This window comes from Ovis aries, chromosome 13 (assembly GCF_016772045.2).
Source record: "Ovis aries strain OAR_USU_Benz2616 breed Rambouillet chromosome 13, ARS-UI_Ramb_v3.0, whole genome shotgun sequence".
Taxonomy (NCBI): Eukaryota; Metazoa; Chordata; class Mammalia; order Artiodactyla; family Bovidae; genus Ovis; species Ovis aries.
Window position 1 is genome coordinate 29028154 of NC_056066.1, and position 288358 is coordinate 29316511.

Consider the following 288358-nt stretch of genomic DNA (forward strand, 5'->3'; position numbering starts at 1 on the left):
CTCAGAATTCAAGATAGCCGTTATTCGCCTCTTTCCGGAGGCTCAAGATCGTCTACATCGTTGCCTGTAGGTGTGTGGTTTCTTCACCACCTTCCCGTCTCCCATTTATCTTTATTTCTTTATTTCCACATTGCCGGGGATTCGGCAGAGACTCGGTGAAGGGCGCACTGGTTTAGCGTCTCTTTGGCAAGCCGAAAACAGAAAAGCGAGAGGGGCTCAGACTACCAGGCGCTGAAAGGCAGAAACTGGGTTAGAAACGAGCGGCGACTGGAGCGAGAACTAGCCTTTGGAGTCTAACCGGTACACTGGTCCTCAGGACAGACTGCAGACAGCTGGCTGCCCGTTACCAGGCAACTGGAGATCTCGCGAGACACACCTTGCGCCTGCGCACTGCCAGTGGAGGGCCTTTCCCAAGGCCTTCGCCCAGCCCCTAAACTCCTGAACCCTGTCGCGAAACCCAGGGCCAACTTTCCGGTTTGGGAGTGGTCGGATGCAGAAGGATGAAAAGTGTTCTCTGAGCGGTCCATCCTCCGCCCCACCGCATTGGAAGGCAGAGGCCGGGCAAGGAGCGGGCTCTGCGCACGCGCAGCGCGGCCACGTGGAGCCGGCGCGGAGGCAAACGTGAGTGGAGGGCTCTGCGCTGGGATCTGAGATCCGGGGGGGTCGCTCTGGTTGGGATCGAACCGGCAACTCGGCCAGGCGCGCGCAAAGTTTTCTGGGTTCCGCATCCTTAGGGCTTCCCCGGACTGGCGTGTTTTCCTGCGTCCCCGCCCGGGCTCAGGCTCAGCTCTGTTTGGAGTTGAGCGTCTTTTGGATACGAGAGGCAATCAGACAAAGCCCCACCCGGCCCTTCTGCTCTCCGCAGCCTAGAAGTGGAGGCCGACAAGAAAATAACTCCAGTCGTGTGTGCTGAATAGTAGGTCGGCACTAGATAGACGGCAGACCAGAGAGAGATGACCTCGGGAATCGGTTACCAGATCCGGAAACCGAGAGTCCTCCCTGAGTCGTCTGTTTCACTCCCAGCTGATCACTAAATCGGGCGGATTGTACCTCCTTTTTCAACTAGCGTGTGTTTCCGTCCAACGGCAACTCTAGTGAAGGTCACTGTCATGTCTTTTAGGACTATTCCGAGTCCTCTTTGCTGCTTCCAGTCTTGGTAAAGATTCCTCCTGGCTCGAGTCTGCCAAGATCTTTGTATGACGTCTTTCTAGCTGTGCCATTCCTCTGCTTAGAACGTGACAGCCGCTCCCACTGTAAGAATCGCGTCAGTCTTCACCATCTGGTCCAATATTTCTCTGCTCTCTCTAACATCCATGCCCCAGCGACATTGACATTATTTCCTTTAATTCAGGTCCCTGGGATGCCCTTCCCGAATAGGGACTCCTTTTGGTGGGGATTCTTTAGATGTGGGTTAAAAGGTCACTTCCAAGGTGGTTCAGTGGCTGACACTCCTGTTCTCCCAACGCATGAGACCCCTGTTGGAATCCTGCTCAGAGAACTATATCCTATATGCTGCAACTAAGATCCAGTGCAGCCAAATAAATAAATATATGGTCCCCAGCTCGAGGCCCTTCTTGACTCCCTCAACTTTGTCAGGCCTCAGGGCCCTGACCTTGAAGTGCATCACATGCTTTGCTGATGAGTCTGTCTCATAGACATTAAGCCCAGTGAGTTCAGTAGCTGTTTTTAATTCATAATCTTTCTGTCTTGGTGCATTGTGTATAATCCACAAATACTTGTTCAAGTAAGACAGGTGGTGGGGGTGCTGAGGGTGGAACTCATTTTCCAGGCAGAGGGAATGGGAATAAGGCCATGGAAGGCCAGACTGGTGGCCTCGGTAAATAGTAAGTGGTTCAGTGGTGGGGCATAAGGAGAAAGGCTGATGGGGAGATGGGGACCCTTGGATGTCACCTTAATAAGTTTCCACTTGATCTTTGGGGCAGTAGAAGCCTCCAGAGGCACCTCAGCAGGCCCTTCCTAATCTTCTCCTCCTCCAACACTGTTACTTCTTCCCACTTTAGTTCTGGATTATATCCCATGAGATTCTACTTATCTGGCTCTGGTCTCTCCCTCTAGATTCTGAAGACAGGAGGAGCCTAATGCCCAGAACTTCTAACTGTAAGTACCAACTTCCTGTTGTTTGGGGGGATTTTGGTCATGCAGCTTGTGGGATCTTAGTTCCCCAGCCAGGTATCAAAGATTTGCCCCTTGCAGTGAAAGCACAAAGCCTTAATCACTGGGCCACTGGGGATGTCCCTCCCTGTTGTTTGAATGCGGAGGCATGTGAACTGTAGCTTGTGTGCAGCAAAAGCTCTGCTGAAGTGAAGTGAAGTCGCTCAGTCATGTCCGACTCTTTGCCACCCCATGGACTGTAGCCTGTCAGGCTCCTCTTTCCATGGGATTTTCCAAGCAAGAGTGCTGGAGTGGATTGCCATTTCCTTCTCCAGGGCATCTTCCCGACCCAGGAATCGAACCCTGGTCTCCGGCATTGCAGGCAGACACTTTACCATCTGAGCCATCAGGGAAACCCCAGCCAGGTATCAAAGCTTTGCCCCTTGCAGTGAAAGCACAAAGGCTTAATCACTGGACCGCTGGGGATGACCGCTGGAACTGTAGCTTGTGTGCAGCAAAAGCTCTGTTAGATCACCGAATGTGCTCCATGGTCACCTAATTCCCTTTTCCTGACCACCTTCAACCTGGTGCCAGCCTCTGCCAGTCATGTCACTGGATTTGGATGAGCAATCTCCTTTGCAGAGCTGGAGGGGAGGAGCTGACTCCGATGACTGGCATACGCAGGCCTGCTCTGGAAGGAAGTTTAGGAGACAGACACCGAGTCTCCAGCAGTGGTCGCCACTGACAGGAACAGTTCAGTTCAGTTCAGTTCAGTTGCTTAGTCATGTCTGACTCTTTGTGACCCCATGAATCACAGCTCGCCAGGCCTCCCTGTCCATCACCAACTCTCGGAGTTTACTCAAACTCATGTCCATTGAGTCCGTGATGCCATCCAACCGTCTCATCCTCTGTTGTCCCCTTCTCCTCCTTCCTTCAGTCTTTCCCCACATCAGGGTCTTTTCCAGTGAATCAGTTCTTTGCATCAGGTGGCCAAAGTATTGGAGTTTCAGCTTCAGCATCAGTCCTTCCAATGAATATTCAGGACTGATTTCCTTTAGGATGGACTGGTTGGGTCTCCTTGCAGTTCAAGGGACTCTCAAGTCTTCTCCAACACCACAGTTCAAAAACATCAATTCTTCAGTGCTCAGCTTTCTTTATAGTCCAGCTCTCACATCCATACATGACTACTGGAAAAACCATAGCATTGACTAGACAGGCCTTTGTTGGCAAAGTAACGTCTCTGCTTTTTAATATGCTGTCTAGATTGGTCATAGCATTTCTTCCAAGGAGCAAGCGTGTTTTAATTTCATGGCTGCAGTCACATCTGCGGTGATTTTGGAACCCCCAAAATTTCCAGTTTTCCCATCTATTAGCCATGAAGTGATGGGACCGGATGCTGATTTGTTTCTGAATGTTGAGTTTTAAGCCAACTTTATCACTCTCCTCTTTCACTTTCAAGAGGCTCTTTAGTTCTTCTTCGCTTTCTGCCATAAGGGTGGTGTCATCTGTATATCTGAGGTTATTGATATTTTTCCCAACAATCTTGATTCCAGCTTGTGCTTTATCCAGCCCAGCATTTCTCATGATGTACTCTGCATATAAGTTAAATAAGCAGGGTGACAATAGACAGCCTTGACATACTCCTTTGCCTATTTAGAACCAATCTGTTGTTCCATGTCCAGTTTTAACTGTTGCTTCTTGACCTGCATACAGATTTCTCAAGAGGCAGGTCAGGTTGTCTGGTATTCCCATCTCTTGAAGAATTTTCCAGAGTTTGTTGTGATCCACACAGTCAATGGCTTTGGCATAGTCAATAAAGCAGAAGTAGATATTTTCCTGGAACTCTCTTGCTTTTTTGATGACCCAGTGGATGTTGGCAATTTGATCTCTGGTTCCTCTGCCTTTCTAAACCTAGCTTGAACATCTTGGAAGTTCACGGTTCCCGTACTGACAGGAACAAGGTAGGAGCTTTCACTCCAGGGGGCTGAATTTTGGTTTTCTGTAAGGTGGCATAGGAGGAACTTCAGAGGCCAGTAGAGATCAGGAGACCCTGTCTCACGGACGTCAAGTGCAGAAAGGCACCCATCCTGCAGCAGTGGTTCCCAATCCCAGTTCCATAGCAGAGTCACCTGGGCAACCTCTTGACAAGGAAAGGAGCCCTACCGTATTCTCAGGGATTTTGATTCAGTAGACCTAGGGTAAGGACCAACCATCTATATACTTTAAAAAGTCTCAGCTTATTTTTGAGATGCAACCAGGATTGAAAGAACATAAAATTTGGATTTGGGAAACCAGCTGTGACTCTGGCAGGGTATTTAACCTGAGTCTGTTTCCTCCTCCACTCATGGAATTTTGTGAGAATCAAATATTTCTTGGAGAAAGTGCCTTACTTGTTCTGACTTCCTCCTCAGCATTGGCAGCAGGCTCTTAAGGTGTTTATTGGAGGGGAATTCATCCTTAATCCTGCCTGGGCCACTTGGGGGTGGGGGGCATCTGTGGGATGAATGACCTCACATGAGGAGAAATCTGGAATGAGAAAATCTGGTTACCTGAAAACAGGGACAGTCCCAAACTCCAGACTTCTCCAGAGCTGGCTCATTTACCTTCTTTCAGTTTTGCAACATGGGTCCCTATGGTTCCCAGGTGAGCCCAGGAAGTGAGGAAGAATACAGGAGAGAGGAAGATGCAGTTGCCTCTGGATGGGATTATCAGAACATGCTCCCGAGAAGAGTCATCTGTAACATTTCGCCTCTCTTTTTGCCTTAACAGATTAGTATCTTTAAATTTCATTACAGAATTCCCGTTGTTTTCATCACACTGTCAGCCAGAGGAACAGCCTGCTCCCACTTTCCAGAGGAAGGGGGATGTGTGTCCGTGTTTTATGAAGGACAAAGAACTTAGGGTCCAGGGAGGGGAGGAGGACTTCCAAAAGGGCACAGGATGAATTACTCAGATTTTCAGTCATGTGCATGTATTACGGTCCCAGTTCTTTACAAATCAAACCTGGTTAATGGCAGAGGCTTCCAGGGCCCTCAGAGATTCTGTGCTGAGGGCAGAGGGATTTGGGGACTCACAGAGGTGGTCATGGGAACTTGTTCAAGGCTGAACCCCAGTGCCCAAGACTCCGAGTAGAGGTGCTCAGTATTTGCTGAATGGATAAATAGAAGTCTAAGTGGAAAGCAATCTAGAAAATGGTCAGAAATCTATCGGACTAATACCAGAGGTCCTGAAGAAGATAAATAATTACGACAAGTAGCAAAATTGCAACATTTTCAATAAAGGAAACATAGAATTTCACTGTGATTGCAGTAAGGCAAAACATTCATAAATTGCCTGTATATGAATGAAGACTAAGTCATAGAAAAAAATGGGGAAAAAAAAAAGACTTAAAAGAGAGATTAGGTGTATGGTCACATATATATATAATTATTTACATACATATATATATGTAAGTATATACATGTCCTATGTAAGTAGGCTTGCTCTAGCCTTTCAAAAATCAGAAAGAGCACAGCCAAGATATCCTTAAGATGCGCATGTCTAGTTAACATGAATTTTCCTTTGCTGTTTTGCTCCCCTGTGAAGGATTTTTCAGTATGGCTGCAGCCCCACAAGCACCAGGGAGGGGCTCCGTACGGAAGACGAGACCTCCACCTGTGAAGACGTCACTGAACAACCCGTACAGCATCTGCTGGGGTGCCCTGGACAGGGAGGACATGCACTTCATACTGCAGACCCTGGAGGACAGAATTCAGTCTCTCGGGCTTCAGAAGATTGAGGATAGGAAGAGAAAGAAAAAGCAGCCCCCTTTGAAAAAACAAAGTGGAGACACGAGCAGCATAGACGTGGACATTGGTGAGGATCTGAAGAAAGAAAAGCCTGAAGGTAATGCCCAGGTGTCAGGGTGGACCCCGGCTGACGTCAGGAAGCAGCTTGCTATCGGCATCAACGAGGTCACCAGGGCACTAGAGAGAAACGAGCTGCTCTTGGCCTTGGCGTGTAAGTCTGCCAAGCCAGCCATCATGACCTCACACCTGGTGCAGCTGAGCGTCAGCAGAGGTGTCCCCGCCTGCCAGGTTCCCCGGCTAAGCGAGAGGCTCGCACCTGTCCTGGGCTTAAAATGTGTCCTGGCCTTGGGGTTCAAGAGGAACACTACTGCCTTTGGGGAGGAACTGAGGGCCATCCTCCCCAGAGTCCCCCGTCTGAATGTGGCATGGCTCCAGGATGCACTCGAAGACCCCAGGGAGAACCTGCAGACAGAATCTTTGGAAAGCCAAGATGAAGAGATTCTGGACACTTCCTTTGAAGACCTCTCTAAACCCAAGAGAAAGCTTGCTGAGGGTCAGCAGGCTGTAGTGTTACAACCCCTGAAAATAAAGAAACTGATTCCAAACCCCAATAAGATAAGGAAGCCACCCAAAAGTAAAAGAACGGCTTCAAAGTAATCTTGTGTAAACCTGTCACTTGATACAGTTCAGTTGTAAACACCACCTCCTTAAGAAGCCTTAAAATGAATAAAATGACTTTTATATATATTCTCGGGACTGTTTAGCATCATTCCTTTCACATGTGTAAGATTTTCTGTGACTAGAATAGCTGCAGCTTAGAAACACCAAGTGCAGAGATTTAGAAGTGTGAATATCAAAACGAAGCTTTATTGAAACGAAGGTCCAGGCTGGTATAAATTTACTTTTTAAAAGGCTGGTACAGCGCTTGTGAGCAAGAACATCTATATCCTGCAACACTGAACATCTTTCCATTCAAACTTGGAAAACCTGCCACACAAACACCGTTCCAGTTGCGGGGGGAAGATGAGGCTAGACTGCAGATGCACCATCCGTGTACGGGAAAGATACTAAATGCCAGGCAATGCACTGTTCTCAGAAGTGATATGTTATTAATTTTTACTGTCAGTTTACCTTTGTAGGTAGGTATGGGCTTAGGAGAAAGGCTAAACGTAGAAAATGCCAGGTAAGCTATTTTGACTAGAATTCACCACTTTGTTTGGTTAACTTACTTCCTTGGAATTTTATTATTATTTTCTCCCCTTGGAACTTTAACATTATAAAAAGTATGACAGAAATAGGTGAAATGAGGCAGGAAGAGAATAGAAAAGTAAATGGAGGAGCCTGTATGCTCTGATGTGGGTCTGTCGTGACAGGGTCATTTGTGTTAGTATGTGGAGCATAATTGATGCTCTGAGTGAAAGCATCACTATTTATAGTGTTGTTGTTTGGAAAAGGTATTTTCTGTAATGTACAGGGAAGGAATTGGGTTAAAGTTTACTTTTAGCCTAAATTCTGGTTGATTTGTGGATTATGCCACCTATTTCTTAAATCGACTGAATGTCATCTTGACCAAAAAGGTGGGGGGCAAGGATATGTCATGGACTAGAGCACTTCCATTGCTGACAAAGGACATGGGATAGTGTGGTTTTTTGAATCTATGACTATATATTACATTGAAATTTGGTTCTATAATAACAGCTATTTTATAAACATGAGCTGTTTTACTGATTTTCTATTTTAAAATGCTCATTGGTAGCATGTTTACATTATAAAGAGATGGATGTGCTAATCATTTATTAACTACTGAATTTAAAACGAGTAAAAGAATATGAAGCCTGTAACAACAACTATGTAAGTGAATAGAGTAACTGCCACAGTTCCATGATGAAGTGAGCCCATACAAAATTTCTGAGTGGCAATCAAGCGATTTTTTGAAAACCTACTTCGTATAAGACTGCCATAAAAACAAGTGGGACATGATTCTCAACTGGAACCTCATTTGCAGATTAAGTTAAAAATCTCATTTACTTAATTCTGGTGTTTCAGTGAATTGGTTCACTTTGGCTTCTGAAGCCATCCTGCTCCTGTTTGGAAAAAAATGGTAGTGCAGTTGGCTTTGAGTCTTCGTGTATGAGAAATCTAACCTTGTGCCTTCAAGAAGGAAAACAGCACTTGTCCTCAATTAGGGAGGACTTAAGGGGCCCATGCGCACCCCCTAGTGGAGGTCCCAGAGCATCACAGCTGTGAGCTGGCCTTCGGGATGACCAGAAGCTTCAGAAATTTGCTCTCAGCTTCTTAGGGGAAATCAGGGGCGACAGAATTTGTTTCTGAAAAGGGCCAGGCTGTAAATATGTTAGGCCTTGGGTTCATGGTCTCTGTCAGAACAGTTCTTAACTATTTTGTAGAGTAAGGCAGCCACACACAGGCAACGAATGAATGACCAGGGCCATGTTCCCACAACACTTTATTTATGGATGCTGACATCTCAATTTCCTATAATTTTTGTGTCACAAAATGGTATTCTTTTGTCTTTTTTTTTTTTCTCCTCAACCATTCAAAAAAATATAAACATCACTCTTAGCTCCTGGGCTATACAGAAGAAGGCGATGGGCTGAGTTTAGTTCACAGGCCACAGGTTGCCAGCTCCTGCCTGGTATAAGGTATGATTGTTTCCTTTGACCACGTGTAACATGAAGGAAGGCCATCCTGTTGTCTAAGGGAACTGGATGTTTATGGACAGAACGGCCGAGGCACTGGTACGTGAAGGCAGGAAGTATCTACTTTGTGGTATTTGAGTCAAGGCCAGTTGAGGTGGCCTCATCCACCATCTTTCCCCTTGGACTGTCGGGCACCGGTACGTGAAGGCAGGAAATATCTACTTTGTGGTATTTGAGTCAAGGCCAGCTGAGGTGGCCTCATCCACCATCTTTTCCCCTTGGACTGTCGGCAATATACATACGTATTTGTACACACTGAGAAGTTTTTCAAATCCTAGATAAAAACACCATCAGTAACAAAACTATGAGACTTATTTACAAATAAGACATCTTCCTAGGGCAGGACAGCTTTCATGGTAAGTTAGAGTCAGCGTAGAGGAATATGTGCAATTCTGCATAAGTAATAAAAAACATTCAAACTCTCAGTGTCCTGATGGCACTAATGAACTCCTCTGGGCATGTCTTCTGACTTGCGGGCTTTGATTTCCTTTTCCTCACATATCCTGGCTGTTGCTGAGAAGAAACTAGAATCTGTGCAGGAGCAGAAGTCTAGTTTGGCGGGGGCGGGGGGACACTCTTCAGAGAGCACACTTCATGTCTGCCCCAAACCTTGCTTTGGAACCAATCCATCGTCCTGCTAGAGATCAAAGTACAATTTGTGTGTTTACTGATTTGGCAACTTCACTTCTTGAGAAATAATAGTCCCAGGACATTTTTATCTTGCTCTTTAACACCCACTGCGTGTCACTGAGTTAAAAAAGTGCTGGTTCCGATGAGATCGTGTATGGTGATGTAAGTAAACACTTTCCGAGTGGCTCCCTCATTCTGCTATGTGGATCCGCAGACCTGAATCACTTCATAGATAGAAATGCCACAGTTTATCTCCACACAGTGGCAAAGATTTTCTTACATAATTCTGTGACTTCTGTTCAGTTCATAGAAAAGCGGTCCCTTTTCTAGAGAGAGGAAGAGACCTCTGGCTCTCTCATCAGGAGACAGCCAGAAGGCTGAGAACCAGAGGAATGTGCTCTGTACCCTCTTTGCATCCCTCCTACAAACGGGTCAACAGTGGAAAAAAAGGATGGATGTTAATGTCAGCTAGAAAGGTGTTCTACATGTATGGTCACAAATGGATGCTTTTCCATCTCTTCTGTTACTGACACTTCGATGTCACTTAAGTTGTGCTTTTATTCTTCTTTGGAATGGCAGTTCCAGGAATCTTTAGGGTATTAACGAATGATGATGTCAGAGTTCTAGAAATATCAATAGAAATATCCATCTACTGTAATACGAGTCCAACCTAAAGGGAGGGAAGAGAGGGAACAGTAAACACAGTGAGAAAGAAAATTAAATCAACGTAGTACGACAGATGTATATTTTTATTTTATTCTTTTATTTTTTATTATTAAAAATTTTTTTTGGTAATGTGGCATGTGGGATCTTAGTTCCCCGACCAAGGATCGAACCTCTGCCTTTTGCTGTGGAAGTGTGGAGTCTTAACCACTGGACTGCTAGGGAAGTCCCATAGATATATATTTTTTAAAAACTACTAAAAACAAAAAAACTAAAAACCTCTCAACACTCTGACAAGAAGCAAGTATGGGGTTTTGTAGGTTAAGTTTATCAAGTTTACAAAGACTCATCAACTTTGCTCACCTTTTCAGACTCTGTCCCTGGACACCTCCAGTTATACAGGTAATACTGTAAATTGCCATCGCCTATGCCAAACTTGAGTTTTTCCAAGAATGTCTTATTTTCCATCAAATCTAGTGCATTGAATACATCAAATCCTTTCTGTCAATGTAAAAAATTTTTTTAAATTTTAAAGCATTAAAGGTTTAGAGTATTTTGTATATGATGTATTTCAGTATAACATTTCATTCTCCTACTAGTACCTTGAATTGAATATGCATTTATAATGAGGTTTAATGTCTGCAATATATACTATAATACAATTCAGTTCACAACTATCCTATTAAACTAGCAAGTAGTGAATATGATGGAATCAACAAAATTATCCAGAAATGCTGAATCAAAAAAATACAGTCTGATGGCTAACAGTGACAAAAAATATTAAGGTTTCAGGAAATATTTTGCCCCAATTTTTGAAGGAAAGAGTTGTTTAGATGGCCCCATCACCAAAAACTGTTAGTAACTGGCCTTGCTAAGTTCTGACTTACCTGAACCTATAGCCAAGAAACCAAACCCGTAAAGACTTGAAATTGTGTATTTGCCTTGGGCTAATACTGGGAAATAAATTTAGTAACATTTTAATAGTAAAAATAGAATTAAAAAATACTAATTAATAATATGAAAAATGTGGTGCAGATGTAGTACCTACATTTCTATTTCTCAGGGGTTTTACTTTAAATAATTTATTACTGGCCTTTTGTGGGGAGGTAGTTGAAAATGAGCTACAAGATCAAAGACTCAAAGGCAAATGCTGATTTTGGTGTCCGCTTTTAATAGATTAAAAAAAAATGTTTCCAATGATCAAATACTAGAAGAATACAAGGAAGACACTTTTGATGTGTAGCTCCTGATTTCTCATAGGCAATATTTTCTCATTCAGCACTTATATCAAAACATTTACATCAGTTGATTTCTATTATCTTTTAAAAGAAAATGTTTTATTTGTAGCAAGAATTTAACAATCATCCTAACCACTATACTGAGGAAGTAAAAAATTATGCAAATCCATTACGGCACATTTTGAATTTAATTCTGTTTTAAATCCTCTTAATAATTGTATTAATTAAATTTAATTTCAAAATTCACAGACTATTTAGTTGAATAAAAACACTTGCTGTTGCCAGTTATTCACTGCAGGCCTCATTTTATTGCGTGTCACAGATTCTGTGTTTTTACAAATTGATGGTCTGTGGCCACCCTGCATAGGGCAAGTCGATCAGGGTCATTTTTCCAACTGCATCTGCTTACTTCATATCTCTGTTCCATTCTCGTAATTCTTGTAATACTTCAAACTCATTATTATTATAGTTGTTACAGTGATCTGTGATCTCTGATGTTAAGAATATAACTCACTGAAGGCTCAGATGATGGATAGCATGTTTTTTTCAGGAATAAAATGTTTAAAATTAAGATCTCTACGTTATTTAGTTACTACCGCATACTTAACAGACCACACTATTGCGTGAAGATAACTTTTGAATTTTTTTTTTATATGCACTAGGACACCAAAAATTCATGTGGCTCACTTTATCACAATACTTGCTTTATTGCAGTGATCTGGAACCGTCTGGAACTGAACCCACAATATCTCCAAGGTATATGCCTGTATAACAGGATCATATAATTTTCTTAAATTCCTTATATTATGAATTTTATGTTTTTTACTTTTTTAAAAGATTTATATGGACCACCTTTTAAAAGTCTTTATTGAATTTGTTAAAATATTGTTTCTGTTTTATGTTTTGGGTTTTTGGCCACAAGGCATGGGGGATCTTAGCTCCCCGACCAGGGATCAAACCTGCATCCTCTGCTCTAGAAGGCGAAGTCTTAACCACTGGACCACCAGGGAAGTCCCATGTACTTTCATATAAGGGTTAAAAGTTTCTGATTTGTACAAAATGTCTTTTTGGTTAAGTTACAACAGAGCTGATGATGAAAACAGTCGCTAAAGTTTTTTAAAAAAACCTCTTATCAAAATTCTTCTTTTGACTGATGGTCAACAGTAAAATATCTCAAATGAGTTCCCCTGTGCGGAAGAAAATACAAGATACTTATATAATCTGACACACACGTCTGGAGACGCACACACGACAGCCAGGAGTCACCTACCAGCTTGGCGATGATGAGGGCGTCACTCATGAGGTCCAGCAGGGGCGTTTCTGTATGGATGTTGTAGAAGGAGTAGGCGGCTTTGAGGCTCTTGTGAGCCGGGTGGTGCATGACTGTGGAGGGGAGTGTGTAGAAGCTCAGGAAGTCAGTTAGTTTACCACTGGAGTTCTAAAGAACAAAGGTAACGTCAGATAAACATCTCCTCGAACAAGTGTCATCCAGGCACTTAAGCTCACTTGGTAATCTCTGACTTGCCCCATAGCTTTCCATCAGAATGGAGAGCAACTGCTCCTGCTCCATCCTCCAGGTCTGACGTGGAGCCCCACCGTGTGCCGGGTAGCGGCCAGGGAAGAGTGTGGCACTGTGCCTCAGCCTAAGTGCTCACTGGTGCCTGGCAGCAAGTTCTTAAGGAGGAATGCTTCTCTCTGGTTGACTAGTGACTACAGACTTATAGGGACAGTGATAAAAGTCAATTCACTGTTTTTGCAGGAATAAGATCATTAAGGATCAGGATGCTACCTTTTCCAGCTAAAGGATACTGTGTAATATCTAACATCTTCTTGGCACAAGGCAGGAATTTTATCAGCTTAAAGTGAAGTGGGATAGAGTTTGGGAGTTGTTTTTTTTCAGAAGCTTGTAAAAGGCATTGGTTCTGTGCCAAAGTATACGTATGTGAATGACTGAGAAAATCTGAAGCTATCACATATCAAAAGGGATGCAAAAAAGATGGTGTTTGTTTCACCATCACTGGTACAAGAAATACAAGAAATCAGTCAATATTGTTTGGGTTGTTTCAATTAGCTGTGGTAACTAGGCATATATGTGGTAACTATGCAAGTCTGCGAAGAATTCATGCTGTATCTGAATTATACAGGTGCAGAGGCCAGACCACATATGTCACTGCTAGTATTTGTTTTAGCAGAAATTTCTAGAGGGATGGATTTATTCACTTTTTGAGTGCTTCTGATTCATTAATCCTTTTTTTCAGACATTAAAAATTAAAGATGTTAAGCTAAACTGATTCTTTACTGTGCTATATTAGCAGCTCAAGTATTAGAGATGACTTAGAGGCCTAGATTTTCTGCTTTGTTAAGGATTTTTAAATACCATAGCAGAAATTAAGAGGAAAAAAAAAAATCACTGAATGGGCTCAGTAGCAGAGTGGAGATGACATGATAGAATCACTGAACTTGAAGAATCCAGTAGAATTTACCCAATCTGAAATAAGAGAGCGAAAACAGACTGAAAAAAAAATTAAGCCTCAGGGGTCTGTGAGGAAAAGATTCACCGTTCATATCACTGGAGACCTAGAGGGAAAGGAGAAAGTGGGCTGAGAGAGACAATGACCGAAGGCTTCCCAGAGGCGGCAGAGACCGAAGAAGAGACTCAAGAAGCCAAGTGAACTCTAAGAGGATGACGGAAAGAAGCGCACATCGTCATAACAGTTCCCAAAGGGAAAGACAGAGATCTTAAAAGCAGCCACAGAAAAACAGCTCACTACCTACAAGGAAATACTAACTCAAATGACGATGGGCTGCTCCCCTGAAACCACAAAGGCCAGAAGCAAGTGGCTCAAGAGCTGAATGAAAAGAACCATCAATTGTGAATTCTGTATCTGGTAAAGCTTCTTTCAGGAAAGAAGGGCAAATAAGACCTTCTCAGACAAACGAAAACTAGAAGAATTCGTTGCCAGCAGACATACCTTTAACACTGGCTAAAGAACATCCTTCAAATAGAAAGGAAATCTCAAGATGCTCAAGATGGTGATATTTAAACTTTGAGACAGTAAAGAAACCTAAATGGAAGTAAAATCACTTGAAGTGGTGCAACGTGGATACCAGAGAACTGATAATTTATATCTATATACTATAATACTCAAATGCTTGCTTGCTTGTATTTAAGTACAGGCACTCTTTGTGACCCCAAGGATGCAGCCGACCAGGCTCCTCTGTGGAATTTTCCAGGCAGGAATACTAGAGTGAAGTTGCTCAGTCGTGTCCAACTCTTTGGGACCCCATGGACCATAGCCTACCAGGCTCCTCGGTCCATGGAATTTTCCAGGCAAGAGTACTGGAGTGGGTTGCCATTTCCTGCCCCAATACAGGGACCTAACCCGCATCTCTTGTGTCTCCTGCATCGGCAGGTGGATTTTTTACCACTGCACCACCTGGGACGCCCCATACTCAGATAAGACCTATACAAATATACTCAAATGCACTATAAATAAATCAAGACAGATCCAAAAATGGCCAAGGATAGGAAGGCAAGTAAAAAGAGAGGGGCAAGAGCCAGAAGAAACAAACAGAAAATATATTTTATAATATGGAAGACTCAAGCTCTAATATATCAATTATCATCAGGAGTAAATAGTCAAAATATACCAATCAGGAGAAATTCTGCAGAGTACATAAGGAAACATGGCCCAAATATCACTTCAAAATCAATGACATAGATGGGCTGGAAGTAAAAGGACTGAAACAGATGTATCGTGCAAACATGGTAGACAGGCACACCTTGGAAATGTTGCGTGTTTGGTTCCAGACCCCCTCGATAAAGCAAATATCGCAATAGGGTGGGTCACATGAGTTTGTTTTCCCAGTTTATATGCAAGTTTTGTTTGCACTATACTACAGTCTATTAGTGTGCAACAGCATTAAGTCTAGAAAACAATATACATACCTTAATTTTGAAATACTTATCACTATAAAATGCTAATCATCATATAGAACTTTGAAGCAGTAACATCAAAAATCACCATAACACATGATCATAATGAAAAAGTCTGAAATATTGCAAGAATTACCAAAATGTGACACTGAGAGACAAAGTGAGCAAATGCTGTTGGAAAAAATGGCACCAACAGGGTTACCATAAACTGTTAATTTGTTAAAAATGCACTATCTGACTGGTATAATAAACAGTGATCAGATGCGGTCTGCCTGTATTAACAGACAATGAGAAAGAATTTTCTAAGGTTAGATGGGTTCAACTGGAGAATTCTAGCAAACACTTACGGAACTAACACAAATTCTATACAATTTCTTCTAGAAAATAGAAGAGGAGGTCACACTTCCCAACTCCTCTTATGAGGTCAAGTGGTTTCCTGATACAGAAACCAAACAGAGACAGTAAAAAAAAGAAACTGCACATCAGTATCTCTCATGAACTCAGGAAATACTCAATGAAATATTAGCACTCCAAATCCAATAATGGACAAAAAGAATTATACACCATAACCAAGAAAATAATTTTCCTAGGTATGTGAAGTGGTCAAACATTTGAAAATAAGTAAATAAATATACCATATCAACAGACTAAAGAAGAAAAACTGTATGATTATATCAACTGAAACAGAAAAAGCACTGGACAAAATCCAACATCCATTTATGATGAGAACTCTCAGCAAGTTGGAAATTTTCTCAAATTGATAAGGGGCATCCATGAAAAACTGACTGCTAACATAATGGTGTAAGAGTCGTGGGTAAGACCGAATGCTCTTCCCCTAATATCAGGAACAAGGCAAGGATGTCAACCTGAAGTACAAAGATCTAGCCCCTGCAATAAGGCAAGAGAAAGAAAGAAAAGAAGAAGCAAAACAGATTCTATTTGTAGATGACACAATTATCCATGTAAAAATCCCAAGAAATCTCCAAATAAACTCCTGGAACTAATATGTGATTTCAGTAAGGTTGCAGGATACAGGAGCATCACAGAAAAATCAATCACATTTCTACATACTAACAAGGAATATGTGGAAAACGAAACTTTAAAAAATGTATAGAATCTGGACGCTGAAAATTAAAGACTGCTGATAAAATTTAAAAGACCTAAATAAATGAAGACATACCATATTCATGGATTGGAAGACATGTTAATTCTCTCTAAATTAATGCAATCCTGCTGAGTATCATGTAATTATTATCACAATCCCAGCACAGTCTTTTGTAAATTAAGACAAGCTTATTCTAAAATTTATATGCAAAGGCAAAGGAACTACATTAGCTAAATGAATGAAATGGGAGGAATCACTCTACCTGATATCAAGGCTTACTACAGAGCCACAGATTAATTAAGACAGTGTGTTATCAGTAGAGGAATAGCCACAGAGATCAACGGAACAGAATGGAGAACGCAGAAAAGGACCACAGTACAAAGTATTAGTATTCAGCCTATAGAAAACCTTTCACAAATCAAGAAGACATGGTTGAATGAAGTGATTGAATTATGCCATCTTGAACAAAGGCAGTTCAATTCCAACCAGTTTTGCAAAAGCAAAACAGTATTAAACTTTGAGACACCATTCATCTCTGATGAGGTCATCCAAACTGTGCTTTTTAAAACCGAGGGAAGCAATTAATCACACTGGCAACACCAGAGCAGTATCCTGATTTCCCATTATTAAGTACTACAAGTGTGCTCTTGTGCCAGGAAGGGAAACTGTAAGCACAGCTTGTTCTAACAGAGTGAGCAGAAGCTTGGTATAGAAGCAGTGAGTCATGGACACAGAGGAAGGAGATGGGCACTCTAGGGTCTTTCTGGAAAATGGACTCAGTCGCATAGTATTTTCATACTTTTCCTATCTTATCACCTTATCTTTACCTCCACTACAAAAGTGTCAATGATGTGCTCCTGAGGGAGGAACCAGTGGGCTACTTCCTCTTCATCCATCACTGGGGCTAGATGAAACTGCTTCAGGTATGTGTTGGTGAGTTCTTGAACAGCTTTGATATCTCTTGGTTCCATTGGCCTCAAGCCTGAAGTTTTTGTAACCTGTTGGAGTGAACACAAAACCAATGGGGAGGTTTAAATAAGAGGACTAAACAAACTTGGAGCCAGTGTGGTCCCCAGACCAACATTATCAGCATCTCATGGGAGCTTGTTAGAAATGCAGAATCTTGGGCCTGCCCCAGATGTACCAAGTCAGAATGAGCAATTTCACAAAATCCCCTGGTGATTTGTATACACATAAAGCTTGAGATGTACTAGTTAAGCACATAAGCTATACAATGTGCTCTATCCTATCTTTGTGTACCAGGTCTTTGGTTAGTATTGCCTATGACCCAAACAAACCAATGGGAACACTACAAATTCACCTATATACCCATGCCAAGAAATTTAACAGCCTACACCAGAGATCCCCAACCTCTGAGATCTAATGCCTGATGGATCTGAGGTAGAGCTGATATAATAATAATAGAAATAAACTGCACAATAAATATAATGTACTCGAATCATCCTGAAACCACCCGCCCCCTACCCCTGTCTGTGGAAAAATTATCTTCCATGAAACTAGTCCCTAGGAACAAAAGGTTGGGGACTGCTGGCCTACATAACAGGGCAAAACAATCCCAGCATGTGTTCTGGAGTATCATGCTGTAAGACTGCCATGTTTGACATTTTGAAAACACAGTTGAGAATGGCTGAGAAACTCATTTTGTCCAATAGCCCATGAATAAGATGTAGCTATTTTGTTCTCATGAGCAACAAAAATGAAAGAAAAGTCAATCGTAACAGTCAATATGGGAAGGCAGGCATTTTAGTTAACCAAGAACGAATGGCTAGTTTCCAAGTACTGGCCTTGGTCTTGCTGGTCATTAATTGACCAATACTGGTCAATTAAAAGGTGATCATAATAGGTATCTGAATCCTTCTTCTCCTAAGTCACAGTTTTTACATAAGGCCACAGGGTTGGATAGCATCATCGACTCAAAGGACATGAGTCTGAACAAACTCCGGGAGACTGTGAAGGATAGGGAAGCCTGGCGACGTCCTGCAGTCCATGGGGTTGCAGAGTCAGACACAACTGAGTGACTCAACAAAAACAACACACAGGAATGACAGGCCCTCAAAGGCTGGGACAAGGCCCCATCTGGATTTATTTGTTCGAGTTCTTATCCTTAAAAGAGCTTAAGACATCAACTGTAAGAAGTGTCCAGATACCAGGACACTTGACACTGCAAGTGAGAAAGCTGACTACATCCCCTGTCTGTACAAAGACAAACTCTAATACTTACAAATGAGTCTGAGCAAGCTCCGGGAGCTGGCAATGGACAGGTAAGCCTGGCATGCTACAGTCCATGGGGTCGCAAAGAGTCGGACACGACTCAGCGACTAAACTGAACTACAAAAACAACTTCATTTCTTTTAGTTAACTTGATACTTTTTTTCCTTGAAGAAATACTGGATAAATTTTTAAGTGACAAATAACTTGTATATAAATACTTCTATTCTACCTAATCTGTCCTAAATTATTTCTGAGCACTTTTAAATTAAAAGCTGCCTCTAAGATTAGATCATCACAATTCCTGCATGCCCCCAGAGAGGTGGTTAGAGAAGACCAAAGTGGAAAATGGGTTTTCATCTTGAATGCCGGCTCTGATGGACATCAGTAGTCATGTTGAGGTTATTACTAAGGTTCTGTGACAAGGAATGCTGGTCAATTACTGATTCGTGTTGGGAAGAGACGGGAGAGGTGTTCTTTGTATTTACAGACCCAACAGTCTTTAGCTGAGTGTTTACTATGTGCTACTCAGTTATGATTTACAGAATCTATAAAGACACCATAATGAAACACTAAATTAAGAGAATTTAAGTCCTTGACATTTAATAGAAAACTCAGACTTCCAGCATTTCTGTGGGTCTCAAAGCCAAAGGGGGACTTCCCAGGTGGCTCAGTGGTAAAGAATCCACCTGTCAATGCAGCAGACATGTATTTGATCCCTGGGTTGGGAAGATTCCCTGGAGAAGGAAATGGCAACTCATTCCAATATTCTTGCCTGGGAAATCCTATGGACAGAGGAGCCTGGTGGGGTACAGTCCTTGGGGTCACAAAAGATTTGCACACGACTTAGCAACTGAACAACAACAAAGCCAAAGGACCTGAAATCTCCAGGTCCCAGCTTCCATCCAAGGCTTAACCCTTGGTTAATAATGGTCTGAACAGGTGTTGAATGAATGAATGAATGCATGAATTCTTGGGATTTTAGCACAATCATTTCCCCAATAGGGTGAGGTGAAGGCTGCAGACATGGAAAAAAGTCACTGTCAGCTCTTAAGAGGCGGCATTTCTATGGCCTGGCATTCAAGTGCAAGCCAGGCATGAAACCAATATTTCCCTTTTGTTTCTGTAAGCCAATTTTAGTTACTTAGAGCATTTCTACACTGCAGTTTGTGGGAAGTGGGAAACCTATGTGACTGCTAAGTGGTGTTAGATGAGATGAGCATACATTTTGAAATGCTGGTAGGAGGACCAAGACCATACCGCATATATACTGCCGTCATTTGAAAAGGCTATTTTCTGCCATGAGGATGGCCTTGATAAACTTTAAATAGCCTTTCTCAACATTAGACTGTTTTGCATTTGCATTTGTTACTGATTCAATAACAATAAATGATATTGAGACTTCCCTCGTGGTAAAGTGGTTAAGACTCTGTGCTTCCACTGCAGGGGGCACAGGTTTGATCCCCAGTTGGGGAACTAAGATCCTGTATGCCACAGCTCAAAATAAATGAAATGAAATAAAATGAGCCTCAAACAATGAGATTATCTCATGATAGTAACAGGATACATCCTCTCTGTTCATAGAGAACATTCAGAAATGAGGAATAAGGCTTGCCAATTCCTTTTTGGAGCAAAATACACTTTTGCAGCACAATTCTTATTCATTGAACACTCATACTGTGAAATCACTAAAATCAAAATCTTTTTTTGTCTGGTAGACATCTTTAAAGCTGCAGTTCTCAAAGATTTTGGTCTGGAACTTTATAGTCTTAAAAATTATTTAATACTCCCAAAGAGCTTTGTTTACATGGGTTATATTCATCCATATTTATTGTATTAGAATTAAATTGGAAATTTTAAAGCAAAAGAATATGTAAGCTCACATTCCATTTAACCTCTGGAAGATTGCACAGTGCATTTGTAAGATAATGAAAGATGCAAATTATTTTTGTGTTATTCTAAAAAACTGACTTCACAGGTCCCCCCAAAGTGTTCTGGGAACTTCTTGGGGCCCCTGGACCACACTTTGAGAACTGCTATTCAGGTCTCTGAAGGTTAGGAAAATGGGTAATAGAATTTAGATAAGGAGGACTCAGTGAAACAGTATATTTTGGCAAATGGGCAGTGAGACAGTATATAGACGGCAATTTTCAAGCACTTCAAACAAGTTTTTATAGGAGCTAAGTTAAAGCAGAAGGAAACATCAGACTACATCCAATCATGAAACATAAAAGGTCCAAGAAACGGGAAGAATATATGCTTTTCCTGATCGACAATGGCTTATGTATCTCAGAACCTAAGCTTGTTTCTTTCTAATATCTTAAAGTCATATCCTCTCCAGGAAATCTACTGAAGCATGACATAAATGTTAATATATAAAATTATATTCTAGGGGGTTCCCTGGTGGCCTAGTGGTTAAGATTCTGGGCTTTCACTGCCGTGGCCTGTGTTTAATCCCTGATCAGGGAACTGAGATCCTGCAAACTGCGTAGTGTGGCCAAAAAAATAATTGCATTTTATATAATAGCTGTTGTTTTCAGGAAGAGGTGGAGGGAAATGTCATGCTTAGGTAGAAATTTAAGCTTTGGCATAATCTGAAAGAGTCAAATGACAATGTTTTCTGAGATTTCAATAAAAAACAAAAAAAATTTCCAGTGACTTAACTGAGAAAATCTTAAATTTCATAAGCAAACTCTATTTCTGAATCAGAGCTACTTTCCCATGGTTGAACTAGTATGCATTACTCATCGGACTCTCCATACACTGAAATGTGTATAAAATTTGCTTGTAAGTATATAAGGAAATCAAGCTTAGAGCCCTATTAAAAAACAGAAGCAGTGCTGTTCTCCATCAAGCTATGTGCTGTGAGTAATTTGGAGCCAAGATTTCAGAGTAGAGATGTAAGCCTTGATTATGGATACTTTTTTGATTTAAGAACGAGCAGTAAGACATTACACTCTAAAAAAAACAAAACAAAACAAAACAAAAACAAACAAACAAAACCCTACAGTTACTAAACCAAGAATATCTGTTTCAGCATGGCTTCTTCATAGGCATACACTTCTTGCAACACAACGTAAAGTGTTGCAGGAGAGTAACCTGACTCCTGCTTTTTATCTCCTTCAAATTTCTTTACCTTGGGACTTCCCTGGCGGTCCAGTGGTTAAGACTCTGAGCTTCCAATGCCCCCAGGGGGTGCAGGTTTCATTCCCTGGTCTGGGAGCTAAAATCCCACATGTCTTGTGGCCAAAAAATAAAAACAGTAAAAAAAAAAAAAAAAGAAAGAAAACCCAACATTGAAAAGGCGGGAAACTGTTCCTCTTGGGGAAATCTTAGTCTCGTTGGTAATGGTAGCTAATGGCATGAGCTGGTGGGGATGGTTCTGTCCTGACTGGAAGACTCTGAGCAAATCAATCTGTGTCTCAACATTCTCTTCCGTGACTGGGGACAATGACTTGCCCCTCTGATCACTGTGAATAATAAATGAGGTTACAGACGTTAACTGTTTGGCATAACATCGGCCACAATCAGTGTTAACTTGTATAGTCTATGATCAACACATAAAGCTGGCACGGTGAGCTGAAACAGTTACAACAAATCAGAAAATGAGGCTGAACAAAAAACCTGTGTTCAGGAAGGCTCTTCTCTACACTTCATAATACAAAAATGTTCTCAAACAATGTGACTGTCTGGCCCTGGGAGAGAAGGAGGTAGTCTGGCTTTTGCTGCCTAATCCAGCTTCTAAGCCAGGAGCCCAATACCAAGGCTGCTGCTGGTGGCACCTTCCAATTTTTCAATGTCTCTACTTGCATCTCCTCTACCCTCTCTTTTTTTAAAAAAGTTAATTTACTCTTTAGTTTTCTTTCCTTCCCTATGACTTAAAAAGTAAAGGAGGCTGGAACAAGCCAACAAGAGCCATTTGGATAACTTTCACAAGCTTCAGTCTTTGCGTCTATACAATACCAAATAAGAATACCTTCTTACCTTGGGGTAAGAATACTAAAACAGAAGGTGGTTGGGAGAATATGCTAATATACATCACAGCACTTTATCAGCTTGACTTATCGCGGAAGAAAAAAGGCAGTCACCACAGCACCATGGCTGGAAGAGGCATGCTCTTCTGTAACCGAGTTAACTGCAACCAAGATGCCAGACTCTGCTTTCACCACCAATGTCCGACCAGCAATTTATCACCAACTTTTCAAAACTTGGTTGCCTGTGAGTTGATGGATGCTTGTTGTACAAGAACACGGAGCCCGATGGACAAAGTCAAGGAAAAAATAACTTTCCGCACCTCTAACTCTAATCATCCTGGATAAACCGATGACAGCTACTCAATTTCCTCATGCTTCATTCCACTTCAGGTGACTATACAGACAAGGAGGTGCTTTTCTTACACACAAGCTGAACAGAGTTAGGTTTGAGAAACTGAAATCAGGGGAGACCAAGGTAGAACAGCATTCGACCCTACTGGGTAAAGGAGGCTTGCTTCCAGTTCTTATTTTAACTCGCAGATAGCAAAGCATTTGACACTTGGCCAGGAGGACGCTGAGCATCAATTGTGTCTTGTCTCAGCCGTGTGCTATGCTCCTCCAGGGCCCTTTTTCCTCACAGCCATTTGTGCCCGTATGTGAGCCCACCCTTCTCAGTGTCTCTGGAACTTGGCCATTAGCAGAAGTTCCTTCTAGTTGATGAGTAAATTGTGATGGTCATAACAATGGTGTGACCCCTCAGGGCATTTTCCAGAGTCTCCATATACTTAGCTTCATGTCTGTCACCCCAGCTTGAGGGGCCCTGGTCCTCCTTTCCCAGGACACGGGGACCCTCCCTCGTTATGTCACCTGCCCTTTTTATTTCCCTCTGTGCTAAACTATGTTTCCCCTCGGTCCTTGGCCTTACAGACAGGCAGAGAGTTCACAAGTTCAAGCCCCACTGTTTGCAACTGCAGCTTAGACAGAAAGGAGACCGTGCCTTCTGGTCCCTCTGCCAGGTGGGAAGCCCCGGAACACCTGGTTTCCTTCATCTCCACGTCTCTCCTTATGAAAGTCTGCCTAAGTCAGAAATGCGTTGATTCTGTTGATGAAAGAAAGACTTGAATCCGTGCAGCCACTGATCATGTGTTTCTGGTAAACACACAACTGGTCCAAGACAAGAGGAGCTGGAGTCCTCCTCCATAGAAGAAGTCCTTCCCCACCTTGTTTGGAGGAACATGGCTATACTCTATGTGAATCCCTCAGCTGAGTTAAAGTACTTACTACAACCCAAAAGAAAGAACAGCTCTGATGAAATCAAAACTTCACACTACAGATCCCATCTGCGTGGACAGACTCCAAGATGGCCCCAGTGATGCCCGCCCACCCTCACTGGAGGTCACGCCCACACCATCCACTTATCTTGAGTGTGGGTGGAACCAATGACATATGGCAGCAGTGATTTCACTTTGTGAATTGATTACACAGGATTCTAACTTCCATCTTGTTAGCAGGTGCTCTCTGTAGACTCTCCCCATGCATTGTGATCTGCCCTTCAGAGAACCCCCACCGATGAGGAGCTGAGGCAGCCTCAGGCCGACAGCCAGCAAGGAATGGAGGACCCCCAGTCCAGCTGCCCACCAGGAAAGGCTGGCAACAGACATGTGAGCTTGAAAGCAGATCCATCTCTAGTCAAGTGTTCAGACGAGACTCTGACCCTGGCTGATGCCTTGATGACAGCTTCACAAGAAAGCCTGAAGCAAAGACCTCAGCTAAGCTGTGCCTTGATTCCTGACCCACAGAAGCCAAGAGATAGCACATGTGTTGGTTTCAGCTTCTACCTTTGTGGTAGTTTCTTATGGAGCGATGGAGAACTCATTTACCATCTGAGCCCCAAATAAAAGCCAAGACTGGTAAGCACATTTAAAATTTCCCATATTAAGGGACAACTTTTCACACTGGGAAGTTTCTAGTTTAAAACGATGCTAATTCAATAAGACATTATTTCCTCTCCCCAGGTTTCTCTTTTAAACCTTATTCCTTAAGTCCATGTGCTAAGAAACCATCAGAAGCTGGAACTTTTCTTCCCTCTTCCTAAATAGAATATAAGTGCTCAAAATTTAAAAACCTACAAGTCTGGAGTTCAACCCCATCCAACCCCAAACTGAAGACCTTTAAAAAACCTTAAAAAAAAAAAAAAACAACACCTGGTGAACTCTCCTCCTGGCCCTGAGGTTCTCTGAAGTCTTTTTAGCTACATATTCACATCCTCAGACACATGAACCAGTTTTTAGCTTCCTGCAAATAATTCTTTTTTATGTTAAAAGTTTCAGTTGTTAACAGCTTCAAAAAACAGCAAGCCATTCTTACTTACATCTGGAAGTCTGTACAGCTTCATCGTTCTCTGCAAAGTCATATTTCTACTCAAGTGAGAAAATTTCACTTCTACCAATTTTCTGGGGTTTAGTGATCGATGCCAGTATCTGAAATACAATACAGGCTTTAAGGTCTGATTGATTTCTAACTCTCCAAGTTTTACTCTTTGTCTCAGCTCAGCTGTTACAGAAGTATTGAACAAACATCATGTAGGGCCTGGTGCAGTGCTGGGTCCTGGTCCTCTGCCTATGTAATTATTTTATCTGTCATTTTTTACCTCGAAATGATGTTCCAGTTATGCTCCTTTGACATTGGTAACCTTCCATCTCTTTTAATATAGAAAAATCTTAAAATTGCAGAAGAAATATTGACAATGTCCAGTTTGTAAGTACTGAATGACCATCACAGATTCTAAGAAGGCAAACCAAAAACTTTAAAAACATGAAAATACTCCCTTAAGTTAGTAACCTTCACATTTATATAATGCACATGGAAGAAAACAACTTTTTGAGAAATGAGTTTGAATTTCTCAAATGATTCTGGCTTAGGTACTGGAATGAATGATTACAGATTATATTAAAATATACCTGTGAAGTCTTATTTATTCTGTTTATTTATGAATAATTTAATAGGAGAGAGGCATTTTACAGGTTTGTCTTTTACACTCTGAAGTTTTTTTCCTGAAGTTTCCTCTTATTTGAGTCAATAAAAATAGTAGTGGCTTCCCAGGTGGCTCAGTAGTAAAGAATCTGCCAGCCGATGCAGGAGATGCAGGAGACTTGGGTTCAGCCCCTGAGTTGGGAAGATCCCCTGGAGGAGGAAATGGCAACTCACTGCAGTCTGGATAATCCCATGGACTGAGGAGCCTGGCGGGCTGCAGTCCATAGGGTAGCATGGGTTGGACACGACTGAGCAGGCATGCATACACTCATGCAAAAATAGAGGAGAGGGAAGGACTTCCTGTCAGTCCAGTGGTTACGACTCTGCACTGCAAATGTAGGGGCTGAGGTTTCAACCCCTGGTTGGGGAACTAAGATCCTGTATGCTGCACAGCGCAGCCAAAAGATACAAAAAATTTTTAAAAAATAGTAGAGGGACACAGACTGTTTCTGATGCTCTAGAAACAGGTTAGTCAAGTGAAAATCTGATACGTGATTTTCTTACTGGATTAACTTTTGAAAGCTTGAAAAGAGCAGATGAAATAATCAAGTAATAAGAACAGAGCTTTAGCCTTCTTTTCACTCACAGCAGACAAGTATGTTCAGGCTTTCTGGCTAGATGCTTATTAAGCTTTTGGAGTGGTTCCTGACAGCACTGGCACAACACTGAGTGTTCAAGAAGGAAAGAAAATGGTACTACAGGGACATCTCCCAGTAACTGATGCCCTGGGTTTCCCAAGGCAGCAACTAGCCTTTCAAATGAAGAGACCCAGAAATGGACACACAGCATCATTCATACACATGTGGCTGTGGGGTTTACTGCAAGAATACTGGGCTAATGGTTCTTGGCTGTATCTCCATCTCTGCTACCAACCAACATCATCACCATGGGTCAGCCAAAATCCTTCCAGGTTACAAGGGTGGAGAATAATACTTATAGAAACATGGCAAGGAGGCGTGAAGCATTAGGCAAAGGTGATGTGCAAGATAAAGGTGTGATGCTAATACCTGCACGTGGCCACTGGCTTTGGAAGAACCACTCCAGCGGTATAAACAGCCTGGAAAATCCCTTCCAGGTTCACTCTTCTGGTTATTTCTCGAATCAACACTGGGGCTACCCGTTTTGATCTCAACTTCTTATGAACACAAAGAAAGTTGATTTCGACCATCTTCTTCACACTAAGAAGGAAAGGTGTTGAAAATTAGAGCCAGTGTAAGAGAAGAACGTTTTTAAAAAACGAGATAACACCTATAACATTTCAAAGAATATGAAACTGAAAGGCCTCCCTTAACATAATATTTAAGGAAAATATTCTAACATTTAGATATTTCACAAATTCAGGTTGACACACTATTCCCCACATGCCTGCACCAAAATGATCATAAACTCTAGGTTGTGGAGATGTAAACCTTCTTGTTCTAAATAGATCTGAGAACTTGGGTCTGTTCTAAAGTTTTCAGTTTAGAAACTGGATCAGCTGTGCCTCAAAGCTTCTATATCTGTTTTTCCTGTAACATATACAATTATGGCAGAAACTGGGTCACCCAGATGCAGAATCTAATAAGACACTGCTTTGGAGTATAATGCAATCTCTGGGATCCCTGGGAAGCACCCTGACAAGGCCAGAGCTGGTGCTTTTCTAAGCGACAATAAATCTTCTAGAGCTTCAAAGTCCATCTGCTGCTCTGGTTCCAGATATACAGGCACAAAATATTCCTTGAGATCAAATACGTTTCAGCAGTAAATAAGATCACCCAACATACTGAAATGTAAAGAGACCTATGCACTAAATCTTTGCATTTCATAGCTCTATCTTTGACTATCTAAGCTGGAGACCCAGGGTAAAAATGGAACATACATATCCTATGGATAAAAAGACTTCTAAAAAAAATCCTTTAAGTAATTTCCTCCCCAGAAACAAATCTGAAGTACCGATTTATATCTTTGTTTTTTCTACTAGGTACATATATACATAACCTGTGTGTGCGTGTATGAGACTGAGAAGCAGAGAAAGACGGAGAAAAATACAACTGTCTTTTTTTGGTTATTGTACACAACCTTTTAAAATGAATTCACAACCTTTATTTTTTAGAGCAGTTTTAGGTTCACAGCAAAACTGAGCAGCAAGTACAGAGTCCCCATGTACCTCTGCCCTCCCCACATGCACAACCTCCCCTATCATCAACAACATGTTCTCAGACATTTAAAAAAGCCATTTGTAGAGATGTGGATGAAACTAGAGGCTGTCATAAGGCGTGAAGTGAGTCAGAAAGAGAAAAACAAATACTGTATACTAATGCTACACACGGAATCTAGAAAAATGGTACAGATGAATGTATTTGCAGGGCAGGAAGAGAGGCACAGATGTAGGGAATGGATGTGTGGACACATGGGGGAAAGAGAGGGTGGGATGAATTGGGAGTTTAGGACTGACATATATATACATATATATACCACCATGTGTAAGACAGACAGCTAGTGGGAACCTGCTGTAGAACACAAGGAGTTCAGCTCAGTGCTCTGTGATAACCTACAGAGGTGGGATGGGGGAGGGGGAGGGAGGCTCATATGGCTCATTCAAATAGGAAAAGGATTGCGTCAAGGCTGTATATTGTCATCCTGCTTATTAAACTTCTATGCAGAGTACATCATGAGAAACGCTGCACTGGAAGAAACACAAGCTGGAATCAAGATTGCCGGGAGAAATATCAATAACCTCAGATATGCAGATGACACCACCCTGATGGCAGAAAGTGAAGAGGAACTAAAAAGCCTCCTGATGAAAGTGAAAGAGGAGAGTGAAAAAGTTGGCTTAAAGCTCAACATTCAGAAAACAAAGATCATGGCATCTGGTCCCATCACTTCATGGGAAATAGATGGGGAAACAGTGGAAACAGTGTCAGACTTTATTTTTGGGGGCTCCAAAATCACTTCAGATGGTGGCTGCAGCCATGAAATTAAAAGACGCTTACTCCTTGGAAGAAAAGTTATGACCAACCTAGATAGCATATTCAAAAGCAGAGACATTACTTTGCCGACTAAGGTCCGTCTAGTCAAGGCTATGGTTTTTCCAGTAGTCATGTATGGATGTGAGAGTTGGACTGTGAAGAAGGCTGAGCACCGAAGAATTGATGCTTTTGAACTGTGGTGTTGGAGAAGACTCTTGACAGTCCCTTGGACTGCAAGGAGATCCAACCAGTCCATTCTGAAGGAGATCAGCCCTGGGATTTCTTTGGAAGGAATGATGCTAAAGCTGAAACTCCAATACACTGGCCACCTCATGTGAAGAGTTGACTCACTGGGAAAGACCCCGATGCTGGGAGGGATTGGGGGCAGGAGGAGAAGGGGACGACAGAGGATGAGATGGCTGGATGGCATCACTGACTCGATGGACGTGAGTCTGAGTGAACTCCGGGAGTTGGGGATGGACAGGGAGGCCTGGCGTGCTGCGATTCATGGGGTCACAAAGAGTCAGACATGACTGAGCAACTGAACTGAACTGAACTGATGGCTCATTCACGTTGTTGTACAGCAGAAACTAACACAGCATTGTAAAGCAATTATATTCTAATAAATAAATAGGTTAGACATTGTGGGGGAAAAAGCCTATTCTAACCACAATTCTTGGAGAAGCAATACGTCAAAACCAACAAGGGACAAGCTTCACCACCTACCTGTCATAGATCCGAATGTTTGCAGGGATGGCACTGATGAACCCCACCAGTTTTTTGTTTGAAGACACCCTGACGCCACAGTGCCACTGGAGGAGCCAGCCTGGGGGACGCAGAGCCCTGTAGTCAACACAGGCGAGGAAAACGAGTGCGCTGAGTGTCCAGGAAAACAGGGACAAAGAGAGACGGCCCAACCCCACTGCAGTCGCATCCCCACCAGGCGCCGGCAGCCACAGACTCACCACAGCAGGAACTCGGGCGAGTAGTCAAACCGGAACATGTTGTCATCATCCTCGACGTAGTTCTCATTCAGCAAGGTGTACAGCTCCCGGAGCTATGAGACCAAACACGCGTCCTGCCTGTGATGCTAGGGCCCCGTGCGGCAGCAGCCCAAGCCAGTGTGGGGCCTGAGGTCTGAGGTTTCACTTACCACTTCGGCGTTACCCAAGTCTAAAGTGTCCCACATAAAACCCTGCGGTAGGGAGTACGGTTCCTGACGCACGTTTTCTTTATCAGCTTCAATTGCGCCATGAGACGTTATTACTTCATCTAGATCCAGGGAGAAGGAGAAAAAAAAAAAAACAACAGAGAGACGATTCAATTACAAAGTGTTCCAACGACCCCAACCGGTCAGTTACGGGAAACAAAAGCATGCTTTAGGGCTACTGAGTTTCACATAATCTTTAAAAATACTGTACTGTTTCAGCTACCTCTACAGGGGGGTAAGGTAGTTATGTGGAGGTGGAGAGTAACTGCTATCTGAACAATTACCGGAGAAATTACTCGTCATCCGATGGCAAACTGGACACAAGAAAACAATAGTGATTCCTCAATCTGAAGCCTCCAACTAGAGACTGATCATACAGCACAACTGCCGGCAATGTAGGTTTGCTGTGACAGTCTTAGAGATGTTTTCTTTTTAACTGTTTTTCAACAAACAGGGGGCAAGGGCTGCAGTGACCTCTGACCCCTCCCAGCACAATCCAAAATTCAGTTCAGGTCTACTTCTGTCCGGGCTGCTGGCAGCACAGTTCAAGCCATCAGTGTCTCCAGCGATTTCCACCAAGGGGCCCTTTTCCAGTCCCTCCTCTGGAACCTCCCAGTGTGGCTGGGATAAAATCCAGCCCCTTGGCCGTGGCCTGCTGCCTGTCTGGCGAGCCTCAGCACATCCGCCCCACTGACCTCCCTCGGGCTGGGCCTCTGCTCAGAAGGCTGTCCCCTGACTTTCACGTGGCCAGCCGCTCCAGCTTCTTCAGATGTAAGTTACACACCACTTCCTCATAGCATCCCCCTCAACGAAAGCTCTTCCTATTGTGGATACGTCCTCCCTACCTGCTCACCGTTTACCCTGCTTTCCCTCTACTATCTCTTGTGTTTGCATCCCAGCGCCTGGCATTTACTACAGACACTCAACAAACATCTGCTGAATAAGTGACCTTCAGGTACAGTTCCTACCATCACAGACCTTTTTACAGGGGAAAGTCACAGAGTTTGTACCCACCCTAAAGGGTTTCTTTTCTCTCCTCCTAATCCCTGACTTTGCATATTCATCTTATCTCTAGTCTACCAGCTCATCCCACGAGTACCTCAGGCTCCCCCAGGTCAGCCCCAGTGGTCAGGTGCCCAGCTGCTCCCTTGGGGTCCCTGGGGAGTTGCTCTTAGGGCTTGGCTGATGTACACAACACCAGGGGCTCACCCCATTCAGGCAGCTCCAAACAGCGGGGTGTGTTTGACTGAAGTGGAACAGGGCTCTGGAGAGAGACGATGAGATAGTCTCTCTGACTTTCAAACGTTCTCCCCAACCTCAGGTTCCTTTTTCGGCCATTAACCTGGCTCTGCCTTAATTGAGGTGCATAGAGAATGTTCTAGGAACCCGAGAACCAGGCAAGGATTTAGGGGAGGGGCTAAAATGAGGTGAGCAGAGGAGTGGTGCACTGGGGTGGGTGGCAGCTAAAGAGACTTTTTTCTCCCCTGAGCCATGACCCAAAAGCCACCAGCAGCGTTTAGCCAAACCCAATACATTCAGATCAATAAACCTTCATTCCCTTTAGCCAATGAATGGTCATTCAATTCAGTGTCATTTAAAATCCAGTAAATTCATTCTAGAGGGCCTTTCCTCACCAAATAATTTCTAGAGACTTAAAATCAAGGGAGGATCATTGCTTTCTGCTTCTGTTCACGCTCTGAAGCTCTTGCTTTTGAAGCTGCGTGGGGTGGGCGTGGGTGGGAAAGGAACAGTCCCTTTTAAAGTTTGAAATCCATGATTTGAAGGCAAGGAGGACAATTGTTTCCTGCTTTATAATTGATGAAACTGGCTATCTGTATATAACTTGGCTAATAAGACTTTGGGATGGCAATGAACCCCTTATATTAAATATTATATATTATACATTAAATATTAAAATTTGAATCTGGAACTATCATTGAAGAAATATATAGAAATGATACAATGAATTATCTTTATATAAACATAAGTCAAAGCAACAGGTTGAGCTTGTAATACACTGATAAACATTTTTATGGCATTTAGAGCGTCCGTTGGATTGGCCAAAAAGTTCATTCCGGTCTTTCCACAAGATGGTATGGAAAAAGCTGAATGAACTTTTTGGCCAATATTTTTTTTTTTGGCATAATGTGAAAGGGTAACAATGGAATTATGTTTACAGAAACTTAAGTGGTAGAAGTTTAAGTGAAATATGATGGAGCAGGCCTGGCACTGCGGGAAGAGGACTAGTAATGAAGTTCTGACGTGACCCAGAGCCCTTACGAAGGCCTTCACAAGGCGTCCCAATTCACTTATACTGGAGTGTTATCACACTGGCAATCATTAACACCATGGGTGAATGTTCAGAACCCTGCTGTTAAACAGAGCAAAATCTTCTATTTCAGTAAGATTTAATAGGCAAATTTCCTGTGTCTTCTGGGATAACTGAGGTGAGACTGCTAAAAATTTATGTAGAAGGAAAAACCACTCCATGAAGACTGGAACCAAAACACTGCCGGTGGGGGAGACTCCTCTTTTCTGTGTGTATATACTCCATACACTAATATTTGAAGTGTGGGGACACTAGATTTTTTGTAGGCACAAGAGTTATATTAAAATTGTTGTTACTAAAAGCCAATGTCATCACTCAATATTTATTTTAGTAGGAAAAATATGACTCAATCTGTGGTCTGAAACAAATCATATAAGTGAAATCAAGTCTCTTTTTGTGTTTTTTTGTTTGTTGTTAACCCAGCTTTGTTTGCAGAGGGAAAAGGCAGAAAAGCTTACTTAGTTTGGGTACCGGCTGTGTGTCCCAAAACTGGTATCTGTGTTTGGCAGCCTCATCAATGTTTCTGGCAGGGCCCTGGCATGCAGATAACAGCTCCATTGCCCTCTGGATATCCTGCAACTTCTGCATTGGGATGGTGGAATTCTACAACAGCAAAGACACACAGACACAGAGTATGAGGAAGCTGCCGCTGCTCCCAAACCTAGGACAGGTACATGCACGCCTGCCTCGGAGACTACAGCGTTCACTGGAAAAATGCACGATCCTCCTCTAAGCGTGGACCCTGGGCTCAAGTATGCTAACATATTAAAATATAAGCAAAGGTACAGGATAAAGACAACAACAGTCCTATAGTTTTAATGGGGCTCTGACAGTCTGGAAAATCTCTAGTAAATCAAGCCAATGCTTGCTTCAGTTTCCCAAACATCTGCAAATGGTCCTCATGGTTAATTACTCATGTGAGTGGAGCAGCAGAAAGGGCTGCCATGCAGTGCAAACGTGAGCATCGAACAGCAGCCAGTCAGCCCCTGGTTTTGGCTTCACTGCTGGAGTTAATGCTTGGCAGGAGCAATGCAGGGACAAAAGAAATAACTTCTAGAATGGAAGCGAGGTGGACATGGCAGGAGGAAGTTCATCAAGAAAGGACTCTCAAAGGATGCCTTATCCTGGACCACACCCCACCAACTACTAATTCGGATGCTCCACCAGAAACAAATCCTTCAATGAGGATGTGCAGTTTCCTCCACGAATTCAGAACCTTTTGCAACCATAGCCTGTTCACCCCAACCCAAGTGTGGTAAATAACCTTCCTTTTGAGTAAAGCGTATCCTCAGTCTATAAAATTGACAATGCCTTTAAATACTAAAGTTCCTTCCTTAAAACCAATATCTGTCATTTCTGAATATTCCATAGCTCTTTTTTTTTTCTGGAAAATCCCTCAAATGATGTAATACTTCTTACAAAATAAGACTATATGTGAAATGAGAGTGGGACATAATACTGAATATGGAAATTGGTGAGGTTTTCTCAACATGCAAAATTACTGATGAGTTTTAGAATTTTGATGCCATACAAAGAATGCTCTTCACTGTGGGTTCAGAAGTGGTTAGAAAGAGTCTCAGAGCTTTCAGGTTTTGTCAGCATCACAGGCACCAAGGAAAGGTACCACTGACCCTCAGTGGTTTATTAACAGCAGGTCTGGACTTAGTTCAATTCTGAATCTGAAGTCGGTGACCTGGAGCAAATCCTTTTATCTGGGAAGCTGACTTGTTTGACTCGGTGTGAAAGTCTTAGTCGCTCAGTTGTGTCCAGCTCTTTGTGATCCCGTGGATTGTAGCCCACCAGCCTCCTCTATCCATAGAATTCTCCAGGCAAGAATACTGGAGTGGGTAGCCATTCTCTTCTTCAGCGGATCTTCCCGACCCAGGGATCAAACCCGAGTCTCCTGCATTCCAGGCATATTCTTTACCATCTGAGCCACCAGGGAAGCCCCAGTACGAAATATTTAATACAGATCATCCTGTGGTAGTTTGACTCACTAGGTTCCCTAAAGATTCTTGCTCCTAAAATGATTCCAAGAAACAAAGTGCTGGAATCTAACTAGAAGTAGGTTAAAGTCTTGATATCTCCACTTGGACACCTAACAGCATCACTCAGGCCTACCACAAATTTTGTAAGCTGTCTACCTTATATTTTGATTGAGGTCTAAATCATCAGGTTCACACATCAATTACACATACTAATTTAACCAAGTTACATTGTTGTTGACTTATTGTAGTTTTAGATGTCTCTTTTTGGATCTCCTTTGAGCCTCCAACACAAAAGTAACAGATTTCTAGCCAAATGAATTTACATCCACCTGAGCCCCCAACAACACAATGAAGAGACTTACATCTTATACAGAAAGTAAGAGGACAGTATATTTAAGCTAAATTATGCTTGAACATGCATCCATTTACGTTACAATAGGCCAAGTAGAACCTAGTCTTACAAAAATATATCTATAGTGTCTGTACTGAATTTGCCATAGTAATTCTTTCCTGCTATTTGAGTTAAATCCTCTAACATGAATATACCAAACTCTAACTCTTTCATAACAAACATGCATCAGCATCTTTGTTTCAAGGAAGCCAATGACGGTAGCCCGTCTCCATAAAGAAACCCTCAGAGTGGCTTCTGCCTAAGCAGGCTGACCAGCAGTCTTTATATAAAATCACCATTTATGAAGTAGTTATATCCCAGTGCTCACTATTCAATGCTCTCTTTTAAATGAGTCTAGTTGATTTACAATGTTCTATTAGCTTCAGGTATACAACACAGTAATTCAGTGTTTTCACAGATGATGCTCTTAGAGTAGATTCAAGTAAGTGCAACTTTCAAATCCACGGTGACAGAGCAGAAAACTCGGCTATGGTAAACTCTTAAACCTATCCAGTCACCTTCCGGAGCAGCACCAGATGGAGTGTTTAGAAAGGAGAGACTGGGTAAGGATCCCACATTAGTCTCCCACTACTGTATTTCCGATGTGAGAGTCAGACACGCCTCTCTTTCTCCTTATCTGCTCCTTGGGAAATACTAAACATCAACTGTACTCCTTGCCCACTAGTTTCCAATTTAATACCATGGGAAAAATGTCCAAGTCTTTAATCACTATGAAGTGTATAAGAACCCAAATATCATTTTATTTTGGTTCTTGAGCATAAACCACAATATTCTTGAAACTAAAGAATCTCTAAAAGTCACTGTAATTGATGGTTTTATGTTGAGCTGGCATCAGTTTAGGGGAAAGGAGCCTCAGGTTTTAAGATGTAGAGAAAAGCCCACATTAAAGCAATTTTGACTTCACTAAAAAAGAAAGAATTTCTCTACCACAACATGCTAGCAATTCCTCTGGCCTTGCCTGGTTCCTTTTCCTTAAAATTCTATTCATCCACTCAGTTTATTTTTAATTAAAAATTTTTTTTGAAGTAGAGTTGATTTACAATGCTGTACCCCAAAGTGACTCAGTTATACACAGATGTATTCTTTTTCATATTCTTTTCCATTACGGTTTGTCACAGAATGTTGAATATAGTTTCCTGTGCTATACAGTAGGGCTTTGTTGTTGTGAAAGAAAGTGAAAGTCGATCAGTCATGTCCGGCTCTTTGCAACCCCATGGACTATTATACCGTCCATGGAATTCTCCAGGCCAGAACAATGGAGTGGGTAGCCTTTCCGTTCTCCAGGGGATCTTCCTAGCGCAGGGATCAAACCCAGGTCTCCAGCATTGCAGGCAATTCTTTACCAGCTGAGCCACAAGGGAAGCCCAGGAATACTGGAGTGGGTAGCCTATCCCTTCTCAAGCGGATCTTCCTGACCCAGGCGATCAGTTGCTTTACCAACTGAGCTATCAGGGAAACCCCTTGTTGTTTATCCATCCTATATGTAAGAGTCTGCATCTGCTAATCCCAAATTCCCATTCTTCTAAGTGACCAGAGGTAGGGGAAGGACCCAAAATCACCAGGGGTATGGGGACTGGCAGCAGCTGGTGGTGAGGACAGAAGGAATAAGGAGATAGTCATGAATGCATGTAAGTGACACTACATTTACCTGATGAAGCAACCTTGAGAAATAAAAAAGATATCTTGCCAGCTTATACGAGTTACCTTGGAACCTATAACTGTGGCTAGACTATTTATTATCTGAGAACCAGATTGAAAATCTGTTGATGGAGACTGTACTTTCTTCTCACCCCACAAAAGCAGTCAAGGAAAAATTGGGGCAAGTAATTTTCCTTCTTGGTGATTCCTGGTCCTTAGGTTTAAAACTGATAACAACAACAACAAGACCACCTGCCAGACTCACCCACTGTCATATGATGTAAACTTTGTGTAAGAAAGAAATTTAGACCCCACAAAACTTGTGTAACCATAATGACTGCCATGTATACAGTATAAACACCACATAATAAAGATGGTCTGATTACGACTTCACGAGAGCCTGTGAGCTGGGTAGCTTTGGGAGGGGCAGAGCCTGGCAGAGGCACCTGGCTCAATGGCCAACAGGGCCAGGACCGAGCTCCTGCCAGGATACCATGCATTCCCCAGCCCACCTGGAGCTACAACAACCAGATAACCTGTTTTGTTACACGCCCAACTCTACCCTCTTTTTGCTGTGTCTGGCACCAAGAGTTCTGTCTTTCCTGGGCCTAGCACACGAGGTCTCTATTTGCAGCCAGGGTGATTGGGGTGACCCCAGGAAGGGGCATCTGGCATCAGCACCTCCAGAGGGATACAGGACACAGGGCCCAGCTAGACCACTTCTGGTTTGGTTATTTCCACCCTCTGGCAATGGAATTTGGATTGGCCGCTGCAGACTGGTCCAAGGCAAAGTCAACATGAAACTTACCCATGGTGGCTCCCGCTGAAATCTGCTGCCTGATGGTGCTGTATTCAAGTAATTAGACAGACACCCAGGAAAATAAAAAATGTGAATATCTTCTGAACAAAAAGGAATCAAACATTAAGTGTAACTTAAAAACCTAACAAGAGTTAGGAAGTCACACTGAGACTTCCTTCTATGATTACAAGCTACATACTAGTCTGCTGAGAAAGGGCAAGATGTAGGCAGACCACACACACACACACACACACACACACACACACACACACACACACAGAAGCCCAGTATGGACTGCTTAGTTATCTAGGTACCAACGTGAGTCCTGGGAAAGCTGTAAATATCCCACAGAGACCCCTACCATGCAGTACACGGTGATGGCAACACCCTAACTACACCTCTGCCCCAAAAGGGTGCTCGCCTAAGCTGCTCAGACCCACTTTCACAGGCATACAACACCACGGAGATTAAAATAAAACACAGTTCTCACTTTTGAAGGCGGCTGAATCTTAATCTCCTGGGAATCGGATGCCGAGTCTGACTTGGTGCCTCCAGAATTTGGTTTCTCCTTTTTTCTCTTCTGTTTCTTCTTTTTCTTTTTGGCACCCAAGTCCCCTCCAGGACTTCTGTTAGAAAATTCACAGGGTTTGTAAAAACAACAACAGGTAGGTCACTATGTAAAATCTGAATTGCATGAAATTAATCACTTAGGAAAAACATATGTTATACTACATTAGGATGTGCAGTATTATAATTGAAATGAAATACATATATATTCAGGTGACCAAATATGTATTTGCTTTTGATCCACGGTTCCTGGATCACAGTTCCCTAAATGCTTAGAACTTCTTAAGAGATGAGATACTTAAAGGTGCCCCTAAGGTCACTGTAAGGAGGAGACTTGGAAGCACCTAAGGATGCTCTTTGGAAGGAAAGTTATGACCAACCTAGATACCATATTCAAAAGCAGAGACATTACTTTGCCAACAAAGGTCCGTCTAGTCAAGGCTATGGTTTTTCCAGTGGTCATGTATGGATGTGAGAGTTGGACTGTGAAGAAAGCTGAGTGCCAAAGAATTGATGCTTCTAAACTGTGGTGTTGAAGAAAACTCTTGAGAGTCCCTTGGACTGCAAGGAGATCCAACCAGTCCATTCTAAAGGATATCAGTCCAGGGTATTCACTAGAAGGACTGATGCTAAAGCTGAAACTCCAATACACTGGCCACCTCATGTGAAGAGTTGACTCACTGGGAAAGACCCCGATGTTGGGAGGGATTGGGGGCAGGAGCAGAAGGGGACGAGAGAGGATGAGATGGCTGGATGGCATCACAGACTCTATGGACATGAATTTGAGTGAACTCCGGGAGTTGGTGATAGACAGGGAGGTCTGGCGTGCTGCGATTCATGGGGTCGCAGAGTTGGACACGACTGAGCAACTGAACTGAAGGATGGGCTGGTTACCAGGGGAGCAACTCTGTGATTAGAAGGTTGGAACTGTCACCCCACTCCCTGACCTCAGGGAGGCAAGCAGGGCTGGAGTCTAACCAAACACAAACGGCCGATGATGTAATCAACTGCATCTATGTTAAAGTGCTGCACTCAATATGCCAGCAAATCTGGAAAACTCAGCAGTGGCCACAGGACTGAAAAAGGTCAGTTTTCATTCCAATCCCACAGAAAGGCAATGCCAAAGAAAGTTCAAACTACTGCACAATTGCACTCATCTCACATGCTAGCAAAGAAATGCTCAAAATCCTCCAAGTCAGGGTTCAACAGTACATGAACTGTGAACTTCCAGATGTTCAAGCTGGATTTAGAAAAGGCAGAGGAACCAGAGATCAATTTGCCAACATCCGTTGGATCATCGAAAAAATAAGACAGTTACAGAAGAACATCTACTTCTGCTTTATTGAGTACACCAAAGCCTCTGTGTGGATCACAACAAACTCTGGAAAATTCTTCAAGAGATGGGAATACCAGACCACCTTACCTGCCTCTTGAGAAACCTGTATGCAGGTCAGGAAGCAACAGTTAGAGCTGGACATGGAACAACAGACTGGTTCCAAATAGGGAAAGGAGTACATCAAGGCTATATATTGTCACCCTGCTTATTTTACTTATATGCAGAACATATCATGTGAAATGCTGGGCTGGACAAAGCACAAGCTGGAATCAAGATTGCTGGGAGAAATGTCAATAACCTCAGATACACAGATGACACCATCCTTATGGCAGAAAGCAAAGAAGAACTAAAGAGCCTTTTGATGAAAGTGAAAGAAGAAAGTGAAAAAGTTGATTTAAAACTCAACATTCAAAAAACTAAGATCATGGCATCAGGTCCCACCACTTCATGGCAAATAGATGGGGAAACAGTGTCGGACTTTATTTTTTTGGGCTCCAAAATCACTGCAGATGGTGATTGCAGCCATGAAATTAAAAGACGCTTGCTCCTTGGAAGAAAAGCTATGACCAACCTAGAGAGCATACTAAAAAGCAGAGACATTACTTTGCCAACAAAGGACCGTCTAGTCAAAACTACTGGTTTTTCCACTAGTCATGTATGGATGTGAAAGTTGGACTATAAAAAAAGCTGAGTGCTGAAGAATGGATGCTTTTGAACTGTGGTATTAAAGACTCTTGAGAGTCCCTTGAACTGCAAGGAGATCAAACCAGTCCATCCTAAAGGAAATCAGTCCTGAATATTCATTGGAAGAGCTAATGCTGAAGCTGAAATTCCAATACTTTGGCCACCTGATGCAAAGAACTGATTGATTGAAAGCAGGAGGAGAAGGGGATGACAGAGGATGAGGTGGGTTGGATGGCATCACTGACTCGATGGACATGAGTTGAGCAAGCTCCGGGAGTCAGTGATGGACAGGGAGGCCTGGCGTGCTGCATTCATTGGGTCGCAAAGAGTTGGACACGACTGAGCGACTGAACTGAACTAAGAGAGGCTGTATAAAAACCCAAAAGGAGGGGGTTCTGAGCCCGTAACCTGTGGAATCCGATGCTGTCTTTGAGAAGACAGTGTCAGAACTGAGTTGAATTGTGGGACACCCAGCTGGAGTCTGAGAAGCACCTTGTGTTACGTGGGAAGTTCCTCCCTCCCCATTGGAACTCAGTGCAGGAACTCAGAAGATTATTAGTCTACACTCAGTGACCCTGCAGGGTGCTTAGATGTCATTTGAGCAGGAAAATCATAGAAATAAATGCTATTTTATCATGGAAGGCAAATAGCTTTCACAGGTATCCACTCCGCTAATGTATTCTTCAGTCAGGGAGAGACACGTGTTGTAAAATATGTCATTATAAATGTCTCTTGGGTACACAAACCACTAATCTTGACATAACAGAACCAAAGAAAGTGCTTCTCTGCAGAGGGGGAAATGTCTCCTGATAAAGATTTTTATTAGATGAATTAACAACTAAAAACTCTACATGTAAAAACGAAAAACAATCACTGGTAAAATATTTCTGTTTGGAACCCTTGTCATCTTAGAGCTGTCATCTTCTGAAAGAGCAAAAGAGACACAAGATTTCAAATTCCCATTTCTTTGAGCCTACTCTCTCACAGTATCCCCAGAGATAAATTCAAATTTAGAGTCAGAGATTATTATTGCATTATCATCTGATGCAAGGAAAAGCGATTGAAATATCAGTTCTGTTCTATCACTCTTTTTTGAAATTTACGTATTCATTTACTTTAAATTTGGCTGTGCTGGGTCTTAGTTGCAGCATGTGGGTTCCAGTTACCTTACCAAGGATTGAACGCAGGCCCTCTGCATCGGGAGTATGGACTCCTAACTGCTGGACCACTAGGGAAGTCTCCTCTTCCATCGTTCTTAACTGGCTCTATCTGTTCCTATTTTCTTACTTGAATTTTTAACTAATTATGAAGTTCATGTTCATTATAAGACAAATGTCATTAAGTAACAGCCTTATATATACATCAACAGCCTTATAAAAGGGTCCCTCAAAGGAAACTAATAGTTTTTCTGGCATAAATTTTTAAAAAATAGTCTTTCGTCTCTAAGCATGCCTCTGTTTTTACTATGAGTAAATTTTAAACAAAAATTGAATCTTAAACACACTATTTTGAGATCTGGCTTTTTTTCTCCTTCCACTGAACAAACATATCTTGGATTTCTTTCTTTCCATGTCAGGATATATTGAGCTACTTCATTTCTTTTTAGCAACTGGGTAGCATTCCCTTGTGTAAGTATAGCATATTTTATGCAACATTCCTATATTAAATATGCTGCTGCAAAAAAATCTTCTGGTACTTACGTCTTTGTCCATTCATGCTAGTTTGTCCATAGGTGGAAATGCTAGGTCAAAGGGCACAATTTTTACTTTTACTAAATATGGTAAATTTAGTAAAGCAGTTACCAGTTTCCACCCCACCAACAGTAAGTCAGTTTCTGGTTCTGCATGTAAGGAGCTTGGAAGTCACCACTCCACCCTGCTGCTGCTGCTGCTAAGTCGCTTCAGTCGTGTCCGATTCTGTGCGACCCCATAGAGAGCAGCCCACCAGGCTCCCCCGTCCCTGGGATTCTGCAGGCAAGAACAGTGAGTGGAGTGCCATTGCCTTCTTCGCCACTCCACCCTAGCAGACTGAAAAACCAACAATTCCTCTGAGATCCCTAAGGGAGGGAGGGACACAGGACAAAATGCTGCCCCCAAAATTGGAGCAACAGTTTCCGGGAGCAGAGACTCACAAGTGGCAATCTCCACGGGAGCCAGTGCTCAGGGAGGAACCCCAGGACTGTGATTCACATAGTCCTGGAGGCTGTGTGTGGACAAGCCTGAGAGTTACCAGCCCAGTCACAGGGGTCTCCCATACTCTCGTGAGCTTTACCCCTGGAGCCCAATCAGGTTCCCATGGTAGATACTGGAGAAGAATCCCCTCGTACTTCTGGCAGAGGAATCATTTTAGAAATACACCAGACTTTCTGTGCTTCTTAACAAGGCCTGTTCTCAGCAGAAATTAGTCAATCAGAACCTAACCAGCTGGGCTATGATCAGAGCCTAACTGATCTGAGGAAGGGAAATACCCAACTCCAGCCCCCGTAAGCCATCCTATCCCACGTCTGTGAGGTCACAGTCTAGAGGCACAGGCTCACCAGAAGACTGATACCTGGTCACAGGACCGTAGAATGCTTCCCGTCCCCCTACACCTCACCATGGCATGACCACAGGCCTATTTACAGCAGTTCCTTTTACCTAGTACATCATGGCTGGCTATCAAGATAAAAAAAAAAAAAAATGACAAGGCATTCCAAATACAGTTGGAAAAGATACAGCAAGCATCAGAACGAGACAAGGCAGGGATGGTGGGATGATCAGACCTGGGATTGGAAACAACTATGATTAATATGTTAAGGGCGCAAATGGACAAAACAGAAAGCACACGAGAACAGATGGGTGATGTGAGCAGAGAGGTGGAAATCCCGACAAAACCGAGAAGAATCAAAACACTGACAGAAATGAAGAATGTCTTTCGATGTACTTATTGGCAGACCGGATGTGGCTGAGGAAAGAATCTCTGAGCCTGAGGACATAGCAGTGAAAACCTCAGAACCCACCCCACCACCACCCCCCAAACTTGAAAAGCAAAGAGAAGATGGAAAAAAGAAGAATAGAGTATCTGAGGACTGTGAGGAAACCACGGAGTGTAACATACTTATGATGGGAGCATCAGAAGGAGGAGAGAGAAACAGAAGAAATATTTGAAACAATAATGACTGAGCATTTCCCCAAACCAATAGCAGGAGCTAACCCACAGATCCAAGCAGCTCAGAGAATACCAAGCAGGATAAATGCCACCCGAACAGCATCTTGGCAAATCATTTTTAAACTACAGAATATCAAAGATGAACAGAGCCAGAGAGGAAAAATTACCTTACCTATAGGAGGCTTCCCTAGTAGCTTAGCTGGTAAAGAACCCACCTGCAATGCAGGAGACTCTGGTTCAATTCCGGGGTTGGGCAGATCTGCTGGAAAAGGGATAGGCTACCCACTCCAGTATTCTTGGACTTCCTGGGTGGCTCAGAGGGAAAAGAATCCGCCTGCAATGCGGGAGACCTGGGTTCAATCCCTGGATTGGGAAGATCCCCTAGAGAAGGGCATGGCAACCCACTCCAGTATTCTTGCCTGGAGAATCCCATGGACAGAGGAGCCTGACAGGCTATAGTCCATAGGATTGCAAAGAGCTGGACACAACTGAAGCGACTTAGCACATGTGCGCACACATAAAGGAACAAAGGACAGAATAGTAAATAAGAACATCAGTTTGCCTACATCTCTGCTAGCACTGAAATATAACCATATTTTTCATCTCTGACAATCTGATAGGTAGAAAAACAGTCTCACTGTAGATTTAAATGTTTTTTTATTTAACCAGGAGCGAAGCTAGAAAATAGAAAATGGACCTAATGAGCATGCTGCTAAGTCGTGTCTGATTCAGTCTGACAGAGTTGGACACAACCCTGTCCCATAGATGGCAGCCCACCAGGCTCCCCCGTCCCTGGGATTCTCCAGGCAAGGACACTGGAGTGGGTTGCCATTTCCTTCTCCAGTGCATGAAAGTGAACAGTGAAAGTGAAGTCGCTCAGTCGTGTCTGACCCTCAGTGATCCCATGGACTGCAGCCTTCCAGGCTCCTCCATCCATGGGATTTTCCAAGCAAGAGTACTGGAGTGGGGTGCCATTCCCTTTCTGGGCAGAAGGCTGAAAACATGCTGGCTTTTCCCAGCTGTCTATAAGAAAATGGGAACAGAGAGAGATTAACTCAAGAACGAGATTCTCAGCATTTGAATGGAAGTTAGAGAATTCCATGGACTGTATAGTCCATGGGGTTGCAAAGAGTCAGACACAACTGAGCGACTTACACTTTAGAGAATACAAAAACCCAGGCAGTATTTGGGCTTCCCAGGGTGGCTCAGTGGTAAAGAATCTGCCTCCTAGTGCAAGAGGCACAGAAATGTGGGTTCAGTCCCGGGACTGGGAAGATTCCCTGGAGGAGGAAATGGCAACCCCCTCCAGTATTCTTGTCTGGAGAATCCCATGACTACATAGCCTGCCATGTAGCTTGGCAGGCTACACTTCATGCGGTCCCAAAGAGCTGGACACGACTGAGCATTGAGGCAGCACTTGCTAGACTATGGATTAAACTGTTCCGCATACCCAACATCTCCAGAAGGTGAAGTTCAGTTCAGTTCAGCTGCTCAGTCGTGTCCCACTTTCTGTGGCCCCATGGACTGCAGCATGCAAGGCTTCCCTATCCATCACCAACTCCTGAAGCTTACTCAGACTCATGTACATCGAGTTGGTGATGCCACCCAACCATCTCATTCAGGACTGATTTCCTTTAGGATTGACTTGGTGGATCTCCTTGCAGTCCACGGGACTCTCAAGAGTCTTCTCCAACACCACAGTTCTAAAGCATTTTTCGGCACTCAGCGTTCCTTGTGGTTCAACTCTCACATCCATACATCTACTGCTGGTACTACTACTACTACCCTCACATCCATACATGACTACTAGTCAAAACTGTAGCTTTCACTAGACGGACCTTTGTTGGTAAAGTAATGTCTCTGCCTTTTAATATGCTGTCTAGCTTGGTCATAGTGTTTCTTCCAAGGAGCAAGCGTCTTTTAATTTCATGGCTGCAATCACCATCTGCAGTGATTTTGGAGCCCCCCAAAATAAAGTCTGTCACTGTTTCCACTGTTTCCCCATCTATTTGCCATGAAGTGATGGAATCGGATGCCGTTAGTTTTCTGAATGTTGAGTTTAAAGTCAACTTTTTCACTCTCCTCTTTTACTTTCATCAAGAGTCTCTTTAGCCCAGGAGATGAAAGCTTCACATATTAAGATGTGGCCTCAGGGGACTTACCTGGTGGTCCAGTGGTTAAGACTCACACTTCCAATGCAGGGATCGTGGGTTCAATCCCTGGTTGAGGAATTAAGTCACCAGACTCCTCTGTCTATGGTATTCTCCAGGCAAGAATACTGAAGTAGGTTTCCATTTCCTCCTCCAGGGGATCCTCCTGACTCAGGGACTGAACCCATTTCTCCTGTAACTCCTGGATTGGTAGGTGGATTCTTTTTACCACTGAGCCACCTGGCAAGCCCCTAACAGATGAATAAAGAATGTATAGCATGGAATACTACTCAGCCATAAAAAGAATAAAATAATGCCATTTCCAGCAACATGGATGGATTTAAAGATTATCATACTAAGTGAAATAAGTCCAAAAGATAAAGAAAAATACCTATGATACCGCTTATATTTAGAACCTAAAATATGACACTAATGAACCTATCTACAAAACAGAAATGGACTCATGAACACAGAGAACAGACTGGCGGTTGCCAAAGGTGAGGGGGTTGAAGGAGAGGAGGAACAGGAAGCTGGGATTAACAGATGTAAGCTTTCATATACAGAGTAGGTAAACAAACTATATGCAATATCCTATAACAAACCATAATGGAAAAGAATACATAAAAATATATGTATGTGTAACTGAACCACTTAACACAACAATCAACTATACTTCAATAAATTTAAAAAAAAAAAAAAGCAAAAAGTTAAGCCAAGAATCACCTCTTTCAAGAAGCCTTCTTGCTCCTTTCTAACCTGAAGTAGGTGCTCCTAACTCAGTGCTCCTCCTGCCCTCTGAAGTGGAAGTGTTAGTTGCTCAGCCAGGTCCAACTTTGCGACCCCAAGGACTGGAGCCTGCCAGGCTCCTCTGTCCGTGGGACTCTCCAGGCAAGAATACTGGAGTGGGTTGCCATTCCCTTCTCCAGGGCATCTTCCTGACTCAGGGACTGAACCTGGGTCTCTTGTATAGCAGGCAAATTCTTTATCTTCTGAGCCACTCACACAATATCCTCCCATCTAGCACACATAAAACCTGGTGCTCTTACCTGCTTTTCCCACTAGAGTGTAGGCTCCCTAAAAACAGAAAGTCTCTCATCTCTCTCTTTAAAAATATATGTGAGATAATAGAGAAAATAAAAAGACCTCAGTCCCTGGCACAGAGCTCCTAGACTGCTGGAATTTCCCAGGTGGTGGTAGCAGTGTCTTCTGTTCTCATGAGGTATCTCTGGGTGGGCTCCTGGATGGTCATAAAGATCAGAACCTTGAGATTTTCATCCCCCATCTGCAGTTCTCCAGAGATGTGAGGGGGCAGGAAATGGAGTTAATTATCAGTCATAAGCCTTCAGGAGCAGAGACCTTCCCGGCTGGTGAACCTGGGGAGAGGCTGGGAGTGTGGACCCTGGAGAGGGTTCGGGAGCTCCATGTGTCAGCCCTCAGCCCTTGCCCCACACATCCCTTCCACCTGGGTGTTCATCTGTATTCTTTATCACATCCTTTTACAATAAACTGGTAAGCAGTAAAAAGTGTTTTCTTTTCCTTTTTTTGGCCAAGCTGTATGGTATGCGGAATCTTACTTCCCCAACCAGGGATTGAACCCAGGCCCTCAGCAGTGAAAGCATGGAGTGCTAACCACTGGACCACCAAGAAATTCCCTAAAAAGTGTTTTCTTGAGGACTGTGAATTCAAATTAACCACTATAAGGAGGGGTTCTTGGGAAGAACTTCAAGTTTGTAGCTGGTTGGTCAGAGGCATAGGGGACAGCCTGGACTTAGGACTGTGTCCCCAGTGGGGAGGGTGCAGTCTGGTGGGACCGGGCCCTCCACCTGTGGGATCTAACGCTGTCTCCAGGTGGACGATGTCAGAGTCAACGCAGGATCCCTGCTGGCACTGCAGACGTGCTTGGTGTCAGAAGAGCCGGGGGGACAGTGGTTAGAGTCAGGAGAACACAGGAGGAGAACTGGGTTTTTCCTACTCAGATAAACGCTACTGGTGCTCACCAGTACTTCTGACCCCCCTCCTGTGGGTGTTCCGGGGGATGACCCATACACTCCCCCACCTGAAGTGAGAAAGGTGGGCCCAAGCAGGCTGTTTGCTGAGCCAATGGAAGACGAGGAGATGGAACAGGTGGAGCTCCCGGGGGGGAGCATGTGAGGGTGCTGTGCCTTCTCTTTGCTGACTTCCCCTCCCAGCCAGCCTGGTAGCCTCGTCGAGATGCTGCACTGGAAGGCGATGGGCCTCTGACAGCCGAGGCTAGAGGTCCCCTGAGGATAGAGACTCCCACCCGCCGCATATAGTGCCAGGGAGAACAAGTTGTGCTGATTTAACCCAACAGAGCTGTGGGCTTGGTCTTTACCACTAAGAGGACCCCAGGTGGCAGTCTCATCACCCCATATCTAGGTCACAGAGGAACTCTTCTTTCTGGTGGTTATTTATGTATTAAAATCACAAACATCTTGAGTTATAGTGATTAATTCACTTCTCTCCAGAGTCAAAGCATGAAAGGCATATTCAACAGTGAGAAAAAGTGTTTAAAAGACAAGCCCATGAGGATTTCTTCAGTGGTCCAGTGGTTAAGACTCTATGCTTCCACTGCAAGGGGCTTAGGTTTGATCCCTGGTCAGGAAACTAAGATCCCACATGCCACATGGTTCTGTCAAAAAATAAAACATATAAAATAAAAGACATTAACAATTATTATTATTTTTTTTAGAAAAGGGCAAGTGGATGAGCTATAGATGTGTGTTTCCCTGTTCTCCCTAATCCTGGAATAGAAAGTAGTGCTTGTTTTCTCCAATACATGAAGACCCCGCCAAATGACACCCTGTTGGTCTAAAAATAGTAATGCGTTCCCATCCCCAAAACGAGCAGTTTGTTTTCATCGGTAGAATCAAATCTGCACCGTTGTTTAAAATAAATCTAGTGGGGAAAAAAAAATCATCCAGTAGTTAAGGACTTCCAGAAATATCCGACTAGCGATCGGGTTTAAACAAACATCGCAGCCAGATACCGGAGCTAGAAATATGCCGCGGGTAGTACGGTTTTGTGCATTCTCTGATTCGGGCTTCCCTTCCTCAGGGCTCCCGTGGCTGGTGCCTTGTTCAGTGGTAAGCTTGCTGCACGGTGGTTGTGTGACTTACGTGCGCATCTGTGTCAGGATGTGAAGGGCAGAGCTGTTCCTATTTGTGCCCCTGAGGTCGCCAATGCTTTACTGCCCAGTACTAGTAGACTTTTATAACAAGTACTTCTTTAATGGGTGCGTGAATAATTCTGGTTTTTGGGACAGTTCCAATCACACACTGCCAGGAGGAAGAAGATCTCTGAAAGCTACAGTTCTCCCTACCTGCATGGTGAAGCTGATCGCAGCCCATTACCCTGTATTCACCAAGCTGTCTGCTCTGTGCCCCGCACTGCACTGCACGCAGGGGAAGGGTGGCAGGGGTCTAGCCTTAAAGAGACTAGAATTTGGGAATCAGAGCTGGAAAGTTTACCTTCCCTAGGACAACTGGAACCAAAAAAGATAATGACAAGTGTTGGCGAGGATGTGGAAAAACTGGGACCCTCATACACCGCTGGTGGGAGTGTAAAACGGCATAGGCGCTCTGGGAAACAGTCCGGCAGCTCCTCAAAATGCTACAGGTTTATCACACCTCTCAGCAGCGCGGCTCCTAGGTAGATGACTAAGAGAAACGAAAATGCCTGTGCCCACAGACACTTGTACACAAGTATCCATAGCAGCATTTTTCATAATACCCAAAAGGTAGAAGAAACCACCCAAATACCCATCACCTGGTGAATAAAGAAAATGTGGTATATCCATACAATGGAATATTATCCAGCAATTAAAAAATGAAGTATTAATTCATGCAACAATATGGATAAACTGTGAAAACACTATACCAAATCAAAGAGGCACAAAAGGCCACACACTGTATAATCCCATTTGTATGAAATGGCCAGAAAAGGCAAGCCTAAAAAAGAAAATGGATCAGTGGTTGTGAGTGGCTGGGAGGACAGGGGGTGTCAGGGGGTGACAGCTAAGGGATGCATGGTTTCAGTCTGGTGTGATGAAAACATTCTAAAACTGATTTTGGTCACAGCTATACAACTCTGAATACAATGAAAGCCATGGGACTGTACACTTTAAATGAGTGAATCACAGGTATATGGATAGTATCTCAACAAAGCTGCTGAAAAAGTGGCAGATGAAATTTCTTCCATGGGGATGGAAAGATACTGAGAACCCCTCAGGATAAGAGGAAAATCTCTGCCTGAGAAGATTCTTCTGGGAAATCCGATGGAGAAAAAGGTTCAGAGTTGCTGCCTGAAGTTGATTACTGAATCCCATATCTTTAGCCATGGAAATCATGCAGCCCTTTTACAAAGATCTCTTGGATTTTTAAGAAGAGAAGTTCCATTTTCCACCTCCCCCACAATTCATATGAAAAATCCATAAGGAAAAACCCCATTTTGCTACCCCAGGAAGGCCAGATACTTGCATTTCTGCCTAAAGAGAATCTTTGGCACGTTTCAAACCCCAAGGGTAAACCAACGGACTATTTCTCAGCCATGGAAATGTCAAACATTTAATAAGCACATCCTGCAAATCTCTTTGATGTAGTCAGAGATTCTGCAGACTAGGACTTAATGGAATGAGCAAAGGAACACATTTTATAGGAAACTGTAAACGTTTTACAGTTGCTCCAGGAGAAACAAGTGAGAGAGAGAGAGAGAGAGAGAGAGAGAGAGAGAGGGACTGCCAGCTGTTCACAAAGACCCATTCCCGCTTGGTCTGGGAGCTCACAGCCAGACTATGCTTCCCTGTTGCTGGCAGGTCAGGTACTCATGCAACTGGGTTCTAGTCACTGGCATGAAAATAGACATGAGCCCCCACTTTCTGCTGGCCCAGAGAGGAGCCTGGGGGTGCTCATTGATGCTCTCCCTCCCCGGGCTGGTTGGAGGCAGGTGTCGGATGAGACAGTAGAGGATGGCAGAGTCATGTGATGCAAGGGGGCCAAACCCTGATTGACAAGACGAAGGGAAGTCCCCTTACCATCCATCTGGATACCTGTCCAGGGCTGTCCCATCAATAAGGAAAAAAATTTATCATGTTGAACAGTTACACTGCAGGGTCTAATCATTATAGCAGTTTCAGTTCAGTCACTCAGTCGTGTCTGACTCTTTGTGACCCCATGAACCACAGCACGCCAGGCCTCCCTATCCATCACCAACTGCCAGAGTCTACCCAAACCCATGTTCATTGAGTCAGTGATGCCATCCAACCATCTCATCCTCTGTCATCCCCTTCTCCTCCTGCCCTCAATCTTTCCCAGCATCAGGGTCTTTTCCAATGAGTCAGCTCTTCGTATCAAATGGCCAAAGTACTGGAGCTTCAGCTTCAACATCAGTCCTTCCAATGAACACCCAGGACTTATCTCCTTTAGAATGGACTGGTTGGATCTCCTTGCAGTCCAAGGGACTCTCAAAAGTCTTCTCCAACACCACAGTTCAGAAGCATCAATTCTTCGGCACTCAGCTTTCTTTATAGCCCAACTCGCACATCCATACATGACTACTGGAAAAACCATAGCCTTGACTAGATGGACCTTTGTTGGCAAAGTAACATCTCTGCTTTTTAATATGCTGTCTAGGTTAGTCATAACTTTCTTTCCAAGGAGTAAGCGTCTTTTAATTTCATGGCTGCAATCACCATCTGCAGTGATTTTGGAGCCCAGAAAAATAAAGTCAGCCACTGTTTCCCCATCTATTTCCCATGAAGCGATGGGACCAGATGCCATGATCTTAGTTTTCTGAATAGCCTGTTATAACTAACAGGTCAATTTTAAGAGCTTGATGTATGGTATGGAATGCCAAAGATAAACAATTCTTAAATTTTGAAAAATTTTCTTGGCTGTGGCACGTGGAACTTGAGGCCCCTGCATTGGAAGGTGGAGTCTTAACACTGAACCACCAGGGAAGTCCCAAGAAACAATTTTAGATTTCAGAGGATTCCACCAGAGAGATCACTTACCCCCTCCCCATAATGACCATTAATAGTTTGATGTTATAATTATTTTATAAAATGTTCCCCTTTGATTTTCAATTTCCTGCATAGAAAATGGTAAGATTATAAGTGATTTTAATCATTTCTGTATTTTCATGCATTTTCTAAACTGTCTATAATAACCACAATGCCTTGACAACTAAAACATTATTAAGATACAACAAAGCTCAAGAATAAATAGATCAAGGAAGTGGAGCAGGCAGGCCAGTAATACTCATTACATAAAAGAACTTGATATATGATGATTACATCATAAATCAGTAGTGAAATGATTTGTGTTGGCTTTGCCAACATCTATCCATACCTAGAATAGCATCTGGCATATGACAGATGCTCAAGTAAATATCTGTTGAATGAATAAGCAAAAGAATGACAACAGGGACTTTCCTGGTGGTCCAGTGGTTAAGGTTCCGCACTTCCAAGGTTCAATCCCTGGTGGGAGAACTAAGATCTAAGATCCCACAAGTCATCTGGCCTGACCAGAACACCTCCAAATAAACATTTTTTTAAATCCAATTAAAAAGAATGACAGTAAATTCATTATCAGTGAAAGAAATAATTTCTTAAATAAGGACCCAAAAGCACACACTATAAGATAAAACTTGACTACATCTAAGTTAAATATTTTGTGGCAAAGTGATTATAAACAAAATTTTAAAACTACAGAGGAGGTGAGGAAGGAAGTGAGGTATTTATAAAACACATGGTAAAGTGGTAATAGAAAGCTCTTTTCCTGTTTCCATTCTATCTCCAGCATAGTACAGACAGGCAACATCCTATCCTGGTTAGGATAGGCCTGGTTAGGACAGGCCTTAGCTAGAGTAGGACCACCTGATTTTGAAACCTGCCTCTACTACTTCCCAGCTGTGTCACTTGGAATATATTACTTAACTTCTCTGCCCTTCGGTTTCCTTGCCTGCAAAAGATGACGTTTTCAAAAGATGGTGTTCCCAAAATTGTGAGGATAAAACGAGTTAATATGTTAGTAGTTGACACAGAGAAATCACTCAGTCCATGATAGCTATTATTATGATTATCCTGCTTTATTTTTCTTCACATAACTTCTTGAGAGCTAAGAATATAGAATTTATTTGTCTTCTTCTGACTAGAACATAAAATCCATAAGACAACCTCTTCCATTGTATTCTCAGCACCTTAACAGTGTCTGAGGTATAAAATAAATATTTGCTGGATGAATGAGAAATCAATGTAAAAATCACTAGGAAGACAAAAGACCAAGAGAAGAATGGGCTGAGGATATGAATAAATCATTTGCAAAAGAGGAAATCCTAATAGTCAATAAATTTATGAAAAGATGCTCAACCTCACCAGCAATAAGGAAACTGAAAATGAAACCACCTCAGATTCTACTTTTTCTCCTTGACTTGCCAAACATTTTCAAGTCTAATAATACTGGAAAAATGTGAGGAAAGGGAATACTTATATAATGTTGGTACAAGCATTTTGGCAATAAACTGGCACCCCCACCATAACTATCATCAACATCATCATCGCTATCATCCTCATCACCGCCACCATCGTCATCACCATCGTCACCACAATCAACATCATCATCACCACCAGCAACATCACCACCACCATTATCATCATTACCACCAACATCACCATAACCACTATCATCAGCATCATCCTTACCACCACCACCACAACCACCCCAGCAACATCACCATCAACACTACCACCACAATCAACATTATCATCACTACCACCATCAGCATGTCCACCACTATCATCACCACCAGCAACATCACCATCACCACAATCAACATCATCACCATTATCATTACCACCACCATCACCATAACCACCACCATCACCACCACCACCATCACCATAACCACAATCAACATCATCACCATTATCATTACCACCACCATCACCATAACCACCACCACCATCACCACCAGCAACATCACCATAACCACCACCATCATCACCACCACCACCATCACCATAACCACCACCATCACCACCAGCAACATCACCATAACCACCATCACTACAATCAACATCGCAATCACCACCATCATCCCACCATTCTCATCACCATTATGGCTGTCGGCATAACTGTTAACACTTTAGTGCACTCACGGGGCAAGCACCTTACATATCTACCATGTAAACTGTCACAACTGTGTGAGGTTAAGTCCTCTGACTATAGTTGCTCCCAATTTACAGAAGAGGAAACCACAATATGTACAAGTTAAGTACCTTGCTGAACATCACAGCTGAATAGCAGCAGAGCCGAGGACTCAAATCCATCACTCAGGCTCCAGGATCCAGTTAATTACTATGCTATATCACCTCCTATTTATGCACTGCTACTGGCTAAGTTTCTGTTTAGATATTTATTGGCAATCTAGAGGTCTTCTTTGGGAAATGACCTCTTCTTTTGTGAACATTTAAAAAAAATTAAACGGGTGGTCTTTTATTGAATAGTAACTTTCATGCACTGGACAAGGAAATGGCACCCTACTCCAGTGTTCTTGCCTGGAGAATCCCAGGGATGGCGGAGCCTGGTGGGCTGCTGTCTATGGGGTCGCACAGAGTCAGACACGACTGAAGCGACTTAGCAGCAGCAGCAACAGATCTGTATGTTTGTGTATAGGTGTGTATGTGTATTCTCTTTGGGATCTCAAGTCACTTTACTGAGAGGGAAATGCACACTACCCAGGAAAATTTTATATGAGGTGATTTTGGCGCAGTTTAAGAAAAATGTAGGGTAACCCAAGGAGCATCACAGTGCCCAGTTGATGGAAGAGAACTCACAGCCCCAGCTGCAGGGGAGTTGGGCTGAGGTCAACTCAAACTCTCCAGAGTACTGGCCACAGGCTGTTCCCATACTCCATCAGGGTACCCATCTGATACAGGCTGATCATGTGGCTGCCCCACTCGAGAACTGGTTTTATCAACAGTTCAGGTTCCCTTAATAGAACTGCCATGAGTAAGTCTGGTTTTTTGTTTGTTTTTGCCCACACCATTCATTATGTGGGATATTCCCCAATCAGAAATCGAACCCATGCCCCTACATTGAGAGCACAGAGCCTTAATCACGGGACTGACAAGGAAGTCCTGAGTGAGGCTGTTTTCTCAGCAGCCAATCTGTGCGATTCCAGTCACGACTTCTTCATCTGCTTCCTCCCCAAGTGTGACGCACAGGTCCAGAGCAAGAAGCCAACCTTGCCACTCTCAGCACCTGGCTTCCTCACAGCATGACCTTCAACAGGATTTCAGCCATCTCATCAATTAGGAAGCTTCATCCTAGCTCAGCAACTTCCTTCCCCGAGGTTCCTTAGAACCACATCATCTCTGGTCAAAGCAGAAAGTCACAGAGAAGACCTTGGAGAGCTCCAAGCTCAAAGCTACCCTAGAATTTTGTGACCAGTGAGGAGCAGAAACTGACAATGACCTTTATCATCATAAAGGTCAGCCAAGGAGACAGGCAGCGGTAGCTACTGAAGCTGGAGCATGGGGCAGAGGCCACAGCAGGACCAGCCAACAATCCCAATGTTTCCATGTCAGCAGTAGAGGGTGGCTGTCTCCGGCAGTGGCTCACTAATAAGCCCTGGGCAATCCTGGCCCAGCTAGAGCAGGACCCTGGACGATTCCCTTTGCTAGTTTCTAGTCTACAGTCTGTTAACCAATTCCCTCTTTTAGATACTGGGTTGTTCCCAAGTTTCTAGTTCTTTCAGCTGTTAACATAATCTAAAGGTGGGAAAACAGGTTCTATCTCAGTAGCCTTCTTTTTCCATGATTATTTCATTATTATCCAACACGTTTGAGGCTTGCTTCCCATAAAAATCCAATTCTTTCATGTTGAGGTTTGACAGAAAACAACAACATTCTGTAAAGCAATTATCCTTCAATAAAAAAATAAATCATTAAACAAACAAACAAGCAAACAAAAATCCAATTCTAATAAAGCTGTGGAAACATGCTCAGTCATGTCTGACTCTTTGCGACCCCATGGAATGTAGCCTGCCAGGCTCTTCTGTCCATGGGGATTTCACAGGCTCTTGCGTGGGTTGCCATTTCCTCCTCCAGGGAAACTTCCCTACCCAAGGATTGAACTTGAGTCTGCTGCTAACGCATCATAAAATTTCATCAATACGCACTGGCCAGAAATAGTCCAGCGTGAAATTTAGTCTGTGAAGTAAGACCTGTCTTTGCAGATTATCCAAGATCAGAATGAAGGAAGAAATATTTTAAATGCTACTAAAAACTGTATATCTTTAAGATCATTACACATAACTGAAAAACTAAATATAAACTGTTCAGTTATTTCACAAACAAATTTCTTAAAAGCGTATTTGCTTGCATTGCACTTAACACTGTTCCAAGATGAAATGGTTAACAAAACAAGTAGAAAAATCAAGTTTTTCAAAAAGGATTGAGGGTGTTGGTAGAGCATAGCCTTCAAGATGACTTCCCTGGTGGCTCAGAACTACCCTATTTCCTACAGCCTTTCTCACTCATGCTCACAAATGTTTTTATGACAGAAGATCAGCCTGTACACAGTTACACAGTAGCTCCCACTTCTATGACTTTTCTCATTTCCGGATCTTTCAGAGTAAAGGAAGATGATTAGCAAGTCACAAAAAATTTTTTTTCTGGCTGTGATTCATTTCAATATTTCATAACCACTGTTAAATTTAATAAGATTAATGTGCCAACAAAGTTCACAATTTGATGTGCTTTTCAAATGATATTCCTATTTCTGAATTCTCTTGCTAGATCCAATTTTCATTTTTAATAATACTTCCTCTTTTGAATAATTCCAATGATGCTCATGGACCTAACCAATTCTCTCATTATAGGAATGTTCTATGTTTTGATGAAATCCTTATGGTTACAGTGTGTAACAAAAACATCAGGCTCCCCCTGCCCCACCACACTCCCAGAAAAATCTGATGCAGAAGCGAGGGACAAGATGTGCCTGGCAGGTAAGGAAAATCATCATCTCAGGCAGTTAAATATGTGAGGAGGGGCAAGGAGGCTCCAACAGCAGGAAGGTAATAGCCAGATCTCATCTAGGCTGCAGGGATTCCAGGGACTGATGCCTCCGAAGGGGTAGGTAGAAACACTGGAACAGAGTTTCTATTCTTGCTTGACCTCGAGTAGAAGAGCTGAGTGATGGGTCTGTGATACGAGACCAAGTGCAAAGGCCAGAAGCGAGATGCAGAGAAAACATGATTTCAGGAGGCAGTCAAGGTTCAGAGGCCGAGCGGAGGTTGTGCAGGTGGCGTTCTTCCCCGGGAATCACAAAAGTGAACTTTGAGTTCTCAAACATAAAGGACAGGACCTCCCAGATCCAAAAGGGAGCCAGAGGTCATGGTCCACTTTGGGATGGTAGAGGAAAGAGACAAGGACATTTTTTTAAAAACAGCAAAAGCAGATGCAGACTAGTACACAGAGGATGGATAAAAAAGCAACATCCTACCATATAGCACAGGGAACTATATTTAATGCCCTGCATGACAAACCAGAATGGAAAAGCATATGAAAAAAATACGCATGTATAACTGTCATAGAGCAGGAATGAACACAACATTGTAAACCAGCTATACTTCAATAAATGTTTTAAAAACAAAATTAAAAAATAAAAATGTGAAAAAGCACAGAAACACCCCAGAGCTCAGAAAGCGTGTCTGAAAGAGAAGGAATAGCTGGCAATGCCTAGGATGACAGCTTAAAGGTGGGGACAAGTCAGGAGTCAGGCAGGACAGGCCTCTCTCTTTTGCCACTGTTTATATTGCCCCTGACCTTTGGGCTGTGAAAACCAGAAGGTTAATCCAAGGAGCTCTGGGGTCCTCACAGTACCCGAGGCACAAGGTCTCTGGTTCTTAAACCTGAGGGATGGGACAGGGCTCAGGACAAAGTGCATACTTGTTAAATCCTACGAATTTGAGAGCCAAATTCTTCAATTTCCCAGTCAAGACACTCATACCCAGAGAAATTCATTGACCTCTATTTCGATAGCTGACTAAAGGGGAGTTTTTTGATTCCTGGTTTAATACTCATTTCCACACACCATACCGCCTGCCTAAAACTTGTTATTGGGAACAGCTTTTAAATTATTCATGAAGAAATATTCTGAAGAAGTGCTATACATCCAAGGATACTTGTTTCAGCGCTGTTTCATTAGCACAAATGACTGAAAACAGCCTCATGATCTAAGAACAGGGGACAGATTAAATGAGTAATGGGACATCCATGCAATGATGGTACACAGTCTTTCAAAAAATTAGGTTCAGGGTTTCTCTGGTGGGTTCAGTGGTGAAGAATCCACCTGCCAAAGCAGGAGACACAGGTTCGATCCCTGATCCTGGAAGATCCCACATGCCTCGCAGCAGTTAAGCCCATGAGCCACAGCTAGTGAGCCTGTGCTCTAGAGCCCAAAGCGGCAGCTACTGAGCCCACTCACCCGAGAGCCTGTGCCCTACAGAGAGAGGAGCCACTGAAACGAGAAGCCAGTGCGTCGCAGCTAGAGAGCAGCCCCGCTCGCCCACAGCTAGAGAAAAGCCGATTCCGCCACAGAGATCTAGCAGAGCCAAAAATAAAAACAGCTAAATAAAAAAATAAAACAGTTTTGGAAAAATGAGGTGGAGGGAATTCCCTCGCAGTCCAGTGGTTGGTTAGGAGTCAATGATTTCACTGTCAAAGGCCCAGGTTTAATCCTCTGCTGGGGAGCTAAGATCAGTGCAGCCAAATAAACAAAAAATGAGATTGGTCTACGGGTTTTTATATATAATAGCCTTCCCTGATAGTTGGTAAAGAATCCATCTGCCTGCAATGCAGGAGACCCCAGCTTGATTCCTGGATCGGGAAGATCCCCTGGAGAAGGGAAAGGCTACCCACTCCAGTATTCTGACATGCAGAATTCCAAGGACTGTACAGTCCATGAGGTCGCAAAGAGTCGGACACAACTGAGCAGCTTTCACTTTCACAAAAATATGTATATGGATTTCCAAGATACACTGTTAAGTGACAATTCAAGGTGCAGGAATGAAGGGGCATGCTGCCATTGGTGGTGAATGCCTGTTCCACATAAGCACGCTCGTGCACACATGCACACACCCCGCAGCCTTGTACATGTGTAGGATGCCACCAGGAGGACACGTCAAGAACTGGCGTCAGGAGATGCTCACGGGGAGGGAAACTCAAGGCTGGCAGAATGAGAATTCCTCCTCACAGGATACCCTTCTTGCGCTTTTTGAAGTTTGTACCATATGCTCATACTACTAATTATAAAAGACAAAGGCCCCTGCAAAGTCAAGGGTGACATACAGAAGTCCTATTCGTTAGAGTACAGGTCGAGCTGTGCGGGTCAAGTCCCGAAATAACAGCAGCACAGGACACAGACGCTCACGTCTCTCTCCCAGGAGAGTTGCAGCTTCCCTCAATGGGAAAGTTCCCTCAGTGGGGAAGCTGTAGTTCCCTCAATGGGGAAGGTCCGCTCTCCTGCCTACGGTGCACCATGTGGCCCTGTGACCAGTCACTTACCTGTGAGCCAGAGCTTCCTTCTGGTAAAACAAGGGTCTGCCTGAGAAGATGCCTGAGAAGATGGCTGGGGGTGTGGCGGGTGCAGAGGCACTGGGTGAAGGAAGCGCTGGGTAAGGGCCACAGAGCCTTTGCCAGGGGTTGTCACCCTCAGTTACAATGACTGGGGAAAGCGTCATGAAAGAAAGGTGATGGAGCTGGACTTTGAACTTGGAGAAGAGGCGGAAGTGGGAGGATTAAGAGACCACTCTCAGAGGGGCACTGCAGGAGGCTGTGACCTACTGCAGGTGGGGTGGAAAGGATGCCACTGAATTCCTTAGGAGAACAATGATGTCTGACATTGAATTTGAACTTGTTTTCTGCCTTAGGCTATAGTCAAACCTGATTCATCGGAAAGACCCTGATGCTGGGAAAGACAAGGCAGAAGAAGGGGACAACAGAGGACGAGACGGTTGGATGGCATCACTGATTCAATGGACGTGAGTTTGAGCAAGCTCCAGGAGATGGTGAAGGTCAGGGAAACCTGGAATGATGCAGTCCATGGGGTTGCAGAGTCTGACACAACTAAGCGACTGAACAACCAATAGTCAAACCCTACCCTCTAGAGTCACAAAACCTTTATCTAACGCTATTTAGTGGTTCTTGGTGGGGGAGGTGGGAGGGAACAGAATTAACTGTATTCCACTCAGGGTCAAAGGTCTAGGGAGTGGAGAAGGAAATGACAACCCACTCTAGTATTCTTGCCTGAGAATCCCATGGACAGAGGAGACTGGAGGGCTACAGCCCATGGGGTCACAAAGAGTCAGACATGACTTAGTGACTAAACAACAACAATACTTAAGAATCCCAACTATCAAACTGTCAAACAAATTTTAATCAACCATGTTAAAAGAAACATTGGATTATCTGCATAACCCCTCCAAAGAAAATATTACAAAATCATCTCACATGAAAAAGCAAGCAGAAACTAATCAGCCAAAATGTAAATAAAATTGTATTATAAAGATGTGTCAGACAGTTATAATTTAAAACATGATGTTTCTCTGGATATAATTATACTTGTAGTATTTCTCAGATTTTTAAATTTATAATCTGTTTTCTCTTCTCATTCCAATTAAATATCATCTTTGGTTCTCATTATGTGAAAAAAAAAAAAAAAGTCTAGGGAGAAATGCTACAGGACCCAAAGCATTCAGAGCTAGTGATGGGGGAGACAGGGGCCACAAGGATGTGCTGGAGGACCATGAAAACCTCAGCAGCCACAAGACCCCCAGGAATATGTATGAGCTTGAGCCATTTTGTTAGATAGTAGAGAAAAGAGTGATCCTGGAAGGTAAAATGATATGGAAACCCTTGGTTTTTAGAAAAATGAGGAGAAAAATCCCAGCAGCTTCTAGACTGAAAACAAGGCAAAACAAAGAAAATGAATATGGTTGCCTATAAAAGAAAGAGAAGCAGACAGGCAGAGAAACATCTGTTCCACTAAATGCTGAAAGATATAAAAAGATAATAAAATAATGTTTACGGAGCTTGAAGGAAAACGATCATCACAGAATTATGCTTGCATCCAGACTCTGGCTCATGCAAAAAAAGCATCTTCAGACATATAGGAGGTTAGAAAATATATCATCCACACACTCTAATAAAAAAATTAAATGAGAAAATACTCAAAAGAAGAAAGGAGAGGGTGCAGTTTATAAGAAATAGTGGTTAGCAATAAAAGCAGTAAAGCTGTCAAGACGGTTTAAGACATTTTTTAAACTATGGATGTGAATATAACACAACAGTTAAGAAAAAAGCTTTATTATAATACAAGGGCAAAAAGAAAAGAAGCCAGATGGAATTAAAATCCCAGATTATTTCAACAAAACCTAGGATATATAAAGGAAGGAGAAATCCAAATATCCTATACAGTTTGTCTTGTTTGGTAGTAGAACATTTTAAACATTGGTTAAGTTTTTACATTGATAGAGAAATACAGGAAAAAAGCACCCTTGTTAGAACTTTAATAGTAATTACCAGAAGAAGAAAAATAGGATATAGAGCTCCTCAATCATTAGAGGAGAAAAAAATAAAGGATGTATGGAAACTTGACATATTCTGTAAAACACAAGAAAAGAATGAGGAAGTATTCTGAATACCAAGAAGGCTTACAAAATTCAAAGGCAGATATGATCTGAGCTGTTTAACACAATGGCCACGACCCACATGTGGCTATTAAATTCTAATAGTTTCAAATTAAAATGGAATAAAATTTAAAATTCAGTGCCTCAGTCACACTGTCCCATTTCAAGTGGCCAGTGATCTCTGTATCAGATATTTTCATCATAGCAGAACAGTCTAGCATACAACACTCACAGCCAGTGCAAAATACAAGGTAATATGAGTCTATATAAAGTATGATCCTATTTATGTTAAATATACATTTACATACACATATAAATATACAAAGGGGTACCCAGGTGGCTCAGTGGTAAAGAATCCACCTGCCGATGCAGGGGACACAGGGTACTCAGATTCGATCCCTGGGTCAGGAAGATACCCTGGAGGAGGGCATGGCAACCCACTCCAGTATTCTTGCTTGGAGTGAATCCCATAGACGTAGGAGCCTGGTGGGTTACGGTACACAGGGTCCCAAAGAGCCAGACATGACTGTGCACACGTGCATATAAATATAGAAACACTGACTGAGTCCGTGAAAAATAAAAAATAACAAAAGCATCTATATAATGTATGATCTTACTTATGTAAATATATGTGCGTGTGTGTATATATATATAAATATATATAAGAATAAATTACATGGTTAATAGTGGTATCTCTAAGAAGTAAGATGACTAAGGGGCTTTCTTTCGCCATATATCTTACTGTTTGTATTTTCATTAAGCATATTACTCTTACAATAAGTAAAAGTCATTAATATAGTTTCAATGGGAGTAACCATAGACCAACCAACCAATCTCTTTCTTGAACTTGGTTACAAACCCTGGGTTAACCTAGTAACTGACTTTAACTTGTATATATCTACCATGTACACTTGGGTTAATAAATAATTTGAAGATAGCACAGCATGTGTCCAATATACTTAGAGACTTTCTAGAGTTTGGCCAAGCCCTGCAAGAAGTGTGTTCTGAGCCCCAGAGTGATAGCATCCTTTCAGATGGAAATCTTTGATCATTTTAAATGTTATTTCCCAAATCAGGAGGTTGCTTGAGCAAAAGTTGTTAGCTCACCTTTCCATTTAGATTTACAATATTAATGTATGTGTGTGTTGAGTCTCTTTGATTGTGTCCAACTCTTTGCTACTCCACGGACTGCAGCCCACCAGGTTCCTCTGTACATGGGATTTTCCAGGCAAGAATACTAGAGTGGCTTGCCATGCCCTCTTCCAGGGGATCTTCCCGACCCTGGATCAAACCTGCGTCTCTCCTGTCTCCTGCGTTGGCAAGCCAGTTCTTTACCACTAGCGCCGTGGATAACAGATCACATTTCAGAAAGAGCAGTTTTGAATTATCCCTTAAGTTTTCCATGATAAGAAAAATATATTGAGAATTCTAGTAATTTTCTGCATCTTCCCACAGACCCTACAGTTGACTAAAGAGAAGATCAACAACAAAATCAGAACTAATGACACGGTACACAGAGTAGCTTCCAATATTCCCCCCTTAAACTGGAGGCAAGAAAAGAGAGAGGTTAGGGTCTCTGTTAAAAGAATTTAAAAATTTTAAACTTTCCCAAATGCCAGATCTTTAATTTCTGCAAGAAAAATAATATATTTAAAATGTCTGAGAATAACCCTCAAATACAAAAACTATTTCAGATCTACCCTAGGGGATAGTTCAGTCACTTATCTGCCAACAAAGACATCGTCATATATGCTTATTTTATTCCCTACGTAAATATTCTTGGTAACTATTCACCACAGTGAATAATGAGAGGAAAGTTCTCTGAGTGAAAAGGGGATGAGACACATCAATTTGTCCAGGAAATATGCACTTTGAAAGTCAGTGTTTGTAAAGCAAAGAGAGAGATTTGGTTCTGCTGCCAACTTAAATGCTAATTTAAAAGAATCCACCTGCGATGCAGGAGTCACAGGTTCGATCCCTGGTTTGGGGACATCCCCTGAAGGAAGACATGGCACCCCACTCCAGTGTCGTTGCCTGGAAAATCCCATGGACAGAGGAGCCTGGTGGGCTACAGTCCATTAAGTTGCACAGAGCTGGACAAGACTGAGCACACGTTTCTCCTGAGGCTCTAGTTTTAATATGTGTAAGACAGTAAGTAAATACATTATACTCAACAGTAGAGTAAATTAATTCTTTCAGGCCACAAGTATACTATTTAGTGAATGACTGCTCTGTGTACTGACCCAGGCCACTGACCCTAGTGGCTTCACAGTGATCATTCACCTTTAAAATATCCATTCCTTCAAAGCCTCATTATTTGTCACCTGATTTCAACTGGTGTAGAATGAAGAGGCCAGGTGTAGAAAAGAAGTGTTTTTCAAATTTTAACATTTATAAACTTGAGCTACTTAAGAAAAAAAAAATCTAGGTTTCCACTGAGCCATACCATCAGTAGCCTAGCCAAATAAAACACAATTACTCCCCCATATTTGGCACATGCCATCTGAATTCAAATCCAAAAAAGTGGTCCAACTAGCACAGCCACTTGGATTTTTACTGATCTCCTTACATTTTAATAGACTACAATAAACCCATTACAACAATTTCTTCCTTCTAGAAGCTTAAATCATGGTATCTGTTCTTGGGTAAAATATTTCAGTCCATTGAGCAGCTCTAATTTCGACTAACTGTGCTAATGTATAATTAATGTGCCAAAGCACTAAATTGAAAACCTTGGAAGAAGCCATGGATATGCTTCTCGGTGTGAGTGTGGGAACTGCAAGGTTCCTGGGGGCAGCTTCCCCATCACCCGCTACACAGGTGAGTAATTTTCTGTACCATGTGACATTCTTGACTATATAAGCAAAAAAGTACATAATCAAACCTTCAAAAGGATGAAGAACAACAAACAGACAATACAGGGGAGAAGACAGACTGTCAAGGATTTTGCTAGAAAGACAGGTGCTAAAGTTTAGGGTGTAACTCAGCACATTTGCATCTGTGCCCATTTCTGGCACTAGTGCCATTGTTTCAATAACATATCTATATTTAGCTATCTATCATAGACAAATTTCTATCACTGCATAAACAGAACTGGAGCTCAGATGTCTGCAGAATTTCCTTTCCTCTCTTAAAAAAAAATATTCAGACTAGAATTCTAACATTCTGTACTTGCAGCTGCCACTGAAAAATATTCATGCCAATGAAAGATACATTTAGTCAGCTTTTCCCTTTCTTGATCTTTTTTAATATTTTATAACACTTTAAAACTCAAAGTTCCTGTCTTAAATAAATCTCCAAGCAGACGTTAAATAGAATGTAAATACTCCACACTTTAAATCATCAATCATTTAAAGAATCCTCTCCATGAACTGAATAAATAAGCCATCTGTGACTAAGGCCTCCCTATCATGTTTTTAAGCTGACCCACTTCTTCCCCAGTCACCATGGTTTGCAAAATCTCACTTCTAAAGGGATGAGTGCTAGGCGCCAGAGCATAGTTCGAATCCAACTGGTTAAAAGGGTAATTAATGTAAACACAAGCTGGGATTTAAAATGACCCCCCTATCTATAAAAACAGAACTTCAATACCCCCTTCACCGGAAGCAATCTTTTCCCCCCAAAGGAGAATGAATTAAGTCTGCAGCGGGGGAGAATGGGAGCCAGTTAAAGGAAGAAGAAACCCGATCAGGTGTTAAAAAGCGTGTCTTTGGACATCAAACAGCAAACAGGATCTGGTCGGGTCGGCGGGAGCGACCCCCCAAGACTGAGTTGAAATTTGGGTCGGGACCGCTCCAGAGATGCGGAGTCGCTCGGCGGCGGCGGACCTGAGCGACCCCAGGAACCCGGCCGGACCCCCGGCGCCCCCTGCCCGGGTCCGCGCGGGGCAAGGCAGCCAGGGCAGCACAACTTTCCGCAGCTCCCCCGCCAGAGCCGCGGAAGCCGGTAAGGGCAAATCTCAAACTGCTCCCCGCCATCGGAGGCTAGTTCTCCCTGAGGTGGTGGCGGCTGGGGGAGGGGTGGGAGGGTCTGGGAGGACTTCGGAGGAGGATGACAAGGAGAGGAGAGAGGAGAACCACTTCCCACCGGCCGGGCCGCCACAAAGGGAAGGGCGTTGCGTTCCCCTCGGTGCCACCAAGTCACACGCCGGCTGGGACTCGGACGCGCGAGGCCAGCGGGTGACAGCGGCGTGGCTGGTCCCGGCGCCCCTTCGCCCACCCGCGGCCTCGCCCCCTCCGCCCAGCTCCCCTCGCGAGCCGCACCCCCGGACCTCCAGCCGCCCCGGAGCCGCGCGAAAGCCACGCGGGGGCCCGGCCGCCCCGGAGCCGACGTCCGCGCGGAGCCCGGGCGCGCCTACCCTTTGGTGTGCTCCGTCTCTTCCTCATTGTCCCCGTCGATCCCGCACGTGTCCTGGTCGTCCAGCTCCAGGCTCTGTTGGCTGGCCGCGGACTCGCTGTCCTCCGCCATCTCGGCGGCGCGGGCTGGGAGGCGGCGCTGGAGGGCGCGAGCGCGGGGGGCGGGCGCGGCGAAGGCGGTAGCAGGAGAAGCTCCCTCTAGCGCAGCTCGCCGTCTCCTCCGGGCGCGCCCGCCCACTCTGCCCCGCCTCACCTTCGTTCCGCCCCGCCTCGCCCCGTTCTGTCCCGCCTCGCCCCGCCCCGCCGCGCTGCGCCCCGCCCCGCCCCGCCCAGTCCAGCCTCGCCCCGCCCCCGCCCAGCCTCGCTCCGCCCCGCCCAGCCTCGCTCCGCCCAGCCCCTCTGTGCCTGGTTTGGGGGCGGTGCGCGCCCCCGCCGTCCGGAGTTGGGGGCGCGCGGGACAGCGACACGCACTGTGCGCAGGGGCGTAGCCCTGGAACACGCCTCAGTCTTCTGAACGCCGCAACCCGCTGACCCCAAATCCTGAGTCTTCGTTTTTGGAGAATAGACAACGCGATTTTACATCTGTTCATATTAAGAAGAGCTTTCAACTCTGCAGGAAATTCACACTCAGGGGTAGGCCGTGCTCAGACCACTGATTTCCAGAACCCAAACCCCATCCCTTTGTAAAGGGATTTCATTTCATACGTCTTTGTAAAGATTTCATTTTGTAAAGATTTGTAAAGAAATCCTTGTAATCTTTGTAAAGATTTGAAATCTTTGTAAAGATTTCCTTTCATACGTCTCTGTCCAGTGTACTGTAAAGTCAAAGTCTAAACAGAGTGCTTCCAGCCTTCCCACCTGTCCATTCCAGCGGGACTCATGGCCCTAAAACTCTTGACAGAGAACAGTGTGGAGCTGCCCCTTTTTTTGCTGGACAGCTTATTCCACAACAGCCACCTTGGGGGAAATGGGGCTTGAAGAGTGTCAGGGGCGCCATTCTGGCATCTTCAAGTGAAGGTTATGACCTAAACCTCCAACCAGAAGTGGGTGGCCTTCTAAGCTGAAATGGTTCCGTGTCTGTCCCGGTGAAGGCAGGAGGGTAAGGAGGCACTCCATGGATTGCTAAAGAAAAGGCACATTAAGTCCAAAGCCTTGTTTGCTGTTGCGCTCTGTACACCCCCCCGGTCCTTCCGTTTGTTCTCCGTTCATGGACAGAGTTCAGGGTCCCACTAGGATATGGGAAGCGGGCATGGTTTTACAAAGGCAGTGGAAAGATAGTTATCAGAAATGCCCAGTGAGGGAAAAGAGACTTTAAAAAGCTACCTGTAATTTTTGGTGTGGGTCCTTTTTTTTTTTGTTTTGTTTTGCAAAAGGTATTGAGAACATTTTGTGGCTTCTGCTTTTTCCCCACAAGCAAGACCATGCCCTTCAAATGATAGAAGTACCTAAAAACAAAAATTGTAGAGTGATTTCAAAGTTCCCCAGACTTTTATGACTGCCTGAGGCTGAGCCTGCAAAGGTTCTGAAAGAAGTGGAAAATGGGGCCAAACCACGAAGGAAATACAGGCTTTCTTTCACAATTGCAATGATTCCTGAAACCAAAAGTCACATGTGAGCTCTGGCTTCAAACTTTAGGCAAATATAGATCAGTGAATTTCCTTTGGTTCCTCCCTCTGGATGTGAAGGTTGGATAATGGTAACCTGGTTGGGTAACCAGCAGAATCCTGACCAAGAGCTAATCAGATCAGTTGCTATAAGCTACTGGAAGGGTTCTCTAGAAAAGAGAAATGCAAATCAAAACTACCTCACACCAGTCGGAAAGAAAACCTCTACAAACAATAAATGCTGGAGAGGGTATGGAGAAAAGGGAACCCTCTTGCACTGTTGATGGGAATGCAAATTGATGCAGCCATATGGACAAAAGTATGGAGGTTCCTTAAAAAGCTAAAAATAGAACTACCATATGACCCAGCAATCCCACTACTGGGCATTTATCCTGAGAAAACCATGATGGAAAGAAACACATTTACCCCAATATTCATTGCAGCCCTATTTACAGGACATGGAAGCAACCTAAATGTCCGTTAACAGATGAATGGATAAAGATGTCGTGCATATACACAATAGAATATTACTCAGCCATAAAAAGGAACAAGATTGGGTCATTTGTGGAGATGTGGATGGACCTAGAGTCTGTCAAACAGAGTGAAGTAAGTCAGAAAGGCAAAAATATTGTATATTGATGCATATATGTGGAATCTAGAAAAATGGCACAGATGAACCTACTTGCAGGGCAGGAGAAGAGACATAGGGGTGGAAAATGGACATGTGGACAGGGATGGGAGGGGGGTTGAAATGCAGATTAGGACTGATGTATATACACCATGTGTAAAATAGTGGGAACCTGCGATGTAGCATAGGGAGCTCAGCTCGGTGCTCTGTGATGACCTAGAAGGATGGTGGGGGGTGAGGGGTGGGAGGAGGTCCAAGAAGGAGGGGATATACGTATACATATAGCTGATTCACTTTGTTGTACAATAGAAACTAACACAACATTGTGAAACAGTTATACTCCAATTAAAAAAAGACCAAAGGAACCTCAGCACACACATATTTATCTGAATTCTCAAGAAATGTCACCTAAGAACCTCTCAAAAAAGAGTAAGAAAACAAATAATTCTGGAGAAATAAAATGAGAGTATCAAAAACCAGTTGAACACTGGAAAGCAATGATAAATAGGGAACATGTTCCCCAGAATGGAAAGAAGTTGGCACAGGTGATCATCAATATCAGCAGTAGATGGATGTATTACATAATACGAATGTGTGTCATCATTAATCATTTGAAGCAGGATAGAGTTTGCAGATGACCCTGACGTTCTTAAATGCTATTGTTGTGCATAGAAACAATAGGATTTAACAGTATGCCTGGCATACTGCTATCCATGGAGTCTCAAAGAGTCAGACACGACTGAGTGACTGAACAACAACAATGCATAAAAACTCACTATATTTCTAAAAATTATGGCTTCTTTTCCCTATTTTAATCCCAGAGTTTGGGGGACTGGAACCAGATGGTATCCTTCGAACCTCAGATCCAAGATTTTTTGGGGGGAAGAGACTACTGCACAGTGGTTACTAGTGTGTTAAAAGAGGCTCTTGGAAATTTCCTATCCTACTTGACTCATCTCTTATTATAGATGTAAGATCATAGTTGTATAATTAGTCTTGTTTTATTTAAACTGCTGTAACTTTTTGCTTTAAAAAACTGTGCTCTAATACATGCAACATAAAATTTACCATCTTAACTGTTTCTAAGTATACAATTCAGTAGCATTAAGTACATTGACATTGTTGTGCAAGCCCATCTCCAGAACTTTCACATCTTGCAAAACTGTGACTATAACCATTAAACAACTCCCCATTCACCCCTCTCCCCAGCCCCTGGCACCCACCTATGAATCTGACTACTTTCTATCCCTGTGAATTTGACCAGTCTAGATTCCTTGTATAAATGGAATTATGCAGTCTTTTTGTGACCAGCTTATTTCCCTTAGCAAAATGTCCTCTAGGTTCTTCTGTGTTGTACCACGTATCAGAATTTTCTTCCTTTCTAAGGCTGAATGATATTCTACTGTATGAAAAATATTGCACTGTATTGCAAATCATAAGATCCTGAACTTTGAGGTTGATGCTATAATTTGGATGAGATGTTGGGGAGTTTTGTCGGGGGTTGATCCCTGGTCAGGGAACTAAGATTTCACATGCTGTGGAGAAACTGAGCTCTTTGTGCCACAACTACTGAGCCCATGTGCCGCAAACTAGAGAGTCCGTGCACCACAGTGAAAGCTCCTGAGTGCTACCACTAAGACCCGAAGAAGCCAACTAAAATAAATAATATTTTTTAAAAAGAAGAAAGATGTGACTAACTGGCCAGAAGGCAGATTGATAAATTCGCTGCAAAGGCATGAATTCAAATCTCCATCCTTGTCATTGTCATTCCATCAAGAGATGGAACCAATGTTCCTACTGTTTGATTTTAGGATGACCAACAAAATTCAGCAGAAGTGATGATGTGGCAGTTTTGGCACATAGAATATACCCTTCTGCTTCCTCTATCTCAGTCCAGCAAAAAAAAAAAAAAAAAAAAATCTGATGATACAGGGTGTGTATCTAGAATGCATGCTAAGTCACTTCAGTCGTGTCCGACTTTGCAACCCCATGGACTGTAGCCTGCTAGGTTCCTCTGTCTCTGGGATTTCCCAGCAAGAACACAGGAGTGGGTTGCCATGCCCTCCTCCAAGGGATCTTCCTGACCCAGGGATTGAACCAGCGTCTCTTATGCCTCCTGCATTGGCAGGCGTGTTCTTTACCACTAGTACTACCTGGGAAGCCCCATGTGTCTAGCATATATCATCTTCATTAATAAGACAACTAATAAATTTTGGCCAAAGGGAATGTTAAAGGGATCTAGTCTTGAGAGGGTTTGCATGACCTGCTCTGCCCAGTGGAACGCTTTCCCTCCTGGGCTCTCCCCTTCTCGGTCAGTCCACCAACCGACCACGGACACATATGCAAGCCCCACTGAGATCAGCATAACTGCCTAGATGACCCATAGATGTGTGAGAAAGAATCCATGGTTATTGTTTAAAGCCATTAAGTTGTGCAGTGTGGTTTTTTTTCTGCATCAATAACTAACTGATAAGCTACAGGAAAGCAAAGACTGAAAGAAAATCTTAAAGATGGACACATTCTTTGTCATCAACCGTGATAACTGTCTATATATCAGGTCTGTCGGAAAAAGACTCCTGCCAGGTTGATAATCTGCACATTCCACTCTGTGCTCACAAAAACAATGTCTCTTACTTTGGCATTGTGTTAACTCTTCCTAATAGCTGGTCTGCTTTACACTCAGGTTGACATGATCTTATTTTATTTTAAAGTGACTCCATTTCTGGGCTTCCCTGGTGGCTCAGTACTAAAATCCACCTGACAATGCAGGAGACATGGGTTTGATCCCTGGTCTGGGAAGATCGCACATGCTGAGGAGCAACTAAGTTCATGCACCACAACTACTGAAGCCTGAGCGCCCTAGAGCCCGTGCTCTGCGACAAGAGAAGCCACCACAATGAGAATTCCACGTACCACAAAAAGAGTATTCCCGCTCTGCAGCTAGAGAAAGCCTGCACAGCAGCAAAGAGCCAGCACAGCCCTAAATAAATAAAATTATATACATTTTAAAAAGTGACTCCATTTCTAATTGTGAAGGAAGCTATGACTGCGCCTTACCTTTTGCAATTGTGCATTTGAGCAGCACTTCTTGGGATCAGTGTGAGTGTGGTTTTCACCTCCTGCTGCTTATGATTCTGCTGAAACGCTTTCCTACTTGTTCAAACCAGCAGGGTGATGTCACCCTGAGAACTGCAGACCAGTTACATATGAAACTTCACTGTGGGTGAGTCTGGCTTGCTCCCTGTGGAACAAGGTAGGGCCTGAGTGGGTGCCGAGGAACCTGCCAGAGATGTTGCAGCATGTCAGTGGGCGCTGATCACCGAGAGGAGATTATATTTGTACCGATTTAGTCGAACAGGTTACACTGTCTTTCTCTAGTCCCTCTTCCCTACCCCATGGGCTCTAGAAGAGCCAGAGGATGGGCATGTGGGGAGATCCTCTGAGCTGCTGGCAAACACTGGAATCAAAAGGTGGGGGTGGACTTGGCACTGGACCAAAGATTAAAGATTCCAACTGCATGTGACTGGAGTGAGTTTTTAATACCTGAAGTCACTGAAAGCCCTGGAGTCTGCCCAAGATATCACTAAGGGTGGGAAAGGGAGAGTTGAAAGCATGGGTGAAAGCAGTGACTAAAGAAAAAGCATACCCATTTGATTTTATAAAAATAAAAAGAGCCAAATCCTAGGCCTATGTATCATTTTATTTATTCATAAATTGTGTCTCCTAGCAAAAACAGTACCACCCTTTGAAGAAGAAACTATAGTTAGATTCAAATCCCTCTTTGTGTTTATAGCCAGGGAAGAGGCTCATGTGAAAGATTTGCATACAATAAAACCTCATTGTTAAAGTTTGTTGAGGGTTATAGCCTGGTTGAATTTGTAAAAATTCTGAATTGGAGAATGCTTTTACAGAAATTTGTACAAAGTGATTAAAGTCATCCTTTTTCATTAAAATCAACCATTCACTCACAGAGATTTCTTAGGTTATCCTTCTCATCCACTCAGGAGGGACACTTTAGCTGTTTACTCAGCATTGAAATGAGTTGGTGCTAATTGTTTTTCTGAATTTATTTGGCAGCGCCAAGTCTTAGATGTGACACATGGGACCTGGCAGCATGTGAACTCTTAGTTGCAGTATGTGGGATCTAGTTCCCCGACCGGGGATGGAACCCAGCCCCCCTGCACTGGGAGCTCAGAGTCTTAGCTGCTGGACCACCAGGGGAATCCCTAACTATTAATATGTTCTTTCATCCTCATTGACCTCAACTTGCCCCTTTCACACCAGAGTCTTCCCTATTGGTGGTACATTGTGTGACCATCAACAGAGGAAACTGATTTGATCATTGAAAGAAGTCAATGCTTGATGTTACAGCTGTTTAGTCCTCATAGCCTAACTTATAGAAAAAGAACAGAAACAGACTCACAGATATCGAGGGCAAACTAGTGGTTACCAGTGGGTGGGAGGAAGGGGGAAAAGGTGAGATGGGGTAGAGGATTAAGACACTCAAACTACTGTGTTTAAAATAAACAAGCTAAAAGGACATACTATACAGCACAGGGAAATAGAGCCATTATTTTGTAATAACTTTAAATGGAGTATAATCTATAAAAACATTGGATCCTGAATGTACACCTGAAACTGACATAATATTGTAAATCAACCGGACTTCAGGAAAAACACTAATTTGCAAAGATACATGCACCCCAGTGCTCATAGTAGCATTAGCTACAGTTGCCAAGATATGGAAGCAAATGGAGAGTCCATCAGGAGATGAATGGATGAAAATGTGGCATATATACGCAATGGAGTCTTACTCAGCTGTAGAAAGAACTGAAATTTGCCATTTGCAGCAAAACAGATGGATCTGGAGGGCATTACACTAAATGAAACAGTAGAAAGTGGTGCCAGAGAAACTATTTCAGAGATGTTCAAGCACTACATATATGCATAGAATTACCACGAGGCTAGGCCTCCCACAGAGCATGGCAGCACTTATAGTTCCAATGGAGAAAACTAATGATTTATCACTGTCCATTGGTTTTTCTGCCTTGTTAAAGACCAAATGTTCAAATGGTCCTCTTTAGTTGGACACATATGACTTCACATCATTGCTGGCATGAGTTTCCTGGAGGATGTGGGCTTAGAGATGAATTTTGCATAAAAATAAGAATTTTTGGATCTTAGGTAGAGAGAGCAGAAGCCTTTGATGACAAATTGGAGCAGGGAGAAGAAAACCAAATGTCTTTTGCATAGTTGGCAGGGAAAGAACTCGTGAATAGACCTGGTAAGTGATATAATTAGGATAATTTGATAAAGAGTCTTGAAATCAAATGTGAATAAGTTGAATCCACTCAGAAGCATCCACCAGTTATGTTGTCAAAGATGCAGGTGGGAAAAATGGATGTCACTACAGTGTTTGAACCTCTTGCAAGGACCAGAGTCTGGAGGAAAAACTGCCAGTTAGTGTGATTTATTTCAGATAAGAAATGACCCCAGATGGTCCCAGAGACTCTACAGTGGAGGAAGAAAACCAGCCAAACACACACACAAATTCAACAACAACAAAAATCCCCCATTACTTTAACAACAAGCTAGTTGCAGGAAGGAATAATTGATGAGCCTCCACATCCAAGGGACGATGACGATGGATACTCAGGTGGTCTAAGGGAAATATGTTAGATGCTTAAGAGTAGTTACAGAGCTTTCTTGTAAATAAAATGAAGTATGATTACATTTGAAGTCAATTCCTACCAGGCCAGCCTTTGAATTGTTTACATTTACTTCTATTTTGCCAACAAGGTCCGTCTAGTCAAAGCTATGGTTTTTCCAGTGGTCATGTATGGATGTGAGAGTTCGACTATAAACAAAGCTGAGCACTGAAGAATTGATGATTTTGAACTGTGGTGTTGGAGAAGACTCTTGAGAGTCCCTCGGACTGCAAGGAGATCCAACCAGTCCATTCTGAAGGAGATCAACCCTGGGATTTCTTTGGAAGGAATGATGCTAAATCTGAAAGTCCAGTACTTTGGCCACCTCATGCGAAGAGTTGACTCATTGGAAAAGACTTTGATGCTGGGAGGAATTGGGGACAGGAGGAAAAGGGGACGACAGAGGATGAGATGGTTGGATGACATCACCGACTTAATGGACATGAGCCTGAGTAAACTCCAGTAGTTGGTGATGGACAAGGAGGCCTGGCATGTTGCAGTCCATAGGGTCGCAAAGAGTCGGACATGACTGAGCGACTGAATTGAACTTCTATTTTGCATGTCAAATTGATTTTTTAAAAACAAACATCAACAAAATTCAAGAGGATCATGTTCCAGGTGAACACTGTTTTATCTCGTCAACATGTATTTATTGTATATTTTCTCTGTAGGTGATAGAAAGGATGAAACAGAGGTGTATTTGTTACATCAGGTATTAGAGCAGAGACATTAAAAAAAATCATTTTATCTTGATGTATAGCTGATTTACAATGATGTGTTAGTTTCAGGTTTATAGCAGTGATTCACTTATACGTATACATACATCTATTCTTTTTCAGATTCTTTTCTCATATAGGTTATTAGAGTATTGAGTAGAGTTTCCTGTGCTATACAGTAGGTCCCTGAATATAGTCGTATGTACTGAATGAAGGCAGGAGGAGAAGGGAACAACAGAGAATAAGATGGTTGGTGATGGCATCACCTACTCGATAGACATGAGTTTGAGCAAGCTCCAGGAGTTGGTGATGGACAAGTAAGCCTGGCGTGCTGCAGTCCATGGGGTCAAAAACAGTCGGACATGACTGAGCAACTAAACTGAACTGAACCTCCCAATTTATCCCTCCCACTACCTTTCCCCTTTGGTAACCATAAATCTGTTTTTTGTGTCTGCAAGTCTGTTTCTGTTTTGTAAATAAATTCATTTGTATCTTTTTTTAGATTCCACATCTAAGTGATAGCATATGATATTTGTCTTTCTCTGACTTATTCACTCAGTGTGACAATCTCTAGATCCATCCATGTTGCTCCAGTTGTCGTTATTTCATTCCTTTTTATAGCTGAGTGAGACTTTTTAATATATTCTTTCATATTAACTCTACACCAGCTCTGTGATGTAGGCATTATTCTCATTTTCCATTTGGGAATCTGAGCCTCAACGAGGTTATGTAACTTATCCAAAATAGTATCTTAGCAAGTTCTTACAGCACTCACAGTGCTGTGTTGCAAGTGCCTGCTTTCTTGTTAGAGCAGACGCCGGTCTACACAATGTGCTACCCTACTCTGTCATCAGAATCCACTTGCCCCTGTAGACAGACACCGCAAATGCCAGATACTCACTTTGGCAGCTTCTCTTGCAACTAGAGGTGGCACTACAACCCCGTCGTGTCGATGAGACATAAAGACTATTCCTGGAGGCCATCGGGGGAAGTTCATGGTGTGATGCATTCAGTGAGCAGATGCAGCTATTGTCCAGCCACCTGTTAGATGGAAAAGATAAGAGCTTGGTCCTCAGTGCGTCTTGAGCTCTAGGACCACCACCTGCAGGCTTTCATTAGGGGAGAAAAATAACCTCCTAGCGTTCAGGTTTCTGGGATTTGGATATTGTCTTACTTGGAGCTGAGAGAATTCTACCAACACAGACAGGCCAGGCTTGCCTCTGTAGACCCGAATTCTCACCACCCACTTGGAGGGGGAGCGCCCTGCCAGCAAGTCACTGCAGGGAGACAGGGCAGCCTGCCTAGGGCAGGCAGAACCATCAAATGACCCTGTCTGAAAACATCCGCTGCCAAAGGGTTTGAAGGCCAAGCTGGATTCTCTCTTTTGGGAATTTTAACTGGAGATGTAGGGAAATGGTTATTTACCAGAGGAGGGAGAAGTAAACACAAAAATGAGAACTTCCCTGGTGGTCCAGTGGTTAAGAATTCACCTGCCGATGCAAGGGCCACAGGTTCGATCCCTGGTTCAGGGAGGTTTCGGGGCAGCTAAGCCTGTACGTCACAACTACTGCGCCTGTGCACCTACAGCCCATGGTCCACAAGAGAAGTCACTGCAGCGAGAAGCCCACACACCGCAACAAAGAGGAGCCCCTGCTTGCCGCAACTACGGAAAACCCTCTCGCAGCAGCGAAGGCCCAGTGCAGCTGTAGATAAACGAAACAAGACGAGATGAGCAAAACAGAAGCTATGAGAAAAGCGGAGTCATATCAAGATGGTGAAGTGCGCTCCAGCGATTACCACCTGTCACCTCCTGACGCCCAGAGGATGAGATGACCAGAGGTGGAGATGACGGTGTGGACCAGTTATTCTCCTGAGGCCTCAGCTCCAGCCTCAGCTGAATTCTGCTGTTCAATGATCCTCTTCTCAATTTCATTTTTAGTTTCTAGGGAAAATTGGCTGAGAAGGGAAGGGGAGCTAAGAGAGCCCAGGCTGAGATGAGCCTGTTGTTTGCTCCTTAAGCATCTAGGAGCTTAGGAAAGCAGGCCTTCCTCTCAGAGCCTCCCAGCAGGCCCTGGATTCTAGGAAACCCCCTGAGATCTGATGGACGCAGAGGCCAGGGCACCCCCAGGACAGAATCCAGGGGACTCAGAGCAGCCTAGGCCTTTCTCTCCAACGTCAGGACCATGCTGTTTCCTTGCCAAATCCTCCAATTAGACCAGTACTTTCTTTTCTTCTTTTTTCTATTGACATATACTTTCTGTACAATATTATATGTTACAGGTATACAATATATTGGGTTTCCCAGGTGGCAGGAGTGGTAAAGAACCTGCCTGCCAATTCAGGAGATGTAAGAGACTTGGGTTAGATCCCTGGGTCAGGAAGATCCCCTGGAGGAGGGCACAGCAAACCACCCCAGTATTCTTGCTTGGAGAATCCCATGGACAGAGAGCCTGTCAGGCTACAGCCCATAGGGTTACAAAGAGTCAGACACGACTGAAGTGACTTAGCACACACGTACACACACAATATATATATTGATTCACAGTTTTTAAAGTTTATACTCCATTTATAGTTTTTTAAATAAATATATATATTTTTAAATTTTTATTTTTACTTTATTTTACTTTACAATACTGTATTGGTTTTGCCATACATTGACATGAATCCACCACGGGTGTACATGCGATCCCAAACATGAACCCCCCTCCCACCTCCCTCCCCACTAAATATATTTTTTATGTGGACCATTTAAAAAGTCTTCACTGAATTTGTCACAATATTGCTTCTGTTTTTGTTTTTTATATTTTGGCTTTTTGGCCACAATCCATGTGAGATCTTAGCTCCACAACTAGGGATTGAACTGGCACTCTTGCAGTGTAAGCGTGGAGTCCTAAGCACTGGACCACCAGGCATGTCCTGAGAGGATGGCATCTTAAGGTGTAAAGTAAACTTTCCACTTAGAACAATAGTTCTGACATTTTCACCAACCATTTAAACATTACTAGAAAATGTAATCCTGTCTTCAGTAAAAGGAATTATTTCATGCCTATGATAATTAATAGTGAATGGCTTAGGAAAGGTTTTTTTCGTCATATGGACTGTTGACATAGTTGTGCAGAAGACACCACAATTTTAAAGTTTGAAGTGCATCCAATTTTCATGATGAAATTTTAGTGATTTCTTTATATAACTATCTTTTCGCATTTTTTTTTCAACCCAGATAATGGGTTGTATAACACCTGCCATCATGCTTTATGCTTTAACTTGTACTTCGTTTTTCTAAAATTATTTGTTATTTGGGACAAATGAACTTACAGAAGTATCTTTCTGAGATCAAGCCCGATTTCAGAATTTTCATATATATTTCAGGAGAAAATGCGAAGAATACTGCACTTTTTGAAAAAGGATCTCCTTAGCAAAACTATTAAAATCCATACCTACTGCTGGGAAAATATTCCAATAGTGTGATATTATGACCTGCGCTGTAAATGTTAAGAAATTCAAGAATCATGCCCCTATCCTCTGCTATCTGCAGTGCCATCATATCCATCCCCCCAGCACCCTCCACGGGTCCACCCATGGAGTCAGTTGTCTGAAAATTATTGTGGGACATTTCGAGGTTCTCAATACAAATGCAAGTAACCAGAAGCTTTTAAGAAGTATGGATCTTTAAAAAATTTATTATTGGAGTTGAATTGCTTTACAATGTTGTGTTGGTTTCTGCTGTACAACAAAATTAATCAGCTGTATGTATGTGTGCTGTGCTTAGTTGCTTCAGTTGTGTCCGACTCTTTGCAACCATATGGACTGTAGCCCCCCAGGCTCCTTTGTCCATGGGGATTCTCCAGGCAAGAATACTGGACTGGGTTGCCATGCCCTCCTCCAGGGGATCTTCCCAACCCAGCAATCGAACCCAGGTCTCCCGCATTGCAGGCAGATTCTTTACCGTCCTAGCCACCAGGGAAGCCCAAGAATAATAGAGTGGATAGCCTATCCCTTCTCCAGGGGAATGGAACTTCCCAACCCAGGAATCGAACCGGGTTCTCCTCCCTCTTGAACCTCCCTCTCACCAACAAAGGTGGGTATTTAAGAGCACTCCTTCCTGCGTGCTCTTTTCATGGTAAGTCTGTGACTCATTTCATGGCATAACCTTAAGAGAAGTCAGTTTTTAAATTTTCACGTGACATTATGATGATCCTTCTGAAAGATGTCACATACCTTTCCATATTTAGTGGCTCAGTTGGTCCATTCATTCTTCTATTCATTTCTTCAACATGGAAATGCATACTATCACCCCAACTTGTTTGAGGATATTTGGGGAATAGAAGAGTAACTATTGAGGTTGTAAGAATCAAGCTAAATCCCTCCTTAGTGTTGATTTTAATAGTCAGTTTTGACACCTGAAACTAAGACAACATTGTAAATCAACTATACTCCAATATAAATTAAAACAAGGACTTCCCCGGTGGCCCATTGGTTAAGAATCTGCTTGCTAATGCAGGAAACACGGGATTGATCCCTGGTCTGGGAAGATCCCACATGCCCCAGACCAACTAAGCCTGAGTGCCACAGCTACTGAAGCCTGTGTGCTCTAGAGTCTGTGTGTGTGTGTGTGTGTGTGTGTGTGTGCTGTAGAGCCTGTGCTCAGATATGAAGAGTATTCCCTGCTTGCAGCAATTAGAGAAAGCTGATGCACAGCTATGAAGAAACTAAGTTTTATGCACAGAAAAAAGTAAAAAAATAAAACAAAAAAACATCTGAAACGAACACAACACTGTAAATCAACTATACTCCAATAAAAATTAAAAAACGAAACAAAAGACAATCAATTTTGAATTGAATGTTCTACATACCATTATTTCACATGAAACTCCTTCTTCCTCACTGAAATCAGCCTATGGCTGCTCTGGCATCCTCTTACCTTATCCTTCTCTCTTTTTCTTTCTCTCCCTTTGGATAAGGCAGAAAGAAATGAAGAGAGGTGTTATTTTGCTTTTTGGAGATTCTTCAGGAACCAGACCTCTCTGGAGGGCAGAAACACCACAATAGAAAGTAAAGGTCAAGTTGCCTGTGGTGAAGCACAGGCTTTTGTTTGGCCACTCTGTGTATTCCTCTGCTGGGCCCTGGAACCTCTGATTGTGCAGAGCAAGAACAGTCTGGTACTTTCTAATCCTGTAGCTGCTTTCATCACAGGTAGGGACAGGAAGAGCATGCTTGGGTTTCAGGGAAGCTGAATTTCTAGCTGCCTTTCAAACTTTTGGTGAGTCATCCTCTTGGATAAGTGAGAGAGAGGATACAGAGTGGCCGAGGGTAGGCAAAGATGCTCCTCCCAGATACCTCCTGCCTTCTTCCTGAGCCTCATGTTTCCTAGCCAGATCCCAGCTCTGACTTGAACATTGAATCTGGACTGTTAACTCAGGTTCATTTCACTCTGAACAGCCTGCTTCTCAGCTTACCTGTGTCTGATTTTTATCCTGGATTTCAGAACCTGATACTGCTGTTTTCCTTCTGATTTTCTAGCATAGATTTATTCCCCCTGCTGTTTTGGATTCTCAACCTTGGTTTCTGACATGTTGAGGCTGGGAAGCCGAACTGGGTCCTCGGGGAGCACCCAGTCCTCGGCTCTGTGCGTCAGCTATTGGACATGACCGTGGGGGTGCAGTTTGCCTTGCTGCCCGCATCTCTGAGCTCTAGAACTTCTATGTCTTATTTTCAAATCCTCTTTTTTTTTTCTTTTTTTAAACTAGGTACAGTGTTCTTCATGACTGTGAGTAGAACAAATCCTTTGTACTGTGGGTAATTAGAGATGAAGAAAGGTTTGCTTTCATCAACATTTTTAAAATTAGCTGTTTTACTGATAGCTCTAGTCACACCTGACTTTCTTTTGAGATAACTGTGACAGTGTGAGCTATCACTTAGCACAACTGCCTACCTCTGTGGTGGCATTTCTCCAATTTGTAATGCAGTTGGGGTGACTTCTAGGAGTTCATGTGAATAATCTACAGTCATTCAATTTCAGTTGTCACACACTGAGTGACTGAATCCCATGAAGCATTCTTTGACACCAGTCTTTTGAAAAACAAAAAGCCTATTTATGAGGAGGTGAACAATAAGAAATGATAAAAATTTCAAATGAATAGCAGTGAAAGTGAAAGTCGCTCTGTCATGTCCAACTTTTTGTGACCCGATGGACTATACAGTTCATGGGAGTCTCCAGGCCAGAATACTGGAGTGGGTAGCCATTCCCTTCTCCAGGGGATCTTCCCAACCTAGGGATTAAAACCCAGGTCTCCCATGTTGCAGGCGGATTCATTGGCCCAACTCCTCCTGACCCTACAGATAGAATGGTCGCTTCCTTATGCAGGATTTGATGGGAGAAAGATGCAGTAATGTTGATGACTTTCTCCAGCCAAGCCTTGGCTGCCTCTGGTTTCTAATCCCAGTGACATTTTTGTTCCTATGGAAGGTTGGGAAGGGTCAAGTTGGCTCTTACGATATCATCTGGCATGTAATCTTTTTTAGTATTAAAGAATATTAAGTATAGATACTGAGAATAAAATGTATAATTTGCTTTATAAGAGTTTGGTATATTAAAATTACATTAATCAAGGCATGATTTTTCTTTCACTACAAATAATGCACACTGTTTTCAATATAAAGAAGGTATTGTTAATGTGTACTTAAAACCGAATGGCTATAGAAAGCTATAGATGGTTTTCAGGAAGCAAATTCTATTTGCTTTGGATATATATATTATACAATTACATATACATATATAAAATTTCAAATAATGAGTTGAATTGAAGCAATGGTGTGTATTAAAGTTTTGACAACATTTGCACAGTAAATGTTTGATAGGCTTATTTAAAGAAATGCTTTACTATCAAATATTATCTTAAAGCAAGACTAAATTTTGGTTATTTGTTAGAATGACATAACACACTGATCTTGGTATATTTATTCTGCTTTTAACTAGGAGCAGTGCATGTAACTATCTCCTGTGTAATATTCTTAGTAATCAGAGATCCTGTAAACAACTCACAAAGTGTATTGTAAACAATTCTTAGTAGAAAGAAAATGAAAGGAAAGCAAGATTTCATAAAAAATATATATTTCTATGTTTAAAAAAGGATATCATCTGAATGTAGAAAACAAACTTATGGTTACCAAGGAGGAAAGAGGGGGAGGGATAAATTGAGAAATTGGAACAGACATACATACAGTACTATATACAAAATAGATAACCCATAAGAACCTGCTGTGTAGTACAGGAACTCTACTCAATACCCTGTAATGGCCTACATGGGAAAAGAATCTAAAAATGAGTGGATATATGTGTATGTATAACACTTTGCTGTACAGCAGAAACTAACACAATATTGTAAATCAACTATACTCCAATCAGTTGAGTTCAGTTGCTCAGTCGTGTCCAACTCTTTGTGACTCCATGAACCGGAGCATGCCAGGCCTCCCTGTCCATCACCAACTCCCAGAGTCCACCCAAACCCATGTCCATTGAGTCGGTGATGCCATCAAACCATCTCATCCTCTGTCGTCCCCTTCTCCTCCTGCCCTCAATCCTTCCCAGCATCAGGGTCTTTTCCAATGAGTAAGCTCTTCACATCAGGTGGCCAAAGTATTGGAGTTTCAGCTTCAACATCAGTCCTTCCAATGAACACCCAGGGCTGATCTCCTTCAGGATGGACTGGTTGGATCTGCTTACAGTCCAAGGGACTCTCAAGAGTCTTCTCCAACATCACAGTTCAAAATCTTCAATTCTTCAGCTTTCTGTATAGTCCAACTCTCACATCCATACATGACCACTGGTAAAACCATAGCCTTGACTAGACGGACTTTTGTTGGCAAAGTAATATCTCTACTTTTTAATATGCTGTCTAGGTTGGTCATATCTTTCCTTCCAAGGAGTAAGCGTCTTTTAATTTCATGGCTGTAGTCACCATCTGCAGTGATTTCGGAGCCCTAAAAAATAAAGTCTGACACTGTTTCCGCTGTTTCCCCATCTATTTGCCATGAATTGATGGGACCGGATGCCATGATCTTTGTTTTCTGAATGTTGAGCTTTAAGCCAACTTTTTCACTCTCCTCTTTCACTTTCATCAAGAAGCTCTTTAGTTCTTCTTCACTTTCTGCCATAAGGGTGGTGTCATCTGTGTATCTGAGGTTATTGATATTTCTCCCGGCAATCTTGATTCCAGCTTGTGCTTCCTCCAGCCCAGCATTTCTCATGATGTACTCTGCATATAAGTTAAATAAGCAGGGTGACAGTATACAGCCTTGATGTACTTCTTTTCCTATTTGGAACCAGTCTGTTGGTCCATGTCCAGTTCTAACTGTTGCTTTCTGACCTGCATACAGATTTCTCAAGAGGCAAGTCAGGTGATCTGGTATTCTCATCTCTTTAAAAATTTTCCAAAGTTCAGTTCAGTTCAGTTCAGTCGCTCAGTTGTGTCCGACTCTTTGCGAACCCCTGAATCGCAGCATGCCAAGCCTCCCTGTCCATCACCAACTCCCAGAGTTCACTCAGACTCACGTCCATCGAGTCTGTGATGCCATCCAGCCATCTCATCCTCTGTTGTCCCCTTCTCCTCCTGCCCCCAATCCCTCCCAGCATCAAAGTCTTTTCCAATGAGTCAACTCTTCGCATGAGGTGGCCAAAGTACTGGACTTTCAGCTTTAGCATCATTCCTTCCAAAGAAATCCCAGGACTGTTCTCCTTCAGAATGGACTGGTTGGATCTCCTTGCAGTCCAAGGGACTCTCAAGAGTCTTCTCCAACACCACAGTTCAAAAGCATCAATTCTTCAGTGCTCAGCCTTCTTCACAGTCCAACTCTCACATCCATACATGACCACAGGAAAAACCATAGCCTTGACTAGATGGACCTTTGTTGGCAAAGTAATGTCTCTGCTTTTGAATATGCTATCTAGGTTGGTCATAACTTTTCTTCCAAGGAATAAGCGCCTTTTAATTTCATGGCTGCAGTCACCATCTGCAGTGATTTTGGAGCCCCCAAAATAAAGTCTGACACTGTTTCTACTGTTTCCCCATCTATTTGCCATGAAGTGATGGGACCGGATGCCATGATCTTCATTTTCTGAATGTTTCCACAGTAAAAATGAATAAAAAATATATCATCTGAATAAGCAAGGTGTCACTGCAGCAGCCCCTGCATGGAGCTCAGCCCTTCTCAGAACTCTTCTCCCAGCCAGGATCCTTCAGATCCCACTGGTCCTTCATCACTAGAGCTATTATAGCAGATGGGAATGGCCGATCTTTTGTTGCCCCATTTATTTTTACGTGGGAGAAGAATACTGATCCATACCAGACCTCAATCCGTTTCTCTACATCTTGTGTAGACCAGGACATTCTATGGCATGTCCTAAAGCATTTCTGTACCCCAAACATCAGCATGGCCATAACAATTTATAATAGGAGAAGCCCCAACACTCAGGAACACTGCTTTACCTTTTGTGGTTCTAACAGGGTGAGATAATCACAAACAGCTTTAAAAATGATTGGTTAAGCTTAATGCAGGACTGGTTACATGAGTGAGCTTTGAAAGCAGAACCCTGTTACATTTTTTTTCTAAAATTTTATTGGCGTATAGTTGCTTTACAATGTTGTGTTGGTTTCTGCTGTACAGCAAAGTGAATCAGCTACACGTATACATGCCTGCGTGCATGCTAAGTGACTTCAGTCATGTTCGACTCTGTGTGACCCGATGGATTGCCTCCCACCAGGCTTCTCTGGCAAGAGAATCCATGGGATTCTCCAGGCAAGAATACTGGAGTGGATTGCCATGTGCTCCTCCAGGGGATCTTCCTGACTCAGGGATCAAAACTGTGTCTCTTATGTCTAATCTGCAATGGTTGGCAGGTTTTTTACCACTAGCCACTGGGAAGCCCATCCGTCCATGTGCGTGTGTGTATACATTTATATATATGTGTATATACGTATCTCTTTTTGGATTTCTTTCCCATTTATGTCACTACAGAGCATTGAGTAGAGTTCTCTGGGGCTTCCCAGGTGGTTCAGTGGTAAAGAATCTGCCTGAGAATGCAGGAAACGTGGGTTTGATCCCTGGGTTAGGAAAGATTCCCTGGAGTAGGAAATGGCAACCCACTCCAGTGTTCTTGCCTGGAAAATTCCATGGACAGGAGAGCCTGTTGGGCTGCAGTCCATGGGGTTGAAAAGAGTTGGACATGGCATGAGATGGCTGGATGGTATCACCAACTCGATGGACGTGAGTCTGAGTGAACTCTGGGAGTTGGTGATGGACAGGGAGGCCTGGCGTGCTGTGATTCATGGGGTCGCAAAGAGTGGGACACGACTGAGCGACTGAAGTGAACTGAGCAGCTGAGCACACCACTGAGCTAGACAGTAGAGTCTCATATAATGAGATATCAACTCACCCTGGTCAGAATGGCCCTTACTAAAAAAATCTACAAACAATGTATGTTGGAGAGAGAGTAGAGAAAAAGGAAACTCCCCTAAACTGTTGTTGGGAGTGTAAATTGATACATCCACTATGGAGAACAGTAGGGGGGTGGTTCTTAAAAAACTAAAAATAGATTACCATATGACTCAGCAGTTCCACTACTGGCATATACCCAGAGAAAACCGTCATTTCAAAAGACACATGCACCCCTCTCACATTTGTTTCTGTATCCCAGCATTTTGCTTAGTGCTTCCTGCTGGCTACTACTTGAGAAGTAACTGCTTAATGCTGAATGATCTTGCACGAACTAAAACAACATACACTGTTTTAAGAGAATTTATCTTCTTATTTCAGCCTTTAAGGACCTCGGTAAGTGCAAGAGGAGTCATTAGAAAAAGCGGAAAGATAAAAAGGGACTAAAATCTGATTCTTACTCAAGAGGAAATTATTACTTAGCAGAAGTCACCCACCATCTCTGATACAGAAGGAACAGGGAATAATTAATGTAAATTCAAGTTAAAAATAGCCACATGTAATTTATGCATAGATATTTTTCAGCCATCCCTCCTCCAAATAGCTTCAGGGTTGAATACTTTGGATAAATGATGTCAGGGGATCCATATGTAGGGCAAATAGCATGTGAAAAAATTCACCAGTTCTATCAAGTTCCTGATGTACTGTCTTTGAAGTTCCTCAAATGATTCTCTTTAGAGGAGAATATCCATTTTTCAAGGGCTTCACTTGGGCTGGTTAGCCACTCTTGCCGTTCACAGCTGTAGGTCACCTCCCTGTGGTCAGTGAAACCAGCCTCAATCTAACCCTTTATTAAATCTTCAGATAAGGAGACTGAACCAGGGGCCTCTAAGGGCCTTTTGGCCCCTCATTCTGGGATGACATGTAATCATCAGAGTAGATCTGGAAGCAGTGAGCTTCTCTCTCTGCACGTTTCCCCCCTTATTCCTCTGAATTACAGCTGTGAGGGCAGGTGTGAGGTTAATTTTCTAAATCCCTTAAATGGCTCAATTTTGGGAGCTCCTGTCCTCCCTAGTCCTCCCCTTGAGAGCCAGCGTGGAGACGCCACGCTGCTCCAGGGGATGCCGAGTGGAGTCAGGTCCCCGCTTTGTTTCTTCTCTGGATGTGAGGCCCCCACTCCCCATGCTGAGAAGTGCCCTCCTCTGCCCTAGGGCTTCCGCTGCCACCCTCCACTGCCTCCTTCTACTGTTTCTCTCCTTCTGATACTTTTTTAAAAAAATGAAACAGCAAGACTACAAGCTAAGAACAAGCCCTTCTTTCCGCAGTCTAGCACAAGCAGTTTAAAATGCTATTTTTTTTTTTTAACTGAAATCATTTTAGAAAAAGTCATTACACGAAGTCCGGAATAGATAAATCAGGAAAGATTAGGAGATTCTGTCTTGGCTTTTGAGCTCACAGAACCCTGTTATATTTTAGAATAATTTGAAAACCAATTGCTTAGGATACTGAAGAAAGAGAAATTACTGGGGAAAAAAAAAAATCAGTAAAAACACTCTGCCTGTTCCCTTAGCTGTTACAAATGTATGGTATAAGGAAATAAGACCAACTGGGGCTTTTTGTTTTGTTTTTTTTTAAACCATTAACTTGCACACTTTATTTTTTATTGTGTGTGTGTGTGTGTGTGTGTGTGTGCTTATTTATTTACTGGCTGCACCACTCAGCTTGTGGGATCTTAGTTCCTTGGCCAGGGACCCAGGCCCAGAGCAGTGAGAGTCCATGTCTTAACCACTGGACCACCAGGGAATTTCCTTGGGCCCACTTATGAGAGAGCTTTCTTTGGGTTCTTTCATTTTCCCCATTCATAGTGATGGAGGCATTATGACCTGGGTGAACCAAATTAAAAAAAAAAAATTGGAGTAGGAAGTCAAAGACAGTGAGTCATACAGAGCTATCTCTTTATCAGGATCAGATCCAACAAAAAGAATGATGAACAGGAAATGGCCAATATCACATGAGGTTAGAGTTAAAGAAACAAGTTCTACGTAAGTATAGAAAGAATAGAATCAACTTCATGGGCTTGTAACGAAGCCAGAGAGCGTGCCTAGCAGACTCCTTCAGTCTCTTAGTTGCGCTTTATCTAGGCCTAGGAAATGGCACCCCACTCCACTATTCTTGCCTGGAGAATCCCAGGGACGGGGGAGCCTGGTGGGCTGCCGTCTATGGGGTGGCACAGAGTCGGACACGACTGAACAACTTAGCAGCAGCAGAAGCAGCAGCAGCCTCCCTTAGTTTAACGGTCATGTCTTTGTCCAGGCTTATGCCCCGGGAAAATTCAAAATAATGATTTAGGATGGGGATGCCGGTTCCTCTGTCGCCTGCCTCTACGCTGCAACCCAGCATCTGTGCAGGTGGGGTCAGTGTCCCTGTGTTTAGCAGGGGAATCATGCCTCCCTTGAGCCCTACTCATCTTTCCTACAAGCTTTTCCTCTATTGATTTGACGTAGAGAGTTTGGCTTTTCCAACTACATCCACCTGTTAAAAACTGTCAGATTGTGATCCTCCTCCTTTGGGAAGAAGGAAGAGGAGCATTTCAGCCTGAACAAGAGGGACCCAGGCCCATTTGCCTCCACTAGTCCATCTGCAGGTATTTTTCAAGCAGTAACTTTTATAACAGAGCATCGGAGTTGAGTCTCTATAAATGTCCATTGGTAATCACACCAGTGTATTAACAAGGCCACATAGCAGGGCTGGTAGGGCACACGAACAGAAATAAGAGAACCTGGTTCTAAAAGGAGAGGGTGAGATGTATGGAAAGAGTAACATGGAAACCTACATTACCATATGTAAACTAGATAGCTAATGTGAATTTGCTGTATGGCTCAGGAACCTCAAACAGGGGCTCTGTATCAATCTAGAGGGGTGGGATGGGGCAGGAGATTAAAAAAAAAAAGAAAAAAAAAAGTTGTATCTGTATTCTAAAGTTAATGGAAGGGGAAGGGGAAAGGAGGATAAATAGTTTAATTTAGCCAAAAATTTTTACTTTAGAAGAATTGGTTGATTTAAGTCCTACAACCATTTCTAAGCACTAGCTTCCAAATTAACCAGTTGTTTGAATGAAATGGCAAATTTTCTTTCTTACCCTCAAGCCAGGCTCACATGGCTACCACCTAAAATCAATGATTAAAGAATGCTTAGCAGTAAATAATAAAAAGCAGAAACTGTCAGGTTGGTGACACTTCCGGTCACTCTCAATGAACACCAGTCTTACAGACCACTGAAAGTGAAAGTGAAATTTAGTCGAAAGTCGGTCGAACTCTTTGAGATCCCGTGGACTGTAGCCTGCCCTGCTCCTCTGTCAATGGAATTCTCCAGGCAAGAGTACTGGAGTGGGCTGCCATTTCCTTCTCTAGGGATCTTCTCAACCCAGGGATTGAACCTGAGTTTCCTGCATTGCAGGCAGATTCTTTACCAATTGAGCCACTTGGGAAGGCATACAAACTTTTAGGTGACAAAATGAGTTTCAATTTATTAATCAGAAAACTCAGTCCTGTGAACAGTCAAAACTTCTGCTGGTTTTGCCATTGGACTTTTCTTCCCGGGTGGGGTCACCATGATGGAGAACACAGGATCAGACCGGAGGGCTGTGGTTTGTGGCCCCTCTCCTGCCACTCCAGTCTCCTTGCTCTTAGAGGTTTCTTCTCCCTCCTCAGCGTCTGGCCCTGGGTTTAGGGGCAGAGGACTGGAGTTCACAGCACTGTTTTGTTTAAAGAAAGCCTCCAAGATGCTCCCACTCTCACGACTCTTTTGTAAGTGGGCTAAGAGAATGGGAAAGTTCCTAGACATTTTCTTTGTGAGATCTGCACACCTGTACTCTGCAACACCAGCATCAGCTTCTGGCAAAGCCCTTTCCCTTTCTGAGTCATTCAGAGCATTCTTTGCAAGACTAACTCATTCTTTTTCTTTTTAAATTGAAGTATAGTAGACAGCAAGGAGGTCAAACCAGTCAATCGTAAAGGAAATCAACCCTGAATACTCATTGGAAGGACTGATGCTAAAGCTGAAGCTCCAATACTTTGGCCACCTGATGCGAAGAGCTGACTCATTGCAAACGACTCTGATGCTGGGAAAGATTGAAGGCAGGAGAGGGGGACAACAGAGGATGAGATGTTTGGACGGCATCAGTGACTCAATGGACATGAGTTTTAGCAAACTCCAGGAGATAGGGAAGGACAGGGAAACCTGGCATGCTGCAGTCCATGGGGCCTCAGAGAGTCGGACACAATGTAGTGACTGAACAACAGCAATAGTTGATCTACAAAATTTTGTTAGTTTCAGGTGTTTGGAGTGATTTTGTTTTATATATACATATTTTTTCCAGATTATTTTCCATTAGAGACAGTTACAAGATACTGAGTATAGTTCCCTGGGTCATATAGTAAATTCGTAGTTGCTTATCTTTTATTTATTTGTTTATTGGCTGCGCTGCATAGCATGTAGGATCTTGGTTCTGCACTGGGGACCAAACCCATGCCTGATGAAGTAGAAGCTGGGGGTCTTAACCACTGGACCACCAGGGAAGTCCCTATCTAATTTATATATAGTAGTTTGTGTCTCTTAATCCCATACTCCTAATTATCCCTCCCTGCTCAGTTTCCCCTTTGTTTTCTGTAAGACTAACTCATTCTTAAGAGAGTAAAGGCTGAAGTTTGCAGATGAATCTGGCCTGGCCTCCCTAAGGTCTCTGAACTCTGAACCACATGTAGCTGTGACATTATTTAGCAAGAGGCATCCCTCCTGTGTGCTTCCACATAGAGATGAGCCACTCCTGATTATTCCATGGCATGGTTTCCTCCATTGGTCAGAATTTATCTTTCAAAGATGCTTGCTCTGTTCACAACTTTACAGTCTTGGAGAGGCATGCTGGCTGTACCACTTAATCTATTAACTATCCCCAGGGTCTTCTGAGGATCCCTGGTGGCTCAGCCTGTAAAGAATCTGCCTGCAATGCGGGAGACCCGGGTTTGATCCTTGGGTCGGGAAGATTCCCTGGAGAAGGAAATGGCAACCCACTCCAGTATTCTTGCCTGGAGAATCCCATGGACAGAAGAGCTTGGTGGGCTACAGTCCACAGGGTTGCACAAGGGTTGGACACAACTGAGTGACTTCTCAGTGGACTTCTGAGGCTCCGAGGCTTCAGTTCAGCATGAAATCTATACTATTCTTTCTATTTAGTTTTTCTGCATGAATTAACCTAAACTCAACCATTCTTGTGGTGGGAGAGTTTCATATACAGACGTCAGAGTCTTATATCTTGTCTACTTGCACGGTTAGTGTCTCAAATATATGTATCAGGAGAACCAAGGGTGACAGCCTGGCATGCCAGGGGCAGGATCTGCTCCTCTTGGACCACAGCAGTTTTACAAGTAAAGTGCTTGGAGCATCTTCCACAGAAGCAAATGCTGGGGCTACCAGACTTGGGGCTCTGTGGACTGGTTAGGAGTTCTACAACCTGAAGCAAGAATGGGAATTTTCTATTCACAACAATTTTCAACAACTCAGAACCTTTTCGTACTGGAGCTAGTGACACTTGGAAGGAGGGAGTCAGACAGAGCCATCACCCTGTTTCTGTCTTGGCCAAAAGCAGAGGGTATGAACAGGGAGATGGCAGAAGGGCCATGAAAGGATTTTGTCAACAGATCCATACATTGAAACAATTGGGAGTGACTTTATCAAAGCAAGCAGATAGCAGATAATCATACTGGGTGAGTAATCTCATTGAGAATGTGGTGACTTAATCTACCAAGGGTTTCTGAAATCCTGAATTCCTAGGGCAGGATCTGTGTTACAGGCTTCAGAGGACAGAGGCAGAAAAAACTCTGAGTCATACTATGGCATTTTTATAATTATTCCAAAGGTTATTCTCAAATGAAACAAGAAGTCATTGTTATTAACGGTATTCCTAAAATCAGAGAGATTCTAAGTCATGAGAGATGCCATCATCTGACAGCTAATGTCCCCAAAGATAAAGTTAAGGACACTTCCTGTGTGTGAAAGGATTCCCACCTTTTAATTAACACATGCATCACCTCACATATTTATCTCTCTCTCTTTTTTTGGTGAGAATGTTTACATTTTACTCTCTTAGCAAATTCTAATCACTATACAACACAGCATTATCAACATTGTCACCAAGGTTTTTGTCTTATAATGGAAAACTTGTACCCTTTTACCAAGCTCTTCTAATTCTCCCAACCCCCAGCCCTGGCAACTGCTCTTCTACCTTCTGTTTCTATGAGACTGATTTTATTTTTTTAGACTCCACATGTAAGTGATATCATGCAGGACTCTTCTGTGTCTTGCTTATTTAGCATAGTGTTCTCCAGGTCCATCCATGTCATTGCACATGGCAGGATTAAGTTTTTTATTCAATTAAAACAAATGACTAAGGTACCGCTGAAAAATTCAAGATGTTAATGTAGTAGTAAGTTCAGCTTTATATCTTCCAGGTACATCTACCTGGAGTCTTATGCACAAAGAATAAACATTCAGAGAAATATTTCCAAGTTCTGTAGAACTGAGTTCTGTAAATAAGACTGTAAACCGACAGCACCCTACCCTTGGTTCTTGTTGTCTCCACTTCTCTTTTCCCAAAAAACTCTCTCCCTCGACTTTGTAAATGGAGTATAAATCTCACTCTTTCTTGGGCCTCCCTGGGCTCTCCTTATCATGTTAGCCCTGATCTATTTTATCTGTGAATTGTAGTTAAGTCAATCTGGGCTTTGTCTCAGCAGAAAAGGCACCTGTTCCTAAACTGACAGCTGTGATTGACATTGTGATTGGTCAGATGAGTTGGCTGGATGTTCCCTGGTGGCTCAGAGGTTAAAGCGTCTGCCTGGAATGCGGGAGACCTGGGTTCGATCCCTGGGTTAGGAAGATCCCCTGGAAAAGGAAGTTGCAATGCACTCCAGTACTCTTGCCTGGAGAATCCCATGGAGGGAGGAACCTGGTAGGCTAGAGTCCATGGGGCTGCAAAGAGTCGGACACGATTGAGCAACTTCTTTCTTTTCACTTAATGTGCTTTGGGCTTATAGTGTGGGTGCGTGTTAAGGCAACATGTCATCATAAAGGCAGCCACAAGTGGATTTGTCCCTTTGCAAATTCATAGGTACACCTGCCAAGGTGTATACAAGGTTGAATGTAGAGCTTAAGAGGAACAAAGAAACGTAGTTAAGAAAAAAGGGAAGAAGAGGAGATTTTTAAAATTAATCCAAAAGAAATCAACACAGGGGAGAAAAAGAACCCTCCTACACTGTTGGTGGGAATGTAAATTGGTGCAGCCACTATAGAGAACACTGTGGAGGTTCCTTAAAAACTAAAAATAGAGCTACCATATTATTATGTAATCCTACTCCTGGGCATATATCTGGACAAAATTATAATTCAAAAAGATACACGTACCCCAGTGTTTATTGCAGCATTATTCACAATAACCAAGACGTGAAAGCAACCTAAATGCCCATCAACAGAAGGATGGATAAAGAAGATGTGGTATGTATATATAATGGAATACTACTCAGCCACAAAAAGAATGAAATAATGCATTTGCAGCAACATGGATAGACCTAGAGATGATCATGATAACTGAATTAAGTCAGAAAGAGAAAGACAAATACCATACCATATCACATGTGGAATATACACAAATGACACCGTTAAACTTATATGCAAAACTGAAATGCACCCATGGACACAGAAAACGAACTTATGATTACCAAAGGGGACAGGGGATAGGAAAAATTAGGAGTTTGGGATGAACAGATTATATTGTATTATATATAAAATAGACAACCAGCAAAGACCTACAGTATAACACAGGGAATTATACTCAATATTATGTAATAACCTACAAGGGAAAAGAATTTGAAAAAGAATACACAGACGCACATATATATCTGTAATACTTTGCTGTATACCTGAAACTAACACAAGATTACAAATCAATTATAATTCAAAAAAAAAACAACAACAGAAATGTAAGATTTAAACGACAAATCACTTCAGTTCAGTTCAGTCGCTCCGTCGTGTCCGACTCTTTGCGACCCTATGAATTGCAGCACGCCAGGCCTCCCTGTCCATCCCCAACTCCCGGAGTTCACTCAGACTCACGTCCATCTAGTCGGTGATGCCATCCAGCCATCTCATCCTCGGTCGTCCCCTTCTCCTCCAGCCCCCAATCCCTCCCAGCATCAGGGTCTTTTCCAATGAGTCAACTCTTCCCATGAGGTGGCCAAAGTACTGGACTTTCAGCTTTAGCATCATTCCTTCCAAAGAAATCCCAGGGTTGATCTCCTTCAGAATGGACTGGTTGGATCTCCTTGTAGTCCAAGGGACTCTCAAGCATCTTCTCCAACACCACAGTTCAAAAGCATCAATTCTTTGGTGCTCAGCTTTCTTCACAGTCCAGTTCTCATATCCATACATGACAACTGGAACAACCATAGCCTTGACTAGATGGACCTTTGTTGGCAAAGTAATGTCTGCTTTTGAATATGCTATCTAGGTTAGTCATAACTTTTCTTCCAAGGAGTAAGTGTCTTTTAATTTCATGGCTGCAGTCACCATCTGCAGTGATTTTGGAGCCCCCCCAAAATGAAGTCTGACATTGTTTCCACATCTATTTGCCATGAAGTGATTGAAGAAAGTAGGGAAAACCGCTAGACCATTCAGGTATGACCTAAATCAAATCCCTTATGATTATACAGTGGAAGTGAGAAATAGATTTAAGGGCCTAGATCTGTTAGATAGAGTGCCTGATGAACTATGGAATGAGGTTCATGACATTGTACAGGAGACAGGGATCAAGACCATCCTCATGGAAAAGAAATGCAAAAAAGCAAAGTGGCTGTCTCGGGAGGCCTTACAAATAGCTGTGAAAAGAAGAGAAGCAAAAAGCAAATGAGAAAAGGAAAGATATAAGCATCTGAATGCAGAGTTCCAGAGAATAGCAAGAAGAGATAAGAAAGCCTTCTTCAGCGATCAATGCAAAGAAATAGAGGAAAAGAACAGAATGGGAAAGACTAGAGATCTCTTCAAGAAAATTAGAGATACCAAGGGAATATTTCATGCAAAAATGGGCTCGATAAAGGACAGAAATGGTATGGACATAACAGAAGCAGAAGATATTAAGAACACAGAAGAATACACAGAAGAACTGTACAAAAAAGATCTTCACGACCAAGATAATCACGATGGTGTGATCACTCATCTAGAGCCAGACATCTTGGAATATGAAGTCAAGTGGGCCTTAGAAAGCATCACTATGAACAAAGCTAGTGGAGGTGATGGAATTCCAGTTGAGCTATTTCAAATCCTGAAAGATGATGCTGTGAAGGTGCTGCACTCAATATGCCAGCAAATTTGGAAAACTCAGCAGTGGCCACAGGACTGGAAAAGGTCCGTTTTCATCCCAATCCCAAAGAAAGGCAATGCCAAAGAATGCTCAAACTACCGCACAATTGCACTCATCTCAGACGCTAGCAAAGTAATGCTCAAAATTCTCCAAGCCAGGCTTCAACAATATGTGAACCTTGAACTCCCTGATGTTCAAGCTGGTTTTAGAAAAGGCAGAGGAACCAGAGATCAAATTGCCAACATCCGCTGGATCATGGAAAAGCAAGAGAGTTCCAGAAAAACATCTATTTCTGCTTTATTGACTATGCCAAGGCCTTTGACTGTGTGGGTCACAATAAACTGTGGACAATTCTGAGAGAGATGGGAGTACCAGACCACCTGACCTGCCTCTTGAGAAATCTGTATGCAGGTCAGGAAACAACAGTTAGAACTGGACATGGACCGACAGACTGGTTCCAAATAGGAAAAGGAGTACATCAAGGCTGTATATTGTCACCCTGCTTATTTAACTTATATGCAGAGTACATCATGAGAAACGCTGGACTGGAAGAAACACAAGCTGGAATCAAGATTGCAAGGAGAAATATCAATAACCTCAGATATGCAGATGACACTACCCTTATGGCAGAAAGTGAAGAGGAACTAAAAAGCCTCTTGATGAAAGTGAAAGAGGAGAGTGAAAAAGTTGGCTTAAAGCTCAACATTCAGAAAACAAAGATCATGGCATCCGGTCCATCACCTCACAGGAAATAGATGGGGAAACAGTGGAAACAGTGTCAGACTTAATTTTTGGGGCTCCAGAATCACTGCAGATGGTGATTGCAGCCATGAAATTAAAAGACACTTACTCCTTGGAAGAAAAGTTATGACCAACCTAGATAGCATATTCAAAAGCAGAGACATTACTCTGCCGACTAAGGTCCGTCTAGTCAAGGCTATGGTTTTTCCTGTGGTCATGTATGGATGTGAGAGTTGGACTGTGAAGAAGGCTGAGCACTGAAGAATTGATGCTTTTGAACTGTGGTGTTGGAGAAGACTCTTTAGAGTCCCTTGGACTGCAAGGAGATCCAACCAGTCCATTCTGAAGGAGATCAGTCCTGGGATTTCTTTGGAAGGAATGGTGCTAAAGCTGAATCTCCAGTACTTCGGCCACCTCATGCGAAGAGTTGACTCATTGGAAAAGGCCCTGATGCTCGGAGGGATTGGGGGCAGGAGGAGAAGGGGACGACAGAGGATGAGATGGCTGGATGGCATCACCGACTAGATGGATGTGAGTCTGAGTGAACTCCGGGAGTTGGTGATGGACAGGGAGGCCTGGTGTGCTGCAATTCATGGGGTCACAAAGAGTCGGACACGACTGAGTGACTGAACTGAACTGATGGGACCAGATGTCATGGTCTTCGTTTTCTGAATTTGAGCTTTAGGCCAACTTTTCACTCTCCTCTTTCACTTTCATCAACAGCCTCTTTAGTTCCTTTTCACTTTCTGCCATAATGGTGGTGTCATCTGTATATCTGAGGTTATTGATATTTCTCCTGGCAATCCTGATTCTAGCTTGTGCTTCTTCCAGCCCAGCATTTCTCATGATGTATTCTGCATATAAGTTAAATAAGCAGGGTGACAATATACAGCCTTGATGTACTCCTTTTCCTATTTGGAACCAGTCTGTCGGTCCATGTCCAGTTCTAACTGTTGTTTCCTGACCTGCATACAGATTTCTCAAGAGGCAGGTCAGGTGGTCTGGTATTCCCATCTCTCTCAGAATTGTCCACAGTTTATTGTGATCCACACAGTCAAAAGCCTTGGCATAGTCAATAAAGCAGAAATAGATGTTTTTCTGGAACTCTCTTGCTTTTTCCATGATCCAGCGGATGTTGGCAATTTGATCTCTGGTTCCTCTGTCTTTTCTAAAACCAGCTTGAACATCAGGGAGTTCAAGGTTCACATATTGTTGAAGCCTGGCTTGGAGAATTTTGAGCATTACTTTGCTAGCGTCTGAGATGAGTGCAATTGTGCGGTAGTTTGAGCATTCTTTGGCATTGCCTTTCTTTGGGATTGGGATGAAAACGGACCTTTTCCAGTCCTGTGGCCACTGCTGAGTTTTCCATATTTGCTGGCATATTGAGTGCAGCACCTTCAGAAATAAATCAATTTAAAAACTCATTCTGTTAATCAAACAGTTTCTACATCTTAACTTTGGTAAGCCTTTGTTCTCACTCCCTGCTTAATATTAAGGGTGGAGACTATGTTCTGTGAACCAAATTATAAAATGATTTTGTTTGTCATTCACAGAATTCATGATTCTTACGTGCCTTCTCTGTTTCTATAATGGGAAAGCACTATAATTCTAAAGCAGAGGAAGTCAGGAATGATCTTCTATTCTCATTTGTATTAACAGAATGGAGAGCATCTAAAAGGCAGCAAAACACGACTTTGTTTTGTCATGGTGACTGGTGATCAGTACAGTGCTGCTTAGGGTTGTAATGGTTGGGTGGACATGAGTGATCTAGGACTTTCTGATAAAAATGTTCATATCTTTCTATAAAAGGCTAAAAACTTCTAGAAGTGTACATTCCAGCTGATTTCCAAAGCAAAGCAAGTCTTCAAGTGTCTAAACTGTATGTAATGTATTTGTATCATGTAACGCAAATCGATACCCCGTTTTCACTGACTAGTTTGTTTCAAGAGCTGAGCTGCCTGGTGTTGAAGTATTCAATTAACACAAAATGCTGAAAGGAATCAGATCACGTCTTTAATCACAGCTCTAGGATAAGCCAAGAGGCTAAATGGGAAAACGCACCAGTCCCTGCAGTGTCCCGTCTTTCCCCTGGAGTGTGTGTGTGTGTGTGTGTGTCTGTGTGTGTGTCTGTGTGTGTGTGCACATCCTGGTGCAGGAGAGCAGCTTCCATACACAGCAAAGCTTTGTAACTGCCTATGGTTGGACCTGAACAATTCCATGTAGTGTTTTAGCCAAGTGCTATATCTGGCTAGTAGGAGGCTTTATTTCTGGCCTCTGTGACATAGTGGTGGCAAACAAACTCAAACTGGTTGACACCAAAGGGGGAATTTACAGGAAGGGTATTGGAACATTTTAACCAATGGAAAGAAGGGGGTGAATAATTACATTATGAGAAGGACAGTGATATTGGTGAGCTCTGGCAGCCAGGAATCTCCTCTCACTCACCTCTTGTGTGAGTCAGGATTATTCTCTCTCCTTGTGGACTGGCTGCCTTAGGCAAAATGGGAACTTTATTGGAAAGCTAGTGGGGTGCCTCATGTAATCGAAGGAATATGACTTATAGCAACATTGCAATTTCATATATGCAATTCCACCACTAGTGTTACCTTTCCCAGTTCTAGTTTAAAAAAAATAAATAAAAGCTAGAGAAGAACTCTGATTGGCTCCTATCTGGATCAATCACTGTGAATGTGACCAATCAATCTACTCCCATTGTGGAGATTCGGCCATTGGGCTCCACCTTGTCTATTGGGCATCATTTTCAGAGAAGGAATTATCAGCCAGAGAATGGCATAGAAGACATCTGTTCAAATACGTGAGAAGAAACGTCATTTTGGTCTTATGTCTAAGGGTGTAAAGAAAAGAAGAATGATTGAGAAAACTGAGCAAACAGCTTTTTATCTGCCAAATAACCTGTTTTATAAGTAGAGGAAACACCAAGAGTCACTATATGGCTCAGTAACTTTATTTTTATAATTTATCGGCCAGTGTTTTTTTGAGCTCTCGTGTTCTCCTTTAGACGCCCATACACTTTTGTGCAAGTCTGAGGATACAAAGTGAATCAAAGATGAGGTTTCTGTTCCTTAAAAAAACTACATTTCCTCTATTCCTCTTACATTCAGCATACTTAAATTTTAGTTGATTAGCCAATCTGGAACCAGTCTGTTGTTCCATATCCAGTTCTAACTGTTTCCTTCTTGACCTACATACAGATTTCTCAGGAGGCAGGTAAGGTGGTCTGATATTCCCATCTCTTTCAGAATTGTCCAGAGTTTGTTGTGATCCACACAGTCAAAGGCTTTGGCATAGTCAATAAAGCAGAAGTAGATGTTTTTCTGGAACTCTCTTGCTTTTTTGATCATCCAACAGACGTTGGCAATTTGATCCCTGGTTCCTCTGCCTTTTCTAAATCCACCTTGAACATCTGGAAGTTCACAGTTCATGTACTGTTGAAGCCTGGCTTGGAGAATTTTGAGCATTACTGTGCTAGTGTGTGAGATGAGTACAGTTGTGCGGTAGTTTGAGCATTCTTTGGCACTACCTTTCTTTGGGATTGGAAAGAAAACTGACCTTTTCCGGTCCTGTGGCCACTGCTGTGATGGCATCCGGTCCCATCACGTGATGGCAAATACATGGGAAACAATGGAAAGAGTGAGAAACTTTATTTTCTTGGTCTCCTAAATCACTGCAGATGGTGATTGCAGCCATGAAATTAAAAGACACCTGCTCCTTGGAAGAAAAGCTATGACCAACCTAGACAGCATACTAAAAAGAAGAGACATTTCTTTATTAACAAAGGTCTGTCTAGTCAAAGTTATGGGTTTTCCAGTAGTCAGTTATGGATGTGAGAGCTGGACTATAAAGAAAGCTGAGTGATGAAGATTTGATGCTTTTGAACTGTGGTTTGGAGAAGACTCTTGAGAGTCCCTTGGACTGCAAGAAGATCCAACCAGTCAATCCTAAAGGAAATCAGTCCTGAATATTCATTGGAAGGACTGATGCTGAAACTGAAGCTCCAATACTTTGGCTACCTGATAGGCAGAACTGACTCATTGGAAAAGACCGTGATGCTGGGAGAAATTGAAGGCAGGAGGAGAAGAGGATGTCAGAGGATGAGATGGTTGGATGGCATCACCGACTCGATGTACCTGAGTTTGAGTAAGCTCTGGGAGTTCGTGATGGACAGGGAACCCTGGCGTGCTGCAGTCCATGGGGTCACAAAGAGTTGGACACGACTGAGTGCCTGAACTCAACTGAGCCCATATCTCTAATTCAGTACATGTGCCTCTGGAAGTATATCAGCTTTCCAACCACAAGATTTTTCTGAAAGTCTACATTTTATTCTATTTGCCCAGTGAAAAAGTTAAGTTTAAATAGTGTGTTGCATTCTTAATAGAAGGACCAACTGTAGTTCTAAAGATTTTTTTTTTTTTTTTTGGATGTGGACCATTTTAAAAGTCCTTATTGAATTGGTTACAATGTTGTTTATATTTTTGTTTTTTTGGCTACCAGGCATGTGGGATGTAGGATCTTAGCTCCCCAATAAGGGATCAAACCTCCTGCATTAGAAGGTAAAGTCTTAACCAATGGATTACCAAGGAATACCCCCAAGTGTAGTTCTAGTTTATGTGAAATGACAGCTGATGCTCACATAAATTAAAGTTGCATTGCAGTTCACAATGCCTATTTGGTTATTTATTTGTTTATACACTGTCTCATTCCAGTACCCACTTGAGATAAGCTAACTGTAGTATCATAAGATAACCACTCAATAGACAACTCTTTTTCATATGAGACTCATCACATGCACTCTGGCCAGGAATCACCTTTACTCCATGAAACTCCTTCTCTGAAGATGCCTCTCTCCAGCTTTCTTTTACTTTCCAATCTAGAAAAAGGCAAAGCTTCTTGAGAAATGGTCTACCTCCTTTTTCTCTCACTCAAGAAACTGAAAATCTATCTCTCTGGCCCTTTGAAGGAAAAATGTGATTGATCATCCAATGCGATTTGAGTTGTCTATTTCCAAGCAGTTCTAGATTCATCACTGTGATATACCTTCTGTCTGTCTCCTGATATCAAACATGGATTTTTTTTTCTGGGCATTTGATCTCATTTTAACCTACTTTCCTACCTTGTCTGACCTCCAGGGGTGACATATCACAGGACCCCAAAACTTCCCACTTGGGGAGTAAGTATCAAGTTATCTTTCTAAGGCTCATAGGATCCCTTAGGACTTCAGTGACCACCACCATATTTCTTGAAAAAAAAAAAAAAGAATTATGTTATAATCTTTATCAAATTGTTGACATTCTGGGAAACAACATTTTAATTTTTAAAATTTCTGGCCATGCCACATGGCATGTGGGATCTTAGTTCCCAGACTAGGGATCGAACTTGCACCTCCTGCACTGGAATGTGAAGTCTTAATCATTGGACTACCAGGGAAGTTCCAGGAAACAACATTTTTATGTTCCCATGAGATAATAACAATACTTCATAAGCATTACAGAAAGGCAGAGAGCATAGGTCTGTGGGTGAAAAAATATCACCTGCTGTATCAATAAACAAAGGGTGTTGCAGCCCTCAAGCCATTAGCCACTGCAGTCACCCCTGAATGTGCACCCTGAGAGGATTCAGGATTGAGAAAAGCAGGACACTGGCCCTAGATAGTTCAGTTCAGTTCAGTCGCTCAGTCATGTCTGACTCTTTGTGACCCCATGGACTGCAGCACCCAAGGCTTCCCTGTCCATCACCAACTCCCGGAGCTTACTCAAACTCATGTTCATTGAGTCAGTGATGCCATCCAACCACATTATCTTCTGTCATCGCCTTCTCCTCCCACCTTCAATCTTTCCCAGCATCAGGGTCTTTTCCAATGAGTCAGTTCTTTGCATCAGGTGGCCAAAGTATTGGAGTTTCAGCTTCAGCATGTCCTTCCAATGAATATTCAGGACTGATTTCCTTTAGGATTGACTGGTTGGATCTCCTTGCAGTCCAAGGGACTCTCAAGAGTCTTCTCCAAACCACAGTTCAAAAGCATCAAATCTTCATCACTCAGCTTTCTTTATAGTCCAGCTCTCACATCCATACATGACTACTGGAAAAACCATAGCTTTGACTAGACTGACATTTGTTAGCAAAGTAATGTCTCTTCTTTTTAGTATGCTGTCTAGATTGCTCATAACTTTTCTTCCAAGGAGCAGGCGTCTTTTAATTTCATGGCTGCAATCACCATTTGCAGTGATTTTGGAACCCAAGAAAATAAAGTCTCTCACTGTTTCCCCATCTATTTGCCATCAAGTGATAGGACCAGATGCCATGATCTTAGTTTTTTGAAGGTTGAGTTTTATGCTAACTTTTTCATCTTTCACTTTCATCAGGAGTCTCTTTAGTTCTTCTTTGCTTTCTGCCATAAGGGTGGTGTTATCTGTGTTAAGGTACTTATCAAAGGAATGACTTCAATGAACCCAGCGCTAAATTCATTAACTTGAGATGTCTGTTTTTCTTTAGTTAACAGTAATCTTTTGATGGTCTGTTTACCTGTTGTTTTTTTTTTTTTTTGGCAAAAACTGCTAGTTGTCTTTTGACTCCTTCTTTACCTCTTCCTTATATCTCTCAGAGTGCTGTAAGAGGCTGCCTTGGGGCTTAAGTCCTCAGCATGTTTGCCAAATAAAATACAATTCTCAGCTTTGAAGTCATGTATTATTAATATTTTTTTTCCAGTTGACAGGTCCATAAGATAAGTTTCTCTGCTTCTCTAGTTTCCTTTCTGTGAAATGACAGAAGAGCTGATCTCACAGGTTCTGGGGAGGATTAAGTGATCCACAGGAAGTGCTTAGAACCCTGCTTGAACACATCAGGTACCCAGTGTCAGTTCTGTGACCAGCCCTGGAATTCACCTCTGTGAGGTTTCTGGGTGCAGAGGGGTGAAGCATCTCAGTTTCTGCTGAAATCCTGGATCTTCACTGTTGGGGCAAAACACTTCTTTTCTGTGTCTTTGAATGCCAGAGTGGATTCACACCAGCTGCTTTAGCTAGATGACAGGGATGTTGTGATAAAATAAGATTGTTGTTGTTGTTCACTTAGTCACGTCTACTCTTTGTGACCCTATGGATTGCAGCACGCCAGGCTTCCCTGTTCTTCGCCATCCCGCATAATGAAAACAGTCTATACACAAGAACCCCTTCATGGGGCTATGACTGTACGCAGATAGGGTAATTGGTCCCAGCAGGAAGGGATCTGGGCATGGCTTTCTAGGCATAAGAGAAGCCATTGTAGGCTTATGCCTTTCTATGACCTAAACCTGGCCACAGTGCCTGACTTGCAGAAGAATAGGTCTCAGTAGTTAATGATTTTAGGGGAACAAAAGAATGTAAAAACATACAGTTATTATCAGGCCAGGGAAAGAACTGTACTGGGGACAGTAAATTAGCTGTAAAAACTCCCAGTTCTGTTTCAAAGGTGAAGACTAGCCTGAAGGACATTGTTAAACTGTTTTGCAGGACCCAACCTCCACCTTGAGCAATCAACCACCAGATTAACCAGAGCCTAAGGATCGATGATGCCGACCTTTGCTCACCCTTGCAGCTTCAGTCTACTAGAATCTGGATTCAATGTCTGCCCCAGTTCCATGCTGAATTCTTCTCTAAGACCCTTCATGAAGATGCATGCACCCTTAGCTTACAACGTCCCCCATTTTGCAGTTTGGGGAGACACAGCTTTAGGAAATATCCCTGGTGTTCCCCTTAAAAAATTTTTTTTTACACAAGTTTGTTACTTATTGTTTGAATGTATGCATACTCCATTCCCTTGGGCTTCCCTGGTGGCTCAGTGGTGAAGAATCTGCCTGCTAATGCAGGAGACACAGGTTCAATCTCTGGGTCAGGAAGATTCCCTGGAGAAGGAAATGGCAACCCACTCCAGTGTTCTTGCCTGGAAAATCCCATGGACAGAAGAGCCTGGTGGACTTCAGTCCATGAGGTCACAAAGAGTCAGACCTTGCTTAGTGACTAAACAATACTCCCATTGTCTTACTTGTTCCAAGTAATAAATCCCTCCTTCTCCTGCTCTTTGGGTTGGTTGTGTCTTTTGGCTCAATACTCACCAAGAGGTGAATCCAGTTTGGGGGACCATTCTTATACTTTGTCTTTTGTGGTTTGGTTCCCGCGTATAATTTTCCAACACCACCAAGCAACTCTCCAACATCAGCTGAGTGTCCTACAGTTTAGCTCAGTTCTGACACTACCTACCTGGAAATAGCATCATATCTCCCCTAGTTAAGGGCTCAGTCCCACACTTCACATATGTCTCAGACCAGGTGGCTTCCTGTGCTTCTGATCAAATGGCTATAAATCACACCACTACCCTGTCTTTGAGTCCCATGAATTGACTAGAGTGGGTCACTGGAGAGGGAAATGGCAACCCACTCCAGTATTCTTGCCTGGAGAATCCCAGGGACAGAGGAGCCTGGAGGGCTGCCGTCTATGGGGTCGCACAGAGTTGCACACTACTGAAGTGACTTAGCAGCAGCAGCAGCAGCAGCAGCAGCAGCAGCAGCAGCAGCAGCAGCAGCAGCAGCAGCAGCAGAGCGGATCACAGAACTTAGAGAAATATTTTACTTCCTAGATTACTGGTTTATCATAAAAGGTTGTAACTCAGGGACAGCCGGATGGAAGAGATGCACAAGGCAAGTGATGGGGAAGGAGGTAAGGAATTTCCAGGCCCTCTGGGTGTACCACTCTACCCAGATCTCCAGGTGTTCACCAACCTGGAAATTCTCTCAACCCCATCCTTTTGGGGTTTTATGACATAGGCATGATTGATTAAGTCATTGGCTGTTGGCAATCAATTCAATCTCCAGCACTGCTCCCCTCTTCCAAGGTCAAGCGTTTGGGAGTGCAAGTTCCAACCCTCCAATCACAGGGTTGGCTCCTCAGGCAACGAGTTCCCATCCTTAGCTGTGGCCCTAAAGTCACTTCATTAACACAAACTCAGGTGTGGTTGAAAGGAGTTTGTTATGAATAATAAGACATCTTTATTAATCTTATCACTTAGGAACTTCCAAGGATTTTAGGAGTTCTGTGCCAGGAACAAGGAAGAAGACCGAATGTATACTCCTTTTCATAAATCACACCTTATTTTGCCTGCCTCTCAAATCTCCCTTTAATGACGAAGTCTCTCATTTAACTGATGCTAGTTTGAGTTCGGTGTCTATCATCTGCAACCACACGAACACTATTACATATAAGTGACATGATTGGATTGTACATCACACTTGCAGCATTGTGAGCGTGAATGGGAGACTGGGGTGGGGTCAGTGAGGGGGACTGTGACAACAGTGTTGCTTAGAAATGGGGAGAAGAGGGACAGTCTGGGAGATATTTAGCATATGATAAGTCTTCATGTAAGTATTTATTTTATCCTGACAGCAAAAATGAGGTTTCTGGATCAGCGGCAGACCTACCTTTATCCTATGCCTCATTTCATCCTGTAGGGGTGGGGGAATGTGATGAAGATAGATACGTCACACATATGAAAGGAGGTCTGTGGGAGAGGAACCCCTGAAGTAAGAATTTTGTAGCTTTTAAAACAATCCTTTTGGGGAAGAGCAGGAAATGTCCCTTTCTGTTATAATGAATGTAAATGAAGATCTATGAAAGAATAGCTCCAGGGGAGATAAATCTGTAAATCTCTCTGGAGTAATTCACTGTCCTCCAAGGAATGGTTATATTCACTTAGCCTTAGACCCAGGATGCCAGTAAATTTTGCTCAGAAAGCCCTGACCAGCCAGAAACATGAAAGATTCACATTGTTTCCTGACAGCAGGTGAAATTGATAGGATGTGATTCCTGAACCCGGGTGGTGAGGTTGGAAGAGGTTTGGAGGGTGACCTGAGGTTTCTGGCTGGGGAAATTGTATATGTTAAGGCTTTACACTGGGGTAGCTGATGAAGGAGGAAAGTAGGAGAATTGGGCTTTTTCTTTTTTTGGGTCGGGGGCAGGCAGGGAGATTCATGGGATGATGTATGATGATTACATTTTGGGACAAGTTGGTTTAGGTGTTTGAGGGTCAGCTGGATGGAGATGCATGGGCAACAATTGGAAACTTTAAGTCTGAATTCCAATAGCAGATTGGGCTGGAGACACAGCCATGGGACTCCTTCACAAACAGTACTCTGAAATAGCCATAGGTGTTACAAAAAGGGGAACAGAATAGAAGGGGAATATGTAATATGTGAGTAGGACAGAGGACAGAGCCTAGGGTTGTCAACATCTAGATTTTTGACAGTGTGAACGAAGCAGAGAAGAGCACTGGTCACGTGACTTAGGCACATGCTGCTCAGCCTGGGGGGCTGTTATTGACTGTGTTTGCCCTTCCCAACTGCAAATCTAGAGCAGGACCGCTAACCTACCCTACAGACAAAGGGGAAATCCATCATTCTCAGAGCTGCCCAACAGAAGGCGCTACCAAACTGTGACGTATCTTCAGAATTTCAAGCCTAATTATTAATACATCAGAATCAGCTGGGGAAAGTGTTTTGTTGTTTTTGTTTTGTTTTTAGTATCAGTGCCAGGTTTCCCCTGCAGAAATTTTGATTCTGATTGGTCTGTGGTGGGATCCAGATACTCAAGCATGTTTTCCAGCTCCCAGGTGATGCTTCTGTGCTTCTGGGTTTGAACACCACTGTTCTCAGGTTCAGAGAAGTCAATGGCAACCCACTCCACCACTCTTGCCTGGAGAATCCCAGGGACACAGGAGCCTGGAGGGCTGCCGTCTATGGGGTCGCACAGAGTTGGACATGACTGAAGCGACTTAGCAGCAGCAGCAGCAGTTCTCAGGTTAAAAGCACATGAGCAACTAAATTAAGGAATTAAGAGCCTGCTACTGTGTTTTGCAAAGGGATTTACCTTTGTGGCCACTAGCAAATAAGTTATGGTAATTGGGCACCTACCCCAAAGTTATTGCTTTGTAGGCATGTCCTTACACGATGCGAGACCATCATGTAAGGAGGCTGCATTTTCACTGAGCTTCCTGGTTTACATCAACTATTTGGCAAATCATTTGGACAAAGAGAAGGATCACTCAGCTGAAGCATGTGGGAAGCTGTAAGCACGGGGAGAGATCCTGTTGTTCTGTTATCTGTTTCCTAAAAACTAGCTGAGAAGCTGCTGGTATAACAACAACAACAAAGATCACTGTCACAGGATTAGGGAACTACAAGATTAAAAGGATAACTAGGAAGAGCAACAATTTATACTTTTACCAGAGCTTGCATTTTATAAGGAACTTCATTTTTTAATATAATTTTATTTTAACTGGAGGCTAATTACTTCACAATATTGTAGTGGTTTTTGCCATACATTGACATGAATCAGCCATGGGTGTACAAATATTCATTGCCTTTTTGAACTCAACTTCCTCTTTTCCTCCTTCTGAGAGATAAGCAGTGCAGGTACCCTTCTATAACCTTTGAAGTCGGTCACTTGTTTGATTCCTGGAGCTAAGCGTTCTTTCTGTGACCCTGGAATTTTATTCATCAGTATGGCTTACAAGGCTGCACACTCTGGTTATGTTTGCACATGGCAGGTAAACAGATGGCAGAGGGTGCAGATGAGCTGCCAGAAAGAGCAGCAGATGGAGAAGCCATCTGAGGAGGTGGACACATACAGGGCTAGGTGTCAGGAGACAGGGCTCTGTCTCGTGCTATGACCTGAGTGTCTGTGTCCTCCCCAAATTCATATGCTGGAATCCTAGAGCCCAAGGTGATGATGGCATTAGGAGGTGGGACCTTCAGGGTGATTAGGTCATGAGGGTGGAGCCCTCATGAGTGGGATATGTGCCCTTATGGAGGAGGCCCCACAGAGCTCTTTCTACCCTTGTCCACACTCTGAGGATGTGACAAGAAGACGTCTGTTGTGAATCAGTAGGGTCCTCACCCCATCATGCTGGGTGCTCTGATCTTGTGGTCTCCGGAACCGTGAGAAATAAATGTTTATTGTTTATAAGGCATCCAGTCTATGGTATTTTGTAAAGCAGCCTGAACAAACTAAGTCATCCCATGTGGTCCCTCACTGCCTGTGTGAGGGGGTCACTTCAACACTCTTGGCTCCAGTTCCTCCTGTGTGAGATTACCAAGGCTCTTTCATGTTCCACATTCTTAGGGCTGTTCATTCTACTGAGGGGAAACAGTCTTATAGGAATTATTAGCCACTTCTGGGTACCAGAACACCAGCATTAAACAAGTCACAATCTCTGTAAAGAATTATAAAGACTTTTATCAGAGATTTTGATGTGTATTTATATCACAGCTTTGAAAATATAGTTTTAGGGGGGCGGGAAAGGGGGTTGAAATTTCTACTTCACCTAAAGAAGTTGCAAACCTCCAGTTAAAAAATTAAAAAGTTATGGAGATATAATGTTCAGTATCATGACTATACTTAATAATGCTATACTGCATATTTGAAAGTTGCTAGGAGAGTGGATCTTGAAAATTCTTACCACAAGAAAAAAATTCTCTACCTATGTATGGTGACAGATGTTGACTAGACATATTTGTGGCGATCACTTTGCAGTATATACAGATACAGAATCATTATGTTGTACACCTGGAAATAATGGTAATACAATGAAAATAATATACAATAATAATACTGATATAAGGTTGTATGTCATATAAGGTTGTTGTATAATATAATGTTGTATGTCAATTATAGCTCAATTAAGAAAAACTGTAAAGACCAAAAAGAAAAGAAAAAGAAATTGTGGGACTCTGAAATAGTTGAAAAATCACCACACATTTCTATCTATAACTATTCATTTTTATCTCCTTGTCTCCAAATAGAGGTCTGCAAAAGCAAAATTCAAGCGGATGAACATGAGAAATCATATATGGAGTTTATTGTACTTGTGGCTTGATTATTTTTAGATTTTATGCTCTATTTCCTTTTGGTTCTGATTTCATTTTCTTGGGCACTCTGCCTCCCTGTTTTAGCATTATCTGTGTTAGTTTATACTAAATAGAGTTCCCTAAAGCACAGGGTCTCTGCTATTTAAATAATGTTATATATCTCCTGGCATGCTTTAGCACACATAAATTCATTTCTTTCATAAATTCCTCCCCAGTCTTACTATCTGATTCAGCAAAGAAGTCACTCCATGACTGATCAGTGAATGAAGTTCCAAGACGCATCTTCATTGTTTCAGTTACATTAATTAATCATAAATGTAAAAAACTCTCAACAAATGTTTATGCTTTTGTCACTTGCAATAGGTTGGCTCTGACTGAAATCAACAAAAGCATTCTGCGAGAATCAATTATCAAATGGAATTTACAATTATGCAGTTTATTATGATTTGTAATGCATTTTTAATTTAAATGCATTCTTAATTTAAATGCATTCATTTCTAGAGTGCAGGCCATGTATGAGACACACCACTGATTCTAGCTGAGTGACCTCAATTACTTAACCTCAAGCCTCCATTTAGTGTAACATGTATACTATCATGTAAGAATCGAATCACCAGTCTATGTCCAACGCAGGATACAGCATGCTTGGGGCTGGTGCACGGTGATGACCCAGAGAGATGTTATGGGGAGGGAGGTGGGAGGGGGGTTCATGTTTGGGAACGCATGTACACCCATGGTGGATTCATGTCAATGTATGGCAAAACCAATACAGTATTGTAAATTAAAATAAAGTAAAAAAAAAAAAAGAATAAACCCCACAAGACTTTGACAGTTGAATGCATTATTGTTCCCAACATGTTTCCAGGTAGAGATTCAACAAAGGTCAGCCAGATCTCACTCATCCCACCTGGGAGACAGAAGCAGCGCCGGATGCATCTTCTATGCACACTCACCTGTCTTTCCAGAAGAGAGCTATTTGTCTAGTCTCCTTAAGATGCTGGTGAAAACTCACCACTAGGTGGCAGAAGCAAGGTGCCTTTGACGGCTTTAGTCCTTCATGTAATATAACTGACCTGGAACTCTGATAAGATAAATACGCTGTTTAAAGTCCACACACTTAGGGTGCTCTTTCCAGAAAGTTCGAGTCTGGTGACCAAAGTTGGCTCCCTGAGCAAAAAAGTTAGCCTCTGAGCCTCTTTTTGGATCAGTGTAAGATGAGTGAGCTTCATCTTTGGCAGAATCAATTTCCCTTTGGCAAATACACGGCCTCCTCTTTCTAGCAACAGTGTCTCATGCTTGTGGCTGGCTGCTCCACACTTTTCATTATCCTGCCTAATGAGAAGGAATCAGGAAAGCCCCCCTCCCCCAATCTTCCTGCTGAATCTCACATCATTAGCACTGACAGGTAATGTGTTACACAGGTAACATGCATTGTAAATGAAGTTCTTCTTGTTACTAATGCTTGAAGGAGATTATGACAGTGGCAGCACTGGAGGTTGAGCTGCAAATGTGTGGGGATCTCTTGGCATTCCCCCATCACCTATGTCTGCTCTAGTATTCTTCCAGAGGCCACTTCTTTGGAGGGTAATTGACAAATGGTGCTTACCTGGAGTTTTAACGGTGTCTGCCAGGGTTCACCTGCCACCTACTGGTGAGAATGTTCACTTCTAAACAGTCCCTGACTTGTTAAACCACAGACTCCCATCTGTTCAGATACTTCAAAACACTGTCAGGAAATCTCTCAACCATTTTAAAAGCAAAATACTAAACATTGACATTTGAGAATTAAAATCATAAAAATCAGCTTGACTTGTTTTCTGCTCTGCCTTGTGAAATTCATGACTAAAGATTTTATAACGAAACTAGCTAGCCTTACTTATTTCCACTGATTTGTTCTATAGTGATGATTCCATGAATGATTTTGATTAACAGTTTCACACATCTGGGATGGTTCTGCTCATTTGAATGACATCTTTTTGATGCTGGATCAATACTGAAAAAAAGAACACACCAGTTTCTTATAAAGTACAGAAACACAATAAAATGTTATCTTGTTTTCTTGAATGAAACTGAACAGCAAGGTGGGCTTTTATGTCAGTTCCTAGGTGTCTTATGTGTTAGTTTCTTTTGTTTAATTTTTATTGGTGTATAGTTGATTTATAACATTGTGATAGTTTTAGGTGTACAGCAAAGTGAATCAGTTATATATATATATATATATATATATATATATATATATATATATCTCCGCATTCATTTTTAGATTCTTTTCCCAGAGTATTGAGAAAAGCTCCCTGTGCTACACAGTAGGTCCTTACAGTTTCCTATTTTATATTTAGTAGTGTGTATATGTCAATCCCAATCTCCTAGTTTATCTCTCCCCACCACATGTTAGTCTTTGAATGTAATTCCAACAACTGGCCTTTCAGACTGCCAAGGAATGATAAGAGAATTCTTAATGGCAACTCTATAACCAACAATGGCTCAGAATGAATGAAAAGGACCACAAGATAGGGTTTTTTTTTTCCTTCAGAGTTTATTCTGAGTTTTCATTTTTGGATAATCAAGCAGCTCTTTAAGGAGAATGCACAGAAGAGTCATTCTGGCACTTTTGGATAGTACATAAGATTTGTTTAATAGTCACATTCAGTTTACTTGCTCAGCCCATACTCCATGTTTGGTGAGCAAGATCAGCCCATAGGATTTCAGAATATGTAACCGTATATACAAACAGCCAATAAAACCATAATGGTGCCTAGTGGTCAAAGGGGTGGCATGGGGGAGGGGATCACTAAAGTGTCCTCTAGGCTAGCTTAGCTAAACAGAATCCACGTCACACGTGAGAACGAGAGAGTACACTGAGCTGAAATGAGAATTCTGAGCACAAATGGGCACTTGGCAGCATGCAGTTGAAAGAAAAGGGGATCGTTTAATAACTTTATAAAATCCAGGCAGTTCAATCAAAGAAGTTAAGAAAAACAAACAAAAAAAGCAAAGTAAGGGACTGTCTGTCGTCACTGTAAAAAAGGCACTTGGAGTTAATGGGACCAGAATTGAAGGACTGGCAGCTGATTAAAAACTTCAGTACTATTTCATTAAAAGGCTTGGATGTTAAGAGGTGACACTCAGAAGTTCCTGAAAGGTGATATCGAAATAACCCACCGAGAAGCAGAACAGGTGACAAGGAAGGAATTAAATCCTTACAACCTAATTGTGTGTGTGTGTGTTGTGTGTGTGTTGTGCGTGTGTGTCTGTAAAAAGCAAATCAGAAACGAAATCTAACCAAAGCCAAAACCTAAGCAAAGTAAGACCACGAAGCAGCGATGCATAGTTTTCCTTTGAGATAATGCATACCTCCAGACATTAAGTGCCAAGCTAATTTCTCAATAATAATTTCACAGGAGCATTATCATGATAAAATGGATTCAAGCAATGCAAAAAGAGTTTCTTCTGTTCCCAGAATCTGGAGGAGAACTGAGGTTATCATCAGAACCTAGTGACATCAGGACATCATGTGTGGTTTTTCAGTGTCCTCTGGGGTGGACACATCAAGACTGGGGAACGACACTGACATTCAGACAGACACTACGTTCAGCCCTCTCCCTGGAGGCGAGGCATCCTGTATCATCATCCTTTCTTCTGAGTAAGAACTTGACTTCCTCTCTAACACTTAGACAGCAAACAGGGTAACTGCAGAAAAAAGTCCACTGCCCACGGCAGACGTGGCTCAACTTCCTCCACAAACAGGTAAGCGCTTCCTTAAGAAAGAATTTTTGGCAACTGGATCTGGTCCCGGGTTGGGTGGCTCTGGACTGCTCATTTGATGTTGAATGCCATCAAGGGTCTCTCCTCCCGTTTCTGCCACGGGCTCTTCTTGTCTTCTCCCTGGTCGTCGTCGTCCTCGTCGTCTTCCTCATCCTGCGGAGCGGATCTCCTCTGGTCAGGACTGGCCGCTGGCTCAGGGGCAACGTCCGAAGTTCGCTTCGTCGTCTCCTCCTGCAGGCTGGGCAGCTGGCTGCCGCTCCTCCGGCTGGAGCCGTCCAGCAGGCACCGCAGAGCATTGTCCTCGGGTGTCCCGGCCGTGGTGCCGCCTTCGCTGCCGCTCTGGTCCATGTCCTCCAGGTACACGAGCTGCGTGTAGGCCGAGCTGTCTGCGGCCCTCGACTCCTTCTGGGGATGTTCCTGGACGGGTGGGTGATTCTGCGGCAGAGTTGAGGGGTCTCCTCTCCCCTTCCGGGCGGATTTTGGTTCATTCATATCCACGCCAGAATCCAAACTGGCATCATTGCTTCCGTTCCTCCCTGCTCTTTGGAGATCAATGTAGGAATGTCTGACATGCGCGTTGGACCGGCCGTCCAGGGAGACGAACCAGGCCCGGGGGTGGGGAAGCGGCTTCCCGCCCCCGAGCTCCAGCAGCGCCTTTTCTGTCAGGAGCTGGACCTCGCTGTTCATCTGAGCCAAGGCCGCGTCGTTCAGAGATGCTGGGATGGAGAGTGACTCCGACATGGATGCGCTCTGCGGGGCCCACTCCCGGGCGCCTGTGTCCTGCAGGTGCTGCTGTGAGATGGCCTGGCAAGAGAGGGGCTGCGCTTGGATCTGCGCGGAGGGGTGTGGGAAGATCCCTGCGTGCGGGCTGGACAGCTCAGCCTGCAGCCTTTCGATCTCCAGCTGCGGGTCGGCTGGGACGACCAGGGGCTGGCCCACGTACGAATGGTCCCCTGGGAGTTTCATGTAATGAGCCGGGATGACCAAGGCGGGCAATACTTTCCTGTAAACGCTGTCGTTGACCTGGTCTACGGAACTACAGCAGATCAGCTGGCCGGGTCGCGGGAAAGAGGTAGGTCTTTCCAGGTGGTCCACGGATCGCGACATCATACATTCAGTAGGTCTGCGCTCCAGCAGCTGGTCTTTCTCCGGAGATGAAGGCGCGGGGTACATGTGTTCCTGAATGGTGAGCTTACTTCCTGTGGAAATGTGGGTCACGGAGGCCTGACTCTCTCTGTCCTGCTTTTCGAATAAAGGCTGCGAGAGCATGGCGTTGTAACTCCTCCTGTAGTCACCGTTGCCAGGGGACTCGTAGCCTTCCCTTTCCATAGGTTTCCTAGCCTTTAAGGGGAAGATCTCCACCGACTTATGGTAGTCTTTTCCCAGCGTCCCACTCGGTGTCAGGTTATCAAAGGAGATTTGGCTTTTGTCCTCTTCCTTATGAGACAGGAGTTCCTCCCGGGAGCTGAACTCCTGGGAAGTGCTGTAGGAGAGCTTCAGCATGGGTGTGTGCATGTCCACCTCCCCGTTGGAAGACATCATCTCTAAATGGACTCCACTCATCAGCTCCTTTGGGCCCGGGGCATCCGGGGGGCGGCCCTGGCTGGTGACAGAGAGTGGACCGGGGAATTCTGATTCCCGACGAGAAAAAAGCAGGTTGATGTGTGACATGGAAGTCGACTGATCCCTTTTGGAACTCTCCAGGGTGGCGGGAAGTTGCAGTTTTCTATGCTGCTGGCGGGGTTTCAAGCACTTCCGCCTGTGAACAAAGATACAGACCCCAAGGTTGAAATCTCAGAACAGTGAGGGTTCTAGCCTAAACCTAATTCTCAGTTCCCACAGGAAGAAACAAGACAACACTAATCAGCAGCCAGAAACCTTCTCACTCTATACCATTAGCCTTGTTTTGATGCTGAGGGCTGAAATCTGCAGATTGTACCCCAAGTACATCCACGTTATTCATTCAAAGCAGAGTCAACAATAAATATTCTTGCAAGTCAATCAGATGAGGGATCACAGGAAGAAAAGTTTGGCTCTGTCCTTGAGAATATCATCTCTTGATTACCACTTAGGACTATTCTCAGGGAATTGTGACAATCGTTGAGCTTATTTTTTTATGACTCCTCTCTAAAAGACATTACACACAGTGTAATATCCCACTTTGTTTGCAACTTATATGACAGATATTCAGCTCTTGATCACAAAATTTAAAAAAAAAAAGTTTATTTATTGGCCACATTATGTGGCAATGTGGGATCGTGGATCCCCAACCAGGGATTGAACCTGCGCCACCTGTATTGGATACTCAGAGTCTTACCCACAAGCAAGAAATTCCAAGATTTTGTGCAAGAAATTCCAAGTTAAAAAGAAGCCCCAATGATAAAACTTTACCTGCAATAATATAAAAGGAGACACAGCAAAACCAAAAGAATGAAAGCCATTCCTCCCAAGATGGCCAAAAGGAAGACTGTGTGATACGTGGTGATGTCCTGTGTGACAACCGGACCTGGAAGGCCAGAAAAGGGCATTTTAGATTTCTGAACACCTTTCACCAGAAAGAGAGCATAATCTTCTTCTTCTTCTTTTTTTCTGGCCATGTGTCATGTGGGATCTTAGTTCCCCAGCTTGGGATTGAACATGGGCCCTCGGCAGTGAGAGTGTGAAGTCTTAACCACTGGCCCACCAGGCAAGTCCCTTTTTTCTTATTCTTCTTGGCTGAAGTGTGGAATGGGGGCCCGATGCAAACACCCTTTAGATGTTGTGCCTGTCGCATCACCATAATTCCCCTCAATGGAAAGGGATTACCCAAGCCATCACCAGAGCACTGTGAATACTCAAATTCTGTATGTAGCATCCACGGTCCCTCCTTAGTCAAGAAGAGAGCCACATTTGGTACCATGTTCATCATTCTAAATACATGACCTTTGAATGTAAGAAAACTAGGTACATGATCATCGTATCCTGAGTGGGACTTATCCACTCAGAGACATGGCATGAAGACCTGGGGATTTTATGGCACTGCAGAAGGAGAAAACAAATCACAACATGAAATTTTACTCACACTTTCCCTGGGCAATGATTACTAAGTACTGAGCCCTTGGCCTTAACAAATCAGTTGAAATGTATGAAGCAAATTTACTATGACTTAAAAAAATTTACAGCCTATTACAGGGATATCAAGTGTTTCTAAAATGCCTCCCATTTAAAAAAACATAACATCTTTCTAGTATCTTTTCAAAATGGCTAACCTGATGTGGCCACAGACTTCTCCAGAACTTACAGACAAGGTGATCAGAACTAAACCTATTTTCTCTTTAATTTACCTTGGGAAGAATCCCAAGAGGTAGTTTAACTTACTCCTTATGTTCAATAGCAGTAAGAATCTATCTTAACATTGCTAACAAGGGATTGATAGCAATAACGAAACTCTCCCCCAAATTACAATGCTTGGGCACTGACTGGTGTATAAGTATGCTGACGGTGCACCAAAAGATGGGAAGGAAGGAATATAGTTATTACACATAGCATCACAGGAGAATTGTTATGATTATTAAACACCATAAAGACCCATTTATTCATTGACTTTGATATTTTAAGGGATACATTTCCTTATAATCTTTAGGAGACAAGTCTCTTAAGCTAGATAAACCCAAGGAGACCTGTTGATTTTTGAAAATAGTGACATTACTTAAGTTCAAAAGACAACATCATCCTCTCCCAATTATAAATCATTTCAATGGGGTGAAAGTGAATATTTTAAAAAGTTGGAAAAATTACTGGCCACAACGGCCTTAACTCTTTATGGCCTTAATTGTTCAGAGAAACAATTCTCCTTTTTTTAACACAGAGCAACCCCACAAACATAGGTAATACCTTGGCAGGGGTCACCAAGAAATCTGAGATGCACATAAAAATCATTTTCAAATAATGGAAATTCAGTCCTTTAAAGTACCTAAAATGTTATTATTTTATTGAGTTGGCCAAAAAGTTCTTTCAGGGTTTTCCCTAAGATGGTATGGGCAAACCTGAATGAACTTTTTGGCCAACAAAATATCTTCTGCTAAATGGAAATCTTTATAAAGATTCCCCCATTTCCTTCTTAACCAGAGAATGAAAGAGAAAACTCTAATTATTTTCTTGTTGGTTTTGGGTTCATGAAAGCACAGCATTGCTGTGATTTGTTTTAATAAAAGTGATGACTGTGAGATTACCAGTATATGCATTTCTATATTAAATGCCACCAGGGTTTATACTACATATGTTTTTATGGCTTTTTGTCTCTTCCTTTGTTGCTCCTCAGCAAGCTTGGGTCAGCCTACATCTGGTAGTCTAGTTCTCTCTCTTCTTTACAGAAGTAGCTATTCATCTGTCACATAACACATCATCAGGGTTCTTGGAAATAGATCTAAAATAAAATTTAACTTTAATGCACAGGCTTTGGTTTTTAAGGACTTTCTTTCTTTACTCATAATCGTATTCTAGACACTTCAGATTTGGAGACTGGGACATTTATGTACTCACTTCATGCCCACGTGGCTACAAGAACCATACAGTAAAGGGAAACACATTCTCTTAAAACCTAGATGTCAAGTGTACATTTTCTCAGGGTGGGACTATAAAGTAAAGGCAACAGATTTTTCAACACCCATCTCAGGTTGGCCTCTATCAAGTCAGTTACTTTGGGAGTCCTAAGTGTTCATTCCAGTGATAATTCCATTGATAAAATATTGTGTACTTCCATTTTGGAACTGCCTTCACGGTTAATTGACAAGGATCAGCTTTCAATCATAGCACATCTTTTTAAATAAAGATTTTAAATTTATATTTATTTTATTTTTTGAGGCCGACCATTTTTAATGTTGATATTGATTTTTCTACAATATTACAATCTATGGTTTGGCTTTTTGGCCCTGAGGAATGGGGGCTCTTAGCTCCCTGCTGCCGCTGCTGCAAGTCACTTCAGTCGTGTCTGACTCTGCGGGACCCCATAGACGGCAGCCCATCAGGCTCCCCCATCCCTGGGATGATCAAACGTGCACTCCTGCACTGGAAGGTGAGGTCTTCACCATGGCACCACCATGGAAATCCCCAGCATTTTGACCTAGCTCAACGACTTACTTTATTCACCAATCTTGGCAATCAGTGAGTTTTAGATATGTCTAAGAAAAATCAACAAAGGGACCCATGGACCCTCTAAGCATGAAGACTGGCCACCCATGAAGAGTTTCACTAAGGATAGCAGTCCAAGGGAGACAGGGTCTAAAGGCAAGGCATTGTGAGTAATGGAAGCCATCACTGGAAAGACTTCTCCTAAGGTAACTATTTTGGGAAAAAAAAAAAATTATAGAATACTCATAGGGATAAATCAGGGTGGTTAGGTTTGAAAATAAACTTACACTTTCAGTGAAAATATTGGTGAAATTAAATTTTAGGGGAAAATATGAGTTAATTCATCTATCCTGAACGGAGGCATATTCTTTTAGACAAAAACCAACAGGTTTGCTTTTAAACCTTTCAGAAATGCCCAGTTCAGTTTTTGCCCCAGGAACCCTTCCACAGTGACTTGCTGCTGGTCCCTCTAGTGAGCGCCTTTTCCTACGTCCTCTTCCACCAGTCCGCAGCTGTTTCAGGAATTAGGGAGGAGGTCTGAACCACTTCTGTGGGCTTTAGATTAAGAATTCCCTATGGCAGCTGTGTGAGCAGAACAGATTCGAGATAAGACTATTTTCTTTGCATTATTCTTACCCTGGATGGGACAGTTCCAATCAGAACTCCCCCGCCCCCACCAAATACCTTCTTCTCATCATTTGATTTTTCACACATTCAACCATATTTTAAAAAGATGTGATCTCTCTGCTGAAGTCACTTTCAAAAGCACAGGTAGCCTGAACCCTCAAAAAAACTGGTTGCCATCAGTGCAGGTGTTAGGGACCCTGTTACCTGGGTTGGGAGGAGACATGGCAGCCACCCAGTACCCCAGCTGAGGGGCAATGTACGTCCACGTCAGCTGACTGCCTTCCTGGTGCACGAGGCCAAGACCGCTCTTCAGCCACGTTCCTGTGGGATGTGGAAAAAGACTTCAGCCATATGCACGCAGAACTCCTAGTTAAGGCTTAAGCACATAGTACAAATCGCCTTAAGTTTCCCATTTAGAACCCATCAGAGAGCCAAAGGGTCCAACTCTTGTGGAGCAACTGCATCTAGCTTTCAGGAAAGAGTTTTTCCTGGCCTTCCTGATTACATTACTCTCAGCCACTTTATCACACGTCCCTGCTTCCAAACACAGATAATTTTAGCAGAAGCCTTTGGAGTTTACTCGTCTGTCACCACGGCCCATCTCCTCCAGAAGCCTTTGGAATTTAGAAGCAGAATAAAGGCAGCATAGAAAGGGTTGGTGGGAGGGGAAAGAAGAGGGGAAACTCCGGTCCTGTTTATATTCCTTATCCTCAAGCAAGTAAACGGATTTCCTATTTGGAATTGCAGACTGGTGCGATCAGAGTTGCTTCAGGAAGTTTAAAAATATATATATATAGAGAGAGACTCTTTGGTCCCATCTTTGCAAATTCTAACCCAGAAGCCTGGCTCAGGTGAGTAGTTTATGAAGCTTCCAGTTGGCTCTGATGTTGAGAGACACTGAGGGAGTCCAGGTCAGTGCTGCCTTTCAGCTACTACTTTAAAGAGTATTTCACATTAGTGAGCACCTACTGTGTGCTGGCTCGTCACAGCACATGCTTTATACATGTTATCAGTAGTTTCACAACGACTCTACAGAAGAGGACTCATTTCCCCTTTTAGACTAGAGACTGGTGGGACATGGAATTCTTCTGAGCTGTCCCAGGGGTAGAGAGCAAAGCAGAGGCAGAGTAGGTCTGTCTGTCTGTCCTAAAGGTTGGTGCTATTTCCTCTACTCTGTCCTGCTGCATCCCCTACTGAACTTGCCAGCATTTACAACATTTTCACTTTGTAAGGTTCCCAGGGAGAGTGCTGGCTAGGGCCCCCACCAGCCCATGCACACCCACTGGACCCACCGGCCCAGACATATGGGTCACTTACACAGAGATCTCTCTATGATTGATCACCCACCCTGTAAAATGGCCATGTGTGGATTCCTGAACCCTCCAGGCCTAAATTCATCAGCTATGCACCAAATATTTCACCTTCCAGTCTCCAAATCCCTGCCTTTCCTAGGTGTATACATACCACTGGGCTTCCCAGATGGCGCTAGTGGTAAAGAACCTGCCTGCCAATGCAGGAGACATAAGAGACCGGGGTTCTATTCCCGGGTCGGGAAGATCCGCTGGAGGAGAGCATGGCAACCCACTCCAGTGTTCTTGCCTGGAGAATCCCATGGACAGAGCAGCCTGGTGGGCTATAGGCCATAGGGTTGCAAAGAGTCTGATATGACTGAAGCGACTTAGCATGCACACACAAGGTGGCGAGAGTGGATTTCCTTCCCCTCCGAGGGGAAAAAAAACAATACTTGGCAGGGCTTCTAGGGCCTATCAGTTGCCATAGCAACATTCAAATGTATTGGGTGGAAAGGTGCCCCAGCTTGCCTCCCATCCCTTCCCCTCCCTCCCTCTCCCCACATTACTCCTCCTTCCTCCCCCCAGCTTTCCTCCTCCTCCTCCTCCTCCTCCTCTTCCCCCCTTCTCCTCTTCCCTCCTCACCCTTCTTCCTCCTCTTCCTCAAAGACAGGAGTTGAACAAAGAAGGAAGATGGGGGAGGCCAGGCGTCAGTGGGTGCTTTGTATTGTCCGACCTCCCCGTGCAACTGGCTGAACCATGGCTCCGGAGGATTTCAAGTTAGACGAGAAAATAGGCTGGAACCTCTATAAAGTAAGTATGAGGTTCACTGGCTGAAGAGCATCAAGCCAGAGATGGTCCAGCCACTCTGAGCTTCACACACTCACTCCAGGAGCTGCTGAGGAAATGGAAGCGAGGGCACGTGACACACGCAGCTAAAGGGGTTCTGTGTTGAGTCAGAAAGTCTGCCTGAAGGCAGAGAATGGATTGTTTGCCACTGCTTCCGGTTTTCCCCTGGGGAACCCGCGCTGTTTAGCTCATGACTTACACACCCCACCCCACTCCCACACGCTCTCTCACAGGAGCGGCCCCAACAGGATCTCCTATCAGCCAGGAAGCGGCCTGCATTCTTTCGTTTGCAGTTTCCCTCAGATTAGATTCTTGAGTCACTGCTCTTCAAGCGGAGCGGATATGAGGTTAGGCTAAAGGGACCCAGAGGAGAAGAGATGGGGGCTCAGAGTGCTAATTCCTGTTGATCACTCAGGGAAAGCCACCTACCTGGATGGCTATGTTGCCCTGGCTTTCTACCGTGCAACACAGCCGCATCAATTGGAAATGGACTTCATTTTCATGTTTGCTTGGCTGCGCCAGGTCTTAGTTGTGGCCTAAGGGATCCAGTTTCCTGACCAGGGATCAAACTCTGGGCCCTGCACTAGGAGAGTGGAGTCTTAACCACTGGACCACCAAGGAAGTCTTGGGAATGGACTATTTTCCCCCAGAAATGGACTTTTAAAACGTCTCCCACTTACACTAGGAACAAGCCTAATGAGTGGACACACACACACCGCCACACACCATACAGGCACTCGAGCCTATGATGCTGGTGGGAGCTGGAAAAGCCGGGAAGGCAGAGCACCAGCTGCTTTGGGAGCGCAGTGAGGAAGGAATGCCCCCTGGGGGTGAGGTGGGCTCTGGCGAACAGGCAGGACTTCACGTGGGGGTGGAGGGTGGGGGCGAGCAGAGGGAAAGAGGAGGGAACAGAGGCACAGAGGGGTGAAGAGTGTGGCGGGCAAGCTTGATGCATGATGCCGCGGGTGGGGGTGGGGAGAGGGAGGGAGCCCGGGAAGGGCTGATGCAGGGGTACCAGTGCCGTTGGCAATGAAAAGCCACCAGGACCTGTCCTTGGAGGCACAAAGGTGAGGTCAGAGCTGTTCCGACCGCCTGCCCCTCCCCCACTTCTGCACCCCCTTAGTTCTTCGCAGGTTGCTCCTCCCAACAGACAATTTTACCCGAGTCAATGACTTTGCCCTCCAGGGTTCCAACCTCATATGGTTTTCCTTTCTTCCAAAAGCTTACCCATCCTTCAGGATTCAAGTCACATTCAGTTTATCCTGAGTCCCTCTTGCACGTGGGGGCCTTCCAGGTCCCATCAACCTCAGGGCACATGGTACTACATCATCTGTTTTCCAGAAGCATACCTCGCCTGAACTGCTAACCCCAAGTCCTGTATTCCTTCTGTCTTCTCAGCACCCAGAAATATTCCTGGCGTGGGAACACGGTGGTATTTGAGTGTGAAAGCCAGACGTGCAACCCGCACCCCTGCCAAATAATATCAGATGACCTTCTGTGCAAAGCTGGGTGTGGTTGGCAGGAGAGATCTCCTTACAGGAGTGCAGTTAAGCTTGGGATTCTCCTCTTTTCAACCAGAGGGAACAAAGCCAGCTGGGAAAGAGGCATTTATTTCAGACTAAGTTTTCCGTAAAATGTACACGTGTTCAGTGAATAGAGGGTGACGCCATTTTAGGATTCAACAATCATGCTGTTATTGGCAAAAACTATTTCCAAGCTTTCTGTGTTTTGCAGGAGGAAATTGGCTGCAGGGAACACAAGAATTAATGAATTGTGTACCAGAAACATATGCTTCTCATCACTGAAATCCTGAGGGTGTGGAATGAGGGTGTTTTCCCACCTGAGGAACTGCACACATAAGAGATTCTTGTACTCGTGAATGGGGAGTGGTGCCTGGAATGGAGGCAGGACAAACAGACCTCTGCAGAGTCTCTTTTGTTGACTGGGTTATGTAACTGCTGGACCTGCAGCCAGGGTACAAAGAGCGGGGACTTCCCGTCCCTGCGGGCACCTCAGCGCTGCTCAGACAGATCAGGGGAAGATCCAGGGGGATATCCAGGCTGCTCCTGCTTAGAAAACTCCAAGCGCAACGTCTCTTGCTTGCTCTCTTGCCTCCCGGGCGGGGCCAGCCTCTGGACACTCCTGGCTCAGCACAGTTGCCCGCAAGGCTGTCCAGGTTAAGCTTGTCTCCTCTGTAGTTCAGACATTAGGGCAGCACCTGTGGTTGTAACAGCATAATGGGGCTTCCTGCTGACTCTCTCGGGCTCCTCTTCATTAGCAGGTTGAGGTGGGTCATCTGGTGATGGTGTGCAGGCAGGACTCCATGCTTCCTCGTGCCCCACGGCACCAGCCCAACCGGGTTGCCACCTTCATGCATGTGGCCACTGCCCAGGGAGGGTGGCCGACTGTGAAGTGGGTGTCTCAGGAGCAGGCGAGCTGGTGGCTGCTTGTGTCTCTGTGCTGACAGAGCACTGTGCTGTGCCAACTACTGAGGCTGCATGTGTGTGAAGGTGGGGGAGCCATTCTCTGGCATCACCGGAGGAATGAAATTTCTAGATACTAAAATTTCTAGATCATCAGCTTCCAAATGGTTTTTAAAGCATTTGAACTCTTTCTCTTTAATGGAATGTTTGTATTAAGACAATTAAAATAGTATATAAAACAGATAAACCGATAAAAGACAAGCTTCTCTGCAAACAGATGGAGAGAACTCCCCCACCCTGCAACCCCCAGGACATCTCCTGAACATGGTTTGGGAGTTATTCTTTCATAGAACTTGGGTCAGATTTGCCAAAGTTTGAAAAGGCAGTTTTCTATAATTCTAAAAAGTGTCATTTACTCCTGCCTCATAAAGTAGAATATAATTTTGATTTTTTTCATGGTAATTCAGGGCCATTGTTATGATCAACTGACGCTGGTCCTTAACTATTGATGCCCTTTTGTCTCTAAGGAAGAACAAAGTTGTTTGCTCTTATACTGAACAGTTTCAACCCTGGCTGTGTTTTCCTTCTTCTCCCACTTCTTCCCTTCCCTTCCCTCCCTTGCCCTTCCTATGGGCTTTTACCAGCTCTTCTCTCTCACCACCACCAACTCCCACATCCCCACCAGGGAGCCAGATAACCTGCTACATGAAGGCTGCATCTAGAATGAAGTCCACAGGCAGCCACCTGAGGGACAGATCCAGATGTGGAACTGAGATACTGTGAATCCAAGTTCACTACTTTTTTCTTCAACACACACTCGCAGATCAGTTTTCGTCTGAATTCTCCAGAGTGAAACCTCGTACAAGGGAAAGATTCAGAGATCCTTTCAAGGAGAAAGACTTTAGTTACCTATACAGCTGGCAAGGTTTGTTGTGGGTATAAAGCACCACGAGGTCTTTACTCAGAAGCTGCACTGAACCACAATGCTGATTACACACAGTAATTGATAGGCTCAGAAAGATATGCCTTACATTTAGCTTATAAGATCTGATGGGATCTCTTAGCAATCAACAGGGGTGCCGCTTTCTTGCTTGGTTACCAAGCAGGAATGAAACCAGCCTTTATTTGCAAAATATAAAGAAGAGTGAGTTCAAATTTTAAACAAATGGCGATTCAAAGGGAAAAGAACTCTAAAATGTGAAAACAGAGCTCCAAACATAAAGTCTCATTAGAATATGACTGACAGGGTTCTGATTTTCCTTGCTTTTCCTGACTGGCCCACTTATTCTGCCTGGACGCCTCTATTTTATCTGCAGCACAAGCTCATCTCAGCATTTGGTAACAAGCAGGAAAGACTGTTAGGAGGAGCACTATTGGTTTTGAAAAGGAAACTGTAAGTGAACAACCTGCCCTTGTAACAGATGACACATTGAAGCTGGCATTCTGCACCTCAGCCAATATACAGAGAAAGACTTACAATGGGGCTTGTGACCATGTCACATCTTGGGACACCAGGCAGATGAAAGTCCAGCACGATCAAGGACCAACTGACAGCATGGACAATTTGCCCTTCCTAAGATAACACCTAGTGTGAATTCCAGCTCTGCTGCTTTCCAGCTGTGTGGACACTCGAGGAGGGTCCAGCTAGGGATGGGGAGTCCCTGGTGGCTGCTTCACACTTTCTTTGTCACATAAACAATAAACGCTTCATCACTTAAGCACTTGTAGTTGAGGATTCTACCAACATGAACACAGCTAATGTATTTATTTTTAAGTCTGTATTGAATTTGTTACAATATTGTTTTATGTTTTGGTTTTTTGGCCATGAGGCATGTGAGATCTTAACTTCAAGACCAGGGATGGGACCCACACGCCCTGCATTGGAAGGTGCACTCTTAACCACTGGACTGCCAGGGAATTCCCTTAACATATTCCAATTGATGCATTTTGTGTGTGTGTGTGTGTGTGTGTGTGTGTGTGTGTGTGTGTGTGAAAGAGGCTGCAGTGAGTTTGACTAGGTCTATAAGCTGGGATGCGAAGAAATGTCACAGCCATGCAGAAAATCCATCTCAGAAAAGTTCTATCAATTTAAAGGTGAATATTCACTGTGAAATAGAACACTTCTATTCCCAGGACTTAACTGTTTACCGTGAACTATTTGGAAACATTCATGGCAAGAGGTGAGAACACATACATGCATGACACAGGCATGAACTTGGATGGTAGGAACCTCTTCTCTCCTGCCCTTCAGCTATTGGTTTTGGCCAATGACCATCTCCTCACTTAGGCTGTGGTGACTTCTGGTGAATAATGGATATCGTGGGCATTCACTTGTTTGAGGGCAGACTTCTTGAGAGAGAGATACTGCTCAGGTCCAGAGTGAATGCTTATTACTATTCCTACTTATAATCATAGCCCGCTCCCTGCCCCCGCCTCCAAGTATGTTGTGTTTCTCTAGAAACCAGCACAGACTTACTTCCCAGGATTTCCATCTGCATTATCTTAAGCCATAACCTCTACTGCATTTTCCTACCAGCTGTACAATTAGAAGTGTCAAAGCCTGAGTCCATTTTATCACATGCTTTAACAAAACCTTAGGGGGATGAGATCATCCAGAAAAACCAGAAAAGTCCACCAGCCCTTAAGTCACATTCATTGGTACAGCAGAAATAGCGACACTGACTATTTTTATGACACTGTGGAGCAGCCTTCTATTTTTTCAAATTAAAGTCTATGCCTTTGAATAGTATGTTCCCTTTCTTAGAATTATTTTTCCATGAACTCTGTGAAGAGGATACATTCCTTGTCAATTACACTGCAAAGTATTTATTTACCTGGTGGTCAATTATCTAACCATGCTAGTTGAAAGCAATGGAACCAAAGAGTGAAAGTCATTTACAGATGGTTGGATTCCTGTAGCTTCAGGCAAGTACATTCCGGACCGGTTTAAAGAAGAATAAAATTAACAGTAACTCACTATAACCAACGACCTTCTGTTCAAAGCATAAAATCACAGGTATAATGAATGATTAGAAATTAAAACAAGAAGGGCATCTGTATTTAGCTATAACATGTTCCCTGGGTATTTTTAGGGCATATTTTGAGGAACAGATTTTTAAAAATAAATTTGATCCAAGCAACTGATTTTTTTTTTCTCCTTTAAACTTTAGCTGAGTGATCACAAGGCTTACTGAAACAAATTTTAGGAGACAGCAGTAATGGGAAGCTGTAAAGCTTCTGGCAGGGAGGGCTAGACAAAGTGTATGCCTTAAAAAGGTAGCCAGAAGTATTAGCATGCATAATAGCATTAATAAAATTTAATGAGAGAATTTTCAATTTACAATAGGTATATATAAATTCCCATAAAGTAGTATCAGAGTGGAGGCTAATTAAGTCCATATGGAGAGAAATTTTGTTCATTATCCACTAAATCTAACATTCATCTTGCAATTACATGTCAGATGGGGCTGGGTGAGGTACACAGTCCAGGATTTAGGAGGCATGGCCACTTATCGTCAGCATTAGAAGACTCATTCAAAACGAAGGGTGGCAGAAGAGAGTGAGGCGACAAGCATCTGGACAGATGTGGTAAGATGCTCTCGACCAGTGCTTTGTTCAAGAGCTTGGTATAGTGGAGATCTTGTTCAAATGCAGAGTCTGATTCAGTGGGTCTGGAGCAAATCATGAGATTTTGGAGTTTGAATAAACTCCCTGTCCAAGGATCACTCTTTGAATAGCAAAGCTCCACATTATCTGTACTTTTGTGGGTGTGGTGAATCTTTCAGAAAACCCTAGAACCATTTTCTACAATGTTGCCGGGGTGCATCAATTGGGTGGCCAGTACTTGAAGCAACTTCAGAAATATTTCTAATACACTTCATGAATAATCTAGTCACTTGTCAGACAGCCGATTGGAAGCTGACACACATCTGAGTTCACTCCATAGGCTGCAGCGCATGAAGGCTCAGTGCCTCTGAGTGAACTGGTTGCTGTAGGTGTGCCTAAATTGGTTCCAATCTGGTGACCTTTGTGTTGGCCATTTTTTTCTGCCCAGAATGTTCTTGACCCCCAAGACAGTCCCATGTTAGGTTCCTATGTGTCCTTGGCATCGCAGCTCAAATAGCACTCCTCCAAAGCCTCTGTCCAGCCAATCATTCTCCCTGACCACCCTGCTTAAATTAAACTGTCCTACAGCACTTACTTAATGCCAACAAAGTAAGCTGGTTCATTGTCTGTCTCCTCCATTCAGACCAAAACCTCACAATTACAGGTGCCTTCCTTGACTTGTCTGTCATTCAGTTGAGTTCAGTCGCTCAGTTGTCTCCAACTCTTTGTGACCCCATGGACTGCAACATGCCAGGCTTCCCTGTCCATCACTAACTCCTGGAGTTTACTCATACTCATGTCCATTGAGTTGGTGATGCCATCCAACCATCTCATTCTTTGTTGTCCACTTCTCCTCCCATTTTCAATCTTTCCCAGCATCAGGGTCTTTTCCAATGATCTTTGCATCAGGTAGCCAAAGTATTGGAGTTTCAGTTCAGCATCAGTCCTTCCAATGAATATTCAGGACTGATTTCCTTTAGGATTGACTGGTTGGATCTACTTTTAGTCAAGGGACTCTCAAGAGTCTTCTCCAACACCACAGCTCAAAAGCATCAATTCTTCAGCACTCAGCTTTCTTTACAGTCCAGCTCTCACACCCATACATGACCACTGGGAAAACCATAGCCTTGACTAGACAGACCTTTGTTGGCAAAGTAATGCCTATGTTTTTTAATATGCTGTCTAGGTTGGTTATAACTTTTCTTCCAAGGAGTAAGTGTCTTTTAATTTCATGGCTGCATTTTTTTTCCACCAAAAGCCTAGAACAGAGTAAAGTCTGGCACAAAGATGTTCACTATCTATTTGCTGTAATGAGGGAATTGTTCAGTTTTTTAAAAAGAGAACCCAAGAACAGAATTCCCCAGGAAATCTTTCAATATTTAAATGTTGGCAGCAAATTAAAACAAAACAAACAAATAAATGCCCCCAAATCAACTGTATGGGCCAAACAAAACATCTGGGAATGGATAGTTGCTCTGCATCTCCAGATCCAGTCCATTATTTTGTTAAGCCACATTAAGTCTTGGCATAGAAGCAGGAATGCACCAAAATCTGATATTCTAGAACAGGAAGAGGATTTAAAGCCTGAAGGAAATTGTGTTTTGAATCTCCCCTTCTCCATTCCTAGGATAACATATATGTGTACCAGGTACTTCCCTGTGCTGAATTTCAGCTTCTTTCTGATTAAGAAATAATGTAGGGTTGCTATTAAAACAGTGATGAAAAATGTTGGTTTGTGGTCCTACCTGTTTTACTAATGAATAAGCACAGCTGAGAATGAGTAGACAAAAAAACAAACAAAAAAAAAAAACAAACAAAAAAACACCAACAACTTTCCCCAACTGGTCCCCTCCAATTTCTTCCCCTCCAATTTAGGTGTATTTCAAACTGCTTATATGAAATGGCAAGTTGTAATGCAGTGATCAAACCCATGTCTCCTGCACTGGCAGGTGGAGTCTTAACCACTGGACCACCAGGGATGTCCTGGGTATTCAATTTAAAGATACTAAGGCTTCACTGTCCAGTACTCTTGCCTGGGAAATCCCATGGATGGAGGAACCTGGTAGGCTACAGTCCATGGGGCCGCTAAGAGTGGGACACGACTGAGCAACTTCACTTCTACTTTTCACTTTCATGCATTGGAGAAGGAAATGGCAACCCACCCCAGTGTTCTTGCGTGGAGAATCCCAGGGACAGAGGAGCCTGGTGGGCTTCTGTCTATGGGGTCGTACAGAATTGGACACGACTGACGCGACTTAGCAGCAGCAGCAGCAGCAGCAGCAGCAGCAGCAAAGCTTCACTGTACTTGTACGTTGTCTGTCTCCCTTATATCATGTTTTACACAAAATGCACAAACTAAATAGAACAATGATGATTATAATAATGATTAATACTTACAGGACACTTTACCCAGTACTACACACCACTGTAAGTGCTGCTCTCCATTCTCAACAATTTTATGAGATGGGAATGATAACTATTATTCTCATTTTATAGATGAGAAAACTGAGGCCCTCAGAGGTTAATGGACTTGCTCAAGACCCAGAGGAGCCAGTGTTTACATCCAAAATGTTTCAATTGCTGGGCTACACCCTGCCTGTATTCTATACACTCTTGCCAAATGCTGTACAACCAGTGCAATATCCTGACCTATGAAAAAGAATTTTACCTCTTAATTTCTCATTTCAGTGGAGATCACTGAAAACTGAAGCTATTTAAAAAAAAATACTTGGTTTTAAAATAAATGATGGCAGCTTTGCCTTCCTAATTATTTTTCACCCAGGCCAATCTCAGAACGAGTACATTACTAATAGATGTAGTGCTTCAAATCCAGGCCAAAAGACAGCAAAGCAAGAAGGTTCTGAGGATCCCAGGTAGTAGGGAGAATACACACCTGCCACAGATATAATCCACAAAGTAACTATTCTATAAGCGGTAATTAAGAGTTGACTACAACATATGACATTTTCTTTTAGGAGGAACATACTGATCTATATACACTCTGAGGCCACAAAGTAGGCAGCCATCATTTGTAAAACTTGCCAAAAATTGTTTCCATTCAACACCAGCATGAAAAGTTCTCCTATATAAACAGACCCTTTAGGAAAATTAAGTCTCTAAGGATAGGATTTTGAAACAAAAGTGGACCTGAGCTATATATGGCTATAATATAGCTAAAGTGATGGTATTGTTTTCTAAACTCTCATTTTTTTTGTTGTTGTGGGGGGGCGGGGCAGGCTACAAACACAAAAGGCTTAACAATTTTTAGGAATGGACTGATAGTATAAGAGTGTTTTTTTGAGTTGCTAGGCAACATCAGGAAACAAATGTCCATGTTCTGAGATCACTCAGCATTCGGTCTCCCTGTGGGCAGTGTATGCGTTCAACGGCCAGACTCCGTTCAACTCAGGCAACAGGAGTAGAACATCCCAACTGTGATGCTGATGATCTGGAGCAGCCAAAAGACACCAATCTGTGTCTCAAAAGCAGGTCACATTTTGCTGGCCACCTGGCAGCTGAGGTCTCCGGCCCAAGTTTTTGCTGGACTGGCATCATTCATCCAGATTAAGTCTTACACTTTTAACAGTTCTTTTCTGTTACTTCACTTCAATTAGCTTTCTCTGCAGGTAAATTACCTTTTTTCTTCCCACTATATATCTAAGGGAGCCTGATTCACTGGTATGGACAGTTTTTTAAAAACTGAAGTACAGTGGATCTGCAATGTTGTGCCCATCTCTGCTGCACAGCATAGTAACTCAGTTTTATACATGTGCACAATATATCTGAGAACATAGAGACTCTTTTCCTGAGAATTATTTCTTTGTTTCTAAGAGATCACCTTCATTGTGAGAAGACCCATTTCAGATGATCTTTCTCAAGGATATACTGACATTATACTTTAGCAGGTAAGTTCGCTTCTTTCTTTAATTCCCTTAACTATTGAGTCTGGTCTTTATGGAAAAAAATTATAAAGATGATATGCATGGTTGTAAAGTTAACATCACAGATGTAAATACATACTTAACTTTTAGAAACATGAATTCCTTTCTTTTGTTCTAACTTTTGCCCACACAGTGCCCTATGGCTCATTCTTGTCATTCAGTCACTACACCTGTCTGGCAACTTGCCACCTGCTATGTACGATGCATGGCTCACGGTATATACAGAAAAAGACACACCAGTAATATTTTCATTTTCTTTAAGTGACAAACAGAATATAGTGTTTGAAGAACTCCCATCCTTTTCTCCCCTTGAAAAACAATGAAATGTAACAAAATCCTAGATCTGTACTTTAAATCAAGCTCCATTGTCAGGGATAGGCTGGCCATGACTTACCTAAAAGGGCTAGTTCAATGAGCAACAGCATCAACAGTAAAGCTCACCATCTATGCAGAGACGAACCCACTACCGGCCAATTATGAGCGAGTATCGCTGAGTGCCTGATACGTATGCGCCATACGTGATAAGAAGCTGGTTCAGTAACCAGCATTTCTATAGCAACGCACACTGCTCTGCAGGCTGTGTTCTGGGAAGGCAGTTAAAACTGGATTCTGCAATGTAGCTTCATTGGAATCTGCTTTGATTTTTGTCACCTCATTAGAATGAGAGTATTCAAACCAAGTAACCCAAGTTATTATGAAACAGCAGCAATTTATCATAGAGAGGATCTTAAATCATGATTTCTCGGCCATGCAAGGTCAGTCGGTCACTTTCAGTTCAAACCACTGACCTGGTTTGCTTATTCATAAGTGACCATTCCCCAGGGCATCGAATCAGATTGCAGTCTGACCACCTGGGACATGGGGCAGCCATCTGCTGTCCCCGTTACGGGGTAAAGAGAGGAAATGCTGTAAAAACGAGCCAGCACACCATCTTTTACTGTCCCAAAAGCCTTGGCTAAGATGCATTCACCATGACCGACAAAACTGCATTTTCCCTACTGGGGAAGAAAAGCGGCTTCTTTCAAAGGTCAAACTGGCCCCTGAACATTCCTGATGAGGTTGCTATATCCCATCCCCTCAGACACACTTGCATACTCAGGCCCCAGGTCCTGGCACTGTACTGCTTTGCAAAAGAGACAGCATCATCAGAAGATCATGGGTTAAAGAAATCTGCTACTTTGTCAAAAGGAAAAGACGTACATCACTGAATACAGGCCCCACCTTGTACTGTAAATCAAATGGCATTTTAACAGGGCAGCTGCAGCAAAATCAGCACTGCCAGGAAATGCGGCAAAAGTTTTGACTCTAATGTATGCAAGTCAGGCTTTTTTAAAAAATCTTTTTTCCTGAGAGTCCACCCCAGTATCAACCAATTCATATTGTTGTAACATTTTAAACAAAATCCAACTGTTCTGCTGCTGCTGCTGCTAAGTCGCTTCAGTCGTGTCCAACTCTGTGCGACCCCATAGACAGAAGCCCACCAGGCTCCCCTGTCCCTGGGATTCTCCAGGCAAGAACACTGGAGTGGGTTGCCATTTCCTTCTCCAATGCAGCAAAGTGAAAAGTGAAAGTGAATTCGCTCAGTTGTGCCTGACTCGTAGCAATTCCATGGACCACAGCCCACCGGGCTTCTCCATCCATGGGATTGTCCAGGCAAAGAGTACGGGAGTGGGTTGCCATTGTCACCCTTATTTGAACATGTAGGTTAAAATATGGAGATGATAATTTATTTTTTTTAATGGGAAATTCTTTGCCTGCTACAAAACAAAACAAAACAAAACACCAAAAAAACCAACTGTCATTCAAGAAGAAAACTGTGAAAAACAGTAGCACCAAATCAAATCCACTCTAATGGTATTGGGAAGGGAGTGTCCCTAATATATGCTGGCGAGCACGTGGAGAAAAGGGAACCCTCCCACACTGTTGGTGGAAATGTAAGTTGGTGCAGCCACTATAGAGAACAGTATGGAGGTTCCTTAAAAGACTGAAAATAGAGCTACCAAATGATCCAGCATTCTTACTCCTGGACATATATCCAGAGAAAACCAAAATTTGAAAAAATATATGGACCCCAATGTTCACTGCAGCACGATTCACAATAGCCAAGACTTGGAAGCAACCTAGATGCCCAACAACAGATGAATGGATAAAGAAGATTTGTTTCAAATATACAACAGAATATTACCTGACCATAGAAAAGAATGAAATAATGCCATTTGCAACAACATGGAAGGGCCTAGAGATTATCATACTAAGGCCAAGTAAGTGAGACAAAGACAAATTATCATATTATATCACTTATATGTGGAATCTAAAAAAAAAGTAAGTAGGTACCTCTATGTTTCTCTCATGAGTAAACTTTCAGTTATCCAGCAGTCAGGAATGGAAGTAACTGAATTAGCATTAAAATGTATACTGCCCTATAACCAAGGTGTTATCACTAAGCATCAGCTGTCATTCGGGGTAAAGTGCTGGAAGGCTGCCTGGATAACAGGAAGTACAGTCTGACTGACTCAGGCACCCTGTTTGGCCCTGCAGATGGAGAATACACTTGCATTTTAATAATAAGTAGTAAGAGCTCCCCTATGGAATGCATCTTAGATCAGGTGTCACAAACTTTTTCTGTAACAGTCCAGATAGCAAATACTTTTCACTTTGTGGGAACAACTCTGTTGGTACAGGAAAAGCTCTCACAGACCAAACATGAACAAACAGGCATGGTTGTGTTCTAATGTTTTACTCCACTTGGGCTGCTGTAACAAAATTAACTGGATGACTTATAAACAACAGAAATGCACCTCTTCATTCTGGAGGATGCCAAGTCCAAGATCAAGGTGCTGGCTGATTCAGCTCTGGTGAGAGCTGGTTTCATTGGTTCACAGAGATGCCTTCTCAGTGTGTCCTCATATGCCGTGTCCTCACATGTGGAAGGGCCAAGGGAGCCCTCTGGGGCCCCTTTCATAAGGTGACTAATCCCATTAATGGGGGCTGCACCCTCATGACCTCCAAAGGCCCTACCTGGCTAATACCATCATCACTTTGGGTGTTAGGATTCTAACATATGAATTTGGGGAGAACACAAACATTCAGTCCATAGCACTCAATAGAATTTTATTCAGGGATGCATAGATTTCATATAATTTTCATGCGTCATTAGATACTCCTCTTTTGATTCTTTCTTCAAACATTTAAAAGTGTAAAAACCATTCTAAGCTTTCAGGCCATAGTTTGTTGACCCTTACTTATATGAGAAATTCTTAATGGATTCACAAGTTACTGTTTCTGGCTGTTAAACACTTTGAAATTCAAGTACTTTGATTTACCTGAAAAGTAGATCAATTAAAGTGTTAAACTGGTTTGAAATGATAATTGTATCTGAATTAATCATAAATAGTAGATAATTAGTAACTAGTGCTACATGCTTAAGATGTGTTCCTATTTTTTCCCTGATCTTATAATACTCTTGGAACTTTTCATTTAAATGCAATAATTTAATTTCTACTTAAATAATAACATTATGGATTATAATATAATAGTAGAAACACCCTTATGAAATATGCAGGCTTCTTCTATTCTAAAGAACATGTGACTTCTTTGAAATGTCCATCCAATCTTAAAGACAAAGTTTTCAGAAAACTTGTTCTAATTCATTTGATCACTTTTGAATGACTTTCCAAATGTTACCTTTTCAAACAATCTGTTGGAGCCTGGAATTCGGCAGTTAGAATTTTCACTGTATATGCTAAGTTAAAAAGACCATTTAAGTGGAACTAGATCAACCATACAATGAAGATTCTCAATGACTAAAGGCTCAATGCCATCGAGATTATTTCCAGAGAGGAAGTAGAGAATTGGATAACTTACTTTTTAGAGGCTTCATGACAATGCACATTTCTTTGTTTTCACTGATTTCTACAGTGTATTAATTTCCTTTTGCTCCTGTAATAAACAACCACAAACTCAGGGGCTTAAAACGACACAAGTGGGTCTTCTCTTATTTCTAGAGATCAGAAGCCTGAAATCGGTTTCACTGGACTTAAGTCAGAGGATCAGTAGGGCTGGTTGTCTCTGGAGACTGACGGAAGAATCCATTTAGTGCCTGTTTCCAGCTTCTCGTGGCTGCCTTTGTTCCTTGGCTTGTGGTCCCTTCCTCCATTTTCAAAGTGCATCCCTCCAGTTTCTGCTTCCATCATTATTTCGCCATCTCTGATTCCTCCTGCATCTTGCTTATAAGGACTGTTGTGATTATAGTGGATCCACGAGGATAATCCAGGAGAATTTCCTCATCTCAAGATTCTTAACTGAATCATGTCCGCAAAGTCCCTGTTCCATTTCAAGTCATACTCACAGGGTCCAGGGATTAGGATGTGGAGCTTTTTGGGGGAGGGGGCAATTTTCCAGTTTACCACAGACATCAAACAAAAAAATTTTAAATAAGCTTTTGATCTTTGTGATCTGTATACAAAATAAACTAATGAGAGCAAGGATGCTGCTTCTACAGACCTGTGCCATATTGTTATCATGAATCTGCGTATGACTCCCTACTGGAAGCATCACTGTATTAGGAACACAGCCTTTTATACCCCAGCCTTATTTATCTATATTCAAATACATCCATTCAGAAATGAAGAGGCGGGAAGAAGTAGAAGAAGCATAGCAGCAGGGATAGAAGCTCTAGGGCAGAGAAAATGCAATACAACTGTGTCTCCAGACAACCACTCAAAGCATCATTCTTTAAACATACAGATACAGATCTAAACATATATAGATACAGATATATAGATATATAAAGGTAAATTATATGTATAGAATCATCTTTATTATCAATGTTATAATATCTTAAACTGCTCTGAATCTTAAAATATCTAAATGCTCCTCTTCTGATTCAATCTTTCAGCAAACATTTTAGCTGGGTGCCTTGCAAGTGCCAGGGACTGTTCTGGATCATGAGGATTCGGAGATAAGGAAGACTCAATGAGGACACGGATAATGACTGAAACACTGTAAGGCCATGTTCTTACAGACTTCTAGTGCCACAGCTAACTGGACAACATGCTTAGGAGGGAGCAAATTATTGGTCGGAGGATGGAGAATGTAATTTGAGAGGAGAGACTCTGCTCATGCAATCATGCAGTGTGACAAGTGATGAGGGAGACCCAAGTACATCCAGGGAAGAGCAAACAATTTGGTGTGGGAGCAGTGGAGGGTGTGCAGGAGACAGTGGCTGAAAGTGAGCTGGAGAGCTGGGCGGGGGCAGCTCTGAAGATATCTGTGTGTGTGCTAATGAGTGTGGACAGCCTTATGATGAGTAGCTCTGAGACGCTCTCATGTGGCAAAGGGTCTGTGGTTCTGACAGACAACCCAGCAGCAGCCCAGAAGCCCTGGTAGAGGGAAGGAGAGTGGCAGACAGGCAGACAGCTGCAGGAACTGGTCAGAAAGAAGGCAGAGTCTGTACCCAGACAGAGGTTAACGAAGGAGATGAGAAGGTGGGTTGAAGAAACACTGATCTGACATCAGCACGACCTTGCAAAGGACCAGACATGGCTGCCAGTGGTGCAGGGAGGTGAAGCAAAAGAATAAATGAGGGGAGGTGAACGTCCCTCTGGGCTCTCAATGCAGGCGGGCCTGGTTTGATCCCTGGTCAGGGAGCTAGATCCCACATGCTGCAAAGAAGATTCTGCATGCTGCAACTAAGACCTGGAACAGCCAAATAAATAAAAACTAAATAAATAAATATTTAAAAAAGAATAAATTGGGGGTAACTCTGAGGTTTCTACTGGTACGTGGTACCTTTAACAAAGAGAGGAAACACAGAAATGAACGGGGTAAAGGCAGAAGCGTACCTGTCTGTTACAGGCACATGAATCTGAGTTTCCTGTAGAATATCTAAAGACAGATGTCTAATAGACAGTCAGGAACACAGATCAGAGAGCAGACCTGGGTGCAGAGGGCTGTGGGAGTATGAGAAGTGGGAGGATGCAGCCCCAGTGACTGCATATAAAGCGAATTAGGAGCTGGGCCCAGAGCAGAGCCCATATGGCAGGAGAGGAGGGCCCTGGGGGACACTGAGTCAGAGAGCCAGGGAGGTGGGCCTTCCTGCCTAGAGGAAAAAGAAATCCTCTAATGCTTCAGAGACATAAATGGGATGCAGAGGTCCCTTGACTCCACAATCAGGCAGCTGCTGCTGAGTATCATGACTGTGGTTTCAGGAGACTAGGAGTCAGAAGTAGGACTGAAGTGAGTGAGAAGTGGGAGCAGCATGTGGACAACAATCCTTCAAGAAATCTGGGCTAACTAGGACTTCCCTGGTGGTCCAGTGGTTGAGAGCCTGCCTTGCAATGCAGAGGACGTGAGTTCAATCTCTGGTCAGGGAACTAGGATCCCACATGCTGTGGAGCAACTGCTGAGCCCATGCCCCTAGCTACTGAGCCCATGCGCTGTAACCAGAGTCTGTGGGCCACAGTGAAAAATCCCACATGACACAACAAGAATCCTTCACGCTGTAACTAAGACCCAACACAGCCAGGTATGTAAATAATAAAAACTGGGCTAACAAGAATCTGGAAAAAAGTGGTCTAGATGTCATGGTTCGAGAAGCCCTTCTGCAGAGTAGTAAAGAAACCCTTATCTTTGTTTACTGAATACACTTTTAAGGTGTACTATGTCCCAGGCACTGAACTAAGCTTCTTACAAATATTAACTCATTATTCCCTGGGGAGGTAAACTTGATGTGTCAACTAGGTCACAGCACTCAATATTTGATCAAACATGCCTGGAGGTTGCTCTGAAGGTAGTTTTTAAATGAAATTAACATTTAGGTCAGTAGATTTAAATCAATTGATTGAGTAGATTATGCTTTCTGTAGGTGGGCCTCATCTAATTAGTTGAAGGCCTTAAGAAAAAGGTAGACCTCCCCCAAGCAAGAGGAAATTCTGCCAGCATATGGCCTTTTGGACTCAAATCGCAACATTAGTGTTTCTCTGGGTCTCCAGCCCATCCTTCAGATTTTGAACTTGCCAGCCTCTTCAAGTGTATCAGCCAGTTTCATAAAAGAAATCTCTCTCCCTCACAGAGACACACACAGACACAGACACAGACACACACACACACACACACACAGGCACACACATAACACACCCACCCACATACCCACATCCTATTGGTTCTGTTTCTCTGGAGTACTCTGACAAATAAAGACACTCTCCATAACATTAGGTACTATTATTATTCCCATCTCACATTTGAGAAGACTATGGCACAGAGGGGTTATGTAACTTGGCCAGGATCACACAGCCAATAGCTAAGCAGAACTGAAATTCTAATCCATTGTGCCTCCGAGTCCTTGCTCTTAACCACACGCTCTACTTTGGAGCACTGCTGTGACGTGTTGGGGACCAACCTGGGTGGACAATGGTGAGAAGGAGAACATACAAGGAACTAAGAGCCTCAGGCAAAACACATACTGTACAAGTGCGGAAACAGGACAGGTACTTGGCCTGAGGTGGGCCTCAGCATTTCCCAAATGGCAGATCCAGGGCTTCAGGAGGCAAAACGCAAGCTTTCCCCTCTCCTTCTACCTTCTGTCCCGGCTTCATCATCCACATCTTTCCCTCCCTTCAGAACTCCTGTCTTCCTCAGGGGTTCCCTCAAGTCACTTTCTCATGGGAGCCCAGGACTCCTTACATCCTGACCAGGAGCACGTGACTCAGTCTCCAAGCCATGCAGAAGGCACACCAGTGACAAAGTGCCCACATGACCCAGCGCCACGCGTCCATGTGTCAGGATGATCCTCCTAACAATGTCAAGGTTGGTGCATCTCGTAAAGCCACGGAATTCAATACAAGTAATTACGCAGTCTGTTAGTAAGTGTTTGGAAGACGAAACAAAAGCAACATAAAACAAACCACATCCCCTGCAAACTCTAGAAAGCCCAACAAGCATTTAATTCCAAATATAAATTCCTAGAACTAGAATTTGACTACTCAAAGAATTAGGTGTCTTTGAAAATACATTTGATACCAAAAATCTCCTAAGAATTTGTATGCATGGTCTAACAATTTAAAACTCTGAATTACGTTATCTGAAAACTTGTCTTTTCAAGTTTTACTTTCATGAGATTGAGAAACCAATGGGGTATAAGGTCCAATGTGCTGTTAAAATCCTAAACACAAGCATGTACTCCTTCCCGTAATCTTACTACAAATGTCAACTGTAAAACTTTCTGGAGGAAAAGTCATAAATACATATTAAAAGCTTTAGAGTTTTGTACTTTTTGAAGTCAGCAATTCTTCTTTTAAAATTTTATCCTAAGGAAATAATCATGGCCATATACAAAGATTTAGCTACAAAGACATTCATTCCAGCACTGGTAAGAATAGTAATTTTTTTTTCTAATTGTAGGAGGTTGAGCAACTGAATTATGACAAATATACAAGGGTATACTATGCAATATTAATACTGACATTGCAGAGTAACCATTGCTATGGAATAATAATGCCAGGGAAAGATGTTCATGATCACACATGCTTTTTAAAGGCAAGTTATAGAACAGTACATAGCATATAATCCCCTTCATGTTAAATGTGTATCTTTGGTAGGCAGCCTCTAAGAGGGCCCATGATGCCTACTTCCGCTGTTCATCCACCTGAGTGGTGTTCCTTGTATTGGAACAGCACTGGGCTCTGTGACTACCAGCATATGGAAAGAAGGAAGAAGAGGCCACTTTGACCTTTGGTGACAAAAGACCTAAAGTCACCTAATGGTGACTTTCATTTTGCTCCTTTGCCCCTTTGTTTGTTGCTGTTATTGTTGAGTTTATGCAACTCTTTTGTGACCCCATGGGCTATAGCCCATCAGGCTACTCTGTCCATGGGATTTCCCAGGCAAGAATACTGGAGTGGGTTGCCATGCCTTCCTCCAGGAGATCTTCCCTACCCAAGGATCGAACCCGTGTCTCCTGCACTGGCAGGTGGATTCTTTACCGCTGAGCCACCTGAAATCTTGTACCTTTTGTTTGTCAATTTCTCTTGGCTCACTTGCTCCACAGCTCAGTGGAACCAAGCTGTCACGGTGTGAGTGGCCCTGTGGGGATGCCCACGTGGCAAGGCACTGAAGCCTCTGGCCACCAGCCAGTGAGGATCTGATGCCTGAAAGCACACTGGTAGCCCCTGCTGGATCCTGAGACGAGCTGGCTGGCAGCCTGACTGCAACCTTGCTCAAGACCTGACTCGGAACCACCCAGCTCAGCTGCGCCTGGGTTCCTGACTCTGGGATCCTGACTCCCTGAAATGGTGATGTTCACTGTTGTGTAAAGCTGCTGAGTTTTAGGGCTGTCTGTTATGACGCAAAAGATAACCAATATACATGTGCATAGTGCAATGGCTGGAAGGAAATGCAGGCTCATCTCCAAGATACTGTGGGTTCAGATCCAGGCCTATTGTACTATATTAAACATCACAACAAAGAGAGTCACAAGAAGTTTTGGTTTCCCAGTGTGTTAAAGGTTCTGTTACACTATACTTTAGTCAATTAAGTATGCAGCAGCATTATGCCTAAAAAAGCTAATGTACCTATTTAAATTAAGAAATACTTTATTGTGAAAAATGCTTACCATCATCTGACAACACACAGTTGCCACAAATGTTCAATTTGTAAAAAATGCAGTATCTACAAAGTGCAATAAAGCGAAGGCTGCTTGTAATCCAAAATATGATAAGTAGGTTTCTCTAGGTGATTTTTAGTTTCTTTTTTTGTGTAATATTGGCACTGTTTTCTTCCTTTTTCAAAACACAGAAAAAAGAAAACCATAAGACCAAGAGAGATTATGGGATCTTCTAAAGAATAAAAGGATAAAAGATTAGGAGAGGTAATTCAAGTCTAATAACCTTTAAAGATTCTTCTCAAGCAAGCAAATTAGCTTAAGCGTGGAGAAAAAAAAAGGTGTAAGCTTTACCCACTAGAAACCATGCAAAGCGCCGTGAGCAGCAGCATTCAATAACTTCAAGGAAGAGACTAGCAGAGGCTTCTTAAAAGGGAAATTGAACAGTCATGAAGTCCACTAGCCGATCGTTGGCACAGGAGTTTGCTTACCCAGTTTCTGGTCAAACCGCCACGCCGTAACATAGGCATTGTGCCTCAGACTGCTCTGTGTGGCCAGGGGCACGGTGACATAAATGGGGCCATCCACCAGCACCGGCGTTCCATCACTGCTGAGCAAGTGGACGCTGACGGCTGTGACGGGGGTTAGGTCGTACCTGGTGCTGTTTCCTGGAAGCAAGAAGCAGTCTCCATCACATGCACACACAGGACCCAGGTGGGGCTGCAGAAACCGTTTACAGAAAAATGTAACGGCTAACATCTACAAGGATTGGGCCTCCTACAAACCAGGGACTGCATTCAGTATCTTATATGCACAGTCCTCACCGTGACGTCCTAAGGTAGGTAAAAATCCCCATTTTACACATAAACAAACTGAGGCTCAGAGATGGGAGTCATGGAAACAGGCCCATAGGTAGACATTAGTGTGTGGTAGGGCTGAGATCCAAGTTCAGGTCTGTCCATTCTAACCACTGCCCTGTGCTTTCAAAAGGAGTTTCAAAATGGAAGGGGGACTGTCTGTACTGGGAGAGAAGGTATGTGTGTGAAACCCTGAAATCAACTTCTCTACAAAGCGAGCCCTGTACACATGTTAATTACTTGGCAGATCACCACAGTGGAACCAAATGTTTTAAATCAGAGACTGCTTTTAAAAAATAAGAAAAAAAAAAAAGAATGAATTTCTTCAAGGAGTACTTCAAAATATTAACTTCTACTAAAAGGACACTATTGAAAACTTGCACTTGAAATATTTATGAGTTATTTTGGTTGCCATTGTTATTTTGATCTGTTTAAAAGGAATTTAATATACCAATTATTCTACATTAGAGGCCTTTTCTCCAAGCCAATGGTTTAATGACTATCTACTTTACAGATAAATTGGGGAATGCTTATGAAAGTGGTATTATATTTATACACTTAAGGGATCCATTTGAGAAGAATTTTTCTCCAGTGAAATATAATTATCATACAAAATGTATTTGGTCATAATTTAAAATCTTCCCTTGAATACAATGAAAACACACTGATAGAAAAATTTAAGCTACATTAGAACATAATTTATAGGATTTCTTATTAAGCTCCTTATATACCTATCTACTTATCAATTAACTACCTGAGTTAATGCAAACCTCCAGTTAGGACTAAATTTAAACATTTAAAACAAATCTAGTGAATTTGAGAGTTTCAACAACCAGTGGTAGCTAACCTCTTTGCAGAGCAATTTCTATCACATCCATCTCTGTTTTCCAATGAAAAAAAAAGGGATGGAGATGATTTCATCAAAAGGTCCACATCGGAAGCATTGATTTAAGTTCTGAAATCTTTTAACCTGACCACTTCATTGTAGGATGAAGAGAAACAAAACGCAGAATTCACCATCTTTTTTTGTCACAACATCCTGTGGACAGAGGACCGAAATGTATCCATTGCCCAAAGGCGACACAGAAGCCGAGCCAGATCTCTCTAGGCTCTGCTGAACTCTCCAGATGAGACAGGACTTAAAGACAGATTCATGACCTGATTTTATATAAGCAACTTACAGATAATGTTTCCAGTTAGGTAATGCTGCTTCTTTTTTAAAAAAAAAAAAATTAAAAAGTTTTTTTGAATGTGGACCATTTTAAAAGTCGTTATTGGATTTGTTACAATATTGCTTCTGGTTTTTTTTTTTAATTGCTTTTTTTGTTTGTTTGGCTTTTTGGCCATGAGGCACGTGGGATCTTAGCTCCCTGATCAGGGGTCGAACCCACACCGCCCGCATTGGAAGATGAAGTCTTAACCACTGGACCACCAGGGAAGTCCCCAAGGCTGCTTCTTTCATTAAAACGCCAGGCCGGAAGCAGCAGGGAGAGCAGAAAAGTACTCCACTCTCACCCTCCATCCTTAACACTGCCTCTTGATTCTTAGAAATGGCATCCCCTTTTGAGTCTTCGTTTCCTATAATCTTGCATATCCCCGGCCCAGGAAGCCCGAGTCCTAGACCAGATCTGCCACCAACTAATTATGCGGCCTTCCGCAAGTCACTTCACTCTTCTGGGGTCCGCTGCTCTGAGCTGCAAAGCTAAGGAGGCTGGACTAGATGCTTTCTTATGAATCTATAGAAAGAAACAAACTGTACTATAAACATTCCAAAGTAAGATGAGCACTGAAGAAAGAGGCATACTTGTGTACTACTAGGTGCATGTGATTTAGCATTCGTTAGAAAGTTCTCTGTTCAAAGACGTGGCAGGCAGTTATATCTGCTTTCTTGAGGGCTCTCTCCTCTCTCAGTGCTTCCACTCGACAGCTTCCAAAAGGACTCTCGACCCTCCCATTTTCTTTATTCTGGAACCGCTCATGCTTTGAAGGGCTACACGGTTTACCTTCCAGCCCTTCTTATGAGACTGCAACTTCTTACAAAACACTGAGTTCTCTATACAAGGACTCTCTCCTTCTTGATGTTCCATCTTGATATTACCTGACTCCCATCACATCCCAATAAAGACAAGCAAAAGCAGCACCTCAGGACCAAGCTAGGAGGCCACCGACTCATCACTTAGAACAAAAGCGGTTTTGCCCAGATAGCATCCAAAGTTCTGTTTGGCTTTGCACATTAGTCATATTACTGACTCCTCTCTGTCTTCCTGGAGTTGCCAGAAGTAATTTCTTAAAAACCCTTGAGAACATCACAGAGCAGGTCTGGGCTTTCTTAGCAACCACAGGGGAAGCATGAGGCTGTGAGGATGTACGGGGAAGAGAAAGTGAGGAAGCAACTGAAAGCTCCACGTGGCTGTATTTCTACAACTCTGGAAACTCTTTCAAAGTGGGGGCAGGGATAAACAACCCCCCTTAGGGGTTGGGAAGGACACACCAGGGAAGCCAGTCATTCTCCAGTCACACTTATAGTCTCTGTTTACTTCACTGAATTCTACTGATAACTTGCCATCTCATGGATTAGTGTGGTCCAGGCACTCACACTAAGTTGAAATCTCTTAGATGCATTTTATAAAACAGGAGGCAAAGGTGGGGCAAAAGAGAAGCCCCAGTTGATGGGCTGCTGGGGTGCTAAGTGGACACCATGATGGTGGCTGCCTTTCCTGGGAGGAGGCCTGATTCTTCCTAGGTCAACTGGCCAGTTATTTCAGTGGAAAACAAGCTGAATATAACCTTCCAAAGACTTTCTCTCTTCCCTCTGAAATAACAGGGTGATTTTAAAATAAAACAACTCCTCTAAAATCAATTGTCCTATGTCTTCTCTCTACCTTACCGTCATCTTGCATTTTATAATTTATTCAAGACATCTTGGAATTGGGGCACAGAAAAATGACTGAGGTTATCCTGCCAACTTCGGGGTTTTATGATGGAGGCTGGATTGGAGGTTTCATGATGGCCTCAGATTATCATGTTCCCTGAAATAGTACTTCCCTCCCAGGCCTATCCATTTAAATGAAAAGTCAACTTTTTTCCCCAACAATATTCACTTAAGATGAACACCATGCAACTCTTCTGGGTGTTGGTGATTGACTATTTATTGCATCATTATCACACAAACATTCAAGGAAGAAGAAACATTTCTCAAAACAGGTGCCACAGAGGGAAGAAGAGCGGGTAACAAATCACCAGGTGACCTTGCACTGTAACCAGACATTTATCCAAATTCTACAAAATGGATCATATGTTGCATGGATGAAAAGCTTTTGCAGGATGATCAGTTTCTGTAAAGCACTAGACAATTAGGCGAAATTCAATCAAAGCGTCCCTGGGAAATACAGCAACGTACTCACCTCATGGGATTCAACCCAGAACAGCCTTTGTTTTTCAAGTTTATGCTGTGACTCATGTAAAGTATTGGGGAAAGGAAAGGGGGAGACAAGAAAATGACTCAGGAATTGAGACTCCACCACCCTCTGTTCAGCAGAAGGAGGAACGGGGACCACGTTAGCATGGAGTTCTCTTGAGTGCAAATGGAGGTAAAAGGCGGTCTTTCACTGATAAGGAATTATTACCTATTTTCTGACTGGTAGCTTTTTGTTCTGTGATCTTTGAGTACTGTGAGTCCTGCCAGCATAGGGTGAGAATGACTGAGTGGACTTATGGATCTGCCAGGAGATGATTCAAAATCAACTATAAAGCCTGAACACTTCGCCGAGTGGAAGGCAGAAAGAGCAAGCTTGGAGAAAGGGAGGCTGTGGAAAAGGCTGGATGGACTCAGCTCTTGCAGTCCAGAATCTCCCTGCCCCGAAGTACTCCACGTGCTGGTGGCTGGGGGCACTGCTGTGCTCCTCTGGGAATCAGATTCAATGCCACCCACCCTTCCCCTTCCAGCTGTGACATGTGGCGAGTGGTGTGTACATCTCTGCACAGCTGGGCAGGCTGCTCCACCAAAAATGTTCCAGGGGCAAGTGGAGCGAGGTTGAAAACAGAACAGAAAACCTCCAACTCTGATCTGACACTTGAAAAATTCAATGAAAAGAACTTCTGGGAATTAAATAAATTTAGGCAGCCAAAGGAGAGCTCAGAGAGGGTGCTTAAGGCAACTGGTCCCAGCAGAAAGGTTCAGCGATTCAAATTCCTGAAAATTCAACCCCGCAGTGGTGCAGACTAAATTCCTTAAATGACGGTTTCAGTGTACCAGAACTTATAGACAGATCTCCCCCTTCTGCATGTCTGGTCCTTCACTTAGAAAGATACAAACACCTATAAAAGATGCAAACACAGATTCCCCCTGCAGAAGACAGATAGATTATTACCTGTTCCGTTTCCATCTAATCCTCGCAAATAAGGAAAGCCGTCCACCTCGGAGGGAGAGCTGGCGGCCGTGAGAAAGGCGGTCAGGTCACTGTAGCTGGTGTTCTCTGGCAGCCGCAGGGCTCTTCTCTGGAAATGTACTCGAGGCTGTGGCCGGGCACCTGCAGATATGAACCTCTGGGTTACCTCCTGGAGAAGCGGTTTCTGTTTTTAGAAAATGCAAACCCCGGAGAGGCTCCTCTAAGGTTTCAGCGTGGCTCCCCCGCCCCCACTCCACCCCACATCCCTTCTCATGGCCCATTCACGCGGGGCACAGAGATGTGACAACATGCTATTATGGGGACAGAAATAATAGCCCATTGTCACGTCTGCTTTGACACAGGATGTTATTTAGGTTTTTCACAAAAAGCTCTATTTGTGAGCAGTCTTTTCACTGCCCAGTCTTGGTCTATGGGTAGGGGTATCGTTTTGGGAAAGAGAGTCTACATAAGTGAAATGAGTAGATGGCAATTAACATCTTGAAACACACAAGGCAAGAGAAATCCTTTGAGACTGTTACAAACATATTCTTAGCCTTCCTAGTAAAATCTGGTCTAAGTGCATAGACCACGCTGGAGCAGAGCAGGCGGCAGATGTGCCGCTGGACAAGAAACGCAAACAAGAACACACAGTGAAATGTCTCTTGGCCTTCCGTCTACTCTGGTGGGTGCATCCAACTCCTGACTATTATGTTACAGATTTTATGATGAGCCTCTTGAACGGATGTGAGAACTACTCCTTCCAGGAAACCCTGTGGAGAAGGACGGCTTGAGCCAACAGCCCCGTTAGACAGTTACCTTGTGACACCATCCGCAGTTTGACTTTGCTCCAGATCTTGTTTTGACTGTAAAACCTGAACCCGTTTTTATCTAATGATGTAGTGAGGGTCACGAGACATAAACGTACTAAATCAGTTTGCACACAATCAGCAAAAAACATCATGAAGACAAAAACTCACTGAGATGGGAGTTGGGAGCGTTTACTGATGGAAGTACACATCTCTCTGGGTTAAATAAAGTGATTCCTCAAACACAGTGGTCTGCCCTGATCTTCTGGCCATTGTGTAACCTGCTCCAGGCTTGAGGGAGACCATATTTCTCTGTGGTCAGCTGGCTGCTCCCTCTCCTTCCAATTCGTGGTTGTTCTGACACAGCAGCTCTGCCCAGGGCTCATGGTCTTTCACGTCTACACCAAGGCTCCTTTTCACTCTGGATCAGAAACTTTTAGGGGAGGAATAAGCCTGTCATGAAGTGTTCTAGGGGAATTCTCTAGTGGTCCAGTGGTTAGGACTTGGCATTTTCACTGCCGAAGATCCAGGTTCAGTCCCTGGTTGGGAAATTCAGATCCTGCAAGCTGCCACAGCATGGCCAAAAACCAGCCAAACAAAAACCAGAATTGCTCTCAATAAGGGAGTTCTGGAGCTCCAAGGATCAACTAATCCAAGTCTCTTCAGATAGGTGAGACCACAAAAGCCCAGACGGACTCACCACCAACACAGACTTACTGGGTGGGCTGCCTTGACCATGGATGACCGAGGAGGTCACAATGGTACCCTTACCTCCTGGAAACTACTGACTGCATTTCTCAAATGACTGGTCTTCCATAAACATTGACCAGCTCTGGAGCCTGTGGGAGCCAGATGCTCAAGCTCGCAACAGTCCTGTTTAATCTGGCTGCCTCCACTGAGGCCAGGTGGACACGTACAGCAGTCCTGTTCCATTCCAGACCATCGGCGTCCTTTCTTTACCCCTAAAACACAGCCGTGGTGATGCCCTGGCATCCCTGCTGCTGTATCTGTTAACTTTCAGCTTGCCTGAGCCCTCTCTCCTCTTCCTCTAATGTCATACCACCGTGATGTCTTCTTGCTGTCCCCTCCTTGGTCTGCACAGAGCTTGGGCACCTCATGATCTGGGGGCGCTCCACACATGCCGGGAGCACTGGCCTCACCGGATCCCTCTCCCATCCACCTCCCACACCTTCTGTCTGCCTCTTTCCTTCTTCTCTAAGCTGTCCTCAGAGACTGAAGGTCAAAGCAAATCCTTTCTCCTCCATCTCCTCACCCTCAACTATATGACAACATCTTATCCTCCTATTCCTATTTTTTTTTTTGTTAGATAGATACATGATTTTTGGAGTGGTCTCAATTGCTTGAGCTGCTTTTATTCTTTTAATGTTTTAAAATTAATTTTTACTGGAGTATTGTTGCTTTGGTGGTTCAACGGGAAAGAATCTGCCTGCCAATACAGGAGCCACGGAAGATGTGGGTTCGATTCCTGGGTCAGAAAGATTCCCTGGAGGAGGGAATGGCAACCCACTCCAGTAGTGTTGCCTGAAAAATTTCATGGACAGAGGAGCCTGGCAGGCTACAGTCCATGGGGTTGCAAAGAGCTGGACGTGACTGAGCGACTGAGGACAAATGCACACAGTTGCTTTACAATGTTATGTTAGTTTCTGCTGTGCAGCAAAGAGAATCAGCTATAAGTGTACATATAATCCCCTTTCTTGGATTTCCCTCCCATTTAGGTCACTATTATTTTCTTTCAATCATAGTGAACTTTCTGTGATTTGGTTCCCATTCTCCACTGTTCTTCATTCTAAACAATATTGCTGATGTCTGGGTTTTATACACTGAGAAATGGGAAACTCACTACTAGGAAGGAAGGAAGGGTGTGTCTGCAGTGTAAAGGTGCAAAGAGGGGCCGCTTCCTCATGAGGGTCGAGGCAGAAAGCAGAGGCCAGGCAGGTTACCTCAGAACATAGGTCGGTTACTGTGTGCCCCTTCAGACCCCCTGAGACGGGCAGGTTGAGGTCACTGTGAAGGCTCCTTTGGCTGAAAGAGACAGAAACCCACTCAGCCTAGACCAAGGAAAAGGGGAGGCTGCTGAAAGAGGAAAGGAAATCCTGCGGAACCCAGGAGAGCAGTCCAGCCAGGCCTTACAGGGACCAGCCTAGGACCCCGATATCACAACCAGGGCTGTTGCCAGTTCTCAAGCCACTGGGCATTTCACCTCCATTCTTTTTTTTTTTTTAATTTAAAATTTTAATAAACTGGCGCTTTAGTTTTTAAAAGTTCTCCTTAAATTCTATTAAAAAGGTATCCTTTTCAGATTGAGGAGGGTTCTAAATAGGTGACTATTTTTGTCATTGGTTTCTAATTTTTTTCTTTTTTGGCCGCATCTCTTAGCATGTGGAACTTCCCTGACCAGGAATCAAACCCACATCCCCTGCAGTGGAAGCGTGGAGTCTTAATCTTACTGGACTGCCAGGGAAGCCCCAGTTCCTTATTTTTAAAATTAAAGTACAATTGATTTACAATATTATGATAGCTTCAGGTGAACAGCAAGGTGATTCAGTTATACATATATAATTTTTTCAGGTTATTTTCCATTATAGGTTCTTACCAGATATTGAATAGTATTCCCTGTTATATAGTAAATCCTTGCTGCTTATCTGTTTTATATATAGTAATGTGCATCTGTTAATCCCAAGCTCCGAGTTTACCCCCGCCCACCTCTTTCCCCTTTGGTAATGATAAGTTTGTTTTCGATGTCTGTGAGTCTATTTCTGTTTTGTAAACAGATTCATTTGTATTATTCGTTAGATTCCACATACAAGTTACATCATCAGTTCAGTTCAGTCGCTCAGTTGTGTCCGACTCTTTGCGACCCCATGAATTGCAACACTCCAGGCCTCCCTGTCCATCACCAACTCCCGGAGTTCACTCAGACTCACGTCCATCTAGTCAGTGATGCCATCCAGCCATCTCATCCTCAGTCGCCCCCTTATCCTCCTGCCCCCAGTCCCTCCCAGCATCAGAGTCTTTTCCAATGAGTCAACTCTTGGCATGAGGTGGCCAAAGTACTGGAGTTTCAGCTTTAGCATCATTCGGCCATCCCAATTCTGTATCCTCCTGTCTCTGTCTCTCTGCGTGTCTGTTTCTCTCTGCCTCTGTGTCTCTGTGTGTCTGTCTCTAGCTCTGTCTCTCTCTTGTGCCTGCTCTTACTCCCCGGCTCATCGTGCCTTTCACTGGGAGCTGCATCTCTCCCCTCCTCTCTCTCCCTGCTGCCTTCCTTCCCTTTTCTGTGCAGGAGAACCTGCTCCTAGGCCAGACATGCGTGTCTGTTTTCTGTGGCAGGAGGAGTACTGGGCGGGGAGCACAGAAGGGCGATGCGGAAGCAGGTTTCCGAGAAGGAGATGTGGCTGGTCCAGCTGCTTTGACATACGCGTGACCAGCATGCACTGATACCTGTGGGGGATCAAACATTGTCCTCCCAGGAGAAAAGGCAAGACCTCTGCCTGGTGAAACGACCAAAGAAACATCTAAGGAGTATAAGGGTTGAAATAGTCTAAGCCACAGTGCAAATACAATCTAAAGTGGGTGTGTGTAGGCTGGGCAGGGAATGGTATGTTCTTAAGCCTAAATTTATGTATGAAAGCTGCTACGTTCCCACACTTTTCAGGAAGGACCGGACTGGGTGTGGATGGATGGTGGAGGGGGACAGGGCTGTCTCTCTTCTGTGGATGTCCCACCCCCACACTCGCCACAGCAGCTGCTTCAAACATCCACTCTTCTTCTCAAACTTGGGGCTCCACCGCCATCGCCCAAATGGTCAGAGCCAACTGTACTGAAGACACCAGGGCACCACTTCTGTCTGCACTTCAAACTTTTCTTCCATCTCCTCTGCTGCCTTTCTGTCCCTGCCCTCCCCCAAGGTCAATCCAAGTATTCTGACTTTTGCTTGTTTTATTGCAAGACTTGTTATTTGACCAGTTTTTTTGGACTTCATCAAAAATCTCTCTCTAGGGGCTTTTCTTCTCCAGTCAACACATATATTCCTTACTTTCTCATTGAGAAAAATAACAATAAGACACGACTTTCACTCTGTTCTCCCCATCAGTCTCCTCTCCTTCCACCCAATGCCCTGGCTTTCCCCCTCAATGCATGCTGCCCTTGGAAATGTCAACTGACGACTGCATAATCTGCAAACCCTGTGACCCTTGGTCGCCTTCACCCCTCCGGCCCTTCACAATGGGGCGCACTGTTCCCCACCCCCGCCCAGCAGCCCTCCCTGCCGGCGGTGGCGGTCCTGCCCTCTGCTCTCTGCAGAGTCGCAGGCCTTTTGCTCTACGAGTGCTTTCTTTTCCTCCTACTTCTGAGGAGAGATCCTGAAGGCTCAGCACAGTTGCCTCTGCTGTTCCTGACTCTCTCCTGACTTGTCGCCCTTGCTGCAGCCTCACAGTTACCTTCCTGTCCTGCCGGGGACTCTGCTAAGCTCCATGCCTTTTTAGCACCTCGAGCTGGATGCCCACCAGGCACTAAAACCATCACTACCTTCTCTCCCACTTGACAAAGACCTACTCCCCCCAACACCCAGGTTTGATTCTGGGTTGCCAAAATTGTTTTCCCTTTTTACTCTTCTGTACATTCATTCAAGGAACTGCCCTATCTTCCCTTATCAACGTTTCCAGCATTGTCTTTTCCTTCCATTCTGCCTCCACCCTACATGATCTTATACCACCCCTGGCTTCAACTATCACAAAAGTCTCCTAACTTCCCTGTGCTCCAGCCTCATCCATTTCTTGCCTCATCTACTGATGATTCTCAAATTCTGCTCTGACCGTGACCTTTCCCTACCTAGAAACTTTCAATGGATCCACCACTTCCAAAATTAATGAAGGCGACAACAAATCAAAGACCAATGTAGACTCAAACTACAGCTCCACTTATCTTATGAGAGGTGAAGTTCAGTGCTTTAGGATTTACAAAGCTCTTGTATACACATTATTTCACGTAGTAAGCTGTGTGCGCTATACTCAGTCACTCAGTCATGTCTGACTCTTTGTGACCCCAAGGACTGTAGCCCGCCAGGCTGCTCTGTCCAAAGGATTTTCCCAGCAAGAATACTGAAGCACTAGAGAAGCGATTCCTTTCTCCAGTGGATCTTCCTGACTCAGGGACTGAACCAGAGACTCTTGCGTTCTCCTGAATTGGCAGTCAGATTCTTTTACCACTGAGTCACCTGAGAATCTCCTTAATAATCTACAATAGAATAAAGAAGATGCGGTACATATATACGATGGGATATTACTCAGCCATAAAAAAGAACAAAATGAGGCCATCTGCAGCAACGTGGATGGACCTGGAGATTATCATACTGAGTGAAGTTAAGTCAGACACAGAAAGACAAATATATGATACAGCTTTTATGCGGAATCTAAAAAATAAAACAAATGAATGACTATAACAAAACAAGTGGACTATCATGTATAAGAATACTGAATCACGACGTTGTACACCTGAAACTAACTTAACATTGTAAATCAACTATACTTCAATTTTTAAAAAAGCAGGAAAAAAATGCAATTTGCAAGCATTCTGTGACAAGGAGCATATTCATGGATCCAGCCTATGGTGGTAAAGAGCCCTATGTTATTTGGTGCCTATGTTGGCCCTTCCGCTTCACCACACTGTTAACTTGAAACTGCTGCAGGCTTTCTATATAAAACACTGTCAACAATGACTGGAGAAGGGAATGGCAAACCACTTCTGTATTCTTGCCTTGAGAACCCTATGAACAGTATGAAAAGGCAACAATGATACGACAACCCCTTTCTTGACTTTCCAAATGAAACTGAGTGCTAAGTCATTTCCATTGGGAGCATGCGCTTACTTTAAATCATGTGCGCATGTGTGCCTGTGTGTGCGCGCGCGTGTGTGTGTGAGAGAGAGAGCAAGAGAGACAGAGAGACAGAGAAAGCAGTCTCCATAATTCCACCTGGTCTGATGAGAATGGTTTTAGGGTGTATGTGGTCTGAATTTAGATACCTACCTACAGATAGGAAAACAAGTGAGCAGACTTTATTGTTCAAGGAAAATGCTCATTAACCATGAGCTTATTCTATTTCATTTGGTTGTAAACATTTCAAAACAAAACTTCACCTGAAGCATTCAATCTTGCTAATGAGAACACCTCTGCTTCTCCCATCTCCATCTCTCAGCCAGCAAATTTTTTGCTCTAGTGTCACATAAAACCAAACAACGGGGCATCACCCAAAACTATGCACACAACACGTGTGAGGCTCTGTCACCAAACTGTCATCTCACCATCTCTCCCTTCCTTTGGGGGAGTCTGACACGTGATAACATCCAGGCAACACAAAAAATTCACATGGCTGACAGCATTTACATTTACATACAGCACTTACATTTCTGACTGGCAAGAGTTTATTTTTTTCCTTCTCTGACTCCATTTAAAAAAATAAAGAAATGCACCTACACTTGACTAGTTTGAGAATAAAAATTTGAATATATCATTTAGCAATTCAGTTTTATCTTGGTTTTTCAGAACAGAACTGCAAAGACCAAAAATTATCTACATATGGTTCTCCTTCCAGCTGGTAAGAAAACAAGAAACAAGATCACCTAGTGTTATCCTGGTATGTCTGTACTCTACTGAGACAAGGAAAAGTACAGCTAGTACAACTCAAAAAGTAAGGTGAATTTAAAAATTAACAAAGTGTAGACAATTTTTAAAAGCTGGAATGCAAATGAGAGAGGGAAAGGGAGAAATAAATGGTTCTCAATTTCTGGTTACATAGAAGAGGGAAGTGATACAGCAGACTGAATAAATTAATCAAACAAAACCTATCTGGATATCCCTAGGCTTATAATATGACCATACTTCTTGCTCCTTAGAGAGAGAGAGAGAGAGAGCAATTCTAACACTCTGACTGTGTGTCTGTGTGCATGTGGGTACTGATGAACTGTCCTCCTCTTAGCAGCCATGATAAAGCAAATAATTAACTGTAGCATGAGTGAGCTATACAGGAAGTACAAAAAGCAGTGGGATCTGGATGTTTTTTAAAATATTTATTTACTCAACCTTTCAATGAATTGCTCATTGTATACCGATACTAAAGTGGGCGTGGGGCTAGGCCCTGGGAGTGTTAAGGTGAATATGACCCCTTCCTCACTCTTCAGGTTTTTCAGTTTTGTCTGGGAGCTAGGACATTACTGCCGGATATGGCAGAAAGGGTGGTTTTGTGATAAGGTACAGAACCTTCAGCTGGAGGGCTGTTTTAATTCACCTTCCTGGTTACTGATAAGGAGAGAAGGGGGCATAAGGGAGGCAGGGATGGGTGGAATCCAAGGTTGGAGCCAGAAGGTGTGGAAGGCACATGGACGCCTAGTTCTGGGCTTAGGAAAGCTCTGGGACCATGTGGCGGGAGTTGGTGGATTTCACTTGAATGCTGTGCCATTAACAAGACTCCATGAATCCCCAGTCTGCTTCTTTCTGCTACAGCCAGCTCCCTTTTTGGATTCATACTTTCTGTTCCCTTTGAATCTGGGCTTGAAGGTGGCCTGGTGTGATCACAGACCTGCTGCGTCTCATGATTCTACCATTAGCTAAGATCCTCACCTCTTCTGGGTTCTTAGTTCAATTCCAGGAAAAGGAAGAGAGAGAAGAGCTTGGGTTGGGGAGATCCACTGGAGAAAGAAATGGCAACCCACTTCAGTGTTCTTGCCTGGAAAAATCCCATGGACAGAGGTGCCTGGCAGGGTTGCAAAGAGTTGGACACAACTGAGCAACTAAGCATAGACGCGTGGGCTTGAATACTTGCCCGTTAGAGACTGGGAGATCTCTAGTCTACTCTAGGAGATCAATCCAATCAATCCTAAAGGAAATCAACCCTGAATATTCATTGGAAGGACTGATGCTGAAGTTGAAGCTCTAATACTTTGGCCACCTGATGCAAAGAGCCGACTCATTGGAAAAGACTGTGATGCTGGGAAAGACTGAAGGCAGGAGGAGAAGGGGATGACAAAGGATGAGCTAGTTGGATGGTATCAGTGACTCAATGGATATATGAGTTTGAGCAAACTCTGGGAAATGGGAAAGGACAGGGAAGCCTGGCGTGCTGCAGCCCATGGGTTCACAAAGAGTCAGAACACAACTGGTAACCAAACAACAACACAGAATGGGAGAAAACAGTGGTGCAGGGGTTAGAGGGTATGAAGTAGCCATCTTGGAGAGTCGGAAAACAAGTAACTCCTCCAGCCACATGTTCTGCTGTGGCCACGAGTGGCTGAGTCACCCAGGGTCAGAAGTTATTTATTCAGGCAAAGATGGCAGTATTATTCACAAAAGCCAAGACACGGAAACAATGTAAGTGTCCACTGATGGATGAATGGATACAGGAAATGTATGTATGTGTATATATGTATATGTATACACACACGTATGTATGCAGTGGAATATTATTCATCCATAAAAGGAAGGAAATTCTGCCAGTTAGGTCAACATGGATAGACCTTGAGGACATTATGTTAGACATTATGACTGAAATAAATCAGTCAGAGAAAGACAAAAATCAGTCAGAGAAAGACAATATTGTATGATTTCACCTATAAGTGGAATTAGAATGGTTGCCAAAGGCAGGAGGCAGGGGCTGAGGAGAAGAGATAAAGGTGGTCAAAGGCACAAACTTCCAGTTATAAGATGAATACGTTCTGGGGACGTACTGTATGGCCTGGTGCCTGCAGCAGACTTGGGTATGGCATAAGCTTGGAGGAGGTCACCACTAACCCCACCGCAGAGCCGCCAGAACGTACAAGAGATGGGGAAACAGGCTCTTGATGGGCACAAACAGAACCTTGTGTGCACCACGACCCACGAGAAAGGAGCAGTGACCCCACAAGAGACTGGCCCAGACTTGCCCGTGAGTGTCCAGGAGACTCTGGTGGAGGCATGGGTTGGTGGTGGCCTGCTGCAGGGCTGGGGGCACCGAGTGTAGCAAAGCATGCATGGGACCTTTTGAAGGAGGTCACCACTATTTTCATTACCTCCACCATAGTATGGCCCCAGGTAAATAACAGGTCAAGTCAGTCTTGGGAAGCATCACTATGCACAAAGCTAGTGGAGGTGATGGAATTCCAGTTGAGCTACTTCAAATACTAAAAGATGATGCTGTGAAAGTGCTGCACTCAATATTGGAAAATTTGTAAATTTGGAAAACTCAGCAGTGGCCACAGGACTGGAAAAGGTCCGTTTTCACTCCAATCCCAAAGAAAGGCAATGCCAGAGAATGCTCAAACTACCGCACAATTGCACTCATCTCACACGCTAGTAAAGTAATGCTCAAAATTCTCCAAGCCAGGCTTCAACAATACATGAACTGTGAACTTCCAGATGTTCAAGCTGGTTTTAGAAAAGGCAGAGGAACCAGAAATCAAACTGCCAACATCTGCTGGATCATTGAGAAAGCAAGAGAGTTCCAGAAAAACATCTACTTCTGCTTTATTGACTATGCCAAAGCCTTTGACTGTATGGATCACAATGAACTGTGGAAAATTCTGAAAGAGATGGGAATACCAGACCACCTGACCTGCCTCTTGAGAAATCTGTATGCATGCCAGGAAGCAACAGTTAGAACTGGACATGGAACAACAGACTGGCTCCAAATAGGAAAAGGAGTACATCAAGGCCGTATATAGTCACCCTGCTTATACAACTTATATGCAGAATACATCATGAGAAATGCTGGGCTGGATGAAGCACAAACTGGAATCAAGATTGCTGGGAGAAATATCAATAACCTCAGATATGCAGATGACACCACCCTTATGGTAGAAAGTAAAGAAAAACTAAAGAGACTCTTGATGAAAATGAAACAGGAGAGTGAAAAAGTTGGTTTAAAGCTCAACATTAAAAAAACTAAGATCACGGCATCTGGTTCCATCACTTCAAAGCAAATAGATGGGGAAACAGTGGAAATGGTAGCTGACTATTTTTTGGGGCTCCAAAATCACTGCAGATGGTGACTGCAGCCATGAAATTAAAAGATGCTTACTCCTTGGAAGGACAGTTATGACCAACCTAGATAGCATATTCAAAAGCAGAGACATTACTTTGCCAACAAAGGTCCATCTACTCAGTTCAGTTTAGTTCAGTTGCTCAGTCAAGTCTAACTCCTTGTGACCCCATGAACTGCAGCACACCAGGTCTCCCTGTCCATCACCAACTCCTAGAGTTTACCCAAACTCACGTCCATTGAGTCGGTGATGCCATCCAACCATCTTATCCTCTGTCGTCCTCTTCTCCTCCTGCCCTCAATCTTTCCCAGCATCAGGGTCTTTTCAAATGAGTTAGCTCTTCACATCAGGTGGCCAAAGTACTAGAGTTTCAGCTTCAAGGCTATGGTTTTTCTAGTAGTCATGTATGGATGTGAGAGTTGGACTACAAAGACAGCTGAGCGCCAAAGAATTGATGCTTTTGAACTGTGGTATTACAGAAGACTCTTGAGAGTCCCTTGGACTGCAAGGGGATCCAGCCAGTCCATCCTAGAGGAAATCAGTCCTGAATATTCATTGGAAGGACTGATGCTAAAGCTGAAACTCCAATACTTTGGCCACCTGATGCAAAGAACTGACTCATTTGAAAAGACCCTGATGCTGGGAAAGATTGAAAGCAGGAGGAGAAGGGAACAATAGAGGATGAGATGGCTGGATGGCATCACGGACACAATGGACATGAGTTTGAGTAAACTCCGGGAGTTGGTGATGGACAGGGAGGCCTGACGTGCTATGGTTCATGGGGTTGCAAAGAGTCAGATGTGACTGAGTGACTGAACTGAACTGAACTGATTGCATATTTGACAGTTGCTAAGAAAGTAGATCTTAAAAGTTCTCATCACAAGAAAAAAAACTGTGTGATAATGGATGCTAACTAGACTTACGGTGGTGATCACTGTGTAATATATACACATATCAAATCATTGAAGATATATGTCTATTATATCCCAGTAAGACTGGAGGTGGGGAACCATTATATTTCAGTTGTGAAACAACAATGGCAAAGGTAATTAAAGAGAAACTGGAGGTCCCAAGCCCAACAGCCCCCACTGTGGTCCCGATGTGAAAGGATGCTGAGGACTCAGGCCTAGTTCTGCTGTCTCTTAGGAGAAAAGCAGGAGATGACTTAGGGCTCTCACTGTGCAGATGACATTAAAATCTATATATCTATTCCTGTTATCTCTCCCAAACTCAGTTCACATATGCTCCCAGACATTTCTCTTTATTTCTCTTTACGCACTTCTTCTAAGAGCAGCATGTTAACCTTCTTGTATATTCCCACAGCTACGCAATAAAAAAAGGAATAAAGTCATCTCACTTGCAGATGGCAAATGGATGTGGTTAGGCAGAGAATGATTGGTGTAAATGGTATTAAAATAAAGGAATAAACAAAACAAACAAAAACAGGGGGCTTCCCAGGTGGCACTAGTGGTAAAGAACCCACTTGCCAATACAGGAGACATAAGAGACCTGGGTTCAGTCCCTGGGTTGGGAAGATCCCCTGGAGGAGGGCATGGCAACCCACTCCAGTATTCTTCCCTGGGGAACCCCATGGATACAAGAGCCTGGTGGGCTACAGTCCATGGGGTTGCAGAGTCAGACATGACTGATGCAACTTAGCACAAATAAAAAATGGTTTTTCCAGTAGTTATGTATGGATGTGAGAGTTGAAACATAAACAAAGATGAGCTCCAAAGAATTGATGCTTTTGAACTGTGGTGTTGGAGAAGACTCTTGGGAGTCCCTTGGACTGCAAGGAGATCAAACCAGTCTATTCTAAAGGAAATCAACTCTGAATATTCATTAGAAGGACTGATACTGAAGCTGAAGCTCCAATATTTGGGCCACCTGATGTGAGGAACCTATTCACTAGAAAAGACCCTGATGCTGGGAAGGACTGAGGGCAAGAGGAGAAGAGGGTGACAGAGGATTAGATGGTTGGATGGCATCACTGAATCAATGGACATGAGTTTGAGTAAGCTCCAGGAGATAGTAAAGGACAGGGAAGCCTGGCGTGATGCAGTCCATGGGGTCACAAAGAGTTGGACATGATTTAGGGACTGAACAACAACAAAAAGTAAACAAAAAAAAAAAAGAATCTGATGAAACATTAAAAGACAGGAAATATCATTCTCAGGCCCATGGCTAAGATGGAAGAAACCAATCATCTCAGCACAAAAAAGGTTTGACATAAGTCTGATTCCCAGTTCCAATGCCAGCCCCAAACAAAGGGCAAATTCCACAAACCTTCTGTACCAGATTTTCTGGGAAAGAGGTTAGAGGGGTGAGGTCACATTTACACCACTGCACATGAGATGGGCTGAAAACACAAGGGGATAAGAGATAGAAAAAGGCCATACTTGAATGCCTGGGAATTTTTTGTTTTCTTTTTTGGGTGGGAGGAGAAAATTTTTTTTATTGTAAAAAACACCTAACATTAAATTACTGTCTTAACCAGTTTTTTTTTGTTTTTTTTTGTTTTTTTTTTTTTGGGTTGGGAGGAGCCGTGCTATGTGGGATCTTAGTTTCCCAAACAGGGATCAAATCTGTGTCCCCTGCATTGGGAGCATAGAGTCTTAACCCCACTGGACTGCCAGGCAAGTCCCCATCTTAGCCAGTTTTATGTGTCCAGTGCACCAATGTGAAGTATATTTACACTGTTGTGCAACGGATCTCTAGAACTGTCCTATTTTGCAAAACTGAAACTCTAGGGAGTTTCCTGGGGGTCTAGTGGTTAGGACTTGCATTTCCACTGCCGGGGGTGTGGGTTCAACCCCTGGTCAGGCAACTAAGATCTCACAAGCCACAAGGCCTAGCCAAAAAAATTAAAAACAAACAAACTAAATCCCCTGAAACTCTATATACTCAAATGCTTATGAACCTTTTCAGAGTGACCCTATCCACTGATCAATGAAGCCCAGGCAGGGTCTGGATTCTGACTCTGGGATGAATTTTCTCACCTTCAGAGAGAGAGAGAGACATGGTGTGAAAGAGGGCGGAGCCTCTTCTTACCCCTCTGCACTTCAAGGCGGGGCTGATAACAAACAAGGCCACAGCCAACAGTTTCACCGAAATGTCAATGTGTCTGTGCACTTGTAGGGACTACAGCCATTATGTCCAGCTGTGGACATGCTCGTGGCCATCACTACCTGACTACCCATTCCTCGCACTTTAACAGTTGGCCCCAAAGTTACCATCGCTCCTCTTTTTAAGTATCAGACATACCTTGGAATCCTGAGACTATCTGGACAACGTCTTCATACACCATCAGGGTAGCGGATCGTTCTGGAAGCAGGCCCAGGCTTAGGGAAGAAAATACTGCGGAAACAAAGATGGATATGAGGAAATTCTGACTTCTAAATCAAAGTGCCCATGCCAATTTTTTAAGTACTCTGCATTCTTTGGATTCTCTGGGTTCAAATCAATCAACAACATTGATCTTTTAGTAATGTGACATAATAATAAATATATATATCTGTTCTCTGCCTCTGGTTCCTGGCTCAAATTCCTGAGTCACCAGAGTATCTTTCTGATCTGATGAGGAGACTCTGGGTGGCCTCCTGTATGCGGGCTGGTGGCCAAAAAGATCAAACCATGATAAGAATCTTGGAACTTTCAGGCTCGCGTCCCATCATCCAGAGAGAACAGTGGGGTGGAGAGTTCAGTTCATGGTTGATCATGCCTGCCATGATTGAGGAAGCTACGATGGGAGTCCCAAAGGTACAGGCTTTGGGGAACTTCAAGCTGGTGGGTACATTTATGTGCTAGGAGGGTAGTGCACCTCAGCTCCACAGGGATAGAAGCTCCCATGACCAGGTCCCTTCTGGACCTCACCCTGCTGCCTCTCTTCATGTGGCTGTTCATCTGCATCCACTGTGATACTTGTTATAAACCAGCAAATGTAAGTCATTGTTTTCCTGAATTCTGGGAGTCATTACAGTGAAAGAAACCAGGGGTGGGGAGCTCATGGGAACCTCTGATTTATAGCTGATTGGTCAGAAGTACAGGTGACCACTTAGGGCTTGTGTCTGAATGAGAGGACAGTGTCATGGGACTGAACCCTTAATCGGTAGCATTTGGGTTAATTTTGGACAGCTACCGTCAGACCCTGATGTTGGGAAAGATTGAAGGCAAGAGGACAAGGGTATGACAGAGGGCAAGATGGTTGGACAGCATCACCACTCAATGGACATGAGTTTAAGTAAGCTCCGGGAGATGGTGAAAGACAGGGAAGCCTGGTGTGCTACAGTCTAGGGGGTCTCAAAGAGCTGGACACAACTGAGGGATTGAACAACTGTCAGAATGGAACTGAACTGTAAGATACCCAGTTGGTATCCAGAGAGGAGGAGAACTGGTTGGTTTGAGAAGAAAACCCACTTACTAGATGTCAGAATTATCATAGACAGAGAGAAAGGAAACAGTTTGTCCTTTAAGTATTGTTAGCAAAAGTCTTTCAGAACTCCATGAGTCCTGCAGTCTCTCACATAACAACTGCTTAGCCTACAACAGTTAACTACATATTTTATATTCTTTAGAAGAATTGGCAACCCACTCCAGTATTCTTGCCTGGAAAATTCCATGGACAGAGGAGCCTGGCAAGCTATAGTCCGTGGGATCGCAGAGTCGGACATGATTGAAGCAACTGAGCACAGGATGAGAGAACTTGTGCTACTTTAAAATTCTTGTTTAAAGACCTCGACTTCCAACCTAGAAATTCACAAAGCCTACATGTTTCTTGGGAATTCCCTGGCTGAACAGTAGTTAGGACTCAGTGCTTTGACTGCCAGGGTCTGGATTCTACCCGTGGTTGAGGAATTAAGATCCTGCATGCTGCAAGGTGTGGCCAGGGGGAAAAAACCTACATGCTTCTGGGTAGAACATGAACAAAAACCAAATCAATGTAGTATGGAATAACAACAATCACTAACATTACTGAACCCTCACTGACATGTCAGATTTTATTCTAGGTGGTTTAATTTGGGTAATTTATTTAACTTTGAAAACAGCTCTCTGAAAGAGGTATTATTAACATGCCCCATTGACAGGTAAGGAGACAGGTTTATAGATAAGGAATTAACTTGTCCAAGATCCCGAATCTGGTAAATACTGGAGCCAGGATTTGAACTCTGGAGTCTGACCTTCACCTCTATGCTTCAGAGACTTAAGTTCAAAGGCCTCTTAGACTCCATCTGGGCCTAAGTTCCTGTTTTTGTTGTTGTTGTTGTTGTTTTTTAGTTTTTTAACTGGAGGATAGTTGCTTCACAATATTGTGTTGGTTTCTGCCATACATTAACATGAATCAGCCATAGGTATCTGATTCTATCATCCACATTGAACATACGTCATATTTGCTTCAGATTCAAGCCACTTAGTCGAGTCTGACTCTTTGGGACCCTGTGGACTGTAGCGGGCTGCCATTTCCTTCTCCAGGGGAATCTTCCTGACCCAGGGATTGAACTCGCGTCTCCTGTATTGCAGGCAGATTCTTTATCTGCTGAGGAAGACTGAACTGGCCATAGGTATACATATGTCACCTTCCTCTTGAACTTCCCTCCCACCTCCCATCCCATCCCACCTCTCTAGGTTGTCACAGAATACCAGTGTGAGCTCCGTGAGTCATATAGCAAATTTCCACTGGCTATCTATTTTACATATGGTAATGTACATGTTCCCATTGAGAGAGTAGTCTCTACATTTAAAGAGCAAGAAAGTAAGGCCTAGAGAAGTAAAGTAACTTTCAAGGAAAATATTAGGAGCCAGAAATATCAAATGCTAAATAGAGCAATTATTGGGTTCATTCAGGTTTTTGGTAGGATGTTACGGAAGAACACAAATGAATTTTTGGCCAACCCAATACTCAGCACAATTGGCTCTGGACAGTGCCAGAGGGGCCCAATGAGGGGCTGGCCATGGACATGACCCCTCTTTGTACACAGTCCATTTATTTAGCTGCCATCATATATAAGGCCCAGAGCTAGATGTGCGGAATAGATCACTGCTGGGGGCAGTCTGTGCCCTTAAGGGATCTACATTAGAAGGCGGCTAAGACACACAACCAATAGCTACACGACAAGCAGAATGTGACAAAGTGCCCTGATAAAGATAAGGATGGACCTTGGTGCTGGGAAAACAATCCAGGGTTCCTCCAAATGTTAAACAGTCACCATGTGACCCAGGAACAGGTACATGTCCAAGAGAACTGAGAATATGTGTTCATGCAAACACTTGTACATGAACGTTCATAGCAACATCAGTCATAATAGCCAGAAAGTGGAAACTAAAGGCTGAACATGCTTAGTGTCCCACAGGCAGCTTAAATCCAATCTACGCTATATTCATCATTGACTATGACCCCAACTCTCATTCTTTTCCTTCCCATCTCCTGCATCTCCACCCCCACCTCCACCCACTTTTGTAGGAGCCTCAAGCTTGGGGACAGGGATACACACAGGGAAGGAGTAAGGGATTTCTTTCAGTCAACAGCATTAATCCAGTCAACCTTAGGGAACCACAAGGTGGCCCATCGCTCATCTGTTATTCTATCCACTCCATCACCAGCCAGAAATTTGAGATTCAACTCACATTCATTCAACTTTCTTTCCCTTGTATCTCTCCCACCCATTCTCCAAGGCTTTCTGAATTCTGCCTGCTAAATATTCCTCAGGTTTATCTTCTTTTCTCTAAAATGTTCCTAAAGGATTTCCTCAATTGTACCTATTTCCAACCCACTTTCCATAGCTCTCAAAGCAGTGGTCCCAAATTACAGTGAACATTTTTATCCATAAATACCTGGGGGATGGGGGTTATTGTGGGGAGTTCAGTTCAGTTCAGTCACTCAGTCATGTCCGATTCTTTGCAACCCCATGAATCGCAGCACGCCAGGCCTCCCTGTCCATCACCAACTCCCAGAGTTCACTCAGACTCATGTCCATCAAGTGGGTGATGCCATCCAGCCATCTCATCCTCTGTCGTCCCTTTCTCCTCCTGCCCCCAATCCCTCCCAGCATCAGTCTTTTCCAATGAGTTAACTCTTCGCATGAGGTGGCCAAAGTACTGGAGTTTCAGCTTTAGCATCATTCCTTCCAAAGAAATCCCAGGGCTGATCTCCTTCAGAAGGGACTGGTTGGATCTCCTTGCAGTCCAAGGGACTCTCAAGAGTCTTCTCCAACACCACAGTTTTAAAGCATCAATTCTTTAGTGCTCAGCTTTCTTCACAGCCCAACTCTCATATCCAACATGACCAATGGAAAAACCATAGCCTTGACTAGACGGGAGTAGGAACTGTTTATTAAAATCTAGATTCCTTGGTCAATCTGTCCAGTCAAATGGATGAGTCCTAGAATCTGTATGTTTTTACAAGCATCTTCTGATGCTAACATCTATTGATCCTCAAGACTCAGCTGCCCTCTTAGCCTCCCCAGGAAACTCCTTCATTCGCTCATATAGGTTGGTGGACCTGTCCTCCCCAGCATCCCCATCTGCACATAAATCTATCAGGGTATTGATCCCATCAGGAGGAACTGGCTTCTGTGGCTGACTTTATAACTAGTGGATAAACCTCCTAGAAGCAAGTCCTGAGTCTCTAGATTTGTATTCTCAGTGGCCAGGGCAATGTCTGACATATAGTAGGCACTTGATAGGTATAAACTGAACTAAAGAGAATTTTGTGGATGAGGGTAGGTGCTGGGGCTGATGAGATAGGCATAACCACATTTAGCTTCCATGGACCCCAGAGGCAATGGGAACCCTTATGGGGCAGGTCCCGTGGTGCAGAGGTGAGCACGAATACTGGCCTTGTGCCAGGCACTGTGTTAGGTGCTATGCATTTATTGAGCACCTACCATGTTTTAGACCCTGTGAGTGCACCTATGATAAATACTTTTTACTCAGAACTGCTCTACAAGGTGGTATCAGCTCCATTTTGCAGAGACTGGCATCAAAGCTGGAGGGGCTCAAGCATAGATTTGGAGCCAGAACCCAGGTCATCTGGTTTCCAAAGTCCATCCTGGCAACAAACGTGCTGGCATATAATGTGGTCCAGGCACTAGATAGAATCTGAAGTAAAGGGACAGAGGGGGCACCATCTGCTGCTCCCACCTACCCCATCCCCAGCTGAACTCACGTGGGGCACCATCCTTGCCTCTGGTGGTAGGCCAACTGCTTTGCAGGGGTGAAAAGTCATGCGATATTGTGATTTATAATATGTAATATATATTTGGCCTGGGTCTCATTTCTGGCTCACAGCTCCTAAAACCCATGGAATTTCCTAAGTGATAAGGGCAATAAAGGAATCTTTCGTTATTTGTATCAATTGAATGGGGCTTTCAAGGGGAGTTTCAGTTAATATAATGACTTTTTGGAAAGCTTATGATAACCTAAGAAGGGGAACTGGTTGCCAGGGGAAACCGTGTGACTTAGAGGCTGGAATCTCTCAGTCTCACCATCCTCTCCCCCTGACCTCCAGGGAGGACAGAGTGGCTGGAGGTTGAATCAATCACTAGCGGCTAATGCTTTAATCAGTTATGCCTACATGATGAAGTTTCCATAAAACACAAGAGGATGTGGTTGGGTGAGCCTCTTGGTTGGTGAACACCAGAGGTGCTAGGAGGAGGTACAGCTGGCCAGGGATGGAGGCTCCACGCCTCTTCCCACAGACCTTGCCCTACACATATCTTCATCTGGCTGGTCCTTTAATAACTTTTATAATAAACTGGTAAGCTAGCAAGTACCAGCTGGGGTTGCAGACTCGGCGACACATTGCTGGATGTGTGGAAACACCACGACACATTTGGTGAGTAGACGCACCAGAAGTGGAATGGAGTATTGAGAGTGGAGGCGAACCAGGAGTGCTTTTCCTGAGCAGGTAAGAAGGTGGGACAGAGAAAGACAGTCTGGCCATCATGCCCACCTTTTGGCAGCCTTGCTCTCAGATGCTAAAGTGAGATGAGGAAGCCTCATTTCAGAGCACTGCCCCAGTGCCACTGGCTGGTTTTGATCCATCATGTACAGAATGGAACAGTGGAGAAATGGGTAGAAAAGGCTTTGGTTCCACTGTATGAATAGCAATGTGGAGCCCAACCAGCTTCACACCAGATTCCACCTTCCCTGCACATAAGGGGCGCCAAAAACCAGGGCAGAGAATGCACACATATTTTCCTAATTGTCTGACTTAACGCTTACAAAATCATTTCTGTGTCTGACTCCACCCCTAGCCTGATTATACGCCCTGTTTTAGAGAAAGGTAAAGACCACCTTACCAGGTAACCGGATGGGCTTCCAGGGGGCCGAGTTTGGCACGTAGGCATGCTTTGTGGCCGTGACAATCAGCTGACTGCCTAGCTTATACTGGAATTTGATGAAGGCGACGCCATCTGTCCCCGAGGTACCAGAGGCAATGGAGACCTGGTTGGTGAAAATCTCAATGAGCGCATCAGGGACAGGCTGATGGGTGCTGGCATCACTGATGTGGACCTTCAGGGTGACCTCTGGAAGAAGGAGAGAGCAACAAAGAACTGGTTATTCACTGGGGAACTCCAACAGCGATTCTGTGATAACAGCAAAGGGAGGTAGAAAGTATTCGTGGGATGTGCTTAGATACTCTAGACTGGGGACTCTTCTGGTGGCCCAGTGGTTAAGACTTCGTGCATCCAGTGCAGAGTGCACAAGTTTGATCCCTGACGGGGGAACTAAGATCCCACATTCTACAAGGTGCAGCCAAAAAAATGTTTTTAATTAGAAAAAAGATTCTAGATCTACATCCAAAATATAAATTGTTTTAACCAGAAACGTTCTCTTCTTAGCAATTCTTTTTTACTTTACATGATTCCTTATCTTCTTCAAAACCACTGCCTATAACAAACTCCTTTCCTCCTGGCTCCTCCTGGCGCCCCCCCAACAATAATTGAGAGAAAAATCTCTATTCCTTTAAGACACTGTGCAACAAACACAATGCTTTCTGATCCTGCCCAGTGTTGCTGGTAAACACAGCCTAAGCAAGGCTCAGGCTGCTACACAAGGACCCTGCAGGCACTAAGATTTGCAGCAAAATTGTTCAACAGCCTGTGATGAACATGGATATGTACAGCTCAGGGTCGCTGTGCTGGTAATCATGAAGACATGACTGAAAAGTAGTCCCTGCACATAGTACCACCAAGCGGGTGGGCAGACTATCTAAGCAACGTGTCCTGCCAGCCCAGCCCAAGGACCTGCCCCAGGTGGTACCCCATTTTAAGGAACCAGCTTGCCCCTCCTTGGGAGGGAGGAAAAGCACCTGTTACTTGGTTTTGTTGGATCCCTCATGCTGCAGCCTTCCCAAAAAAGTCTTGACTGAATTTCTCTTCTTGATTTCTACTGATTAAAGAGTTCAAGGGGCCCGGTTGGTATCACAGAGTTAATGCAGTTTTTGGCTAGATGACCATAAGGAATAGCTAAAGAACCCTAAACCCAGGAGTTACATAAGGTCTGCACCAAATAAATCTCTCAAAAATCTTGTAGAGTAAAAAAGCGCTACAAAAACTGAACCTGGTTACTCCCTACTATAGGAAGAGAACACTACTGCCAAAAGAGGGATAAAATCAACATCAAGAAAATCAGGCATATGGCATTACAAAGCATATCTAGTCGATTCCTGCCAATCTTATCAGTGTTATCTTAATGCAGATTCACAGCACATTTGCTTTCTTACGGAGCTGGGTCTTACTTGTCCCAGTGGTAAGGGAAGTTATAAATGAATTAATACTCCCATAGCAGAAATCCTCTAGAACAGGACAAGTGGGAAGGTGTTTTGTGGTGGTTGCACACTGACGATTTACATAATCATGTAATGCAACATTCACTAACAATTCACCGGGATTACAAAATTTCTGCTTTCTCTTTCTTCACTGTTGGCTGAGAAGGCAAAAGCAATGGAGATTTGGAAAAAGTGAAATAATTTCTGAATAAACACAAGAAAGGAGTTCTCCAAAGGTATGGACACCCAGCAGGGAATAAAGAAGAAGTGATGAATTGGGAGAATGGGGTTGACACACACATACTACTATGTATCAAATAGGTCACTAATGAGAACCCAGTAAAGAGTTTATTGCTCAGGGAATTATACTCAGTGCTCTGTAGTAACTTAAAGGGGAAGGAAATCCAAAAAAGAGGGGATATATGTATGCATAGAGCTGGTTCACTTTGCTGTACAGTAGAAATTAACATAACATCATAAAGAAACTACATTCCAATAAAAATTAAGTAAAAAAAGAAAAGAGTTTTCTTATAATCAATGCCCTGGGTTCTACCACTTGAATCTCTTCTAACATGGGAAGCCTAGTATATATTCTGCAATTGTATACCTGAAAAAGATTATTTAGCTACTTCTTTTGGTGTAACAGGATGTGAAAACACATCATTGTGGTTAGGTAATTTTTACAGACTACTGGGTGTCATAGTTCCAAAGAATAGCAAGAAGAGATAAGAAAGCCTTCTTCATGATCAGTGCAAAGAAATAGAGGAAAACAACAGAATGGGAAAGACTAGAGATCTCTTCAAGAAAATTAGAGATACCAAGGGAACATTTCATGCAAAGATGGGCTCGATAAAGGACAGAAATGGTCTGGACCTAACAGAAGCAGAAGATATTAAGAAGAGGTGGCAAGAATACACGGAAGAACTATGCAAAAAAGATCTTCACGACCCGGATAATCATGATGATGTGATCACTAATCTAGAGCCAGACATCTTGGAATGTGAAGTCAAGTGGGCCTTAGAAAGCATCACTACGAACAAAGCTAGTGGAGGTGATGGAATTCCAGTTGAGCTGTTTCAAATCCTGAAAGATGATGCTGTGAAAGTGCTGCACTCAATATGCCAGCAAGTTTGGAAAACTCAGCAGTGGCCACAGGACTGGAAAAGGTCAGTTTTCATTCCAATTCCAAAGAAAGGCAATGCCAAAGAATGGTCAAACCAGCGCACAATTGCACTCATCTCACACGCTAGTAAAGTAATGCTCAAAATTCTCCAAGCCAGACTTCAGCAATACGTGAACCGTGAACTCCCTGATGTTCAAGCTGGTTTTAGAAAAGGAAGAGGAACCAGAGATCAAATTGCCAACATCCGCTGGATCATGGAAAAAGCAAGAGAGTTCCAGAAAAACATCTATTTCTGCTTTATTGACTATGCCAAAGCCTTTGACTGTGTGGATCACAACAAACTTCTGAAAGAGATGGGAATACCAGACCACCTAACCTGCCTCTTGAGAAATCTGTATGCAGGTCAGGAAGCAACAGTTAGAACTGGACATGGAACAACAGACAGGTTCCAAATAGGAAAAGGAGTACATCAAGGCTGTATATTGTCACCCTGCTTATTTAACTTATATGCAGAGTACATCATGAGAAATGCTGGACTGGAAGAAACACAAGCTGGAATCAAGATTGCTGGGAGAAATATCAATAACCTCAGATATGCAGATGACACCACCCTTATGGCAGAAAGTGAAGAGGAACTAAAAAGCCTCTTGATGAAAGTGAAAGAGGAGAGTGAAAAAAGTTGGCGTAAAGCTCAACATTCAGAAAACGAAGATCATGGCATCTGGTCTTCATGGGAAATAGATGGGGAAACAGTAGAAACAGTGTCAGACTTTATTTTTTGGGGCTCCAAAATCACTGCAGATGGTGACTGCAGCCATGAAATTAAAAGACGCTTACTCCTTGGAAGAAAAGTTATGACCAACCTAGATAGTATATTCAAAAGCAGAGACATTACTTTGCCGACTAAGGTCCGTCTAGTCAAGGCTATGGTTTTTCCAGTGGTCATGTATGGACGTGAGAGTTGGACTGTGAAGAAAGCTGAGTGCCGAAGAATTGATGCTTTTGAACTGTGGTGTTGAGAAGACTCTTGAGGGTCCCTTGGATTGCAAGGAGATCCAACCAGTCCATTCTGAAGGAGATCAACCCTGCGATTTCTTTGGAAGGAATGATGCTAAAGCTGAAGCTCCAGTACTTTGGCCACCTCATGCGAAGAGCTGACTCATTGGAAAAGACTCTGATGCTGGGAGAGATTGGCGGCAGAAGGAGAAGGGGACAACAGAGGATGAGATGGCTGGATGGCATCACTGACTCAATGGACGTGAGTCTGAGTGAACTCCGGGAGTTGGTGATGGACAGGGAGGCCTGGTGTGCTGTGATTCATGGGGTCGCGAAGAGTTGGACACGACTGAGCGACTGAACTGAACTGAACTGGGGTGTCATATGTATTAAAATTTTTCAATTTGTTTTATTTATATGAATAATCATTTTTATAGAAACACTTATCCGTTCAACAGCAAACAAGATTATTCCCATTAAAAGACAACCAGGGGAGTGATCTTATCATGAGGTGGGGTACTTCAATTCAGTCGCTCAGTCTTGTCCGAATCTTTGTGACCCCATGGACTGCAGCACACCAGGCTTCCCTGTCCATCACTAATTCCTGGAGCTTGCTCAAACTCACGTCCATCAGGTCAGTGATGCCATCCAACTATCTCACCCTCTGAGAAGAGGTGGGGCACTACATACTATTTATTTATCTCATTTTGCAGAGAAAAGGAAGACCCTATAAATGGCCCCACACCTAAATATGCAGTAAGATCTACTCCTGGGCATATATCCAGAGAAAATTCTAATTTGAAAAGATACGCACACATCAGTGTTCATAGCAGCACTATTTACAGTAGGCAGGACATGGAAGCAAACTGAATATCCATCAACAGATGGATAAAAAAGATGTGGTACACATATACAGAGGACTGTTACTTAGCCATAAGAAAGAATGAAATAACGTCATCTACAGCCACATGAATGAGAGATTGTCACATAAAGTGAAGTAAGTCAGAAAAAGAAAGACAAACACCATACAATATCACTTGGAGAAGGAAATGGAGACCCCCTCCAATATTCTTGCCTGGAGAATTCCATGGACAGAAGAGCCTGGTGAGCTACAGGGTTGCAAAGAGTCAGACACAACTGAGCCACTGATACACTTTCATTGCTTATATGTGGAATCTAAAATATGACATAAATGAACTTATTTACAAAACAGAAACAGACTCACAGACATAGAGAACAGACTTACAGTTACCAAAGGGGAAGGTGTGGGAGAGGGATAAATTAGGAGTTTTGGATTAGCAGATACAAACTACTATATATAAAATAGATAAACAGCAAGGTTCTACTGTATAGTACCCAGAACTATATTCAATATCCTGTAGTAAACCATACTGTAAAAGAATATATATATATAAATATATATATATATACACTGAATCATATTGTTATACAACAGAAACTAACACAGCATTGTAAATCAACTATACCTCCATAAAAAAAAACATTATCCTGAGTGTATCTGTAAGGGTGATTTGGAGGAGATGCACATTTAACTGAGTAAAGCAGATCACCCTCCTTCATGTGGGTGGGCCTTGTCCAATCAGTTGAAGGCCTGAAGAGAACAAAAAGACCCCCCAGAGAAAAGGGAGACTTCCTCTTGCCTACCAGCCTCTGAACATTGGCATTTCCTGCTTTCAGACTTGAACTGAATGTCAGTTCTTCCCTGATCTCAAGTCTACCAGAGTTTGAACTAGAACTATACCATCATCTCTCTTGGACATCCGGCTTGCCGGCTCACCGTTTAGACCTTGGGACTTGTCAGTCATCATGATCATGTTCCTTAGAATAAATCTCTTCCTATAGGCCCATACATCTCATTGGCTCTGTTCTCTGGAAAACCCTGACTATTGCTGCATCCATCATGGGTTCCAATTCTGCAGCGCACGGTGGGTGGACCCTGGGAGTGTATGCTCAGACCTCTTCTTGTTTCAAACTCTTACTCAGCATTATTTCATGATCAGGAATTCAGTTACTGCCTCTACAGCATGCTTCTCAAATTCTCATGGACCAGTGGTAGAATCAAGAAGGAAAAAACAAGTGCTTAGGAATTCTTCCTCCCCTATAATTCAGAACTCCTTTGCTCTTGGCAGATTTGAAAAGTTTGACTCTGTGGGCACAAACCAAGTCATTTTCAAAGAGCATATCTGCTTGGTGGGTAGAACACTAAACATTATCTTTTAGTCCAGCATGATCTTTTCATCATCTCCTATCTGCCCACAGACTTAGAACTAAAGGAGACAAGTCTGTTTCAAATTGCTGGTTGGAGAGGAGGCACCCACACAGCAAGTTCAGAGCAAAGACCACAGCAGGAGCAAGAGGAAGGAATCGTGTGCACCCTTCACAGGTGCACAGAACTCAGCAGAACTGCCTGTGGACACCAAGGAGCCACGCCTCCTCTCCTCCCCTTTCATCTTCAAGTAGCAATTTATGTCCTTAGTTTTTCCCCACACATAAAGACATTCACTTCATAACTTCTCATGCCAACTCTGCCATCGACATTCTTCATCTCTCCTGCAGTCACCTGCTGAAGGGTACTGCTCCAGATCGCAGCCCCTTCTGTGGGTCTCACCGGGAACACAGCTGGGAGGACCATGCTCATCTCAGTCTGAACAGCCACCAAGCCTCGGTTTCACATCTACTGGAAAAAGATCTGACTTATCATGGAAGGAAAAGTGAAATCTATGGGCTCCATCATTTTCTTCCTTTCTTTTTTTTTGGTTTCTTTCTGTGAAGTTTTTGGCTTCCTCTGACCATTTTTCATGCTTTTTTATACTCCCTCAAATTGGCCTTGATGCTGGGATTTTAATATTTTTCTTCCCTTTTGGTGTTTAGAGCTGTGGATTTCCACAGCAACCCACCTTGCTGGGAACCCAGTATTTGCTGGGTTGGCCCACCAGGCTTGCGGAAAGAAAGTCCATTTCCACCAGCAGATCAAGCAAAGGCTTTCAGTCCAAGCTGCCCAAATGCCCTGTGCTCCTGACCATCAGTGAGAAAAGCAGAAAAGCGAGTTACTGGACTCAGTCTCCAGCGCTGTGATTAGTTATATTTAACTCAAATTCAGGGGAGTCACAACAGCTTACCATCTCTTAAGTCAAAATATAAAAAATTAGTCATTTGAAAATATTTTCTAAATGGGAGGTTATTTTTAAAACATTACCTGACCTTTTAAAACATTACCTGCTTGAAGAGATTTTGCTCCATACTACTTGGTGCTAACTTTTAACAATATCTGTATACTTATAGAATTGCCACTTCTTTATACAGCAATTATAGGTATATCCTGGGCTGGCCATGTAAAGGAGCAGTTTTCTATCCACTTACTTTACTTCTTTTGGAAATATGAAAGGTTTATCTTACTTTGTAAGATATCTGATGAAACAAGAATGCATTTTATTTTACTAGCATTTTCTTATAATTTATTTTCTCTGGTCTCTTACATTGTTCAATTTTATTTTCTTCTTAAAATTTAGTGAATCGTGTGAATGTGCATTCTCACGTACAATCGTGTTAGTTCACATGTCTGTAAGATTACTGTACTGTAAGATGAAAAATATTTTTTTAATATATCATTTGTGAGAGAAATATAATAAATCTATTACAGTAGAGTACTATATAGCCAGTTGTGTTAGGTGGGTACCTACAGTAACTCTGTTGGACTTATGAACAAATTTGGCTTATGAATGTGCTCTTAGAATGGAACGCATTCATATGTAGGGGACTCATTATATTTTTCCTTTGTTTTTCAACAGTTTGATGAAAAAAAAAAGAGTGAATTGTATCCGTTAAGCAAAGTATATATTTTCTAAAAGAGACATATCTATAATATTATAGACTGTGTAATTTTGTTACTGAAACACAAGTTGATGTGCCCAATGTACAGAAAGGCCAAACAATACCAAAACATCAGAGTGTGGAGGAGGAAGGTTTATTCAGGGCTGTGCAAGAAGACAGGTGGCTCATGCCTTAAAAACTGCAAATTCCCCAAAAGCTCTCAGCAAAGCCCTTTTCTAGGAAAGGTCAGGGAGGTGAGGGATGATTTGTAAAGTTCTTGGTGTCTGAGCTTTTTGTTCTTGAGGTCAGGTCACAGTCAGCTAACGACATTCCTGTAAAACTCCACCACGCAATGTTACTCTGTTTTGACAAGAAAGGTCCCAAGGTATGACTTTCATCCTGTAAGGTCCAGTCCTGGCTGAGAGGAAGAGGATCTAGGCTGATGGCTTCCTCAGGCCAGGTCCCCAGACGCTGTCCAGCTGTGATGGCTGAGGGAGCCAGGCGCCCAGGACCCAGCTGGCTTTCAGGCTCCTCGGGCGGCCCAAATGGCGGGGGCTGGGTCCCACAGACTGTCCTATGCAGATGGCTGCTGCCATGAGGTCATAGAGGCGGGGATGGGGGAGAGGGTCACTGCAGCCTCAAGGCCTGGGTCTGGCCATTGGGTGGCCTTGGCGAGAGCTCTGGAGCCCTATAGACGCAGCTGCCAGCCTGTTCCCTGGGCACCTGGCTCATCTGCCGGCCCAATGGTGAATGAGCTGGAGGGCCTCAAGGAGACGGCTTGGATCTGCTTCTTACCTCATTCTCTGCTTGACAACTACCACTCCAGTTGGCTGCTTGGGGGTAAAGGTGCACAGTGTCACTGTGTGCTAAGGGCTGCCTGGGCAGTGATGCTCTATTACAGTATTAGATATCTTCTATAATATCATGCATTATATAATCTATATATTAATATGAGTCATATCACTATAGTATGCAAATATATTAAAATATGATACCAATATATCAATATCAGTACATTAGTGTCAATGCATTGTATATTAATTACATAATTGTACTCTTGAGAGTGCCTTGGACTGCAAGGAGATCCAACCAGTCCATTCTGAAGGAGATCAGCTTTGGGATTTCTTTGGAAGGACTGATGCTAAAGCTGAAACTCCAGTACTATGGGTACCTCATGTGAAGAGTTGACTCCTTGGAAAAGACCCTGATGCTGGGAGGGATTGGGGGCAGGAGGAGAAGGGGATGACAGAGGATGAGATGGCTGGATGGCATCACCGACTTGATGGACGTGAGTTTGAGTGAACTCTGGGGGTTGGTGATGGACAGGGAGGCCTGGTGTGCTGCAATTCATGGGGTCGCAAAGAGTCGGACACGACTGAGCAACTGAACTGAACTGAATTGAATGTGTATTAATATATTTACTTGCATTATATAATATTGCCATTGTATGTTATATATTATATATAGTTATATAGATTATATAAATATTATATCACATTCTTACATATTGTCTGTATAATATAATGTATAATGTATGCATATGTGCTCACTTGTGTCTGACTCTTTATGAAACCATGGACTGTAGCCCACCAGGTTCCTCTGTCCATGGGATTTTCCAGGCAAGAATACTGGAGTGGGGTGCCATTTCCTCCTCTAGGGGATCCTTCCAATCCAGAGGTCAAATCCATGTCTCCTGTGTCTCCTGCACTGGTAGGAGGATTCTTTACCACTGAGCCACCTGGGAAGCCCACAATATATAATAGAGCTCAAAGCATTTGAAAATTTTTGTGTGGGTTTCATTCTAAAAATAATATTCAGCTTGGTATTCTGTGCAGAAGAGAAGGGACAAATGCAGGCGTGTGTCAGAGGGACACATAGGCTGGCATGAGTGTCTTCTGGCTGCCCTGATGGTCCCCTCAGCATCCGTTCTCTAGTTAATCACCTTTTGCTCTTGACTGTACCAAGAGGTGCCCTAAAGCCTCTCTATTAACCTGAGGTCACAATATCTGATACAGAATTCCCACCCATGTGAGGCTTTCCTCACAAATGTGTACCTTAATTATCAGCGGAGGACTATGATCTCCAAACTTCCATTTGAACTTCTACTCACTTGAAAAAGCCCATAAGATATGTTTGCTGCTGCAGCCCTGAACTCAGGATCCCACTTTGCGCCTTTTTGTGTTTTCCAGTCTCTAGCAACTGACTCCTACCTGAACCTCGTGAAAAGATGGCTCAGTGATGACTCCCAGTCACAGCTTCAGTTTGGAACATGGATGAAAGCCCTGGTGTGGGAAGCAAGAAAGTGCTGGTCCCAGGCACCCTCCTGCTGGCCACCCACACTCTGCAGGGCTAAAGCTTTGAGCTTACTCCCCATCACATCTCCACAGGCTCTGCACACAGAATATTCTCTCACTTCAACCCCTTGTGTCTGTCCCTCTCATACCTGAACTTGTCTTGGCAGGGCTGCCAGGATCTCTGGTGCCATAAACCCGTGGATTCTTCTCCCTTCCCATAAGAGATATATAAAGAGGAGGGAACTGCAGATCATTTCGTTAATTACACTTTCTAAGCAACAACACCAAATTGCCAAGAACATAGAAATACACGATAAACATTTACAGAAGTACAGCAATCAAAGAAGCTATGATACTGTACATAGAATACAGGATATATACATGTATGACATATCTTTCTTTCAAGTGACAGGATGCCTTCTCTCCCTGTACTGGAAGCACTCTATAATGGAAATAGAAAATGCAATACTCAAATACCAACAACCTGCTGTGACTGTTTGAATGAAGATGCTGCTAAGTCTGTCTATTCACCAATAAGTTAAATGCCAGAAGTCATTCTCTGCTATTATACCTGGTACAAAACGAGGCTTTCTGAGGCTGCTTCCACACACAGGCTGTGCTATAAAAGCAACTATAAACTCATTATACTCTTGCAACTAATCAAGGGTTTATCTAGGGTAAACATCCCAGAATAAGCCGAAAACTACAGCTGGATTTACCTGATTCAAACTGTACAACTTACATATATAAACAAGTGCTCCCAAGCAAAATAATGTAACTGGGTTTCTATGATCACACCTAAAAGTTATCTGACAGCAAATGACACTGACACAATCCCACTCTTTTAAAATGACAGCAGAAATCATGTTGATGTAGCTTTAAAAGTACTATATGAAAACATAATTGCTTATCTTAGGGGAAATTTTTCTGAAAAAATTCAAACCAATTTAAAATAAAAGAATGCTTTAAGTCTTCAAAAGAAATCAGAATTGAAGCAGTTATTGAACACCAAAATGATGCTAAATATATCAAAAAGAAAAAGCTTCAGTTCCAGTTTTTAAGAACTTTCCCATAAAAATTGATGCATATATATATATATACATATATATATATATATACACCTAACAGAGCATCCTTGTTTTCCTCAGATATGAAAGAGAAAGTGTTAGTCATTCAGTCATGTCCAACCCTTTGCGACCCCATGGACTGTAACCCAAAGGCAATGCCAAAGAATGCTCAAACTACCACACAATTGCACTCATCTCACATGCTAGTAAAGTAATGCTCAAAATTCTCCAAGCCAGGCTTCTGCAATACATGAACCGTGAACTTCCAGATGTTCAAGCTGGTTTTAGAAAAGGAAGAGGAACCAGAGATCAAATTGCCAACATCCGCTGGATCATGGAAAAAGCAAGAGAGTTCCAGAAAAACATCTATTTCTGCTTTATTGACTATGCCAAAGCCTTGACTGTGTGGATCACAATAAACTATGGACAATTCTGAAAGAGATTGGAATACAGACCACCTGACCTGCCTCTTGAGAAATCTGTATGCAGGTCAGGAAGCAACAGTTAGAACTGGACATGGAACAACAGACTGGTTCCAAATAGGAAAAGGAGTGCGTCAAGGCTGTATATTGTCACCCTGCTTATTTAACTTATATGCAGAGTACATCATGAGAAACGCTGGGCTGGAAGAAGCACAAACTGGAATCGAGATGGCCGGAAGAAATATCAATAACCTCAGATATGCAGATAACACGACTCTTATGGCAGAAAGTGAAGAGGAACTAAAAAGCCTCTTGATGAAAGTGAAAGAGGAGAGTGAAAAAGTTGGTGTAAAGCTCAACATTCAGAAAACAAAGATCATGGCATCTGGTCCCATCACTTCATGGGAAATAGATGGGGAAACAGTGGAAACAGTGGCTGACTTTACTTTTCTGGGCTCCAAAATCACTGCAGATGGTGACTACAGCCATGAAATTAAAAGACATTTACCCCTTGGAAGGAAAGTTATGACCAACCTAGACAGCATATTAAAAGGCAGGGACATTACTTTGCCAACAAAGGTCCATCTAGTCAAAGCTATGGTTTTTCCTGTGGTCATGTATGGATGTGAGAGTTGGACTATAAAGAAAGCAGAGCGCCAAAGAATTGAAGCTTTTGAACTGTGGTGTTGGAGAAGACTCTTGAGAGTCCCTTGGACTGCAAGGAGATCCAACCAGTCCATCCTAAAGGAGATCAGTCCTGGGTGTTCATTCGAAGGACTGATGCTGAAGCTGAAACTCCAATACTCTGGCCACCTGATGAGAAGAGCTGACTCATTTGAAAAGACCCTGATGCTGGGAAAGATTGAGGGCAGGAGAAGAAGAGGACGACAGAGGATGAAATGGTTGGATGGCATCACCGACTCGATGGACATGGGTTTGGGTGGACTCTGGGAGTTGGTGATGGACAGGGAGGCCTGGTATGCTGCAGTTCATGGGGTTGCAAAGAGTCGGACATGACTGAGCAACTGAACTGAACTGGACTGTAGCCCACCAGGCTCCTCTGTCCCTGGGATTTCCCAGGCAGGAATGCTGGAGTGGGTTGCCATTCCTGTCTCCAGAGGGATTTTCCTGACCCAGGAATTGAGCCCAGGTCTCCTGCATTCCAGGTGGATTCTTTACCATCTGAGCCACTATGGGAAAGTATGCTATGACTACAACATTGACATTGACATTGAAGTTGCTCAGTCGTGTCCGACTCTTTGCGACCCCATGGACTGTAGCCTACAAGTCCACGGAATTTTTCAGGCAAGAGTACTGGAGTGGGTTGCCATTTCCTTCTCCAGGAGATCTTCCCGACTCAGGGATCGAACCCGGGTCTCCTGCATTGTATTCAGACGCTTTACCGTCTGAGCCACCAGGGAAGTCCAATGACTACAACAGAGAAGTGTAAATACGGTAACTTTTTCTCTAAGTTTCATGCAATCTCCTTCACAGTTAAACAAACGAACAGTGATGATGCAACACTGAAGTGACAGAGAACCCAGAGGGATTTGTAAGTAAATCACTATAAGAAACCAGTTGAAGAAGACTTTGGTTTTATTGGTATTTTAAGCTTTTCACAAAGGTACAAAGTCCCCTTAAGAGAATTTGGAAGAATCTGCAAACTGTGAAGTTAATGAGCAACATTAAGCATATCTATAAAATTAACATACACACCACAGCCAAGCTTTAAAGATGTGTTGGCAGATGTTCATGGAATGGTTGCCAAGGGAACCTGGTGGAGGAAAAATTCTCTGCGTGTGTAGGTCTTTCCAGACCACCTTACATCTAAGGATATGCACTTTTAATAGTTTGTCCAGGTCTCAGTCAAGAGCAAAATTACATGGCATTTCTTTTGAATAAGAAGCTTTCAGATGTTTATTATTTAAAAAAGATTTTAGCAAGTCATTTCTCTCTCTAGGAAGAGACCAGTTAGAAAGTGCTAAATAGTGCTAATTGTGAGGAAGCTGACATTAATTACTTTTAGAATTTTTAAAAAGGGGCAAAAAAGGCAAACCAAAGAGACTTGTTGGAAGGTTGTGAATAGTCCAAGTGTGTTGGAGAAGACTCTTGAGAGTCCCTTGGACTGCAAGGAGATCCAACAAGTCCATTCTGAAGGAGATCAGCCCTGGGATTTCTTTGGAAGGAATGATGCTAAAGCTGAAGCTCCAGTACTTTGGCCACCTCATGTGAAGAGTTGACTCATTGGAAAAGACTCTGATGCTGAGGGGGATTGGGGGCAGGAGGAGAAGGGGATGACAGAGGATGAGATGGCTGGATGGCATCACGGACTCGATGGACGCGAGTCTGAGTGAACTCCGGGAGTTGGTGATGGACAGGGAGGCCTGGCGTGCTGCGATTCATGGGATCGCAAAGAGTCGGACATGACTGAGCGACTGAACTGAACTGAACTGTGAGGCTCGCTGGCACTTGAAATGTCACTACATGAAAGATAAAGATACAAGATCAAAACATGAGAGACAAAGGTGCTTGAAGCAGCTGCGGTCAGAGCAGCGGTTAAATTACACACATGTGCTTCTCTTTCCAAAGAAACAGAATTACTTAACAAGCTAGAGTGGACCTATTATTAAAATTTTCTTTTCAGAACTGTAGTGGAAAGTAACCTTTAAAAACTGTATAAAAATGAAAAAAATTAATAAATAAAATTCTTAAAAATTCGATATACCCATAAAAATTTTCTTTTCTGTTTTAGATGAAGCTTAATTACTAGGGTACTTTAGGGTCTTTGATATGAACTCTGGGGGTGGGGGTACAGTGCTGGGAGGGCAGGAGGTGTGGGGGGTGTGTACAGAACATGTTTCACAGCCAAATCATCTGGGGTCAGCTTCCAGGCTCCTCATTTCAGAGTTACGTGGTCTCAGTCAAGTCCATCAGCCTCTTTCTCTATTCCTTTTTTGTTTACTTTGATTAAACCTAAGTAAACAAGCAAATAAATTCCAGAATCCGAGAAACATAAAGGCAGAGAGAAACGTGTTTGTTTTCATAGTCTTCAGGAGACAAACTAAGTACTATGTTCCTAGAATATTTGTTCTGGGAAATCGCTATAGGTTGCCATATCCCAGGAGGATATCAGGTGAGGAGGTTAATGAAAAGTGGTCAAGGGGCTAATTTTGCTGCATCCAGATGGGTAGATTGTGCTCTGAGAAGGGGAAAATTGGAGGCATGGCATTCCAAAGTACCAGCTACTCAGCATGAGGGAGCTCAGGAAAGGAAGGAGCTGGCAAGACTTTAGCCCTCATGAGTCTCCATTTCTTCATCCATATAACAGGGGTTCCAACTGCCTTGAAAATATTGTAGGATTCATAGGAGAAGAAAGGGGATCATGTATGTAAGGTGTCTGTGGGCACAAGATCATTCCTGATTTTGCCCCCTTGCCAGTGTTCCTCTATCTTTACCTGGTCAAACAAAATCTCAAAGCCACCCCTCACACCTCTTCCTCCTCCAAAAGCCTCTCAATGGAAGAAAAATGAAACAAGAAAGACGTTTTGCAGTGCGTTTTGCAGAGCACAGGGCTTGGGGCTCTGACCACCTGGATTTGTCTCTCTTCTCGCCACTTACTGCTCTGTGCTCTTAACTGGAGTTTTCCCATCTGTAAAAAATGCAGGTGATGCCCCCCGTAACTGTCTCTGAAAGCTGCCATGAGATGGTGAGTGCAAGGGCCTGGCATGCAGCACAGCGCATGGTGAGGGTTTAAGGAGCTTCCTCTTTCCCAACATCTGACTCTGAAACAAGGATCGTCAAAGGTTTTCAGGAAGTTTATGAATGCCTTCCTAAAAAGGTTCATGCAAGGAGCTGACTGCGGCTGACTGGTTTGTGGAAGATACGCTTTCTCCTTCACAGAGAGCTGGAGGGGTGGCAGAAATCGCTGTTAATGTTCTGCTGAACGTGAATTCTCGTAGGCTCCCGCATTTCTGCACATTTCATGAGCTAGGCACTGACTACCAGTGGTTGTGGACTGTCTCTTCAAGGATGTTTATTTAAATGGTGGAGATGGTGTGGAGAAAAGGGAGCCCTCCTACACTCTCGGTGGGAATGTAAGTTGGTGCAACCACTATGGAGAACAGTATGGAGGTTGTTCAGAAAACTAAAAATAGAATTACCATATGATTCAGCAATCCCACTCCTGGGCAAATTCTCAGACAAAACTATAATTTGAAAAAGACACACGTACCCTTATGTTCATAGCAGCACTATTCACAATAGCCAAAACATGGGAACAACCCAAATGTCCATAGACAGATGAATGGATAAGATGCATATACAATGGAATACTACTCAGCCATAAAAAAGAACAAAATAATGCCATTTACAGCAACAAGGATGTACCTGGAAATTCTCATACTAAGTGAGAAGAGAAATACCATAGGATATCATTTATATGTGGAATGTAAAATATGGCACAAATATGCTGCAGACACAACTGAAGCAACTTAGCACAGGCTTCTCTCCTGTAACGTAACCCACCTCATGTACACATATCACTGGGCCCTCTCTGAGTTGCCCTCTAGGAAAAGCATAAGGACGAGATTGCTGATCATCTGGCAATGCTACTGCTATGAGTCTTTGATTCCAAAATGTTGTGTTTTTTGTGTGTGTGCATGTTAATTCATTTTAGACTTGTCCAGCTCTTTGCAATGCTATGGACTGTAGCCAGCCAGGCTCCTGTCCGTGGGATTCTCCAGGCAAAAATACTGGAGTGGATTGTCATGTCCTCCTCCAGGGGATCTTTCCAACTCAGGGATCAAACCTGCAAATCTTACGTCTCCTGCACGGCTAGGCAGGTTCTTACCGTTAGTGCCACCTGGGAAACCCTGTGTCTTCTACCAGCATCTATAAAACCACAGGTGACTAGCTTACTAGCTGACAAGGAGGGCAGACTCTCAGTCCCTTTACAATTTTTTTTAAAAATACTGTAGATATCAATTATACTTTATTTATTTCTTTGGCTGCAGGGCATACAGGATCTTAGTTCCCCTGACCAGTGATTGAGCTTGTGCCCCCTACAATGGAAACACAGTTTTAACCATGGAACCACCAGGGAGTCCCCCTTTCACAGTTCTTGACAGCCACTCAGGAATCCAGGGAAGTCCAGGAACTATGAAAGTACTGAGGCGAGGATCCTGGGAGAAGGGGCGGGAGAGTCAGAGAAAAAACAACTGTGACAAGACAGTCCCAGGCTTTGGGTAGTGCCTTTTGGCTTAGGAAGGTTCTTTTTAACCAGCACGTTTTTAAGCTCTAAAATAACCCTCTATCAGGAAGGACCAAGGTTTCCCTTTTCTCTTGGCAAATCCTAATCATTCCCACACCTCTACACCTACTCCCACCTACCCACCACTCTGCTGCACTAAATTTCCAGGGTTATTCCAGTATGTTCTACACTGGCACAGCCTTCCTTGCAGGACAAGAGGGAGAAGCAGAATCTGAGGGGTTTGCCCTCCAAGCATTATGATGCAGCGTGTATCCCTGGGTCAGGAAGATCCCCTGGAGGAGGGCACGGCACCCTACTCCAGTAGTCTTGCCTAGAGAATCCCCATGGACAGAGGAGCCTGGCGGGCTACAGTCCATGGGGTGCAAAGAGACACGATCGAGCGACTTAGCACAGCATGCCTGTATTTATTTTCAAAGGACTGATCATTTAAGCCCCCTTTTAAACTTTAAGAGCTGAAAAGTCCTGTTTATGTGATCATAAGCAAAAACTGAGGAGTGCAATGAAAATTCTGTTAATTAGCTGCTATCCATTTAACATTTGAAAATGTACATTTGTTTAGTGAAACACCATTTCTGCTTGTTACATCTGTTTGAGTAAATGCTCATTTAATGGGACAGCACTGTAAACTATGCTCACGCCTACATATTATAAAACCTTATAATGTTCTAATTAACACAGATATTTATGGAATCCAATTTACAGGCGTTTTCTAAGAAATTTAAGTTTTCACAACACAATTTAACGTTCCTGCTTGATCTGAAGGGGGAAAAAAAATCGGACTCTTCTGAACAAGAGAAGAGTTGGTCCTTGTGATGTTTTTCCACAGTGATGGTCAGCATATAATATTTTCCACACCATTTACATTTATAGAATTGGTTCTTCATTTGTGCCAAATGGATTAATATTTTGCCTTCTAACTTTTATAGCTTGTGTATTGGCATCAATGTCAATAAAGGGATTTTATTTTCTGCTCCTGCCTTGAAAATGAGTTCCATGCTTCTCTTCACTGCCAACTTAGTTAATAATTCTGCAACATAAGATGGAGATTTATTTTTCCAGGTTGTAGTACAGAAGGTCTGCCATGTTTTGTCTTATACTTGGAAATCCAGGCTATTTTTAGTTCTGCCTTCAGAAGAGCATGGCAACCCAGTCCAGTATTCTTGCCTGGAAAATTCCATGGTCAGAGGAGCCTGGTGGGCTATAGTCCAGGGCACAAAGAGTCAGACAGAACTGAGCGACTAACACTTTCACTTCACAAAGGCATTATTAAATGTCACCTGTTAAACGGAACACAGGTATAGCATGTACAGAGAATAATCATTCAGCTCAGGCTCAAAACTCAAAGTGGGACTTCCCTGGTGGCTCAGATGTAAGGAATCCCTCTGCCAATGCAGGAGTTGTGGGCTTGTTCCCTGGTCGGGAAGATCCCCTGGAAAAGGAAATGGCAACCCACTCCAGCATTCTTGCCTGGGAAATACCATGGACAGAGGAGTCTTGCGGGCTACAGTCCACGGGATTGCAAAAGAGGTCAGACAGGACTTGTCGACTAAACAACAACAACCAGAGCTCAAAAGTTCAAAGAGTGCCCCAAAGACAGCCTGTTGGCCCAAAGAATTCAGGACACAAAGGTAGGCAGAGAAGTCCACATGCGAAAGAGATTGAAATGAAGTTCCAGGGTGGCTCAGGGCGAATGGTTTTCCCTGCACATTATCAGGGAGGGAGAGGGTGCCTGTGAGTAAAATGTCCCCTGGGAACCTGGGGATGGGGAGAAGTAGTAGGAAGCGTTGGAGGCTTCACCCCTACAAAGAAGACAGAGTGAGCTCTTGGCTGTGCTAATAACCTTGACCCCTTCACTGTACCCATGAGGAGCTGGAGGCTTTCATTCATGTTACGTAGCTTGTTTGTACCTGAGATGGGATCATCAGAGTGGACAGGTGTATTAATCATGTCTTTTTAGGGACTTTCCTGGTGGTTCAGCGGTTAAGAATCTGCCTTCCAATGCAGGAGATGAGGGTTTGATCCCTGATCAGGGAACTAACAGCCCACATGCCTCGAGACAATTAAGCCCTGGCACTGCAACTAGAGAAAGCCTGTGCATGCAACAAAGACCCTGCACAAAAATTAATAAAAATTAAAATAAATAATTAATTTTAAAAATTGTGTTTATTTATTTTGTATTTTGCCACTTTGATCTTGGGTCTTTTCTGACCCAGGAGGGACTGCATTTCTTAAGGCTAGTTGATTCCACAAGATGGTAAATTATTACCTTGGAGGGCTCACCTGTGAGCCTGCCTTCGGCTGCAAGCTAACCCATCCAGAGCCCACACCCCAACCATTTCCTTTATGGAGCTCGAATTCCAGCCCCAGGTTGCTATCCACCTGCTCTAATCTTCCCAGGGCCAGATATCAGACAACTGCACGCAGCCCCCATGCTCCAGAGCCTGCTGAAATTATTCAAACTAGCCAGTCCTAACCCTGCCTGGCCTGCTTACCCTGCTCCACCCATTCTTTTACAAGAAATCCACAATGAAGGCTTTTGTCTATGTTCTCCTCTCAGGGCCTTTGCCTCCTGGCTGGCCCTGGTGCTTCCCTATGTGTCCCCCTGTGGAGTGATGTACCCCTTCCTCTTGGGAAAAATGAGCATAACAAATGATCTCTTCCATGGTAGTCATCTCCTGGTCTGTTGACCTCCCCATACCTGAATAATAATACAATCCAGGAGTTCTCTGGTGTTCCAGAGGTTGGGAATCCACCTGCCAATACAGCGGACACAGGTTCCGCCTCTGCTCTGGAAGATCCCACATGCTGTCAAGCAACTAAGCCCGTGTGCCACAACTGCTGAGCCCACTCGCCTAGTGTCCGAGTTCTACAACAAGAGACGCCACCGCAATGAGAAGCCCGGACAGCGCAACTAGAGTAGCCCCCGCTTGCTGAGAAACCCTGAGCACAGCAACAAAGACCCAACACAGCCAAATATATATATGATCTATGTTTTAAAACAGTGGGTGATTCCAGGTTTTCCTGGCTGAGGATAAGCCACGACCAGAGAATTGGTGCAGAATTAGTTAGGATTACACTTGTGATGAAGAAGAACTTTCAAAAAGTGCTGGCTGCAAGGATAAACAGTATGTTCCATAGCACAGAAAATATTTAAGAAGTGAGAAGAAATGGCTCATCAGGCAGGCACAATGGAGCACTTCGATCAGACCTGATGAACCTCTAAGTTACCTTCCAGATTCTGTGACAGTCATAAAAGGACTTGGTGTATCGGGAAGTGAGTGAGAAACTGCAGACTCTTGATAGCAGAGGGTCACTGAAGATTTTTGAGCAGGAGAGTGAAGCAATTCATTTTTTAAAAATAGGCAAAATGGACCAAAACAGAGGAAGACTATTGGTGGAAGAATTAATGGAGGGATTCCTACTGAAGTCCAGTCCCAAGACCACAGAGAATGGCTTTCTGGTGCCTATGTGGAGTGCATAATGGTGCAGACAGAAACAGGAGGAAGGGTAAACTTTCCTGACCCCGCCTTCTCAACACAGGTGAGGAGAGAGACCTGGGCAGAGGCTCCAAGTTGAACAGATGTCAAAATATTATGAGGGCAGGGTTTGAGAACATTGGACACTGACCTACAGAGGACCCACCCAAGCAGTTCATGCTTATTACAATCAACACATCACAGCTTTCACAGTTGGGTACAACTTGACTGTATATTTCTTCCCAAGTCCACCCCATCTTCACACTCAGAAGCACATTTATCCAAATCAGTTGATGCAAAAAGATTTTAAGTTATGGATTTAAGTTCAGGTCTTTCACTGAGGCTAGGACAGATAATGTATCTTTTGGTTCTCCTTTGAAAAAGTCACATTCAAGTATTATAATTGTGCAAAGGAAAGATGTTTAAATCATTTTGTCGTTGATATCAGCAAATTTAGCCATGTGCTTAATGTTTTTAGGATGAGATGTTCTTTTGAAATTGATGGTCATGATCATCCATTTGGGGTGAAGATTCTTAAGGTTGACCCCAAAAATAGAAATGAGGACAGTGGCAGAAAACTGTATCCTGGACACAATAATCTTCACACAAAGAACCAGCAATTACTTCTGGATTCCCGTTTTTCTGCTCAATTAGGTCACATCTACCTTCTTTCTTATCAGAACTAAATTTAGCAAACACCCACCACAGTGATCACTTCCTAGCACAAGGCTTTCCATCAGCCCACAGTGATTCTGGCAAGACCTGGTGATCCTTTCCAGGGCTCTGGATTATGACATTTTGTGACTGCAGATGCATGCTTAGATCCAATGTACTGTGAGATGATCTTTGTTGAGTGATCTTATTTCATGCTCCCATGTGCTAACCCAGGCACGGATGACACCACCCACACATCCTCAGTGGGCCAAATGCTGACTTGTTTTTCAGGAAGCTGTGAGTTGACACAAATCTTATAACTTCCCCCTCACTTGCCTGGAGCAGTTGGATACCATATACATGGGCCATATGGGGACTGAACCCATGACCCTCATGGAACATCCATGGGGTTTTAAAAAGCTTGAGCTAACGAGCCACACACAGGATTAAACAGTTATGATTTTATCCTAAAATAGGAAGGAACCTGAGGAAGACTCCAAAACAATCACTTTGACCACCACAAAAATGTAAATATGTTCTTCCAGCATTGTGATGTTTCCTTTCCAATCAATCAGCTAGTTGAATATTTAGTACTTATTTGGGAACAGGAAGGCAATGTGGGAAAATGAAGACTTACCTTTTTTTTTTTTTTTTTTGGTTGCACCTTTGGCATGCGGGATCTTAGTTCCCCAACGAGGGATCAAATCCACGCCCCTTGCAGTGGAAGCACAGAGGCTTAGCCACTGGACCACCAGGGAAGTCCCAAGACTTTTAGTTTTTATCATTTTCAAGCTCTCCATATTTACGCTTTAATCTTTCAAACTCAGCGGCTGCTACGCACACAACCCAAGTGAAATAAGTTCTACTCCATGTCCAAGTATACAATCCAAGTACCCATGGAGGGTTTTCCTAGGAAGGGTGTGTACTGTAATTAGGCAGAAAGCAAAACTGTTACCTCATCGTGAAAGTTAATAAATGTTTGAAGAGAAAATCTTGTAAATAGGCAAACATCTGCTAACGTTTAGTTTTTAAAAGCAGAAAGTTAGTTTTTAAAGATATGGAACAGCTTAGACACATTACTTCGACAAAGCCTATTTTAATCAATATTTCCATAAATAGCTGCCCTAGTTTTTAAACTTTAAATAAAACAAATACAGTCTTAACACAAATAGCTATTTCTTGGTGTAAACTTTGCACATTCTGCTTTCTTGCTCATTCCTTATTACCATGTAATTTGTGAATAATAAATTAATGAACACAGAAAACTTAAACATGAATATAATACATGCTAGAGGCAACCAGAAACCAAATTATCTTATTTTCCAATGTACATATTTACTGAAATAACTGATATTCAATGAACTCTCTATAACTCACATTAAAAAAAATCACCCCAAACAAGCCCCAGTATTGCTTTACAGTGAAATACTTTATAGCACGTAAATTTTTTAATGTGGGATTTCCTATTTTACTTAAAAAATTTTTTTAAATTGGAAAATAATTGCTTTACAATGTTGTATTAGTTTTTCCTGTACAACAACAGGAATCAGCTCTATGTATACATATGTCTCCTCCCTCCTGGACTACGCCCACCGTCTTGGACTACCTCTGGGTCATCAGCGAGCATTGAGCTGGGGTCCCTGTGCTATAGAGCAGCTTCCCACTGGCTACCTATTTTACGCACAGTAGTGTATATATTTCAGTGCGATTCTCCCAATTCGTCCCACCCTGTCCTTCCCCTCCTGCCCCCTGCCCCCACCGTCCACAAGTCCTTTCTTTACATCTGTGTCTCTATTCCTGCCCTGCAAATAGGTTCATCAGTACCATTTTTCTAGATTCCACACATATAGCATGTGAATTTAAATCTACAAAGAAAAAAACTCTTCGGAAGTGAAGAATCTAACTTCTAAATGTTTGCTTCAGGACCTGAAGGAAATCTGCATTTTCTTGCTTTGATTAATGAAAACCATGGGAAAATACTAACATTTTAATATAGAAAGTGTTTGCTACTGCCGCTGCTAAGTTGCTTCAGTCGTGTCCGACTCTGTGCGACCCCATAGACAACCTCCTAACAGGCTCCTCTATCCCTGGGATTCTCCAGGCAAGAACACTGGAGTGGGTTGCCATTTCCTTCTCCAATGCATGAAAGTGTAAAGTGAAAGTGAAGTCGCTCAGTCGTGTCTGACTCTTAGCGACCTCATGGACTGCAGCCTACCAGGCTCCTCCGTCCATGGCATTTTCCAGGCAAGAGTACTGGAGTGGGGTGCCATTGCCTTCTCCGATAGAAAGTGTTTAGTAATCATTAAATTATTTTTGCTTAATGATAGGGTAAACCCTCAGTCTGGAGCAAAGAAGAGCATAAAAGTTATGTTTAATTTCTAAATTGTGATCTCTAACTTTGATAGTTCTCAGAGATTTATGCTTTTTTTTTTTTTTTTTTGGCTGCACCGGGTCTTAGTTGTAGCACATCGGATCTACCTCCCTGACCAGGGACTGAACCCAGGCCCCCTGCATTAGGAGCATGGACTCTTAGCCACTGGACCACCAGGAAAGTCCCTGGGGTTTATTCTTAAGCACTAGAAACAAGCTGCCTTTGGGATCTAGGGCCAACCATTCTAGCCATAAGAGAAAGCTGAGCTTTATCAGCCAATTACATTTGATAGTTACATTTTTCTTTCTAGCCTTGAATGACCAAATATGTAAGAGAAAGGCCTGCTTCTACTTTCTCCTGCCATGACTGTATGAGGGTGGGTATGGATCTAGGGAGCGAGTTTGGTGAGGGAGGAAATGGGTGGCAAACAGAACCATAAATATGATTTTTTAAAAAACCGTATATATGCGTGGGGTATTAAAGCTTCCAAAGAACTATCACATGGGTTCTATTATTTGATCTTGGTAATAATCTCAGGATCCAGCGCAGGTCATGTCCCTTTAAAGGCAAATGTGACCTAAAAAGCTTGAAAGTGAAAGTGTTAGTTGCTCAGTCGTGTCTGACTCTTTGTGACCTCACAGACTATAGCCTGCGAGGCTCCTCTGTTCGTGGAATTCTCCAGGCAAGCATACTGGAGTGGGTTGCCATGCCCTTCTCCAGGAGATTTTCCTGACCCAGGGATCAAACTTGGGTCACCCTCATTGCAGGCAGATTCTTTAACATCTGAGCCACCCTGAAAATGGAAGAGGTGAGAGGCAAGCTGGACTGGTCTTGCGGCCCAGCTGTGCAGTAGCCTGTGATTGGCCCTGGCTGGCTCTGTAGGGGAGCAGCAGCTGGCTCCCCCAGCCCCCTCTCGGCTACACCCTATACTAAAAGCTATCTAAAAGCCCTCTCCACCTGGCCTGTTTTTTTTTTTTTTAATTTATTTAACTTATTTTGCTTTATTTATTTATTTGACTATAAGCAGGTAGGATCTAGTTCCCTGACCAGGAATTGAACCCACAGCCCCGGCACTGGAAGCACAGAGTCTTAACCACCAGGGAAGTCCCTGGCCTGTCTCTAAAATGAAAGGTTCTTCTTAGAGAAAGACCTTTTGGGTTTCAGCCTCCAGCCTCCAGAAATCTGCTCTCTGTCTCTCCACCTCCCAGAGTTGGAAAGTGGCTCTATGACAGAATGGAACTTAGCCAGTGGGAAAGATGGTGGGTGGGGGTGGGGGCACGGGAAGGGAGAAGGAACAGAGCCCAGGGAGCACTGGGGAGAGGGAACCCGAGGGATGCAGGAGGGAGAGTGCCCTGAGCATCACCGGCTTTGTCTGCAGTTACAGCCCACGCGGTCTTTCTCGGTTCCCCCGGCAATACATATTGACAACCCTTGGCTTCCTTTTCAATTTTAAATCCCAAGTCTAAGCACTCCTATTTGAAGACTGAGCAGGCTTTTGTATGTTTACAAGCACTGTGTGGGACAAGCTTTCTGCCAACATAGGATAATATCAACATATCATTTCAAAAATTTCCATTCACATTTAATGTTTCAATCAGTTAGAATGGAGGGAGGGGGCTTTCCTGGTGGCTCAGTGGATAAGGCTGGTGCACTGAGACTGACCCAGAGGGATGGGATGGGGAGGGAGGTGGGAGAGGGGGGTTCAGGATGGGGAACACATGTACACCCATGGCTGATTCATGTCAATGTATGGCAAAAACACTACAATATTGTAAAGTAATTAGCCTCCAATTAAAATAACTAAATTAAAAAAATAATAATAAAAAAGAATCCACCTGCTAATGGAGGGTGCAGGGGACATGCGTTCTCTCCCTGGTCTGGGAAGATCCCAAGTGCTGTGAGACAACTAAGCTGGGGTGCTGCAACTACTGAAGCCTGAGCGCTTGGGAATTGTGCTCCACAATAAGAGAAGCCACTGCAATGAGAAGACCATGCAGTGCAACTGGAGAGGAGCCCCTGCTTGCTGCAAGTGGAAAAGGCCTGTGAACAGCAAGGAAGATCCAGCACAGCCATAAGTAAATAAATTAAATTAATCTTAGAGAAAGAAAAGAGTGGAGGGAGGAGATGGAAAAAAATTAAACCCAGATTCCCTTTCCATTACTTTTGACCCATTCGCTGCAAAAGTGGGAAATGGCATTAGAAGGCTCCAGTCTACGTGAAGTGACCTTCTCTGTGCAAATGCTTTTCTTTCCTCCTTTAAACAGATGCCATCTCCCTCTTGTCATTAAAAATGGTCAATAAGGCGGGATGATCACCAGTCATCCTGAGACTCCCTTTAAACAAGGTCTAAAATGCTGATTTGGGGGCTTAGACTGAAATTTCAGCTCACATCTGCTGGGTCTAGAGCACCTTCTCTCTGTTTTCAAAATAGCTTTGATATTTTAAAACTCTATTGAATTTGCTACAATATTGCTTCTGGTTTTTTATGTTCTGATCTTTTGGCCGCAAGACATGTAGGATCTTAGCTCACTGACCCGGGATCGAACCTGTACCCCCTGCACTGGAAGTCAAAGTCTTGACCACTGAACCACCAGGGAAGACCCTGGTACACTCTCTATTTCCCCAAAGTTGCCTGCCATCCAAGTCCCAGGCACTGCCTTTCAAATCTGACCACATCAGAAGGTCACCAAAAAATGAGCTAGAGTCCCCTGCATATAACAGTGCTCTGGAAAGAACAACAGGGAAGAATGTTCAGGGTCCAAAGAAGTAAGGTTAGGCACGGAGATGACACTCCTACCGACCTGTCATCCTCACCCCCAGCCCCCATGCCACATTGCTTCTGAGCTATGGGGAATCAAGACTCCGCTTATGCAGGGAGGTTTCCAACACTACTTGGCCTTGGAGCCCGTTCCTGGAAATAGACTGAAGCTGAAGGAGCTTGGAGGTGGCTCTGGCTGGAACCATTGAGGAGAGGCTGGAGATAGCAGGGTGCCCTGGAGCACTACCTGCTGTGAGCCCCTCACGTGTCTCTCCACACCTGGAGGGCTGGGCCACTTGGAGAGCCACAGAAGTGCTCTCTGCAAATTGAACTGTGACTTAAAAAAAAAAAAAAAATCTGGCACCAGAACATCAACCAACTACTGAGTTCAGCACTTCTTGCTTTTTGAGCAAGACGTTCTTGATGAAGTAAGCAGAGTGCGGAGTTCATTCTGGCGGGAGCTCTGTGCCTCCCTGGATGCCAGCCACAGAGCACGGGGCTGGAGAACCAGCTCCAGAGAGTCCTGGAATCAAACAGCCCTTGATGAGAACGCATTTCCCTCCGCCATGGAAACACATCTGGAAATCCTACTTGGAACAGCATGAGCTGCTTGGCGGCCATGGAACATCTCTCTGTTCCAGGAATCAGCAGCTAGAGAAGGGGAATCTGGGAGACAGCAGCCTTGGGAGGGAGAATTCCACCACCAGTGGCTGAAAGGCCCCCGGACCCCTTGCACCAGGCACAGCCTATTCCATGGCCCAACAGCTTTGTATATTAGAAAATCTTTCGTTTTCCCAACCTAACATTTTCCCCTCTGTAACTTCTCTCCTTGCTATTCTAACTGGGGCTTTGAGAGTCAAAAATTAATACTTAGTTTCCCTCCTAAAGACCCAGCCCAGCAAGAATTTGGAGACAGTATCTAAAGCATAGGTGGGCTGGGGGAAAGGATGAAGAAGGAAGGGATAGTCAGGGAGTTTGGGATGGACATGTATACACTGCTAAATTTTAAATGGATAACCAACAAGGTCGTACTGTATAGCACATGGAACTCTGCTCAATGTTATGCGGCAGCCTGGATGGGAGGGGAGTTTAAGGGAGGATGGATACATGTATATGTATGGCTGAGTTTCTCTGCTGTGCACCTGAAACTATCACATTGTTAATTGGCTATACTCCAATATAAAATAAAAAGTTAAAAACAAAACAGTAGGTTGCCTCCATACCAATCAGATAAACTTTCACAAGCCAACTTTACTATAAAAGAGGAACTGACCATTTTAAAAACACAGGTGACCTGGGTGCTTTTCCAAATCTTTTATGATAAAGTGTGTCCAAACTAATAGAAAAATTAAGAGACATAAATATACATTCCACAGGTAAAGAAGAGGATAGCCCTGCCGGGTGGGTAACTCCATTCACTCTGCACAGTGCCATCCTGAATTTGGGAAAAAAATGAAAAAACAATGCATTTATGGATTTGCAGGCATGTGTGATCTCAGGAGGGCATGTCTCCTCTATTCCTGAAGGAGAGGAGTTCATTTCCTGCCAGAACTGAGCAGAGCTTCGTGGAGTCCACACTCTAAGCAAGTAGGAACTGCCCCTGCCTTGTCCTTGACCTACAGGACTCAACACAAGGACCTGCAGAGATCTGGCCTCTCCTCCCATGATCTTGCCTGAAGTTGCCTCTGTCTCGCTGACAGTTGTTTCCTGTTGACAATACACTTCCCTGATCAGAACCAGAGACGCCAACTCCACTGCCAAGAGTTGATGATGCACAGGGGTGACATGCCGAGTCTGATCATATGGTCTTGGGTAGGATAAACCACCACCCTGTCATTGGAAAGGACTTCAAACAGGAGGCCACATACAATGGTATAAAAACACAGGCCTGAGAGCACATCATCATCTTCACTGAGATCTTGTCATTATTGGCAAAAAAAAAAAAAAGAGTGGGAGAGAGAAGAAAAACCCATTTGGCATGTTTGAGAATTCTTTAATTTAGCTGATTAACCAAACACTCATTGTTAAAAACAGCAGACTTGCGTACTCACAGATGTGAACTTTTGTAACATTGCCTATTTGCGAGTCTTTTTAAGGCCAGCAATGTGTAGAACAGCATAATTTGGGGCATGAACCACGTTCTCTGTAGAAGGAAGACAGTTACTGGGTCTGTCTGGCCAGCTACCCAAGACCACAGGCTGAACGTGGCAGGGAGGTCCTTGTTAGTATCATGTGATTTCCGGGAAAAGAGTTCAAGGGACTCCACCCCATCCCCCAACCCTGGTGGCAGACCAAGGCATTTCATCTCAGCTCTACAGAGAGGGAGCATGACCCCCACATGGCCCACCTTCCCGCTGTGCCTGGGGGAAAGGTCAGGGTGATGTGGCGCCCTGATCCCCATCCCCCTCTCTGGATTGCTCCCAAGGCCCAGAGCCTGCAAGGCCAGAGCAGCAGGAAAGGGGCTGAACCAGCTCCACCTAGGCCATCTCACTCTCCTCTTCTTCTGGAGTCAGGAGGTATGCTGTGGATGAGCCTAGCCTGTCCTCATATCGCAGCAGTAAATTCTCAGATACCAGCTGGAATTAGGGAAAGAGGGTACCTCCAGGCCTCCTTAAACAACTAACCTGATTGAGGTTTAATTTAGATGCAATCAAGTCCACCCATCCTAAGTGTACAGTTGGATGAATTGTTACAAATGTGCACACTCATGTAATCACCAGCACAATGCATATGAATAGAGAAGTTGCCATCACCTCCTAAAGTTTCTTGTCCCCTGATCTGTTTAGCCCTGAGATCCATCTGATTAAGGAAGGCAGGCTGGGTTCTACTTCGGTGCTATGCAGCTCTGCCACTTACGAGCTGCACGACTGGATTCAGTCGTCCAATCTCTCTCTTGGGTTTTCCATATTAAAAACTGGGAGCAGTAATAACATTTAACACATCATACAGTTTGTGTGTGAATTACATGATATATTAAGTGCAGAACATCTAGAGTTGTGCCTGGTGTGTAGCTAGCCTTCCATGCGTGTCAGGTGGTACTACTGTCATCATTGTCATCATCACCAACATCATCATATCACCATCTTCATCACCATCATATCACCATCATCATTATCATATCACCATCATCATCACCACCATCCTCACCATCACCACTATCCTCCTCACCATCTTCACCATCATCATCATCACCCTCACCATCATCACCCTCACCATCATCACCATCATCCTCACCATCATCCTCACCATCCTCACCATCACCCTCACCATCACCATTACCACCATCCTCACCATCACCACTATCCTCCTCACCATCATCACCCTCACCATCCTCATCATCACCATCACCACCACCACCACCATCACCGTTACCACCATCCTCACCATCACCACTATCCTCCTCACCATCATCACCCTCACCATCCTCATCATCATCCTCACCATTATGACCATCACCTTCACCCTCACCATCATCACCCTCACCATCATCACCATCATCCTCACCATCACCACTATCACCCTCACCATCATCCTCACCATCCTCATCATCATCACCATCACCACCACCCTCACCATCACCGTTACCACCATCCTCACCATCACCACTATCCTCCTCACCATCATCACCCTCACCATCCTCATCATCATCCTCACCATCATCACCCTCACCTTCACCCTCATGATCATCACCCTCACCATGATCACCATCATCCTCACCATCTTCACCATCACCCTCATCATCATCACCATCACCACCACCCTCACCATCATCACCATCATCCTCACCATCATCACTATCACCCTCACCATCATCATCACCATCACTATCACCATCATCTTCAGCATCATCACCATCATCCTCACCATCCTCACCATCATCCTCACCATCACCCTCACCATCACCATCATCCTCAGCATCATCACCATCATCACTCTCACCATCACCCTCACCATCCTCACCATCACCGTCACCCTCACCATCACCATCATCACTCTCACCATCATCCTCAGCATCATCACCATCATTGCTCTCACCATCACCCTCACCATCCTCACCATAACCCTCACCCTCACCGTCACCATCACCATCGTTGCTCTCACCATCACCCTCACCACCATCATCACCATCACTATCACCCTCACCATCACTATCACCCTCACCATCACCATCACCCTCACCATCATCACCTTCATCATCACCCTCACCATCACCATCATCACTCTCACCATCACCCTCACCATCATCACCATCATCACTCTCACCATCACCCTCACCATCATCACCATCATCACTCTCACCATCACCCTCACCATCATCACCATCATTACTCTCACCATCACCTTCACCATCATCATCACCATCACTCTCACCATCACCCTCACCATCATCACTCTCACCATCATCACCCTCACCAGCACCCTCACCATCATCATCACCATCACTATCACCATCACCCTTACCATCACTCTCACCATCATCATCACCATTCTCACCATCATCCTCACCATTCTCACCATCACCCTCACCATCACCGTCACCATCACCACCATCACTCTCACCGTCACCTTCACCATCACTCTCACCATCATCATCATTCTCACCATCATCCTCACCATTCTCACCATCACCCTCACCATCACTGTCACCATCACTATCATCCATCACTCTCACCATCATCACCCTCACCATCATCATCGCCATCCTCACTCTCACCATCATCCTCAGCATCATCCTCACCATCACCCTCACCATCACCATCCTCACCCTCACCATCATCCTCAGCATCCTCACCATCCTCATCATCACAAGATAAGGCTGGGCTTCCTTCTCTGTGGCTGAATTTCTCTACTATGGAGGGTGCTTGTGACAGGGTCCTGGAGAAATCGCCTATCATCCCATAACTCTAAAACACTTAGTGCCTTTGCAAGTATGGATTTATTCACAAAGGTCTCAGTAACACTCTTCTCAATTAAAGAGTTTACTATTCTCTAACATACCAAGCTTACTGAGACCCTGATCACGTTGGCAACCCCTCTCTGTTCCTCTGGGATCAACCTGATGTCCCCTCAGTCCCAAGCTCAGGCCTTAAGACAGCCTGATGTCCTTTTCATTGAAGATAAGGAGGGGCAGGAAGGAACTGAGATATTTGCTTATTTCTCCCCTGACCGCCAGTATAAGGTAGGAAATTAATACAGAAAAATATAGCAGAAAGAAAAAAAAATTCCCCACACACAACCCCATCTCCCAGAGACAACTAAATCTAACATTCTGGCATACTTCCTCTGAGAGGTGTTTTTTTTTTTTTTCTTTTGATTTATTGCCATTTTTCATTGCATAGTAAAAGGTTATATTTTACATATACATTTTTACATTCTGACTTAAATTTAGCATATACAGATTTTCCCTTGTCACTAAAAATGTGTGTTAAAGATTATGTAACATTCCATCTTATGGATATGTCATCTAAATATCCTTTATTCTGGACTTGTAGGTTGTTTCCAGCTTTGCATTACTATAAATAATGCTACGAGTACCCTTGTGTATAATTTCTGGGTTTGGAATGACAGGCATTCCTGGGTTTATTGAGAAGCTGTATTTTCTGTTTAGACTGTCTGGGTTGCTTCTGGCAATGCACAGACATCAACCCAGAGTGTGGCTTCCATTTACTCTCCATGTGTCGGAAGGACATGCTTTGGTGTTTGTCCAAACTGCCAACTTAGTATTTGCTAAGTAAAGAGCCTCTTACGGCCCTACTCTTCCGATGAGAAAATTCTTTTTAGGGGATCCAGTGCACTTGGCTCTTGACATCTAGGAAGCCATTCTACCATTTAGGACCAGTTTTCTACATGCTGACATAGTGACTGAGGCAGGATGGACCCCTCCATCCAAAGGGATCTTCTTACCTCTTAAGACACCATCACTTTCTGTAATCCCCAACAAGTGCAAAGGTTTAAGCAGAACTACAAAGAAGGCTATATCTGTGAGACACCATTTTTCACTCATCTGATAGGCAAAAACTGAAAAGCTTGATGGTACACTGTGTTGGCATAACTGTGTCAAAATGGGCACTCAACATTCCCTCCTGGTGGGAACACACGTCAGCACAACCCCTCTGGAGGGCAATTTGGCAGCATACATCAAAGTCATGAATGCACAAGTGCTTTGACAAGCAAGTCTCCTTTTATGAATTTATTCCACAGACAGACTCATGCACTCTCTGACACAAGGTAAAAAAAAAAAAAAATGTCGTTCAGCTCACCAGGAGTCCTGAAGCAGGTCCGAGTGACACAGGGAGGAAAGAGTCAAGTGACATTTGGGATCCTCAGTGTCTAACAGGAGAGCTGTCTAAGCAGATACCTTCTGGGGGAAGCTGATGAAAGATGACAAGTGCTGACAGTTGTGCGGGGGTTGGGGAAAGCACTTTTAAGTTCAAGGAAGCAGGAGAAAGGCAGGTCATGCCAGACAAAGCGAGGTATGTGTAGGAAGAAAAGCACCTTTGAAATGGGGAGGTCTGAGGACAGAGGGGGCCAATGAGACCTGGATCGAGGCTGCATGGCTGTCTGCAGACAGAGAGCAAAGCAAACCTGTACGTCATGGAGCTGGCGTTGTGGTCAGCAGCAGACGAGTCTGATGCCATTAAAAAGATCTGGATTGACCCTGTAAGCTCGTCACTAAACCGAAGCATGGGACTCACTTATATACATTTATCTGCTGTGTGCTAAGATGTTAGAGATCTGGGTTTGACCCCTGGGTTGGGAAAATACCCTGGAGGCGGCACGGCAACCTACTCCATTATTCTTGCCTGGAGAATCACATGGACAGAGGAGCCTGGTGGGCTACAGTCCATAGGGTCACACAGAGTTGGACACGACTATGACTTAGCACACGTGCAAGCCAAGAGGGGTTAAGATGAATGAGCTCAGTGATGGGGAACCTGGAACTTTCTTAGCAGGAAAGTGACATAATGTCATCCACTGTTATGAGAACACCAGGAGCTCGAGGCTCCCCATCTTAATTCTCAGGCGGAATGAAGCCGGAGGAGAAGAGCGATCAGGGATTCCTTCCAGGTGGACCTGAGCTCCAGCTCGGCCCCTCTGGGATGGGAACAGCTACTCAGATCAAAGACCAAATCCCACCACCACACAGAGAGGGCCCATGAGCCTGGATACACATCTGCAGGCAGCAAACCGAACAGAAAGACTGCAGTTACCTCAACCCTCCTGCAGGGGAAGCCGATCACCCAAGATGGTCCCCTTCGGACCTTGGAGGAAAAGCATCTTGGGCTAAATGCCCTACCAGGGGCTGAAACTGGTCCCTCTCAAGTGGTTCGGAAAGTATCAACTTTGCTGGTTATGCTTTAGGGGTTGTGAAGTGTGTGCAGTCTGTTTCCCTCTGTCGTTCAGTGTTAGTTGCTTAGTTGTGTCTGACTCTTTGCAACCCCAGGGACTGTAGCCCACCAAGCTCCTCTGTCCGTAGGATTCTCCAGGCAAGAATACTGGTGTGGGCTGCCATTTCCTACTCCAGGGGCTCTTCCCATCCTAGGGATCAAACCCGCATCTCCTGCATTGCAGGTGGATGCTTTACTGTCTGAGCCACCAGGGAAGCCCTTTCCTCTGTTAGTGTACACTTAATTCCTTTTCTTTTATACCCTTCAAAGTGTGCTTAATATTCTAATTCTCTTCCCTTCGCTTGGAAACTTCCTAAGCATCTCCGCGCGACTACCGTGGGAGCACAGTGCCCTGGCCCATACCCCATGGGGGCAGAGATCCTTCCTATTTGGAAACCATGCTTGTACCGTCTCTTTTGCTAAAAGCAAACAATGAAGCAGTCCCACACTGTTCCTGGGAAAGCAGTGACATTTGACAGCCACAAGAGGAAAAATTCAGAGGCCTGTTGAGGGATTATGAGGCATAAGTGGCCTCACGGGGAACTGAAGGAAGAAGAGAAAAGAAAAACCATAAAGTCACCAATGGGATGCCCATCCCCCACCCCTTGTTTCAGTATAAAGCTCATCAAGGTGTTCAGAGAACAAGCAAGGAGATTGGTGTGTGGGTAGCTACCTAGGGGAGATGTCCAGCCTCAAAAGGAAGGTGAAGAGACCTCAGGAAGCACAGGACCCGTGCTCATTTCCATAGTCAAGCCTGGGGATGGCATGACTACTTAAAACCGAGCAAGATCCCAGGGGCCTTCCTAGGACTGACCACCCCCCTCCAATGTCCTCCACCTGCCTATTGTCTGTAGAAAACCTTCAGTAAAAGAATGAATTTAATCAGAGAGATGAGAAGATGCAGAAGCAAAGAAAAGCAGTCAAATGGGGCAAAATAATAATAGTTTCATCATTCAACGAAGTCAAGGACCTTTAGTTCCTTCTCAAGGGCTATAGATAATATTCTGAGCCACATCCTGTGAGCTGTCTTGTAGATACTGAAACCCCCACCAGGTGGACGAAGTTAACTGTATGATGAGCAAATAGTAGCCATGATATAAGGTGCCACAATTCTGAGAAGTGGCCTCAAAGAAATGGGAACAAACCAACCCTGGAACTGAAGATTAACTGTACTTAAAACAATCAAGATGGCACCAATCAGACCACGGAGGACCAATTTCAAGATGATCATCAGAACTGACAGTGCTGTTCGGCATGTAGCCCCCTCCTTCCACTTATGTACTGACTCCTGTTTAAAAACTCTCCCTGCTGATTGACAAGGGGGAGTCGGCCTTTGGAGATGAGGCTGCCTTCTCCCCAGGTCGCCAGGCTCCTGAATAAAGCAACCTTTCCTTTCAACTGCACTTGTCTCTCAAATATTGGCTTTCAAGCAGCTGGATCTGAGTTTACTAACGTTTAACTGAGTCACAGAAACTTGGCCCCTCTTTTCTGTCACTCGTTCCTTCCAGTAGAAAGCACATGTTTGCCACAAAAGAAAAAATACATCTCCCCTCAATTAAAAAATAAGACATGGCCAAGGATTTTTGAACACATATGGGGAAGACTCCAAAAAGTGGAGTGGGACTGGGGAAACCAACAAATGTGAAAAAATCCTCAATCCAAGAAAGGCATAGAATATATACAAAAATACTTTTATAACATTCTTCACCATCTGGAGCCCTTTTAATTAAAGAGATAAAAACAGCAGGTAAAACTACTTAAGCTTTTATATTAAATAGATCATTTAAAACTATATGGCAATCATGCCCTTAGGAAACTGTCTTCTCCTTGTTCTACCTACATAGTTAGAGTAATGTTGTGCAGTGAATGTGTTGAAAATGATCAGTGAAAGGCATGGAAGAGTTTAGGTAATTCAGCTGACTTTTAATCGCTCTCAAATGGTTTCTACAAAACGAATTTGAAAAGAGAATCTAATGGTGATGGAATGTGGGCAGATTGTGTGTTGATCTTGGCACTTAAATTCACATCACTGTCACAAGCACACTGGTTATCTTACATTTAATCATTTTTTGGCCTGACTCAAGAAGGCCACCATATAAAAGAATTTCCTTCTACATTCAAGTTTGCTACTGGAGAAAGGTAATTCAGATGATATACCACTCTTTTTAAAAATTGTTACAATTTACTTATTTTCGTTTTGGCGGTGCTGGGACCTCACTGCTGCGCTGGGTTTTCTCCAGTTGTGGCGAGCAGGGGCTACTCTCTAGCTGTGGGCTATGGGCTTCCCATTGCAGGGGCTTCTCTTGCTGTGGAGCACAGGCTCTAGAGCGTGAGGGCTTCGATAGTTGTGTCTCCCAGACTCTGGAGCACAGGCTCAGTAGTAACGCACAGGCTTAGTTGCCCTTTGGCATGTGGGATCTTCTTGGACCAGGGATCGAACCCATGTCTCTTGCATTGGCAGGTGGATTCTTTACCATTATTAAGCTGCCAGGGAAGACCCTACGTTACACTTTAGAATACTCAAAATAATAAATGCTTTAGGTAAGCAATAAGATAGCTCATGAGATTTCCCTGGAGGGAATCAGCTTTGAATCTTAGAAGCCACCCAAGAGGTTTGTTTTACTTTTTTTTTTTTTTCCCCACTAAAACTATGACCCAGTGTCACAGTCAAATAGCCAATTTACACTTTGGTACAACTTTGACTGAAATAAAGACTTTTTTGCCCACCATTTAACCACAAAGAAGAACTGAAATGCAAACATTTTGAAGTTTTTCTAAGTCTCAAATTTCAATATATTCAAACACTAGCCTTCCTTGTCAGAAATCTAAACCCTTTAATAAAAAGAGAGAAAAAAAAAATGGATGCTCCAAAATCAGAATGGCTTGTGCCTCAGATGCAAAAGAAAGACTATGTGGACTGCATTTCATATCATCACAAGCTCAAAAACTGCAGAGACTCAGCCTCTCTATTAGATGAAATGTTTAGAATAGAAATTGACCTGACAGTCATTTCCAGCTCTGTAGTTATGCAAAGAATACATACAGCTCTAACTTTTATCTTACATTATTTATTATGCAGTTGAGAAACAAACAGTAGATACTGTTGCTGACTGCGAGCTAAAACATCTATTAATACATATAACGGTGTGCCATAGTGCAAAATTTTGCAAGAAATAAAACTCTAGTGGTTATGATTCATTTCACATGAACACTTATTGGGTGCCTCTTTATGTTTAAGTAGTAACTTCAGGCCTGATACAAGTGTGGGTTATCAGATCTTTTAAAATCTTTACAGAGATTAGAAGGCTGTAGAAAAAGACTACTGGGGTTAAAAACAGCTTTCCAAAATTGTTCAAAATGGACAAATAATGCTTTGCTTTTTTTGACAGCTGTTCAATAACTGAATACAGCTGGGGAAGAGAGACAGCTGCCAAGAGATTTCTATTTGGTTTGCCCCAGGTTTTCTTTTCCAGGATGCTTTCCAACATTCAAACGAATCTTATCCTGAGCACATTGAAAAAGAAGACTCTTATTTGAATTTTTTTCCATCATGCTCCATCCTGTTGGATAATGTGAACTGCGGGTTTAAAGGAGACAGCCTTAAGGCTAAGGCAATTCCACTCACCTAAACTTTTTTTTTTTTTTTTGGAATATAGTTGCTTTAAATGTTGTGTTAGTTTCTGCTGTACAATGAAGTGAATTAGCTATACATACACATATATCTTTTCCCTCTTGGGGTGGAGGTATGACTGATTGCCTTGAAGTTATCTTCCACTGGATACTGTACTCATTCAAGGACAATGATCTGTAGCTGACACTATTAGTCACTATGACCGGAACACTTAATGGTCACTATGCCATAGACCATACAGTCAAACCAGTAGTCGTGTATGGATGTGAGAGTTTGACCATAAAGAAGGTTAAGTGCTGAACAATTAGAGCTTTCAAAGTGTGGTGCTGGAGGAGACTCTTGGACCAGCAAGGAGACCAAACCAGTCAATCCTAGAGGAAATCAGCCCTGCATATTCACTGAAACGACTGATACTGCAGCTGAAGCACCAATACTTTGGCCATCTTATGCAAAGAGACGACTCTACTGGAAAAGATCCTGATCCTGGGAAAGATTGAAGACAAAAGGAGAAGAGGGTGGCAGAGGATGAGAGGGTCAGATAGCATCACCAACTCAACAGACATGAAGCTGAGCAAACTCCAGGAGATAGTGAAGGATAGGGAAGCCTGGTGTGCTGCAGTCCATGGGGTTGCAAAGAGCTGGATACGACTTAGCTACTGAACAACAAAATTCATGTTCAAATGAAAAGCATGAGGATGGTAGAGCTCTTCCAGAAGCAGCAAGTAAGCTGTCCATCAAGTGGTCTCTTGGAGTGGGGATATGCTGGGAAATTCATCTCAGTGTCCAGGTCTGGTCTTCAGCCCTGATGGAGATCTTGCCCCCAGATGGACTCACCTCTACCAGGCTGACTGAGACTGAAGTATGAAAACAAAATGCCAGCGTCTTAATCTGCAATGAAAAATACACCTCCCCTTAAGGTGCCAGTACTTTCACCAGATAACTCGCACTTTCTCTCCCTTGAAAGCTGATCAACCCATGAAGCCAACTTATAATCAGAAATTTACTTGGTGGATCACTTAGAATTAGAAAAGGGAGAGCTAACTATAGGATTCAAGCACATAGCATCCGGGTAAAATAAACCAGTGCATACATCTCCACAATCAGAAAAGTCTCGTGTAAAGGACCGTGATAACTCCTACCCTTGTGTTATGGCTTTACTTAAAGTAAGTGGGAGGGAATATAGTTGGGAGAAAAGAACATGGTATTAAGACTTCAATGTGACACAGCACCTAGGTTAGTTTCACAATTAAAAACAATCCTTAAACACAGTGCAAACACTTCCAAAGTTACAGCCATCCATCTGCCAGAAAAAGCTTCCACTTTCAGTACTTACTGAAAATATTTTGGTGACAAAGTCCACACAGAGCATACACTATTTCAAAATGGAGTATCCACAATGGGAAGGCTGCTGGGTAATCAATTTTGCCAGAGTCCTATCACCTAACTTTTAGCTCGAATTCTTGAAATGCATACACAGATAGCAAGTGACGTGAATGACAGCAAGATAAATATGAGTCTCAGTCTCCACCTCAAACTGTGTGAGGCTGAAGAGGGAAACTGACATGGATAAAGTGTGACTTGAAAATTCAACACATAGGCATCTACCTGTCACAACAACTTGTCACATGTCCAACTGAGACCCAACTTTCTTTACTTCCATCTTTTCCTCAGAGACGATGAAGTCATTGAAGCGGAGAAGCCCACCCCCAGCAGGGTGGGAATGGAAGGCCAGCCCAGTACAACGCAGATCCTTCCCCAGTCCTCCAGTCTCCATACTCTAAGAGCTCCATCCTCTTTCCTCTTTGAGGGAAACGTTCTTTATATCTTGGAACCAGATCCATTTTATTCCCATAGCGTAACATACTGTTAATGCTCCAAGTTTTAATCACTGTCTCCTGGCAATCTCTGCATTGCCCAAAAGCACTTCTGAGGGCGTTAACCCCAGTCAACCTCTGGCCTCAGTTATTATCCATCTATCACACACCCCCATCTAAGATCGACTATTTGTTTGACTCACATCACACACATCTATCCAAGGAATGGTTAAGAGGTTTCCCATCGACAGTTTTAAAATCCACTTAACCACCAGTGTCTATTAAACGTGTAGATGCAAGGGTGAGAGGGGGAAAAAAAAAAAAAAGAGTCCATTAAAAAAAGTAAAAAACCAAACCAGCCCATCCATATCCTCACTGTCAGGGGAGGACCCACAATTTAGTCACGGATCTAATAACAAATCTCAGGCAGACCAACTCCGACTAAATAAAGGCCTTTACACTTCTAATCACTCTCCTAGTGAAAACATCTGCCAGGCGGTCATCTAACCGACACCGGTTCCCTCAGAGCCCGGGACTTTAGAGCAAAACGGAGAAGCAAAGGAAGCGACAGGACTTGTCTAACCCACAACTAAAAGGAACAAACCAGTTAGAGAAAAGAATAGTAAGGTGTGATCTCCACTTCCCGCCTCCTTCCCTGAGAGTGGTGGAGTGCCAGGTCACCTTTCTGGCAAAATCACACATAAAGCACTGTCGACAATTCCCAGCTACTCTTTAGGTGGAGAGAGAATGTTTAAAAATTTTTCTTTTTCCTTTAATTTTCAGCTCTACTTCTATCCCAGATTCTTTTATTTGTTTTATTATTATTATTATTGGCCATGCTGCACAGCTTGTGGGACATTAGTTCCCCCCGACCAGGGATCAAACCTGGGCCCTTGGCAGTGAGCATGCTGAGTCCTAACCACTGGGCCGCCAGGGAAGTCCCAACAGAAAACTTTTAAAAACCCTTGAGAAACAACCTGCTCTAGAATCTTTCTAGCTTTTAGTGTCACCCTCTTCCCCACTTTTTTTTATGGTTGTTATAACCCAAACCTTTTTTGCAGTGGCTGGCCCAGTCATACCAGGGACACTCAGGGAACCCGAAATGGAGGTGGGGGAGGGGAGTGCCCAGAGCAGGGGATGAGGCTGGCGGGGCCTCATCCACAAGCCCAAAGAAATCAATTGAGACTGAGAGCTCTTGGCAAGCTTGGCATGCTTACGGCACTGCAATCCACCACCAGGAAAAAGGAGGATGGTGTCTGCTTTATAAGGTAAAGTGAAAAGTGAAAGTCGCTCAGACTGTTTGCGACCCCAATAGACTATACAGTCCATGGAATTCTCCAGGCCAGAACACTGGAGTAGGTAGCTGTTCCCTTCTCCAGGGGATCTTCCCAACCCAGGGACCGAAACCAGGTCTCCAGCATTGCAGGCGGATTCTTTACCAGCTGAGCCACAAGGGAAGCCCCTATTATGAGGTGAAACTCCTCTTAATTATTGATACTTCAAGAGCTCTCACCAGATCACCTTTCTGCTCAACACCACAGAGCCATTAACTGATCTTTGGCACTGAGTCTAAACTGATTTCCTTGGCCTGTGGGCCCTACAGACCCGGGCCCGGCTAGCCTTCTCCCCGGCTCTGGGCGCTTCCTTTCTCCACCTCCATTTCAGGCTCTCCTGGTGTGGCTGGGTCTGAGCTCTGGCCGTTCCTCTCCACTCCATTCATCCAAACCCCACCGCCCTTCTAGGATGGGCTCAGTCCCACCTTCTCTCGCCCCATGTTCAGTGTACCCCAATGCTGCATAGCCCAAACACACGCGTCTCGTCTATGGCAGGGTGTTTTATGTTCTGCTGCAACTTAGGAGTTTCAAAGGCTCACTGTGTTCCATGGGAGCCCTCGAGGAGACCCACGCTCTACAGCTGGCTAAATCCCACAACGTGCACCCCTCTCTTCCTCTCTTCTCCAAACGACACCCTCGTCATCACTCTTGGCAGGACCTGGCTTCCAGGTCCAATCAAGCCAGGAAATGAGTGACGGGTGGACATTGAGAGTGGACACTGGTAGGCAAAGGCCATTTGACTCTGACCTGGGTGAGGACGCATCCTAAAGGGTCAAGAGAAACTGCTCTTCTCCATGCCATCATTTGATCTTCTATTCATTTCTCAACAAACATCATTTCAGACTCCTTACTTGTGAACTACGTTTTTAAATAAACATTCTTTTAAAATAATCTTTATTTGGCTGCACTGGGTCTTAGTTGTGGCACTCGGGATCTAGTTCCTTGACCAGGAATCAAACCTGGTGCCCCTGAATTGGGAGTGTGGAGTCTTAGCCACTGGACTACCGGGGAAGTCCTATATACTACACTTTTGACTTCAACCTAGTACTGATGAAATGTATCTAGGGCAAGTGTTAGTCGCTCAGTCGTGTCTGACTCTGTGACTCCATGGACTCTAGCCCACCAGGCTCCTCTGTCCATGGAGTTCTCCAGGCAAGAATACTAGAGTGGGTTGCCATGTCTTCCTCCAGGGGATCTAGGGCAAAGCACATTCTAAACACTCCAAGGATGCACAAGATTAGGATATTCATGATGAACTGTGCAGAAAAAGAATCATTTTTCCATGGCAGCTAGTCACTCCTTAAGTTATGTGTTGGGTAAGTTTAGATTTTTCTGTGTTATGTTCTATTAATAACTCATACAAGAGTCAACTGGACTCAATTTCTCCCTCCCACCCCTTTGCTCCCGTAACCCACAAGTTCATTCACAGTGGGTTTGTCGATGCAGATTCAGTAAGTAATTTAAAATGTCTCAATTGGCTGCCTCAAGTGGGAGTAAGAGCTTCCTGTTACCTTTGGTGTTTTTGGCCAGGAGGACACAGCCACACATAGTGGTTTTTTGCCACTCAATTGTGGCCACAATGCATGTGAAATGATTCACCACTTCTTTCTTCCCCGAAGTACCCATCATAAATCAACATACTCTTTAGGTTACAAAACTAGATAGCTGAAAAAACATCTAAAATTGTATTGACTGCTTACTCAGAGGCAGGCACTGTGCTAAATCTACTTATACAGATCAAATGATATAAAATATACACTTATATTTGACATTTAAAATCAATAAATGTAATTGCAGTACAATCTGTAAAAATACTGAATCACTGTACTCTACACCTGAAACTAATATAATATTGCAATTCAACTATACTTCAATAAACAAATGTAAAAGTAAAAAAAAAAAATACACTCTAGGCTTTAGAGGAAGCATTCACTTAAAAATTTGAGATCAAGTCACCAGAAGACAGTACAGGATGGTGGCTGAAAGCTCTGAAACCAGAACACCTGGGATCAATCCTAGCTTCGCCCCTCGTGCTGAGTAACCTAGAGCAAGGGACCTACCTTTCACAGTCTTGGCCCTCCTGGGATGTTAGGGAAGGAGTAAATCAGCGCATCCACAGTGCTTAGAACAGCGCCTGGCTGGGGATCCCCTAGTGGTCCAGTGGTTAGGACCCTGCACTTTCACTTCCGAGGGTGCAGGTTCAGTCCCTGGTCATGGAACTAAGGTCCCTTGTGCCATGCAACGCTGGGGAAAAAGTCAGAACAGTGCCTGGCTAAGAGCTTACCAGGTCTTAGCTACTACTGTTGTCTCTACAAGGACAGCAAAGATGACCTAGTTGGCCATTCTCTCTACCTCATAACTTGCCTCAGAACAGTCTAGACAGGGATAACTATGTAGATGCTTCATAAATCTACCAGTGCTTTTGCACCCTTTAAGAAATATATATATACATATAAGCTTTTTATTTTGTATTGAAGTACAGCTGGTTAACAGCATTGGAATAGTTTAAAGGGACTCAGCCATATACGCATATGTATTCATGCTCCCCCCAATCCCACTCCCATCCAGGCTGCCACATAACATTAAGCCAAGTTCCCTGTGCTATACAGAAGGATCAGTTGGTTATCCATTTTAAATATAACAGTGTGTATTTGTCCATCCCAAATGTCATAAACTATCCCTTCCTCTTAGCAAGCGTAAGTTGGAAGAAACATCTTTTTAGATGCTATTAACTAAATATCCTTATAGAATTAACAGTGGTAGTTGGACTTGGTGAGTACTTAGCCAGGCACTGTTCTGATTTTTCCCCCATACTGTGTGGCTCTCAGGATCCTCTTCAATCCCAGGGGACCAGGGATTGAACCCACACCCTGAGCAGTGAAAGCAAGAAGTCCTAACCACTGGACCGAATAATAAGAACCTACTGTAGAGCACAGGGAACTCTAGTTACTGCATTGTGGTGATCTGAATGGGAAAGAAATCCAAAAGGGAGGGGATATGTGTATACATACGGCTGATTCACTTTGCTGTTCAGCAGAAACTAACACAGCATTGTAAAGCAACTAAACGCCAGTAAAAATTAATTTAAAAAAGAAATATCTTTTTAGAAACAAACATTACACTATTGGGTTTTCATCAGAAGCTAGGCTATTCTGAATGAGAACTGACAGGTAACTTGGCATCTAACCCTCTAAGTACAGGAACATGGGTGCCGCGAAGAACTTGGTCTTTCTGTACATCACTTGCTGTGGACCAGAATGAACCCAGCACGGGTATCTTTGCCCTGAACTTATGCAGGAGTCTGGCTACTTCCATTTGGGGAAAGTCATCCCTTTTCCTTCATTGGCTTCTATGACTTCCTCACTGATTTTTGTCTCTAGTCCCTATCTAGCCCCAGGGACTTGGCAACCTAGTTTCCAAACAGTTCAGGCCTCGGCAGCATCTCCACCCCAAGTTCTAGTACCTGGTGACGGCAAGTAATGCCAGGGCACCAGCAGCAGACTTGGCCACAGACTATGATGGTTGAGACTGGAAACCACACATTCATGGCTGAGCTGCTCCTTGGGATGGATAACATCGCCTTGGAAAACATTTCAAACAACCCTGCTGAGTGGGTAAATTACACAAAGAACGTGTGGCTCAGGGCCGAACTAATTTATCCTTGGTCATGCAACACCTAAGGAGAACTGGCAAAACCACGGCTGCAGTGAGTCACCATGACCAAGATTCCGAAGGTTCCAGGTGGAAGGAAGCCCCCAGGTGCGGTGATGAGGGCAGAATGAGAGATGGTTGATGCTGGGGTGCAAAGAAACTCGAAAAGACAAGGAGGACATATTTTTGGACAGATCTTCATTTTTGGGATTTTGGAAAGATCTTCATTATATTGGGATTTCCCTGGTGGTCCAGTGGTTAAGAATCTGCCTTGCAATGCAGAGGCTGCGAGTTCGATCCCTGGTTGGGGAACTATAAGATCCTACATGCTGGGTAGCGACTATGCCTGCACACTGCAACTTCTGGGCCCTCGCATCACAGCTAGAGCGTCCATGTGCTTGCTGCAAGGAAAGATTCCGTATGCCAAAATGAAGATCCCACATGCTGCGACTAAGACCCAACACAGCCAAATTCATTAATTAGTTAAAAAAATAATCATATATACTAACTTGAACTAACAACTAAAAGTTTATCAACAGGACTGCTGACCAACCAGCCAGAATGAACAGATGGGGTCCGAGAGTCCCTGATTTCCAGTGGGGGTTCCATTTGGCTCTGGAGGGGACACCCATGATCTGGACTGAGCCAGTAGGTATAGCTTGTTCCTCTTTACCACTGTGATTTCTGTCCTGGGCACACGACCAGAGCCGATCCAGAAAAAAGGAATAGCAGAGTTCTTTCTGGGGCTGCTGGGAACAGGGGTGCATATGGCCCTATGACCCACTGAAAGCCATTTGAAGATCTCAAGGGGAGACCCTCAGGATAAAGCTGACATCAAGGAAAGAGAAACAGAAAAAAGAAATCAGGACTCCTTAGTGAATGTGCTGAGCTGTATCAAAATCTGCCTGATGTTAGCATCATGCCTTTTGGCTTTTCAGTTTCAGAAACCAATACAGCCTTTGCTGTCGGAGCCAGCTTCTTAAAAAAAAATTTATATATATATATATATATATATATTTGGCTTCGAACCATGGTGCTGGAGAAGACTTCTGAGAGTCCCTTGGACAGCAAGGGGATCAAACCAGTCAATCCTACTGGAAATCAACCCTGAATATTCATTGAAAGGACTGATGATGAAGCGGAAGCTCCAAAATTTTGGCCACCTGAGGCAAAGAGCTGATTCACTGGAAAAGACCCTGATGCTGGGAAAGACTGAAGGCAGGAGGAGAAGGGGACGACAGAGGATGAGATGGTTGGATGGCATCACCGACTCGACATGAGTTTGAGCAAACTCCAGGAGGTAATGAAGGACAGAGAAGCCTGGTGTGCTGCAGTCCATGGGGTCACAAAGAGTCACACATGATTGAGTGAATGAACAACAACACCAGCAAAATTTATTTGGCTGTGTCAGGTCTTAGTTGGGGCATACAGGATCTTCCATTGCAGCTTGAGGTCTTTCTAGGTGTGGCTCATGGGCTTAATTGCTCTGCAGAATGTGGGATCTTAGTCCCTCCACCAGGGATTGAACCCGAATCCCCTGCATTGCAAGGTGGATTCTTAACCACTGGACCACCAGGGAAGCCCCCTAAACCAGCCTTGTGTTGTGTTTCTTTTACTTGCCCTCTCAAGAGTCCTGTTGCAACATGCATTTAAGATAAACACTTGATTGCAAAGCATGGCAGTGCGACTTGCTGAACACTGTGAGTTTAATTCACTTGGTAAATATTTTTCTCTCTTGAGACGGTTGGTATAAACAGTAAGCTTCAGTCTATTTCAGACTGAATTATTTTACTATACTGTCAAAATCATGATTCCCTACTATTTTTTTTTAAAGCCATTTCTTTGGGAGCCAAGAAGAGAGCAAACAGAAGTGAAAGACAAAGCAGAAAAGCTTCTGAGTCCAGGGAAGAGAGATGACAGCCAACCAGATTTCACAGACTGGTGCAGAAACTTATTCTGGTCATTATTAATAAGATGACCTAATAATAAAACAAGAGCAATGCACCAATCAATCAAAAGCACTGCAGTTAACTCTTGCTGGCACAAATGTAAATGCCACCCACAGGTAGTCTTATCAACCTTCTCCACTGTTGCCTGAGAAATGCTCCCTGTAGCACGTTTCCACCCCCTGTAAGGACATTCCTGCAGCATAAGGACATTCCTGTGGGCTGGGAGGGGATGTCAAGCCTGCACTGAAAATGGAGAAACTGAGGTTTGCAGAAGCTGCAGACTTTGCTCAGGTTCACAGCACTACAAAGTGGGAGGAGCCAGGCATTGGTAGACCCAGGTCTTCTGACTCAAATTCAGAGCACCTTTGTCTCCCCAGTGGTTGGGGAGGTGCCTCATGTCTAGGAAAGTCAGGAGGCTGACACCAAAGAGGTCTTCCTCAGACCTCCTATAAGAGCAAAAGATTAAGAAATGAGCATGCTGGACAGTCTAAAAAAGAAAATGACCAACATCTGAATTTTAAAAGTTACCCCTAGAAACACACCCCCGTTTACCACACTTCCATTCCTAATCCCCTCTGGGCACAAAGCTTTGGCTGGTACTTGAAAGACCTAACATTCAAAAGTTAAATATAGGCTGATGACAGCACTGATTTTATATTTTTCAAAAAATACAATTAAGATTCAGGAGCTCAAGTACTAATATCTAGAATACCCAAAAATTTGTACTAGCATTTTTGAGGCATTTGTATTTTTTCTGAGCGTTCAGAAATCAATCTGTTTTATGTATGTATGTATGAATGCATGTATGTATATACTTTTTATTGAAGTATAGTTGATTTACAATGTTGTGTTAATTTCTTCTGTACAGCAAAGTCATTCAGATTTATACACATACTTTTCAGATTCTTTTCTATTATTGGTTATTATAAGATATTGAATATAGTTCTCTGTGCTGAACAGTAGGTCCTTGTTATTTATCTATTTTATTAATATATATATTAATATAGATATAATAGTGTTAATTCCAAACTCCTAATTTATCCTCCCCTATCCCCTTACCTCTCTGGTAACCATGGGTTTGTTTTCCAAGTCTGTGTGTCTGTTTCTTTTGTAACTAAGTTCATCTTCATCTTTTTTTTAGATTCCACATATAAGTGATACCATATGATATTTGTTCTTCTCTGTCTGGATTACTTCACTTAGTATGATAATCTCTAGATTCATCCATGTTGCTGCAAATGGCATTATTTCATTCTTTTTTATGATGAGTCATAGTCCACTGTGGGTTTCCCAGGTGGCACAGTGGTAAAGAACCTGCCTGCCAATGCAGAAGTCATAAGAGATGTGGGTTCAATCTCTGGGTCGGGAAGATCCCCCGGATCCCCCACTCCAGCATTCTTGCCTGGAGGGCTATAGTCCACACGGTCGCAAAGAGTCAGACGTGACCAAAGCGACTTAGCTCGCACGCATGTAGTCCATTGTACATATTACCACGTCTTCTTTAGTGATGCTGTCTTTATAAAAAACAATTCAGGCCTGTGCTGCACGGAGTCTGAGTAGGAATAATTGGAGGATCAACTCCTAAGGAAGACTTATAAAGAGATGATATTTTACCCATGGCTTCGTGCTAGAACCTTAAGCTTTTCTGATAGTTCATAGCTTTGAACATTTTGAGGGGGCTTCAACTGAACAGGGTATCCAAAGGGTATCTGTAGTTTAAATATACCAAAGGCCTTTGAAAAATAGTGGGGAGGGAAATCCACAGCACTTTAACTAGCAGTAGGAAAAAAAAAAATCCTCTTTCAAGACTGTTACGGCTCACTTATCATGGTTTTAATAAATTTTCACTTAAGAAACAAAACACTCTTCTTAGCAGATATATCACATGAACAGTCCAAAAAATTAAATATCTTCACTGAAATACTGACTTTGGAATTCATCCTGATGTATGATTCAGATGCATGTGACATTTTCAGAGCCATAGAAAATCAGTGCTCACCTGGATCTCAACTATTCAAAAAATAAATTTAGCACAAGGGAAATCTTAATAGTTCTCTATTTAAAGCTGGTATATCTCCAAGCACAAGCAAAATTTCACCTTGTTGTAATTTAGGCCTGGAACAGTTGAGGGGAAAGTCACTATATTGTATGTGCCTTCACAATAGATAAAAGAATGAACTATACTTATGATGTGTATGTCACTAAAATGAATGGCAATTAATAAAGGTTAAGGATAATGAACAAAGTCATTAATTATGGTACTGCTTTTGCTTCTGTTGTCATGACTAACAATCTGTTTTCACATTTTTTGCCTTCATTACACTTGTTAATAGCCATAAATAAATAAATTCACAGGAGAGACATACTATTAGATATACATTTTACCTGAAATAAAAAACAAAGGAGACCAATGACATTTGTAAAGAATATATTCTGACAGTCTTAAGGGCCTCAAATTTGAATAGAGCATATATTTTCTCTTTTAAAACTTGTGTTTTTAGTTAAAAAGCATCACTTTATAAAACCTCTTGCCTTCCATGCCTAACACCAACAGTTAACTTCCTTCTTGAGATTATTTTATTTTTTAATAAAAGCTTTCAATTGGAGAATGGTTTTAGAGTCACATAAAAATTGCAAAGATGGTACAGAGTGTTCCCATATATCTCTAATCAGTTTCTCCTATTACTAACATCTTATATTAAATTGGCACATTTGTTACAATTAATGAACCAGTATCAATAGACATCAAAATTGTCAGGTGGCAGAACACCTAGAAGTTATGATGAACACCTAGAAATCTGCATTGATATCTACATTTATCAAACTTAAAATAAGTTTCCAATTTGGAGTAGGAGAGAATTCATTTTGCAAGAGGTTCTAGTAGAGATAAGCCACATGGATAATAAAAACTTACTGAAGGAAAAATTTGTTTAAAATCCCATCTCATTTATCTAAGGGTTTATCTAATAATTTCTAGAACTGGGGAAAGTTACCAAATATTCCATTTTTGGTATCAAAACACCTCTGTTTAGCTCACAAAAAAGCCCTACTTGAGAACTCCTGGTTTCTGTTACTAATTTATGTAACAAATCCTATTTTCAGTTGACTGAAGGATAGGCTCTAGAGATCATTCCCTAAATCACTACAAAATTCAAATTAGCAAAAAGTAAAAGAGGTAAAAGTTTAAAATTTGATTCATTTCCTTGTCTTTTTTTCAATTGCTGGCAAAAATCACTGTCCTAGTTTCAGCTTTACTGTTCATTAATGAAGATTTGCAATAAGATCCTTGGCATTGCTCATCAATTAAATGTGGAAGACTCCGCTCCCAGTTTTTTCTAAAATCTGCATTCAAAACAATTGGAAGAAAGGATCAGAGATGGAAAAGGGATACATTTCAGCAAAGCAGAAAGACAAGCTGTCCTCAAGTTATCAGCCACTATGCAGAGCTGGAAACAACCTCGGGAGGTACCTAGTACTTCTGAAGATGACCATGGAATCCTGACTCTTCTGCAGAGGTCAGATACCACTCCCTAAACAGAGAGAGGTCCACAGAAAAAAATTTTTTTAATGATAATAATAAAGGAGGAGGAGAAGGTTGGCCTCTATTCCCATATGACTTCGGAGTCTGCTACCTTCAAAATGCAGTTTAGCCTAAGCCCTTGACCTCAGCATGAGAATCACAAGTGTCCTTTACTGGATTGGAGATCCTTGTTCCCCAGCTCTGAGGCAAGGCCCAGGAATCTGTATAATTCATGAGCATCTCAGGATTCAGATATACGTCCTGATGACACTTGGAGACACTGACTCGGGGCTACAAGCCACAGGCGACCTGCAGGCCAAACCAGCTCTCTCCACCCAGGGACTTGCCCCGCAGGACTTGCAGCCATAGGACAAATGTGTTAACCTAATTCCATGTCACAATGTTAGGGAGTGCGGCCGTGACAGGCTTCCCTCAGCCAGTCCTAACCGTGACTTACATTCAATCCCACACGAGATAACTCTCTCAGGTTAACTCCCCTCAGGTCACATCAACCAGCTGCACAGCACGAAGGACTAATGACAAATGGAAAGTGAGCATGAATTCTGCTCCCATAACATCTTACCTCCGATCTGAGGCTCTCTGGCATTCCCTGTCAGAGCCTCCTCACCCCCACTTAGCAGTGATCTCAGAAACGGAGTATCGCGCCGCTACTGAAAGAGCCAGGAAGCCTCCCCTTTGAGTCACGCCTCAGAAGGACACCTGCCGTGTGCTCCCTCCACAAGCAAAGGTTCTGCCACGTGCTGTTCCTCCTCCACACCAGAGCTCAGAGAATCCTTCATGACCACGCACGATGCTGAAACACAGCCGGTCTCAACTCTGGCTGAATCCCGGGGCGGGAGGGCACTGGAAGGTTACCCATGTTCAGGCCCCACCAGAGCCCTGACTCCAAATTTCTGGTTGCCTCCAGGGCCTCAGCATTGCTTTAAAAGGCTCACAGATACTGATAACGTCCACCCAGGGGTGAGACCCACCGGGAACGCTTTTGTTCTTCACAAGATGGACATCCTGCAAATGGACACAGTTTTCTGTGCTCTGCTTCACAAATGGAATAATCAATTACTGCTGAACGAAACTGGATGTACTTACATACCAGACAGCTTCTACTGTCGTAACAGCTAAGCAACCCCAGGGAGGAAGGCTGACCGTGCGACGCTGTAACACCTGCTGTGACCTGCCCTGCAGGGTGAAGGCAGTTCAGGGAAGGATCGAGCTGCCTTCTCACTGTGTCTCTAGCTCTGGGTTGAGACATGTTCTAAAAGTTCTCAAAGTTGGCAAAGGCAGAGGTTTTCACCAAATCCTGGGACATCTCGCTGAAAAGTCACCATGATCAAAAATAAGAGCCAAAAAACAGCTAATCCCAGCAACTAACTGCCTTCTGCCAGTCGTAAGGGTGGACAGATTTGGCGAATAAAAATGCAGCACACTTGGTCAGTTTGAATTTCGGATGAACAAATGATTTTTTCAAAGTGGAATTACGTCCTGTGTGATATTTCGGCACACTTAAACACTAAAAAATTTATTCACTGTTTAACTGAAACACCTCTTGACTGCGTGTCTTGTGTTTTATCTGGCACCTGTACCAATACCAGCCCCCAAAGAGTCCATTTGTCACCTTTTGCTGCTTTGTTTCAGGAGAAAGAGATGATGGTATTACAAGGTTTAAAAAAACATTTGAAAACCCTCTGTTTGCTCCCCAACAAAACACTTCGGTCTTCATGGTATAGAAATTACCCAGAACAGAATATCAACAGAATATCCCTCTCTCCTTTTCAAAGAACTGAGTTAGTTCTTTAGCTCTGAACAAAGCACAAGAAGGAGGAGAAACTTTTGTTCCTGGCTGCAGCTGAGCAAATTGATCAAACAAAGGAAGCATTCAGCTCACACTCTGCATCTCACATACACACACACAGACTTCAGCAAACTCTATAGAGAAGGCAGAAATGTTGAGGAAATTTCATCTGGCTAATCTCGTAATTACGAAGTTTGATTTCCGGTTTCTGCTCCTACAGAGAGATGGAGAGAAGACACCAGCAGAAAAGGAGAGAGAGAAGGCAGAAAATCTGCATAATCGGATTTACTCTTTCAGCAAATCCTGAGCACCAGAGTACGGAGGAGAGACAGATGGACGGCGGACACACACGACAGGGTGGTGAGTGTCAGGATGGAGTTTTCTGCTGAATCCTTGGCATCTGGAGCTGTGCCTGTAACACGGAAGCATTCAACCATTCATGTTCAGTCTCTAAATCGTGTCTGACTCTTTGCGACCCCATGGACAGGAGCCCACCAGGTTCCTCTGTCCATGGGATTTCCCAGCTGGAAAATACTGGAGTTGGTTGCCATTTCCTTCTCCAGGGGACCTTCCCAACTCAGGGACTGAACCCACATCTCCTGCATTTCCTGCACTGCAGGTGACATCTTTACCACTGAGCCATCAGCGATTCAACCATTCATATCCATGTTCAATATTTTTTGAGTAAAGAGCAAAGGTATGTGTACAGACCTGGAGAAGGGAAAGAGGAGATCAGAGATAGCTCCCCAACGGTATAATGCCTGATGCTCTAGGAAGAGTGAAAATGAGTTGGTCAGGCAAAAGCATTCTGGCCAGGAGGAAAGGCTGCTGCAAAGACACGGCAAAGCCAGAGCTCCAGGCTCCCGTGAGTGAAGAGATCCGCCCACTGAACAGCAAGAGCACAGGTGGGAGGTCCGGAAAGAGGCTGGATGGGATGGAGATCAGCCAGTCCATCAGGAAGATGGCCAGAAAAGGAAGCCCCAGAGGAGAGAGGATGCTCCAGTGTCCAGAGGGGGAGCTCTGGGTCACACCTTCCTCTTAAGGAAAGTGGAGGAAAGGAGGGACCCAAAGGAGACTAAGAAGGGGACCCTCACATGAGGAGAGTTGCCAGGAGAAGCCACAGTCACAGGAGCCCAGACAGCATGTCCCAGAGATGGAGGGGCTGGTGTCAGAGGAGAGAGAAAGCAGAGGGTTCATGATGATTAGCCAGAGGGATGGTTCAGGGGCTTCCCAGGTGGCTCAGAGGTAATGAACCTGCCTGCAGTGCAGGAGATGCGGGTTTGAGCCCTGGATCGGGAAGACTCCCCTGGAGAAGGAAATGGCAACTGACTCTAAATATTCTTGCTGGAGAATCCCATGGACAGAGGAGTCTGGGAGGCTACAGCCCATGGACTTGTAGAGTTGGACTCAACTAAATCACTACCACCAAGGGGTGACTTGGGGGTGACAAGTGGAGAAACTGGGCGCAGGCAACAGCATTTGCGGCAATGGGTTTGGGTGGGAGAAGTGGATAGTCTAAGGGCCAATGGGGCCACAGAGGCGCTGTTTCACAGGCATGCCCTTAGGGTGAGAGGGGCCTCAAGATATGCTAAGATGCAGAGATGGGGCCCCAGGCAGGAAGACACTGATCACACAGCTCAGGGATGAAAGCAAGCTGGGAGGCAGCGAGCCAAGGCAGCAGTGGGAGGGCTTTTTAAAATTCCTTTCCCTTGTGTCCCTTCTGGAAGTCCTTGATGCCCTAAGGTATGAACTAGCCATGGCCCAGCCCACTCCTGAGCATCCTGGCTCTTACCAGACGAGTGGCAAGAAAATGAACGTTGCAAGAGGTCATTGACTAGGGGATCAACTCCACCCCATTCATTTAGAAACACAAAACGAAACCGCAAAGCCCCAAGAGCTGGAAAGGGGAAGGCTCACACAGATCAGTCCTTCTGCTGCCTCCTCTAAGGTCTCTGAGACTCTCTGGGCAGCCAAGAATCTCCATGGAGATGAATTACGAAAAGGTCACCCAGGAATTCTGCTGCCTCAGCAGTGACTGAACCAACTTCTGTGCAGGGACAATGAAGAACATACAGCCGGGGCAGCTGGCTGCTGTGGTACTGTGTTGGTGCAAAACCCATGCCTTTTACATAAAACAACTCAAAGATCTAGTCAGTCTTCACTCTTTAAAAAAAAATTATGGAAACGAAATTGGGTACTCGACATCTCTGCCTAACAACAGTCAACTATTATTTCTTTAAATGAGCCCCAAACAGCTGGCAATAAATGACTTATTCAAGATGCCATTTGCACAATCCTAAAAACCACACTAACATAACATGGATTAAAAAACTTCTAAGCTTCACGGTTTGTAAGAGTCTCACTCCACTGAAAAAGAAACAGTATAAAAAGGCAGTTCAATATCAAGTGCAAACTGGAACCAGACCAACCACCAACTTCTGTTCCTCTTTGAAATTGTTTTTGTCAGGTCATAAACACACACTGTCCGGCTGGAGATGGTCTAAAGACAGAATAAACATAATGGAACTTGAAGTCCACAATCAGGGTCACCAGGGGCTATGGAGAGTTTTTTTATTATGCACATAACAAGTACATAATAAACATTCTAACTGTATGGATGTGTAAGGGAGTGACTACTTACACAGAAAACGTGGTGCAGTCCCTTCCAAGACATCTGTGTCCCTCCCAACAACCAAATGGATGACCCCAACTACCTACATTGAAACTATGCTTTGAATAAGGTGAGAATAAATTTTCTAGGTAGCTTCATTTTATCATCCTTTCTTTATCATCTTTTATTGTCCCTTTAATTGAGATGTTGAAAATCTAAGGAAAAAGAAGCAGCTCATTTACCTGGTGGCAGACACAGTGGCTGAAGAACAGGCCATATGAGAGCAGCCAGACCCAATGGACTGCTTCCTGGTTCTGCCTCTGTCTGTCTCTAAACATTAGGATCTGAAGGGCAGTGGGCAGAATTACTATCTCAAGTGTGATCCCCTGGCCAGCAGCACGGTAAGAGCCACAGCATCTTAGGGGCCACACCAAACCCAGTAGGTCAGGAAGCACATTAACCAGATCCGCCAGGAGGGCTCATCCATGCTGGAGTTTGGGAAGCAGTGATCAGAGGAGCAAGACTGCCTGGCTTTCAGTCTGGTTACCTCGTACCTAAGTGTTAGTCACTCAGTCCTGTCTGACCCTTTGCGAACCCATGGACTACAGCCCGCCAGGGCTCCTCTGTCCATGGAATTTTTCAGGCCAAGAATACTGGAATGGGTTGCCATTTCCATCTCCAGGGGAATCTTCCCAACCCAGAGACTGAACCCAGGTCTCCCACATTGCAGGCAGATTCTTTACCGTCTGAGTCACCAGGAAGGCCCTACCGCACACCTAAAGATAATACTAATATGGAGACCAGGCGCATCACCTCAGGAAGTTATCAAGTGCTGCTTCCATTACATTTCATTGTATAACATTTCCAATGGTACTGACCTTTTCTCTAGAGTAACAGAGTCTTCTCTTTCTTTATTTAGAGGCCTTAAGTTTTTGAAGCAGTTTGGCTTCATGCTACCATCTAAGGTCATGGCAGCTTTATTTTATGTCCAGTAATAGGGTGGGGTGAAATAGAAAACATTTTTTTTCAAGTTCAATTTTAGATATGATTATATATTTTTTTCTTTTCTTTTTTTTTTTTTTTGGCGGTGGGGGGGACAATTGTTAACTGGCTCATTAGCAAACCAGGTGTTTTTCCAGCAAGCTAGGAAGTTGTTTGGAGCATTATCCAAAAAAGTGACATGTAATCAGAGCCACACAGAAGAGGCCAGGGCTGGTGCCATGAAAAGCACGGAACACAGAATTCCCTGCTGGTCCAGTGGATAAGAATCTGCCTACCAATGCAGAGGACACTGGTTCCTTCCCTGGTAGGGAAGGTCCCACAGGCCTTGGAGCAGCTAAGCCTGTGCACCACAGCTACTGAGCCGGAGTGCCAGGGTCTGTGCTCTGCAACAAGAGAAGCCACCGCAATGAGAAGCCCGCACGTGGCAACCAAGCGCTGCCCCGGCTCGCTGTAACTAGAGAAAGCCCGCAAGCACTAACGAAGACACAGCGCAACCAAAAATAAATAATTTCCAAAAAAATTTTTTAAAAAGCATGGAACAGAGCTGTGTGCACAGGTGTTCACAGCAGACCTAAGCATACGCATCTACATCTGGAGCAGCAGTCCTGCTAATTGAAGAGCTCACTGCATCCGTGATACTGTAAAGTCTGGCACAGTGGGAATCACCAATCTATTTTACTCTGTCTGACAAAGTGTAGGAGGGGCTTAACAAATACCCATGAATAAGTGAGTGAATAAACCAATAGCGCTAACTCCAGGTTCTCCCTACAGCACTCTGCACCTTATCTTTCAATTCTCCACAAAGGTGAGAGAATTCAAGGGGCCCCATGCCACTCCAGATTGCCCAACAGCCACTCCCCACACTGAGATGTCTCTTCTGAGGCTCCCATAACGGCCACTGGAGGAGCCTTCTCCTCTGGGAACAAAATCACTCCCACTCCATCACTACAATAGATACCATCAGCTCCCTTATTTCCTTCACTTTAGGACTTGGAAAGATAAACACAGCATCTTTAATAATCCTCATATAAATGAAGATCTGGGCATAGGTGGTTATTTTTAACAATGTGGCTTAATCTCCAAAATATACAAACAGCTCATGCCGCTCAATAACAAAAAAAGCAAACAACCCAATCCAAAAATGGGCAGAAAATCTAAACAGACATTTCTCCAAAGACATACAGATGGCCAATAAAAAAGATGCTCAACATTGCTAATTATTAGAGAAATGCAAATCAAGAACACAATGAGGTATCACACTAGTAAGAATGGCCATCATTAAAAAGTCTACAAATAATAAATGCTGGAGAGGGTGTGGAGAAAAGGAACCCTCCTACACTGTTGGTGGGAATGTATGTTGGTGCACCAATGTGAAGAACAGTATGGAGGTTCCTCAGAAAACTAAAAATAGAGTTACCATTTGATCCAGCAGTCCTACTTCTAGGTACATATCCAGAGAAAACCATAATCCAAAAAGATATATGCATCCCAATGTTCACTGTAGCCCTATTCACAATAGCCAGGAGATGGAAGAAACCTAAGTGACCATCAACAGATGAAAAGCATAAAGAAAATGTGGTACATATATACAATGGAATGTTCCTCAGCCATAAACAAGAACGAAATAGTGCCATTTGCAGCAATACGGATGGACCTAGAGATGATCACAGCAAGTAAGACAGAGAGAGACAAACATGTTATTGCTTATATGTGGAATCTTAAAAGAAGGTACAAATGAACATATCTACAAAACAGAAATAAAATAACAGATGTAGAAAACAAACATGATTACCAGTGGGTAGGCAGGCGGGGGCAGGGGATAAATTGGGAGATTGGGACTGACATATACATACTACTATGTATAACTAACATGAGTGTTCAGATGAATAAAAGCTAAAATGTCATATCTATCAGCTATAAGAAATAAACTCTTTTGAACCTGAAAAAAAAAATAGATGATCAACAAGGACCTACTATATAGCACAGGGAACTCTACTCAATACTCAATCATAACCTATTGGAAAAAGAATCTGAAAAAGAATAGATAGATACATATACATAATTAACTTACTTTTCTGTACACCTGAAACTAACACAACATTGTAAATCAACTACAGTCCAATAGAAAATAAAAATTAAACACCAACAACAAAACATCAAAGTCTCCCCCTTCTGCTGCTGAAATTGACGTTAAGGAGGCTGGCCTTTCTGTACCCTTTTGACTGCTGTGATGTAGACGCTTTCTCTTAACTCAATTGAAAAAGCAAGAACAAGAATAGGGAAAGAAAGGAGAGGAGATTGGGAACAAAGAGGGTAACTGCCTTCTCACTCAATTACACACGATTAGCAGAAGAGGCTCGGGCTGCAGACAGTTACACTAGAAAGGCCTTTGATATTGGACTATCTGGTTAAAGATTAACCAACCAAGCAGAATAGATGGGAAAAGAGGATTGATAATAATCAGGGAGAGGAAGCCAGAGCAGACATGGCAACCAGTTCACAGAATTAGAATCACACCCACTACTCATTATGCTCCTATGGGATGAGTGATGAGTTTATTAGCAAGCTCAGCAACTCCACCGATTATTTTTCTTAAAGAGGGGGGGAAAAAACCAGCTCTTTCTCTAATGCTTTATAAACTCAGAAGGCTTGGGTGCAGGTGATACTATTCTCATGTCCCTGAAAAATCTACCATTCACATGGATGGGGGTGTGGCCCGAGGAATTCCTCCCCACTTTTCTCTACATGATTAATTATTAGCCTTCAAATCCTGGCTCCAAAGCACTTCCCTGGGAAGCCTCTCTGACAGTTCAGTAAGTCATCTCCTCCTCTGCATCCCTGCACGCTTTGCTGTTTGCTTATCGATGCTTCCCTCAAGGGGGCTTGAGTTCCTGAAAAGAGGGGCTGGATCTTAATAATCTTTGAAAATTATCTCTAAACAGTGAGTGTGAATCCCTGGAACAGCTGAGAGATGCTGAGAGAAGTGCAGGAGGGTGCAGGTGGGATGGCCACTTCTACGCAGTACTGACACATGACTATGAGCTATACTGTCTTTCATGTATAAAAAGGAATAATCTCTCCCCCAAATACCTCTTGGGATTGTGGGAAACAAAATGAACTGAAAGCACTTGAAACTCTAAAGGAATCTATAAATGTAACATCAACCTTTTGCTGGTAAAAGCTAAGGAAAGCAGATTCTTTATTGGATGGATCAATGGATGGATGGGTGGATGAGTGGATGGATGGATGAATGGATGGGTGGATGGGTGGGTGGGTGGATGGATGAATGGATGGATGAATGGGTGGATGGCTGCATGGATAAGTGGGAGGGCAGACAGGTGAATGGTTGGAGAGGTGGATTGCTGGGTCGATAAACAGTAGTTAACTAGCCACGAAGCAACTAACAGGAAGATAAAGGGAAGAAGCATCTAATTTCAAGTCTTTCCAGACCATCCTCTCAGGGAAACATCTCCCCAAGGATTCTGAATTTAGAAATGGGAAGATGGGAGAAGGGTATAGCCCCACCTAATTAACAAAATGTTATCTAATGAGTACACATAAACAACAGTCCTGGTCTAAAAGCTAGTAACTCCTCTCTATATTTACTTAGTATTTATGTAGTATTTTAACATGTATTGATTTAGAATGTATAAGTTTAATATTTATTTATTTTTTCCAATAAAACTTTATTTAAAAAATGAATCTAGAAGAGAGACAGTAAAGCCACAAGTTATGTTTTTCTAAATAGACTAATGAAATATACAAGCATTAAAGTAGATTGACCAAGAAAAATGAGAGAATAAAACAATTTTAAGATAAAAGAGTATACAACTTAGATGATGTAAGTATTTAAAAGAGAAAATGTGAACATTAAATATAACTTTTTAGCAATACACTTGAGAACATAGATGAAATTGATTTTTAGAAAAGCTAATGAGGAAATAGAAAATCTGAAGAATTATATAATTAGAGTTGTACTAAAAGTTCACTTTGGTCATATGCTATTGCCAAATATTAAACAAACATTCAACCAAAGCCAAGGCCAAATTCAAATAAAATTATCACAGAATAAATTTCTGGAATACAGTAGTAAATCTAAAATTTATTTGAAATATTTTTTTCTGATAGCAATTATAGTGTCAAACTTTCATAATTGGCTAAAGAACAGTAATTTCTTTTTAGGGTCAGTTGTCATGTAGCCAAGCTATAGTGATACCAAATACACTTGTTTTTCAACTGGCATATTTATTTATTTTTTATTTTTTTTTATTTTTTATTTTTTAGTTTTTTATTTTTTAAATTTTAAAATCTTTAATTCTTACATGCGTTCCCAAACATGAACGCATTCTAACATGTATACTATCATGTAAGAATTGAATCTCCAGTCTATGTCTGACGCAGGGTGCAGCATGCTTGGGGCTGGTGCATGGGGATGACCCAGAGAGATGTTGTGGGGAGGGAGGTGGGAGGGGGTTCATGTTTAGAATGTATAAGTTTAATATTTAATGTGATATAAATAGATTGCCATCAAGGTTCTCAAAGAACCATTAGAGGCAACGATTCTATTTTTAAATTAAAAAAAGGCAAATGAGTTTCAACAATAGTTTAAAAAGCTAGTTCAAAGAACAGGGGAGAAAGTTCATAATAGGAGAGTGTTTCATCAATTTTAACTTCAACTAAAAACGTAAGCTGCAGCACAAGAATCAGGTCTAAAGAAAACACAAAGTGTGCATGAAAAATTATCTGAACAGTTTTCTCTGTCAAGAGGTGAATGAACTAAAAAAGATCCCTTTCTGAGTTTAATTTCACTAGGCAGTCTTTAGGTTTACAGTAAAGGAAAAATATATCCATAAACTATGCGCCGAGTATCTGCCAAGGGAGGTTGTTTAGGAAGGAGACTTAATTTTGCTGCAGCCATACCAAGTCCTGCAGGGACTCTGCCTGGGGAGCAGAGCCACATTTTAAAAGGGCTCCCTGTGCTCCAGCAGATGGACTGCCAACCTGACCAGACTGCAGACACCGTGTCCTCCACCCTCACCAGTTGAATGCATTAACTTCTCTATCCCCTTTCCCATATGCTTTTTCACACAGTCACAAACATGTCCAGCAGATGGTAGGTAAAAAAGAAAGAAATCGATCAGCCGAGCAAAAAGTGAAAAACCTTTTTCTAAAGGAGGCATCCAATCTCCTCTAACCTCTGATTAGATGGGAATATTTTAAATAATCAAATGGCACGAAACATAAGTAATGTCTTTTACGCCATCCTCAAGAAGCACTGCCCTTTTGTATTACAATATGTGGGATAACAGACTTCATGGATCTAATGCTAGTCTGTTTTCCTAACTCGGAATAATCACAGATTTTCTTAATATCAAAAAATACTGACACAGTAATGGAACCACCAGCAGGTCCCAGCAGGTGATTTTTCTCCACATTAAACAACAAACAAATACAGGGCTCTGAGGGTCAGCATTTCAGGAATCAGACTGAACGATCCCATCTCATGAGCATCGTGGCAAGAAAATGTTATAAGTTCAGAAAAAAAATCCTCTCCTTTCATGAAATCTCTATTTTAATCTAAACAACAGAAAGGCTATTTATGCTACTAAATCTGTATGTCTGCGTGGAAGTCCAAAGAAGAAAGACAAAGGACTTGGGGAAAGTACCTCCACTAAAAGGCAACAGTATACACAGCAGGGAAATTGTACACAGGTGTCACTGTTCTTCACATGGATACAGTTTCTTAAAAATAAATAAGGAGGCTGCTCTGAATGAGTGAGTGAGAGTCACTCAGTCGTGTCCAACTCCTTGTGACCCTAGGGACTGTATGTAGCTTTCCAGGCTCTTCTGTCCACAGAATTCTCCAGGCAAGAATACTGAAGTGAGTTGCCATTTCCTTCTCTAGAGGCTGCTCTGTAGTAGAATAAAAGTTAGGAGAGGCCACATGAGGGAATAAATAGGACTGAAAAAAGAGGACCTGACTCAGACACCCACCTTTTCCCCCATCCCAGATGTGGCTTTCTGGAACAGCCTGGTTCTGTGAAATCCACATGCAGACATGCAGTGCATCTAAAGATGCCCAGGGTGTATTTTCTCAGGTTAGCAGCACCACCAGAGGAAATAAGCAGACAGTCCTACGTGCATGCGCGCTCAGTTGTGTCTGACTCTTCGTGACCCCAAGGACTGTAGCCCACTAGGCTCCTCTGTCCATGGAATTTTTCAGGCAAGAATACTGGAAGAAGTTGCTATTTCCTCCTCCAGGGAATCTTCCCAACACAGGGACTGCATCTCTTATGAACCTGCATCTCTTATGTCTTCTGCACTGGCAGGCAGATTCTTTACCCCTGTGTCACCTGATCCTATCTGGTCTCAATTTCCAAATGAGAGACTCAGTCTTTAGGGGAGTATTTTAAATCTCAAGGGATTTCACTTATTACAACAGATCATCTCTTGGTATGCCTGGCTCTGAACCAAAATGTCTTACTTCTGCGAATAGACACGTTTAGAACTTTATTGTTTATCTTAAGTTTAAAAAAGGCTATTATAATACTTTGAGGAATTGAATCAATATACTCATGACTCAAAAGGAATAGTGATGTGCCCCCAGTAATTTCTAGAAGCTGCTTAGTTATTAAGAGATCCTAGCACTTTTTGGAACGTATCGACTCTTGCACCTTCCAACTGGTACGTATGTTGAGGTTTCTTTTAAAGAGGAGAACAGGCATAGAAACAGTCCTATAGAACGTGTAGCTTTGCATTAGTAGGACGGAAATATAGACTCTGGAAAGGTAATTTTTATTTACTTTTTCTTTCCTTCTCCACTGTGACACACATACACACCATGGCTTATCTGGTTGATATGTGATAAAACAGTTCTGCATGATCAGATGGGATGGATATTCATTGGGGAGGTAATCTGGTCATGTGACAGTTTTCAATAAAATATCAAAGAAAAATAAAAGTATGCATGAAAATACTGTTGAAAATAAACATAATGGTGAAATTTTAATTTTATTTTTCAAACTGCTCCAAGACTCTTCAAAAACTAAAGCCATTTACAGCTGAAAAATGAAACGTATGCACTATATAATCTATCTGGGCATCTATGTATCATCTTTTTGGTGTATATAAATTTGCCCACTAAGAAGGCTAAAATTAAAAAGTCTAGCACCACCAAAAGTTGGTGAGAATATGGAACAACAGAAATTCTCACATATATTCTATTTGTGTATAGAAAGATACTACTAATTTGGAAAAAGGTCTAGCGGTATCTTATGGCATGTATTTTACTAAGGGCAATGAAAGCACATAAAAACATATATATCCACAGAACAACTGTATAAAATATTCACAGCAACTCTATTTACAACAGCCCCAAACCAGAAACAACTTGTTTCTATAGGAGAATGGATAAACACACTGCAGAACATTCCTCCAGTGGAATATTATTCAGCAATAAAAATAAGTGATCCATTGTTTCAAGAAACACATGGATAGATCTCAAAAAAAATTATGGTAAACAAAAGAAGCCAGGGTCCATACTGCATGATTCCAATCACAGGAAGTTCTAGCAAAGGCAAGAAAGTAATATAAGGTGGAAAAAATTAGAACAGTGGTTTCCCCTAAGAGGCAGGGGCAGAAACTTACTGAGGGGGCATAAGGGAAATTTCTGGAATGATATTCCGTACTATAATGGGATTTAGGGTTGCACAGGTGAATGCATATGTCAACACTTAAGATGTGTATCTTTCCTATCTTTCCTTGTATGTAAATTTTCCTATGAGAGAGAAATCAAACACATATTGAATGCTAACTGATAATTTTCATGCTGTAGCATTTGGAAGAAAGGGCACAGTAATTTGATACATATTTTAAAATTCATGGAAAAAGGAGATGGATTAATTAATGCACAGAAGGATGAATGAATTGAGAGATAAGTAATAAAGCAAGTGTGTGCTTGTGTGGTAAGTTGCTTCAGTCATGTTCCATTCTTTGCAGCCCTATGGACTGCAGCCTGCCAGGCTCCTCTGTCCATGTGATTTTCCAGGCAAGAAAACCGGAGTGGGTTGCCATGCCCTCCTCCAGGGGATCTTCCCAACCCAGGGATCGAACCTGCATCTCTTATGTCTTCTGCATTGGCAGGCGGGTTCTTTACGGCTGCTGCTGCTGCTGGTAAGTTGCTTCAGTCGTGTCCGACTCTGTGCGACCCCATGGACTGCAGCCCATCAGGCTCCCCCGTCCCTGGGATTCTCTAGGCAAGAACACTGGAGTAGGTTACCATTTCCTTCTCCAACGCACGAAAGTGAAAAGTGAAAGTGAAGTCACTCAGTCATGTCCGACCCTAAGCGACCCCATGGACTGTAGCCTACCAGGCTCCTCCGTCCATGGGATTTCCAGGCAAGAGTACTGGAGTGGGGTGCTATTGCCTTCTTTACGGCTAGCACCACCAATAAAGCAAGTATAGTAAAATGTTAATTAGAAAATCCCAGTGGTTAGTATGGGATATTCCCTGTAAATTTCTTTTAATTTTTTTAGTGGACAAATATTTTCATGAATATTGGAAGTAAGTTGGAAAAAAATTTATTATAGTCCCATAATAGTATCATTTAGAAATTTATTTTTACCATCATTGTATAAGCAAAGAGGAACTAAGAAGCCTTTTTTTTTTGAGAGTGAAAAAGATTAAACTTTTGCAAGTAGGTTTAAATGCCAAATAAACACTGTATTTCACACCTACTTTGGAGTTAATAAAGCCCCCACTTCATCAAGGGGCTCCCCCAAGGAGGACAAGGGCATATTTACAATCCAAATATACCTGAAGGGCTGTTTTGCAAATAACCACATACTTTCCTACCCATGACTCTCCAGTTGCTTGGTTCTAACAGGTCCCTCTTGTTATAAAAAACTGCTTGCCAAATACTAATGGGCTTTGAACACAAACCAGAAGGTTCCCCCAAGCCCGGGTAAGTGTAACTCTAAAATCCCACCTTGCTCGACTGCACCTCCGTCAGGAGCTCAAGAGAATTCCTGGTGAGAGCCCCTTACATCTTCTACACATCTGCATTCCCCATAACATCAAGCCCAGGAGATGCTCTTAGGATGCTCAGAAGTAACTGTTCAGCGTGGCTTTCCAAGGCTCAAAGGCCAACAAGGATCACACAGCGGATATTTTTGTCTTTCTTCATAAAAACAAACAGGTCCATCCAGAGCCCCCTTATTTATACTGGTAAAATGCCAAGAGGGTCAAAACTGTGTGAAATTCTACTTTAATCCTCCAATTCATAAAGCAGCCCAGTGTGAGAGTGAAGGCTGCTTGGTGTTGCGTGGGGGACTCTGTCACTTACTGTGTGATTTTTTGGGGTAAATGGCTTAACTTCTTTCCGCCTCACATTCCTCTTCCATAAAATGAAGCTGGTTTTTACAGTTTTTGTAGGATTGATGTGCAGATTAAATTAAGATAATCCATCAAGGTGCTCAGCATCATGCCTGGCAAGTAATCAGCACCCAGTGCCTGTTACCTAATTGTCCTGATGACTTTTTCATGTCTAAGTGAGTGAAGCTGGACTGCCTGTCACTATTATACTGATGTAACAGGGATTATAAGAGAGACAATGCAAATACTTACTGTTCAAAGAATTCGGTGAACTGTAATTATGGAAAGAAACTTCACTTCGACATTCTCAGGGTCAACATGACAAAACTCAGGACCACTTTAAAAAAAGAATTTGGTATAGCCAAAAAAAATGAATGCTTTTAGATTGTGGTTCTGAAGAAGACTCTTGAGAGTCCTTTGGACTGCGAGGAGATCAAACCAGTCAATCCTAAAGGAAATCAACCCTGAATAGTCATCAGAAGGACTGATGCTGAAGCTCAGGCTCCAATAATTTGGCCACCTGAGGCGAAGAGCTGATTCATTGGAAAAGACCCTGATGCTGAGAAAGATTGAGGGCGGGGGGAGAAGGGGACGACCGAGGATGAGATGGTTGAATGGCATCACTGACTCAATGGATATGAGTTTGAGCAAGCTCTGGGAGTTGGTGATGGACAGGGAAGCTTGGCATGCTGCAGTCCATGGGGTCACAGAGTCGGTCTGAGCAACACAGAGTCACAACTGAGCAACTGAACAAAGCTGCCTTACGTTTTCCTTGCATGTGTCTCCAGAGTTTAGAGCTTAGTCCATAGAGTTTAGCGTCCTACAGTCTCAGGGCAGGAAGGGACAGAGAAGACTCCCTGACAACAGTCCTTCTTGAGACTCTTGGAAAGAAAACCCTTGGTTGTCTTCTTCCCTGTTCCTCTCAGCATCTCCAGCAGCAGGGAAACCTGCCTGCTGCCTCTCCATCCGCTGCAGACGCCATGATCCCTCTTTACACTGTGGCTATGTGGGCAGGACGAGATGCCCAAAGCTGTCCCACCCTCACGATAACACTTTCTAATGTCACGTGGAATGGCAGAAAGAACTACAGCAGAGGCGAGGAAGGCCACGACTCAAAGACAGGGAGGTTGTCCTAACTTGTCTTGCGGGCCCAACAAGAATCTGCCTGCAATGTGGGAGACCTGGGTTCGATCTCTGGGTCAGTAAGATCCCCTGGAGAAGGGAATGGCAACCCACTCCAGTATTCTTGCCTGAAGAATTCCATGGACAAAGGAGCCTGGCAGGCTCATAGTCCGTAGTGTGGCAAAGAGTCGGACACAACTGAGCCACCAACACTTTCACTTTCAGCCTAACCACATGAACCCTCAAAAGCTGAGAACTTTCTCTGGTCATGGTCAGAGAGACAGGGCAGAAGGAGAAATCAGAGAGATAGGACATGTGAACAGGACTCCATATTCCGCTGCCGGTTTGGCAGTGGGAGGGGCAAGGTGACAAAGGACACAGGTGGCCTTAAGGAGTGAAGACAGGCTCGCGGCTGTCAGCCAGCAAAGAAACAGGGACCGCTGCTTGCTTTCTGTGAGGAACTCAATTCTGATGACAACTTGAATGAGAGTTTGGAGGCGAACTCTAACCTGGAGCCTCTGAGAAGGACCCTGCCCTGCTGGTGCTTTGATTTTGGCCTTGTGATGCCCTGAGCAGAGCCTCAGCTGAGCGGTGCCCATACCTCCCACCCATAGAACCTGTGGGGTCATATCTGTGCTGCTTCACGTCACTGATCTGGGCTAATCTGGGAAGCAGCGTAGAAAACGAATGGAATAGCCCTTAAAATATCTGAGTTTCCCAGCAGGCCTTCTGGTATCTTTATTTATTTATTATGTTTAGAGCAAACACTCTCTGGGACTGGATCATCTTTCACAAACAAGGCTTTGAGGCTGCTCTCTTAGCTGCCCTGCTTTTAAGAACAACAATGAGATGCCCCAACTTCTTCCATCTGATGAACTCGGCTCAGCTATTCTGGGGCTGAACCTGTGATGACCCGTCAGGATGAGGTTCTACTGGAGGACTGTTTGAATGTTGGGGACTTGGGTCCTGCCCTGCACTTGCTAACATTATGGACATGAAACGGAAAGCACAGCATACCAAGTCCAGAGACCCAGTTTCAAGTTCTCCTTGGAATATGTTCTGCAGGGTAAACAGCAACCTTAAATGTGGCCTCCTGTGACCAACTATAATTCTCCAAGTGTGGTGAGAGCAGCGCAGGACATAGCAGGTTTATGTCTGAATCTAACTACAGGTTCAAATTCAAGGCAGTCCAAAATCACCCTGCCACAGATGGAATGTCTGTGTCCCCCCCAAATTAATATATTGAAACATAATCTCTAATGTGATGGTATCTGAAGGTGGGGCTTTTGGGAGGTGATAACGTCATGAGGATGGGGATCTCATGAATGGGATTAGTGCCCTGATAAGCAAGAGGCCTCAGAGAGTTCCCTGACCCATTCTGCTATGTGAGGACATCTGCAAAGCAGAAGTGGGCTCCTACCAGACACAGCATCTGCCAATTCCTTGATCTTAGATTTCTCAACCTCGCAAACTGTGAGAAATAAATTTCTGCTGCTTATTAGCCAACCAGTCTATGGTAATCTGTTACAGCAGCTTGAATGGACTAAGACATCCACTGTTCACTTTTATTTAATAAGAAAATATGATCACTCTCCCAACAAAGTACTCATTCAAATCACTAATAAATTAGTATTAGAAATCAACTATAGATCATAAATAAAGAACAAGCAAATGAATAGAATGCTGGTAATAATAAAATATTAAGACCCAAGTTACACATGCTTTAATTTTCTCTGTTAAGACAGATTTCCATTTTAAAAATGCTTCTTGTTGACCCTTCTCTCTGAGAGGAAAGATCTAAGCTCTAATTGTGGTGCAAAGGAAACAAACCACAGCCACACTCGACTATGATCAAAACAAAGTCATCCATGAGACTCTGCTACCAATTGCTGGTTCAACATCAGAGGTCTTACTAATATGACTCACCTTATGGACTGAGCTAGCTTTCATCAGTGTTCAGTCTTCAGTTCGGCTCTGTCAAAATGACATTAAATTCTTTCCTTCAGTATGAATTCAGCAATTTTTCTGTTCAAATTCTGAGCTCAGAAAAGTAAGTCTAGGCACATGAAATGTTCATTTGACTTGGACATGGTTGTCTCTTCTCATTACACTCATGTGTCTCTATCCCTGTGGGGTACAGCTCAAAACAAAACAAATGAGAAACAAACCAGTCTTTTATAGGTTCAGTACTCACTTCCACGTTAACTTCTCTTAAGCTAGCTTCTTCAAAACCCCTTTCTACTTTCCACAATCTCAAAAAATCTTGCCTGTTCTCATATGTGAGTATGTTTATGTATTTCATAGAAAACTCATGATTTGAACTATTTGAACATATTAAATCTGTATTTGATCATACTATCACCAATGTGGCACTATGAGTTTTACCTAATTGTTAATGAAAATTATTATTCACAGCTTCAACTGATATTGGAAATCACCACAGCATCAATATTGTCCAATCAATGCTGTCCCTGCTTAAATATTTGATCACCGAAAGGCCACCTCTTACCTAACTTACAACTTTTAGAAGCAATAAGTGGTGTTCTTCGTGCTTATGTTCTCTCAAATACAATTTCCTGTGTCCTACTGTGGATATATCCTTGAAATATCTAGAAATAAATATCATAGAGAACTCAGAGCTAGATTTTAGTCATGCAAGTGTTAACAGGTTTCATCATACTCAAGAGACTCTCGTCTAAATTACATTAAAGGACTTGGTGAGGTCCTTCCTAATTTGTTTTTCTATTTCTGTTCCAATTGGATTGTAAATTATGAGAGGGTAAGCACCCCTAAGTAACCAAGCTGTCCCTTCCACATCACCCTTTTTTGCATAACAGGTGTTTAGCACACGGTCTTTGTACAGAGGGGCTTCCCTGGTGGCTCAGCGGTAAAGAATCCCCTGCCAAGCAGGAGACACAGCTTCGACCCCTGGGTAGGGAAGATCCCCTGGAGAAGGAAATGGCAACCCACTCCAGTATCCTTGCCTGGGAAGTCCCACAGACAGAGGAGCCTGGTGGGCTACAGTCCATGGGGTTACAAAGAGTCGAACATGACTTAGCAACTGAGCACATACACTTCATACAGTAGACGCTCAACATTTAGGATTTTAAGGACAAAAAAGAGGAGCATGGCTGTGAGAGAAGAAAGTGAAGATATACAATCAGCACCAGGGGATGACAATGGGACATTCTAGCCGGAGGCGATGATTTAACCTGGCGAAGAACAGGAGATAAAGTTGGAACAGACGTGAGGAAAGGCCAGATGTCATAATTTAGACTCCATACTTTGGGCAACAGAAAGAGTCAAGTTTTTCTGCAGGAGAGAAACATGAATAAAATGGTGTTTGTAGAGGGTCACATGGAGAGAGCTTGGGTTCAAAGAATGGACTACAACAGCAAGACACACTGAAAGTGAAAGTGAAGTCGCTCAGTCGTGTCTGACTCTTTGCAACCCCATGGGCTGTAGCCTACCAGGCTTCTCTGTCCGTGGGATTTTCCAGACAAGAGTACAAGAGTGGGGTGCCATTGCCTTCTCCAGAAAGACACACTACTTTGCACAAGTATCTGTGAGGGCAAAGAGAGGCCTGGGAGGAAGAACGCAAAGAGGTGAGTGAATGACTGCTGATGAGATGAGAAGGGAAGGCAAGAATCATGCCTGAACATGAGGGAGGATCTTGCTAACAAACAAATGTCATAGTCCACTGAGCTCCTTCGGAAAACATGAGTTATTTTGGTGGTGGTGGTGGTGGTGAGGCCCCTAAGATTTCCCCCAATGATCCCCAACAGTGTTCCAATTTGGTATAATTTTGTTAAATAGATGCAAAAAAGGTCCAGACACGTCTCCAAATGTTATCATCAGCAGCTTGATCCCCCAAAGTGGTCCACACTGAACAATTAATTACCCTTGGTATATGGGTGTATCTCTTCTCATAGTCCTTAGGGGTCAACACCTGTATTGGTTTTCTTCATTTTTATTTTAATATTTATTTATTTGGCTGTGCCAGGTCTCAGGTGCATCACACAAGTTCTTTATTTGTCCATGTAGACTCTTAGTTGTGGCGTGTGGGATCTAGTTCCCCAATCAGGGATGGAACCTCGGCCCCCTGCATTGGGAGCACAGAGTCTTAGCCACTGGACCACCAGGCAAGTACTGTACTGGTTTTCTATTATACCACTTTAGCAAGGGACCACAACTCAGCAGCTTAAAACAACATTAATTTACCACCTTATGGTTCTGGAGGTCAGAAGCCCCAGATTAGCATCACTGAGCGAAAGCGAAGATGTCAGCAAGGCAGCATTTCTTCTTGGAGCCGGAGGGGAGAATCCATTTCCTAGCCTTTTCCCTCCTCCAGAGGCCGCCTGCATTCCTCGGCACTTGGCCCTTCCTGTCTTCACAGCCGTGAAGCATTTTCATTGTCTCTCTGACCCTCTGCCTCTGTTGTCACATGTCCTTCCCTGACTCTGACTTTCCTGCCTCCCTCTTATAAGCACGATCCAGAATCAGCTTCCCATCCGCAGACCCTTAATTGCATTAGCTCTGGCAAGTCCCTCCTGCCATGTAAAGTACTATGGTATTCATGGGTTTCAGGGAGCAGAACGTGGACATTTTGGGGGGCCATAACTCCATTTTCCAAAGGGTCTGTGTGGCTAGAGAACACCATTATCTGAGGGTCTCTTCACTTTCAGACTTGGTTTCCTCCTCTTCAGAAGAAGAATATAAACTTGACCTCAAAGATCCTCCTGACACTGTATAAACCCATCTACCAGGATCTAAAGACATCTATATAATTGTGCTCTATAGATGCACCCTTATGAACTGAACAGCTTCTGAAGTAGAGAAAGGATCTAAGGGCACATCCAGATTTGAGTCCAGTTAATAGATAAGCTGCTAAGTTAAGGTAAGGTGAATTGGAGAAGGAGAGTTTGTCAACACCATGCGCTGATTAGAGATGTCCAGTAGCTTGTTGGACAGAAGGAAATAGAGCAAAGACACCAGGTCAAGGCAAGAGAGAGAAAATCTGGAATCATCCACAAATCAGTTGTAATTAGTGGAATCTCTATGGGTTAATAGATCCTTCAAGGGGTAAAGGAAAGAAGAAAGAGCAAACATTTGGAGCTTCACTTTTACTGAGAAGAGGAGCTGGCAAATCATTTCAAACAGAGACTTGATCAGAGCAAGGTGGAGGCATCTTAAATATGCAGACTGAACTGTTAACTTTAAGGGAACTCACTATGAAACCCTTTCTAAAGTGGCTGGTTTGGGGTCACACTGCGGAATTTAAGAACGATTACTTCCATACAATGAACTGGTCTATTTAGGGTGCTGAAGCTTAATTTTAAAAATACTTTTTTAAAGTACATTCATTTCCATGTTTGTTGGAACTGACTAATTTAGCCAGGGCTATGATCTTCAAAAGTCCTGAAGTAGGAACTTCCCTGATGGTAGAGTGGGTGAGAATCCACCGGCCAATGCAGGGGACACAGGTTCGATCTATGGTCCAGGGGATTCCATGTGCAGCGGGGCAACTGAGCCCATGCGCCACGACTACTGAGCCCGAGTGCCTAGAGCCCAGGCCCTGCAGCAAGAGGAGCCGGCGCGAGGAGAAGCCCACGCATGGCAACTAGGGAGCAGTCCCTGCTCACTGCTGCTAGAGAGAGCCCACGTGTGGCAACAAAGACCCAGCTCAGTCAAAAAGAAAATAAATAAAAAGTCCTGAAGTCATATCTGGTGAAGTCAAATAAAAATGACTTGTTTACAATATTGCTCTATGACTTGATTCAACTATAAAAGCATTATTGAAGAATATGTGTTAGCACAGGACAAATTCTTCCAATTGGACTTCTGAAATCTAATGGATGAAAACTTTTACATCCAATTCTCCTCCCACATACAGTATTATATATGTCTGTTGTCTGTTTAACTTATTTCCCTGCGCTTTTTTAGTAAGTAGCATTTACTAAAACTACTAAATTAGCAGGACTTCCCTGGTGGCTTAGCTGGTAAAGAATCCATCTGCAATGCAGGAGACTCCAGTTGGATTCCTGGGTCAAGAAGTTCCCCTGCAGGAGCGATAGGCTACCCACTCCAGTATTCTTGCCTAGAGAATTCCCACAGACAGAGGAGCCTGGCAGGCTACGGTCCATGGGGTTGCAAAGAAATGGATACGATTGAGTGACTAAGCACAGCAGAGTGTTTGCCAAAAATAGTAAAGATAAACTGTTAGATTTATAGAGATATCAGTAATTTGTTTAAAAATGAAGGCTTGATTAAAACATAGAAAGTACTTTCATTTGCAAGCTATTAGTTCAGGAATTCATCCAATGGTTTCTTTCTCTCGGTTAGATTTTTTAAGTTAATAAGTTGCAAGTTACCAAGTACAAACAGGATGCAAAAAGAATTCTTAAAGTCATTTCAAAGACTTCGCCAGAAATTCTCGACAGTGCAGTTGCTTCTGCACAGCCTTCTCACACCTGGCTTGCAAGGAAGCCCGGCAGTCTTGGCAAGTTCAAGTCCTACAGTTTCCCAGGATGTGAGCCTATTTAGATGTGAGTTTTATTTAGATGTTATGCTCTTAATATACTGTCAGCATAAGTCATGCTTGTTGGATGAACCTCCTGATAGTTTTCATCCCTTCGTGGTCTTTCAACTGATCATGATGTTCTAACAACAGAAATTTGAATTTGGCTAAGAACAGATCTCTTGCAGAGAAGAGAGAGAGGCAACCATTTATCTCAGTTGTTATGACAGATTGTAGCTTTTCTGAGATGAACAAAAGTTCGCACATCATTACAAAATACCTTACTGTTAGTAAACGGCAACCTAGCTCTGACTTTTCTTTTGTCATATAAAGAGAACTTTCTGTGTGTGTTGTGTGTGTGTGTGTGTGTGTGTGTGCTCAGTTGTGTCCGACTCTTTACAGCCCCTTGCACTATTGTCCACCAGGCTCCTCTGTCCATGAAATCTTCCAGGCAAGAATACTGAAGTGGGGTGCCATTTGCCCCTCTAGGAGATCTTTCTGACCCAGGGAGTGAACCTGCATCTCTGATATCTTCTGCATTGGCAGGTGGATTCTTTACCACTAGCACCACCTGGGAAGTCCCATAAAGAGAGTGTTGGGGTTCATAAATACTTCTCTGTGAGCCATGTCTGCACAGCTTATGGTTCTTCAAGTGGCCTGACCCTGAGCCCCCAGCCCCCTTCAAGCCAGTCTCAGTGTACAGTTGTGTAAGAAGGGGAGAGAGTCCGAATGAGTGGATGCTTGTGAAAAACCATTTCTGTAAAATTCCCAGAAAAAAATTAGATACTGTAAACACTTTAGGACAACTTAGATGAAAACACTTCATAAAAACATGCAATCATATGCTGCAGCTAGTTCAAATACATAATCAGCAAAGCCAAGCCTCATGGTGACAGCGAACCATTGCCTTTGAAGCCCCTCTGCTGATTCAAAGGAGCTACAGTAGGAAGAGCCAAACCTTACATTTTATCTTGAATATATAAAGAGCGAAGTGATGCCAAGAGATTCTGCAGATGTTAGTTTCCTCAGATGACAGAACAGAGGTTCATTTAATAAAGGTGTCATTTAGCCCCAGGACTATAATGGAAATACTCTGGTCTATGATTTGTGTGCTCAAGATCTCTAGTTTTTCCTAATCTAAACTTGGTTGGTACATAACATCTGTGTGAACACAATGCAAATTCAAAGGACTTCCCTGGCAGTCCAGTGGTCAGGACTCTGAGCTTCCACTGCCAAGGGCATGGGTTCAATCCCTAGTTGCGGGAACTAAGATACTGCAAGCCTAGCTTTCGAAGACAAAACAAACAAACAAAATCCCCAAGTATGATTCATGGAATAGTTCCATTATAGTAAAAGCAAAACTCTTACAAATTAGGTTTCCAGGAAGGTAAATATTGAAGGTTTTCTTTTCCTTAAAATGCATGCATGGTGCCCTATAGTACATGTATTGGGTTGGCCAAAAACTTAATTTGGGTCTTTCATAAGATGGAATGGAAACACCTTAGCAAACTTTTTGGCCAACGCAGTGCTAGTCATCTTCAATTTTTTACCCTTTCAACACTACCTGAGCACCAGCTCTGTGCTAAACCATTTACAACCTGCTGTGGAAAATGCAAAGTGAAATCAGAGGGATTATTTGTTTTCATTGTGTATGTGGCCCCAGAGAGCAGAGAAGACATGAATTTTAAAACTATGTTATAAGATGTAAGTGTCAAGACTGTCTGAAGAACTCAGCTGGATGAAGGTGCCCTTCTAATATCAAAGGAGCAATTGCCCCATTACCTGAAAAATGATATGAGCTCAAAATCCAGATGCCATCCTATGTCATGGCTGAGCTCCTGGGCTCAACTTTTTAAAAAGCCATCCTACACAGTCAAGGAAGTAATCCTGGGGAAAAATATTCCAAGATACTTGGATCTCCCACTTCAATCATACCACATACTAAGGGACTCCTTAGTACCTTAGTTATTGTTTAGTCGCTAAATCATGTCCAACTCTTTGCAACCCCATTGACTATGGCCCACCAGGCTCCTCTGTCCATGATTCCCCAGGCAAGAATACTGGAGTGGGTTGCCATTTCCTTCTCCAGGGGATCTACCCAACCCAGGGATCAAACACGCATCTCTTTATGTCTCCTGTATTGGCAGATGGGTTCTTTACCACTTGTGCCACTTGGGTGCCCAAGGTACTCCTAGCTGTGCATAAATATCTCACAGGTTGAGCATTTCTCACCCACTGCACAGAATATTCCATTTTTGAGACTTCAGTTACCAGGTAAGATTTTCAGCAGCAATATCTCTGCAAAATGTGGTCTTAGACCCAAACCTAGTAGATCTTTTTTGTCCCAGTTAAGGCTATACCTTCCCCTATTTTATACGTACATGAACTTACTATTTCCATATTCCTATTTCAAGTGCAAAACAAAAAAATTCCACCCATTCCTTGGAATTAATGGCCTTGTTGAAACACAAATATCATATTCATTGAAATAGCTGATTCAAACATCAGTAGGGTATTAATGAAGAAGGCTGCAATTCAACACTGATGAGCTAATGTCCTAAACATTTATTTCCTACACGAAGAGATACATGAGTCTTTTCTGTACCTTGTCAATGTCCCCCTTCCCTGATACACATGACTAAATTTATACACAATTCAGAATGGTCCTATTCCAGCACAGCTATGGAAAAAGCAGTTCATGAAAGAGATGTCAGCGAATAATGTCGCAGGCGATGAATAGCAAAGCCTTTAACTCAACATGTAGGAAACAAACTAAACGCAGCGGATTGTGGGGAGCACCTCCTTTCCCTACCGGAACATCAGAGGTGGAAATCCACCAGGGTTCTCTGCTCCCAAGCACTCCTGGGCTTGGCAAGAAGGAAAGAGGGAAATGTAAGGTCCAGCAGGAGGATGGAACGCTCGCGGTGCATTCAGTCTGCAAGGCAGACTTCACAGAACACACACCTTCCTGGAGGAAAGGACACCTCGAGGCGAGGAGTCTGGGAGTCGGGGCGGGGGTGGGGGGCTACAGAGCTGCAGGGATATCCTCCAGGTGGACCTGAGAGGCCCGGCGAGGCCCGCATCGGTGTCCTGGGTGTATGCCAGACGTTTACCTGGGGCGGCCTCACTCACGGTTTTGAAAAGCCAGGCAACAGAGAAGCATTCAATTTAGACCCCACAAACGGGTGCAAAAGAAGCTTCAGGCGTCCCCCACAAATACATTCTTATTTTGAAAACAAAAGACAGGCTTGTGGCCATTCTCAGAGGCGATCACATTCCTCCCAGGGCTGGAAAGCACACTGGCAAAGGCCAAAGATTGGACAAAAGGCATGAGCCCTGGAAATGATTTAAAATAACAACAACAACAACAACAAAAATTGATTAGGGCTTCCCAGTTCCAATTCTGTCTCCCCTTCCGGGGATGATTCCTGGGCTATCCAGCAAATCGCCTAAGGCCTGGGATAAGGAAGGGGAGGAGACCCCGAAACTTTCCCAAACTGCAGCAGGCTGGAGGCGGGCAGTGACCGCGGACCTCGGGGGTCCGGGGCGCAGGGGGCACCCCAGGGGCGGCGGCCACCCCGTCAGTCGCCGCAACAAAAGGGCCGAGCGCAGCCTTCGTGACCGGGCTTCGAGCACCCGAGCCCGGAGGTGGGGAGCGGGCGATGGCTACCGGGGGGCGACGGCTCCCGGCCGGGCGAAGGAGGAGATGGAGCCGCGTGTCCGCGTCGTGCATAAAGGATCCTCGGCTGCATCCAAACCTGCCACCCGAGGCGCCTGCAGCGGATGCCACCCGCACTCCCGGCGGCCCGCGGCCCCTCGGGAGCATCTCCCCGGGCATCGCGGCTTCCCCGGGCGGCGCCGCCCCCGTCCGGAGCGCGGCACGGGGCTGCGGGCCCGGTGGCGGCGGCTCGGGTTCGGGTTTCGGCCGCCGCAGGGACACAATGCGGCCCGGGAGCTCCGCCGCCTCTGCCGCAGGCCCGCGGCCGACACAAAGCCCGCCGCCGCCGCCGGCCCTCGAGCCTCTCGGGCCCCGCCGCCTACCGACCTTGGGCTCCGGCGCCAGGCTCCCGCAGCGTCTTGGTCACCGCCTTCCAGACGTGGCAGCCCAGCAGGCAGAGCAGGAGCGCCGCCGACCTGCTCATCTCCGCGCCGCAGGGCCCCGGGCGGCGCGGGCTGGCCGATCACCGGCTCGGAGCGGCGCGTCACGGGCGGTCGGCCGCCGCGCCTCCCTCCATGTCGCCTGGCTCCGCGCGCGCCGGGCCCCGCCGCCCGATTGGCCGCGCCCCCGCCCGGCGCGGCGTCGGGCCCCGCAGCCCACGGCCGCTCCCGCCTCCGCGCGCCCCGGTGGGTTTCCCCGAAGAGAGCCGCCACCGCGCCGCCGCCGCCGCCGCCTTAACCCCTTCGCGCCCCCGCCCGGCGAGGCGCCCAGGCCCGGGGCCATGGTGCCATCTGGCGGCCGCGCGCCCACCCGCCCGCCCGCGTCGCCACCCCCGTGGGTCCACCCTGCGCTCCCGCCGAACTCGGGGGGCCGTGGACGCGACCTTGGCGCCCACACCGCCCTGCCGTTTGGGAGTAACTACACCCGCCTTTCAGGCCCGTACCCTCTCACTTGGTTAGCTGATGGCCCTCCGAAGGCACTGGGGTCTCCCCGTGTGATTTAGCTTGGTTTCTGCAGGATCGCGCCTCTGTGCAGCTCTTCCTGTCTCAATCCACCCAGGAACCCTAGGGGAGATTCCACACCCAGTGTCCAAGGTCTGCGGGCACAGAAAGCCCCAGGCCATGTGCGCAGCAGGTGGCCCTCAGCACCTAAGCGATGACGGTGAACATCTCCAGGTTGAAGGTTAGGTTGGCGAGGAAATTTACATTTATTAAGTGCTTTTTACTTCCCATTTTTGTCTTCATAATATATGATCTCAGAGGTAGGTATGGGGACTACAGTCCCCATTTACAGATGGGAAAAATCGAGCCTAAGGAGGTTTAAGAAATTTGTCCTTAGCACATAGCTCCAAGGTTCCAATAAGACAGTTATTCTGGCCCTGGGTTGAAGGTCTCTACAAAAAGTTCAGAAGGTACTCCCACCTCCCATCCCAACTTCCTTTCCAGAACTTGCTCTTGTCTGGGTGCCTTCCTCCATACAACCCTCATGTCCCCTGACCCTCTCCCACGCATCTCCCAACCAGCACTGTGGGGACCCTGGGGCCTCTGTCCAGGACCTCCGCTCTGGGGAGATCCACACAGGCTCACCAGAGGCCCAGTGCTGCCTTCAGAACAGTAGGCTGGAGGAGGGTTATTACTGTAATTTTATTAATTGGGCATTAAGGCATGGCAGGCACTGTACCAAAAAGAGAATGAAGGATGGCGCTTGCCCAGTTGGCTTATTATAGACAATCCTTGTGAGATACAATAAAACCCAGGAGGAGGGGAACCCCTTGTGTGTGTTATTCGCACCCCGAGGACCAATGCCTCAATTAGTGCAAACTGGGCACCTGCACAGGGTTGGGGGTAGTCAAGAAGGCGCAAAAGAAAACCTACAATTAAGGACTGATGCCTCCTCCTCCTGACTTCCAGTGTCAAAGCCTTAGGGTAATTCCAGAGTCCACATCAGAGCCAGGAGAGAGGAGGATGTGAGAGGACCCTCGGGATCAGTTTGTCCCAAGTCCAGCTTGGGTTCCTGCCCACAGGAGTACAGAGTCCAGGCCAGTGAGCTTGCTGGGTAGAGGATGGCTGTTGCAGCTAGGCAGTCTCAGAGTTTTCAAGTCACTTTCTTGGGCTGGGTGGGGCGGGAGGTGGGTGGTGCTGCTTCTAAGAAAAGAGACATTAAGTCCATCCCAGAGCTGAAACTTCTCCCTTCATATCTTTTGAGGATGTGCCTTTGTCTGGGATGTTGATTCTAAGAGACAGGACTAGCTTGAGCAACATAATAATAGAGAACTAGGTAGTTTTACTTTACCTGGGACTCCTGTGAGTGAAGTGTCAGGTCTCTTGAGGCAACTGAGGATACAATTATATTTGGAGTTCCTAGTATACGCCACCCTCAAATTGGAGATATTTTCTCATAACAACTTACTTGGGTGGTATTATTATTATTCCTATTTTATGGATGAACAAACTGAGGCTCAGTGACAAATAATTTGCCCATAATATCTGGGTCTGATGGCAGCAAACTCAAATTCCCTGTATCAGGTTACCTCCAAGAAAAAATTTCTTGCCAGTGATTCAGGTTACCTCTAGCTATGTTCACATTGTTTTACAAACGGGGATTTGAATCCCGGTAAGGTCTGAATGTTCTTAGTAGTTTCTGATGAATGGTATTGTGCCAATGTCAGTTTCCTGGTTTTGATAGTCTGCTTCAATTATATACGATATTACAATAGGGAGAAGCTGTGAGGAGCTGGGTGCAGGGTGTTAGGGGCCTCTCTGCAGGTCTTTTATAACTTCTTGTGAGTCTGTCATTATTCAAAATAAAATTTTAAAAAAAAAAAACAACAAAACTTCTTCTGTACTGTTTCTCTCCTAAGATTTATTGTTCACCCAAAACACTGGTATTTGGGATCCTGAGTGAGTGATAGTTGCTCAGTCATGCCTGACTCTGCAACCCCATGGACTGTAGCCTGCCAGACTCCTCTGTCCGTGGAATTCTCCAGGCAAGATTACTGGAGTGGGTTGCCATTTCCTTCTCCATTTGGGATCCTATATCTATGCTAATATAGAATTCTAGAACTCTTAAGAGTGGGAGAAGCCCATGTAAAGACATTGATTAGTCTAATCAAGCTTGGGTCACAATCAGGACTTGTAGATGGTCAAGATAACAGTTGTTATTACTGTGTGTGTAACAAACTTCTGTGGATGACATGGCACTTTAGGAGCAGTTTCTGTATCTTGATAGCACCACTGAGGTTTGTATAAATAGCTTCAGAACCACCAGCCCCGTTCCATTTTGCAGATCAAACAGAAAGAGTTTAAACACCTTGCATAAGAGGTTAAATACCCATCTCAAAGCCAAGGAGAAAGCCGAGGCCCCCATAAGTATTGTGTCCTCACATGGATGTTTTCCAGCTACTTGGGTGGGAGGCTAAGAACACACAAATTCTGCAAAATCACACCAGCAACTGCACTTTGCATATTATCTGCCCAGCATTATATAAGAATTAAATAATCACCCTTCTCCACTACCGGAATAAAAGAATATGGTTTACCTTTTCTCCTGTTTCAGAAACCAGACTCCCACGTAGTAACTGTGGGGTTGGGGGTGGGGGAGTCACTGCTTGGGAGGGAGTGTTTGCAGAACAATGGAAATCAGAAGTGTTCTTTCCTTCTAGAACTTTTCCTGTTGCTCTTATTAAGATCTCACATTGTTTGACTAGAGATGAATTATGACTGTACTTACTTGAAATTGCTTAGAAGTTGCCTGACTGCATTTCATTTCAATTTTTGAGTTCTCTGCCAAAAGCAGTGATGCCATATACAGAACTTTTCCTGGCTGAGTTTTTCTAGAGACCTTGACTTCAGAGGCTGTGTCAAGGTGTCTTAGTCCAAGATTATTTCTCCCGTTGAAATCTTTCCTGATGTTGGTGCCCATGAGGTGGAATTTTAATTGTCTGAATTTATTTCAAGAGGTGTGTCTTTCCTTCTCGCCTTTCTCCTCCTGACCCCCTGCTCCCCCCTGGTCTGCTCCTGAGTGAGAAACAGTCTGTGAACAACAAACTCAGTATGAGATCGTACAGATCAGGAAGCGTGTCATGGCCATTCCAACTCCTGTTTGCTGACGCTTTTATTAAAGTTAGATAAAATGTAGCCAGAGGTGGAAATTGGAAGGGCTCAGCAATTTTTTTCAAAACGCCTTGGCCATCCATTTGGAAAAGACAGTGATGAAAGGTGAAGAAATTACTGAAAAGGAACTGATGTTCCCAATGCTTGCACATTCCCTTCTATGGGTGAGTCACACCCATGTCAATCCATGAGCCTTTCCAATAGGATCTTCTTTCAGCTTCCCGGGAGAAGTTGCAAATGTGTATTAACGTACAACAGTGGCTCCCTGGAGTCGGGGATTCGGGTCCCCTCTGTGATTGTTCTTCACATGCCTCTGCATCCCTAGAGGAGTCTGGGACGCAGCAGTAGGTCTTGGCTGTTGAAGAGGCTATTCAGAGGCGGGTGGGTACCTGAGAACCTGGTTGCCTGTTCCATTAGCTCAAACCTTTGCTGGTGACTGAATGACAGTCCTGTAGTCTCAAGGTGGCTCAAGGGAAATAGAAACCTCAGCTTCTGTGGATGAAGAATGTCATCTGTCAAATCAGTCAACAAAGGATGTGGCAGCCATCAAGGCTTCAGTCTCTGCAGCCAGCCCCCGCACCCTCACTGTGCACCCTGATGGGATTCAGGATGGAGAAAAGCGGGATCCTGGCCCCTCCCCCCCCCCCAATAGCTAAGGTACATAACAAAGGAATGATTTCAGTGAGTCCAGTCTCTTGCATCTTTCCACACGCAGAAATGAGCTAAATTCATTAACTGGTTATGTTTGGTGTTTCTTTCATTAGCAGTAATCTTTTCATGTTCCAACTGCTTGCTTTTGGCGGGGAGGGGGGGCGGGATTCTTTGTTTGCTTTTCCCCCAAATTTTGGTATTTCCTGGCTCCTCGCTTGCCTTTTTGGGACAGTCCCTCAGAGCTATCTGAGAGGCTGTCTCCTGGGCTTAAGTCCCCAGTATGTCCACCAAATAAAATACAATTCTCTACTTTTAGGTTGCACAAAAACATAGTTAGGGAAAAGATAGGAAGCTAATGGTGAAAATGGAGAAGGTAATTAACAGTACTTGAGCTCGTGTTTTGTGGCTCATTCTGTACCCCAAACAAGGGAGAAAGCTTCCCTGTGCTGTAGGCTCCAGTCAGTTCCAGGTTAAAGCTTCACTGTGCTGTAGACTTCAGTCAGTTTCAGGTTAACTCTATCTGGCATTTATTTTTATTTTTTTAGGCCACACACCATCCCATGTGGGATTCCAGTTCCCTGCCCAAGGATGGAATCCATGTCCCTTGCATTGGGACTGCAGAGTCTTAATCACTAAACCGCCAGGGAAGTCCCTGAGTGGTACTTGCTTACCCTTTTCCTTTATCGTCATTTCCTCTTTGCTTAATATTGAGGCTCTTGACCCAAAGCTACCTGCTGCCAGGTCATTTCTCCTAATGCCCTGTGCTATGTGCTAAGTTGCTTCAGTCATGTCCAACTTTTTGTGACTCCCATGGACTCTAGCCCACCAGGCTCCTCTGTCCATGGGATTCCCCAGGCAAGAATACTGGAGTGGGTTGCCATGTCCTCCTTCAGGAGATCTCCCAGATCCAGGGACTGAATCCATATCTCTTTAGTCTCCTGCATTGGCAGGTGCGTTCTTTACCTGAGAAGTCCTCGTAATGCCCTGCTGTTGCTGCTGCTAAGTCGCTTCAGTTGTGTCCGACTCTGTGCGACCTCATAGACGGCAGCCCACCAGGCTCCCCTGTCCCTGGGATTCTCCAGGCAAGAACAGTGGAGTGGGTTGCCATTTCTTTCTCCAATGCATGAAAGTAAAAAGTGAAAGTGAAGTCGCTCAGTCGTGTCCGACTCTTCGAAACCCCATGGACTGCAGCCTTCCAGGCTTCTCTATCCATGGGATTTTCCAGACAAGAGTACTGGAGTGGGGTGCCATCGCCTTCTCCACCTAATGCCCTCAGTTCAGTTCAGTTCAGTTCAGTTGCTCAGTCGTGTCCGACTCTTTGCAACCCCATGAATCGCAGCACGCCAGGCCTCCCTGTCCATCACCAACTCCCGGAGTTCACTCAGACTCACGTCCATCGAGTCCATGATGCCATCCAGCCATCCTATCCTCGGTCGTCCCCTTCTCCTCCTGCCCCCAATCCCTCCCAGCATCACAGTCTTTTCCAGTGAGTCAACTCTTCACATGAGGTGGCCAAAGTACTGGAGCTTCAGCTTTAGCATCATTCCTTCCAAAGAAATCCCAGGGTTGATCTCCTTCAGAATGGACTGGTTGGATCTCCTTGGAGTCCAAGGGATTCTCAAGAGTCTTCTCCAACACCACAGTTCAAAAGCATCAATTCTTCGGTGCTCAGCTTTCTTCACACTCCAACTCTCACATCCATACATGACCACTGGAAAAACCATAGCCTTGACTAGACGGACCTTTGTTGGCAAAGTAATGTCTCTGCTTTTGAATATACTATCTAGGTTGGTCATAACTTTTCTTCCAAGGAGTAAGCGTCTTTTAATTTAATTTCATGGCTGCAGTCACCATCTGCAGTGATTTTGGAGCCCCAAAAAAATAAAGTCTGACACTGTTTCCACGGTTTCCCCATCTATTTCCCATGAAGTGATGGGACCAGATGCCATGATCTTCGTTTTCTGAATGTTGAGCTTTAAGCCAACTTTTTCACTCTCCACTTTCACTTTCATCAAGAGGCTTTTAGCTCCTCTTCACTTTCTGCCATAAGGGTGGTGTCATCTGCATATCTGAGGTTATTGATATTTCTCCCGGCAATCTTGATTCCAGCTTGTCTTGTTTAATTGTTAAAGAAAAGCTCTCTTTCTCCGACAGTGACCTTCATGACAGGCCCCATAAACATGGATGTGGGGTCGAGGAGGTGATTTGCCAGCTCAAACAACACAGTGGGTTTAGATATTAATTATTATAATATTAATTTAGTCATTCAGCCACTCATTAAAATCTAAGCTCTATTGAGAACAGGGCATCTGTCTAACTCGTCGCCATATTCCCAGCATCTAGAAAAAATATCTGGCACAAAATAGATGCTCAGTAATACTGGCTGGGATTTCCCTGGTGGTCTAGTAGCTAAGATTCCAGGTCCCCAGTGCAGGGCACCCAGGTTTGGTGCCCTGGTAGGGAGCTAGATCTCACATACTGCAATGAAGATAGAAGATCCTGTGCGCCACAACTAAGGCCCAGCACAGCCAAGTAAATAAACACATATTAGAAAACTAAGTACTGAATTGAAGAGGCCTGATCCTCACTCTGCACACACTGACAGGTGACTTCGAGGAGTTCCCAGTGGGAAAGCATAGGAGAGGAAAATAAAAAGTAACATTGTTTTAGAAATTTTTAAAATGCATTTATTTTGGCTGTGCTGTCTTCATCGCTGCCAGAGGGCTTTCTCTAGTTGTGGTGAGTGGTTGTGGTTCTTGGGCTTCTCATTTTGGTGGCTTCTCTTGTTGCGGAGCTTGAGCTCTAGAGCACTGACTCAGTAACTGTGGCACAGGGGTTATTTGCCCCACAGCAGGTAGAATCTTAGTTCATTGGACCAGGGATCAAACCCATGTCCCCTGCATTGGCAGATGGATTCTTAATCACTAGATCACCAAGGAAGTCCCAAAAGGAACATTCTTAAGCTGACAAAAAGCATCAAACAAATGGACTGAGGGATGCAACAACCTAGAGATTTCACTTTCAGTTCAGTTCAGTTCAGTTCAGTTCAGTTCAGTCACTCAGTCGTGTCCGACTCTTTGCGACCCCATGAATTGCAGCACACCAGGCCTCCCTGTCCATCACCAACACCCAGAGTTCACTCAAACTCATGTCCATTGAGTCAGTGATGCCATCCAGCCATCTCATCCTCTGTCGTCCCCTTCTCCTCCTGCCCCCAATCCCTCCCAGCATCACAGTTTTTTCCAATGAGTCAACTCTTCACATGAGGTGGCCAAAGTACTGGACTTTCAGCTTCAGCATCATTCCTTCCAAAGAACACCCAAGACTGATCTCCTTTAGAATGGACTGGTTGGATCTCCTTGGAGTCCAAGGGACTCTCAAGAGTCTTCTCCAACACCACAATTCAAAAGCATCAATTCTTCAGCACTCAGCTTTCTTCACTCTCCAACTCTCACATCCATACATGACTACTGGAAAAACCATAGCCTTGACTAGACAGACCTTTGTTGGCAAAATAATGTCTCTGCTTTTGAATATGCTATTTAGGTTGGTCATAACTTTCCTTCCAAGGAGTAAGCGTCTTTTAATTTCATGGCTGCAGTCACCATCTGCAGTGATTTTGGAGCCCAAAAAAATAAAGTCTGACACTGTTTCCACTGTTTCCTCATCTATTTCCCATGAAGTGATGGGACCAGATGCCATGATCTTCGTTTTCTGAATGTTGAGCTTTAAGCCAACTTTTTCACTCTCCACTTTCACTTTCATCAAGAGGCTTTTAGCTCCTCTTCATTTTCTGCCCTAAGGGTGGTGTCATCTGCATATCTGAGGTTATTGATATTTCCCCCGGCAGTCTTGATTACAGCTTGTGCTTCTTCCAGCCCAGTGTTTCTCATGATGTACTCTGCATATAAGTTAAATAAGCAGGGTGACAGTATACAGCCTTGATGTACTCCTTTTCCTATTTGGAACCAGTCTGTTGTTCCATGTCCAGTTCTAACTGTTGCCTCCTGACCTGCATACAGGTTTCTCAAGAGGCAGGTCAGGTGGTCTGGTATTCCTATCTCTTCCCACCCAAATCAATGCCTTGCTAAAAATAGGATTCCTTTGCAGGGAGCCTTCTTTGGAAGGCTTCGGTGTCTTCCCGTATACAATAAACCCTCTGTATGCAGAGGTAAATTTGCTGACTCCAGGCTGACCAGGCTTAGACTTCAGCTTTGTGACTCTTAAGAGTCAGTTCACTATTCCTTGTCTTGGTTTGCTCCTTTGTCCGATGGGGACGAAAAGAGTGGTACCTCTGTCCAAGGGCTGTCCTGTAGATTTGGTGAGATAGTGGACAGAGCCTGGCTTGTGGTAGCAGCTGTGGTATGCAGAGTGGTCATTTCTCCCCTGCAGAAATAGGCTGGTTCTGAAGCTGAAAGTTTCTTGGGGAGCGGTGGGGACCACTGGCTTGGCCTTAAACCTGCCCTGTGAGATGCTGCTGGCTTTGACTCTTCAGATGAAGTGGAGATGCTTTCAAGCTGTTTCTTCCAGGACAGACACTCATGTGACTTCAAACTTTCTTGTTCACAATCCATTCTGCTGGGCCATGGACCCTGCACAGACCCTCAGATGCAAGGAATGAAGGAAGCAGATGCCTCCTGGACTAAGACAGATGTTTCATGGAGGAGAGTGGAAATCAGCAGTCCCTGGGTTCCCTTCCTTGGCCTGTCACATTGTCTTATCTTGTTTGAGGGAGAGCCCAGGTAAGCATAACAGGGTGGGAGAATGGCCAGGCTGTCTTTAGCAGTGTGCAGGCTAGGACCAGCTGAGGAAGTCAGGGAGGAGAAAGACATTTACCCTCATCAACGATAAACAAATGGGACCTAATTAAACTTAAAAGCTTTTGCACAGTAAAGAAAACCATAACGAGATGAAAAGAAAACCCTCAGAATGAGAGATAGCATTTGCAAATGAAGCAACTGACAAGGGATTAATCTCTAAAATATATTTACAAGTATATTTTGCAAATATGCAACTCAATTTTAAAAAGCCCAATCAAAAAATGGATAGAATACCTAAATATACTCTTCTCCAAAGAAGACAGACAGATGCCAGGAGGACATGAGATGATGCTCAACATTAGCAACTGTTACATAAATGCAGATCAAAACGACAATGAGGTATCACTTCACACTGGTCAGAATGGCCATCATCTAAAAATCTACAGGTAATAAATGTTGGAGAGGATATGGAGAAAAGGGACCCTTTTGCGCTATTGGTGGGAATGTAAATTGATACAACCACTATGGAGAACTGTATGGCAGTTCCTTAAAAACTAAAAATAGAACTACCATATGACCTTGCAATCCCCTTCCTGGGCATATAGGCTGAGAAAAACCATAATTCAAAAAGACACATGTACCCTAATGGTCATGGCAGCACTAATTACAATAGTCAGGACATGGAAGCAATCTGAGGTCTTTAATGTTAATTTATTTACCAGTTCACATTAAAAAAAAATAACCAAGTTGTCAAAGTATGAAGATTCTTTTCCTCTTAAGAAAGCCACAAAGAGTGAAATATAATCTGGAATTGGTTTTTTTATAAGTATCATTACACAAAATGTTTGCAAGTTAAAACTGGAATACAGGAGAGAAAATAAAGCATTTTGTTTTACTGGTGTCCTTGGAAATTTATGTTCTAAACTGAGAGCCAAATCAAGAGCAGGTAGGTACTTGCGGTTGACAGAGCTTAAATGTGATTCTGACAGTATATCTAACTTTGAAGTTAGAAATCATTCTATCAACTTTTGCCCTCAAACACACCCATACACCAAAAGTTATGGTCTAGTTGTTTTAAAGCTTGCATAAGAATAAAGGGCTTCCCAGGTGGTGCAGTGGTAAAGAATTCACCTGCAGGAGATATGGTTCGATCCCTGAGTTGGGAAGATCCCTTGGAGTAGGAAATGACAACCCACTCCTGTATTCTTGCCTGGAATATTCCATGGACAGAGAGGCCTGGTAGGCTATAGTCCATGGGGTCAAAAAGAGTCAGACACTGAGCACATAAAAATTAAAGATTTTAAAACCTGGGAGAGATGGTGATCTACTGCCCATTGACATGAAAGGAAACAGCACTTGCAAGTGAAAATTATACGAGTTAGAATCATGCAAAAATGGACACAGCCATCCAGGAAAGAAGTGGGAGAAGATGGTAGTTGGATGAATTGAATAAAATCTACTTCAGAAGATTCTGGAAAAGGGAGGTGGGAGGCAGGCTTTAGAGGGACCATCCATATGTACACATACAGCTGATTCACTTTGTTGAACAGCAGAAACTAACGCAACATTGTAAAACAATTATAGTAGCAGACTGAAGCGACGCAGCAGCAGCAGCAGCAGCAGCAGTAGTGTTAGTTGCTTAGTCTTGTCTGACTCTTTGCGGCCCCACAGACTATGGCCCACCAGGCTCCTCTGTCCATGGGATTTTCCAGGCAAGGATACTGGAATGGGTTGCCAGTATCTTCCCGACCCAGGGATTGAACCCGGGTCCCCTGCATTGAAGGCAGATTCTTTACGATATGAGCTATAGAGAAAACAATTATACTCCAATAGTGAAATAAGCGGGGGAAAAAATAGTTCTAGAGAAAAGCTTTATTCATTAAACTTCTTCTCCAGAGGCAGCTGCAGCTATGACTCGACCCCAGTGCACAGTCATTGTTTTGCTTGCAGGGCATCCAGGCTCCCTGCATTTGGTAATGAAATTTATACTTGTCTAAAGCATCTACCCTCACTTTCCTCTCAGTCAGGGTTCCAAGGGGAGACATGTGATCCAGGTTTGGCCAGTCAGCATGGAAACCCTCCCCCCCCCCACATCTAGCCAGTTCAGAGATGGAATCATGATTCAGTCAGTTCAAATCAGAATCAATTTCAGAACATTTTTAGAATTTGAAACTCTTGAGAGAGAGGAGAGCTTTTGCAGCTGGAATTAACGAGAGAAGATGATAAAAGATGGCAACCTCTGGCAGCTATCTTGCACCAAGAGGTAAGAACCTCAGAATGGAGCCAAAACATAGCAAAGCAGGAGTAAGAGATAGAGAGAGTAATACAAATCCAGCTAGTATCTTCCAGGGACTTTCACTTGGTAAGTGAATAAACTCCATTTCTTTTTCTTTCAGCCATTTTGAATTGGGCTTTCTAAACTTACAACCCAAAGAATCTGGCTTATGCAGTTGGAGAAGAGAGATGGGGAGTGCTCACAGTCTAACTGGTTTTTGCTGCTTCCCTCAGGAGGAAGTGGCATTTACCTAACTTCCCGATGCTCATTGACTGGCTGTTATCACAGTGAAGAAAACTTTCCAGAAGACTGGACTTTTTCCGGATGGCAGTTTTAGGATATTTTCCATGTGGATAGGTGTATGAGAGACATATCTTTACACCAGGAGAAGAAAGGCCCTAAAAGCGTGGTAATTTTTTGTGTTTTAGATCCTCTTTTTATTACGCTTTGAAATTTAATCTACGATCATTCTCTCTTTTTGTTTGTCACACATACATCTGCATCACAGACACCAACAGTGACCAGATCTGCCTTTGACCTCCCTAACGGGAACTTAATTGTCTTTTATGCCCAAGTGGTCACCATACACCACCACCAGGGGTGCCTCCCAGGCAGGGGAGGGGACAGTCTTTTTTTGTGTGTGTCGAGTAAATCACACAAGCCAGTCAGTACATAGACTGACTTCTATATACTGTAGAATATAACCATCGCCGAAAACTGAATTCTTGAATATGAGTGCTATCCTGGCCAATAAAAATAGAAATCACCGTAGAGGAGTTGATTAAACATAATAAACAGTTCAGGCGGGAACAGGAAACTGCTATTTCTCCTGTCTCCAAAGCTTTTATTACAGGGGAAGGAAGAGCTTATCAGCAAAGAAGCAGGAACATGAGAAGAATGGGAGGCTCACGGCAAGGACTGAGCGTTGGGTGCTGAAGAAAAGCAGTCATAGATTCCATCCCTGGTACAGTTTCAGTCCATGCCTGGGGGGAAGGGAGGGAGGTACAAAACCGTTTGTGCAGATCAGTTTTCTATAGAGTTATCACATAGAACAGCAAGGATTATGGTTACAACATCACACTGGGATTTTCAGGTAGATGGACCAAAATACTTTTTGGTGACAAGGTAATACATGTCAAAGAGATGGAGGAGACTGGAAAAAGTAAGTGCAGAGAAGATACTTTGTAGAGAAAGGGGAGGGTGAGCAGAGGGAGGAAAGCAGTTGGGGGAACATGTAGGGTGAAGGGAAGTCTTTCTCTGCTTGAATTGTGGAGACTCAAAGACAACTCATTAAGAAACCAAATAGAAAAAAAAAAAAAAAAACCACTAAAAAACCAGAAAACACACTGCACTGCAAATATGTCAGTAGGACCAAGCCTTGCAATAACTTGAAAAGCAACCTAAATGTCCACTGACAGATGAATGGATAAAGATGTGGTATATATATACAATGGACTATGACTGAGTCATAAAAAAGAGAAAAATATGCCATTTGCAGCAATGTGGATGGACCTATAGGTTATCATGCAAAGTGGAGGAAGTCAGAAAGAGAAAGACAAATGCCATATGATGTCATTTTTATGTGGAATCTAAAACAAAAAACAAAAAACAAAAAACAAATGGACGTATCTACAAAACAGAAGCAGACTCACAGAGAAAACAAACTTATGGTTACCAAAGTAGCGGGAGGAGAGATAAATTAGGAGTTTGGGATGCACAGATATGCTGACTACTATATGAATTTGTTATGATCAGTATGATTACTGATGAACAGATTACTATTTATAAAATAAACAAGGATCTACCGTATAGCACAGGGAACTATACTCAATATCTTATAATAACCTCTAATGGAAAAGAAACTGAAAAAGAATATATATATATATTTATGCACACACACAACTGAATCACTTTACTGTACAGCTGAAATTATTACAACATTGCAAATAACTATACTTTGATGAAAAAAAGTCTCAGCGTGAAAGTGGACAGAGGATTTCCACGGGATTTCACAAAGATCCAAGGTCTTTCTCTTCCATACAGAATCTTACAAAGTTAACGATGGATGAGATGGCCCATAAAACAAGGAGGAAACCACCCCTTTCCATGGTCTAGAATTGCACATATCACCTGGTGTTGTGAGAACAGGATCAGCCTTCGCTATATGCGGGGCCTCTGGGACTTGAAAACAGGCCATTCTCCCTTTCCGCCAGCTCCCCCAGAACGTGAAGATAGCTGCTCACATCTGCTCTGTTCCTCCCCAACTGAGAGCGCCATCTGTCCTGGTGAAAGATGAGGGAGGCTCAGACCTGAGGAGCTGCTGCAGACACAGCCCCGCTACAGACACCGCGGTCCAGCTGCTGAGGAGTAAACCCAAGGAAAACTCTTCACGCTAAATTGATCAATGTAAAAAGTACAGTTGAGGGAAGACGATGGATAAAATAAGTTCTTCCAGTGTTTCAACTTGTCCCTAAGGTCACCTTTGAGCTGAGGTCCTGAGAGCTGAAAAGTAGCCAGTTATAAAGAGACAGGGGCTGGGGACTTCCCTGGTGGTCCAGTGGTTAAGACTCTGGCTCTCAAGGCAGGGGGCATGGGTTCGATCCCTTGTTGGAGAACTAAGACCTTGCATGCCATATGGGGTGGCAAAAAATAAAATAAAATAATAGAAGAGGGCTGGAGGAAAATCTGAAGAGAAACAAGGACAGAATGAACAAGGACAGAGTGAGATTTTTTGCCACTTTAATATAGGTACATTTATTTACTTCGGTGCCAGAAATGCAGAAAGATGAGGGTAAGCTGAAGAGAATCTGAGAGGCACTAGGACCATTTAAGAGGAAATGAAACATCAGTTTTCTATGACTGACCAGTGAGCAGTCAAATTTATGAAGAGGAATGAAGGCGAAGATGATATACACCTAGTTATGGTAACAGAATAAGTGAGACAAGAAATGAGAACATTTAAGCAAATTTTCAAGATGGCAATAATTCAAAGACCCAAATAAATGAAACTGAGATGAGAAATTTAGATTTGAATCTCCCCCAACCAAATTAAAATAGTAGCCAAAACTCAACTGGTTAGTTTGTTCAAGGGATTACTAATTTTCAAGGAAGCAATTACAGTACTCAGTTTGGAATTTCTACAAGTTCAAGAACTTCTCCCTTTGGGGGACAACTAGGGGCAGAGACCCTGATTATTTGCATGATTTTTGCTCAGTTTTCTCTTTCAGACTTACGTTCTGCATTTCTGAACAATGGGATGAAAATAGAGTTTGTGGAGGTGACAAAATATGACTATACATGAAAAAAAAGTACTTAGCAACCTGAGAGCTCTAACATATAATAACAGTGACTGTAAACTCCTTACTATTTCAAATTTCCTTTGTCTTTCCAAGTCACATCCATGGAAGTCATGACTTTCACAGTAAATTTAGGGATTAGATGCCCTCTTTAGATGACTCTAAACATTAGCTACTGGGAGATTAGAAATACCAGCACCCTGGAGTAGACATCTGGAAAATCTGAAATTCCTAAGATGTAAATCAAAACTAGATGAAGAACGAGTACTTTGTATGTATAGAACTTAGTTATTTAAAGAATGTAATTTTTCTGGAAAAAAAAATAAATCACTTATAAATCCTTCAAAAAAAAAATCACCATGAGTTGTATTTAGGTGGCTGTCCCAAGCAAACCCAGGGAAGATCCCCTTGGAGGAGGAAATGGCAACCCACTCCGGTATTCTTGCCTGGAAAATCCCACGGACAGAGGTGTCTGGCAGGCTGCAGTTCACGGGGTCCCAGAGTGGACACAACTGAGTGCTGAGCACACACACACATGTAAATCACTACGTCTGACTCCAGCTAACAACACTTCTATGAGCTTTAAATAAGCACTGAAGCATAGTGTGGTCAAACCAAAGGAGCTACCATCAAAAGATGAGTGGCAATCATGTGTAAAGGAAAAGGGTGGGGACCAGCCTCTCTTCTGTCACTCAGACTAAAACTAATGAGTCCCTTTTAAAAATTTAGGTGCTTAATTTATTTGACTGCTTCAGGACTTAGTTGTGGCATGTAGGATCTTCATTGCATCACGAGGGATCTTCTGTTGTGGCACATGGGCTTAGCTGCTCCAGGGCATTCGGGATCTCAGCTCCCTGACTAGATTGAACCCGTGTCCCCTGCATGGCAAGGACCACCAGGGAGGTCCCTAGTGAGCCGCTTTTTGATGATAGCAATTCTGATCAGTGTGAGGTGATAACTCATTGCAGGTTTGATTTGCATTTCTCTAATAATTAGTGATGTTGAACATCTTTACATGTGCTTTTTAACCATCTGTATGTCTTCTTTGGAAATATGTCTATTTAGAGCATCTGCCCATTTTTTGATTGGGTTGTTATTTGCTATTGAGCTACATAAGCTGTTTTTATATTTTGGAGATTAATCCCTTGTCAGTTGCTTCATTTGCAAATATTTTCTCCCGTTCTGAGGGTAAAAGAACAAAATAATGCCATTTTGCAGCAAAATAGCTAGACCTAGAGGTTGTCATACTGAGTGAAATGTCAGATGCAGAAAGACAAGTACCATATGATATCACTTATCTGTGGAATCTTTTTTAAAAAGGCTACAAATAAACTTATTTGCAAAACAGAAATAGAGTTACAGATGTAGAAAATAAATTTATGGTTCCTGGTGGGCAAGGAGGAGGAGAGGGACAAATTGGAAGATTGGGATCGCCACATACACACTATATGCAAAATACAATAGATAAGTGATAAGGACCTGCTGCTGCTGCTGCTGCTGCTGCTGCTGCTGCTGCGTCACGTCAGTTGTGTCTGACTCTGTGCGACCCCATAGACGGCAGCCCACTAGGCTCCCCCATCCCTGAGATTCTCCAGGCAAGAATACTGGAGAGGTTTGCCATTTCCTTCTCCAGTGCACGAAAGTGAAAAGTGAAAGTGAAGTCACTCAGTATAAGGACCTACTGTGTAGCAAAGGGGATTCTATTCAATGCTCTGTAATGACCTATATGGGGAAAGAGGCTTCAAATGAGTGGATATATGTATATGTAAAACTGACTCACTCTGCTGTACACCTGAAACTAACACAACATGGTAAATACTCCAATAACATTTTTAAAAACAAAACCAAACAAAAACCAATGAGTTGTAGGGAGGGGAGTTAGTGTTCAATGGGTAAACACTTGCAGTTTTGCACGATGAAAAGAGTTCCACGGATGGATGGTGAGGACAGGACCACAACAGCGTGAATGTATTTCATGTAGGTGATCTGCACACTGAAAACACGGTTAAGATGGTAAATTTTATGTATGTGCGGCCATAGTTTAAAAATGTATGAAGAAAAGTTATGAGTCACCTTTGATTCTCACATTCATTCTTTAATTAGATGAGCTAACCTGAGGAGAGATTTTGAGAGGGTAGGAGATGAGATTCAGAAGTCAGTGAATGTTGATGTAACACTTCTGACTCCCAGCTGGCTGCCCGGAAGCAGAGATGTTTCTCTACCGAGCGATGCTTCCAACACCAGCTCTAACCAACACCAACACAGGAGCTTGTCACCAGCTCTTCTATACCACTTCAGGCAATCAGACCTCTGGCCCAGAGCTAGTAGCCTCACTTCTCTTCCCTCCGACCGGCTCTGTGTGAGAGGAGTAGGAAACAGATGGGGAAGGCGCTTTGAAATCTAAAACAAAAAAGCAGTCTAGCGTGACTTTCCACAACAGAATGATGTGACTTGGAGCGACTTTCCGTGCCTTTCTGGATAACAGGAAGACTCATTATGATTTCATAAAGACTCTGATGGCTCATATATTGGATATCCTGCCCCTTGGTGGTTTCACTGTGAAACAGAAGCAAAAATAAGCTAGTGAGTGCTCTGGGAGCAGGATCAAGGACTTTAGCCAGAAATAAGTTTCCAAGTTTTGTGTCAACAGGTGGTGTATAACACAGTATTCTCATCCTGGCAAGTCCAAAGCTAAAAATGTAAACAAAGTAAACCAAAGTAACAGTAGACCCTGAAACCAGTACAAAGCTTCTTATACCCTATTTTTTGGAAGCTGCTTTTTAGAGAGGAGCTATGATTTTCCAGCCTGATGCCTGACCCTAACACTGGAAACAGCAGAGGCCTCAGGTGTTAGGAGTGGAAGAAACCTTTTGCTCTCCTTATGACCCACAAGGAGGCAGAACAGGAACCAGGTGGGACTTCAGGTAGATCCTATGAGGCTGGTTCTATGAGAGACATACATGCATGATGAGCCATGAAGCCAGAAATTCTGTGTCTTGCAAATGGTAAATTACCTTCAAAGAGAGGTTGAACTGGAACAGTATTTCAAGGACCTTAAAACTTTGGTGTGAGTGCTTTGTTTACTCTTTTTTTTTTTTTTTTTGAACATACAATAGGATTCTAGTACGTTTATTTCATTAGCGCAAGAAACTTGGAAATATTCCATATTTGAATACATTGAAATAGAGATGCTTAGAGCCAAAAGCTATGTAAATTCCACTTTGCCTTGAAAATGAAGGCCTGCGTACCTTTGAGTGTAGCTTTCCTCCTCTGGGAGTCCCTCATGACTCCCAGAAGTATGAAACTGATAAATATCCATTAATTGTTGAAGCTTCCCAGGTGGCACAGTGGTTAAAAAACCTGCCTGCCAGTGCAGGAGATGAAAGAGATACGGGTTTGATCCCTGGGTCAGGAAGATCCCCTGGAGGAGGAAATGGCAACTTGCTCTAGTAATCTTGCCTGGAAAATTCCATGGACAGAGAAACCTGGCAGGCTACAGTTCATGGGGTTGCAAAGAGTCAGACACATTTGAGCATTGCACTAATTGTTTGCTCTTGGTCCAGTAATTCCACTCAGGAATTTTTCCTGCAAAAACAATCACTCAAGACTTGCATTACTTTGACAGGTTTTACATTGTTTTTACAGCTTATAATAGCAAAGGGAAAGAAGGCAGCAGCTTAAATATTGCATTATTAAATCAGTCATGTTATTCTTATACAATATAATGCTATGAAAACATTAACAGAATGATGGAAATCTAATCATTGATGTGACAAGACACATGTAGCTTGGCAACATATATCCACGCTTCAAAAATAGTATGTAGACGATAACTCTTCCTCTTAGCAATTTATTTTCAAACAACAATAATAAAAAAGACCAAGATGTTCAGCAGAGCAATGTTTACTGTTATACATGTTGCTGTAACATGAAGCTCTATTAATTGAGATTGGTTAAAAAATATTACAATACAATTATATCATGGAATATCATGCAGACATTAAGATTATGCTGTAATTTATTTTTGTTCTAAATATGATCGCTATAATATGAAGTGGAAAAAAATTGCAAAATGGCAATCACTGTATAATTCCATCTTAGTGAAAGTAAAAATATCTATTAAAAAAGTGTGTATGTGTGCACACACATCCCTACATGTGTAATAATAGTTACGTCCAGATGGTGTAATTTTTAGTGACCTTTTTTCATGTTTGTTTTCCTAACAAACATTAATGTATTATTGTTTTAGTAAGAAAATCCAACAATACTATTTCCAATATTTCCATGATTTTTTTTAAGAGCACACAAAGATGGTATTTAAAAATTCATTCTAAAACAGTGTCTCTCAACCTCTTTTAATTACCATTCCCTAAGGAGCCTTGTTCGAAGAAGGCAATGGCACCCCACTCTAGTACTCTTGCCTGGAAAATCCCATGGACGGAGGAGCCTGGTAGGCTGCAGTCCACGGGGTCACTGAGGGTTGGACATGACCGAGCAACTTCACTGTAACCCACTCCAGTGTTCTTGCCTGGAGAATCCCAGGGACGGGGGAGCCTGGTAGGCTGCTGTCTATGGGGGTCACACAGAGTCGGACACGACTGAAGCAACTTAACTTAGCAGCAAGGAGCCTTGTTAGGCCTTCCCAGCCATCGAGAGTAGTGAAGGACCTGCCTGCCAATGCAGGAGATGTAAGAGACCCAGGTTCAATCCCTGGGTCAGGAAGATCTCCTGGAGGAGGAAGTGGCAACCCACTCCAGTATTCTTGCCTGAAGAATTCCATGGACAAAGGAGCCTGGCAGGCTACAGTCCATAGTGTCCCAAAGAGTCGGACATAACTGAAGCGACTTAGCACACAAGGAGCCTTGTTAAGACATCTTTTCCAGATTACTCCTGCCATGAAATTTTAATGCCAACAGATATATCATATATCTGTTTATGCACTTTATGTACATCTGGTTTATACATTTAAAAAGTATGATTTTTTTTTGTTCCTCAAGAAGCAATCCTGCCCTCTACCTTGGGCTAATATTGTTAAGAATTATGTTCTAAAAAGACAACAAGAGTGTGTGTGCAGAAGTTTACTTAGTTTATTTAGAAATTTACTTAGAAACTTACTAAGTCATTCTAAACATACTGCTTCCTATTTAATTTCTTCTTTTACAAGATTTACTTGTTTACAGGAACTTCAATGCAGTTTTTCTTTTTCTTAATTATGATTTTTATTGGAGAATAATTGCTTTACAATATTGTGTTGGCCTCTGTACCTGATTTATTCTATTCCATTTATACATGTCAGCTAGCACCTCAAAGTATTCTGCTGTCCAAATTCTCTCTAGCCTCCAAATTTCCTGAGAGGCTGAGGGTTATAACCTGAGTCCAGTAGACTCATATATTCTGTCCAATCTTGCTCCTGTTTCCTTCCTAATAGGTGTTATGTACAGTTACAGCCCCAATGCAATTTCTGCATTCTAACCTCCATCTGAGTCAGCTTCTGGAGGAGAGCTGAAATCCACAGGGCAGGAGATCCAGAAGAGCAGGGTGGGCCCCTCCGGCATATGCTGAAGCTCTCTCCACAGGCAAATCTTCTTCTTTAAAGAAGCTTCAGTTCTGTTCTTGTAGCCTTTCAACTGAGTAAATCAGGCCCACTCAAATTATCAAGGATAACCTCCCTTAAAGTCAAGTGATTATGGATCTTGGTCACACCCTCAGATACCTTCACAGCAACACCTAGTTTCATATTTGAATAACTGGGATTGTAGCTTCACCAAGCCAACACATAAAACCAATAATCACAGTCTATTCTTTGTCTACCGAACACCCATAGTTAGTTAGAAAGTTAAGTCACTCAGTCGTATCCGACTCTTTACGACCCCGTGGACTGTAGCCCATCAGGCTCCTCTGCCTGTGGGATTCTCCAGGCAAGAATACTGGAGTGGGTTGCATTCCTTGTCTACCAAACACCCATATCCATCCCCTTAAACCATAAAGACAATGACAAGGTCATGCTTCCACCCAAATCTATACAATTATCCTGTATACAACCCCAGATGAAATGCAGCAGCACCCTGGGGTCCCTCCCCTGTGGCCTTTGTCTGTCTTTTGTCTGTAGAGAAACTTTAGCCAGACAAAAAGTTTAATCAGAGAAGGGAGAAAATGCATAAGCAAATAAGAGCAGTCAAACAGGACAAAACAAGAATAGTTGAGTCAAGTAAGCAAAAGTCAAGGACCTTTAGTTCCTCCTCAAGGGCTGCTCAGAGGTTAAAGCGTCTGCCTGGAATTCAGGAGACCCAGGTTCAATCCCTGGGTCGGGAAGATCCCCTGGAGAAGGAAATAGCAACCCACTCCAGTACTCTTGCCTGGAGAATCCCATGGAGAGAGGAGCCTGGTAGGCTACAGTCCATGGGGTCGCTAAGAGTCGGACACAACTGAGCAACTTCACTTTCACTTTTCACTTTCATGCATTGAAGAAGGAAATGGCAACCCACTCCAGTGTTCTTGCCTGGAGAATCCCAGGGACAGGGGAGCCTGGTGGGCTGCTGTCTATGGGGGTCACACAGAGTCGGACACGACTGAAGCAACTTAGCAGCAGCAGCAGCAGCAGCAAGGACTACAGGCAATATTGTGAGCCATATCTTGTGAGCTGTCTTACAGATACTGAAAGCCCCACCAGCTGGAAGCAGTTAACCACATAATGAGCAGACTGTAGCATGACATCTGTGTGCTCAATCACTCAGTCGTGTCCGACTTTTTAGATCATAGCCCACCAGTCTCCTCTGTCCTTGGAATTTTTCAGGCAAGAATATTGGAGTGGGTTGCCATTTCCTATTCCATCACATAAGCTAACACAGTTCTGAGAATTGGCCTCAAGGAAATAGTAACAAACCAACCCTGGAACTGAACATTAACTGTACTTAAGACAATCAAGATGACTCTGGTCAGGCCACCGATGACCAATTTCAAGATGGCTGTCAGAGCTGACTGTGCTATTATGCATGTAGCCCGCCCTCACCCCCACCCATCTATAAAAGCTCTTGCCCACTGACTGTCATTTGTCCGGGGCGGTGGAAGTTGGCCTTTGGACAGAAGCTCCTTACGCCCCAGGATGCTGGCCTCTGAAAGAAAGCAAACTTTTCACCAAACTTGCCTCTTTATTAGGCTTTCCCTGTGGCTCAGCTGGTAAAGAATCCGCCTGCAATGGGAGACCTGGGTTTGATCCCTGGGTTGGGAAGATCCCCTGGAGAAGGGTAAAGGCTACCCACTCCAGAATTCTGGCCTGGAGAATTCCATGGACTGTATAGTCCACGGGGTTGCAGAGTCAGACATGACTGACTCTTCATTGGCTCTTTATTGGCTTGTGAGTGGCAAGCAGCTGGACCCACTTTGTTTTAAAATGATGTTTATATTTATGAACTTCTATGTTTGTTTGTTTTTTTCTTTTTTTTTTACTGTACCAGGTCTTAGTTGCAGCACGCGGCATCTTCATTGCCACATGTGGGATATTTGGTGAGGCACTCAGATCCTAGGTTGTGGCAAGTAGGATCTAATTCCTTGACCAGGGATCAAACCCCATGCCTCCTGCATTGGGAGTCTTAGCCACTGGTCCACCAGGGAAGTCCTTGGACCCACCATTGCTTACAGTTTTTGGCTCCCAGCGTGGGGCTGCTGTGCTCTCGCGATATCTGGCTTCCCGGGGGTTTTCACTGAGCAGAGCCGCCAGGACGACACCCCAGAATGGCTGCGAGGAGCTGCTGCTTGAGGCTACCTGGCTCTGAGAGAGGGGCTTAGGGGGCTGTTCCTGGCAGCTGCCGAAACCATCTCTTTCGGGGACCCTCCCTGTTTCTCCACTGCTTGGCACTGACTGTCAATGTACACTTTCCCTTCGTGGAATGGAAGCATGTATGTGGGCGAGCTGACGAGTTCCGAGACCAGGTAAGTCCACCAGTTTGCACCCAGGCTACCTGCCCTTCTGAGCACCGAGTGCTCTTTGGGCATTTTGCCAGTTGTTGCTGATGTGTGTCTACCATTGGGAACCGTTGGTGAGCACTGACTGCTATTTGGACATTTTGTCATTTGGTTCTGACGTGTGTCTGGGGGCTCCCACCTGTCGCGTGTTTATGGAGCAAGATAGTGGACGGACTAGGTTCCTCTTTTCCTCTCGTTCCATTCCTGTAAGCTAAAGTCCCCTAGCGATGACACACGGGCTGTACCCAAGCACTCATCATTGCCACTGACTCACATGGGGCCCCCAAAGCCCCTCCCACACTTCTCTGTCAAGGCCTTTTGCAGAGACAGATGCTGTTGAGTACCACTCTCCTTCATCTGCTCAAAACATGTTATAGAGGATGCTTCTGTTCCTTATGAGTGAAAAGCGGGGTGGGATGGGAAGCAAAGTATAAAATCACTAAGATAACAAAATCATAACCACATACAAAAACAATACATTTTCTTTCTGAGTTCAGGTTTCCAATAAAAACAAAGGAAATAGGAATAAATCATGCCACCTGTTTTCCTTGGCTCCTTCTTTCTTATAGGTAAAAGCATTTAAAATAAGACATTAATGATGTAACTTCATTTTCAGAATACTGATTATAAATAGATCTGGATCTGTGTGTGGCTGTAAAAGAATTGTAGATCCCCAGATAGATATCAAAACTTGAATGCAACATGATGATTGCCACTAGTGATTCTTCTAGACTGCAAGGATTAAGAACATCTATTCCAACTTGGTGTCCAGTTGCCTATAGGGGCTGTGTTTTTTAGGAGACCTAAGATGTTCAGCCATAGCCAAATGAGGTCTTCCATGGTTCAGGCCACACAGCAAGACCATTTCAATGAGTTGACCTGCTTTTAAAATAAAATCTCAGATTGTGGTCTCTTAGGTGTCAAAATGGGCTGAGGGTTCCACCCTGCTGAGAGAAATTACACTTGCTTCTGCTGGTGCATTTCTAGAAGAAAGTTCCTGGCTTATGGTTTTTCAGGCTGCAAAGGCAGTGAAGTTATGTCCCACCTTTGTGCAAGGTTTGCTGTGGCCACAATGACAGGGAGCCATCTACCCCTTTATGTCCCTCACAGTCCTCCTGCCAGGGCAATGCCTTTTCTCACCGACACCTTCCCTGAGGCTTTAGCACTGCACAACCAATAAGCAGGGATGGGGCAGGTTGTGACCTGACTTCCCATTTTGCAAGAGCTCCCAGCTTTGTCATTCACCTTCCCTGCTCTATTGCTGTTGTTCAGTCATTCAGTCGTGTCCGACTCTTTGAGACTCCATGGACTGCAGCATGCCAGGTTCCTCTGTCCTCCACTATCTCCCAGAGTTCACTCAAATTCATGTCCATTGAGTCAGTGACACTGTCTAATCATCTCATTCTCTGGGGCTCCCTTCTCCTGCCTTCAATCTTTCCCAGCATCAGGGTCTTTTCTAATGAGTTGGCTCTTTGCATCAGGTGGCCAAAGTACAGAGATTCAGCTTCAGCATGAGTCCTTCGAATGAATATTCAAGGTTGATTTCCTTTAGGATTGACTCATTTGATCTCCATGCAGTCCAGGGGACTTTCAAGAGTCTTCTCCAATACCACAATTCAAAATCATCAGTTCTGCGGCACTCAGCCTTCTTTATGGTCCATCTCTCACATCCATACGTGACTACTGGAAAACCCACAGATTTGACTACAGGGACATTTGTCGGCAAACTGATATCTCTTTTTAATACACTGTCTGGGTTTGTCATAGCTTTCCTTCCAAGGAGCAAGTGTCTTTTAATTTCGTGGCTGCAGTCACTGTCTGCACCTCTGAGTCACTTGTTATCAGTCAGGGCCCGAAGGTAACAGATGGCCTCAGTGTCCACCTGCCCTAAATGGCTTTGTGTTTCTTCTTTGTTCCTGGTCTTAGAAATTCACCTCATTGTCTTCTGAGTTGATTTGTGCACACAAAAGGGTGATTTTTATATTTGACCTAGCATTTTCATTTTTATTTTTTTGACCTAGCATTTTTAGATTGAACATTTCAGGCTATCTTGTCTATATCATCTTTCCAGAAACTGAAGTCTGATTGTGTGGATCCATTCTTTTTAAATTCTGATGTTTTCTTGGTGATGGGCACTATGGACTTCTTAAAGGCTGACCTAGGAATTGAGGAAATAAACAAGGAGGGCAGTTGGACTAGAAAGGGTCAGGCACAAGGGGGTGGAAACAAGAAACAGAGTCTGCAGTTACTAGGCAGTTAGGATAGTTGGGTGGTGGCCACGCAGTGTGTGTGTGCATGGGTGTGATATAGCAGGAGGGGGAGATGTCTGCAGCAGGAGCAGATAGTAGAGGTCAAGTTCTTAGAACTGGCAATTGTCCCTGTCCCATACAAGGCAGTGACTGGGCTTGCAATAACCTGAGTGAAATGACATGGGCACTCAGGGGCAGAGAGGCAGAACCTATTATAACCTCAACAACAAGGACAAGGGACTGGATGACTCACCTTAGAAAAAGATGAGGAAATGTGTTTGGAAAGAAGCAATGGATCATCTAGCAATGGAGAGACAGAGGGGTGTCATAGGAATCATACCGAATTAAATATATAAACAGGTGAATTCAAGCCCTGGATCTGCAACTAGTGAGACTCTATTATTATTTAAAATTTTATGAAGTATAGTTGATTTACAGTATTGTGTTAATTTCTGGTGTACAGCAAAGGGCCTCAGATATACATGAATATACATTCTTTATTTTTTCTCATTATAGTTTAGCACAGTATATTGAATGCAGTTCCCTGTGCTATACAGTGGGACCTTGTGGTTTATTCATTCTGTATATAACAGTTTGCATCACTGATTCCAAACTCCCAATCCATCTCTCCCCCAACCCCCTCCCCCTTGGCAACCATAAGTCTGTTCTCTATGTCTGTGAGAGACCGTGTTACTTTTATAAAACTGATTAATTTGTGCTCTAGATGTCAATAAACTACTAAGGATACAGGGTAATTGAGGATGGTGATAGAGAACATGGGTTTAACTTTGGAAAACAGCATGAAGTTTCCTCAAAAAATTAAAAATAGCGCTACTATATAATCCAGCAATCCCACTCCTGGTATTTATCCAAAGGAGATGAAATAAGGAGTCTGAAGAGATATCTGCACCCCCATATTCACTGCAGCATTTTTCAGAGTAGCTAAGATATGAAAACAACCCAAATGTCCATCAGTGGATGAACGGATAAGAAGATGTGATATAGACAGATAGATATTCTGTAGCCATGAGAAAGAAGTAAGTGCTGCCATTCGTGACAACATGCATGGAACTTGAGGGCATTGTGTTAACTGAGACAAGTCAGGCAGAAAAAGACACATACTGTATATCACTTACATGTGAAATCTAAAAAACCTGAATTCATAGAAGCAGAAAAAAACCCTAAAAAGTTGAAACTCACAGAAGCAGAGATCCCCTGGAGAAGGAAATGGCAACCCCCTCCAGCATTCTTGCCTGGAAAATCCCACGGTCAGAGGAGCCTGGCAGGCTACAGTCCACGGGGTTGCAGAAGAGTCAGACACGACTTAGCAATTAAATAACAGCAATAACATAGAAGCAGAATGATGGCTACCAGGGGTAGGGATGCGGGGGAAGAAGAAAGATGTTTTTAAAGGGTAAACCTTAAAACTGGTAGATAAATCAGTCCTGGAGGGCTAATGCACAGAGTAGAGACAATAGTCAACAATGCTGTACTATAAACTTCCAAAGTTGCTAAGAAACCAAATCTTAATTGTTCCCACCACAAAAAAGAAATGACAATTATGTTACATGCTAGAGGTATTAGCTAGCACTAAGGTGGTAATCATATTGCAATATGCAAATATATCAAATCAATGCACCTTAAACTACATTATTTTGCACCTAAATGCACATTATTATATATAATTATATCTCAGTTAAAAAATAAAGATGAGCATAGGTTTTGTAGTCAGGTGGACCTGAACTTCAACATGCTCATCTATAAAACTGGATTAATGATATTTCCCTCTTAGGGTTTTATGAGGATCAACATGACAAATGCAGACCGTTAATAATCTTTAAGAAGGATTTGTTATTATCTTTTCCAAGTTGATGGAAATTCAGGAATCCATGAAGAAAATGCAAGTTTTGGGGGTCAAGGTGGCAGCTAGAGCAAGATTATCATCACTTTAATTATGTCCCTTTTGTCACTGCTTATCTTGACCGTTTGTTTTGCACTTAGCATTTACACTGCTTTTTCTGATTTGGTTTATGTCGTCTCCTAATACTAAAACTTGTAAAGTTTGGATTGTATATTGATGCACGTAATTCATTCCTTATTAGTATTATTCTATTGGTCTTTTGCATTTCTGCTGATCCCAGAATATCTATTTTAGATTTGAAATTTTTACTAGACAGAGGTAAGACATGCAAGCTTAGTCTACTTTCTAATTGTCATCCCATCACCTATATTGGATTTTATTTTTTAGTGTCCCTGAGTCACAGTTTCTTTAACCAGATTCTCTGCAGGAGGATAGTATTGCAATTTCTAATAAAAGGGAATCTAAAGAACTATTTATTGACCATTCATTCATTTAAAAAGTAGTTACTGAACTCTTATTATGCTACACCGAGAGTAGGAAGACAAGTAAGGCAGGTTCCTTTTCCTCGAGATGTCTGCTGTCAAGTAGAGCAAAGTAAGAAAGGGACAGGCAAAAGAAGCTTCTCAACTGGATCAAAGAAGGAGTACAAGGAGACTGTCATTATTAGCTTCTGCTCTTTTCTAATGAAACTGTAGCTTTCAAAATACCATTCGACTTAATGTAATTTAATGAAACAAATACTTCTTGATGACCTACTAAGCTGAGTCCCTGAGGATGAATAAGACAATGCCCTGATTCTCGAGGAGTCTGGAGGACTGGTGCTGTAGATTTAAATTTCCTTGTATACCCACCTGGGCCCCTGCCCCGTCATTAAGTGACAGACAAAATTGAAGGAATTTATGATGGCACACACAGGATCATTAAGTTCTCCAGAAATTCCTCTTGTGCTTTCTCTATAAAATGGAATCCTTAAAAGAGTTGCTTCACTTCACATGTCTTGATAAATAATTATTGAGGTAAGATGTGTTTCTCTGAAATGGAAAACACTGTTAAGTTTCCTGCTGGAATTGGCTGAGAGTAATTTCAGTAGCTGCTCGAATTCTTGCTGATTTCTCCTGAATGGATCCTTTTGTTTTGATGGCTTTCCTTATGTAAACCACCTTTATTTTCTTTGGAGAAGACTTGCCAAAGCAAAATCACTTGTTAATATTAGGATAATTGCTGATTCCCTTCCTTCCTGGCACTGAAGATGTAAGAAAGATCTTACATCTTTCTTACATGTAAGAACAGAGCCTGCCCTGGCATTGCAGAGTTCATCTTTGGAAAACTATACAACACAAAATGTTTCTATTGCCTCATGGGAATTTAGTGTGTCCTTTAAAACACATTTCTTTTTTTTTTTTATTATTACTGGGAATTTCCTGTTTTTTTTTTTTTCCTAAGTTAAAGCATGGGTTTTCCTTTTAAATCAACATACTGAAGTTTTTTCACTTAATTTAATTATGAAACATTTCTGTTGTTGTTAGATGATTCAATATTTAAGTTCATTCTATATGAAATCAAAACAACTGTTTTGATTCACTCATACAGATGGTAATTTGTGAATAAAAGAGAGCAAATTAGAAAACAAAGAAAAAAAAAGAAAACAAAGAAAGCAAACCAAAGAAATGCACAATTGTTGTTTTGGCAATTTATGCCACCATCCCCCAAACCTGGCTTCTTGAAATTTTCACTTTCTAAACATCACTGAGTTTTCCTAAATGGGACATAAAAGAAGATCAGCACCCAATTATGACATGGGGATTTCCCTGACCACTATGCATTCTCAGACAATTGGGAATCTCAAGGCTGTGCTTCAAGACTGAAGAGAAAGTCCGAAGTCAGCAATAGAGACATCACTGGTTTAACGGGTGCGGAGGGATCTTAACTGTCTGAATAAGGTCCTGGAGCAACACCCCGCTGTTTAGAGGCCGAAGGTGGGTAGGATGGGTAGGAGAGTGTGGGGAATTGCCAGTTACAGGGAAATTGACCTCAGGTGGGATCATTAGTTACCAAGGAAACCATTTGAGGAACACACCCTTCACCTCCCCTTTGATTAAGAATAATCACCAGCTGGTGGGACCTGGGGCAAGTACCAGGAAAGTCAGTTGTGTGAGCAGGTATAGGTGAAGCAGGCACTGATCAGGCAGGGGATGTATAGAGAGCAAGAGAGCAACCACATTAACTGACCTGACCACACAGTATCCTATAATTCAACTCTGACACTATCTGCTGAGAGACAGATCTCACACGTTAAGGACTCAGTCCTACAAGACTGCCCCATCCCCCAACCCCTTTCAGACATCAGTCACAGATCAGGTTATCACCTGTGCTTCTGACTGGTGATAGAGGTTCCAGTGACCCCTTCCTTGCATTTGATAAATTTGCTAGAGCGCCTACTGAGCTCAGAGAAACACTTTACATATTATATCATTGAAAGTGAAAGCTGCTCAGTTGTGTCCAGCTCTTTTCGACCCCATGGTCTATACTGTCCGTGGAATTCTCCAGTCCAGAATACTGGAGTAGGTCTCCTGCATTGTGGGCAGATTCTTTAACAGCTGAGCCACAAGGGAAGCCCAAGAATACTGGAGTGGGTAGCCTATCCCTTCTCCAGCGGGTCTTCCCGACCCAGGAATTGAACGGGGGTCTCCTGCATTGCAGGTGGATTCTTTACCAACTGAGCTATCAGGGAAGCCCTATAATACACTGGATCACTAGTTTATTATAAAAGGAGAGAACACAGGAGCAGCCAGATGGAAAAGATGCAGATGTGTGGGACAGAGCCCGATGCTTCCTTGCCTTCTCCAGGCTTCACACTCCTCCAGAGCCTCCTCATATTCCCACACCTCCACCCAGAAGCTCTCCAAACCGTGTCCTTCTGAGTTTTAGGGAGGCTTCATTACACGCATGTGTGCATACTAAGTCACTTCAGTCGTGTCTGACTCTGTGCAACGCTATAGACTGTAGCCCGCCAGGCTCCTCTGTCCATGGGACTCTCCAGGCAAGAATACTGGAGTGGGTTGCTGTTGCCTCCTCCAGGGGATCTTCCTGACCCAGGGATAGAACCAGCGTCTCTTACATCTCTAGCATTGGGAGGCGGCTTCTTGACCACTAGCACCACCTGGGAAACCCAGTTTTAGTACATAGGCATAACCAATTAAGTCATTGGCCACAGGTGATTGATTCAACCTCCAGCTCCTCTCCCCTCAGAAATCAGAGAGTGGGGGCTTAAGTGCCAACCTTCTAGCCATCATTGGTTCCCTTGGCAACCAGCCTCCACCTTCAGGTGCTTTCCAAAAATCACTACATTAACATAAACTCTGCTGCTGCTGCTAAGTCGCTTCAGTCATGTCCGACTCTGTGCGACCCCATAAACAGCAGCCCACCAGGTTCCACCGTCCCTGAGATTCTCCAGGCAAGAACACTGGAGTGGGTTGCCATTTCCTTCTCCAGTGCATGAAAGTGAAAAGTGAAAGTGAAGTCGCTCAGTCGTGCCCAACTCTTAGTGACCCCTTGGACTGCAGCCTACCAGGCTCCTCTATCCATGGGATTTTCCAGGCAAGAGTACTGGAGTGGGTTGCCATTGCCTTCTCCAAACATAAACTCTAGTATGGTTGAAATAACATAACATATGTTAGAAATAACAAAAGACACATTAAATATATTCATATATATGAGTTAGAGTTTCTCTATATTTTCCCAGCATTGAAGGAGAAAGGATTTAAAGATTGCATGGATTCACTAATGAGTTTTGTTATGCTAATAGCAAGACAGGTAGAGAGGATTGGGAGAAGTCTAAGTGAATGAAAGTGAAGTCGCTCAATTTTGTTCGACTCTCTGCGACCTGGTTGACTGTAGCCCACCAAGCTGCTCCATCCATGGGATTTTCCAGGCAAGAGTATTGGAGTGGTTTGCCATTTCCTTCTCCAGGGAGAAGTCTAGAGAAGTTTCAATTTAGCTATATAAGGAAATGCATTTAATCTTGGTAAGATTAAAATATCTTAGAAGAAGAGCTTGGAGGAGCTTTTCATTTTTTATTTTGAAGGAGAAAGAGGAGGAAATGGAGAGATGGTAAGCAGTTGCTATGAGATGTGGAATTTTAGGGAAAGCAGTGGCTTAACACAAGTTTTAGGAAGTTTTCCTGTGTGTTGTACAATGTAATTTCTCCTTTCGTGTCTCCTTAGGAGACATTCTAGAAAGACTTACCTTACTTTCTGAGGCTTTTTGGAGGTGGAGACATTCCTTCTCACTGTGTCATCCTGCTAAAACCAGTTTCAAGGTAGCCTGATTTAATGAGCTTTTGACTGGGGCCCGTGCCCCCCGCCCCCCACCGCCCCGTGTATTAGTCTGCTGAGGCCACCATAACTAAATACCCTGGGTGGGGTAGCTAAGTAACAGAAATTTATTTTCTTTATATTCTAGAGTTAGAAATCTAAGATCAAGGTGCCAGAGGGGTTGGGTTCCATTGAGGTCTCTCATTTTGGCTTGCATATGCCATCCTCCTGCTGTTAATGCATCCCAGAGCCTGCCTCTGGTGTCTCCCTATAAATTCTGATCTCTACTTCTTGTGAGGACACCTGTCAGACTGGATTAGGGCTCACTCTAACTGCCTCATTTTAACTTAATTACCTCTTTTAAGATACTTTCTCCAAAAACAGTCACATTCTGAGGTACTAGAGGGTTAGAACTTCAACACACACATTTTGGGGAGACACAGTTCCCTCCATAACATTATCCATGGAAGGAATATGTACTTCATAGAGCTTTAGGATATACTGTGGCTTATTCCATCAGGAACACGAGCTGTTAGAGCTAGAAGAAATGTTAGGCTATTGAGTCTACTTTCACTGTATTGGTAAGTAGTGTAAAGCAGAAAAGTTACGAATTGCCCAAGTTCACCCTGTTATACCTCTGTGTCCATGCTAGGATTTGGAATATTTATTTTATTCTTCATAATTCAGCTCAGCCATTCTTACTTTCCATTCTTTTTTCTGACTAAATCATAGTTTGTCAGTTTGTACTATCTCTCTAACCATGAGTTCTTTTTCACTGAATTTGAATATACTTGTATTTACTTTTGCAAGTTTTCACAAGCTAAAGGAAAATGGATGAAGTCTTTAGGAATTTCTATACAATCTAAATTATGCACTAAAAAATTAATTAAACTTTTGGATCAGGAACCAGATAGAAAAAAAATGCTTCTTAGTGTAGGTATTATCTACCTTATGGGAAATGCTAATCTCAGGCAGTTTAGCACCATGGAGTGGGGGGAATTTTAACTTGATTCCTCAGGAGGGAAAAATATGGGAGAAACCCCTTCCTGTCCCTTCACCTGAGAGAGGAAGTGGTTTATCTGATCATTGAGACTAAAAGAAGGAATTGAGCATGTAAAATTGGCTCCTTCCTGTTTTTCTTTTTTTTGGCTTATTTGTCCGCAGAGAATGTTTATAGATTTCAGCCTCAGTTTTCCATGAGGTAAGCATACAAGAGATGGGAATACCAGACCACCTGACCTGCCTCTTGAGAGACCTGTATGCAGGTCAGGAAGCAACAGTTAGAACTGGACATGGAACAACAGACTGGTTCCAAATAGGAAAAGGAGTGCGTCAAGGCTGTATATTGTCACCCTGCTAATTTAACTTCTATGCAGAGTACATCATGAGAAGCGCTGGACTGGAAGAAACACAAGCTGGAATCAAGATCGCTGGGAGAAATATCAATAACCTCAGATATGTGGATGACACCACCCTTATGGCAGAAAGTGAAGAGGAACTAAAAAGCTTCTTGATGAAAGTGAAAGTGGAGAGTGAAAAAGTTGGCTTAAAGCTCAACATTCAGAAAATGAAGATCATGGCATCTGGTCTTCATGGGAAATAGATGGGAAACAGTAGAAACAGTGTCAGACTTTATTTTTTTTGGGCTCCCAAATCACTGCAGATGGTGACTGCAGCCGTGAAATTAAAAGACCCTTGCTCCTTGGAAGAAAAGTTATGACCAACTTAGATAGTATATTCAAAAGCAGAGACATTACTTTGCCGACTAAGGTCCATCTAGTCAAGGCTATGGTTTTTCCTGTGGTCATGTATGGATGTGAGAGTTGGACTGTGAAGAAAGCTGAGTGCCGAAGAATTGATGCTTTTGAACTGTGGTGTTGGAGAAGACTCTTGAGGGTTCCTTGGATTGCAAGGAGATCCAACCAGTCCATTCTGAAGGAGATCAGCCCTGGGATTTCTTTGGAAGGAATGATGCTAAAGCTGAAGCTCCAGTACTTTGGCCACCTCATGCGAAGAGTTGACTCATTGGAAAAGACTCTGATGCTGGGAGGAATTGGGGGCAGGAGGAGAAGGGGGTGACAGAGGATGAGATGGCATCACTGACTCGATGGACATGAGTCTGAGTGAACTCCGGGAGTTGGTGATGGACAGGGAGGCCTGGTGTGCTGCGATTCATGGGGTCGCAAAGAGTCGGACACGACTGAGCGACTGAACTGAACTGAACTGAACTGAAGCGTACATGCTCCACCTTCTAGATTATGGGATCATTTCCCTCTTTTCTTACTAGGGTGGTTTGATAAGTGTTAGGCTGCTGTTCAGAGAGAGAAGATGCCTGCTCTGCAGATGAAAATTCTCCCTTGGGAGAGCTGCTCTGGAGTCTAGTCTTCAGGTGGATTATTAGAGAGCTGCTCATCGTCTTAGTTCTCTTTTTCCTCCACTCTAAACTTATTAGGAATAAAGTTAATATTTTGATCTCATATGTGTGATTATTGTATGCATTCTTAATTACTTCTTGAATTTATATATCAGAGGGAAATATTTGATTATTTACTACGTTCGAAACCAGAGGAATTTAAAAGAAAGCAAAACAAATTTTAGTTTCCATTAAAGACATCAAGGTCAAGAAGCATTGTAATCGCAACTCAGGGTAAATATAAAGGAAACCATATGTAGGCACAGCATAGTAAAACTGCTGAAAAAAACAAAGCCAAAGGGAAATACCAAAAAGCAGCTGGAGGGCGATAAAACATAACCGCAAAGAAGGAACAATAAGACTGACAGCTGACCCCAAAACAGAAACAATGGAAGCCATAATTCAATGAACAACATCTTCGTGGTGATGAAAGAAAATAACTGAAAACTTTGAACACAAATGTAATAAACAATTTCCTTCTAAAATTGTTATGAAATAAAGATATTTTTGGAGAGAACTTGCTATCAGCAGAACTGAACTGAAATAAAGAACAAGACAAACAAAATGTATTAATCTCTGGTAAGCAGATCGAGCAAAAAAAAGATGGGAGAGAGAAAGGAAGAGAAGGCACACTAATATGAGAAATAAAATGGAAACCTAACTATAGATCCTATAAATGATAAAAAGATGCTAGGAGAACATTTTTTTTATCATTTGTAAGAGCTATAGTTAGGTTTTCTTTTTATTTCTCATATTAGTGTGACTTCCACTTTCTTTCAAGAGAACATTATGAACAACTTTCTGCCAATAATTTCAACAAATAAGGTGACACTGACAAATGCCTTGAAAAACAGAACTTACCCAAAGTAATGGAATAAGCAATGGAAAAACTTATTAGCATTATATATGTTGAGTGATTTGAATTTATGGAATCTATCATTTAAAACCTTCCAACAAAGAAGAATCCCTGCCAGTTTTACTAGTGACTTCTAAACATTTAAGGAACAGATAATGCTAATCTTACACAAACCCTACCAGAGACCAGAAAAAGCAGAAATGTTTTCCAGTTTTTAAAAAAAAAAAACAACAAGGCCAGTATAAACTTGATACTATATATGACGAGGATTTTAGAAGAAAGACAATTACAGACCAATCCCTTTCATGAGCACAGACGAAAGAAAAAACCAAAACAAAACTCTAGCAAATTAAAATCCAAGTATAAAAAGAAGGATAGAAATCCTGAAGGTCATGGCCAATGCAACTAGGAATATGTGAAGAATAAAAAAATAATGGTATAAAGGTTATAAAGAAAGAAGTAAGCTGCCATTACCCACATATTACAGGGTTTTGTGTATCAGAAAAATCTACAAGAATGTATAGGCAACTTGTTGGACATAGGTGAATTTAACAAGGTTGTTGGATACAAGTTCAGAATATAAACAGTGGCATTTCTATATGATAGCAATAAGCAATTAGAAAATGATGTTAAAATAGGGTTTACACTAACACAAAGTTGTAAAATATATAGGAATAAATCTAAAAGAGTGCAAGATGTCTGCACTGGAAAATACAAAGTACTGCCGAAAGAAATGAAAAAAGATCTAAAGAAACAGAAGAATATGCCATATTCATGGCTCGAAGACTCAGTATGCTATCAATTCCCCCCATATTGGTCCATAGACATGCTGCAGCCCAGTAAAAATCTGAGCAAAATTTAGTTTTGGTGAGAACTGAAAAGCTGGTTCTAAAATTTATATGGAAATACAAAGAACCTAGGATCTTCAAGCCAGACTTTAAAAATAAGTGAATAAATGAATACTCATACCACTAGAAATCAACTTATTGTAGGGTTATCATAATATCAAGATGGGGGATGGTACTGGCAGAGGGTACTAGTCAAACAGATTTGTGGAAGAGAATAGAGATTCTATGATGCTGCTGCTGCTGCTAAGTTGCTCCAGTTGTGTCTGACTCTGTGTGACCCCATAGATGGCAGCCCACCAGGCTCCCCCATCCCTGGGATTCTCCAGGCAAAAGTGCTGGAGTGGGGTGCCATTTCCTTCTCCAATGCATTAAAGTGAAAAGTGAAAGCAAAGTCACTCAGCTGTGTCTGACTCTTAGCGACCCCATGGACTATAGCCAACCAGGCTCCTCCATCCATGGGATTCTCCAGGCAAAAGTACTGGAGTGGGTTGCCATTGCCTTCAAGAGATTCTGTAATCAGACCTAAACACAGCAATTTCCTGATTTCTGAAGGATCTCCACTGAAACTCAATAGGAAAAGGACACTCTTTTGGAAAAAAAAAAGTTCAGTCAAGTCTATATCACACGAAAAAAACCATCATCCCTATTTTTTACTACCTCAAAATCAATTCCAGCAGGATTGTGTATCTAAATATGACAGGTTTTAAAAAAAAGATTTGAGACAACAACATATCTTCATGACCTTTGAAAAAAGAATGATTTATCAAACAGGATATGGCAAACAGCAAAAATTAAGAACTTTCATTCTCCCAAACAAATCATCTGAAGGCCAAAAAGCAAACCTGAGGATAGTATTAAATATTTACAACATGTATAGCTAGTAAGTGCTTATTTATCAAAATATTAAGAACTGCTAGTGAAGTCAAATGAAGTGAAGTCCCTTGGTCATGTCTGACTCTTTGTGATCCTATGGACTGTCAGCTGCCAGGCTTCTCTGCCCATGAAATTCTCCAGGCAAGAATACTGGAGTGGGTTGCCGTTTCCTTCTCCAGGGACCCTTTCGGACCCAGGGATTGAACCTGGGTCTCCCACATTGCAGGCAGATTCTTGGAACTGCTGCAAATCAATAAGAAAAATACACATACATACACAACCCAATAGACAAGTTGGTTTGGACAGTCACCTCAAAAAAGGTTATATCCAATAAACACGTGCTCATCTCTTCGTTAAACAGGGGAAGTAAAATCAAAACCACAATGTAGTACCATTGTATAAATACCAAAATGGTCAAAACTTAAAAGACAAATGGTGCCAAATGTTGGTGAGGAAGTGGAATCATTGCATCTCTCTTATGCTGTTGGTGGGGATGTAAATTCCAGTGATCACTTGGGGAATCGCCAGTGGAAGGTGGCCATTCCCTATGGTCAGGGAGCCTTGTCCTGGTTTTCTGTGAACAGTTTTGATTCATGTATATTTTTTCAGAATGCTTTTAGTTTAGCATTTGTCCTTGACTTTTTCATTTAAACAAAATGTTATTGATTGTTGTACTCAAATAAGTCAGGGAAAGTTTCATGGACTTCTATATTATTCATCCAGCTTTTGCCTTGTAGCCTGGGACACATATGACTAAAGATAGTTTCTACTGTAACACACTGTTGAATCTTTAAGGCAACCAGAGATAACACACTTCTAACACTTAAGTCCCAGGGATAGCTAAGATATTTCCAGTTTTAACTTGTAGTGAAAGCTCTTGACACTGCTGCCCCTGCTGGCCATTTGGTGTAATATCAGCCTGTTGTGCCGAAACCATTATGCACAGGCCTGAAAGAAGCATAGAGCCAGTAAGCTGCCAGCTGGTATAGTCAGTGGGAAAGTTCAGAAATTATGTTAGATGTATTTGAAATATATGGAGGAAATAGAGGCTGAGAAAATAGAGTGAATCAACGTGAACGTGAAGTCGCTCAGTCGTGTCCGACTCTTCGTGACCCCATGGACTGTAGCCTACCAAGCCCTTCTGTCCATGGGATTTTCCAGGCAAGAGTACTGGAGTGGATTCCCATTTCCTTCTCCAAGGGATCTCCCCAACCCAGGGATCGAACCCGGGTCTCCCACATCGTAGACAGACGCTTTACCGTCTGAGCCACTAGAGTCTAAATACTCTTACTACAGTGGTTTTGCTATGTATTGCTTGATATAAATATACAATTGTCTATTTACTTATGCCATTATTTGGCAATGCTTTATTTCACAATAAATTTTCTTGGGAGTAGTGGGCTTAAATGATGGTAGTGTATATGTAATAAGAAAAGTACTGCTGCAGTTTCTCAAGGAAAATGATGATATATTATTTTCACAAAATAATTGTTGATATCAACTATCCATCCTGGGGCAAGGTGACATCACTGACCATGTGAGAACCAAAAGGCACAAATAGACCTAAGAAATGTCTGCACGTACATTAAGGCAGTAGTGATTTGAGGAAGTCTGTAAGCAGCCACAAAAGGAGGATTTACATGTAATTTCATAAAGCATGACTTTTCATTAAGATGAAATGACGATTGCAAATTAATTTTGCTCATTTAAAAATTTCAAACTATCTTGTGCAGACACAAAATGAAGTGATAGGTGTCAATTATCTTGTGCAGACACAAAATGAAGTTATAGGCTCACTGTGTAAGCAGAACAGGAACTTTTCAAACAGTTATTAAATGATAACAGTTTTATAGCAATGCTAAGTCACTTCAGTCGTGTCCGACTCTGTGCGACCCCATAGACGGCAGCCCACCAGGCTCCCCCCGTCCCTGGGATTCTCCAGGCAGGAACCCTGGAGTGGGTTGCCATTTCCTTCTCCAATGCATGAAAGTGAAAAGTGAAAGTAAAGTCGCTCAGTCGTGTCCAACCCTCAGCCACCCCATGAACTGCAGCCTTCCAGTCTCCTCCGTCCATGAGATTTTCCAGGCAAGAGTACTGGAATGGGATGCCATTGCCTTCTAGAAAATCACAATAGCTGAATAGCTGAATTTTCACCTCTACTTGATTGAGTCAATGTAAAAGTTATAAAATTATAAAAATTATAAAATTTCATTCCATTGAGAAAAATGTATGACATGGTGGTGAATGCTACTATGGATTCGCGTAAAAGAAACAATGCTAAAGATAATATTTCTGTGGTGATAGTACAAATATGAATTTTGGTAGAATATTGCACTGAGATAAAACAATATTATTAAATAAAGAAACCTATGGAGTAGAATGGAGAAGCCAATGGCAACCCACTCCAATACTCTTGCCTGAAAAATCCCATGGGTAGAGGAGCCTGGTAGGCTCCCATGGGGTCGCAGAGTCGGACATGACTGAAGTGACTTAGCAGCAGCATGGAGTATAAATGTATTTGGAATTGGTTGTAGTGCACATACACTTTGCTAATGTGTCAAAAATGTCCTTTTCTTTTGCGTATCCAAGGACACTATCAAAAGAGTAAAAAGACAACCCACAGAGAAGGAGGAAATATTTGCAAATTGTTTATCTGATAAGGTATTAATATGAAAAATATATAAAGAACTCCTACAACTTAACAAGACAAAAAAAAAGGTTAAAAAATGGACAAGAGTCTTATATTTCTACAAAGTGCTCGGTCACTCAGTTGTGTCCGACTCTTTGCTACGTCATGGACCAAAGCCCATCAGACTCCCCTGTCCATGGGATTTTCGAGGCAAGAATACTGGAGTTGGTTGCCAGTTCCTTCTCCAGGAGATCTTCCCAAACCAGGGATCAAACCCAAGTCTCCTGCATTGGTAGATGGGCTCTTTACCACTGAGCCACCTGGGAAACCCACATATATGTATGTGTATATATACACATATATCTTCTATTTGCTACTCATTATTGTTTTAGAAATATATGAACATTTTAATATTACTTTGTTAATATACCTAATGTCATGCACTGGTATTAGAAGAGGGTCCTTTATATTTTGGTTGAATTTTGTTCACAATATATTGAAAGTATTCATCAAAATGTTAAAAGACCCTGCAGCTTTTGAAGCTTTTACCACTTTGAGTTATTGAAAACTGAGTTTGTAATGAGAAAGGCATTGAAATTTATCCCTAGAAAAGCAATTGGCAGCAGGAGGGGGTGCAAATAAATGAAAAAATCTCAAATATTATACCAGATTTAATTTTGAAATTGTAGTTTGAACTATATTGACATGTTTGATAGAGTTCTTACTTTTAATTGGACATATTTATATTCTAACCAAAAGTAAATTTAATTGAGAAGGCCTATAATTTTGCTATAAATATATGTGGCAAAACAGCTGAAAGAAATTTGACAGACAACGTATTTCTTAAGTTTTGCTTATAAAGTATTTGCTGAAGGAAAGTTTTCTTTAAAAATTGGAATATAATTGCTTTACAATGTTTTGTTAGTCTCTGCTGTACAATGAAGTGAACCAGATATGTGCATACATATATCCCCTCCCTCTTGAGTCTCCTGCCCACCCCCACATCCCATCCCATCCCAAGTCATCACAGAGCACCAAGCTGAGCAACCTGTGCAGTACAGCAGCTTCCCACTAGCTATCTATTTTAAATACAGTAGTGTGTATCAGTTCAGTTCAGTTCAGATGCTCAGTTGTGTCCAACTCTTTGCGACCCCATGAATCGCAGCACACCAGGCCTCCCTGTCCATCACCAACTCCCGGAGTTCATTCAAACTCACGTCCATCGAGTCGGTGATGCCATCCAGCCATCTCATCCTCTGTCGTCCCCTTTTCCTCCTGCCCCCAATCCCTCCCAGCATCAGAGTCTTTTCCAATGAGTCAACTCTTCACATGAGGTGGCCAAAGTACTGGAGTTTCAGCTTTAGCATCATTCCTTCCAAAGAACACCCAGGGCTGATCTCCTTCAGAATGGACTGGTTGGATCTCCTTGGAGTCCAAGGAGATTCTCAAGAGTCTTCTCCAACACCACAGCTCAAAAGTAGTGTGTATATGTCAGTCCTAATCTCCCAGTTTGTCCTACCCTTCTCTTCCCCCTCTGCGTCCAATGTTCATTCTCTACATCTTCATCACTATTCCTGCCCTGGAAGAAAAGTATTTTAAATAGAGAAAAAAGACAGTATTTATGGAAAATATTAGGCTTTATATTTACACATTATAAGGTGACAGAAACTGGAACTGAGATGATCTTTCATTAAGCACTTTGCTCTGAGCTTACACAGTACCTAAGAGCTTTCTCTCATAGAAAGAGCATTGTATTAAGATGTATATTCTATAGAGAAGAATCCACTGAAGGTGTCAATCGCCAAGTTTATTAGGCATAAAATGCAATATTGATGAAATTTTGCAAAACATAATTGTAAGACTATATTAAAATATATGTTCTTCAGAAAAAAAATACTAGATCTGGCTAAAACTCTAATTTATGTATGTGACTATGTACCAAGAATAGTTATCCTGTTTTTTTAAAAAAATATTCAGATTGTGGATATGAATGTTTTCTAGAATTTTACTTTAAGATACGTGGGTATGTGTGCATTTGTGCTGAGTCTCTTCAGTCATGTCCGACTCTTTGTGACCCCCATGGACTATAGCCCACCAGGCTCCTCTGTTCATGGATTCTCCAGGCAAGAATACTGGAGTAGGTTGCTGTGCCCTCCTCCAGGGCATCTTCCTGACCCAGGGATCGAACCTGCGTCTCTTATGTCTTCTGCATTTGCAAGCAGGTTCTCTACCACTAGTGCTACCTGGGGTATACATTATTTTAATATTTTAGAAGAGATTTTATTTTTGAAAATCAGTTTTGAATCATCTTTCTATATAGATCTACCAATTTATTGAATAAATTTGTTGGCTGGTAAATAAATTTTATTTTTTATTCTATATCCTGGCCACACCTCGAAGCTTGCAGGATCTTCGTTTCTGGATCAAGGATTGAACAGAGGCTCCTGGTAGTGGAAGCATGGTGTCCTAACCACTGGCCCAATAGGGAATTTTTTTTTTTTTTATGCCAAGCTATGCAGCATGCAGGATCTTAGTTCCCCAACCAGGGATAGAACCCCTGCCCTTTGCATTGGGAGCGTGAAATCTTAATCCCTGGACTATCAGGGAAGACCCTACATTTTAATTATTTTTAATACCACACTTAACTCTCAAAAGTATCTCCGTTTAGATGATTAAAATACATGGTCACTCTATTTGTGACTCAGCAATTTCACTCCAAAGGATGGGCCCAACCTATGCACATAAAGCAACATGACATCTATAAGAATATTCAAAGCAGGTTATTTGTAATAACCCCAAGCTGGAAACAACCAAACAACTAAAAGTAGAATGAATAAATAGACCTCGCCTATGGCTCCATGTGATGATCACCTGGAAGGCTTTCAGACCACACTTTCAAGGATTCCAGGGAACCCCAGTCTGTAAGACACACTGCTCACACCTTCCTTAGAAATTATGAGAACCCTAAGGTCTATGCCTTCTTTCTGCCTGTTTCTCCTTGTCCAGATATAACCCCTGACATAAAGCTGAGTGTGAAAATTCTCTGAGCATTCATTGCTGTGGTTTTCCTTCTAGTTAGAGTCATTTTCTGGCCCCGCTATGGAAAACACAGTTTTGCAATGAGGCATGTGGCCAGGCCAGGCCAGGCCAGATTCCCCTTCAATCCTGGGGCTGTTTTGGCGTTTTGACATCCTTGTGGACCAGCTCAGTAAAGAAAAAGATTAAGACAGTCTTGCAAGGAAGAACTTAAAAGTTCCTCATCAAATGACTCTTTTTCTCTTTCCTAATTTCAAACATGACTTTTCTCCGCACACTTACTAGTGAAAGAATCACAGCATCAGCATCCTCTCTTGGTCCCCTGGGCAGAAGTGAGGATATTGCCCCAATTTGGCTCAGGCACAGAGGAGGAGAGGCTTGAGGGAATCCCTTGTCCTTCCTCCCAGAGGGCTTGAAGAAGTGATGCTGCTGCTCTCAAATCTCCATAAAAAAACCTGTTAGTGATGACTTACTGTCCTTTTCACAGGCTGAAAAATGAGTGCATAGAGAGGTGAAGTGGTAAAGGAGGCCCAAGTCATCTCCTGGAGCCTGAGCTCCTATAGCTGCTTCCGCTTCTGGGAGTCCCTCACTTCCACTTCTGGGATCGGGCGCACTAGGCCGGCATCTTGTTGGGTTGAGCTCACTGCAGCCCTTGGCAAACACAGCTCACCTGGGCTCCACACCACCCTAGAAATCTGGAGGACCTCTTTATGCCCCACAATTCTGAGGTAAAATATCTTTGCTTGAGTGTGTACTAAGTCCCTCAGTCATGTTCAACTCGTTGCAACCTTATGGAGCTTGCCAGGCTCCTCAATCCATGGAATTCTGGAAGCAAGAATACTGGAATGGGTTGCCATGCCCTCCTCCAGGGAATCTTCCCAATCCAGGGATTGAACCCACGTCTCTTATATCTTCTGCGTTGACAGGTGGGTTCTTTACTACTAGCACTTACTTGGGAAGCCCAAAATATGTTTCAGTTCAGTTCAGTTCAGTCACTCAGTCGTGTCCGACTCTTTGCGACTCCATGAATCGCAGCACTCCAGGCCTCCCTGTCCGTCACCAACTCCCGGAGTTCACTCAAACTCACGTCCATTGAGTCAGTGATGCCATCCAGCCATCTCATCCTCTGTCGTCCCCTTCTCCTTCTTCCCCCCATCCCTCCCAGCATCAGGGTCTTTTCCAATGAGTCAACACTTCGCATGAGGTGGCCAAAGTACTGGAGTTCCAGCTGTAGCATCATTCCTTCCAAAGAAATCCCAGGGTTGATCTCCCTCAGAATGGACTGGTTGGATCTCCTTGCAGTCCAAGGGACTCTCAAGAGCCTTCTCCAACACCACAGTTAAAACGCATCAATTCTTCGGCACTCAGCTTTCTTCACGGCCCAACTCTCACATCCATACATGACCACTGGAAAACCATAGCCTTGACTAGACAGACCTTTGTTGGCAAAATAATATCTCTGCTTTTCAATATACTATCTAGGTTGGTCATAACTTTCCTTCCAAGGAGTAAGCGTCTTTTAATTTCATGGCTGCAGTCACCATCTGCAGTGATTTTGGAGCCCCAAAAAATCAAGTCTGACACTGTTTCCACTGTTTCTCCATCTATTTCCCATGAAGTGACGGGACCAGATGCCATGATCTTCGTTTTCTGAATATTGAACTTTAAGCAAACTTTTTCACGCTCCTCTTTCACTGTCATCAAGAGGCTTGTTTAAGTCTGTCTTTTTTTGTGAGAAGTGTTATGACAGTGTGGTAGTTAATATGACAGTGTGGTAATTAGAAAAATCAAAACTAGACAAAGCCTCACCATTTGATATACACCCTTTACACGGATTATTGTTACATGATCCATCTTCATATTTTTAGCTAAAGAAAAAATAGAATAAAATGATTGTACAAGTTCTTCTAAGGCATTGTGTTAACACTCTGCTTGACTTCAGCCTACTTTTTGTATATCATAGGACGTTTTCCTGGTTGCTGTGTAAAATTATCTAGGGCTCAGTAGATGGCGCTGCTACACTATCTTTTTGGTCAGATTTAAGAATTGTTGCTTTCTGGGATACTAGTCAAAAACTTGTAATATAGTTACAACAGGAGTTGGAAGGGAAACTCAGATTTCTTAACCTAGTTCTAGGCAGATGTCAAGATTCTGAGTCTCATTTTTTCCAAACCCTTTAAAATTCTGCACCTTGAACAAATTAGAAATGTTGTGAAAACATTTGTTCCTTGGGTATTTCTCTTAAAAAAAAAAAGTATTGAAGCATAGTTGATTTACAACGTTGCATTGAGTTCTGCAATACAGCAAAGTTTTGAATATATAGTCTTTTCCATTATGATTTATCACAGGATATTGAATTTAGTTCTCTGTGCTATACAGTAGGACTTTGTTGTTTATCCGTTCCATACATACTAGTTTGCATCTGCTAATCCCAAACTCCCAGTCCTTACCTCCCTCAGCCCCATCCCCCTCGGCAACCACCAGTATGTTCTGTGTGTCTTTGTGGAACCTTTGGCTGCCCTTCATGTTCCCTAACACTCTCTGTCAATCTCCTTTTTCTAAAAAACTTTCTTTTTTTAATTGAAAATTTCAAGTGTATACAAAAATAGAATAGAAGAATAAACTTTTATGTTTCATCATTTAAATATTGTTGTTGTTCAGTCGCTAAGTCGTGTCTGACTCTTTGCGACCCCATGAACTGCAGCACACAGGCTCCCCTGTCCTTCACTGTCTTCCTGAGTTTGGTGAAACTCATGTCCACTGAGTCAGTGATGCCATCCTACCATCTCACCCTCTATCACCCCCTTCTCCTCTTGCCCTCATTCTTTCCCAGCATCAGGGTCTTTTCTGATGAGTGGGCTCTTTACATCAGGAGGCCAAACTATTGGAGCTTTACTTCCAGCAAAAAATATTCAGGGTTGACTTCCTTTAGGATTGACTGGTTTGATCTCCTTACTGTCCAAGAGGCTCTCAAGAGCCTTCTTCAGCACCGCAGTTCGAAAGCATCAACTCTTTGGCGCCCATTCATGGCCCATCTTTATTGATATATACCCATCCATCTCCCCCAGATTATTTGAAGCAACTCTTATCATCCCAGGATATTACTCTAAAAGATAAGGATTCTTTCTCTTAAACGTAACCTCAATACCATGATCACACTTAAAAATAATCAGTAATTATTCCTTAAGCACATAAAATAACTAGTCAAGTTACAAATATTCACAATTCTCCCATCGTATTTTTGCGGTTTGTTTGACTCAGGATTCAAAGTAAAATACATAAAATGCAAACATAGGTGTGTCTCTAAAAAGTCTTTAAATCTATGGATTCTTTCCTCTGTGTCTCCCTCCTCCCCCTTTGATATTTCTGTACTTAAAACACTGGGCTGCTCATCCTATAGACTTTCCCACAATCTGGATTTTGCTGATTGCGTCCCAGGTTGTTGACTTTGCTCCTTTGTCTCCATATTTTCTGAAAATTGGTGTCATACTTGATGGGATTTAAGTCCAGTTTATTTTGGCCCCAGTTTGCAAAGTGCTCCAGCACATCGTCTCAGGATCTCTTTCCAGTCAAGGAGTTGGGCCTCTCTGCAAGGACTAAGGTCACATTTCAAACAATGAGAGGCAGGAATTCCCAATTATTCATGTACATGTTATATGTGATTTTTCCCTTCTTTCTATACCTACGTTACATGGCAGTCTGAGAGGGGTTCCTTAACTGAAACATTTGCTATATCCAAATAATAACTTCTTTGCCCAAAATGATTCCTTATATACTTTGGATTCTGCAAGCCCAAGTTTCTTCTCCAATTTATAATCTAATTTTATTTTTCATGCACCTGGGGCTTTCAAGGTTGGAATCCAGAAAACTTAAAAATTATCTTATATTCTATTTAATTATTAAAAAGTAAACCAGATAAACTTCCATCTGTCCAGGCTATTTGGCAGAATTAAGAGAAGGCAAAACAGAGTGAAAGCTAATTGCTCCCCTAAAACCCCAGAGAAAATTAAGTGGTATGACATTTTCTCTTCTATTCATAAACTTGGTGAATAATATCTTAAAGGGAAGAAAGAAAACAGGTCTATAATATTGTTGAAATTTAACTTCATATTTATCCCTTTTTCTCTTTAAATTCTCAGTTAAGGAATTAAACCAAAGAAACAAAATAAAACATGAAGGAGAAAAGAGGAGCCTTCTGGTTTAAATTGGTAGAAAAATCATAAGGCTAGCCTGGGATCTGCCGTTTTCATGCTTCATCTAAGTATCTATGGAACTTCAAATTATCGCTAAGAGCACAAATAAAAGGAAGAAAATTCTCTATTATGTTTCTAAACCTTGGGTTGCAGTGGGGAAGATGATAATGCCAGCATCTTTCTTGCTTTTACCATATTATGGCACATTTTCCTTGATGTAAATACTTTTTTTTTTTTTACAGTGGGGACATTATTTAAGTCATTGTTTGTCATGGTGTTTAAAAAATAATCTTTTTTTTTGTTGTTGCCTTCCTGGGTCGGGCAGATCTGCTGGAGAAGGGATAGGCTACCCACTCCAGTATTCTTGGGCTTCCTTCGTGGCTCAGCTGGTAAGGAATCTGCCTGCAATGCAGGAGACCTGGGTTTGATCCCTGGGTTGTGAAGATCCCCTAGAGAAGGGAAAGGCTACCCACCCCAGTATTCTGGCCTGGAGAAATCCGTGGACTGTATAGAGTTAGACATGACTGAGCGACTTTCACTAGAAAATGGTTGACATACAATAGTATGTTAGTTTTGGTGTACACATAGCAATCTGACAATCAAATACATTACCAAATGACCACCATGAAAAGCCCAGTACCCTCTGTAACCATACAATACAGCATTATTGACTTCCTTATGCTGTATACTAATTACATCTCCATGACATTTACTTTATAACTGGAAGTTTATATCTCTTAATCCTTTTCACCTATTCCTCCCAACCCCTACCCCATCTCCCTTAACAAATAATCATTTTTGATCGCCTTTATTCTTGTTTAAATTCACTTCAGTAAAATAATCATTAAAAAAGTTGATGGATTAAAATAATTTTTTTTTCCTGTGAGACTGTTAAGGGTATGTGTGGGTACATAGAGAAAGTATTTTGCAAGATGGATATGTTAACTAACTTTCTCTATGACTAAATGTTAGGCTTTCTAAAGCTGTGATAGCTATTGAAGAATTTCTTCAGTAGTAATTATTTACCATCCTTGAACACAAAGGGTTCACTAACGAGTAAGCAATCTATCTTACTCAAGACTGAGAGGTTCAGGAAAATTAGGAGGCCAGGGTCACACTTACTGAAAGGGTCCATTTCCATCAGGTAAAGGAGGAGAAATGCATGGCATGACCCACAGCTCATTAGACCTGGGAGGAAGCCTAAAGTCATTTCATGATGGGAAACCAGGCGTAGAAGGGATAACTGATCAGTTCACCATTTCACGCCTTGTTAGAGGCAGAGCAAGATGTACATCTAAGAAACCCTGGTTTTGAGTCCCTCTCAATACTTTCTGGTGCCTTAGTAAGCCTGAAGGGCAGCAGGGAAAACCACATGTTACAACCAGTCCCTGGTGGTTTTATTTATTTTATTTTAACGTGATTTAATTTTTAATACGGCTTCCCTGGTGGCTCAAATGGTAAATAATCTACCTGAAATGTGGGAGATCTGAGCTCAATCCCTGGGTCGGGAAGATCCCCTGGAGAAGGGAAATGGCAATCCACTCCAGTATGCTTGCCTGGAGAATTCCAGGGACAGAGGAGCCTTGTGGGCTACAGTCCATGGGGTTGCAAAGAGTCAGACACAGCTGAAACACACACACACACACACACACACACACACACACAATTTTTAATAATAAATGATTGTTTCAAGTCACTCAGTTTTGGAGTGTCTTTTATCTTTAATTAAAAAAATTTGTCTGTGCCATATGGCATACAGGATCTTAGTCCCCCAACCAGGGATCGAACCCATGTGCCCTACATTGGAAGCATAGAGTCTTAGCCATTGTACCACTAGGCATGTCCCCAGACAATGGTGTTTTTAAATGAATGTTGTATTGTTTAAGGCCACAGACCAGAACACAGACTTCAGATCTAAGGTTGTGTTAATATTTTTTTTCCCATTTTTTCCAATTACACACTTGAAGATTAACAGTATCTTCAGCAAAGTCATCTTGCAGAGTGGTGGTAAACAATACACAGATGCAGGGACTTCTCTGGAAGTCCACTGGTTACGATTCTTTATTTCTACTGCAGGGGTTTCAGGTTCGATCCCTGGTCAGAGAACTAAGATCCCACATGCTGTGCTGCCCCTTTCCTCTCAAAAGCAACACACAAGTACAGTAAAATTCCCCACTTACAAACCTTCACATTTTGAACTTACAAAGATATGAACATGCATTCCTATATGTCCAGTCATGAAAGTTAGTTCACATGTCTGACGTACATTGTCATGCGCATCCGTCCTCTACAAATGGTTGTGCTTTTGTGTACTTTCCTGCGCAGCACTGGTAGAGTACAATAGTGCAGTATCTTTATTTCAAGCCCAGGATATTGGGAAGCAAGTATAAAAGCAGTGGTATTACAGCCAGTTGTGTTAGTTGGCTACATCAGTTCAGTTCAGTTCAGTCGCTCAGTCGTGTCCGACTCTTTGTGACCCCATGAATCGCAGCATGCCAGGCCTCCCTGTCCATCATCAACTCCCGGAGTTCACCCAGACTCATGTACATAGGCTAATTTTATTGGACTTATAGACAAATTGGACTTACGAACATGCTTTCAGAATGGAACTCAGTTGTATGTAGGGGATTTACTGTGTGTGTGTGTCTACAACAATAGGAATTCTTCTATTTGAGGAGTCAGCCGCCAGAGGGTGGCACACATTCTCTCTTCACGGAGGGTGAACATTATCTGACCTGTTGCTGATATGACTTACTGCAGGAAGGACTGGGCCCCTGTCTGCTTGCTTCCCCTGCCCCTGTGTTACCTCCTGCCCTCATCTGCTGGGGTCTGGGCTGTGTCAGAGCATTCCCTCTGGTTTCCTGGTTTCCAGCCTTCCATGGTGCTGCCAGAGAGGTATTTATGACTACATAGCTTTCTTGTTTAAAATTCTTCATGGGTATTGTCTCTTTGGGGGATTCCATGGCATCTATTTTAGCCATTTATCACAGGAAATTGCAATGGTTTGTTTATGCGCCTGCCTTGAGCATACATGAGCATCCTCTAAGATGAGATCTTAGCTCCGTTCATTCCTTATTTTTATTTTTGGTAGCCCGAACTCCTAGCTGGATTAAATGAAGAGTCCGTCATCATTGAGAAACGCTACCATCCCTATAATATTTTGACACACGTAGAAGTTCACTCGCTGCCTTTGCCTTGCCTCTGATTCACATACTAGAAGATCAAGGAGGGGTCTGAAATGCTGCCTTGAGGGGGGCATTCCTTGTTATAGTCACTTGAAGAGGGCTCCAGAGTTTACCATTGCTTGAGACATACATTTATGTACTTAAAATATTGAACATCTTAAAGGGGATTTGCTCACAGTTGGTAGGAGGAAGGATATCTGGACTAGAGACTGAGGCATGAGACACGTGGGGTGCCTGGGCTATCAGGAGGAAGCAAGACAGTGGTCCCAGGGGAGGTTTCCAACAAAACGCTTAGGTCTTGCAATCCAGGGG

At 43.2% G+C, this 288358-nt stretch overlaps 3 protein-coding genes across 11 annotated transcripts; 1 reads left to right on the top strand and 2 right to left on the bottom strand.

Moving 5' to 3' along the window:
- The first annotated feature begins 372 nt into the window (after positions 1–372).
- On the top strand, positions 373–6647 carry RPP38 (ribonuclease P/MRP subunit p38). Of its 7 annotated transcripts, XM_012188427.4 has the most exons (5): positions 373–621; positions 1121–1253; positions 2077–2118; positions 4028–4073; positions 5698–6647. In XM_012188427.4, the coding sequence occupies exon 5, from the start codon at positions 5709–5711 to the stop codon at positions 6555–6557; it is 849 nt and encodes a 282-aa protein (XP_012043817.1). In that variant the 5' UTR covers positions 373–621; positions 1121–1253; positions 2077–2118; positions 4028–4073; positions 5698–5708; the 3' UTR covers positions 6558–6647. The 7 variants fall into 7 exon arrangements, with proteins under 7 accessions (XP_012043817.1, XP_060252847.1, XP_042086517.1 ...); XM_060396864.1 differs by lacking the exon at positions 4028–4073 and having other exon boundaries at positions 4756–6647; XM_042230583.1 differs by lacking the exon at positions 4028–4073 and having other exon boundaries at positions 5685–6647.
- A 1700-nt stretch (positions 6648–8347) lies between these two features.
- Positions 8348–64938, bottom strand: NMT2 (N-myristoyltransferase 2). Of its 2 annotated transcripts, XM_027976660.3 has the most exons (12): positions 64700–64938; positions 37241–37376; positions 32372–32516; positions 29528–29646; positions 29340–29431; positions 29101–29217; positions 26434–26604; positions 24765–24873; positions 17018–17188; positions 12419–12586; positions 10274–10411; positions 8348–9917 (listed from the first exon to the last, which is right to left on the bottom strand). In XM_027976660.3, exons 1-12 carry the CDS (start codon positions 64807–64809, stop codon positions 9897–9899), a joined length of 1497 nt encoding a protein of 498 aa, XP_027832461.1. In that variant the 5' UTR covers positions 64810–64938; the 3' UTR covers positions 8348–9896. The 2 variants fall into 2 exon arrangements, with proteins under 2 accessions (XP_027832461.1, XP_042086516.1); XM_042230582.1 differs by lacking the exon at positions 37241–37376 and having other exon boundaries at positions 64700–64832.
- Positions 64939–109352: 44414 nt separating this feature from the next.
- Positions 109353–239151, bottom strand: FAM171A1 (family with sequence similarity 171 member A1). Of its 2 annotated transcripts, none has more exons than XM_015099598.4 (8): positions 238922–239151; positions 163422–163649; positions 157390–157482; positions 143276–143434; positions 138540–138716; positions 116547–116663; positions 112998–113112; positions 109353–112365 (listed from the first exon to the last, which is right to left on the bottom strand). In XM_015099598.4, exons 1-8 carry the CDS (start codon positions 239016–239018, stop codon positions 110658–110660), a joined length of 2694 nt encoding a protein of 897 aa, XP_014955084.3. In that variant the 5' UTR covers positions 239019–239151; the 3' UTR covers positions 109353–110657. The 2 variants fall into 2 exon arrangements, with proteins under 2 accessions (XP_014955084.3, XP_060252848.1); XM_060396865.1 differs by lacking the exon at positions 238922–239151 and adding an exon at positions 230286–238452.
- Positions 239152–288358: the final 49207 nt, after the last annotated feature.

Excerpts from the sequence above, each read along its gene's own strand:
- RPP38 (XM_012188427.4), top strand. The coding sequence starts at position 5,709 with ATGGCTGCAGCCCCACAAGCACCAGGGAGGGGCTCCGTACGGAAGACG.
- NMT2 (XM_027976660.3), bottom strand. The coding sequence starts at position 64,809 with ATGGCGGAGGACAGCGAGTCCGCGGCCAGCCAACAGAGCCTGGAGCTG. Across the intron at positions 17,189-24,764 it reads AGCTGTACAGACTTCCAGAT|GTTACAAAAACTTCAGGCTT; the intron begins GTAAGTAAGAAT and ends TCACTCCAACAG. Across the intron at positions 12,587-17,017 it reads TTGACACTTTTGTAGTGGAG|AACTCCAGTGGTAAACTAAC; the intron begins GTAAAGATAAGG and ends TTTGTTCTTTAG.
- FAM171A1 (XM_015099598.4), bottom strand. The coding sequence starts at position 239,018 with ATGAGCAGGTCGGCGGCGCTCCTGCTCTGCCTGCTGGGCTGCCACGTC. Across the intron at positions 138,717-143,275 it reads ATTAGATGGAAACGGAACAG|GAAACAGCACCAGGTACGAC; the intron begins GTAATAATCTAT and ends TCTTGCTTCCAG. Across the intron at positions 113,113-116,546 it reads CATGTCTCCTCCCAACCCAG|GTCCGGTTGTCACACAGGAC; the intron begins GTAACAGGGTCC and ends CTGGCCTTCCAG.